General features: G+C 48.9%; 5 protein-coding genes across 5 annotated transcripts; 3 read left to right on the top strand and 2 right to left on the bottom strand.

The window, feature by feature from the left end:
* The first annotated feature begins 26458 nt into the window (after nt 1-26458).
* RHBDF1 (rhomboid 5 homolog 1) lies at nt 26459-69360 on the top strand. Its single transcript, XM_054180737.1, has 18 exons — nt 26459-26869; nt 44518-44659; nt 46795-46925; nt 52444-52657; nt 54804-55010; nt 55846-55968; nt 56114-56274; nt 58435-58686; nt 59223-59334; nt 60178-60252; nt 61018-61179; nt 61272-61372; nt 62094-62157; nt 66056-66150; nt 67041-67116; nt 67531-67631; nt 67856-68009; nt 68775-69360. Exons 1-18 carry the CDS (start codon nt 26529-26531, stop codon nt 69192-69194), a joined length of 2931 nt encoding a protein of 976 aa, XP_054036712.1. The 5' UTR covers nt 26459-26528; the 3' UTR covers nt 69195-69360.
* Nucleotides 69361-69667: 307 nt separating this feature from the next.
* Nucleotides 69668-73221, bottom strand: SNRNP25 (small nuclear ribonucleoprotein U11/U12 subunit 25). Its single transcript, XM_054180735.1, has 6 exons — nt 73065-73221; nt 72880-72970; nt 72670-72775; nt 72528-72602; nt 71345-71407; nt 69668-69843 (listed from the first exon to the last, which is right to left on the bottom strand). Exons 1-5 carry the CDS (start codon nt 73173-73175, stop codon nt 71353-71355), a joined length of 438 nt encoding a protein of 145 aa, XP_054036710.1. The 5' UTR covers nt 73176-73221; the 3' UTR covers nt 69668-69843; nt 71345-71352.
* POLR3K (RNA polymerase III subunit K) lies at nt 73207-73864 on the top strand. The gene is made up of 3 exons (XM_054180736.1): nt 73207-73348; nt 73437-73524; nt 73610-73864. The coding sequence occupies exons 1-3, from the start codon at nt 73238-73240 to the stop codon at nt 73735-73737; spliced, it is 327 nt and encodes a 108-aa protein (XP_054036711.1). The 5' UTR covers nt 73207-73237; the 3' UTR covers nt 73738-73864.
* Nucleotides 73865-74219: 355 nt separating this feature from the next.
* On the bottom strand, nt 74220-141375 carry GTF3C1 (general transcription factor IIIC subunit 1). The gene is made up of 37 exons (XM_054180738.1): nt 141145-141375; nt 140572-140781; nt 140245-140421; nt 139033-139176; nt 137931-138027; nt 137351-137474; nt 129278-129436; nt 128053-128168; nt 115958-116282; nt 113698-113909; nt 112814-112953; nt 111000-111153; nt 109491-109594; nt 109056-109237; nt 108435-108710; nt 106125-106270; nt 105056-105153; nt 102816-102912; nt 101060-101237; nt 98572-98707; nt 97853-97988; nt 95903-95984; nt 95061-95246; nt 92546-92703; nt 92269-92411; nt 91277-91358; nt 89653-89765; nt 88431-88493; nt 87914-88007; nt 86760-86932; nt 85708-85992; nt 84151-84404; nt 81531-81817; nt 80379-81012; nt 78628-78667; nt 76780-76972; nt 74220-74635 (listed from the first exon to the last, which is right to left on the bottom strand). The coding sequence occupies exons 1-37, from the start codon at nt 141363-141365 to the stop codon at nt 74414-74416; spliced, it is 6441 nt and encodes a 2146-aa protein (XP_054036713.1). The 5' UTR covers nt 141366-141375; the 3' UTR covers nt 74220-74413.
* Nucleotides 141376-142349: 974 nt separating this feature from the next.
* KATNIP (katanin interacting protein) lies at nt 142350-229639 on the top strand. Its single transcript, XM_054180739.1, has 25 exons — nt 142350-142421; nt 143841-144010; nt 150412-150476; nt 155199-155333; nt 157232-157496; nt 159765-159914; nt 163467-163630; nt 167061-167173; nt 167623-167737; nt 168720-168926; nt 174842-174982; nt 180305-181199; nt 186890-187621; nt 188194-188414; nt 198078-198141; nt 202387-202564; nt 205019-205184; nt 212373-212530; nt 212835-212899; nt 213405-213515; nt 215707-215846; nt 219164-219265; nt 220502-220662; nt 226768-226856; nt 228199-229639. Exons 1-25 carry the CDS (start codon nt 142360-142362, stop codon nt 228252-228254), a joined length of 4725 nt encoding a protein of 1574 aa, XP_054036714.1. The 5' UTR covers nt 142350-142359; the 3' UTR covers nt 228255-229639.
* Nucleotides 229640-237138: the final 7499 nt, after the last annotated feature.

A 237138-nucleotide genomic window follows, 5' to 3' on the forward strand; every position in this document is an offset into this window, starting at 1 on the left:
CATCAAACTAGCCTTTCAGCAAATGCTGAAAATTAAAGGAGAAGCTAGGCAAGAGTGAGAGATGTGGGAAGGATTTCCTGGGGTCAGCCTAGTTCAGCTCTGCAGCCTTTCTCCTGTGGGAGTCTGTGGCACAGGCACTGTCAGGAATGCTGGCTTCTTTGGCAGCAGAGCTATTTCATGCCCAGAGGAAGTATTTAAAGCTTTTAGCACCTGAGGAATGTGAATTGCTCCAAGCTACAGCATATGCCATGTTCTTCATTTGTCCAGTAACTTCACTGTTATAGAATCAACACCTAAATTAGCCTGCTGTAAAAGCTGATCTGTTTGGGAAGATTAAAGTTTCCCTCCCTACTGGACAAAACCATTTTATGTGTTGGAATGTGAGGAATGATTTGGAATCTTAGAACCTCTGCTTTTCAGGGATGCTGTGGCACAAAGCATGCATACCGAGGGCTGGGCTTCTCTTGGAGCAAAGACTGTTTGCAGAGTGGTTCCCTACAGCTTCCAGAATTTGCAGGCTGCTGACTTGCCACCCTTTTACAGTGAGAGCATGGAAGCAGAATGAGGCAGACAGGACAGATTTTTCAAGGGGTTTTTCAGTGCAAGATACCTGCTGAAAGCCTCCTCTGTCCACTTAGGAAGGGAGATGGAGTTCCTCACCAACAGCCATTGACTGGCCACTTCACATGGCCAGGCTGCTCTTGCCAGCATTTGCAAGGCAGCTGCAATATTTCATGAGCCAACTATTGAAGAATTCCCGTGGATGAAAACACTCCAAACAGCTCAGGGCTTTTATGACATCCACTCCTGGCCTTTCCTGACATCCAGTCTTGGCTGCTGCTTCCTCTTATCCTCAGCTGCCAGCATGTCTTAGTCAGAGCAACTTACAGTCGAAGTCTGCTCGAGGTGCACACAGCCCTCAAATTAGTACCAGAGCTAACTGGCTACCAGAAGGGAGAGGAGCTCACAGCTACTTTTGTATCTCCCACACCCAAGGTGAGCCACAGATAAACGTCTCCTTCACCTCCTTATGTAAGCAGTTGTGTATGCTGCACTCTACATTTGGCGATCCACGGTGGGTACCATTCAGCGCTTTGCACTCAGGGTGCATGGAATCCTAGCAAGTTCCTTGTATATAATGGGAAAGCACAGTAAATGAACAGCCCTCCTGGGAGCTTTGGGACCTGAGAGGGCAGGCAAGTTCTGGGTAGTGACATATTGATGGATGCTGCTGAGCTTTTTGGGGGGGTTGTTTTGTGTGCAAGGCATTTTTGTTCTCTTACAAGAGAGAAACGTTTATTTAAAGGATTTCGCTGTGCAGAGAAACAAAGGAAAAACCACTTGAGCAAGGCAGACTGCTGGGGGTGCTGCTCACTGTGTCTGCAGGACACAGGTTCTGTGGCATCCCCAATGCAACTGGTTTTGGTGGTGCCTGCCGTAAGGGCAGCAGTTGAGCTGATGATGGCAATTTGTTTTTACAGGATTTATTCTGTACTCTTTGTAAATAGAGAAGAGCTGCTGGGAGGGGGATTTCAAAGGTGCTGCTTGTATTGTATGAGTGCACTGGGACAAAGACTGGTTAGCTACTGATTACCCTCATCCTGGGGGTCTCTCCCGGTTGTACAGGACGGGAAAAGTGGGAAGTTGTTGCCAAAGGTTTGGCTGAACTAGGGAGGCTACCCCTAGAAGGATGGAGCCACCCAGGCAGCCAGCCAAGCTTTTTGTAACATGGTACTTTCTTTTTGTTTGCAGGTGTTAAAGGAAGCTTATTCACAATTTCCTAAATTAAGAGGGGTAGTACTGCCAGCATGCCTTATAAATCAATGAAACCAGAAATAGAGTAAACATGACTGAGTGGGGGGATTGTGCATATATGCATGTAAATGTGTGTGCATGTAAGTAAGCGTGCAGCTCCAGAGCCAGAGCACTGCAAGCCTGAGAGTTGTTAGCCACCCTCTGCCCTGCCCCTCTCTGAGTGCTCAGAATGTGCTGGGTGTAGGGAAAAAGCCAGCTGAAAAAATGTCACTGCCCCTTTGCTCCCAACCATTGCCTCTCTCCTTCAGAGCAGTTTCCTCCCCACTGTACCAGTACAATAACTTGCAGAGCTGTGCTCACTGAACTGGTTGAGGTTAACATCTCCTCCATACCCTGCTGCTACCACATCCATACCCTCTGGAAGGAACAACAGATCACCTTTGACACGTACAGCCTAGAGCAGTAAGGGGAGAGACAGGCACAAATGAGGCAAAGCTGAGGGCAGGGTAACACACATTCTTCTGCCTCCTGTGCAATGTCAGTACTTCAGATAAGCTCCACCAGCATCTCATAACAGATGAAAAATGTTCAAATTAGGATGCAGGTGAGCTGCTGATGGTAATTTGTTTTTACAGGATTCATTCTGTACCCTTTGAGAACAGAGAAGAGTTGCTGGGAGGGAGATTTCAAAGGTGCTGCTTGTGTGAGTGTATTGGGATAAAGACTGGTTAACTACTTACTAACTCCCCTGGGAAAACAACAGAGCAGTTTCCAAAGGAAACCAGCTGAGTCCGAGTCTGTCTGTCGTAGAGGCTCATTACAAAACTTGGCATGGAGAGGTTGAGCAAAGACTGGAAAGGAAAGCAAGTGGCCTAGAAAGCAGCAGGATCAAAAAGAAGGAGACAATTCACACACAGACTGAGGAAGTTGTTTCCATAAGACACTGTGAGCATGAAAATGTTGTGAGGGTTCAAGAACCTTTTGAAGAAATACCAGGAAGAAAAGTCTGTCCAGGCTATTAAACACAGACACAGCATCTCCAGCTCAGGAAGTCCCTGAGCCACAAACTGCTGGCTCTGGTGGAGTATTTAGGAGAAATATGGCTGTATGCTTGATCTGTTTTTAGTCTGTCTGTAAGCTTTTGCAACTGGCCACTGTTGGAGGTAGATATCTTCTCGTGGTGGATCTGTTATGTGACTCATCCAGCTCGCAGGAGCCACAATCGCTTTGCTTATCCTGCTTAGCTGATCTCTTCTCAGAAATCTCAGTTTATCCAGGCAATGCTCAGAAGGTGAAAGAAAAGGTTCAAAGAGCAAAAATGCCCCAGATCTGTGGTGAAAGAGGACTGGGCAGGCAGCCCCTGCTGTTTGCTCTCACAGACATCCAGATTTAGGAAGCAAGGGCGTGGGCATATTTAGAGGCCCTGACCACAGGCACGGCATAGCGCCGGTTACTAAAACTGCCCTGATGTCCCCTGCCTTGCAGGATGTGCTAAGGAGGCTTGGATTGAATATCATTGACTAAGGTCACAAGAGTTAAGCTTGAAATAGCAGAACTTGAGAGCATTTGGGCTGTAAACAGGTGACTGGAGGGAGTATGTCACAAGATTTTTGCAAGGGATAATCATTGACCAGGACTGGTGGCGTGTAGGAGCCAGTCTGACAAAGGCTTTGGTGCCTGTGTCACCGATGGCCACAGGAAGCTGGGCTCTGCAGTCACTTCTGTTCCTAGCAATTTGAAACTCCAGCATGCTGGGCCTCACAGATAAGAGGATGATGGTGAATGCTGTGAGAGAGAGGCTCGTGCTGGGGCTGACAAGCCAGAGGAAGAGACAAAGACCTCTTCTTTGGGGCTTAGTCGTTGTAACTGAAATCCCAGCCACATTTCCCTTTTAACCTTCTTCCCCAGGGGAAGCAGTATGTGTGCTCACATTGGCTATAGATCTATCTCCTCCCCTGTAGTATCTGCAGGGTGAGTTCCTGTAGGTTTTATAAATCTCAGTTTCTAGGTAGAGGGGAAAGACCAGGAATCAAGAGGAGCTTAAACTTGAGGGATCTCCAGTTTCTCTCTGAGGTCCCCATTTGGGAAAACAAAACAGGCTTCCTGAACTGGTCTGCCTTCAGACACTCCCTGGGGTTTGATGTGATTATTCGCTGCTGCAGGATTTCCCAGGAAAACACAGGCAGTCTGAGAGCTCAGGGGGGAGAATTCAAGTAACTGGAAAGCAGTGGAGTGCATCCTCTGCATAGCAATTTTTCAGCTGGCATCAGATTTAGCGTTCCAGTTCCAAGAACTGCCACTGAAAACAAACTCCTTCTTTAGAAGAGATGGGAACTCAGATATTCCCAGGGGAAAAAAATAAATGGTCTGGTGGCATAAATACAATATAGGTAAATGTGTGGGGGGGTGAAAAACAAACAAAGAAAGAACCAACCAAAAAACCAAACAGCAAGCAAAAATAGAAAGAAAGGGAAGAAAGGATGAAAGAAAGAGAAAAAAAAAAGAGAAAGAAAGAGAAAAAGAAAGAAAGAGAAAGAGAAAAAGAAAGGAAGAGAGAGAAAGAAAGAAAGAAAAGAAAGAAAGAAAGAAAGAAAAAGAAAGAAAGAAAGAAAGGAAGGAAGGAAAGAAGGAAGGGAGAAAGAAAGATAAAAAGAAAGGAAGGAAGAGAGAAAAAGGAAGGAAGAAAGGAAGGAAGAAAGGAAGAACGAAAGAAAGAACGAAAGAAAGAAAAAGAAAGAAAGAAAGAAAGAAAAGAAAGAAAAATGAAAGAAAGAAAGAAAGAAAGAAAGAAAGAAAGAAAGAAAGAAAGAAAGAAAGAAAAATAGGGAAATGGGTGGTGGAAATCATACCCTGACCAATAAAATTCTCTTGGGAAAATTCCCAGTAGAGATGTAATTAATAATGAAAGATGAGTTCCTCAGCTGAGGGATCTTACTCTGCAGTGGTAATTCCTCCCAGCTATCCAGGAACACGCTGTGTGTAAGCTGCAAGTAATTTTTAACAGGCTTTGAAGGTAACTCAGGTGCTTAAGAAATCATCTCTGCTGAGAGCAGATGGTGACTGGGCTCCAGCTCTTCCACAGCCTCTAAGCCTCTCTGCAACCAACTTTCACATGACCTTGGCTAGGCAGCCAAGGTTAAACCCAAGATACTTCTCAGCTCAGGCAAGGCCCCCTGCAGGGTTTGGGGGTGGTCAGGCTGAGACCGGCCATCCCTAGGCATGGCAGCCCAAAGCCAAGGTCTCGGCTCTCGCAAAGCAGCAGGTTTAACTAATGCTGCTGAACCTGGTCCTGCCCCATCTGCTCCCCCTTGTGCTCTCATGGGTGGCCAAAGAGGAGATGCAGGAGCTGTATTTGTGTTCCCATAGTATAATATATACATTCCCAGAGGGGACTGTAAACTCTGCTCTTTCCTCCTAGGAGCCCTCTTGCCCTTGCTGCCTGTCAGAGGCTTCTTTCACCTTTTAGTCTCGATGCTGGCTGAGGTGCACACCACATCTGCTTGCAGTGATCTGAAACTTCCTTGCCCTTCTCCAGGCAGCTTTGCTGAAGCAGGCTTTGTGTGCACAACATGCACATCGATGTGCTTTAGTTGGAATATGGAACCATTTTGGCCTTATATCAAAATACATCATCCCATGGTGAGAGGCAGAGTTTTGCCTGGAAAGATGGGAGCACAGAGCCAATATAAATAGTCACTGAAGGAAAAAAAAGGAATTACTTTCAAAATAGCTAAGCTCCCAGTTTATTCCTTCCTACTTCCTGAAGAGTTATCACATTTGCTTAGCTCATGGCTTTTTCCTACTTATCTCTGTTTTCTCTCTGCTGATGTTTCTGAAAGCCAGCAGGAGCTGGGTCTTGACACATTTTGTGGGCTGCAGTAGGTCCTTCAATCCAAGCCTGCAACTGTGGCTTAGCTAATTCTGCTCTTAACAATTTTGTAGTGCTGCAGGGTAACCAAAGACACTTTGGAGTAAATCAGAATTCCTGCATTCCTCCTGGTGTAAATAAAGTGACCAGAGTTGGGGTTTGGGGTTTTCTGTTGTGGTCTGAGCTGCCTTAATGCAGCCAATATATCTGTATCAGTTTGCACTTTCCTGGACAGTACACTGACAATAGGAGAGAGACAAGGACAAAATTGGAGTCCAGTGAAGGGCTGCTGCAAGGTCACCCTGGAGGAGGTTATGGTCAGAGAGCAAATCACACCTTGTGCTGCTCATGGGGGTTACAAAGACCTTGTGAGGCCAGGAAGCCACAGGTAGTAACAAGGGAAGCTCTGGTTCCTATGCACTAGGTAGTACCCAGAAAGGTGGTGGGGCCTCCATCCATGGAGGTGTTTCAAAACTCAGCTGTGCAAGGCACTGCTCAACTTGCTCTAGCTTTGCAGACAGCCCTGCTTGGAGCAGGAGGTTGGACTGGAGGTCCTCCAGAGCTTCTGTTCCCCCAAAATCCACCAAATGGTAGGGGTTGGAAGGGACTTTGGAAATCATCTAATCCAATCCCCAAGTTCTTAGTGACCTGAGAATCAAGGATTCTATTGCTGCTGTCAGACACAATCTCCACTTTTACAGACATCTGCAAGCCTTTTGCTGTAAAAATCCCAGAGGTTTCACCCAAAGGATTACTGCAGTGTGTCTCACAAGCCTGATGAGTACAGATTTCCTCAAGGAACTCACAGAAAACTTGCTCTTTATGCTCATGGTGGAGCAGTTGCCTGTTCCCTGAGGGACTACTCTAAGCCTTTCTTTGTGGACCTGTTTCTTAAGGAAGGTCTTCTTACCCTCTTTGTCCTGAGACAGACACTGAGAGACCCACAGATCAATCCTCCATCCAGCATGACCCTCTCTGTAAGCCACTTTGCCTGCAGTCTCATCCTTTGAGGTTGCAAAAACCCCAAAGCAGGAGGTATTTCAGATTAGGCTTGGTAGAAATGATCACAGAGGATGAAAAGATGGGAGAGGAGTGGGGCAGCTTAAGGAGGGTGTGGGAGTGAGGAGCAGACAGTGACACTAGAGAGATGTAGACTAACTGGGGGGAGTCAGATTTCAGAGAGTGTCTTTCTTCAGAAACTCTCTGGCCAGATGTCAAAGCTCTCCTGTGGGGAGCTCTTCAGAAACCCTCTGGCCAGATGCAGGTCTCTCCTGTGGGGAGCCACTCGGGATAACAGCTTCTTTGGGCCTGGTTTTGCACTAGGAAACTACTGACAGGCTCTCTATCACTTATTGATTGCCTGATAGTCCATTGATTTTGTTCTGTCACCACATTTTCATTTCCATAGCACAGCCCATCTTTGGCCTGCTGATGTGCAGCATTTCTGCAACATCACTTTCCCAGATGTCAGCATCAAACTGGAGACTGAAACATCTGGGGAGGAAAAGCCAAGGCAGAGGGGATTGCCAGCTGGGGTGGTGTGTGTGATGACAGGTTTGGAAGGGAAGCACAATAGCTTGGTGACCTGCAGCCAAACAGCCCCAGAGCTGTTTACACACCTCACTACATTCATTACCAGCCAGTTCCTGTTGCAATGGAGTCTAGGGTTTGGGGTTTATTTTGGTTTGTTTTTTTGACTGTGAGGATTAGAAATTAACTGATGATGCACAATCCATTTCTGGAGTCAGTGCTGTCTGTCTGGAGCAATGTCTCTGGATTAGATGAGCCCTCACCAGTGCTTTCCACGAGCATCTGGCTGGCCAGTTTGAAGAACTGCCATACTGTGCTCCCAGGCTGACAGATTAAAGATAAAGAAGCCTTCTGCTCTAATCAAAGATAAACTGAGTGGTCATGAGAAAGGAAATGCTTGTGTTACTAAGTCCTCTGTTCTGCCCCCTGTCTTGCAGCGTGCTGCTTGTCTGCCCTTTCCCAGGAGAAGACCATGCAGGTGGCTGATCCCTCTGCTTTGGGATAATGTACATACCCAGGGTTCAGTGTGATCAGGAAACTGAGCTCCCATGGCAGCATGCTCCCATGCTCTCCTTTGAGAAGAATCATCTCCTGTGGCACAGTGAGGTGCTCCCAGGGTCTAGCATCATCCACTGACTTTGCCACACTGGTCTCTGCTGCCAACAGAAACTGTCCCCATGAGGGATTTTGAGCCTGGCTGGCTTCTAAAAATGGAAAGGAGTTAGGCTATTTTTGAGACTGCTGGGAGGAAAGGCAAAGGATTGTCAGAGCTATGGGAAAAGGGGAGGACACCATCAGAGAGGAGTGTGGGATTGTAACCACAGGCCTGGAATATGGAGATGTTCCACACTGGGAAAGAAATGAGCCACTGGCACAGTGGGCTGCAGTAGCCAGAGCCTTGGGGCAGTAAAGAAACTGCCTGCCCAGCAGCATTTTACCCAGCTGGGGTCTGTGGGACTGCATTTGCCGAAGATCAGGACAGATACCAAAGTGGCACTGCATCTGCAGACCTCAGGAAACTAAACAAAACAAACAACACCCCTCAAAGCTCCACACTTTAACCATCTCTAACCATCCCAGTGCTGTCAAAATTAGTTGCTCTTCGCTGTGCTGTGTGTGGGAAAATCCCTTCTGGCAGAGACCCCTGTGAGCTGTGCACACAGCAGGCCAAGCTGGGGACTTTCCAGGTATGCTCTGGGATTGGAAGAGGAACAAGGTGGAGGGCATCATAAGAGCCTTGGGGGACAGTACACAGAATTTCAATTGAGCAGGAGCTCTACAGCAGTAAAATAAGCTCTAAGCTCTGTGTACATTTTGGAGCTAAGTTTTACTCCAGTCCTTCCAAATGTGTGCTTGTGTAACTGGAGGTCTGCCAGACTAGCTTGCTGTGGAAGACATGGATATTTTGGGAACAAGAAGGGATGTTTTTCCCCAGAGCTTGTGCCAAACCTCAGCTCTGAACATGAGGACATAGCTCAGGCAGCAGGGTCCTAGTACAGGGTCTCACTACATGGCCCAGGAAAAATAAACCTAGATCAAGTCCCCTGCTGTTGGTCGCTCGCAGGCCCACAGCTCTCTGGGCTTGCAGAGGTGCCCAGCATCGTGGCCTGTGGGCCTGTGCTCAGGCAGGGCTGGGTGCTGCTCCTTCCTGGTCCCAGCACGAGTTGTGAGGGAGTTCAGGATTCCCAAGCTGCTCCAGGCACTAAGCCACTGCCTCCTTCCCATTAGCCATAATCACTGGTTTGCTGGGAAATTTATGAGACCTGCTGTAGTGCTGTTCATGAGCATAGAAGCTGTTGGAAATGTGCTTTGTTCCTAGGATTTGACAGCGTTCATCTGAGCAACAAGCAGCCAACCATCATTCACAGCGGCTGTGACACTGCTGCTGCTGACGGCCTGGGGGAGCCATGAGCTTCTGTCAAGGGCTCTCCTGGCGTTCAGCTTGTGCCAAGAAGCATGGCAGCTGGTCCCTCTGCTTTAGCATTATTGCTGGAAAGGTTGTTGTCAGCCATTGAATTTGCTAAGGCTGCTTTCAAGGTTACTGCAGCGTTTACTTGGCTGCTCCAGCCTGCTTGGAAAGTTGTATTCCCAACATATGATATGGAGTAAAAATAGACAGTGTCTAATTAGGGTAATCCCTGGAGAAACTCCCATTGCTCAGCCTCGTGTTGTTCTGCTCACAACATGGCAGGCACCTTGCAGCTCAGTGCCAGTTCCTTCTCCACCAATACGGGTCAACCTAGACCTCCATCAGCTGGGCAGAGGCTGTGATCAGGGAGTCCAGGAGGAAGCTCCTGAGTAAAGCCCTCAGGAGAGCATCTCACCTCGCGGGAGACAGCTGCTTCTCCAGGCTGGACACTTAGGGAGGGTTCAGGTGACCGCCACCAATAGGTTCTGCATTTGTATTTAGCTTTTCCTTTGCTAAGATCCTCTGTGTGTGTGTGTGTGTGTGTGTGTGAAAATCCCCTGCCTCATCCAGGGCTGGAATTCCTGGGAATGGGGCAGACTGTGGCTGCAGGGTTAGGGTTTGGGCTCTAGGCTGGCAGCGGTGCCAGAAATAGCCTTGTGCAAGCCACAGCGCAGCAGTTGGGTGGGCAGTCAGATTCCATGGGGCTATCATTATCCCACGAAACATTCCTGGGGTCTGCAGTGGGGCATGGGGGTTGAGGACCAGCAGTGGCCTTCGGGCTGCCCACCATCCCAGCTCCGTCCCACAGAGGAAGATGAGTCAGGCCCTCAGAGCTGTGGTTCCAGCAGCTGGGGAGCGGTCCAGGCCCTCCCACAGTACCACAGGACAGCTGGGGGCTATGCTCTGGGAAGCTCTGACATGGGTGGGGAAGTCTAAGAGGTCTGGATGGGCTGTTCCACCTGTGGCTCTTGAATTCCTGCTAAACCCCCTGTCCTGAGGGGCTCTGGGAGCATTCTGTTGGAGGAGATGGGAGGCTGGGGAGTGGCTTATCTCTTCCTCTCAAAGCTTGCCAAGCCAAGCTCACCATAGCTTTGCCCAGACACACTCAGCAACCACTCTCCAGGTCTTGATCTTGTTTTAGTATTTGTTCAACTGAAATGAGACTTGGAAACAGAAATAGGAGGTGGGTGCTAGCAGTTCACAGTCTCACAGTATAACTAAAGTTGGAAGAGACCCCAAGGATCATCGAGTCCAACCTGTCTCCGCAGACCTCACGACTAGACCATGGCACCAAGTGCCACGTCCAATATCTCCTCCCTGGCCTTCCAAAGGGCTGTGGGAGGTGTCCTCAGCTGGCCAGGACCCCCTGGCCTTCAGGAGCAACAGTGCTCAGAGCAGGCTGGGGACATTGCTCTAAGCAGGACACTTACGGCCTCCATCCCCCAAATAGATGGAAAGAGTTCTGTTTTCCAATATCAGTTTCCAAATGTGTTGGAATTTCCTTTTAACAGGAGTTCTTGAAAATCTGGTCCTCGTTGTGAAACCTAATGACAACTTCTTCCAAATCCCCTTCTCTGGAATGCCTCACCCAAAGCAGATGGCAGATTTCAGGCAGTTTTGCTCATGAGGCAGCTCTCAGCAGTGCTCTGCTGAGAGCATGAGGCAGGGGCTCGCTGTTTGCTGTGTGGCTGGTTGGATTTTCATCTACCAGTGCTTTAGCTGTTTGGGAGCCTGGCTGTACTGCAGCCCCTGGACACATCCTGGGCTGCATTGAAAGAAGCATGGCTGTCAGAGTGAGAGAGGTGATTCTGCCACTTTGCTCTGGTGAGGCCTCACCTGGAGTACTGCATCCAGGTCTGGAGGCCTCTGTACAGGAAGGACATAGACCTGATGGAGAGGGCCCAGAGGAGGGCCATGAAAATGATCAGGGTGCTGCAGCGTGTGTGCTATGAATACAGGCTGAGGGGGCTGGGGTTGTTCAGCCTTGAGAAGAGAAGGCTCCAGGGACATCTAATGACGACATCCCAGTACCTGAAGGAGGGCTGCAAGAAGGATGGAGAGAGACTGTGCCCAAAGGCCTGCAGTGATAGGATGAGGGGCAATGGCTTGAAGCTAGAGAAGAGCAGATTTAGACTGGATGTTAGGAAGAAGTTCTGCACCATGAGGGTAGTGAAACTCTGGAAGAGGTTGTCCAGGGAGGTAGTTGAGGCCCCATCCCTGGAGATAGAATAGAATATATTAGAGTAGAGTAGAATAGAATAGAATAGAATAGACCAGGTTGGAAGAGACCTTTGAGATCATCAAGTCCAACCTACCATCCAACACCACCTAATCAACTAAACCATGGCACCAAGCACCCCAGCCAGTCTCCTCCTAAACACCTCCAGTGATGATGACTCCACCACCTCCCCAGGCAGCCCATTCCAATGGGCAATCACTCTCTCTATGAAGAATTTCTTCCTAACCTCCAGCCTAAACCTCCCCTGGTGCAGCTTGAGACTGTGTCCTCTTGTTCTGGTGCTGCTTGCCTGGAATATGCAAGGTGAGGCTTGATAGGGCTCTGGGCAACCTGATCTAGTTGAGGATGTCCCTGCTGAGTGCAGAGGGGGTTGGACTGAGCTTTGGAGGTCCCTTCCAAGGAAGACCATTCTGTGATCCCGTGATGCTATGACACAGGCTACCCCGCGCGGGTCCCCCTGCTTGGCACGAGAGCCTCCGCTGGGGAAGGACCGCAGCCCTTTGGGTCACACCCCCAAACTGCACCCACACAATGGGAGCCCTTTGCAGCAAGGCAGAGTGTCAATAATCTCATTTAAGAATGACATAGCTTATTTTCCATGTCTTCTGATACCATCTGGACCTCTGGGGAAATATCTGGAGTGGGCTGGCAAAGCCCCAAAGCACACATCTGAAAAGCCTCCTTCTGAGAAGGGCAGGAAAACAACAGTTGGGGAGGGCTGATTTCACAGGCTGACTTCACTTGGATCAGTGGCTCCTCAGCGCTTTGCTTAGCAGGGTCATGCTTTTTTTCAACATCTATGACAAAACTCGAGCTCTAGACAGAAAACACAACTGCCTTTCAATATGAAGACCCTCAACAACAAGGCAGATAATTTCATTTGGGGCCTTGCTTACAGATACTCTTTGTCTGAAGTTTTCCCAGAGCTGAATTAGCTCATTGCAGCAAGCAACCAGCTTCAGTGGGCACCCAGGAAGCATCTATGCTCAGGACTGTTTTGGGAGTTTGAGCCCCATGGCTCTTTTGCTCAAAAGTAGGTCAGATTTTACTCCTGTTCCAGTGAGAAAATTACAGCAAGCTCCAACCCAAGATTTCCAGGAAGCCAGAAGAAATTTTTGCTTCAATTTCATGGAATCATAGAATCATCTGGGTTGGGAGGGACCTCCAAAGGTCATCAGTCCAAGCCCCTCTGCAGTCAGCAGGGACATCCTCAACTAGATCAGGTTGAGGTAGAGCAGAGCCCTATCAAGCCTCACCTTGAATATCTCCAGGGATGGGGCCTCAACCATCTCCCTGAACAACCTGTTCCAGTGTTCCTCCACCCTTATGGTGCAGAACTTCTTCCTAACATCCAATCTAAATCTGCTCTGCTCTAGTTTGAAGCCATTGCCCCTCATCCTATCACTGCAGGCCTTTGTAAGCAGGCTCCATCCTTCTTGTAGACCCCCTTCAGGTACTGGCAGGCTGTTATTAGGTCTCCCTGGAGCCTCCTCTTCTGCAGGCTGAACACTCCCAGCTCCCTCAGCCTGTCCTGGTAGCAGAGGTGCTCCAATTTCTGGAAAGCCTGCCAGAGACAAGCTCCTTTGTACTCAGGCTCACTCCTCTCCTAACTTCATCATACAATTGATGACTCAGATCATGAAGTTTTGTTTCCTATTGCTACCTGAGATTTCCAGTTTGGGCTCTTCCCAGATGCAGTAAGAAAGGTTCCCACAGAGATATATAACTCCAGCTGCTAAACTGGTAATTGCCCAGGCCTGGGGCTGAACATCCTTGCAGCTGAATCAGTGGTAGGAGAATGCAGCACACACCGTGGAAAACCAACTGCTCACCCACCATGCTGGCACCTCTGGAGTGGTGATGTGCAGCCAGATGATGTTAGACTTTGTGATCACTGGGGCTGAGTCAGCAGCACTACTGGATGCTGCCATCTCCATCTTCCCCGGTCCCCGCTATGCCCAGGCAACCTCCTGTCCTTCAAACACTTCTTGGAGAGATTGAAACATTCAGTTTGGATCCTCCTGGGGGTTGCTGAGAATTTACATTGCCAGAGGCATTTTCTGTGGAAGTGTCCATCTAGAAGCAGCAGCAGCAGTTCCTGTGCACAGCAGTCTGTACGAGCAAGAAGAGCAGTGCACATGAGGCTGGAGGCAAACCTCAGATCATCAGCCAGGCTGAATTGCTGGCTTATACATATACATATACATAGAATAAACCAGGTTGGAAGAGACCTTCAAGATCATCCAACCCATCAACCAATCCAACACCACCCAAACAACTAACCCACGGCACCAAGCACCCCGTCAAGTCTTCTCCTGAAAACCTCCAGTGATGGCGACTCCACCACCTCCCCAGGCAGCCCATTCCAATGTGCAATCACTCTTTCTGTGTAGAACTTTTTTCTAACATCCAGCCTGAACCTCCCCTGGCGCAGCCTGAGACTGTGTCCTCTTGTTCTGGTACTGCTTGCCTGGGAGAAGAGACCAACATCTGTCTGTCTACAACCTCCCTTCAGGTAGTTGTAGAGAGCAATAAGGTCACCCCTGAGTCTCCTCTTCTCCAGGCTAAGCAACCCCAGCTCCCTCAGCCTCTCCTCGTAGGGCTTGTGTTCCAAACCCCTCACCAACTTTGTTGCTCTTCTCTGGACTCGTTCCAGCAAGTCAACCTCCTTCCTAAACTGAGGGGCCCAGAACTGGACACAGTACTCGAGGTGTGGCCTAACCAGTGCAGTGTACAGGGGCAGAATGACCTCCCTGCTCCTGCTGGCCACACTGTTCCTGATGCAGGCCAGGATGCCATTGGCCCTCTTAGCTGCCTGGGCACACTGCAGGCTCATGTTCAGTCTACCGTCGACCAGCACCCCCAGGACGTGGGTGGACGTGGGTGGACGTGCTGGAGGTGTGTCTCTGTCCAAGTGCCCTGGGGTCCCTCCCACATGTCTCAGTCATGCCACTGTTCAGACGGCAGTGGGGCTGCTGCAATGAGCCCGAAGGACGTGTGCAGACCTGGGACTTGGAGCATTACCCTGTGGATCCACCAAGCAAGGTGTTAGATCACCCATCAAGCAAGGTGTTAGGTCACCTTTGCTGAGCAACTGCAGCTGCAACTAGATCCAAACTGCAGCTTGGTAAAGACACCAAAATATTTGTGCTCTCCACAGCAACCACATGGAAAGGCTGAGGATGGGGATAGGCCCATTTCCAGAAAGGAGGGATCCACACTTTGCAGCACAACATGGTGGGGATGGCTCCCCTCTGCCTGGGCAGGAGGCCTGGTGCAGGGCATATGGGCACCAACATGCCCCATCTCCCTGCCTGCCGTGCCTGTGCCCCTCATCTCTGGTGTCTGAGCCATCAAACCCTCCCACATTCCTGCCACCATGGCTGCTGCAGTAAGGCAACATTTGCAGCCCACAGCCAGCCTCAGGTGTGAGCACTGTTGTCCATCTACAAGTAGCCACAGCTGAAAGAGCAAATGCTCCAAGAATAGAAAGGGACCCCTTGCTGCCAGAAAACCACATCTGAGCTCATTTACAGCTGACCTGCCACAAATGATGGTCTGTGCAGTCATCAGGCAGCTGTGGTGGTCAGAACATCAGCCTTGCTGATTGAATGATTCCGTTTGAGGAGAGTGTGAGCCTGCCAGCATGGTGTGTGCAACCATTACAGAGCATGGGCCACTGGAGCAAAATCCTGCTGTCTCCTACTGCCAGCTGGGTGGGAAAGACCACGAGGACCCAGCTTGCTCAGTTACAACGTGTGAGCTGAAATGATGGTGGCACTGTGGGAGAAATATGCCCATATCCATTAACACAGGGGTCCTTCCTTCCCCAGAGGTTGTGGCATGCTCTTGGGAAGGCTCCCTGGTACGAGGCAAGTCATTTTAGTCTGGAGACACCGTGGCTGTGAAGATATTCTGGGTTCCCCCTCAGGAGCTGAGCAGTAAGCGTGACTGCAGGGACTGCAGGGCTTGCAGACACCTCGTGGGCCTTTTCCAGCAAAAGGCCATGGAGGAGGCCAAGAGGAGGAACCATACTGCTGGCAGTCATGCAGAAGCCACAGATGGTGGAGAAACCACATAACCAAAGGCTGGCCTTGAGAAAACATCCTGATCACATCCCTCTGCAACCAGGAGCCACCACTGGCCTGCTCACAGCAGACAATCTTTTCCATGAGCTTTCACAGAGCCAGGGGTTTCTTCTCCTTGGTAAGTCCCCACCAAAGACATCCTGTCACCCCAAACTGCTTCCCAGCTGAAAAGCACCTGGACAGTCCTATGCTCCTGGTCTTTCCTATGCTTCTCCAAAGCATGATGGAGCTGAGAGCATACCAGGAAGGATCTATGGGTGCCAGTATGAAGGTGGTATTGTGTTGAGCAAAGTTTGTCCAATTTGCCTGATTTCTCTGCTGTAAATGAACCTAAGAGCTGAAGGGCAGCTTTGTCTGGGTCGCCCTGTGTCTTCCTGAAGGTTTTTAGACAAGACATCGACTCTCTTGATCTCAGGGAGTATAATCACTTCCATGGCTGTTGGCAAGGGTAGGAGCTGGCTGCCCTCAGTGCTCAGTAGCTTGAGGCTGAGTATTTGCTCCATTGCCTTGGAGAGAGCAGGAATTACTAGGAAAAAGATCCTCATTACTACTGGAAGATGTCCCAGGGACCAGTGACCTCGAGAAAAAGCAAATTTGGTGAAAAACCCAAAAGCAGAGGTGAAAAGGCCAGCCTGGTGACGGGGTCTCTGCCCAGGCTGGTTGGGGTGCTGCCAGGCTGGGGGCACCACAGGAGTGGGGACTCCCCACAGTGGCCTGTGCCCTGTCGGGGCTTGTGCCTGGGCTCCAGCCCTGCCGCTCTGCAAACAGGAAGCTGGCAAGCAGCTGCTGAATAACTCCTTCTGGGGAGTTTGTACCAAACTGGCTTTCAACTCCTGAATGTGTAGGAAGGAAAACGCCATGAATACGTCTTTGTGACCAAGTCTGGCACCAGCCACCCTCTGCAAGAGGGACAAGAATGTGGCCATTTAGAGGGGAGGCAGCTGCCCTTTAAGAAGTGAAATGATCCCTTCCCTTTCCTGCAAGCCTTTATTCAGGGGAGAATAGGAAGGAGACAGTGAACAGCTTCTTTCTCTTGGTGGCACTGAGGGCTGCAATCCAAGGCGTGGATGCTGGAGCGCAGGAGGGACTCCACTCCAAGGAAGATGCACAGCCCAGCCGTGAGCCCTGCTGGCTGCTCCCCCTCCTGCAGCACTGCTCCAGGAGCAGTGAAGCTCCAGATCTGCCCTTTGCCGGATGAGCCTGTGTGCCCTGGGGCTCCAGCAAAACATCTGCCTGTCTCCTCCACAGGGCTTGGAGGGGGCTTGGAAGCAAGCAGTTTGGAAGTGTCTACCCTTTGCTCAGACCATTCCCCACCCAGTTTTGGAGCAGTTTCTGTAGGTTCCATTGAAAAGGCCTCTCTCCAGGCATTGGTGGGGTTTGTCTTGGAAAGGTTTGGCTATTTCGTGTGGACAACACGAGATCCAGGGGCCTTGCAGCGATCTGGAATGAAGGCACACTCTGGTTTAGCAAATCCTTCAGGGGGGTAGCCTTCTGCTTTGTGTCTGGTTGAAGCTTTGCCCACGCCCAGTGGCACCTTTGTCCCATCCAGTACCGGAGGGAGCAGGTCTCGGGGGCAGGCAGCCCAGGCCGGCCCAGGCTGAGAGGACAGCTTGGCCACGCCTGTACCCAAACGTTTTCCAGAGGGTGACTTAGGAGTTTTCTGAACGACTTGCTGTGGGAGCTCACAAATCCTGCAGCAGTAGGGAGCTGCAGATGATTTCAAAATGCTTCACATGCCAGAGAAAAGGCAAGAGAAGCAGGGCCCCTGTTTGTCAGCTGGCTGCTGCGGAGGCCTCCGGCTCCGCTGGGATCGCTTGCTCCAAGTGAGGACTTTTTTTGCAAGAGATGCTTGTAATGAAATGTAATAAATGCAGGGATCTTGGGTGGGAGTCAAGATTAACAGTTGCTTTCTTCTTGGGTTTCATGACTTTCTTGTCTTCCCCTGGCTTGACTTCCTATGATCGGCATAAACAGAATGGTGGTTAAAAACCTTGCTGGCAGCTTCCTCCTGGATTGCATCAGGAGAACTGTGGCCAGCAGGTCAAGAGAGGTGATTCTCCCCCCTCTACACTGCTCTCATGAGACCCCAAGCTGGAGAACTGTTTCCAGTTCTGGATCCCCTATCACAAGAAAGGTCTGGAGGGGCTGGAAGGTGTCCAGAGAAGAGCCATGAGGATGATCAGAGGGGTGGAGCTGCCCTGCTATGAGGACAGAGTGAGAGAGTTGGGGTTGTTCAGTTTGGAGAAGAGAAGGCTCTGAAGAGACCTTCTTGTGGCCCTCAGTATCTGAAGGGGACTACAAGAAAGCTGGGGAGGAAATTTTTAGGGTGTCAGGTAGTGATAGGACTGGGGGGAATGGACCCAAGCTACAGGAGGGTAGATTTAGATTAGATCTTAGGAAGAAGTTCTTCCCCATGAGGGTGGTGAGAGACTGGCACAGGTTGCCCAGGGAGGTGGTGGAAGCCTCATCCTTGGATGTTTTTAAGGTCAGGCTGGATGTGGCTCTGGGCAACCTGATCTAGTGGAAAGTGTCACTGCCCATGGCAGGGGGATTGAAACTGGATGGTCCCTGAGATCCCTTCCAACCCTGACAATTGTGTGATTCTGTGTGATTCTTTCTACCATGTCCTGTGGAAGGTCTGGAAAGATAGAGACAGCTCCAACAGCAGCTCCTTTAGATCCTAAACTGAATTACAGCTTGGTGAGTTTTTAAGGATGTTTGTAGGCTCTGTTGATGTGGTTTAACTAATCCTTCTGTTCCTGTTTGCACAGCACCAGTGTCTCAGTGCACGTGCCCTGAGGCAGCCCAGTTTGGGTCCTCAGCAGAGGGCAGAGGTAGAGAAGCTGGAGAGCCCAGTGAAGGGCCACTGGGATGGCTGGGGCTGGGTAGGAGAGGCTGAGAGAGTTGCATTGCTCACCCTGGAAGACAAGGTAGAGGGGATTGAAACCCACTTTGCATGGCCCATGACAGGGTACAGGGACTCTCTAAGAGCCAGAGGCCATGGAAGTGACAAGGGAAAGTGGCTGCACAGAAAGTTGAGGCTCTTCCCTGTGAGAGCAGTGCAGTCCTGGGACAGGACCCAGCAGGGTGGTAGGACTTCCATCCTCAGAGGTCCTCAAGAGGTCTTCAAAACTCAGTTGCAAGGTCACACTTTAGACATGTCAGTAACAGAGCTCATAAAACCTGTGGAAGATGGTAACCCATTCCTCTCCCCTGGTTGCTTTTTCAACCTGAAAATCAGGAATAACACAGAAGGACCAGAGCAGCAAAGCAGGAAGCAGAGGGAGAAGAGGAACCACCTCTCCAGCCATACCTTTTCCCATTCACTGAGCAGAGCAGCAGGACCAAAAGTTTATATCAGAACCCACGAAACTAAATCTTGGAACAGTTTTGGCATTAAATATGATTGCTCCCTAGCTGTGACCAACGAGGGGTACATTACCCGTTGCAGGAGAGTGGATCTGTGTCACTGAAACAGACAGAGTGGAATTTACTTGGACATTTCAGCCTGTGCTAAAACTGTTCTTAAGGATGGGTTTAAAGATTATCTGGGTTTACACAGAGCTCTGTTATTTAAGCCCAGCAAGTTCTTTGCAATCTTGTTGTCAGTAACTGAATGATTTTTGTGTCTCCTCACTGAGTTTCTGGCACATCTCTGCTCTTTCTTCAAAAATGTGGCTGATTTCTGACAGACCAACCAAAATCCCTCAATGCTTTTATGAACTCCTTCAGTTCAGCTATGAGTAACTGGCCTGGAAATGTGTATTCATGTCTGTATTTATTTATTACATTCAGTTCCCTTTTAGTTAATATAGGAATTTGCAGGTGGTGATCTGCCACTTTACTCTGCTGTGGGAAGACCTCACCTGGAGTACTGCATCCAGGTCTGGAGCCCTCAATGCAGGAAGGACGTGGACCTGATGGAACAGGTCCAGAGGAGGGCCGGGAAAATGCTCAGGGGGTTGGAGCACCTCTGCTACAAGGACATGCTGAGGGAGCTGGGGTGTTCAGCCTGGAGAAGAGGAGGCTCCAGGGAGACCTAATAGAAGCCTTCCAGTACCTGAAGGAGGCCTACAAGAAGGCTGGAGGGAGACTGTTTGCAAAGGTCTGCAGTGACAGGATGAGGGGCAATGGCTTCAAACTAGAGCAGAGCAGATTTAGATTGGATGTTAGGAACAAGTTCTGCACCATGAGGATAGTGGAACACTGGAAAAGGTTGCCCAGGGAGTTAGTTGAGGTCCCATCCATGTAGATATTCAAGGTGAGGCTTGACAGGGCTCTGGACAACCTCATCTAGTTGAGGACTCCCCTGCTGACTGCAGAGGGGGTTGGACTAAACGACCTTTGGAGGTTCTTTCCAACCCCAACCATTCTATGATTCTGTCTTTACTGTGGCTGGTGCTGGGTTTGAGTCCCTTCCCATGGATGCTCTCCTTTCTGAACTGAATATCATTCATTATTGCCAAATTTGAAAGTTCTCCTTCAAGGCTTGTTCCCAGCTGCAGGTGAGAAGCCACCTGGGCTGGCCTAGAGGCATGCACTGAGTGGGTGCAGGCTACCAAACCTGACTTATCCATCTGCTGTTATTTCTTACAGTGCTTTGGGAATGGGCTGCTTTGGCATCTGTCAAGCTGATGTGGTGTGTTCCTACCTCTTTTTCCTCAACATGAGTAATTCTTAGTAGTGGGAACAAGTGTAACACCAGTGGCTGCCCACCAGCCCTGGCAGGAGGCAAGCAAGGACCCCAACCACAGCCACGGCATTTAACTTAGGGCCACAGAGTTCACACTCCATGTGGTTGATCTTTCCCTTCTGGTGTCCATTCTCCCTTAGCAGAAGCTGGACATTTAAATGGAAGTCACAGTTCAAAACTCAGGCACTCAGGACTACAAATCATCTAGTAGGGAGGTAATTTGTTTATGGATGATCTGGATGAGAATATTGAGTCCATCATCAGTAAATTTGCAGACAACATCAAGCTGGGGGCAGGAGTTGATCTGTTAGAGGGTAGGAGAGCTTTGCAGAGAGACCTTGCCAGGCTGGGCAGATGGGCAGAGTACAAGGGCAGGTTCTACACATTGGCCACAACAGCCCCAGGCAGTGCTACAGGCTGGGGACAGAGTGGCTGAGAGCAGCCAGGCAGAGAGCGACCTGGGGGTAGTGGTTGACAGTAGGCTAAACATGAGCCAGCAATGTGCCCAGGGGGCCAAGAAGGCTAAGGGCATCCTGGCCTGCATCAGAAACAGTGTGGCCAGCAGGAGCAGGGTAGTCCTTGTGCCCTGTGCTCAGTGCTGGTTAGGCCACACCTTGAGTCCTGTGTCCAGTTCTGGGCTCCTCAGGTTAGGAAAGAGGTTGATCTGCTGGAAAGTGCCCAGAGAAGGGCAACAAAGCTGGGGAGGGGTCTGGAGCACAGCCCTGTGAGGAGAGGCTGAGGGAGCTGTGGTTGCTGGGGTTGCTTAGCCTGGAGGAGAGGAGGCTCAGGGGAGACCTTCTTGCTGCCTCCAACTCCCTGAAGGGAGGTTGTAGCCAGGTGGGGATTGATCTCTTCTCCCAGGCAAGCAGCACCAGAACAAGAGGACACAGTCTCAAGATGTGCCAGGGGAAGTTCAGGCTGGATGTTAGGAGGAAATTCTTCATAGAAAGAGAGATTGGCCTTTGGGATGTGCTGCCCAGGGAGGTGGTGTAGTCCCCATCCCTGGAGGTGTTTAGGAAGAGACTGGCTGGGGTGCTTGGCGCCATGGTTTAGCTGATTAGATGGTGTTGGGTGATAGGTTGGACTGGATGATCTCAAAGGTCTCTTCCAACCTGGTCTATTCTATTCTATTCTATTCTATTCTATTCTATTCTATTCTATTCTATTCTATTCTATTCTGTTGATCTCTTCTCCCAGGCAGCCAGTACCAGAACAAGAGGACACAGTCTCAGGCTGCGCCAGGGGAGGTTCAGGCTGGATGTTAGGAAAAAGTTCTATACAGAGAGAGTGATTGCACATTGGAATGGGCTGCCTGGGGAGGTGGTGGAGTCGCCATCACTGGAGGTTTTCAGGAGAAGACTTGATGGGGTGCTTGGTGCCATGGGTTAGTTGTTTGGGTGGTGTTGGATTGGTTGATGGGTTGGATGTGATGATCTTGAAGGTCTCTTCCAACCTGGTTTATTCTATGTATTCTATGCACATACCAATTTGACTGCAGCCTTCCCTGTGCCTCTGTTCTGACAGCAAGGGCTGATCAGAGGCTTGGCGACTGCGCGCTGTCTGTGAGCGCTTTGGAGAGTCCTCATGTGCCTCCTGGAAAGAAATCTGCCTAGTTTTGAAATTCTGAAGCAATGTTATTTCATCTCTTGCCAACAGTGGACTGAAAAATGATAAGAGTCTTTCAGGCTACGTTACAGATATTTGGGGAGTTTCAGCTTGCTTCTTCCATGACATTTTTATTGCTTCCATATGAAGAACACATATATGTAGAGAGGTGTGTGCTAAAAGCTCCTTTTTTGTGTCTGTGTGTTGAAATAAACTGGGGGGAAGGAAACTATTTTGCTAAGTGACATTTCCTAAGTATTTTGGAAATAAATAGCCTTCTGTGCACATGCTTTTCTTCCTTTGGAATTTTGTTCAGTTCCCCCAGCTGCCTGATCAGCATGAAAATTGCCATTTTGATCCAAATGGATTTGCTGGGTGAAATGCAGTTGAAAAAATAAATATCTCTGTAAGGGCTGGCCAGAAAAATCCTACTTTTATGTTATTTCCATTTCTCCACCTTCTTCTGGCACTGCAAATGCACACATTCCCTGTGGCTAGAGCTAGGAATGATCAATTGCAGTTAATCTGGGCAGAAAATTAAGGGGTTGGATTTTGATGTGATTTCCTTGTGCTCTGCTGGGCAGCAGCTCTGGTGGCCATAAGCACCGGTGCCCCAAATTCTCAGCATTTTGGCTCCTTTCTTGCTTCATCTCCTGGTTTGGTTCCTCAGCTCCACATGGACTCACTGACCATGCCTATGAAGTGAATTATCCATCCTGGTTTTACAGAATCACAGAATCACTAAGGTTGGAAGAGACCCCAAGGATCACCAAGTCCAACCTGTCCCAACAGACCTCACAACTAGACCATGGCACCAAGTGCCACGTCCAATCCGCTCTTGAACACCTCCAGGGACGGTGACTCCACCACCTCCCTGGGCAGCACATCCCAATGACGAACGACTCGCTCGGTGAAGAACTTTCTCTTCACCTCCAGCCTGAACTTCCCCTGGCACAGCTTGAGGCTGTGTCCTCTTGTTCTGGTGCTGGTTGCTTGAAAGAAGAGACCAACTCCCTCCTGGCTGCAACCACCCTTCAGGTAGTTGTAGACAGCAATAAGGTCTCCCCTGAGCCTTCTCTTCTCCAGGCTAAGCAACCCCAGCTCCCTCAGCCTTTCCTCACAGGGCTGTGCTCAAGGTCTCTCCCCAGCCTCGTTGCCCTTCTCTGGACACCTTCAAGTGTCTCAATGTCCTTCTTAAGCTGAGGGGCCCAGAACTGGACACAGTACTCAAGGTGTGGCCTAACCAGTGCAGAGTCCAGGGGCATAATGACTTCCCTGCTCCTGCTGGCCACACTATTCCTGATCCAGGCCAGGATGCCATTGGCCTTCTTGGCCCCCTGGGCACACTGCTGGCTCACGTTCAGCTGCTGCCAATCAGCACCCCCAGGTCCCTCTCTGTTTGGGAGCTCTCAGCCACTCTGACCCCAGCCTGTAGCTCTGCATGGGATTGTTGTGGCCAAAGTGCAGCACAAAGTGGTTTGGACAGGCTTAGCTGTGGATGAGGAGAGTGGAGCTTGGTTTTATTTTGGGGCTTCAAGCGCTGGTTTAACATGCAGTCCCTGCTCCATGGGCAGCCCTGCAGGCCTGCTGCCAGCTCAGCCTGCAGCACAACCAGCACCCTGCAAGGTGCATGGAGTCACAGGGCTAAATTCAGCTCTGTGTCCCTGCTTGACACTCTGAAATCCTGCATCATAATTTTTGCTGCTGCCTGAGGGCAACAGAGGCTTCTAAAGACTTTCTGCCCAGTGCTGGGATTTTGAACTTCCTGTAAATTGAGTGGGTTATAAGGGACTCAAGTTGCAAGATTGCTGCTTGTTAGCAGAGTCTTATGGGTTGGTTTGGTTTGGGGTTTTTTTGAAGCAAAAGGTGTTTAATTTGTACTCCAGAAAGTGTAAATATTTCCTTTGCAGGTCAGCAGTCACCACTTTGGCAATGATTTGGAGAAGATTGATCTCTACTCCAAACACTTTGTGCCAACATTCTAGATTGAATGGCAGGGGAAAGGGTGCTGCTGGGTGCTCAAAGCAGTCAGTGCTGCTCTTGCTGGTGCGAGGTTGGGGCAGGAAGTGGCAATGCCAGATGAACATGCAGGAGCTGCAGGGCAGCAAGCGGGAAGAGAGGCCCTTTTCTGTGGCAGCTCTAGTGGACAGATCTCACAGTACCCATCCCACTTATGTCCACAGGGATCCTCTCTGCTTACCAGGCTGGGGATGACAAGCTGAGCTACTGGTGGTGGCCAGGAATCAGATTTGTTCCCCACTGAGGGGATGCAGGTGATCTCCAGTCTGGCCTGGAGATGCATTCCCCAAGGGAAATCCCCATCCTCTCACTCCTGGCAGTTCCCCTGGGTCATGGCCAAGCCACTTGCATTTGAAACTCCATGGTGCTTTGCTTGGGCTTCTGCGATATTAATCCACCCCGGAAGAAATCCCAGTCCTTTCTGGACCTCTTCCCTGTTTGCTAGGACAGCTGCCAGAGCTGTGCCACTGCATCGTGTCAGCAGAAGGCGAGGGAAGCTCTGCTCTCCCCCCGAAGGCTGCAGCCTGATGCTCTTCACTGTGCTTGCTGGATGGTGGGATGCTTTCTTGGCCTAAACCCTGAATGAAGCAGGCCAAAATCAAATTGTCTGTCTAGATTACCAGTAATCCAGATAAAAATAGACCTCTGTGCTTGTGGTATGTCTCAGCTGTCCTCACATAACTGTCAGGCAATGCATGCAGGCAGCAGGAAGGTGATGGAAAAGCTGCTGGGAGCACTGCAGAGCGCCCCGGTGCCACGTATCCAGCAGTGGCCACGAGCACATGCCAAGACCAGCCTTTGCCTATGTCTGGATAATCAGTGTACAGTGCAGCCACATTTAGTACTTGATGCCACAGGATCCCTGCTCCAAGAAGCGTGGCTCACCCAGCTTGGAAGGAGCAGCCGAAGCAAGCTGCAGCAGGAAAAGCTCTGCGCTGATGAATATTGATTTCATTGGGTCCTAACCATGGCTTGTGGCAAGATCAGAGTTTCTAACGGCTTTCAAGCAGAGGGAGGAAATTCCAGTTTCCAGCAGAGAAGAATGAAACAAATTTGTGTAATCACATGTTCACAGTGAACATAACAAGCACCAGAAGAGAGCTCTCCTTCAGCTGGTCTTCAGAAGCCAGGTTACAAGCAGAAGTACTCACCGTAAACGTTCACAAACAAGGCTGTTGGGCTGGATGAACTACTGGGTCCTCAGCACCAAACTGCTCCTGTTTACCACCTTGCGCAGGAGAGCAGCAACAGTCAGAAGTGGGCCTTACGTCACCCTGTTCCATGTATTTCAGGCTGGTAGGACTCAGGGCACTGAAAAAGAAACGCTCTGTGTTGACGAGAGTGAGGAAGGAATTTTCTTGTCCAGGAGGGTAAATTTTATCCAACTAAGTGCAGATGCCTGCAGCTGGGTCAAATGAATCCCACCCCACAGTCCCAGAGGGGCTGGGCAGGGCAGCACTGGAGAAGGGAGACCTTGTAGGATGGGTCTAGTAGTGCTGTATGCAAGAGTGTTTGTTACACAGGAGTAAGAAATGATGTTTCGGTGTTTTCAGTGACAGAGCTTTGTTTGCCTTGCAAAACGCACATACTCTTAGCAGGAGGCTAAGAAAGAGCAAGGGTGGGTCGGAGTCACACTCTGGTTCACAGAGTGAGTGCTCCCTCCCGGGAGATGCTGGAGGGCCCCGCGAGTTCATCTCCACTCTGTTACGTTACTGGACACTTCTTTTCCTTGTTTATGTGGTAGAAACATCTGAAAATAATTTGTGCCTCTTAAGCACAAAGTTCAATTTGCAATTTGGTCTCCTCCTCAGCCAGGACTAGCTGAAGCTGCTCTGTGTTTGCTCATTAGCTAACAAGACACAATGTAGTTAGCTGGGCTCTCTCGGGGGGGCTGCCTTCGGAGCGTGGTTCTGTTGCTGTGCGTGGGCGAGCCAGAGGTGGGTGCGGTGCTGATGAGCTCACCCTTCGCAGGGAGCGCCGGCCCCTGCCACAGCAGCTCCTGTGTGGCCCAAGTGCTCTCTCGCACAGGTCAGCAGGACAGCATTGAATATGGACCCCATTCCCCTGTAACTAATACAATAAGCATCTGCAGCTGTGGGCTGGGGACCTGCTGAAGAAGGATGTGCATGGTGCAGGGGCTTGCTGGAGCTCTAGCAAACCTCTACGTGAGCAGTACTCAGCGTGTGAGCAATACATGCTGACCGATGCTCTGGAGAGAGCTGATGGAGAAATCTTCGGCAAGAATCCCAGGACAAAGGCGAGGACGTCTGAGCAATCGAGGTGGGAGGATGCCATCCAGAAGGGGAAAGTGAGCTGGGAGGAAAGAACGAGCTTTGGGAAGGGATGATGCTCTAACCACATGGCCGAAGGAGGAGGTGTGAGGAACTTGATGGGAAACACAGAACTGAGAGCAGGGGGAATGAGGCAAAGAGCAGGTAAAAGGCAGTGAAACGGTCCCGAAAGAATGAGGTACCTGAGAACCACACAGCTAATGACAGCCGAGGGACTCGGCAGTGAGGGCACTCCGAAGCTAGAAAGGGGCCGCGCCTGGCCCAGCTACCGCTGTGCCCCACGCTGAGCCTGCCAGCAGCGCCGGCCCGGGGGCACCGCACACCCGCGGGCACGGCCGCTGCAGGAGCCGGGCGCTCTGGGGCAGCGGAGTTTCCAGCGGCCGCGGCGGCACCCCGCGGGCCCAGGGCTAACGGAACCTGGCGCTAAACAGTCACGGCGGCTGGGCCGTGGTGGGCGCTGCACGCCCGACAGGCGCTGCCCACCTCCGAGGCGGACCCCAGAAGCGCTTCGGGGAGGCGGGGGACTCCGGGATGGGGCTGCGGGGGCCGCGGGCGGGCCGGTGGCTTCCGCCCGGCGCGGCACATTCCTGCACCGTGAGTCAGGGCGGCGGCGCGGCGGGATGCGTCGTCCCGCTGCCCTCGGCTCTGGCAGCTCTCTGGCGGGATTCACGCCGCCGATCCCGGCTCCCTTCCCGTCACCCATTTGCATGCCGCAGCTGTGAATGGCGTGCCCGGCCGGCCGGCCCCTGGCACGGGGGAGGAGTCTCCGCGCCCTACCCGGGCCGAGCTCGGCGGCGCCGGTTCCTTAAACCTCACTGGGGGGTGGCCCGAACCGAGCGGCGCTGCGCCGCTGCGCTTCACCCGCCTTCACGGTGAGTGCGGGGCCCGGCAGTGGTGGTGGGGAACCAGGGAGGAACGGCGGGGGGCTGCCCCGGGGCACGGCGCACACGTGAGTTGCGAGCCCTATCCCGTCCCGTCCCGGGGCCCGGCAGCCTGAGCCGCGGCTCGGCAGCCCCCTGCTGGCGGCCCGGCCGTGAGGGGCAGCCCCTGCCGGCGCCGATCGCGCCGCCTCAGCCGGGCCGGGAGCGGCCCGCGGCGGAGCGCGGGGCAGGGCCGAAGCCCAGAGGTCGGCGGCCCCGACCCTTGACAGCCCTCGGAAGATGGCTCCCCGCCGGGCACCGCCGCCCGCCCCGTGAGGTGAGGAGAGGCGCGGGGCGGCTTTCGCTCGTGTGCCGGTGCCTCAGGTGGGAGCCGGCCCTGTCAGTGACAGGCACAAGTTGGACTTGTGCGGTTTTGCGTCCCCAGGCTCCGGTGGGTCTTTGGAGCTTGGTGAGCCCGGTGCCTTCGGCTCGAGGTGTGTGTGCATGGCTCGTTGCAGCTGGGTCAAGTCCACGCTGGAGCAGAAAGGCCACTCCGCTTCCATCTCCTGCCACGCGTTCCCACTCACCCCTCCCCTGATGCTGGCACCGGTGTTTTGGCAGCCACTTCCCAGCAGATCTGGTGGAAAACATAACACTTTGTGCATGGAGAGGTTGCTTCTCCTCTGCACAGTGTCCCTCAAGTGACTTCTCACTCTGAAGCAGGGGATCAGAGCAGCCCAACATGAGCTCTTGCAGGATTGCACCCTTGGTGCTGAGTCCTCTTGAGCTCCTCGGAGAGCGACCTGACCTCCCCCTACTTGCCCGGCTGTGCCCCTTGCACCCTTTTTGACTTGTACTTTTCTCTCGTGGGTTTTGCCTGGTGCTTGTCCTTGTGCATGCCTTGGTTCCGGCTGCTGATTCTCTTGCAGGTTGGCTTTGCGGTGGGATGCAGAGTGTTGGTCAGGGATGTCTCCAGGCTGGGTCTTGGAGTGAGCAGGAAGTTGTTTCCTTTCTTCCTGTTTTTGTCCCCATGGCTGCAGATTTCCTCTGGGAAGAAAAAGCTGTGCATTCTGCAGTAAAGGAAAAAATAGTCCCACGTAATGGGAAGGGACAGGGCAGCAAAGCTGAAGGTGCTTCTGAATGAAGCATGGGATGAGGAAGGAGCGAGGCTGTTGACTGCAGTAACGCTGCTGCAGCTGCAAAGTTGCTGCCTTTGTGCTGTGACCACAGGGGTGGAAAAGGTCCACGTGGGACAAACTGGGGAGCAGACCTTTGGAAGGAGAATTGGATTCCACTCCTGTGCATGGATGTATATCGCTCTCCAGCTCTTCTCTCTTCGTTGGTCCAGGGCTTGCAAGAGGGGGTGGGATAATATGTGCTAGATCGGTTGGTATAGTTGGAAGAAAGAGGCGAACTTTGAGATGTGTCCTTCCTTCAGGGTTTGGTTGTTGAAAGGCCTTGTGTGCCTGCAAGCTTGTCTGCTTTTTTCCTCCCTCCTTTTTAATCTAAAATCCTTCTCCCCTTCTGCTTCCCTCTTGTGTTCTTAGATCCCTGTGGTCACGCAAGGCAGCCCATGTGTGGGCAGATGAGGACCCCGTGCTGTTCCCGAGCTGGGACCCTGCCGGCCTCCCAGAAGGGGCTGTGGGTTTATAATAGGGGAAGGAGCTCAGTTATGGTCTGTGTGCTCATCAGTGCTGAGCCCACCTGCAAGGCAGGAGCTCTCACATGTGGTCATGTGTCAGTGGTGTGCCTGCTTCTCTGTGTTCCCATGAAAGGAGGTTAATGCTGCACGGTGTAAAAGCAACTCCCACAAACTAGTTTTGCTCTGGGACTTCCCATGACAGGCTCTTTTTTTTTTTTTTTTTTCTTTTCTAAGCAATACACTTGCAAGGGCTCAGCCTACAAACTGGCTTTTCAGGTTCTGGGGAAAACCATGGGCTGGCCCTGGTCTCAGGAATGTCTTGCTCAGTGCTGGGTAGGCTACAGCCAGAGTGATGAACGTTGGATGTGGAGAGCGCTGCTCACGAGAGCAGAGCAGGCTCCTCTTCCCTGGCAAGCTGGTCCTTCCAGTGGCTTGGTGCTGAGAGCACACGGCCCTGATGTGTCACCTCGCTCCAGAGTTAACGTCCTTTGGAGGGGGCCGGCCCCTCCTCACTGGACTTGGCAGATGGCTTTCCTGGCCGGGAGTGCAAGGAGGCTGCAGCTGAGTGAGGTTGCCAGGCAGAAATAGGAATTCCTTTTGGGGTCATCAGTCCTGTTCCTCTGGAATCCAGAACCAGAGAGTAGCCAGCAAGTCCCAGCACGTCCCCTGAGAGAGGCAGGGTCTGCTGAGCCTGGCGTGATAGGACAGTTCATTCTGGGCACAGAGCCTGCGTGCTCAGATAGCATTGCTAAGGGTTTGCTTCCATTCCATGTGTTGGATCTCTCTGTGGTGCAAATACAACCTGGGTAGTGCTGGAGGCCTAGGCTGCAGCATGACCAGGAGTCCCAGGATGTCTTCCTTTTCCATTCAGTGCATCGCGGAGAAAGGTTGGCAGAGCCTGCCTTTCCCCATCCCATGTCCTGCTGGGGATGCTGCCTGTGGAGCAGGACTGACTGAGCTGAAGATCCTGACGTTTCTCTATCTGTGTCTTAGCTTTTATCCAATAGAAGAGTCTTTGATAGAAGTCTCCCCTCCTGGTTGTTGCCATTTTTCCTTAGTTATGTCTGGAGGCTTTGGCATCTTGTGGAGACCATGCACCCTTCTCAGAGGCTCCAGCATTAATTGTGACCCAACATGACACTTCTCTTGATGCTGTTCCTGTAGCCACCTGCCTGCCACCAGCCTGTGACCCATTTCAATAGAAACACTTCAAACTCAAGGAGGGGTTCCTTCCTCAACATTTTCCCTGAGCTCAGATGTGGATTAGTTTCCTTTCTTTTCTGCTGACGAGGTGCTGGGCTCCAAGTCTGACTTGATCATCACCATCTAGTTTGAATGCAGGGGACATGAAACGTGCAGATCTCACACTGTTGTTATGTGCCCTCCCTGCTTCTGGGCATGGACTTGCTTCAGTTTTGAGTAACCCACAGAAGGTCTGTGTTGTGACCTCTCTGTTCAGAGATGCAACCTGAATTTAGTGATGTTTGTGCCTGGGTTGTGGGTAAAATGGCACAGTGCTGCTGGAAAGCAGAGTGAAGATGGTTTCATTCTCCAGAGAAGGGGAAGGCCTGCTGTCCATGCTCATGCAGGTGGCTGTCTCTCCAGGTGGTGGAGTTCTTTATTGCTTTGTGGTTGGCTGTTTTGTTTTGGGGTTTTTGTTATGGTGTTTTTGTTTGTTTGGTTGGTTTTGCCTTGTTGGGAACTAGCAAATGAAGCAATTGAACTGATGGATGTTAGGACCTATTGCTTGTTTCACTGGTGCTCTGTCACTCCTCTCTGAGATCAGCACCCACCATGCAAGTAATAGGAAAATAGTTAGAAGGGACAATCCTACCCTGCAGCTATTATTCGCAGGAGATTAGGGAGGCACCAGGGAAGATGCACCCTTGGAAGGAAATGGACCTCTGAGACAGCATTTCCCATGGTCATGCTGGCAGCTCTGTGTCCTTGAAGAACCTCGAGCAGATTCGGTCTGTGATGTCTGCTCTTGCCTTCCAGGCCTGCTTGCATGGAGCTGTGGAGACCCTCACTCAGTGCAGCAGACCAAGGCTTGCCTGCCAACCTCTCTGTTTTCATAGGCAGGCTCTTCTGTGCCATTGGGAAGGTCTAGGGACAATCCTTGAGCGAGCAAGGGAGCAGCGAAAAATGTCTGTGCTGAGATTGCCGGTTATCCAAGTTAGTTAACTTCAAGGGTTTCTGATTGCTTGCTCTTTTTTGTTTTCTTTCTTCCCCCTGTCCTGCTCATCTAGCTGCTGTCCAGGGCTGCTTGAAGCCCACCTCTCATTACATCTCTCATACCTGTTTCAGGCCATGCTGCTGCAGAACTGAGGAGGTGGGAATTTTTAGTGTGTGTTGGGCTGATGCCACAACAAACAAACTGGTGGCTGAGTTTTTGAGCAAATCATGTCAAGTATGGTCAAATCCTTTAGAGTACCAAACAGAGCTTCTCCTTCATGTTAATCTCAACTGAGACCTAAAGCTGCGGAACGTAAGTTGCATTACTTGTGCACTTTGTATGCTGCAGAGACAGCAAACAGCAGATTGATGTGGTGACATTTCCTTTGGGTGCCCTCTTCAGCTGTGTAGATAAACCATTTATTGAAAATAGAATTAGAACTACCTTTTGCTTACCATAAAACATCCTTAACTATTGCCATGCAGGCCCGAGCAGCAGATTTCTTTCTCAAATGCTGGAGCCTTTAGCGACAGACAGACTTTGCCTCAGTAATCAGAGCATCTCTAGAACACAGTGATTATTAAAGGAAATGTAATTTCTTCTCGGTGAGCTAAGAAGCATCATTGCAAAATACTTCCCTGGCACAGTACAGCCTTCCCAGGGGGAGAAGAGATATGGAGACATGCCCGAGCTTGCCTTTTCTGGAAAGCCTACCTTTGCCTCCTCCTCCCCTTCCTGTTTCCCCTTCGCTGAGAGACAGCCCCAGGCTCGGCTGGTCAGCAGCAGTCCCTGCTTTGAAAGGTTTTTTTTTCCTTAGCAAAGAAACAATCTAGATGAGGTCATCCTGAAGCAGTGCAGGACATTGCTTTTACTACTCTGCAGGTCCAGCACTTAGTTGGCTTTACTCGGTGGGAGTTACAACTGCTTGACTTTTAGTATTTTGAGGGTAGATGAATACAGCTTCTGGATTTCAGGAGCTGCTGCCCTGTAGCAATCAGCACACAGAGGGTACCCTTCTCTGTTGCTGGAATTCAAAGCTCAGTGCTTTAAAGAGAACTGGAGAAGACAGCAGGCTGTGAGTTGTGCTGCCAAAAAGTGGGAGGACAGTGAGAGAGATCACTCATGATTCTCACAGAATTGTCGTGGTTGCAAGGGGACCCAAGGATCATCCAGTTCCAACTCCTTGCCCTGCTCAGAGCCACTTCCAGCCTGGCTTTAAAAACATTCAGGGATGAGGCTTCTACCACCTCCTTGGGCAACCTGTTCCAGTGTCTCCCCACCCCCATGGTGAAGAACTTCTTCCTGACATCTAATCTAAATCTTCCATCCTCTGGCTTGGATCCATTCCCCCCAGTGCTATCACTACCTGACACACTAGAAAGTCCCTCCCCAGCTTTCTTGTAGCCCCCTTCAGATACTGGAAGACCACAAGAAGGTCTCCTGAGAGCCTTCTCCAGATTGAACAACCCCAACTCTCTCAGCCTGTTATCATAGGAGAGCAGTTCCAGCCCTCTGATCTTCCTCATTGCCCTTCTCTGGACACGTTCTCCTAGGAGTGTGGTTCTCCTAGGCTTGTAAAGTTTTCTGCTTGAGCTCCTTTAGAATGGTGGTTATTTGTGTTTGGGTTATAAATAAGGTGGAGCATTGTGCAGGCAGGAGTGTACATGTGTGCACACACTTCCAGAGTGAGACCAGCTCTTCCTGCAACTGCTTCCCAGAGAGAGTAGGGGATGGTGTGTGGCTGGATGCTGAGCACTAGCAGGAACAGAAATCACAGAATCAGAGTGGCAAGCTAGCTCTCCTGCATCCCTCATCCCTGGCTGGATCAGTGAATACTTAGGAAGAGCAGCTCCAGCCAAACCAGTCTCCTCCTCTACTCAGCTCTGGTGAGACCCCACCTGGAGCACTGCCTCCAGTTCTGGAGCCCCTATTGCAAGAGGGATCTGGAGGTGCTGGAAGGTGTCCGGAGCAGGGCCACGAGGAGGAGCAGAGGGCTGGAGCACCTCTCCTATGAGGGCAGGCTGAAGGAGTTGGGGCTGTTCAGTCTGGAGAAGAGAAGGCTCCAAGGTGACCTCATTGTGTCCTTCCAGTATCTGAAGGGGGCTCCAAGAAGGCTGGGGAGGGACTGCTCAGGATCTCAGGGAGTGATAGGACTAGAGGGGATGGAATGAAGCTGGAGGTGGAGAGATTGAGGCTGGAGGTGAGGAGGAAGTTCTTCCCCATGAGAGTGGTGAAGCCCTGGAATGGGTTGTCCAGGGAGGTGGTTGGGGCCCTGCCCCTGGAGGTGTTTGCAGCCAGGCTGGATGAAGCTCTGGCCAGGCTGATCTAGTGTGGGGTGTCCCTGCCCATGGCAGGGGGGTTGGAACTAGATGATCCTTGGGGTCCCTCCCAACCCTGACTGATACTGTGATACTATGCTCTGAGTCCTTAGCTGTTGAGTTGTTCTTTTGAGGCATCTCCACTGGGCCTTGCTGCTGTGGGTGTTATTGGGGGAGGCAGGCTGGTGGGTGCAGGATGCACCTTGCCAGGTAGAGAAGGCAGGTGTGTGACAGTGAGCAAGGCTGCTCTCACTTTGAAAGGAGTGTGCAAGGAAAGCTGGGCCTGAGAGGCTCAGATGCTGCAGCTTCCATCCTTCCTGAATACAAAGTCTGTCTTCTGGTGTGGCTCCAGCAGTTATTGTTATTTCCTCTGGAGATTTTTTGTGTGAAGGTTGCTATTCAGTGTGGGTTTTTATGTAACTTTCCGTAGGAAATGTTGTCATTTGCAGCAGGTTTGATCTCCAGTTCCAGTGAAGTGTTTTTATTTAGCACAACAAACCCTGATTCTTAGCTGCTTTCAGTACCAGGACCTTTGCCATGGAGGTTGGATGGCTTTTGGGCTACCATAATTTTTGGTTTGGGGTGTTGTGATTTTCTTGTTTTGGTTTGAGGGGAGGTTGGTACTTTGGGCAATTCCTTTTCCAGCAGTGTTTTGATGCTGTCTCTTCTAAATGAACAAATTCCCAAGGAGCATTATTTTACCAAGGAAATTGCTCCTGAGCTGGGTGCACTGGCATCAGCTATTCCAAAAGCATCCAGACCAGTGTTTAGTGCTCTCCAGTGCTGCCTTCCCAGCTTACCCTGTGTCCCAAACCCTTATGGTACTTGTGATGAATATGAGAACTGGTAGGGGGGGCTTAAAAGCCCTACAAATGCCCAATTTCACTGAAAGCAAAAAGAACCCAAAGAAAATTGAGTTTGGATTTTGTTGGGTTTGTCTTTTGTTTTCTAATGAGGGGTCATGGCTGCACTTAAAAAGCATTTTTGGGTGGCTGACTGGGACAATGACCGTGTCCGTGGGACGTGTGGATCAGCCAGTGCTTCACAGTGCTTCTATTCTACTAGAAAGGAAAATAAACCCAGAGCTGGGTCTTCTGGAGCCCCATTGAATTGTGGCTGAGAGTTAAATGTGGACTAAAATAGTTTCTGTGGTCACTCTTTCCTGCTTCTTTGTTCATGAGGAGCTGGAGAACGTGCAGACCCAGGCAGAGCACTGAGGCAACTGTGCTCGGAGGCTGCTGGGGACCCCTGAGTGAAGGGCTCTGCCAGCACAGCCCAGCGCTGCCAACCCTACAGGCAGCTGTGCTTACCTTTGGATGGGTGCAAGAACAAGGCTGGTGTAGATGATCCTTCCTCTGGATGCACCTGCAGTGCTGGCAGTCAGTTGTTTCCAGGTGGAGCTGTGAATGTTTGTGTTGGTAATGTCTTCCACTCTGGCTGTGCCGCTGGACCACCAGTAGTATCCTGGCTCCCTGCATGGACATGCTGAGATGCATCAGCAGTCTGGTAGCTGGTCATGGATCCCTAGGTGCAAAGTAGCTCCTTTTGATGATCAGGCAGTGCTGGCTCTCCTGCCTTCCCTAAAGAATGGGAGTGCTGGTCAGTGCTGGCTTCTCACCCAGCTGTGCTTGGCGTACTGCCACTGGAGCTGTTTGCAGGCAGCGCACCAGTTCGTGCCCAGGTGTAACCTAGGAGTGGAGAGCTGTGGTCACAGCTGGTGGCAGTGTGGCTGTTACATGCGGTGGCTGTCAGTGCTCTCCTTGCAGAGCTGCAGGGCGTGCTCATGGGGAAACAGAATGAAAGATGGTAAAGTACTCTAGAAGGTTTTCCACTGCTCCCCCTTTGTTGTTGATTGTGTTCTGTGCTCACTGTTCACATTCCTGGTGTCTAGGTAGGTTGTAGATGACTTGGTATTTGGTTTACTTTAGAAGGTGGAGTTAGATGCTGATCTAGAGAAGGAGAACAAAGCTGATGAAGGGTCTGGAGAACAGGTCTGGTGAGGAGCAGCTGAGGGAACTGGGGTTGTTCAGCCTGGAGAAAAGGAGTCTGAGGGGAGACCTCATTGCTCTCTACAGTTCCCTGAAAGGAGGCTGGAGCCAGGTGTGGGTTGGTCTCTTCTCCTTAGTAACAAATGATGTGACAGGAGGAAATGGTCTCAAATTGCACCAGGTAAGGTTTGGGTTGGGCAAGAAGAAACTTCTTCACTGAAAGGGTTCTCAGAGACTGGAACAGGCTGCCTGGGGAGGTGGTTGAATTCCCATGCTTGGAGGTGTTTCAAAGATGCAGAGATGTGGTGCTGAAGGATGTGGCTTAGCACCAGCCTTGGCAGAGTAAGAGAATGGTTGGACTCAATGGCCTTACAGGGCTTTTGTAGCCCCAATGATTCTGATTGCTCATTGCCTGGCTCCTGCAGGGTTCTGGGCCATGGGCATGCTGGCTGATGCTGCAAAGCTGCTTTTGTCATCTCAGCCACGCTTGCTTAGGAGATGGAAAAGGCCCCTCTGCCCACTTTACTCTGATTGGCTTCCTCCCACCTCCTTGCTTTGTGCATGCTACAGATGAGCAGGAGAAACTCATCCCTTGGGAATGCTTCTATGGGAGCTGCCCTTGTGTGAGGCCTGGCCATGAGCTCTGGAGAAATCTGTGGATGCTTTGGATGTTTTCCCATCTAACAACCCCACCAAAAATTCACTCTGCCTCTGCTGATACAGCAGTATTTTATTCCTGCTGCACTCAACACCTGCACTGAGAGTGCTTCCCAGAAGAGAAGCCTCAGGAGATGCAGAACCCACCACCTCCCTTGTGGTAATCGTCTGCTTCCCACAGTGCTACAAGTGAGTTTTTGGCTGTGTTTTCACAATCGCTTCAAACCCTGCTGCCTGGAGAAGCAGTCCAGTCACCTGGCTCCAGTTGCTCTCTTTGTCCCTGCTTCCTCCCTGTTCTTTCTGCTGGCACAAATTTTTGTGGAACAACCTGGTGACTTGGGTCAGGGAGAGAGCTTGGGCTGGAACAAAGCATTTTCTTTGAGCTAATGTGGGTTGGTTCCCAGTGCGGCTCAGCCAGCAGCTGTGGGGATGCTTATGCCGGCATGAGGAGGAGGTCGACACAGAGGGCTGTGGGCACTGCTGCTGCTTTTGGCTTCCATCTCTTGAGTGGCCAAGGCATTGGCTTCTGTGTTCTTGTTACTGTTCTGCCTCTTCTCTGCTGCTCTGAAAGGATCCCAAAGACCAGAGTCTGTTGCCTGTGTGAGTATTGCAGGTTATCTTTTGACCTGCATTTGGAGAAGTTCAACTACAGATCTGGGGACTAGCAGGAATCAAAAAAGTTTTTTGAGCTCCCTGTTTTTCCTCTCTTCTATATGAAAGCACCAGGCCTGGATGCCCTTCAGGTCCCTTGTGAAGCTGCTTTGAAAGCTTCTGCTGCTGGTGTTCCAGTAAGAGCTCACTGATGCTTCATTTCCATCGTGACTTGCATCGCTTTCTGAAAATCAAGCAAATCAGTTGCTCAAAGGGACATCAGATCTGCTTTCCTGATCATGGGATTGACTTGCATGCATTCAGACTCCATTGGCAGATGTTTCCCTTGCCTGTATTTAAAGCCCTCTGGTATATGGCTGAACTTTCTCCCCGTTCAGTGGATCCCAGTTGAAGCTGTGCCCTGTGTCTGCCTCTTGCATTCTACAGGGCTGTGCATGAAATCCAAACCCTTGGGGTTTTTCTGATGTAGATTCCTATTTCCTGTCTAGGGTCTGCCAGGCTTTTTCCAAGCCAGGAAGTTTCCACTGGTATTTCTCAGCTAGTTAAGCTGGGTGGCTGATGGTGAGGTTCCCTCAGAGCTGCCTCGGTTGCTTGGGTAGCCGCAGAAGTAAGAATCCCTTCCCCAGAGCATGCACCCTGCCCTAGTGGGTTCCTGCTGGCAAGGCTCTGTGGTGGTGCTTGTGTGCTGCTTTCCTACCACCTCCTTGCATGCTGCTTTTATGGCCACCTGCTCAAGCCAGTAGATCTGCTTCTAGCTCTTTCTAGAGCTGTGATTGAAATGAAACCTCTGAGGAGGGAGATTCACCCTTTGGCACTTGCTTTCCACAAGGTGAAGGCCTCTGTTCCAGCAGAGCCCAGGCAAAGGCTTTCACGGCCCCCATCTGTTTCTTTCCATGTTCTACTTTGTGTTAAAGCTTAAAGACAATGTGGGTAGGGACAGGCTTTCTGATGTGCCACACTGGCATGCAGGAAAGCTCTGTCTGTGCATAAGAGGTTGGCTGTTCCCCAGTCCCGAGGAGAGTGCCAGGGGCTCAGCACGCTGCGTGTGTGTTGGTGGGGGCGGTTTCCCCCTGAGCACTGCTGTGCTGGGCTGGGAATGGAGGAGCAGAGTTCCAGGTGGGCAGGGGCCAGAGGCCGGGGCTGTAGTTTGCTGCTTCCGCTAAGCTGCTGTCACGCTGAGCTATCGCTGAACCAGCTGGTCCTACCCTTCCTCTCTCTCAGGTTGCACAGAGCTTATCTGGGGTTGTCTGAGCCTCTTCAGGATGCCAGATCAACAGGAAATGATTTACCAGGGTTAGTTCTGTGCTGGTAAAACACCTTGAAGTGGCTCATTGGAGTAAGGTGAGACTCCTCTTTGAGTGGCAGCTAGGTGCCAGCTTGGTTTGCTTGCAAGCTGAAGGTAGGGCAGAGCAGGCTGTGGGTAGCATGTGGGAATGGCAGTCCTGCCAGCTGCCTGCTGTGCAGGGCTAAAAGGCAGCATGTCTGCCTAGCTGGCTGCCAGGCTTGTGCTCAGCAGTGCCTGAACTGTTCAGGTCCCAGCTCTTGCTTGGCAGCCTGTGGGTCTGCAAAGCTTTGTGGCATCTCCTCGGAGCTTAGCAGGGAGGGCTGGGAAACCAGGGGAGAGGCTGACACAGGGCTGCTGCCAGGGCAGTGCTGGTGGCCTTGTTTCATTTCTGAGGTGGTCTCCTATGGTGGGACATGGTGGGTGATGGCCTCAGCTGGAACCCAGGTGTTGCTGTCTCCCCTGGCTCTCTCTGTGTGGAGAACACACTTTTTGCTGTCTCTCCATAAGGATGCCTGGTGGTGTGCCTCAACCATAATAGCTGTATGGACACAGCCTCTCAGGTGCCCACTCTACAAAACTTGCTGCTGCAATGTGGAGGAGAAGAGCTGGAAGGCAGCCATGGGATGTGGTGGTCAGATTGCAGCAGAATAACCCCAGAGCCTGTTAGCTCTTGGGGGTGTCTAAGAACACTCACACTGTGCTGGGGAGGAGCAGTGTTCTTGGTAGATGATGTGTATTTGTGTGGTAGGCTTGAATTTGAGGGGTTGTTTTTAGTTTTGAATGTGCTGGGGAACCCCTCCCAGCTTTCTTTTCAGTGGGAATGCTGCTGAAATGCAAAGTTGGGAAGAAAAAGCTCAACTGGGGAATAGCTTTGGTTGTCTGAGTGGAAGGGTGCTCTGTCTTTGAAATGACTCTGCAAATCTCTGGATGTGCTTGAGATGCCTGTCAGTTTCAGGAGCATGCTCAGGCTTCTGTAGGAAGCTTTTCCTTCTGTGTTTGGGTCAGTGGATTTCACTAAGCAGCTTTTCTTGATCGTGTGTCAACTTTGGAACTGAATGCTCTCTGCCTCTCTCAGGCTGACCCACAGCAGTGGATTTGCCTTTCCTTCTGCTACTGTGACCTTGCTTTGGCAGGGAGCTTTTGAAGATGACTTTCTGGGAACATCTGCAACCTGCAAGTGTTTTCCTCTGTTTGTTTGTTTGTTTTGATGGAAATGGACTTTATTACTCACTCTTGTGCTGCTAGGAGTGTTGTAGGTGCAGGTGAGCTGCAGACTTGCAAACACCGTGGAGTTTAGCCCATGTGCTGGAGAGGAGTTTTGTGCTGCTGGATTCCTTAGTTTTGTCTTGCTGAGGGAAGAGTTTCTGAGCTGAATGAGCAGTGCAAGTGGTGGCACCAGGACTGGGAATACACCATGCCACCTCTTCTCAAACTCTTCAGACAGCCTCCTTACCCCCATCTCCAGTGGCTCTTACATGGTTTTGGTAATAGTCCCCTCTTGATGTCACTTGTTGGAGTTGCTCTGCTGATGGTTTACAAAAGCTGAGTTTCAAGCCCCAGTGACAGTTCACAAGAGCTTGCAGATTTCCACCTGCCCAGGGTGAAGGTACCTAGCTGATGTCTACATTGATGGAGCATTTTCTGGACTTTAGGAGGTGCTGCAAACCACAGACACAGGGGAGAGCTTTGAAACAGCTCCTGTCCAAGAACTGAGCAGCCAAATGTGGATCCTGCAGTGTTTGTGGGAAGAGAGGATGGTAGGAAGGGCATGGAAGAGATCTGTAGAAGCAGGGATAGCGTGGAGAGAGGATAAGGAAAAGCTGTTCACTCTGGGGCATGGAGTAAGCCCAGGGAATGGCAGCTTTAGAGGCTAACAGCAGAAAGTGGCTTGTCACACAGCTCGTGTCTCAGCTGTGGGGTTGTGTGTCATGTGCCTTTATGAGTGCTAAAGTTTGCTTGGACTGAAAAAAGAGTTAGATACATTCTGGAAGAAAAACCATTGAATGGCAAAGGAGATGGATACAGAACTTGTAAATACAAGGAGATCTCTGGCACAAGCAGCCTGGGAGTTATTCATAGCACAAGCCATGACTGTCCCAGGAGATAAGGCTTTTGAGTGATCCCATGCTCTGTCCCCAGTGCCAGGCAACTTCTGGACAGGAGATACTGGTTTTAGATGGACACTTGGCTTGACCTTGCATGGCTGTGCTCTGTGTATGCCTATTCTGCTGCTCTTTAACATCTTTATTGATGATCTGGACGAGGACATTGAGTCCATCATCAGTAAATTTGCTGACGACACCAAGCCGGGGGCAGGAGTTGATCTGCTGGAGGGTAGAGAGGCTCTGCAGAGGGACCTGGACAGGCTGGGCAGATGGGCAGAGGCCAAGGGCAGGAGATTGAACACATCCAAGTGCCGGGTTCTGCACATTGGCCACAACAACCCCATGCAGAGCTACAGGCTGGGGTCAGAGTGGCTGGAGAGCAGTCAGGCTGAGAGGGACCTGGGGGTGCTGGTTGATGGTAGACTGAACATGAGCCTGCAGTGTGCCCAGGCAGCCAGGAGGGCCAATGGCATCCTGGCCTGCATCAGGGACAGTGTGGCCAGCAGGAGCAGGGAGGTCATTCTGCCCCTGTACACTGCACTGGTTAGGCCGCACCTCGAGTACTGTGTCCAGCTCTGGGCTCCTCAGTTTAGGAAGGAGGTTGACTTGCTGGAACGAGTCCAGAGAAGGGCAACAAAGTTGGTGAGGGGTTTGGAACATAAGCCCTACGAGGAGAGGCTGAGGGAGCTGGGGTTGCTTAGCCTGGAGAAGAGGAGACTGAGGGGTGACCTTATTACTCTCTACAACTACCTGAAGGGAGGTTGTAGACAGACAGATGTTGGTCTCTTCTCCCAGGTGGCCAGTACCAGAACAAGAGGACACAGTCTCAGGCTGCGCCAGGGGAGGTTCAGGCTGGATGTTAGGAAAAAGTTCTATACAGAGAGAGTGATTGCACATTGGGATGGGCTGCCTGGGGAGGTGGTGGAGTCGCCATCACTGGAGGTTTTCAGGAGAAGACTTGCTGGGGTGCTTGGTGCCGTGGGTTAGTTGTTTAGGTGGTGTTGGATTGGTTGATGGGTTGGATGCGGTGATCTTGAAGGTCTCTTCCAACCTGGTTTATTCTATGTATGTATTCTATGTAGTCTATGTATTCTATGCTCTCCTGACCTCTTGGGGGCATTCATTAGGACAGGACTGAGAAATTGGACTTGAGGGCGTGGGACCATTCAGATGAAATGTGTGTCAATAGGTTGGAAGCAAAGCCCATTGGCCCCATCAGATATGTGGCTACTGTGTCCTGAGCCCCTAAAAGCAATCAGGGGGTTAGTGTGCAACTCAGCAGGTGCTTCTAGTGCAGCTGTGAGACAGGAGTGACTGCAGCACTTTGGGGGAGGAGCAGGTGTAATGAGGTCTTGCAAGGACCATTCTCATCCATCCAGCTGTCCCTCTATGTACAGCTGGTTGATAATGTCTCACTATACAGCAGGATTCAGCCTCACCATTCAGCTCCTGGAGTCTTGCCTCTTGTATCCGTGTTCTTGGGTCAGAGGTAGTTGGCTGCCCTGTGCTGTGGCTGTGTCTTCAGAGTGTGCAGAGCATCAGGCCCTGCTAGGGCAGGGGCTGCAAGTTTCCTCTCCTGTGTTTTTGAGGTTTCTCATTGGCCACTCCAGTTGGGAATGCTGAATGGCTCTGCTCTCCCTGCACTCTTCTGGTGGGAAATGAACATCTTAGTAAATAAAGTAAGTCAAACTGGTAGAGGAAATTGCTCCTCAGTTGAACAGTCTGTAGGCAGCCTTGAAACTCATCTGGTTTTAAATCCTGAGTGCACTGCCAGGAGTATTGTACCTGCCTTTGGATGCTTTGCTATTTAAAGGACCCTTAACTGCTGAAGCCAGGAGAAAGCAGTCTGGTGCTCAGTCAGCAATGTGAATTTCATCTTCTGCTTCCTCTTGCATGAAGCACAAAGTTGAGTCAGCTTTGGGGATAATCATAAGGCCACAGGCTTGACCCCAGTAGTGTGGCTGTACTGTCCCCCTCTTGGCACGTGATGTGTGTGCATGCTGCTGGCTCTCCTCCTGCACTGCTCTGCAAGGGTCGCAGTGAGGCTGGGGTGATGGAGACGTGGACATCCCTGTCCGTGGCAATTGAAGAAAGGGAACTAACAATTGATTTGATTGGGAAGGCTTCCATGGAGCACAGAGTTGTCTTGGCAGGTTTTGAGCAATACAGGAATAATTCATCCACTGCCTCCTTCTTTGGCATTGCTGATGAAGCTGCAGATCTTGCATGTCTGTGTGCTTTACACCTGCTCACAAAGGCAGCTCGCTAGGTGGGCTGGAGGGAAGCTGTGATGTCTGCTCGTTGAAGAGATCCTGGAAAAAGAGGAGTTGCCTGTCCAGAGGTTCTGAATGTTCCTTTGAAGGCACAGGAAGGAGACTCTTCAGCTGTGTCATGAGGGGTACGTGTGAAATAGGTTGTGTTTGGTCATGCCAGAGTGGTGGCGCCATCCTTCTTGGTCGGTCTCTGATTAGAGCATCTCAGGAAGACCTGGTGTTCATCATCCTCATGGGTAGATGCTGGAGCTCTTTGCATTGCACCAAGGAAGTCTTCCAGGCTTGAGAAATCTTTCTGACCTCACCATGAAGACACAATGGCCTGTGCTGCATTCAAGCCTGGAAGCTGTCTCGTGGTGGAGTTGCCCTTAGCAAGAGCAGGCAGGAGCTCCCCTCTGCCTCTAGTTGTTCTCATCTTGTAGGAAGTCAGAACAGATGCATTTAGTCAGCCCCGAGGCTAGGGGTGGAGGGAAGGGAGGAATGGTGTCCCTCTAAGGGCTGTGAACACAGGACCATGTGCCTGGATGCAGGGCATGTCTGTGCAGGCTGCATCATGAATTCCCAGACTTTTGGGGGCCTGTGGTATTTGCTGAAACCCAACCTTCATCCACCTACAGCTGAGTCCTCCCTTTCTGTCGTTCCGGCTCAGCTGAGCGCTGCGCTGCTGGCAGCCAGCCCAGCTTGTGTGACTGAGCTGGCAGCTGGTCATCAGCTCCTTTTAGATGAGATTCTCTTCTCCTAACCCAATCCAGATCATCCCCCACTCCCTTTTGTTGACCTATTTCCCCCCTCCCTTCTGTACCTTCTGTGTACACATTCTGTGCACTTTCTGCAGTGGTGAGCTTCACCACAGCTCCCTTCCCTGGGCAGCTGCTGTGGGAACGGGGTGGGAATGCTGGGACAGGCAGTGCATGTTCCAGGGACCCACTGCTTGGTTTGGGTTGGAAGGGACTTACCAGGCTGTCTGGCTCAGCCACTTGGCAAGGCAGGGATCGTTCAGGCTGCTCAGGGCCTCCTTTAGTTGAGTGCCAAATGTCGTATAGGATAGAGGTCCTTCTGCCTCTGGGCCTGCCCTAGGACCGGCCCGCTCTCAGGGAAGCATCCTTGCATAGTGAACTCGTGCATTCAAAACAAATGGACATTTTCACACTGTGAGGACACTGAGTTTTAATCCAAACAGAGCTTTTGTACTTCTGTGTGGCAACCTTGTAGTGTTTGAAGGGAGCTACAAGAGAGCTGGAGAGGGACTTTTGACAAAGGCATGGAGTGACAGGGCGAAGGTGATGGCTTCAAGCTGGGAGAAGCTGGATTTAGATTAGACATTAGGAAGCAATTCTTCCCTCCCCATGAGGGTGGTGAGGTTATGGTGAGGCTCCAAGCCTGGCAGTGTTGAAAGCCAGGTTGGATGAGGCCTTGAGGAGTCTGCTCTAGGTCTCTTTAAGGTCTCTTCCAACCCAAACCATTCTGTTTCTTTCAAACCATGCATGCCTGCTAAATTAACTGGCTGCTTCCTCCATCTGCCCAGGTGGTGGGGGAAGGCAATGCTACTCTTGACTTGAGGGGTTCTTTCCATTGTTTAAATTGTTTTCTGTCCCCTGTGGGATCTGTGGCTCAGGACAATGTAAGGAGGGAACTGGGACGGAATTGGACCTGCTGTTCCCTTCAGCTTCCCACTGCTAGCTTGTGGCTGTATGTGTGCTAGGGGAGGAAGAAATATGGGCTTGTAGAATAATTCAGGTTGGAGGGTGCCTGTGGAGGTCTCCAATGCAGTCTGTTCTATGAGTTGTTTCTCTGAGTGTGCGCAGTGAAATAGGTGTTTGGCCAGCCTGAAGGAGCTGTGTGGTTCCTGCCCCACTGCATGCAGCCTAAACAGGAGGGTGGGCAGGATGAGAGCAAGTCACTCTGGTTCCTTTGGCATGCTGGTTACCCAGTGGGTTTGATTTAAACACTCTATCATTATTATTTATGTCTGAAACCCACTCCTGGGCAGGATTAGTGCCAGCTCTGATGTTCTTGCTGTACTTGCATTGCTCTGTGCACTCTGATGTGTCTCTAGAAGGGGACTGCATTTAAAAGAGATCAGAACAACCAGAAGTGGCCACTTGCCGATTGCTGTGCAGTAAGTAGGAGATTGTGGTGCCTGGCTTTGGGTGGGCAAGGGTGGCAGTGAGTCACAAGCTGTTTTTAGAGGGAGGTCAGTGGCTTTTGATACTGCAGTTACTTAGCTGCTTGGACTGGACCCAGAGCTCATTAAGATTTAATTCATGACTGATTCTTGAGGAACCTGAATCTCACAGTAGTCTCAGCAAAAATCATAATGGGAGGTGACTCTCAAGCTCTCTCATGCTCTCTCTGGCATCTGTGTGGAGGTCCTGCAGGTCTCAGAACCACGCCATGTCCTCAGTGTCTTGTCCTGGCTGAGCAGCACAGACACCGGCTGGGATGCCTGGACCCTCAGGAGGCACTTTGAGAAGCCGTCTGGTGTGGGGCTTGCCTCCCATCAGTTGCAGCCTGGAGGAGAGTGCTCTGCTTGGCCCTGCTGGCATACACTGTGCCAGGGCTGAGCCTGGCTCCCTCCTGACTGCGATTTCTCTCCTGTGCTAGGCCTGAGGACAGACGTGGGACGATGTCGGAGGTGCGACACGACAGCACCAGCAGTTTGCAGCGCAAGAAGCCGCCATGGTTGAAGCTGGACATCCCGGTGCCGGTGCCTGTGCCCGTGCCAGAAGAGCCCCAGTTTGTGCAGGTACGGAGGCTGGGGGTGGGAGGGAGGGTCTGTGGCGTCGTGGGGGCGGGGGGTGGAGCCCCACCGTGCTGAGGCAGTGCCTGTGGTCTCCTGCAGTCCAGGGTGGGAGAAGTGCGGCGTGCGATGGCAGGTCACGAGGCCTCGGCAGAGAATTTCTGATCAGTAATGAACTCCCCCTTGCAAGGGATGTGGGAGGGATGAGGGTGGGTTGCTGATGTGCTCAGATCAGGGAATGTGAGTGTTTGGATCCATGGGGGTTGTGAAAGGTGTCCTGGCTAGGGGGGTATGGGAGTGAGGAATTCAAACTTAAGGGGGCTGGGGGAGCAAAGGGCTTCCAGACAAACATTAGGGGTGGGAAGTGCTGAAATGAGCAGGGAATGAATCTGACTTAGGAACAGCCAAGATAATGCCAGGCTCTCGTCAGTAACAGCAGGGAAAGAACAGTCACTGGCAACACAAAGCTGTTAACAGCATGAGGAGCACAAGAGAATCATGTGGGATGAGGAATAAGTAACACTGAAGAGTGGTGAAGTAGAGATGGAGTGAGTGGTGAATGGGCACTGTGCAATGCAGGAGAGTAAAACATCCCTGCTTGTGCTGGGGCTAGGAAAAGGGACAGGAATTTCTGCTACAAGATCACAGGATGCTAGGGGTTGGAAGGGATCAAGTCCAACCAAAGACTTTCTTGTAGGGGTGAAACCTGGGTGAGATGATTGCTAGTTGCTTCCATGACCTTCCTGAAGAAACAGAGACTACCTGACCCCAGGGCAGAGCCAGAGGCTTCCTGCTGCCCAGGTCCATGGGTGGGCTGCAGTGCCTGGGTTCCCCTGATTAGCTGCCAGAGAAATGGAGCCTTGTGAGGCTTCCCTGCAGGGGAGCTGAGGACAAGCTGGTCTGAAGAGAAGACATGGGCTTCACTTGAGATAGCAAGGCCTGGCCCCTTGGCTATCCCTTGATCTGGAGGCCAAAGTGCACTTCAGTTATGTGACAGCTTCTGGCAGCTAAGTCTTGGTCCTGGGCTTCCCTTGGTAGGAAAGTGATTTGGGTTCAGTCTGCAGGGATTAGAAGTGGAATGGAGGGTTTTAACAGTGCAGGCTGAAGCCTTCCTAATCACTTATTTAAGGTTTTGATGGATGTTCTCTTACCTGAAATGTCTAAGTCTAAGGTCTAACTTCTGGAGAGACCTTGTGTACTTAGGATGGAAGCTGTCAGAGGTGATGTTTTCTGGAGGTCTGGTGTGCACAGCACAGCTGTCGTGATGAGAGTGCACAGTGGGCTCCTTTGGCTTATAACCTGAGTATCTATGCATTGTGTTCACATAAAACATGTCAATTGTGTTAAGATCAGTGGAAATTATCAGCTCTCTGGGCTGAATTAGCAAGTAGCCTTGAGGCAGAGACAATGTCTGAACGGAGGAACAGTCGATCGGAGCTTCACTTGCCAGAGGGACAGTCTGCTCAGCCTGCCCTTTACAAATGGGAGATGTCTCTGCCAAGCTGGTGAAAAATTAATCCAGAGCAGCCCTGGGGAGGCAGTTGTATGAGCTGAGAACAGCCTGGTGAGTTGTTGTATGTGGTAGGTGACACTCGGCCAAGAAATGCCAAGAGCTCTCAGACCTCAGTGTGTCCAGACAGTTAGGTTATGAGCAAAGCCATTGTGGCTTTCTCAGCTTGCTTAGCCTGCACCAGGCCGCAGCTGGAACACAGATCCACCCTCATCTCCTGCAGGCTTTTGCTGCAGATCCAGACTCACTTCTGAAGCAAATCTCGCTGTGCTTCTCTTCACCTTCTACAGTGGTCTAGGAGTACCTGGCCTGGCTTCCTTCTGGCTAGGAAAAAGCCAGCAGTATGTGCTGCAGGAGCTTAGTGATGTAGCTCATCTCTGAACAGCCATCAGTCAAGGGGCCAGGCTAGAGCCAGCCTGGATGGGACCCACCACAGCACGCAGGTGCTGCCTCCTTGGTGCTGACTGTTCTGTTGCAGCCGTTCCTGGCCAGCAGGGCCGCAGGCCCGACTGCATGCACCCAGCTCGTGCTTGGGGTGTTGGGTGGCCATTGACTTGCTGCTGACTGTTTCACAGCCTGACTGGCCTTGTGGAGCATCAGTCTCTGACTCCCCTCCTGCTTTGTGTGGCAGCCCACCCGACGCCAGGCCTTCCTGCGGAGTGTCAGCATGCCGGCCGACAACACCCGCGTGCCCTCCCTGCCCCACGAGGGCAGGAGGCCAGTGCTGCAACGACAGACCTCCATCACCCAGACCATCAAGAGGTGAGACACCGACTTCATGGAGCCTGCTTTGGTGGATTATGCCATCCACTGCCTTCCTTTACTTCTGGGTTTACAGTCCTCTGCATGCCCCTTGGTAGAACGCTGTCACAGCAGGCTTAGATCGTCTCCTTTCTGGTCTGTCGTGAGACTGCAGAAGAGGCTGGGTGCAGATACCGAACAGATAAGCCCAGTGGTGCTGAGTAGCCTCTTTAGTAAGTCCTGGGAGGAAGATTATGATCATCAGGACAACAAATGGTTCTTGACACTTTGTTTCAGACAAATGCTGACTGTCCCCACACTCCAAGGAGCTGACCCCTTCTGAGTAGCAGGATGCCTCAGGCTCTTGATGTTTAGCTGAAGCTGTGTGATGCAGTGCCCTGGGCTTGCTTTAGTCTGGTATCTGAGAGCACAGGATTGCTGGGGGAAGCAGGAGCCCATCCCATTCAGGTCAAGGCTTCCAGCACCTTGGCTCCTAGCACTAGCTCGTTGGCAGGTCTGTGATGGAGAGTGGGGAGAGGCTGCTTGGATCCTCGGCTGCACGAAGGGTTATCGTTTGTCCCCATGACCTGTGGGTCCCTGAGACATGGCCACACAGCTGGGTGCCCCTCCTTTCCTCCCTGTGACAAAGGCCTATCCCAGTTCATCCAAAGGGAGTGGTTCTCCCAGCTGCTCTCCTGAAATGCCTGGCTGTTATCCCTGGCAGCGTGTCAGGCCTGCCTGGATCCCAGGAGCATCCCTGGAGCCCTGCAGGTCAGGGGCACTTCCAATCAGTCAGGCTTCGCCCACTCGGAGGAGCAACTTTCCAGCTATGGGAAAGACTGGCCTCCCACTCACTGTTTGCCTTTGCTTCAGACCTTCCCCAGCTGCCTTGGTGGTGAAGCTCTCCCACAGAAGCTCTCTGTGATCCTGCTTCTTGTGAGGTTGTGAAGGCTGAGCTGTGAAGGCCGAGCCATGAAGCCTGCTCCTTTCAGGGCTGTGGACAGCTTCTGAGGCTGTCACTGCACACCTGGACTGCCTTTTCCCTCACCTTCTTGCCCTGGTCCAGCTCCTTGCCAGGACAATTAGGCAGGAGCATGTCAAAGATGAGGAGATATCCTTGGTGGGGGCTGTGGAGGCCCCAACAAGAAGGATTGTGCAGGAGGGCCAGAGGAACCTTCTGCCTCAAACATGCACTACGTGCAGCTTGTTTATAGGGTGGAGAGGCTGGGGAAGTGCAAACCACTTTGGTGCTGGGGGAACAAATTTGCCCCCAGTGCTGCTGCAAGACTGAGAAGACATATGGAGCTACAGTGGGCAAGGCAGGAGGGCTGGAGAGTGGTGGTGAATCTCTCACACACTGAGGAAGCACTGGGGCTGTGGGCAGGTGTGTGGCTGTTGCACCAACAGACCCTGTGACATCTTGCCTGTCCAGGCTCTGAAGGAATTCTGTGGCTCTGGTTGGTGGCTGCATCCCTGCTTGTGCATAATGGTCTGTGCAGGGCTTTTGTATCCTGAGAGTACGTGTGGCCACACAGGGCGTGGCCCAGAGGTGTGCACATGGGTTTGGAAGTCCTGGGAGTCTCCTGCTCAGTGTGCATGTGTGGGTTCAGTGCTATTTTGGGAGTGCTGAGTGGTGTCATGCAGGCTGTTGTGCAGCACGGGGGCGTGTGGGGGTGTGTCCAGGCCTCTTTCTCCTGGAGGAGGGTGACTTCTGCAGTGCTGTGGGGTGTGGGTACGACAGCATGGAGGAGAGTGACTTCTGCAGAGTGCTGCAGGTGCAGCAGTGGGAAGGTCTTTCCAAGGGGCAGACCTGCAGGAGATGCACATGACATGACACTAGACATAAAAGCATGAAATCAGTGGAACAGAAACAAGGGCAGGGAGCTGGAAAGTACCAAGGAAAGGCCTGAAGACCTGTGCTCCATTTAGCAGAACTGGGATTGCAATGGAGAATTGCAGGCTGTGCATCCCTGAAGGTGTCTTGGGGGATTTATTTTGTGAGTCCAGGGAGGCTGACTGCCAGGATTTCTTCTTAGCATAGCCCCCAGAATGTGAAACTGTTTTGGCAGGAGGATTCCACACTGTCCTGTTCCCTGGGGCTTAGAGGATACAGATCAAGTGTGAGCCTAAGGTCAAGCCTGTGTGGTCCAAAACATGGTGTGGGAGTAATTCATGTGCTTGAGTGTAGGCATTTAACACCACCTCCAGTCTTCCAGAGTGACTGAGCTGGACATGCAAGGCAGCAGATGTCAGACAGACTCATCCGACAGGCAAGATCCTGCCAGGGTCATCCAGAAGGGGCCCAGAGCACTTCCAGTGGCATCAGGCACCTGTATGTCAGCAAGTGGTATCTCAGCCTACTGACACCTCCATACTTTCACACTCCACTGTCCAAAGCCAGCCGGGAGGGGCTGTAGCTGGGCATTTGGGTAGAAGGTAGCTGATCAGAGGTCTTGGGGTTGAAGGGTATTGCAGTATCCCTGATACCTTCAGAAGCAAGGGGAGGCCTGTGTCAGAAGTACAGCTGCAACCAAAGGATTCAGCAGCTGGTGTTGTGTGGCTTGAGTCTGGTCTCTTCTCTTGGGTCATGCTCTCAGCTGGAGGCTGCTGTCGTGTGTGGTGTAGCACAATGGCTGCTGACAGGACTATGGAAGGAGCTGGGGAGGTGCTGGCTGCAGGTGGCTACTCCCCTCCACATCCCTGCAGCCCCTTCCCCTCAGCTCTCTTTTCTTTGCAGCAGACAGGTTCGGTTTCAGAGGAGTCAGACCATGCCCCTGCAGGGGCACCGGGGCAGGAGTCCCCTGAGAAAGCGACAGTCCCTGCCCCGATCCTTCTTCAGGTACTGCTAGCACTGAGTGTGAAACCCACCCCTGCATGTGTGTGCAAGGGCTGTTGTGAGCTGCACAGATTCTGGCTGCTGCTGGCCAGGACCACGGTGCCTTCCCAGGGCTGGCCAGGAGGCCTGCAAGCAGGCAGGAGCGAGACAGTTCCCTGTGCTTCTAACCGAGTCAGTTGTCAGCCCTACTGAACGTGTAGGCAGCTGTCAGCGAGCAGCATGGACTAACAAGCTGTCCACCCGCCAGCCTCACTCCCTCCTGCCTGTCCTAACAAGCTGTCAACCTTCTGGCATCCACCGTGGCTGGAACACCTCCCCAGGGCAGCCACAGCACAGCCTGGCTCTGCTGGCATCACTGCAACACGTGGTGCGTACCTGTGTTGGCCCCAGAGCCTCCTCAGGGCAGAAGGGAAAGAAGAGGAAGCAGAACCAAACAGATGCTGCTTATGTTGGACCAGATGGAGCTCAGGAGCTGGTGACTGGAACAGAGCATCCACTCCTTCCCTGTTGACGTGGTGGCTCTTCCTGATCCAAATGTGACTGCCTTATTTTTGAGGTAGAGGTCTCTGTTTACTTACACCAAGGAGATGAGCTACCCCAGCAGTCCTGGGCACCGTGGTGCACCGAGCACCACCTTGTGACTGGAGCCCAGTGAGCCTTTAAATCACACAGTATGACAGGGACTGCTCTCAGTGCCCAGGAGTCCCTTCCTGCCCTACCTTCTTCACTGCTGCCATTGACCAGGTGCCACCTTGGCACTATATCCACCTCTGGTGACAGCTTGCATTTGGTCTTGAGCTTTTGGTGCTGGTGATGTAAGAGCAGGAGCTGACCTCTGGTTTTGGTTTGTTGCTTGTCACAGTGCTCCAGGGAATCTGTAGGATGTGATGGGGCTCCCCAGCTGGACCGGGGCCTTCAGCATCTTGCCAGGGTGCTCCAGATACTCTGTAGTCAGCTCTCCTGGGCTGTCTTCACAGCTCTTTGCCCCAGCCCTGGACCAGTGCTGGTCTCTGGCAGTTCAGGAGTGGTCCTCTCAGTGCTGTGCTGGTGCTGGTCTTTCCAGGCTAGCAGGAGCATGGTTCCAGGGGGCTCTGAGGTGCTGCTCTTGGTGCAGTGGTCTTGCATGGGCACAAATGACTCTCAGCCCTCTCCCTTAGAGGGGTGGCTTGTCACCCAAGGTCACTTTGGTGTTGAAACCTTGTTTCTGGCAGTGTGTGAGAAGCCCTCTGAGGTGTAAGGCTGTTCTGGGCTGTGTGTTGTGCCTGTGCATCTGCGTGGCCAGAGCATGACCTCTGTGCTGTAGGCATGGTTTGGGTCCGCAGACTCTGATGGGATGTGGGTCTGGGGGAGCAGAGCACTGCTCCAAGACATGCATCTACCCTCATGTCTGAGTTCTGGCTCCTTTTGACTTGCTGGACTGTTTGGAGAGGTCAGGTGAGACCCAGCAGTGGCCTATGTGACTTGATGCCTGCTGAAGGGGCTGCTGTGGATCATGGGGGGAAAGGCTGAGGGCAGTGTGATTGGCATCTGCAGGGTTTAGCTGGAGAGGCTGTGGGTGTCAAACTTGCACCTTTTTCACGTGGTGGCAGGACACCTTCACCTCTTGGTTGATGGCATTTTTGCTGGGAAGGGTGCAAAGCACAGGACTAGTTCCCTGTCCCCAGTGCACCAGCTCAGTTCCCCGGGGTGACCCAGCTGTGGCTTTAACCCAGCCTTCACCCCAGTGTGTGCTTTAATGCTTTGCAGTGAGCTGGGAGCTGTGGCTTCTCAGCAGCTGGAAACCCTGCCCCTGGGCTGGGGGGCTGAGGCCAAGGTTTGGGGTTTGGCTTGGAAGGAACTTTCAGGTTTTGATGCTTGGGCCAGAAAGCTGTAGGCTGACACAGCTTGTCCTCTTCTGAGGAGGGATTCACCATGGTGGGAAGGGCTTAGCAGGCTCCAGTGGGCTCTGTAGGTGGACGGTACCAGCTGTCCTGTGGTATTTGTAGGAGGTTGTTAGTCTGACTTACCCTGATCCTTCTGTGCCTTTCTTGGGATTTTGCTTGTGATCCACTGCTCTTCCATGAAAGCAGCCACCTGGCAGCAAACCTACTTCATGGCTCCCACCTTGTGCTCCTGCTTCTGCCATCAGCAGCTCAAAACTGTGTGTGTCTGCCTCAGCGGGGATCAGGACCGTGGCAAACATTTGCCATCGGTGATACCTTGGAGGTGGACAGAAACCCTGCTGCATGAGAAGAATTTGGGGGTATTGTGGGAGTGTGTGTGGGGGAGTCTGGGAGAGAGCAGTGAGTTCTGGTGGCTCTTGGGAGAAGCCCCAGAGCCATGAAACTGCAGTCCCACACTGGGGCCCTAGAGCTGGCCTGCAGATGGTAAGCGTGCTCCGCGGAGCAAACCCAGCCTTTCACCAGCATCTTCTCTCAGCTTCATTTCTGGTGCTTTCTTTTAGAAGAACTCAGACCAAACTGTCCTTTACACACGAGTGGATCTCTCCTGTCATTTTTCAGACTGCTGGTGAACGTTTCTGGCCAGCATCTGTCAGGTTGCTGAAGCCAGCTGAGGCCAGGCGGCGAGATGTTTGTGGGGAAGAGTTCTGCCTGGCTTTGAACTGGGGTGGGCTGGAAGCGACTGCCAGGGCTTTTGTCTTTTGATGGGCATAGTCCAAACAAGCATAATGTTTCTTTGCACTTGTGTGCTGGCATCTTTCAGAGGCACAGCAGACTGGTTTGGGGTGAGCAAAGACAGCGACGCTACTCAGAAGTGGCAGAGGAAGAGCCTCCGCCACTGCAGCCTGCGCTATGGGAAGCTGAAGCCGCAGGTCATCCGGGAGATGGACTTGCCCAGCCAGGACAACATTTCTCTGACCAGCACAGAGACTCCCCCTCCGCTCTATGTCGGGCCCTGCCAGCTGGGCATGCAAAAGGTGAGTACCCTGGGGCAGAGGCAAGGCTAGGGTGAGTTTCCTGCACAGTGTCTTTGCCACTTTAGCAGCCATGACCTATCTGTGGGCTTGAAGTTCTGCCTGTGTGTGTCTGGGATCTGTGCTCAGACACTTCTCAGGTCTCAGATACAGTTTGGCAGACTCCCTCCTTCAGCAGCCTCTCTGCAGTCTCGTTGGCTGAGATCCCTCAGCTATTTGGGTGATGGGCTCAGAGCTCTGTTTGTCCTGTTGTGACTATGGAACTGATTAGATGTGTGCAGCGGGGCCAGGAGCTCAGGCATTTTGCTGCCATTTTGCAAGGACAGAATTGTGTTGTATGTAGAGTGGCTGGTATCCTGGGCCCAAACATACAGCAACAGGCCTGGTGTCACTCAGGAAGCTGACCTTGGTCCTTGTCCCAAACAGTGTGCTCAGCTCAGAGCTGGTTCTGTTTCAGGGCTTCAAAAAGTGTCTCTCGTGGGTCCTCAGAAATGGTTTTGAGTGCCTCAGAGGTACTTGCTGCCCTCAAGTGTGGCCCCAGTCAAGCACATCCAGCTGGCAGCACTTCAGAGCTGACCCACCATGTCTCAGCTCTTCCCTTTGCTCCCTTTGTGGCTGATTACTGTGCATTACTGCAACTGGGGCAAGCAGTGAAACCAATTCCTTCTGCAGCAGGCTAGCCTGTGACCTAAGACCTGGCTGCAGCACTCAAGGAGTGGAGAACACCATGCATCTTCCATTCGGGTTTCATCTTCTCGTGCCCTTTCCTGCTTTCTTAATAGCTGAGCTGTACTGCAGTTAGTCTTTGGTCACAGAAGACTCAGAAATATTGTTGAGCTCTATGTGGGCTACATGGAATCAGAGCATGGCATCAGGAGGTGTGAGGGCATAAAGCTTCGTGTTGAGTGTACAGCTGTGGATTAAAAATGGCTCATAAAGCATCAGGGTACTGCACAGAAGTCTTAGGGGAGCCACAGCTTTGGCAAGATCTGTAGCTGAAGGCTGATTAGTTTGTTTGGGAGAAGTGAGAGCTTTGGCCTGGAGAGCCCAAAGAAGGGCTTGCAGCTCCCGGAAGCTTGCCTGCTTTTCCCAGCTGTTACAGCTCAGCTAATGGGAGCAGATGTAAATATACAGGGAAGCTTCAACAGGGCACTCTTAAGGTCCTGGCTGGCCAGCACCAGAAAGGAAACTGTCTGGAGACACAGCATGGCTCTTCCCAGGGATTGCTGAAGCTCCTGTGCAAATAGCACATTCTCTGACTGCAGAGCCCTGTGGCACAGGAGATGAATGAGACAGCTTAGGAAGGGCTGAAGGAGATGTGGAGTCTCCTGTGAACATTAAGAACATGATGGGTGAAAATAGTCAATGCAGACAAGAGAAAAAGGGGAAGGGAGAAGAGTAGGAGGAGAGGTTTGAGGACTTGCACTTGAGGCTTACAAAAGGTTATTCTGTATCTCCCCACTGTAGAATTGCTTGTTGGTCCATCCATAGATCCATGGAAAGGTTTGGGTTGGGAGGCACCTTAAAGATACCCAGTTCCAGCTGTGGGCAGGGACACCAGTTTGCTCAAGGCCCCATTCACCCTGGCCTTGAACAGCTCCAGGGAGGGGGTATCCGCATCCTTCCTGGGCAACCTGTTCCAGTCTCTCCCCATCCTCACTGCAAACAATTTCTTCCTCCTCTCTAGTCTCAGTCTGCCTTCTCCCAGCTCAAAGCCATTGTTCCTCATCCTGGCACTCCCAGCCCTTGTCCCAAGTCCCTCCCCAGCTCTCCTGGAGCCCTTCAGGTACTGGAAGGTTGTTCTGAGGTCTCCCTGGAGCCTTCTCTTCTCCAGGCTGAACAGCCCCAGCTCTCCCAGCCTGTCCCCATAGGGGAAGTTTTCCATCCCTCTGATCATCTTCATGGCCTCCTTTGGACAGTCTCCAGCAGTTCCATGTCCTTCTTGTGCTGGGGGCCCCAGAGCTGGACAGATTCCAGGCAGGGTCTCAGCAGAGCAGAGGGACAGAATCCCCTCCCTCATCCTGCTGGTCGTCCAGCCTGGTTCTTGGTCAATGCCAGGAGCCACCTCATGGTCTCCAGCTGGAAGGGGGAGGGCTGGGTGGGGAAGGGTTCTGGGGGCGCTGTACTGACAGGCTGCCTCTCTGGGCAGATCATAGACCCCTTGGCCCGCGGGCGAGCCTTCCGTGTGGCGGATGACAGCGAGGGCTGCAGCGTGCCCCACACGCCCATCACGCCGGGCGCCACCTCGCTCTGCTCCTTCACCAGCTCCCGCTCCGGCTTCAGCCGCCTGCCGCGCCGCCGCAAGCGCGAGTCCGTGGCCAAGATGAGCTTCCGAGCCGCTGCCGCCCTCGTCAAGGTAGGCTGGGTGTCGGAAAGCAGCTCTTCCCACAGAGAGAAACTGCCCCTCGGAACGGGCTGCCCGGGCAGGGGGTGGGGTTGGCGTCCCTGGAGGTGTTGCCTGGATGAGGCACTTAGTGCTGCGGTCGAGTTGATTCGGTAGGGTTGGGTGATCGGTTGGACTTGATGGTCTTGGAGGTCTCTTCCAACCTGGCTGATTCTGTGAGTCTGTGAAGGTACTGCCTGTGGGCACGGCCTGGGAGGAGGGTGAGGGGCAAGCAGCTGCCAAGGGCAGGGCCTCAGTGGAGGGCACAAAACTGAGGCACTTCCTGTCCTGCTTCAGCCCCATGTCTAGGAGGCAGGACTTGCAAGAAGCTAGGCTATGGTACAGGTCTTGCTTGCCCTTTGTTGGCCTGAGGGCTTTGATTCACACAGTCAGCAGCCTCAGAGTGTTCCAGTTCAGCCTGGACCTCTGGCTGGTCAGCAGCCAGGGAAAAGCCTAAGGCCCTTACTAGGCAAGTGTCCATCCTGCCACGTGTCTGCTTTCCTGGACCCAGAGACCTTTTAGCTGTGTCCTGTAGCACCCATCTCTGCCATTTGGTCAGCAGTGCTGCACAACACATGGTAGAGGAGCGTGTTAGAAGCCTCACCTGTGTGGGAGATGGGCGCTGCGGATGCAGACGTGGAGTAACTACCACCTGTGAGTCTCACCAGGAAGGCGTCACAGAGGAGCAGCTCTGCTGTGCTCCACGCTCAAGCATGAACCAGCTGAGCACTGTGGCTCCCTGTGTGCTGGGCAGGTGCCTGGGGCGAGGTTCGTGGCAGTGAGGTGACAGCGGGTTGTGTGGCTGCAGGGGCGCTCTGTGAAGGACAGCACCTTGCGGAGGGCTCAGCGGCGCAGCTTCACCCCCGCCAGCTTCCTGGAGGAGGACACGGTGGATTTCCCAGACGAGCTCGACACGTCCTTCTTCGCTCGGGTGAGGGGCAGCACTCTGGCCTGCTGCTGGCCACAGAGGCCTGGCAGGGCAGCGCGTTGCAGAGGGCAGCGCTGCTTTCTGCCAGGGCTGGTGTCTCGGATGTGAAGCTGGCTTCTTCTGATGGGACTTCTGTTTCTCTGCCCAGGAAGGAGTCCTTCATGAAGAGCTTTCCACGTACCCAGATGAAGTGTTCGAGTCACCGTCAGAAGCTGCAATCAAAGATGCTGAAGTGAAACCTCTGGATCAGACAGATCTCACAGGAGGTGCCTTGGACAAAAATGAGCTTGAAAGAAGCCACTTGCTGCTGTGAGTATCCGGGAGGCTGCCAAAGCCTAGCATGGGGTGACCGACCTGTTCAGAGTGGGGCTTCCCGCACGGAGGAAGCTGGGGGTGCTTGGTGCAGAGCTCAAAGAGCAGTGCAGTGATGGATTTCCTTTAAGCCCTGCTTAAGACCTTCTGCCCTGGCTCCCCAGGCATGTGAAAGGTGACTCTGAGGCCACCTCTGCAATCTCTCCAGCAACTTCCAGCTTCATGTGCTGTGTTTGGGAGACCCTGAGGAAACAAAAGACTCTTTAGACCAGCTGTGAGGATGCTGGAGGCCCAGCCTTTGGCTATGGAGAAGGTAAAGAGGAGGAGGCTGCTGCCGTTGCCACAGTCCCCAGGAACAACAGTTCCAGGAGCAGTGTGAAGCACTGTGGAGTGTCAAGCTGGGCCACATTCCTCACTTAAAATGAGAGAAAGGTGTGGCACTGGTGCCCAGAGCCCTACAAGTCTGTGGGTGGTACTGTGCCCTCTGCCTAGATTTTTTCCACCTGAGTAACTGGTACTGAGTAATTGCTCCGTGTCGTTTCCGAGTCAGCTCCAGCTTAGCTGGCAGCTCACCCCGGCATGGAGCTCTGCTGGGTGTGAACATGGAGCAGACTGGGAGGTCCTTGGTGTAGCTCTGCTGCTCAGGGCCCATCTTGCTCTGTTGGTGCTTTGCCTTCCAGTGTTTCCAAGAACTTGACTCAGCCTTAACAGAAATGGAAGCAGCAAATAGTGGGAGTTTGTTGTCACTCCTCTTAGATGGTCTCAGCCTTCTTGGCTCTGTTTGGCTCTCCTTAAATAGTTTTATTTATTGAGGAAACACATTTCTTCCACACTTCAGAGAGCTGCTATCAGAATCACAGTAGGGTGCCCTTCTAGGTGCCCAGGTATTTATTTTGGCACAGGCTGATAGCCCAGCACCAGAAACACTGGGAAACAGCAGGTCTGTAACACAGAAACCACTTCAGCTCCTGGTGCAAGGGCAGACTGTGGTGGAATCCACACTTTCTGCTAGAGACAAGCTGGAACTTACAGTTTCATAACAATACATCTGCTTGGGGCAGGATTGGCAATAGTTGAACTTCTGTAGCAATGTTTTTGGCCAAAGAGGTTCAGATTCCCCAGATCCTGTTGCTTGTCCATACTTCAGAGCTGCTGTGAGCTCTCAAAGATGCTCTGGTGATCTTTCAGAAAGAAGTTTGTAACCTGGCTTCTCTGAACGCTCCTGGCAACCATTGTCTTGGTGCAGGGGAAGCCAGAGAAGGTAAACTAGGCTGGAGCACATCAGAGGTATGGCTACTACGGTGCTGAGCAACGAGCAAGGGTGAAAGGGTGGTCAGGGTCCGAAGACTGCAGACCTGACCTCCAGATTGCTGTTCAAGAGCAAAGAAATAGAAAACCATCTGGATATGATGGAGGCTTAAGAAGCAGGTCCTTGTCTTCCCCCAGCTGCTACTCAGCCCAGCTGTAGTGGCACAGCCAGAGGGTCTGCTGCTACCAAAGACCAGGGAAGGGCTGCTTCCCATTGCTGTGACATGCAGAAGGAAACTATTCACAGGATTACAGAATGGTGAGGTTTGGAAGGGACCTCTGGAGATTATTCAGTGCAACCCCTCTGCTAAAGCAGGGGCACCCACAGCAGCTTGCCCAGGAGCACAGTGACCATCTGGGGTTGGAAGCTCTCCAGAGAGCTCCACAACCTCTCTGGGCAGCCTGCTCCAGAGCTCAGTCACTCTCACAGCAAAGAATTTTCTCCTCCTCTTCAGACGGAACCCCCTGGGTTCCAGTTTATGCCCATTGCCCCTTGTCCTGTCACTGGGCACCAATGACAAGAGTCTGACCCCACCCTTTTGCACCACAACCCTTATCTCTTGCTAAGCATTGCTCAGATGCCCTCTGGGCTGCTCTTCTCCAGGCTCTCAGCCCCAGGGCTCTCAGCCTTTGCTCCTCACAGAGATGCTCCAGGCCCCTCAGCATCCTCCTAGCCTCTGCTGGACTCTTTTCAGCAGTTCCCTGTCTCTCTTGAACTGGGAAGCCCACAACTGGACCCAGCACACCTCACTGTAGTCTCACTGGGATGAAGTAGAGAGGGAGAAGAACCTCCCTTGACCTGCTGGTGGCGTTCTCCTCGGATCACTGGTGTCCTGCTTTGACTTGCAGGCCGCTGGAGCGCGGCTGGAGGAAGCAGAAGGACGGGGCCCTGGCACAGCCCAAGGTGCGCTTGCGGCAGGAGGTGGTGAGCGTCAGCCCTCAGAAGCGCGGGCAGCGCATCGCCGTGCCCGTCAGGAAGCTCTTTGCCAAGGAGAAGAGGCCCTATGGCCTGGGCATGGTGGGCAAGCTGACAAACAGGACCTACCGCAAGCGCATCGACAGCTACGTCAAGCGGCAGATCGAGGACATGGATGACCACAGGTGAGAGCTGCACTCACAGAGGAGGTCCCAGCCAAAGGAGGGAGGGAGGGAGGGGGAAGGAGTGCTGGTGCCCCTGGGCCACTCGGGGTGGTTGGGTGCAACCTGCTGGATGCAGACCCTCCAGTTCGCATCTCCTGCATCAGGACCACAGCTTGCTTTGGGTGTCTGGACCTCCGCTACCTGGAGGGCCTGCAGATCGCTGCCCCACCACTGCTGTCCTGTGCTGAACACAGGCTCAGATATCCCTGCCACTCAGCATCCCTTCCCCCATCCCCAGCATCCCCTCCCCCCAGCATGCTGGCATCAGGCTTAGCAGTTCTCCTGGTGCCTTCCTGGGAAAGGAGGCCTTGCCCATTGTCACGGGCAGCAAGACCTTAGGTCACTGCCCCCAGTCTTGGGCATCCCTAAGTGATCTGGCTCCTGTACCCCAGGTTCTCCCAAGGCCCCTGGGGAAAACCAGCAGCTTTTCTTCTGTGCCCTGAGATGTGATACTCCTGGATTTCTGCCTCTGATCTTCTCCCCTTCCCTCCCCCCAGGCCTTTCTTCACGTACTGGGTCACCTTTGTGCATTCCCTCATCACCATCCTGGCCGTGTGCATCTACGGCATCGCCCCCGTGGGGTTCTCGCAGCACGAAACGGTGGATTCTGTGAGTGGATCCTCTTGGCTTCCTGCAGCCTGATGGGCTCTGTGCCTTCGGCTGGGCCTCTTTTGTCCTCGGCACATTGGCCACTTGCCTGAGGGCCATTTGGGGGCTGCCTGCAGCATCTCTGAGCCCCCCACTGCCTTCTCTCCCTTCTGCGGCCACATTGCCCTTGACATCAAGGTATATCCAGCACAGACAGTGGGCTCTCTCCAGGCTCTGTGCTGGGAGCCCATCCAAACAACTTGTTCCCCTCCTGCTGGAGACCAGAAGGATGTTCATGGCAGGGAAAGCTTTCAAACCTGAGTTAAGTTTTCACAACAGTTGGAGCACTTTGCTTCTGCCAGGAGCAGGAGTGACTTGTCTGACTTTGAGAGCTGATCTTGAAGCTGTTTGTAGGCTGCCCATGTGATGTTGAAGGTCGCTGGGGTACCTACCTCTACAGCTTTGTCCCTGATCCATGCAGGGCATGCCCTGGGGACCTTCTCACCTCCGTGTCTGACAGCTTGCAGAGCACAGTCACCAGCACCTGGGCCTATGTTGCCAGCAGGTGCTGCTTTATGCTTCTGAGCTGTGCAAAGCTTTTTGCAGGCTCTCCAGCTCCTCCCAGGTCTCCAGGCCCTGGGATTTCTTGAAAGTTGAAGTAAGCCAGTGTGAAATCTGAAGATCCCAGGCTTTGATGGGAGCTTGCCTGTGGTCCTGCAGAAGACCAGTTTGAGAGAAGTGTGTGCCGGCTGTAGGCTGTGGACATGGTGTTCATGCTGGGGGCTGTTTTGCACAGCCCCTGCTGCTTGCCCTGCTGCCCCTGCTGGCAGGAGCTCAGGGGGCCTTTGCTTTCCCTCCTTGCAGGTCTTGCGAAACAGAGGGGTTTATGAGAACGTCAAATATGTTCAGCAGGAGAACTTCTGGATTGGCCCCAGCTCAGTGAGTGTCCTTGCCTGGGACTGCCGGGGCACTGTGCTGCAGGGAACAAAGCCCTCCACTCCTTGGAGCATGATGCTAGCAGCTGCCACTGGGACTTCCTATGGGGTCCTGCCCTCAATGGCAGAATGCAGTGGTGCTCCCAGCCCCTGCTTCCCTGCAGAATGGGCTACCTGGAGGCTGGGTTGGAGCTTGGCACTCCTGCTTTGTGCCCTGTTCCTACAAGGCCAAGAGAACATGGTGGAGTCATATGGTGTGTGATAGAAAAAAGTTCTATACAGAAAGAGTGATTGCACATTGGAATGGGCTGCCTGGGGAGGTGGTGGAGTCGCCATCACTGGAGGTTTTTAGGAGGAGACTTGACGGGGTGCTTGGTGCCATGGGTTAGTTGTTTGGGTGGTGTTGGATTGGTTGATGGGTTGGACACAATGATCTTGAAGGTCTCTTCCAACCTGGTTTATTCTATGTATTCTATAGCTTTCCTGATGCTGTTTCTCCTGGGAAAGGTTGGCATGTTCTGAAGTTTCCTTCCTTGGACACAGTGCTGGCCTTTCTGGGGCCATGGGCAAGGGAATCCCTAAATTTTTATTCCAGGCTTGCCTTTTTCAAAGCAAAATTGGGAGTGTGCCTGACACGTGCTGTGCTGCAGCACGCAGGACTTGGCCCCAGAGTCCTGAGAGGGGTACCCCTTGAGTTCCCTCAGCCTGTTCCTGCCCCAGGCAATCCTCACCTCCCCCTTGGCTGAGCTGATGTTTCCGTCTCTGCCAGGAGGCCCTGATCCACCTAGGGGCCAAGTTCTCTCCGTGCATGAGGCAGGACCAGCAGGTGCACAGCTTCATCAGTGCCAAGAGGGAGAAGGAGAAGCACTCGGCCTGCTGCGTGCGCAACGACAAGTCAGGCTGCGTGCAGACCTCGGAGGAGGAGTGCTCGGTGAGTGTGGTGACCCTGCAGCCTCAGGGCCACTCCTGCTGATGCCTCTCCCGCCCTGGCCTCCGTGCTGACACCTCTCCTCTCTCCTGCAGTCCACGCTGGCTGTGTGGGTGAAATGGCCTCAGCACCCCAGCACCCCAACGCTGGCAGGAAGCAAGAGGCAATTTGGGTCTGTTTGTCATCAGGATCCCAGGTAGGTCCTTGCCAGCCCAGCTGCCATCCTGAGTGGGGCAGGGCTGCTGTGACAGTAAAATCAGAGGCATGGAATCCCAGACTAGCTGAGCACTGGGTGGGACAGCAGCAGCTCTGGAGACCAAGGGACACAGGGTCAGTGCTGTCCCTTCCTGCCCCAATGTCACAAGGGAGGCTGAGGCACAGCACAACCATCTTTCATCTTTCTGCTTACCCCTGTTCTCCACAGCTATTAGCTGCCCACCTGCACAGGGGCCTGTGGTGAGCTGAGGGTGACTTCCTCATCCTTCTCCCCCTCCTCACCTGCTCTCCCAGTCTCCTTTCCTGGGGTGCAGCAGTCAAGTTCCCAGCACACCTCTTTCCCAGAGAGAGCCCTGCCAGCTTCTGGGTGCCCCACATGCCTTTGTCCTCATTACCATGGGCTGGTGTAGAGCTGAGACCAGCTGAATGCCCACCTTTGGTGGTGTGTCCACCTGGAAAGGAGCCAGTGACTTGCTGGGCAGCTGCTTCATGCTGGGGCCCTGCTCTCTGCTCACTGAGGGACTGTGGCTTTCATCTGCACAGCTATGGCTGCTGTTGCCATCACCTAGCCTCTTGCAGAGACAGAGGGGAGCTATGGGACTGCAGCCCGGGGACAGGGACAGTTTGGTGGCCCGGGGGGATCCTGCCTGGTGCTGGGGAAGGCAACTTCTCGGGCTAAACTCTGCTTTGTGTTGCTGCAGGGTGTGTGAGCAGCCAGCCTCGATGGAACCCCACGAGTGGCCAGATGACATCACCAAATGGCCGGTGAGCATGGCAGGGGGGCCGGCAGGGGGCCGGCCATTAGGGTGGCGGCAGGGCGGCACAGGGGGGCGGCAGGGCGGCACAGGGGGCCGGCACAGGGGGCCGGCGGGGCGGCCTAGGGGGCCGGCAGGGCGGCACAGGGGGCCGGCAGGGCGGCATAGGGGGGCGGCAGCGGGGGGCGGCATAGAGGGGCCGGCAGGGCGGCAGCGGGGGGTGGCATAGAGGGGCCGGCAGGGCGGCAGCGGGGGGCGGCATAGAGGGGCCGGCAGGGCGGCAGCGGGGGGCGGCATAGAGGGGCCAGCAGGGCGGCAGCGGGGGGCGGCATAGAGGGGCAGGCAGGGCGGCAGTGGGGGGCGGCATAGAGGGGCAGGCAGGGCGGCAGTGGGGGGCGGCATAGGGGGCCGGCAGGGCGGCAGCGGGGGGCAGCATAGAGGGGCCGGCAGGGCGGCAGCGGGGGGCGGCATAGAGGGGCCGGCAGGGCGGCAGCGGGGGGCGGCATAGAGGGGCAGGCAGGGCGGCAGCAGGGGGGCGGCATAGAGGGGCAGGCAGGGCGGCAGCGGGGGGCGGCATAGAGGGGCCGGCAGGGCGGCAGCGGGGGGCGGCATAGAGGGGCCGGCAGGGCGGCAGCGGGGGGCGGCATAGAGGGGCAGGCAGGGCGGCAGCGGGGGGCGGCATAGAGGGGCAGGCAGGGCGGCAGCGGGGGGCGGCATAGAGGGGCAGGCAGGGCGGCAGCGGGGTCGGCATAGGGGGCCGGCAGGGCGGCATAGGGGGGCGGCAGCGGGGGGCGGCATAGAGGGGCCGGCAGGGCGGCAGCGGGGGGCGGCATAGAGGGGCCGGCAGGGCGGCAGCGGGGGGCGGCATAGAGGGGCCGGCAGGGCGGCAGCGGGGGGCGGCATAGAGGGGCCGGCAGGGCGGCAGCGGGGGGCGGCATAGAGGGGCAGGCAGGGCGGCAGTGGGGGGCGGCATAGAGGGGCAGGCAGGGCGGCAGTGGGGGGCGGCATAGGGGGCCGGCAGGGCGGCAGCGGGGGGCAGCATAGAGGGGCCGGCAGGGCGGCAGCGGGGGGCGGCATAGAGGGGCCGGCAGGGCGGCAGCGGGGGGCGGCATAGAGGGGCAGGCAGGGCGGCAGCAGGGGGGCGGCATAGAGGGGCAGGCAGGGCGGCAGCGGGGGGCGGCATAGAGGGGCCAGCAGGGCGGCAGCGGGGGGCGGCATAGAGGGGCAGGCAGGGCGGCAGCGGGGGGCGGCATAGAGGGGCAGGCAGGGCGGCAGTGGGGGGCGGCATAGGGGGCCGGCAGGGCGGCAGCGGGGGGCAGCATAGAGGGGCCGGAAGGGCGGCAGCGGGGGGCGGCATAGAGGGGCCGGCAGGGCGGCAGCGGGGGGCGGCATAGAGGGGCAGGCAGGGCGGCAGCAGGGGGGCGGCATAGAGGGGCAGGCAGGGCGGCAGCGGGGGGCGGCATAGAGGGGCAGGCAGGGCGGCAGCGGGGGGCGGCATAGAGGGGCAGGCAGGGCGGCAGCGGGGGGCGGCATCGAGGGGCAGGCAGGGCGGCAGCGGGGGGCGGCATAGAGGGGCAGGCAGGGCGGCAGCGGGGTCGGCATAGGGGGTAGGCAGGGCGGCAGCGGGGGGCGGCATAGGGGGCCGGCAGGGCGGCAGCGGGGGGCGGCATAGAGGGGCAGGCAGGGCGGCAGCGGGGGGCGGCATGGAGGGGCAGGCAGGGCGGCAGCGGGGGGCGGCATAGAGGGGCAGGCAGGGCGGCAGCGGGGGGCGGCAAAGGGGTAGGCAGGGCGGCAGCGGGGGGCGGCATAGAGGGGCAGGCAGGGCGGCAGCGGGGGGCGGCATGTAGGGGCAGGCAGGGCGGCAGCGGGGGGCGGCATAGAGGGGCAGGCAGGGCGGCAGCGGGGTCGGCATAGGGGGTAGGCAGGGCGGCAGCGGGGGGCGGCATAGGGGGCCGGCAGGGCGGCAGCGGGGGGCGGCATAGAGGGGCAGGCAGGGCGGCAGCGGGGGGCGGCATAGGGGGCCGGCAGGGCGGCAGCAGGGGGCGGCATAGGGGGCCGGCAGGGCGGCAGCGGGGGGCGGCATAGGGGGCCGGCAGGGCGGCAGCGGGGGGCGGCATAGAGGGGCAGGCAGGGCGGCAGCGGGTGGCGGCATAGAGGGGCCGGCAGGGCGGCAGCGGGGGGCGGCATAGAGGGGCAGGCAGGGCGGCAGCAGGGGGGCGGCATAGAGGGGCAGGCAGGGCGGCAGCGGGGGGCGGCATAGAGGGGCAGGCAGGGCGGCAGCGGGGGGCGGCATAGAGGGGCAGGCAGGGCGGCAGCGGGGGGCGGCATGGAGGGGCAGGCAGGGCGGCAGCGGGGGGCGGCATAGAGGGGCAGGCAGGGCGGCAGCGGGGTCGGCATAGGGGGTAGGCAGGGCGGCAGCGGGGGGCGGCATAGGGGGCCGGCAGGGCGGCAGCGGGGGGCGGCATAGAGGGGCAGGCAGGGCGGCAGCGGGGGGCGGCATAGGGGGCCGGCAGGGCGGCAGCGGGGGGCGGCATAGAGGGGCCGGCAGGGCGGCAGCGGGGGGCGGCATAGAGGGGCAGGCAGGGCGGCAGCAGGGGGGCGGCATAGAGGGGCAGGCAGGGCGGCAGCGGGGGGCGGCATAGAGGGGCAGGCAGGGCGGCAGCGGGGGGCGGCATAGAGGGGCAGGCAGGGCGGCAGCGGGGGGCGGCATGGAGGGGCAGGCAGGGCGGCAGCGGGGGGCGGCATAGAGGGGCAGGCAGGGCGGCAGCGGGGTCGGCATAGGGGGTAGGCAGGGCGGCAGCGGGGGGCGGCATAGGGGGCCGGCAGGGCGGCAGCGGGGGGCGGCATAGAGGGGCAGGCAGGGCGGCAGCGGGGGGCGGCATAGGGGGCCGGCAGGGCGGCAGCAGGGGGCGGCATAGGGGGCCGGCAGGGCGGCAGCGGGGGGCGGCATAGGGGGCCGGCAGGGCGGCAGCGGGGGGCGGCATAGAGGGGCAGGCAGGGCGGCAGCGGGTGGCGGCATAGAGGGGCAGGCAGGGCGGCAGCGGGGGGCGGCATAGAGGGGCAGGCAGGGCGGCAGCGGGGGGCAGCATAGAGGGGCAGGCAGGGCGGCAGCAGGGGGGCGGCATAGAGGGGCAGGCAGGGCGGCAGCGGGGGGCAGCATAGAGGGGCAGGCAGGGCGGCAGCAGGGGGGCGGCATAGAGGGGCAGGCAGGGCGGCAGCGGGGGGCGGCATAGAGGGGCAGGCAGGGCGGCAGCGGGGTCGGCATAGGGGGCCGGCAGGGCGGCAGCGGGGGGTGGCATAGAGGGGCAGGCAGGGCGGCAGCAGGGGGGCGGCATAGAGGGGCAGGCAGGGCGGCAGCGGGGGGCGGCATAGAGGGGCAGGCAGGGCGGCAGCGGGGGGCAGCATAGGGGGCCGGCAGGGCGGCAGCAGGGGGCGGCATAGAGGGGCAGGCAGGGCGGCAGCAGGGGGCGGCATAGGGGCCCGGCAGGGTGGCATAAGGGGGAGGCAAGGGGGCCGGCTTAGGGGGCCGGCATAGGGGGCCAGCCTGGGGGCATGGGCGGCCGGCAGGGCAGCATGGGGCCTGCAGGGCAGCTGGCAGCTGCATGCCACTGTGCAGAGCCACAGCTGTGTTGGTGGATGGGGGTGGTCCTCTGCTTTGCTGTCACAGACACCTGATCAGGGCATCCACAGCCCTGTCCAGCCAAGACTCAAAGCTCTTCCACAACAAAGTTCCCCTGGGCCCACTAAAGCCCTGGGCCCTGCCAAGGGAACAGGGGGATGGGCTCTTCTTATCCCTTGGTGCTGACTGAGGCTCAGGCCTCAGGTGGGGTGTCAGGAACCATCCTGCTGCCAAGAGAGAGGCCCCAAGGGGCTGTGGCTTCTGACTGCAGCCCACTGTTGTGTTCCAGATTTGCACCAAGAACAGTGCTGGCAATTACACCAACCACCTGCACATGGACTGTGTGATCACAGGCCGGCCCTGCTGCATCGGGACCAAAGGAAGGTAAGGAGCTCTTCCTGTGTGGAGAGGAGCTGGCTCTCAGGGTGAGGCACAGGGGGTCCTTCTTGGGTTGCAGACACAGCCATTTGTCCTTTGTCCTTCCCACATGCAGCCCAGAGCCCTGCTGGGGAGTTGGCCAGGGAGCCATGCCAGGTTTCCCAAATGCAGCAGGGCTGTGGGATGAGCAGGAGACAGCAGCCAGCCTGTGCCTTTGGTGCAGCAGGGTAGCTCACCCAACTGCTGCTGCAGTTGGAGGGACCCACATTTTAATGGGAATTGGGAAGGGCCAGCTTGGTCCTGACAGGCTACACTGGCCCCAGTCTGGAGTCCCTGAGCATGCCAGGAGATGTCAGGAAGCAACATGCTCTGGGTTTGACAAAGAACAAGATGCTGTTCTTCCTGATACTGCTTCTCAGCTTGAGTAGTTCCCTGGTGCTTGGGCCTGACTTTCCCAGCTAGGGAGAACAATCAGTGCTGTCCAAGGAACTTCTCTGTTCCTAGAAGCCATGATCAGGATGTTCTTGGCCTCACCCCTCCTTTTCCACTGTCAGCTACAGAGGCCCAAGGACTACAGCCCCAGCTGCCCCAAGCTCTGGTGGCCCTTTCTCAACATTTACAGCTCAGCTTGCACTTGTTCTGGAGGCCCTCTGTGCAGAGCACCAGGCTGTGGAGGGATCTCAGGCCTGTCTGGGGAGAGAAGCAGGAGGGGTGTCTGTAGGGTGGCACTGAGCTCAAGTGGGAGCGTACTGCTGCAGACACTGCAGCACGTCAGGGGCAGCTGAAGGCAGCAGTTCCCCCCAGCAGCCTTGGGGAGTGGCAGTGGGTGGCCTGGGAGGGCACAGGAGGGTCCCATGTGACTTGTTCCTTGTTTTGAGCACTTGTGCCTCCTGCAGGTGTGAGATAACCTCCCGTGAGTATTGTGAGTTCATGCGGGGCTACTTCCATGAGGAGGCAACACTCTGCTCTCAGGTGAGTGCAGCTGGGGGCTGCCCTCCTCCCTCCCTTAGCAGCTTGGTGGTTTGAGGGCTGCTGTGCTGCAGTGTAGGTAGGAGTCTCATGACCTGTCCCACCCTGATCCCAGAGGAAGCTGCTCATCCAGGCTGTAGTGGCAGAGCTTGCATCCATCTGTCTGTCCCTCCTTAGAATTGGGCTGGCAGCTGTGACAGCCCAACACAGGCCCACTGGGGAAGCAGCAGAGAACACAACCCTCCTGCCCCCTTCATGCACGAATGCCTCAGTTGTGTGTGGGGTGCAGAATGAGGGCAGAGAGCTGCCCAGGTGTAGCTTGGTGTTGGGATGTGACACAGAGGAGAACCCCTCTCAGCGTCAGCTCTGGGTACAGGCCATGCTGGCTGGCACACCTCACAGCCCCTTCTGCCCTAGGTGCACTGCATGGATGACGTCTGTGGACTCCTCCCTTTCCTGAACCCAGAAGTCCCTGACCAGTTCTACCGCCTCTGGCTCTCACTTTTCCTGCACGCTGGGTAAGCACAGGGACAAAGCTGCTGCTGTCCTGGGTAGGGAACCCTGAGCCCTGACACTGCTGAGGCTTCTTCTGCCAGCCCCTTCCCTGGGCCCCTGAGCTGTTGTCTCTGCTGGGAGGGATGTTAGAGGTGTGGGCAAGGCCAGACCAGGAGCTCTTAGCAAGGTCCAGCAGAGGGGTGACTGCAGTGGCTGCTGCTTCAGCTCTGTACTCTGAACTTGGCAGGATCCTGCACTGTCTGGTTTCAGTCTGTTTCCAAATGACGATCCTGCGGGACCTAGAGAAGCTGGCAGGATGGCATCGCATCTCTATCATCTACCTGCTCAGTGGCATCACTGGGAACCTTGCCAGTGCAATATTTCTACCCTACAGAGCAGAGGTGGGTCTCCTGCAGACTAGGGTCCTGGGGACTTGCCCTAGATGATCTTTGAGGTCTTTTCCAACCTTATTGATTCTATGATTCAACATGAGCCTTCTCTGCACGTCTGTGCCTCTCTGGCAGAGGCAGACACCAGAGCTGGGCTCCTCTCTGCACCGTGGGCCTTGCACAGAGTTGTAGCACCACAACCATCACCTAGGTGCTGAGCACTAACAAGTCTGCAGAGTACCCTGGGCTTGTCGAGGGTCTGGCCCAGTCTGGCTGCAGCAAGCAAGCTGCTGATGAACTGGGAATTAAGAGATGTAGCTGCTGCCAGGGACCTTCCACATGTGAGTGGCAGGCAGGAGATGGGCAAAGAGCAGAGTTCACTTTCCCCAGACCGTCCAGGCCTGCCCCTGTGTCACAGCTGGAGAAGTCTGATGTGACTGTCCTGCATCACAAGACTGTGACAGGACCTGGAGGATCTTCTAGGTCCCTCAAAAGGAAGAGTGCATGGTGGGTGGGGGGAGCCAGGAGACTGCCTCTGGGGGCTTCTCCCCTCTGGGAACTTACACCAGATGTGTCCTCCTTAAAGTCTGTTCTGGTGATTGTTGGCCTCACAGCTCCATGGGTCCTAAATCAAACCAGGCCCTGTAATGCCTTGACCGCCTCCTAAGGATGAAGCTTCAGAGGAGCTGAATCACCACCGACTGCTGCCTGGAGCTGGCTGCAGGAGCCAGGCAGGGCCAGGAGCCTGATGTTACCTGTGGTGCTCTTCTTCTGCAGGTCGGCCCTGCAGGATCCCAGTTTGGGATTCTGGCCTGTCTCTTTGTGGAGCTGTTCCAGAGCTGGCAAATCCTGGCACGCCCCTGGAGGGCCTTCTTCAAGCTGCTGGCCGTGGTGCTCTTCCTTTTTGCCTTTGGCCTCCTGCCTTGGATCGATAACTTTGCTCACATTTCAGGATTTATCAGCGGCTTCTTCCTCTCCTTTGCCTTCCTGCCCTACATTAGCTTTGGGAAGTTTGATCTGTACAGGAAGCGATGCCAGATCATAGTCTTCCAGCTCATCTTCATCGCCCTCTTCTCAGGACTGGTGATCCTCTTCTACTTCTACCCCATCAAGTGCGAGTGGTGCGAGTTCCTCACCTGCATCCCCTTCACAGACAAGTTCTGCGAGAAGTACGACCTGGACACGCAGCTCCACTGACCGGCGGGGCCCGGCGTCTCCAGCGGGCACTGGAGAGGGCCTGCCTCTGCCTCTGCTGTGCCACCTCCCTGGGGACAAAGCCTCTAACCCCATGACCCTTCTAACCCTGCCCCTGGATAATTTAAACTGCCTCCCCAGCCCTCGGGGTTTGCCTTATCTTAGAGGACTCTGAAGACCCAGCGGTTGTGCCTTGTTCCACGGTATTGAACCTCCTCTGCTGCCATGGTTTTTATTACACTAAGTTTCAATACTACATTTTTAACCAGACTTGTTTACTGCTGCTAAGGTGGTGATTAAAGGTGAGGTAGCGTTTTAGCTACTGTTAATTGTTCTGCATGGTCTGTGGCTGCCTTTGTTACTGTATCTCACCTCTGCTCTTCCACGGCCCAGCAGCCTCCAGCCTTTTCTAGCACCCAAACTGCAGAGTTGCAGCTGGAAGGGCGGGCCTTAAAGGCCTAAAAAGAAAACGGGAAGGTCTCTTTAAATCACTGCAGGGACAGTCCACATGCAGCTCAGAAGGGAACACTGCAAAAACCAGGTGAGAATGTCCAGTCAGCTGCAGTCTGCCGCTCCCCGAAGTGCTACAGCCTCATCCTCCTGGGAAGCACTGAATCCACAGGCTGGCCTTGGGAAGGTTGGAGTCTCTGCTCTGTGAGGAGAAAGAAAACAGCTGGCAGTGACAGCAGCTCCTGGACAGCTGGGGGTGAGGAGACTCAGTGCTGCAGGGGACTGCTGATCACAGGCACACATTTCATCACCCTCGGTGCTGTGCATGCAGCAGAGCTGAAAGAATAAAAGCTATTGTGGCCACAGAGAACACTTTCTACCCTAGCTAGCTGGAGCTGCAAAACAAAAACCCAAGCAGGCAAAGGGCTGCCGCTACCCCTGTCCTTCAGGCACTGTGGTTTTAGCTGTGGAAAGCAGCAGACAGAAATCTGAACAGCTGAGGAGGCTTGGTCACATCTTGTGTTTGTGGGCACAGCTTTCTAAAAGCAGTGCAAGGCCTGAGCTAGGTCTGCCTGGCTCCACAGAGAGGAAGCAGAACAAGGAAAAGGGGGAGAGACTCTTTACAAAGCCATGGAGCAATAGGACGAGGGACAACGGTTTTAAAATACAGAAGGGTAGAGTCAGATTGACTTTAGGAAGAAGCTCTTTACTATGAGGGTGGTGGAGAATGAAACAGGTTGCCCAGAGAGGTGGTGGGGGCCCCATTTCTAGAGACATTCAAGGTAAGGCTTGATGGGGCTCTGAGCAGCCTGCTCTAGATGAGGCTATCCTTGCTTACTGCAGGGGGGTGGACTAAGTGACCCTACAAAGGTTCCCTTCCACCCCAGTGGAGTCGGTGAGTACAGGTGCTGCTGGTGCTGCCTGTGCTCTGCCTCTTCCGAAATGCATCAGCTGCACACAAAGGCCATGCCCAAAGTTGTCTAGTGCTGTGTGCTCTCTGAGAGCAGTGAATTGGTTAAGCTCAAGTTGCTATATAACAGAAAATGGAGAAACTGGGAGTTAAAACCTCCAGGCTCTGTCAACTGCTGTCTCTTACAGCCTGCAGTAACTGAGAGAAATGGCTCAAAGCACAGCCCCAGTGGAACACCAGTGAACACCCTCTGTCTGCAGCCCTGGGACCCCGCTGTCAGCTGCAGGTGCTCTGCACGGCACAGGAGTGCTAGGAGCAGGGGCAGAACAGACACTTGGGTATGAGGCACACACAAGGACCCAAAGGGACCTGGGGATGGCAAGTGCCTGTAGCACAGAGACCTCCATCCTCTGAGGGATGATGAGTCAGCAGCCAGCCCCATTCCTGACAGTCCCTTCCAGACACTCAAGAAGTCTAAAAGCAAGCAAAGTCCTGGAAGCAACCACAGCAGTAAAGGAACACTGCCTTTAGTTGAGGCTCGAGCTGCTGTGAGAGCAGAGCCCACATACCAAGTAGGGCTAGAGACACTGCACTGTGGTAGCTGCAGCAGCTGAACTCCCAGCCCTCAGAGGAGCACAACCAGGACACACCTAGGGCACAGACTCGGCACAGGCACTCAGGAAAGCTCTGCTGCACAGCGGAAAAGCAGCAGCAGGAGCTGCTCTAAGCCTGAACCCCAAGGCCTGAGGAGGGTGATGAGGAATTGGTAGCTCTTAACAGATTCAGGGCTTACCTGGCAGGTTACTTGCGAAGCTTCTTTATGAAGCTGACCTCGTCCCGGTTTCTGATGCCGTACCTGAAGAGAGGGCCAGGCTGTTACATGCACCCAGAAACTGAAATCCCACGGCTGCCCCTTCCCTGGGGGGTCAGAGGGACTCCTATGAGCACAAGCTGTGCTCTGATACTGGACAAGTTCAAATCCTCACTTGTGTAGGCAGCGGAGGCTGCCAGCACTGAAGGAGCTGAGCAGCATCTGCAACACCTCCTTAACCACAGCATCTCTCATCCATGGCCCAGGCCCTCCAGGACAGCTTTAACTGGGGCTGCCTTGCTCAGTGTTCCTGCAGACAAGCTTTTCTGACTGGCCTGCACGCAGCTGGCTTACCCAGCACTGCTGCAAGCAGCTGCTGGAGCACTCACAAGCACCTCCTGCCTCCTTGCCCTGCCAATGGACATGGAAGTGTGGGAATCATTTTCTCAGTGTTGTAACCAGATTGCCTCTGATGGGTGGCTGAGCAGGTCCAGAGCCCAACCCACGTATCCTTCTTTTGCTCTTTACTTGGTATTCTTCCATCCTCCTTCCCACCTCCACAGCTCAGCCCTCTGTGAGGGTGCTGAAGCACTGGAACAGGTGTGCACTCAAAACCCAACTGCACACAACCCTGAGCAACCAGCTCCAGCTGGCCCTGCTTGTGCAGAAGGTCAGATGAGCTCACTTCCAGAGATCCCATCCACTCTGGATCCCTCCCACATCATGGGCTCTGACCACATGCTGAATGCTCTCAGTTTCCCTAAACTAAGGTGCTCCACGTACCTGACACCAGCCCTGCCCTTTTTTGTATCCTACTCCCCTTGCCCTCATACCTTTTGTCACAAACCCTGTCTCTGCAGGATACCTAAGGCAGAAGCTTGGTAAGCACCTGTTCTGCAGGGGTTTGGTATGGACAGCCAAGGGGCAGTAGGTCCAAGTGCCTTGCTGTGATCTGAACTGGCTGAACATGCTCAGCACAGGATGGCTGAGGCCTTCCTGTCATGCAGATGCCACTCAGGACCTGTCCCACTCCCCAGTACAGGGCTGGTGCCATTTCCAGTCAGTTTCAAAGGCAAGACACAAAGGCAGCCCTGCCTGTGAAAATGCTGCGTGGGCTCCAGCGACACCTCTCCAGCGCCTCCCACCCCCGACACCAGTTTCTTACTCTCTCAGCTTCTTCCTGTCATCTGCCAGTTTCTCGCCGGCGAAGGTTAAGTGGTACGTCCTCCAGATGTACTTCCTAGGGAACAAAGAGTCAAGGGGAGGCGGTGCTAAAGGCTGGGGCGAGCAGCCCGGGTCCCGCTCACCAGCTGAGGTGCTGCACGCCGCCCTGCCGTGTCTGCCGCAGCTGGACGTGCCGCCGCAGCGCCTTCTTCAGATCCAGCACCGAGGCGTTCTGCACCACCACCACGGCTGTTGGGTTAGGGGAAAAGCTCCGTCAGCGCCCCGGCCGCCAGCCCGGCTCCTCCCGGCCGGGCTGTCCCCGAGGCACCGCTCCTCCGGGCGGCGGGACTCACGCATGATCTCGCCGTCCGCCTTGCAGACGCGCACGGTCATGGCCTGCCCGTACTCCAGCGCCACCTGCGAGCCGATCTCCTCCGCCGTCACCTGCGGGCGGCAAGGCGGCGGCAGGCGAGGGGTGCAGGCCTGAGCCCCGCCACCAGCCCCGGCCCCGGCCCGGTCCCCGCCGCCCCGGCCTCACCTGCGGCGGGAGGTCGCAGAGCAGCGGGTCCTGCACCAGCCGCGCCAGCGCCTCCTGGAAGAGCTCCAGCACCTCGGCGTGCGCCAGCTCCTCCTCGGCCTCCGCCGCCATCGCCGCTACCGCCGCCGGAAGGGGCGGGACAGGACGGGCGGCGCGGAGCCTGCGATGCGGCGATGCTGCTCTTCTGCCCGGCCTGCGGCAACGTGCTGGTGGCCGAGGAGGGGCCGCGCTGCCACCGCTTCGCCTGCACCACCTGCCCCTACGTGCGCAACGTGACGCGGAAGGTACCGGCAGCGACGGGGGGCGGCGGGGCCGGGGGTGGGGGGCGAGGCGGGGGCGTCCCGGGCCCCGCTGACCGGCGGCGTCCCGCAGGTGACGAGCCGGAAGTACCCGCGGCTGAAGGAGGTGGACGATGTGCTGGGCGGCGCCGCGGCCTGGGAGAACGTGGACTCCACGGCAGGTAGGGCCGGGCCGGGGTGGGCCGGGCCGGGGGGCTCGGGGGTTCGGGCCGGGCCTGGCCTCACAGCGCCTCGCCTCGCCCGCAGAGCCCTGCCCCAAGTGCGAGCACCCCAGAGCCTACTTCATGCAGATCCAGACGCGCTCGGCCGACGAGCCCATGACCACCTTCTACAAGTGCTGCAACGCGCAGTGCGGGCACCGCTGGCGGGACTGAGCGCCTCGGACACCGGCGGCCCCAGCAGCCGCCCGGGGCCTGGCCACTCTCCCTCGGCAAGGCTGAGGGGCAGTGCTCGGCCCTGGCAGCGGGCACGTCTGTCTTCTCCTGTAATAAAGCTGTCCCTGGGTGGAAGTGTGTGTCTGCTGTGGGGGTGTTTTAAAACACAACCTAACACCAGAGAGCCTCTACAAGGGTGGTGCTGTGGCACCGGGGACAGCCCCCACTTCACCCGGCAGAGTGGTTCTGCTAGAAAAATAGGTAATAAACTAATGCCAGTGTGTAAAATACAGACAGACCTTCGGGTAATTGAGCTAAAGGAGCATTATCAAGCCTTAGAACAGAGCCTGCTGCTGTACAACACAACAAAAGCAAAAGCAAAGTGTTAGTGTTAGCCTTAGGGGCAGGAAAAGGAAAAGGAGTTTTTGCTGTGCCCTGTGAAAGCCCATAAGATAAAGCAGAAGCTAGGAACTACCTGCAGTTATTGGTAAAAACTTCAGGTGGGATCAGACATTACCTGTGCCTGAAGGTGAAGCTTTATTCTCAGCATAAATACATTCAGAAGTAAAAAGGATAAATAACTTAGCAAAACCATGATGGAACACAAACATTTGATCTGCCCTCAACACTCACGCTGCAGCCTGAACCCACTGGGTATGGCTCAGCTTTACCTCTTTTACACGGGGATAATCTGCACCCATTTATTCCAGTTCACTTCAGAGGGGAACACTCTTCCCAGCCTGAGAGTGCAGTCGATGGTGGGCTCGTAGTACACGGTTGGGGTTTCACTCAGCTTGGGGTTGCTGAGCTGCTCTTCCAGAGCTGGCTGAGAAAAGAGCAACACCGGGGATGGCTTTGTCATGTAGAACCGTCTGATGCAACCCAGAGTCTCCAGTCCCTGCAGGGAAATTCAGAGTTTAGCTTGGGTGGTTGTGCTGAAGCCCCCCCCACGCTGAACACTGTCCTAGAAACACTGGAGGTGGCTCCACCTCCCCCCCCCCCCCCCCCCCCCCCCCCCCGGCGAGTCCATGGAGCTGGCAAAGATTCCTGCACAATAAAGGTCACACAGCTGGGTAGATGCTCACTTGGCACTTCCAGCACCCAGGCTACCATCTGGCTATTGACACAAGGTGTGCTGAACAGCAGATCTCAACATTCAGGACCAGCTACAAATGATTCAAGGCTGGTGTAGGAGTAAATCCCAGAGCTCTGGGTCAGAAGGGGTCGGCATCTATCACACAGCAACACCCAGCCAGGCACTTTGTGTGCTCTGTATGTGGAAAACATCCGGTGTGCAGTCACTCACAGAGTTACTAATGTTTGGTACAATACACATCTAAGCTCTGCCTGTGGTTTCAAAACCACTTCTTACCACATTTTTTGGTAGGGAATGGAATTTAGAACAGAACAGAATCAAATCAACCAGGTTGGAAGAGACCTTTGAGATCACCAAGTCCAACCTATCATCCAACACCATCTGATCAACTAAACCATGGCACCAGTGATGGTGACTCCACCACCTCCCTGGGCAGCACATTCCAATGGCCAATCTCTTTTTGTGAAGGACTTCTCCCCAACATCCAGCCTAAACCTCCCCTGGCACAGCTTGTGACTGTGTCCTCTTCTTCTGTCACAGATTGCCAGTTCTCCAGACTAAAACTTGCAGGGAACTGCTTGGGTTTGTGTCTTTGCCTACACTCTGTACTGCTGCCCCACGGTGCACAAAGGCAGACTTCAGGGCAGGACTGCACTGTTGCTGCTGTCCTAAAGGTTGTGAGCCCTCACAGGAAAAATAAAGGGGAAATCAAAGTTTCATTTGCAGTGGTGGCAATCAAGCTTCAAGACAGGGGAAAAACCCCAGGAGCTCCTATCTTGTGGCCATGTATTGTTTCAGAGGGCAGGGTGTGTGTCTGTAAGGCAGGCTGGCAGGACAGGAGGTTTCATTGTCTAGCACATATTTCACTCTGTTCTTACATCACAGACTCCACATCTGGAAGGCACATAAGGTTAAAAAAGGTAAGATGAACTCCCTGGTGATTAACACTGCATTGAACAACCCAGCTTAACACTTCACCGTGCCAAGCCAGCCCTCTCCATAACCAAGCAGAGTTCCAGCTGCCTGTACATCCAGTTCAGGAGCCAGCTGACGAGGCTCCCTGCCTCTCTCACTGAGCAGTGACTCGCTCTGGCTCTGGTTAATTTACACTAAAGGCAGAAGGTTGTTTTCCATGCTTCATCCACGGTCCCATTTCCCTGGGGTCTGCAGCAAAGCAGCTGCTGCCTTCCCTTTCTGGGGTCAGAGTGGCTGGAGAGCTGCCAAACGGAGAGGGACCTGGGGGTGCTGATTGACACCCGCCTAAACATGAGCCAGCAGTGTGCCCAGGTGGCCAAGAAGGCCAATGGCATCCTGGCCTGTATTAGGAATAGTGTGGCCAGCAGGAGCAGGGAGGTCATTGTGCCCTGTACTCTGCATTGGTTAGGCCACACCTTGAGTACTGTGTCCAGTTCTGGGCCCCTCAGTTTAGGAAGGACATCGAGACACTTGAACGTGTCCAGAGAAGGGCAACAAGGCTGGTGAGAGGCCTTGAGCACAAGCCCTATGAGGAGAGGCTGAGGGAGCTGGGATTGTTTAGCCTGGAGAAGAGAAGGATCAGAGGCGACCTCATTGCCCTCTACAACTACCTGAAAGGTGGTTGTAGACAGGAGGGGGTTGGTCTCTTCTCCCAGGCAACCAGCACCAGAACAAGGGGACACAGTCTCAAGTTGTGTCAGGGGAGGTTTAGACTCGAGGTGAGGAAAAAGTTCTTCACTGAGCGAGTCATTCGTCATTGGAATGGGCTGCCCAGGGAGGTGGTGGAGTCGCCGTCCCTGGAGGTGTTCAAGGGGAGATTGGACGTGGCGCTTGGTGCTATGATCTAGTTGTGAGGTCTGTTGGAACAGGTTGGACTTGATGATCCTTGGGGTCTCTTCCAACCTTAGTTACTGTGATACTGTGATACTGTGAAGGAGCAAAGCTCACGCAGCTGGCAGTGACTCACGTACCTGCAGGATCTCCAGGACGGCCACAGGCTGCAGCACCCCCAGGTAGTGCTGCAGCAGCAGGTCCTGAGTGAGGCCTGGCTTGGTCATGATGTGGTAGAGCACAGCTTCCATCATGCCCTTGCACACAGGCTTGTTCAGGTTCCCATCCACAATCCGCCACGGCCTCCCGATGAAGCAGACGTTCTCGCAGGCCCTGCAAAGACAGCTGAAGTTCAGCTCTGGCAGGAGTCACTCCTCTAGCTAGGTCTTCCCATCATCATCATCATTTCTGCATAACACCCATCCTTTGCTCATTGCTGGAAGGGACCTTGAAGGGTCATCTGGTCCAACCCCCCTGCAGTCAGCAGGGACAAGAAATGAAGTTATCCAGGAAGTAGCAAATATTACAAGGAATTGAGTTCAGTCTGATGAAGAGAGCAGAGTGTTTGCATAAACCTTCTCCCTTCTAAGAAAACCAGCTGGGAGTTTGGACTAAGACCCCTCAGAACTTAAAGTAAGTAAATTCAACTGGCCCAGGTTGCTCAGAACTTGTGGATTCTCCATCCCTGGAAATATTCAAGGCCAAGTTGGACAGGGCTTGTGAGCAGCCTGGTCTAGTGGGAGGTGTCCCTGCCCATAGCACGGGGGTTGGAACTAGATGATCTTTAGGGTCCCTTCCATCCCAAACCATTCTGTGATTCTGTGACCAGCCAGGGGTCAGTTCTGCAGCTACTCTGAGCAGGACGGTGCCGAACAGTTCCACAGACCTGAGTATTCCACACCAGGTGTTCACCTCTCCAGGAGCACTTACAGCACCCAGCAGTTACCCTGAGTCTTGATGAGCCCGAAGGTTTTTGTAGCATCACAGAATGCCAGGTCGGAAGGGACCCCAAGGATCATCTGGTCCAACCTTTCTAGGTAATAGTCCAGTTGAAATGAGCTGCCCCAGCACCCTGTCAAGCTGAGTCTTTGATCTGTCCAAAGCTCTGATCTCCTCCAAAAGTGGTCCAAGACCTGTTTCCGTCTGCAACATGCAGCAGTAGTGCTCAGACAGGAGAGAAATTGCTCCTTTTTTTAGCATGTTGGAGTCGAAAGGCAGACCCTGCAGGGAAACTCTCATTTCCATCCTGCAGTTTCTCCAAGCCTTTCCTGGGTACCAGTGGAAGCTGAGACTTTCTAGCCCTGGATTTCTTTGTGAAATACACTAAGTTTTGTTGCTCTGATATTTGAAGCTACTTGGCTTTGGGGAGAAAATGTGTACCAAGAGAAATGTTTTCAGCATGCATAGGAGCACAAGCAACATTAACAAGAGAATGGGAGGACAATGTGGGGTGTGTCCATTGTCAGTGCTTGCTGCTCAGCACAGCATGAAAATTTGGGTTCCAAATAATTCCCAATGTTATACAATCCTGGAATTGTTTGGGTTGGAAAAGCCCTCCAAGAGCATCCAGTCCAACCAGCAAGCCAACCCTACCATGGCCACCAAACTATGACCCCAAGCCCTATGGCCACATGGTTCTGGAACACCTCCAGGGATGGGGTCTCCACCACCTCCCTGGGCAGCTTCTTCCAATCTCTGACCACTCTTGAAGCAAAGAAATTTTTCCTCATCTCCAACCTAACCCTCCCCTGCCACAATTTCAGGCCATTGCCTCTCCTTCTATTACCTGATATGAGGGAGAAGAGACCAACCTGCACCTCACTGCAGCCTCCTTTCAGGGAGCTGTAGATAGTAATGAGGTCTCCCCTCAGCCTTCTCTCTCCAGGTGAACCAACCCCAGCTCCCTCAGCTGCTCCCCACCAGCCCTCCAAATGTCTCTTCTGCTGGCAGCAGTGTTCAGTTATTCTGCAGCCATCTCTGTCACTCACCGGTCCCTGTCTGCCTGGGAGACATCTGTCAGAGAACTTCCTGTAAAGAAAAGAACACAGAAGTTCTAATTAATCCAAACTCTTTATCTAGTGGAAGGAAAGTGAAAGGTGGCTGAGGTGTAAAATGCAACAGCTTATGCTAGAAAACAACACAGGCAAACCACACCACAGCTGCAGAGGGAGCTCCGATCCTGCCCTCTTCGCCTGCAAACAGACGCCCTTTCTTCCCACACCTTGCCACCACGTCTGCCTACTCCAGCCACACTTCTTGTGGTTCCATTCCCAAATCACAGCAACAAGCTTTATTCCTAGAAGCCCAAAGAGATGGCTGAGCAGCAGGCAGCTCTCTGGACTGACCGGATCACAGTATCACAGTATCACTAAGGTTGGAAGAGACCTTGAGGATCATCACCACAGACCTCACGACTAGACCATGGCACCAAGTGCCACATCCAATCCCCTCTTGAACACCTCCAGGGACGGTGACTCCACCACCTCCCCAGGCAGCACATCCCAATGACGGATGACTCACTCAGTGAAGAAGTTTCTCCTCACCTTGAGCCTAAACTTCCCCAAGAGCAGAGCCGAGCCTCTCTGGACTGATAGAGCAGAGCCTCACACAGAGCCATGCAGGGCTGCTGCTCTTCAAGCCCTCCCTTAGGTTTCACTTAGTGCTCCTGGTGATCACAGGGCAGCTGAGCAGAAGTCAGAGTAGCTGCAGCCTTCAGGATGGAAACTTAAGCTTTCAGCTGTCTCTGCAGCTTCCCTCATGCATTATGTCATGGGCTTTAAGTACACAATTACTTCATGTGGGTATTTCTACCACACCCAGCTGCCAACAGCTTTGGCTGAGGTCCATGCAACCCCTTCAGCAGCAAGACCAGCAAGAACTCCGCCGGACAACACAACCATTTTTAGCTCCTGTGTTGCAAACATGCAGAGCAAGTCCAATGCACACAGCAGTGGCACGTTCAGAAGTGCTGAGGTCTGTGTTGCTCAGAGCCCTGAGTATTTCCCCCTGAAAAATGCCAGGCTCTGAGGTGCTGGAGGGATCAGGTTGCACTGACACAGGCAGCTGGCATCTCTGACCTCGGGTGAGGGCACCTCTTGGCAAAATCCCCCCCCCAGCAGTTAGCTGGTGATTCAACCTGAAATCAGAGCTGATATAAACAAAACCAAATCCCCAACAACCTACTTAAAGGAAAGCTTGGCAAGAACTACCAGCTATTAAAAGAGAAAACTGGCAGTAAAAAAGAGATGAAAATGAAGGCAAATTGGGTTACAAACGAGGCTATTAATCTCACTGGCATGTGCTGCTTTCTGGGGCACAGCTTAATGACTTCACAGCTTCAGTCATGGGCATTCTAGTGAACTGTACACCAGCAGCACTGGGTTTTCTAGGTTTAGAGCTCTCTAGCCTTTGGACTGCAGCCAGAGATGAGAAACTGCAGAGCCGAGTAGGCTTCTGCAGATGAGTAAGACATGGAGATGAGTTTCTAAGGAAAACACATTGCTGGGCTAGCCATGTACATTCCAGCAGCAGGCACAGGAAGGAATCTTTGCTGTATGTGAAACCTCTAAGGCCTTCCAGACCAGGTAGCATTATGCCACTTGGTCTGTGAGAAATGAGAACCTCTCTCTCTGGTACCGCTTCATGAAGAACCCAATATTTGCTTACGGGATGGAGCTCCCTGTTTGGGATCAGCTGCGGATGAGCCAGCCTCTATTTCTAGGGCAGTGCTTTTACGTACCTTTAGAGACCCCTGGGCTCTCCTGTAAGTAGGAGAGATCATCCTCCTGCTCACTGGCTGATTGCTCATGGCTAGGGATCTGTTTGTTGTGCTCAGTGAGCTCATCACTCTCCACTTCAGGTTCTTTGTCCTCAAAAGCAGCTTTTCCGTGTTCTTTGTAAGCATCCACCTTGGCAGCCTCTGGAGGACACGCTGGCTGTTCCGCTCCATGTCCTGCCTGCCCTGTTTCCTCATCCACAACTGGAGGTTCCTTCACTGTAACTGGATCACTCCCATCTGCATCAAAGTTATTTTCATCTGCACCTTTCAAACTGCTCTGTGAACCCTGGCAGAGCTGATTGCCACCTTGAAGGACCTCGTTTAGAGTCTTGCATCTCTTCCTTGGGGGTTCTTCATCTGTGTCTTTTCCCAGCTGCTCCTCCTCTCCGGAGCATTCCTCTCCTTTCTTTGGTTCTGTTGGCAGGCAATCCTGTTGTACATCTGGGAGAGTGGTGTCTGCATCCTGCTGATCAGAGTCTTCTGCTTTATTCTTCAGACATACTGAATGTAATAGCCATGGCTTGGCAAACACTATGGCAACCAGTCTGACAGCATGGCCTCCTACTTCTAAAGCCTGCTGCATTTCAACAAGGTCCTGCAAAAAAAAACCAAAAGTACAAAAATAAACCCCACAAAAATCATCTCAGGAGCTTTCACTGGGAAATGTCAGTTCAAACAAACAGCAGCAGCAAAGAAAAAGGAAGATGTCAGGAGAACATCAGGTTTTCTCTCCTGCTGCACTGGAGCTGAAAAGATGCTTTACCCCTTAAACTCCTCTGAAATAACATCACAAGTGTTTCTGTTCAGCTTAAAAGAAGTGAAAATGTAACCTGGAAAGAGCATTCTGCTTCAAAGGTGACTGTTGGCACCTCTAGGTCTCTGGAACAGCTCATTCCTAGCTTTGACTAAGTGCTGCTGTTTTTGGCCCTCCTGCCACAGAGATGAGATCACTGTCAGGTATTGGTTTGTGATCTGTTGCATCATCATCATCACCATCATCATAGCTCTGCTCAATTTCTGTTGGCTCCCTACAGCCTACAGGATGGTCCTGTTCAAGAGAAATACCAAGCACGTAAACAGTACTGTAGAGAAAGCAGCTGGCCGCACACCCACCTGAAGGTACTGCTGCAAGCCCCGGGTGCGTTCAGGCTCCACCTCTTCGTAGCTGCAGAAGCGTTTGCTCAGCTCAGCTCTGCAAATCCCAAAGTGGGAGGTGGCCTCTATGGCCTCACGGATCTCCAGCACAGCAGCCACATCCCTGGGGCTGTAGCCATAGCCTTCCCTACACTCCTGAAGAAACCCTTCCATCTTGTAATTTTCTTCTTGGATTTTTATCAGCCTGGTGAAACTGTCAGGGAGGCAGGAGATTCCCACAGCCATGTTATCAAGCAGAGACGCAACTGCAGAGCAAATAAGACCCAAGGGTATAAGCTGTGAAGCAGTTGTTACTGTGTGACAGACTCCAGAAAGAGAACTATTCTGAGACAGATCAGAAGTGTTCTAGACTATTCCAATGACAGAGATCACTTTTCCATGTTTATTGCTGCAGTTTCCTTTCATCCCTGTGCCTTAAAGATTTGTCTCTGAAAAGACCTGCAGAGGAAGAGCTAGGTTTACCCTCCTAGCTCACTGAGGCATTACTGAAAGACAGCACAGACTTAGTGGTATTCTCTCTAACATTGGGCAGGCCAGCTTAGCTCTGAGTTAAAAAGGGAATCCTCTCCTTTTTCCTGGAATTCTTAAGACCAAGTGACCAGGACAAGGAAATGCTATGGAGATCCTACCCATCAAAAACTGTCAAGCAGCTGATCCGTGGCAGAAATTTGTTGACCAAATCTGGTGTCAACTACAAGCTGTCAATGCCTTACTCTAGCAGCAAGAAAGCATCTGTGTTTGAGTCCCTCACTGCACAAACCTGTGCCTCACTGCAGACCACCCAGAAGCTGAAGCAGCCTAACGCCTTCTTCAGGTCTGGGTGAGCAGAGGGCAGCTGTGGCACTGTTCTTACCTGCTCCCTACCTATTTATCTGCAGCTGCCGTTATGTCCTGCCTGCTGGGACACTCCCATGGCTGTCAAACAAGATGCCAAGTCAAAATGAGAACAACTGTAAAGAGCTGTCAGCTCAGCAGACCTGGAAGGTGTTGTGTGGCAGCAGAGATAGGACACTTCACCTCTGCCACAACAGCAGCAGGAGTGGGCATGGACAGCACCAGCTGAACTGCTGAACAGCTAAAGGCCTTCCTAGCTAAGTTGAAACATAAATAGTTTGGGTTGGAAAGGACCTCCAAAGGTCATCTAGTCCAAACCCACTGCAGTCAGCATGGGCATCCTCCACCAGATCAGGTTGCCCAGCGCCCTGACCTTGAGTATTCCAAGAATGGGGCTTCAACTACCTCCCTGACCAACCTCTTCCAGTGTTCCACCACCCTCATGGTAAAGAGCTTCCTCTTAACATCTAACCTGAATCTCCTCTTCTCTCATTTCAAACCACTGCCCTATGACTGCAGGCCTTTGGAAACACTCCCTCTGCAGCCTCCTTGTAGCCCCCTTCAGGTACTGGAAGACTGCTATTAGGTCTCCCTGGAGCCTCCTCTTCTCCAGGCTGAACATCCTCAGCTCCCTCAGCCTGTCCTTGTAGGAGAGGTGCGCCAGCCCCTTGAAAGGAAGATGCTCTTTAAGGGGGAGTGCTGATCAAACACAAATATTCAAGCTGTAATTATTACCAAAATGTTTCAATTAGTCCAGGTAAAGGGCCAGAGACTGGACACCACTCTTTCAGGAACTTGATGATCTTAAAAGATCTTTTCCAACCAAAGCAGTTCTCTGATTCTCAGTCAATGTGAATTCAAGGAGCTCTGTAAGATTTTCTTTTCTCTTTACAGAGGAGAAAGCTTGAGTGTGACATAATACAGTTGAGGAAGTTGCAGGAAGGACTAAAAACCATCCTGGAGAAGATATAAGAGTGCAGAGGCCAGACTTTCTCTTTGGATTTAGTTTCAGAGAGCAAGAAATGCAGGCAGGGAGATGTTACTGACAAGTGCTTCTTTAAGTCAACCACCTGTTTGCTTTCAGTGGGGAGAGGAAAGCTGAACAAGGCCAACTGTGTCCAGTTCTGAGCCCCTCAGTTCAGGAAAGATGTTGAGTTGCTGGAAGGTGTCCAGAGAAGGGCAACAAAGCTGGGGGGGGTGGGTCTGAAGCACAGCCCTGTGAGGAGAGGCTGAGGGAGCTGGGGTTGCTTAGCCTGGAGAACAGGAGGCTCAGAGGAGATCTCATTGCTGTCTACAACTACCTGAAGGGAGGCTGTAGCTAGGTGGGGGTTGGTCTCTTCTCCCAGGCAACCAGCACCAGAACAAGAGGACACAGTCTCAAGCTGTACCAGGGGAGGTTCAGGCTGGATGTTAGGAAGAAGCTCTTCACAGAAAGGGAGATTGGCCATTGGTATGTGCTGCCCAGGGAGGTGGTGGAGTCACCATCACTGGAGGTGTTTAGAAGAGCCTGGATGAGGCACTTGGTGCCATGGTTTAGTTGATCAGATGGTGCTGCGTGATAGGTTGGACTGGATGATCTCAAAGGTCTTTTCCAACCTGGTTAATTTGATTCTAACTGTACCTGCAACAAACAAAGAAGGTTCCCATGCAGAGGCTTTGTCCAGAGCAGCTCCTCAGCTGATGAGCTCTCTGCTTTTCCTGCTGCAACCCACTTCTGAGCAAGTTAGGCCAAAGAGGAACTAACCTGCAGAGCTGAGCCTTCCTGGCAGCGGTGCTGAGCGCAGCTTCACCTTCACCTGGCAGGCGTTGACCACGATGTTGTCGCTGGGGCTGAGGTTCCGCGTGCTGACGATCCCGGGGGCGTAGTAGCCTCTCATCAGCAGGTAGTTGGTGTGAGACGCCTGGCGAGCCTTCACCTCTATCCTCCTTTTGCCTCCAGAGCCATCATCGAGGTCATCATCATCCTCATCCTCATCCTCAAGCCCTTCTTTTCCCAAACTGCAGCAAACACAGGTGTTTGGTTGGTTTGTTAAGCCTTTTTGTTTGCCAAAATAAGAAAGTGACTCATTGCAGCCAGCAGAGCAAGGACAGAAGCTCCTCTGCGTTCTGCTGTTCAGTCAGCAACAGCTGTGGCTGTGTCCATAGCAGTGTGATTTGAAGTGCTGACAGCAAGCAACTACAGGAAAGAATACGCTGAAGGTCCCTGGAAAAGGAAACTCTCTGTGTTGAAATGATCCCCAAATATCTGAGTCTAGAGTGCTGAACCCCTTCAGTTCAGCAGTCTCTTCAGGGAGGTGGTTGAATCCCCACCCCTGGAGATGATTAAAAAGAGACAGAGATGTGGGGCTGAGGGATACCAAGCATCAGCCTTGGTAGAGTTAGAGAATGGTTGGACTCAATGATATTAAAGGTCTTGATTCTGAGGGAACATTTGGCAGAGCACAAAGACTGAGACCAGAAGAGATGCTACAGTATAGGGCAGCCTATTTTTAAGGGAGAAAAGAATTACAGACTCTGCACTGGGGGATTTGGCTGCCCCTTTCTGGGGTGGGAGGGGGGGCTGTCATCAACAGTTACATCACCTCCATAACTTGATGTCATTGGCACAGACCTGTCAGCAACAGCATGGTATTTGGTTTTTGACATCACAGTTGAGTGCAGAGGAAAATGAGAGAGAAAGCTGGGTAACATGAATACCACACCAAAACCACAAGCAAGAGCAGCATATTGTGGGGGGAGGACTGTGATAACAATCTTCAAATAGGTAATAAGCTGCTCCAAAGAGAAAGGGAATGAAAGATTTTCCATGTGTGGAGACAACAGGAAACTACAGCCAGAGCAAACACAGGATAACTGTTAGGATAACTGTTGACAGGATTAGACTGCCTGGGGAGAGAGCTTCAATTTCAGTGCTAGGCAATTACTGGAGGCTTAAAAACAAATCAAAGAGGAGACAATACCCAGTGGCAGCACTGTGGAGACAGGCTTCAGTGCTAAAGCTGAAACCTTGCTGCTAATCCTTCTCAGATTTTGCCTTGGTGAAATGCTCACCTAGCCACACTGCTCCTTTCCCCAGGAGCTCTGATGGCAGAAGAGCCCAGCAATTTAAATGTCACAGACGCAGTCCAGGGCTGTGACAACCTGCACTGAAGTGCCATTAAACCTTCAGAATGCTCCCTCAGAAACTGAACCACATCACAGTAAAACACACCACAATACAGCACTGGAAGTGCCAGTGTCTGCCCAATTTCCTTCAAGTTATCCCCAGACTGTATTTACCAACAGAAATAACAGTGTTTACCTTTTTATGACTTCATTTTCCACCATAGTGCTGTCCACCACCACTATCTGCTCTGGGATCCTCACACTGACAGACACGAGTCCCAGGGAGAAGAGAGAAAGCATCGCTGCACACTGGCCACCAGGTCCATCCATGGGAAATGCAACCATGCCCTCTGATGCCTCGTTCTCTTGATCTTTAAAGGAGAAGCTATCTGGCTGGTCTGATCTTTCAGCATCCTTGAGCTTCTCAAGGAACTGAAAGGACTCTGTACAAACGGTGCTGGGAAACCGCCACGTGAACACTCTGGACAAAAAGACAAATGCAGGGAAGCACAAAAGTTTCTCAGACTGTTCTTTGCTGCAGACAGATTTTAGACCCTTGGTAGCACAGAGCAGGCAAACAGTTGCAAGAGCTGGTGACCCAGTACCTTCTGCACCTGCTTTCCCAGTCCTTTTACTAGCTGCAGAACATTAGGTGCTTATGCACCATGTAAAGGTCAGGTGCTACATGGCAAACACAAAGCAAAGAGCACCGAATGGCATTCAACTCTCCTCCTCCACCTCCAATGCTCTCAGATACACTGCAGCATAAAGTCACTGGAGAGAAGAAGTGAACAAGCAACCACCAGAATGACCTCACTGAGGTAAAAACCCTCTACCTTTCCAGAACCTCTGTAACTTTGGTGCTGCCTCTCCTCCTTTCTGCTTATGTCCTTGTCTAGCAAGCTCAGCCCCATTCCCTAATTGCTGACCACATCAAGGGCTCAAATACTGAGATTTTCTTTCACAGAATCATTGAATGGTCTGGGTTGGAAGGAACCTCCAAAGATCATCCAATCCAACCCCTCTGCACTAAGCAGGGACAGCCTCAACTAGATCAGGTTGCCCAAAGCCCTCTCAAGCCTCAACCACCTCCCTGGGCAACCTGTTCCAGTGTTCCACCACCCTCATGGTAAAGAACCCCTCCTGCCCTGGGGGTAGGTTCTTTGCTCTAGGTACCTCATGTGTTATGTTTTCCTTCACACCTCTTTGATTTGCTCAGACACAGAGAGTGGCCTTCCTGACACCCACCTGTAGTAGCTCTGAGAGAGCTGAAAGGACATGGGCACAAAGGGCAGTGCCCTGCTCTTCTTGGGGCCCAGCATGTGGCTGACGCGCCGGCGGTTGACCAAGCTCCGCTTCTGGCACTCCAGGAAGGCCTTCAGGAGGACATCGTCCTGGTACTCCCGGTACAGACGGAAGGTCTGCAGAAAGGAAGAGGCAGAGTTAGCTCTGGAATCCACTGCCAGACTCAGCAGCTTGAGCTTCACCTTCACTAAGTGAAGCTGGAGCTCCTATCCAGAGTGGAGTTGGTGCACACTGACATTTATTGCACAACACTGCTGGAGTCCTCTCCTGGGCCTGCAGGCTGTCCACACTGAATGCCAATTACATTAACCACACATCAGAGAACACCTGATACTCAAAATGGGGTCAGGCTCCCTTCAGAGAGATACATGGAGAAATGCTCATCTGCAACACATTTTGGTTGATTCTTCCCATCATTTCAGCAGGAACACATTGCTTCTATGAGCCTGGCTTTCTAGGCTCCACTCCGGCCTGCTGGTCAGATAACTTCCCTTTAAACTTATACCCTTATTAAGTGCCTGACTGATAAATGATGATTTTTTGTGGTCCAACACTGAAGGAGAGACTCCCCAGCACCACTGTCAGCTGGGTATTAGGATTGCCGTTATAGTGTCTCCTCCAGAGCATCATTCCGACTGCTCCAGTGGGCATTAAATCATGTCTGACCCAGTGGAAGGGATGTGGAGTCTATTTCACAAGGCTGTTGGGGGTTGCTTCAACCTAACATCTTCCAATCTCATCCTCAGAGAGCAAAAGCAACATGCTGAAAAACTGCCAGGTGATCCTGCTCTGGCAGGGGGTTGGACTAGATGATCTTTCAAGGTCCCTTCCAGCCCCTAACATTCTGTGATTTCCTAGAGGCAGAAGGGAACAATTCCCACAGAAAGGATACAAAGCTAAGTTTCTGGGCATATATCAAGGTAGGAAGGAGAATCTCATTAGGGTTGTGTGACTACATGGAGGCATGGTGTTGAGAGACATGGTTCAGTGGTAGACTTGGCAGTGTTGATGGTTGGACTCAATGATCTTAAAGGTCTCTCCCAACCTGAATGAGTCTGTGATTCTATGATCAATGAAATTTGGTCCAGGTACTGTACCTGAAATGACTGGCAAGATTTCATCTGGTTATCTGAGAGTGCCAACGTGCTCTGAATCAGATTCTGTAGCACTAGGAAATGGATATCATAGACACTGCAAGATTAAAGAAGAAAAGAGTTAATTCACGGAGATTTTTGAGCATGAGGTACACAGCTACTGAGGTAGCACAAAACTCATCCAAACATACATACAATCACACAAACTTAATCACCTGCTTCTGAAATGGAAGCATTAAAGCCAGAGATCACTACAGCTGAGGTTCATTCATGTAAAGGAGCTCATCACATTTTCTCTGACTTCCACCCTGAATTTTTGGATCAGGTCAGATAACCTGACACATAACAAAGCTCTCTGATCACATCTTCTCCTTTTATGACATAACACCCACACAGAAACCACACACTGTTGTCCTTAGGATGAAAACAGCACTGAATTAGAAGACTTTATATAAGACTTTCACATCTGTGAGGGGTGCTGTGGCACTGCAGTGCTAAAAGCAGTGCTACTGCTACTTACCTCTTCAGATTATCCTCCTTTGTGTGCTGATTCCTGTCTTCTCCAATGGCCAGAACTCGAAATCTAGTTAAGGGAAGGGAAAGGGAAAATACTGCAGGCAAAGTGACACTCTGTGATATCAGCCATGAAACCCAGGGGCTGACAAGTGCAGCTGCTAATAAGGCAAGTGTTGAAACGGCACAGGGAACTCTGCTCCATCAGCTCTCAGCACAAGTGTCAAAAATTAAAAGACCTGTTCGGATCAATCTCTTTCACTTCACTGAGGTGTCCACTGACAAGGAGACAGCACAGAGCTGTATGGATTTGCTGTTCTGTTGGGCTCCCAGTCCCCGTAGGCAGCACTTCCACTGTAATGTGCAGCTCTTCCCGAAGTAAGAAACTCTACAAAGGTGCTAAATTTGTCATCATAGAATGGTTTGAGACCTAGGTTTTCACTCTTCTCTCCAAATGTTATTCACCACAAATAAACCCCTGAGGCCCTGGGGCTGGAGAATGCTATACAAAGCTCAGCACAGCTCTTCTGTAGCAACAGCTTTAGCAGCACAAGAGACAATCTAGCTGTGCGAGCAGCTACCAACTGTGATAAAAAATAGGGCCAGTTAAGCTGCAAAGTGGTAAAGGGAAGTCTTCTGTTGCATTAAAATGTTACACCCAAGTACCACCAGCTCTATCAGCAAAGCTTAGGAGCTGATGGTTTATGAGAAGCCAACATAGTGAATTTCTGCTTTGAAAGCCCTTATTTAGCAAGATGGGAATGGTTTAAAATAAGCAAGGTTTGTGTGGATAACTTAAACCCAGTTCTATGTGTTTAGAAAGGATGGATTTGAAAACAACATTGGTGGTTGTGTTTACTGAAATTTCTTTTGATTCTGAGAGTACAAATCACAGAAGGGGTTGGGTTGGAAGGGACCTTCAAGATCACCCAGTTCCAACCCCCTTGCTGTGGACATGGACACCTCCCACTAGCCCAGGTTGCTTAAGGCCTCATCCATCCTGGCCTTGAACACCTCCAGTGAGGGGGCATCCACAACCTTCCTAGGCAACCTGTTACAGTGTCACTCCACCCTCACTGTTAAGCATGTCTTCCTAATCTCCAGTCTTAAATCTGCCCTCTTCCAGCTAAAAGCCATTGCCTCTCAAATCATGCATAGCAGAGCAGAGCTCTGCCCTCCTCTCACTGTCTCAGCCCACGTGCAGAGTCAAAAGCACCAACCATAAATACCTGGCAAAGAGCTCCTGCAACGTATCAGGAATCTCGAGTTTAGGATTCCCAAGGGTTGAACTGAATTTCTCTTTCAGTCTTTCCACAAACTCTTTAAACTCTTTTGCACACACCTTAGGGAAGAAGAGAGAGAAATGTTACCAACCTCAATTTCATGGAGTGGGAAAAGACGCTCTACTTTTAAAGCATTCATGGAAAATTCTGTTAGAAAGAGCTTGGTTTGGATTATCAAGTCAAGAACAGTACAACACAACCCCTCGAGCACAAGCCCTGTGAGGAGAGGCTGAGGGAGCTGGGGTTGCTTAGCCTGGAGAAGGCTCAGGGGAGACCTTATTGCTGTCTACAACTACCTCAAGGGAGGTTGGAGCCAGGTGGGGGTTGGTCTCTTCTCCCAGGCACCCAGCACCAGAACAAGAGGACACAGTCTCAAGCTGTGCCAGGGGAGGTTTAGGCTGGATGTGAGGAGAAAGCTCTTCCCAGAAAGGGTAATTGGCCACTGGAATGTGCTGCCGAGGGAGGTGGTGGAGTCCCCATCCCTGGAGGTGTTCAAAAAGGGATTGGATGTGGCACTTGAAGCCATGGTTTAGTTAGTCATGAGGTGTTGGGTGATAGGTTGGACTGGGTGATCTCTGAGGTCTTTTCCAACCTTATTGATTCTAGGAACACACACAAGAGTGAATCGGAACTGCTCCGTGGTGCTGATTTACTGCACCAATTGCACTGAATTAACAGCATAAGATCTCTTGCTAGAGCTTTGTTTAAGCTTCTGCTAAATACTTGTTTCTCTTCATACCCTTCAGAGGCTTTATCATGTTCTCCATTAAGTCTGTTTGGAGGACACCTGTTACATGAGAAGAACAGGTTTCTCCCTCTAACTCTCTGGAAACAGATTTTTCACTTGCTTCCAAAGGCAGACCTTGGGGATGGGGACACATTTCAGCAATGTCCCACCAGTGAACAACTACTCTGTTTAAAGACAAGCTACCAACAGCACTGGCTGGGGTTTTATCAGTTGTCATCCCTGGATAAAACCCCAGAAAATCTTGCCACGAATGTCCCATTTCTGACAGTTTTGCAATTCCAAATGGCATTGGTTTGCACTGAAAGTGTAAGCAGCTTTTCAAGGTGAAATTGTGGTTGACTTAAGCCATTATAAAGCTGAAAAATAAAGAAATAACATCTTTTGCCTGATCAAATCAAGGCTTCTCTCCCGAAATTTGCTGCCATTTCCACACTCACCAACAGAAACTAAGATGTTATTTCAGCATGGAACAAGAATTAACAATAAAGAACATACAGAGCAAAAACGTTTCCTTGCTCTGATAACAAAGCTGAGGAGATGAAAGAAAAAAATCAGTGCCTGGAGATGCTCAGCCAGGGATGTTTATAAACAAGCATGTTGAAAAAACAACATTGTGGTGGCACAGCAGTGCTGTGCCTTTGGGAAGCTGCCTGTGTCCGCTTTACTCCCAAAGCAGTGATGATGCTGCATTTTAATGCTGATGCTATTTCAAAGGATCCAGAGGAGAGAAGCTGTGAAATCACAATAACCAAAATAGAGCAAGCACTCAGGAATCCAAGAGCAGGAAGCACTCTGTGACCTTTTAGAATGCTTCCCTCTTACCTGGGGATCTTCATAATTGTTTTCTCTATTCATGAAATCTTCTGTGAGGGCTTTATCTTGGTAAACCTCAGCAAGGCAAACTCTACAACAGACACAAGTGAAGGTGCTCAACATAAATGAAGTTTTCCCTCTTCAATACAAGGGGGAAGCACTAGGGTGGAAATAAGTTGGTATTTGTAAGTCACATGAAACAAAACAAAAACACAGAAGGACCACATCCCTTCACTAAACTTCAGGAGAATTTAGCCTATAGTAAAAGAACAACCCCATGGATCAGTATAGGTTGGGGACTGACCTGCTGGAGAGCAGTGAAGGGGAAAAGGACCTGGGGGGCCTAGTGGATGGGAGGTTGACCATGAGCCAGCAATGTGCTCTTGTGGCCAAGAAGGCCAATGGCATCTTGGGGTGGATTAGGAGGGCTGTGGTTAGTAGGTCAAGAGAGGTTCTCCTTTCCCCTCTGCTCTGCCCTGCTGAGGCCTCATCTGGAATACTGTGTCCAGTTCTGCACCACTCAGTTCAAAAAGGGCCTCAGGGAATTGCTTGGGAGAGTGAAGCACAGAGCCGCAAAAATGATTAAGGGAGTGGAACAGCTTCCTTACAAGGAGAGACTGAGGGATTTGAGGGCTCTTTAGCTTGGAGAGGAGGAGACTCAGGGGTTGACCTCATTATTAAAGATGTGAAGAATTGAGTGCCAAGAGGATGGAGCCAGGCTCTGCTGGGTGATGCCCAATGCCAGCACAAGGGGCAATGGGTGGAAGTTGAGGCATAGGAAGTTCCATGGAAACAGGAGGGAACATTTTTTTCCTTGTGAGGGTGACAGAAAATTGCAACAGGCTGCCCAGGGGGGTTGTGGAGTCTCCCTCTCTGGAGATATTCCAAACCCACCTGGATGTATTCCTGCTCTGGCAAGGGGGTTGGACTGGATGATCTTTCGAGGTCCCTTCTAGCCCCTAACATTCTGTGAGGTTCTGTGAACACAGAATCCTTCTTACTTGTAGTTGAGATAGGTCTGTGGGTTCCTGATGATATAGCGCGCTCGTCGGCCGACTGAGTGCGAGGTTTTGTCGAGGGACTCCTCGAAGCTGGCGTGCATGATGTCCCGCACGACCTGCCATGGAACAAAGGGCCCTTTCACCTGTGGGAAGAAGAAACATCCCTGAAGCTTCAGCTTTTACATAGAAAAGCGATGGTCAGAAGCAGGGTGAGTTCCTAGGGGTGCTGAGATGCCTTCAGCTGCTAGGAGCTCTCCGCCAGGGGTCCAGCAGATACCTTTGCGTTGAGGACGTGACTGGCGATGCGGCACAGCATCAGCAGGCTGTCCTCCTGCACCGTCCAGGTGACGCGCAGCCTGGTCATCCTCTGCAGGGCACTCTGGTCAGCTTCATCGTGGTAGCGCAGCCTCTTGCTTTTCTCTACTGAATCCTCTTCTGACAAACCCAGCAACAAAAGGAAACCAAAAAAGACGACACTCAGCACTACTGTAGTGAAGGATGCTTATGGTCAGGATTGTGCCCCAAACATTTCTGGAACATACTCCTCTGAGTGTTAACCCTCCTTTGTTTCCCTCTCCTTTCTGGGGGCAGCAGGGGGGATCCTGGCGCCACTGAGTCCAGGTGAACAGCCTGGGCATAGCATATACTTACACCATATTTGGTAGGTGTCAGTCCATTGGTTAACCTTGCGTTAGCAACAGACTGCTCATTGGGCCAGTATTCACTGGGGCAAATGGTCAATAGGGGTCGTTTGGTAAATGACCCCCCCCACATCGTGTTGGAGCCTGTGAGTGTGTGCGTGCCAGTGCTGCCCTGGTCCACCTTGCCCGAGACTCAAACCAGTGCCCCAGGAGGCCTCACGCTCCTTTGCCACCGTCACCAAGCTGTGTGCGGTGCCGTGGACAGTACCCCATGGGATCGACCACTGCGCGATCCCTTGCTGCAGGAGGAACGCCAGCAGCCCGTGTGAGCCAGCGTCGCTGACCTGCCACAGCCCCCCTCGAGCGGGAGACCTTTGTGTCCTGGGAGGAGCAGCAGCCATGCGGTGCAGCCACGCGGCCGGCGCCACTTCCTGTCTCTGTCTCACGGCACATCCGTGCCACGTTTCTGGACTATAAATATTATTAAGGGGAGACCTCACAAAGTCCTCAGCTTGCAAGCCAAGCCTTTCTTTAGAGAGTTTCCAGTTAGGGTAGCGTTTGGATTGCTGCGGGTGGAGGGTTGCCGGTCACCGACCAACCCCTCCCCCCACCGCTTTCTGAATCCGTTTTGATTCTAAGTTCTGTGAATTGTTTGATTCAATTGCCCATATTTAAACACTCTGTAAAGATAGCTTCACTAACCAGACATTGATACCTGTGAAGGGTGACTGTAAATACCCCCTTACAGAGTTTGTATATATATAAAATAAATTTAACATATATTTTCATTGATATATCTGCCGCTCATTTCTGAGGGCATATTCACAACAACTACCTACCCTGATTAATTCAAACTCCTGTCACAGGCAGTATCAGCACAAGGGGGAGTTTGTAAGCAGGGAAGGAAGCAGCAGTTCAGGAAGTAAAATGTATGAACTCCTCTCCCAAGAATGAGAAAACAAGCACTCTAGTTAGCAAGCTAACTGAGCATGGAGAGTCCCCAAGCCTTTGGTTAGCAATCTGATCATGAAGAATCCCCAAGCCTTTGGTTAGCAATCTGAGCATGGAGAGTCCCCAAGCCTTTGGTTAGCAATCTGATCATGAAGAATCCCCAAGCCTTTGGTTAGCAAGCTAACTGAGCATGAAGAATCCCCAGCCTTTGGTTAGCAAGCTAACTGTGCATGGAGAATCCCCAAGCCTTTGGTTAGCAAGCTAACTGAGCATGGAGAATCCCCAAGCCTTTGGTTAGCAAGCTAACTGAGCATGGAGAATCCCCAAGCCTTTGGTTAGCAAGCTAACTGAGCATGGAGAATCCCCAAGCCTTTGGTTAGCAAGCTAACTGAGCATGGAGAATCCCCAAGCCTTTGGTTAGCAAGCTAACTGAGCATGGAGAATCCCCAAGCCTTTGGCTAGCAAGCTGACTGAGCATGGAGAATTCCCAAGCCTTTGGCTAGCAAGCTGACTGATCATGGAGAATCCCCAAGCCTTTGGCTAGCAAGCTGACTGAGCATGGAGAATCCCCAAGCCTTTGGCTAGCAAGCTGACTGATCATGGAGAATCCTCAAGCCTTTGGCTAGCAAGCTGACTGATCATGGAGAATCCTCAAGCCTTTGGCTAGCAATCTGAGCATGGAGAATCCTCAAGCCTTTGGTTAGCAAGCTAACTGAGCATGGAGAATCCCCAAGCCTTTGGCTAGCAAGCTAACTGAGCATGGAGAATCCCCAAGCCTTTGGCTAGCAAGCTAACTGAACATGAAGAATCTCCAAGCCTTTGGCTAGCAAGCTAACTGAGTATGAAGAATCTCCAAGCCTTTGGCTAGCAAGCTAACTGAGCATAGAGAATCTTTAAACCAGCTATCAGAAGCTGCTGGTGAATTGCACAGAGGTGAGCTGGCACAGACACAATTAGAATTCCTTTGCACAGTACAGTATTGCAATCACAAGTCACACCCTGGGAGCAGCATGCTGTGGTTCTGTGGTTTTCCTCCAGAGCTAGAATACAGCTCCAGGACATAAGAAGCTCTTGACTGAAAGAGGAAATCCAAAGAGATGACCAAGAAGTTTCCATTTCCCACACTGTGACAGTCACGCCAGCTTCCCTAAAGCAGCTTCCAGCAGGCCTGTGCAGGAATGCTGCTCTTCAGGTACTTGCCTTTCTTCTTCTTCTTTGTCTTCTTCCCAGTGTCCTTCTTGAGCCTTTTCCTCTTTTGGCTTTTTCCACCTCTCACTCGTTTGGTTCGATCCTGGGTTGGTTCTTTAGTTATTTCCACACATTCCTCTTTCTGGACAAGTGACTCAGATCCTATCTTTGCTTCTCCCAAAATATTAATTTTGCTACCTAAAATGACAGATATTACAGGAGTGGAGCCTTACAGCAGTTACATTCTCTAAGATTAAGGCATACAGAGCAAATGCCAGAGTTTCAGTCTATTAAAAGACAGGAGCCCTCTCAGTCTTGCCCTTTCTTAGTCCTATCATTTCAGGCCACTTCCTCAGCAGCTCACAAAATAAAATCCCACATAACTAGGGAAGCATCAAGAAATCAGCAAGTCTAGTGCACAGTGCACAAACAAAGGAACTGAACTTTTGTATTCAGCCTGAATTACTTCCTCGTCCTCAGTGCAAGGCTGTGCAGTTGTAACAGTGCTCAGCTGTACACAACATTGGTCCCTGCAGGCCCTCTGCAAACTGCACACCAGAAATTACAAAGGACAGAAATGATCCTTCTATAGGAAACTATTTACATATTTATTTTACTGCCTCAGAAGCATCCTAGATCATTGTAAGGAGACAGGAACAGCCTGGGCCATCAATACTGGATAAATAGTTACTGTTCCATATATCCATAAATAGGGAAGGACATCAGTTATCCATTTTACTGCCCCAGAAGCATCTCAGGTCACTGTAGGAGACAGGAACAACCCACGTCCTCCACACTGGGTTTGATAGAAGACAGTGCCAGCTATAACAGAGTTGCAGACCCCAGCACCTTACCTCCAGTACTGAGTGGCAGCGGGTGTTTGGTTAGGAAGGTTTGGAGTCTCACTGTCAGTCCGTTCTCAGAAACTGTGTTTTCCTAAGACAAGACAGCTTTAAAACTGGTGATATGCAAAAGAAGGGCACAGCTTTTAACATCACTATGCACAATATCCTTTGAGAAGGGTCAGAAATACATTATCAGTGGAATGGAAAACATCCTTGACTACAATTTGTCTTTTTTTCAAAGGCTATTACTACCACGGATTTGAATAGCTCTAGAACTGTTCTTAAATCATATTGCAATCACCACAAGATTAGAAGGTTAAAACTTCTTCTATATTTGAGGAGATTTGCTGAAGTCATCACTGGCAAAGAAATGTTTGATTCTTTCACTGCTACAGAGGCTGAGCAGAATTGCCTGTAGAACAGCCCTTTGCCAAAGCATTTTACACTCCGAAGGAAATTCTTGAAAGCACAAAACCAGAATGCAGACAGAAGCACTCAGTAAATGCCTCCTACATCACATTCTACCCATCTTAAACCTAAGACTAAACTGATTGCAATGTACTTCTGCCATCCTCAGCAAAGCCAGTTTCTCTTGTGTAGAATTAGACAGTGATAGAGGTTGGTCACAGCTGTAGAAAGGAAAGCCAAGACTGAAGAACTGCAGAAGGTCCTGGTCATTCTGAACAACTAGGTGACAGAATCACAAAATGTTAGAGGTTGGAAGGGACCTCAAAAGATCATCCAGTCCAACCCCCATGCCAGAGCAGGATCACTTAGAGTAGATCATACAGGAATGCATCCTGGTAGGTTTTGAGTATCTCCAGAGAGAAAAAGTCCACCATCAGAACATGAGATGAAATTCAGAGTGAAATGATCCTGCCTGAGGTAAAGCCAAGCAACTCTTTTACATGCAAACTGATAAGCTTTAATTTGACCACAACATAGGGCAGGGTAAGAAAAGATATTTCTGTACAGTGCTTGGTCATGGCCAAAAAGCAAAGCAAATGTAAGGAATTCTTAGGAAAGGAGAGCAACACTATGCAGCTATAAAAATCCCTGCCTGGCTGCAGCCTGCATACAATATGTGATTCTATCTTCACCTTAGAAAGGATACAGTGGAACAGGTTAAAAGGAAGGGAACAAGAGGAGGTTCCATGCTAGGCACAGTTAAGCAGTTTAGTAGCTATCATTCTTTAAAAAGAGATGATAATGGGAAACAGAAAGGATAGTGAAGAATAATTTTTACAGCTTCCCTTAGTACTGCAATTATTAGAGAGCTTAAAAACATCAAATAGAGATAGTGACACATGACAGGGCTCTGAAACACATTGCTGTATGAGGTTGTGGATACTGAAGATGTACATGTGTCCGAAAAACCCAATTAGACTAGTAATGCTAGAACCAAAAGCAGCTTTGAAACATCACCCTCAAGTTTAGAATGTCCTTGAGTCAAACTTTCAAACAGCTGGGAGAAGGTTCTGAGGAACTATCACTATACATTCACCTTGCTCTTCCAGCCTTCCCTACAAATCTTCTCTTGGCAAACAGCAGAGACAGGACATTAGCCAGCACTGGCATAGCAATTCTTATTTGCCTTTGGGCTTCCTAGTAATTTATTTTATTTTCTTATTTCCTTGCTCTGGATGTTTCACTTTTCACCTGACAAATTCTCTACTTCAGAAAGGCAGCACTAAGTAGTCTGAGCTGCTCAGTATTTTTGCTTTGGTTGACTGCATTATCAGATTCAATGCAGATAAAATTTACATCCAATTCCTTCGTTCACTCAGCACTGAGATTTGCCACACTTGGCATTAATTTCTTTCCAGTGATGCAAAGCCTTGCTGAGATGCATGACTGAGAGAGCAGGCAAGCAGTACCTCTGTGTTACCAGTATCTCAACCTTAAGAGCATTAAAGTTTGGAGAAGTGCTTACAGTCTGTCCATTCTAAGGAGCCTCACCTTCCTAGTCTTGTTCATGATGTAGCTTGTCCAGATCCAGTTGCGTTTGAGATGCCCATAAAAGCTGGAATCCAGGCCTGCAGCTCCTAACCCATCTCCAGGGATAGTTCCATCATCAACTACCTCTCGGCTGCCTCTAAGAGGAAGAGTAACCAAGTGCACAGTGATGATTTTCCAGGGAGTGCCTTCTGAGCTGCTCTTCAGTGGCATGTGTGCCACGAGCAGAACCCTTCCCTTGCATTCCCAGTATATGCAGGGCTTAGAAGGAAGAAAAGCAGCAGAAGTAGCTCTAGAAGTGGCATGGCAATGCTTTTCCACAAAGTTTTCACCCCTGACATTTAATGCCTGAGCTCCCAGTTTTAGGACCGCATCCAGAGCAACCTCATTATTGTTAACGAAGTTCCAGTGGCCATGTTAAAACTCTGTTCTCAGCACCATTCCTGCCACAGGCTAGGGAAGATACCTGCTCAGAGGAGGAACTGTCTCAGGACAAGTGTGGGAAAAGTCTTCCACTGAATTAAAAGGCAACCAGACTTCTGCATTTGTCACACTGACTGTCACGCACCGATCCCTCCAGTGTCTTAACAAATACACTAATGCTTGTTTAAGTACACAACCAATCTAGAGTCTGAACTGCACCTGCCCTTGAGTAACAGCCTCAGCCCCAGCAAATTCTTTTGGCCCACTCTATTCAGCCCCCAAGGATGAAGATAACCTACGTGGTGTACTCCAGCATCGCACACTTGCGTTCCAGGTTGTGCTTATCCACTGCTGACTCTTGTTCCATTTCCACAGCCAGGGCAGTCTCCTCCCCTTGAAGATTGCTTCTCTTGGAACGAGGACAGCGGACAACTCCTGGGTACAAAAATGGTTTTGACTACCAGGACAAGAAGGATAGGATAGGGTAGGGTAGGGTAGGGTAGGGTAGGGTAGGGTAGGGTAGGGTAGAATTAACCAGTCTGGAAAAGATCTTTGAGATCATCGAGTCCAATCTATCACCCAACACCATCTAATCAACTAAACCCTGGCACCAAATGCCTCATCCAGGCTCTTCCCAAACACCTCCAGGGAGGGGGACTCCACCACCTCCCTGGGCAGCACATCTCAGTGGCCAATCTCTTGTTCTATGAAGAACTTCTTCCTAACATCCAAACTAAACCTCCCCTGGCACAGCTTGAGACTGTGTCCTCTTGTCCTGGTGCTGCTTGCCTGGGAGAAGAGACCAACCCCCACCTGGCTTTAACCTCCCCTCAGGTAGTTGTAGAGAACAATAAGGTCTCCCCTGAGCCTCCTCTTCTCCAGGCTAAGCAATCCCAGCTCCCTCAGCCTCTCCTCATAGGATTTGTGCTCCAAACCCCTCACAAACTTGACATCCACCCATTTTCAATCCACCCTGCTGTGGCAAACTACCACTCCCAAACAGAAGCCCTCATTAAATCCTGCTGCCTTCTCACAGGGGCTAATGTCATGCCAGTTAATTTCCAGTACAAGGCACCAGCTTGGCCAAAATTGTATTCAGGGCAGAAGAAATGGGAGGATGGTACCCACTGTAAGGAAAAAACATCAGCAGCTGACTGATATTCTAGGCATGGATCACAGCTTCTCAGACACCCAAAACCTTAAGAAACCTGGTGACAGGTTGTGACAGCTGAAACACCACGTGAAGGGTTTGCACATCCAACACCTCTATGCTGGAGATCAGAGGGGTCATGAGATGGTTTTAGAGTGACAAAACTCAAAGGCAGGAAGAGAATCCAGTTTCTGGCTTACTGCTACTTTTTGGCTGCCCTTGCTACAAAGACAATAGGGCAGGCCTGGATCTCAGGCAGGCATCTGATCTCCAGGCTCAATATAAATTTAAATCCAGCAGAGAGCAATTTTCCTTTCCAGCTCAACATGGCAAATACTGAACAGGAACACAACAAAGCTTCCAAAAAGATGCAAACTGGTGAGTTGGGAGGCAAAAAGTAAGCAGGGTCTGAGCAGCCTGCACAAGCTGCAATCACAAACACAGCACCATTTGACAGACAGGTAAGGAGCCTTTTCACACAACTGCTTCAACATAAAAGTAAGACAGAATCACAAAAAAGATCCTTTTACCTGGCTGACTGAAGAGTGTTGTTTAGAGTTTCAGAAGGAAGATCTTATTTGCCATTTCTTTCTTTATTCTGTGTTCTTCTAGTTGTATGTATATAGTAAAACATGTCAAGGGCTCAAATACAAAAATAAACTCCAAAAAACCTGGGGGCCATAAACCTCAGCTTCCACTCCTAATCTAACTTGGGCTATCCATTAGAAGGCTTAGCCACATCTTCCTAAAGAAAAGGGATCTCTGCTCAGCCCAGCAGAGAGCTATGGTGACAATGGCCTAGTAACTCTTTTCCAAAAGGCTCTTTTACAACTGGATTAAAATCTAACAGAATCACAGAATTTCAGGGGCTGGAAGGGACCTCCAAAGCTCATCCAGTCCAAGCCCCCTGCAGGATCACCTACACCAGATCACACAGGAACACATCCAGGTGAGTTTTGAGTATCTCCAGAGAGGGAGACTCCACAACTTCCCTGGGCAGCCTGTTCCAGGGCTCTGGCACCCTCACAGTGAAAATTTTTTTCCTCATATTTACATGAAACTTCCTCATATTTACATGCCTCAGCTTCCACCCATTGCCCCTCGTCCTGTCACGGAGAGGAGCCTGGCTCCATCCTCTCAGGACTCACCCTTGACATCTTTATAAACATGAATGAGGTTACCTCTCAGTCTCCTCTTCTCTAAGCTAAAGAGCCCTCAGCTCCCTCAGTCTCTCCTTGTATGGAAGATGTTTCACACCCTTCATCATCTTCATGGCTCTGTGCTGGACCGTCTCAAGCAGCTCACTGTCTGTCTTGAACAAAGAGGCCCAGACCTGGACACAATATTCCAGCTGTGGCCTCACCAGTGCGGAGTAGAGGGGGAGGAGAACCTCTATTAGCAAACCTCCCACTTCTGACAGGACACCTGCTCTTTTCCCTTAGCACTGCTCTGAAAAAGTTGAAAACTACCACAAGGGCACAATTCTGTTTCTCGGATCTCAGCTGCACGGAATTCATATGGACAGAACATTGAAAGTGACAAAACAGAGCCTGCCTCAAGTTTGAGGGGAGGAGGAGGAACTGTGGTGTGAGGAGAATAAAGAGTAAAGGTGCTAAGAGAGTTGAGTGATGCCATACCCAGTGGTGTATTGAGGCAGACATACTGCAGGTCAAACCAGAAGTTCTCCACGTCCTGCATGGTGCTCAGGATGTATGAGCGCCTCTCAAAGGGGCGGCTGCTGTGGGCCAGGTTGTAGTGAGGGTCACAGATGGTGGTGTCAACAATCACAGCATTTCTCTTCATGTACACAAAGACCTGTCAAACACACCACGTCAGGCTGCAAACAGTTGAAACTGCAGGACACAGCTTCATGGAGGTTAGGCCTCTTTAGCTTTTTCTCAGTCTTTGCTATTTCAAGGCAGTGCTCTGACAAAGGACACACCCAGCCCCACCCTATTGCATTGTAATCCCAAACTTCCTTTGCCAGCCACCCAGACATCTCATTTCTAGATTTAGAACAGTCTGTTTACCCCTTGTACACAGGATATTCCAAGTTTCCACAGGGAGTGACTATTTCCTACAAGCTCTTACTCAGGATTTGAACAGATGTGTTTGGGGCCTAATTATCTTTCCTCTCACAAACTCCAAGTTGGGACTGCCTTCTCCCAGGCATCTGCCTCCTATGTATAACAAGATGCAGATCAACGTCATTATGCTACCCTGATCAGTGAGTTTGTTCTGTCAGATACCCAGTGCCTAACACCCTGATGGAACAGAATGTGGTATGCTTGCTTTTCATAGCCTCGAACCTCCCAGACCATTATTGTGTGCAATGTTCAGCATGACCCATTTCATAGAATCACAGAATGGCTTTGGTTGGAAGGGACCTCAGAGATCCTCTAATCCAACCTCCCCACCATGGGCAGGGATACCTCTTCACTAGACTCAGCTGCTCAAGCCCACACTCAGCCTGGCCTTGAACACCCTCAGGGAGGAGGCATCCACAACCTCCTTGGGCAGCCTGTTCCAGAGTCTCACCACCCTCACACTGAAGAACTTCTTCCTAAGGTCCACTCTAACCCTGCTCTGCCTCAGCTTCAAACCATTCCCCCTTCTCCTGTCTCTTGACACCCTCAGGAAAAATCCCTCTGCAGCCTTCCTGCAGGATCCCTTCAGGTACTGGCAGGCAGCTCTAAGGTCCTACCAGAGTTTTCTCTTCCTCAGGCTGAACACCCCCAGCTCCCTCAGCCTGTGCTCACAGCAGAGCTGCTCCAGCCCTTGGACCACCTCTGTGGTTCCTCTGGACTCATTCCACCAGCTCTGTGTCCTTCTTATGCTGGGGACATCAGAACTGGACAGGGTACTGGAGGTGGGGTCTCAGCAGAGCAAAGGGTCAGAATCCCCTTTCTTGCCTGGCTGCCCACACTCCTCTGGCTGCAGCCCAGCACACAGCTGCCTGCTGGGCTGCATGAAGGCACTGCTGGCACATGGTGAGCTTCTCACCAATAAACACCTCCAAGTCTTTTCCTTCAGAGCTACTTTCAACCCACTCTGCTCCCAGCCTGGATTTGTGCCTGAGGTTGGCCCAACCCAGCTGCAGGACCTTGCACTTCTGACTTGTTGAAGCTCGTGCAGTTGGCACCGGCCCACTTTTCAAGCCTGTCAAGATCCTTCCTCGGGGTCTTTCCAGATGAGGAGGCAACAGTTACCTGCACAACTTTCAGTGCCACTTGGAGCTGGAGGTTTGCATGGAGATCTGAAACATCAGTATTTCACTGATACAAAAGTACCTTTACTTAAGGTAACCACAACCCCTAAATTTTGCATTTGCTTCACTGGACAAATACCATGAAGAATAATGGCTAAACTGAAAAGATATGTATTAAAAATTACCTGGTCTTTGTCTTGAAACTTCTCTGTTGGGCCAAACTGTATCAGTCCCATATAACATAGCCTTTGAAGGTTTTCTACCACTGAGAAGATGTACCTCCTGCAGCCACATCAGGAATAGTACAGTTAGAACTGATGATAACGGGAACAGTGACAGCAGAAAACATGCCCTGTCCATGCAGCAACCTGGAGCTTCAGGAAACCTTAATTTTTGCAGCACTGGGGTTTAAAAGTTCTGAAGTGGTATTTTGTTTGAACTGTCAGCCTACAGGAAATATACAATTAGCCCAAGGCTCCAGATTCCCTTTTCTCAAATCATAAACAGTATCTTAGCCAAAAACTGACTGAAATTTTGTTAGTGAAGGAAAAAGATTGCCCAGAAATATCAAAATGAATCAGACAAGGCACCAGGAGCACTTCTGTGTTATGAAGAGAAGACCTGAGTACCATAACAGGCTGCTAAGTGCTCAGTAAGGCTGATAAGCCTTTGCATATGCACATGTAAAGAACTGGGCAAGGATTCTGACAGTGAAGGTTGTGTGGCATTCCTGCTCCAAGAAACTGTTTTCAGTCATAGCTTTGGCAGAGCAAAAAGCACAACGTTTCCCATGCTGTGCATCTCCTTGGATAGCAACCCTCTGGGAGTTTCTGGAAGCTTTTGCAAGATCCAGTCTCAGTTTGTCAAAAATTCAGCTTTGCCCAATTTAACTTGCTAAGATCTTGTGCAGTTAACAGGGAATTGTCTTTTGGCAGGAGTTTTCCCCAGGGCTCAGAGAGATTGTTCAAGAAGCCTAGAAAGCACTGAAGTACATTTGGTTGAGTTAGAAGCCATGGGGGGCACAGAGATCACTTGGTTCCAGGTCACACTGTTTCACAGAAACCTGTCAGATGGAGACAGCAAATGTCTGACATCACTATAAATCCAGCTCCCTTGTTGAGGGGAGACCTTCTTGTTCTCTACAACTACCTGAAGGGAGGTTGTAGCCAGGTGGGGGTTGGTCTCTTCTCCCAGGCAAGCAGCACCAGGACAAGAGGACACAGTCTCAAGCTGCACCAGGGGAGTTTTAGGCTGGATGTGAGGAAGAAATGCTTCATAGAAAGAGTGATTGCCCATTGGAATGTGCTGCCCAGGGAGGTGGTGGAGTCACCATCACTGGAGGTGTTTAGGAGGAGACTTGATAGGGTGCTTGGTGCCATGGTTTAGTTGATTAGATGGTGTTGGATGATAGGTCGGAGGTGATGATCTTGAATGTCTCTTCCAACCTGGTCTGGTCTGGTCTATTCTATTCTATTTAAGATTTCACAAGTAAAGGGTAAGGAATTGCAAAGTTGTGCTGGCCACAAGTTCTGCTAGCTGATACTGTCCAGCACTGCTCACCACTGACAGGCTGCAGGTTTGCAAATAGACTCATAGAATGGTCTGAGTTGGAAGAAGGGATCTCCCAAAGGTCATCCAGCCCAACACCATCTGCAGTAAGCAGGGACATCCTCAACTGGATTTGGTTGCCCACAGCCCTGTCTAGCCTCACCTTGAATATCTCCAGGGATGAGGCCTCAACCACCACCCGTTGCAGTGTTCCACTACCCTCATGGTAAAGAGCTTGTTCCTAACCTCCAGATAGATACTGGATAAGCCTCCAACCACATCATTCCCTTAGCAATGGCTTCCCGGGGAAACCAACACGCTGCTGTGGAGTCCACACATTCTGTGGTGGGTTGAAATCACTTTCTTTTAATGGTGCTTTCCTCTCCTATCATCAGTCCAAACTCAGTTTTTAAATCTCCTAGATGAGGAATGGCAAACAATGGCAGCCATGCCAATGGGAGCACGAGTGGCGATCGCATGGAACTGTGAGGTGTGAGAGGCAGGAACTGTGAAGTGTGGCATCTTCTGAAAGATTTATGAAGGACAGCAACATTTAAACTCTACTAAATTCTGAATTTAGAAGCAGTCAGGAGTGTGTTTTATACAGAAGCAACATCCTGCTGATGACTTATGAAGGACAGAAGCTCCCAGTTTTCAAAGACTGCCTGACAGCATACATGAATATTGTTTATTAGATTGTTTATTAGATTCTTATTACCTTCTATTTGGGAGAGAAAAATACAATTTGGCAAGCTCTGCCTGGCAGACTGATGATCCTTGTTTTAAGGCACAACATCCTCTTTGACACAAACAGGAAATAACAGGAACCCACTGCTGTTTCCTCCCTAGAGCCATTTACTTTGACTCATCTCCTTACCTTTTGTAGAGAAGCTGCTGCCGAACTGACCTTGGAAGGAATCTGATCAGAGTGTGCTTTTTGAGGGGATCAGTTAAAAAATCTTCCAGCCCCTCCACCTAGAATGATTAGAGAAGTTAAGCCAAATGTGAAATAGAATTACTTTCAAGTTAATCAAAGCCCAGTGTGAAATAGAATTACTTTCAAGTTAATCAAAATGTGAAATACAACTACCGCCTTTCAAGTATCAAAGCTTTGCTGCCAGAAGTGTCAACTGAAATATCTTCTAAGCTTTAACATAACTCCTGTTAATCAATGAGGCAGAGGAGGCTGGGAGATTAAAAAAGCTCTTTGCAAAACAGGCATTTGCAGTATTACAGGGCTAGACAGTTGTTTTCACTGTGGCTGTAGAAGTAACTATCGCTTCAGCAGAAGAAACTATCAGGAACTGAAGTGTTTATCTCCAATGTCTAGTTTGGGTCAAACAGACCAAGAGGATATTTGTTACTGCTTATAGGTACAGTTGCCATTAGCAGACAGAATCACAGAATGTTAGGAGTTGGAAGGGATCTCCAGAGATCATTAAGTCCAACGCTGCTGCCACAGCAGGATCACCCAGGGCAGTTCATACAGGAAGAAGTCCAGGCAGGTTTTGTTTTGGAAGTCTCCAGAGAAGAAGACTCCAAAACCTCTCTGGGCAGCCTGCTCCAGGGCTCCAGCACCACCACACCAAAGAAGTTTCTCTTTAAGTTGAGATGGAACCTCCTGGGTTCCAGCTTGTACCCATTGTTCCTTGTCCTTATCACTGAGCACCACCAGAAAGAGCCTGGAACCCTCATCCTGACACCCACCCCTCAGATAAGACATTGATAAGGTCTCCTCTTCTCAAGATTAAACAGCCACAGGGCTATCAGCCCTTCTTCCCAGGAGAGATGTTTAAGTCTCCCAGTCATCCTCATAGCCTCCAGCAAGTCCACGTCTCTCTTGAACTGGAGAGCCCAAAACTGGACACAGTATTCCAAGTGTGGTCTCAGCAGGGCAGAGTAGAGACCTTAAAGTAAACCAACCTAACTCAAAAGAAGCATTGTACCTTGTAGCTGACTTGCACTATCTGAACAAAGATGGAGAGAGGCAAGCAGAGAAGAATGTCACTAACAAGAGCCCATCCAAATCCAAACTCTCTGTGCACAGGCAGAGGAGGGACGTAGCGTGTCCAGGACACATCATCCACGTACACTAGGAACAAGAATCACAGAATCACAGAATTGTCAGGATTGGAAGGGACCTCAAGGCTCAGCCAGTTCCAACCCCTCTGCCATGGCCAGGGACACCTCACACTGCAGCAGGTTGCTCACAGCCACATCCAGCTGGGCCTTCAAAACCTCCAGGGGTGAGGCTTCCACCACCTAGGTGGGCAACCTGTGCCAGTCCCTCATGGGCAACAACTTCTTCCTCACATCCAATCTGAATCTCCCCACTTCTAGTTTTGCTCCATCCCCCCCAGTCCTATCACTCCCTGACATCCTAAAAAGTCCCTCCCCAGCTTTCTTGGAGCCCCCTGCAGGTCCTGGAAGGCCACAATAAGGTCTCCTTAGAGCCTTCTCTTCTCCAAACTGCACAACCCCAACTCCCTCAGTCTGTCCTCACAGCAGAGCAGCTCCAGCCCTCTGCTCCTCCTCGTGGCTCTTCTCTGGACACCTTCCAGCACCTCCAGATCCTTCCTGGCACAGAGGCTCCAGAACTGCACACAGAGCTCCAGGTGTGGTCTCAGCAGAGTGGAGCAGAGGGGCAGAATCCCCTCCCTGGCCCTGCTGGCCACACTTCTCTTGCTGCAGCCCAGGCTCTGCTTGGCTCTCTGGGCTGCAAGTGCTCCCTGCTGAGCTTCTCCTCCCCCAGCACCCCCAGGTCCTTTTCTTCAGGGCTGCTCTGAAGCCAGTCCCTGCCCAGCCTCTATCAGTGCCTGGGATTGCCCTGACTCAGATGCAGGACCTTGCACTTGGTCTTGTTGAACCTCATGAGGTTGGCTTGGGCCCAGCTCTGCAGCCTGCCCAGGTCCCTCTGGATGGATACCTTCCCTCCAGCGTGAGATCCAGGCGGGACAAACATCATGCTTACAGCAATGGCTTCACTGGGAGTGTGCAAGCAGAACACATTTGGCAGTTCCTAGGCTGGAAATCTGTACATCTAAAATGACCTGAAAATGATCTAAGCCATTGATTTTCAATCTTTTCTGAAGTGGACCACTACAGGGTTTTTTCAGTGTTGATGAGGACTCTGGAAAAGCAAAGCACATTCAGCCTACTGTGTCTGCTCTTTTTCCTTAGCTTGCACAGACATTTCAGAGGATGCCTGACAGCAACCAATGTAATGAATTTTCCATGTTCTGAAGTATGATTATTGCACTTGCACTACCCTCCTAAGGCTGCATTTTTCACTTAGATCATCCCTTCCAAGACTTAACTATCCTTACAGCATTCTACACAAAAATAAAAACATTCTGGATACCCAACCCAAGGATTTATCTTTCTATACCAAATAGCATGGGCAACAGTTTATCAACTCCCTCTAATGTCCTATTTACTTTGTAAGACATGCATTTTGCTCCCCCTTACAAGTTCTTTTTGGCAAAGAAATAGAAGTAGCAACATTTCTAAGTTAGTTTCAGCCATGCTGCTGTAACTAGGGCTTCTGTGGATCCCTGTACCTACTGAAATGAAATCTAAAGCATCGCTGCAAATTTACCTGAGGTTAACACAGAACGGTTTGGGTTGCAAGGGACCTTAAAGATCATCTAGTTATAATCTCCCTGCCATAGGCAGGGATACCTCTTCCTAAATCATCTTGCTCAAGGCCCCATCCAGCCTGGCTTTGAATATTCCCAGGTTTAGAGCCTCCACAAGTTCTCTGGCCAACCTGTTCCAGGGCTTCACCACCCTCAGAGGGAAAAATTTCCTCCTAATGTCTCATCTCAATCCAGCTTCTCCCAGCTTGAAGCCATTACCCCTCATCCTTGTCTCTCCATGCCTTTGTCAAAAGTCCCTCTCCAGCTCTCCTGTAGCCCCCTTCAGATACTGGAAGGTTGCTCTAAGGTCTCTTCACAGTCTTGTCCTCTTCAGGATGAACGACCCCAACTCAGAATTCAAATCCTGCTCACTGAACTAGGAGCAAACTTCCCAGCTTTTTACTCTTCCACTCTACTTCACTCTCCAGAACAATGTCCCTGCACAAGATCCCTTTCAACTGGAGCCCAGGCCATTAATAATAGCTGTGTGTTTATTTCAAACATTAGTGTTCCTACCATCAGGTGTTTTCATGGAAATCTTACTGTCAATCACTCATGGCAGCACTACATTGAACCATGGCCAAGCCTGTAGCAAAGTCAGGATGTGCCATCTCTTACCTGTTTGATTAGACAGCTCTACTTCAGTCTCCTGGGCAGAGGTTTCAGGATTCACCTCAGCTGTCACAATTTCTAAGGTCCCATCTGGTTGTGCTTCAATTACAGTTGCATTTGCATCCAGCCCTTGCTTGCTGCCTTTTTTCTCACCATCACCACCTCCTTTTTGCTGTGTTTCATTTAAAGGGTGCCCATAAATTAAGTACCAGAGGAACATGTGGACCATTCTTAAACGGGGCATTTTGGGAAGGAAGCCAAGGGAACGCCCAAGTCCTGGAACTGTGAGGGAAGATGAAGTTACCATGCAGAAATAAAGAGAGGATTAGAACAGGAGAAGTAGCTGCCTCTGCAGAGATGGGCAGTTGAAAGTCAATGCCTGTTACAAATATTAAGCTACAAATAATAAAGCAGTAGTGAATGCAAGTACTCCAGCTTGCAAAGAGTAAGAAATGAGCAGCAAAGAAACCCCTGGACAGTGAGATTGCTTGAATCTAAACCCCATTTTTCTTCTATAAAGGAAGAAAAAAACCCACCCCAACTGTATCTTAGGAAAGCCCAATAGCTGAGAGGGACTGTTTGTACATACAGCCAAAGCAGGATTCCATTAAAACCAGTTAGCTGTACCTGTAACTGGGTGATAGTTTTTCAGCTGGCCGATGCCCATTTTCTCATCACTTTTCCCTGCACGACCATTATCAGCTCTACAGGAGCCTGCTTGTGCTTCTCCTGAAGCAGGGGCTGCCTCTTGCCCCCCGTTTTCTTCCTCAGCATGGTCTTGGGATGTTGGTGTCTGGGGAACTTTAATCCTGTATTAAAACCACACAGCATTTGGTAAAAAAAGTTCAGCAGACTTCAATGCCTTTGCCTGACTTCAGGAGATGTGCAGCATCCTGCTCCAGCTCTATGCTTCCATTTCTCCGTGGCTAAAGAGGAGAATTTGCTTTTCTTTTGCTTACTTTTTTTTTTTCACTTTCCCCCCCGCCTTCCCTCTGCCTCTGTTTGCACACAGTAGGAAAGCCCAGGTCCCCACGAGCCACCCAGACCATCCCTGCCACTTGCCTGTTGGTGCTGCTTGAATTGGAGATCCGGAAGCGCACCTGCTCGATGGCACTTTTGACGAGGGGATCGCTAGGGCTCACTGAAGGATGCACAACAAACTCCACCTGTTCAGAGCAGCACAACCCAAAAGCTGTTTATGGGGAGAGTGGCTCTTAAGCAGCTGCATAAACAGTCAGAGATTAACAGACTGTCAGCTAACTGTAGCCAGAACGGGTGGATCCCATGAGGGTTTAAGAATTCACAGAGTAGGAACACTTTTGGGTGACAACTGAGCAAACTGATCTAGTGGAGGATGTCCTTGCTCACTGCACAGGGGTTGGACTCGATGACCTTTGGAGCTCTCTTCCAACCCAAACCATTCTATGGTTCTACGAAAACTGCCGTTGCCAGTTTGCATTAAGCAAGAGCCCAGACCCTATGGTCTCTGTATCAACAGTTAACATTTTTCCTACAAACCTCAGGTATTTTGATTTTTAACATCTGCAATATTTGGGGAACAGACACTTTAACTTGTAAATATTAGGCTGAAAGGGACAACTGAAAAGCCCAGCCTCATAAGGCCAAACTAGCATGTGCTGTTGCTGACAGCACTGGCAAGATCCCACAGATGCTCTACAGGAATTGTGCAGGGGGAGATTTCATAGTTTGGGTTGGAAGAGACCTCAGAGATCTACTCCAACCCCCTTGCCATGGGCAGGGACAAATTTCACTAGCCCAGGTTGCTCAAGGCCCTACCCAACCTGGCCTTGAACACCCTCAGGGAGAAGGCTTCCTGGGCAGCCTGTTCCAGAGTCTCACCATCCTTGTACTCCTTGTACTGAAGAGCTTCTTCCTACGCTCCAGGCTAACCCTGCTCTCCCTCAGCTTAAAACCATTCCCCCTTGTCCTGTTGCTAGACACCCTTATGAAAAGTCCCACTTCAGCCTTCCTCTAGGCTCCCTTTAGGTATTGGGAGGCAGCTCTAAGGTCCCCCCAGAGTCTTCTCTTCTCTAGGTGGAACAACCCCAGCTCCCTCAGCCTCTCCTCATAGCAGTTACAAAGCCCCAGCTTTACAACTACAGGTATTTGACTTCCATAAACCTTAATTTTTGTTTTAAAACAGATAGATCATGTTCTCTTCAGTTTCAGCTCAGAAGCTAACTCATGATGTCTCATATACTCCTGACTTTCAGAAGGGGATTAACCAGAATTGTATTGCAGCCTGACAGTGCAGGGAGACAACCATGAATTGCATAACTGATAAGCAGCAGAACCTCTCAGAAGGGAGATTCAGAGACTTTGATCTCTGGACTATTCCTTGGTCTCACAATTATCTGCAGCACAATAATTGAAAGCACTAATCTATTTTTCACAGTAGCTTAGTTTGGGACATGTAGCTTCTGGGCAGCTCAGCTGTGGGTTCTGCTACAGAGAGTGAAATCATCCCCATGATTTCCAGCCCAAAATATGTCAATAAATCAGAAGGTTGTGAGAGAAGCTGCTTCTGCTGCCAGGGCTCTGTGCAGTCACCTTCTTACTAATGCCATCCTGAATGACTGTGGTGTGGTAGAGTCTGAGGAGTCCTTCTTGCGCAAGCCTCCGCACCAGGCGGACGATGGACTTCTTGCAGCATTTAGTGGAGACACCTTCTTGCTTCTCTTGATCCATCACCATCTTCTGAAGCCTAAAGGATGCAAAACCACCTTGAATTTTAGGCAGTCTGCATCATTGCTGGGCTTAAGCTGTTTGTTAGAGGATGTGGGGAGCCCTGTGTATATTGGCATGCCAGGACCTTATGTGCTGACAGAAGATGGATGGAGCAACTCTATTTGTGACAACTGGGAAGCTGAGACTCCAGGAGAGCACCAGAACTGCAGCATCTCTTTGGAGGTGAATCTTAGAATGCTGAAACATGTTACAACATTCAGGGCAGTATTTTCAGTCCAGACAAGGCAAGTTAAGAGAGGACATATAACCATACCACACAAAACTGCAAAGAAAAGCAAACTTACAGGACCTTGCTAGACTCCTGGTGCCCACTGATGGCTGCCATGAGAACAGGAGTCTCCACAGTCCATGACAGAGTAAAACATGGACAAGTTTTGAAACTGTGAGGAAATAAAACATAAGCAGCAGGAAAGTGCTGCATCCTACTAAGGGGCCCCAAGCCCTGGCATACTGTGAGCAGAGAAGAAAGTTCTCTGATCTCAATTTATGGGACATAAAAGGAGGCCACCAGCATCCTGGCCAGTCTCAGGATCACAGGATGTTAAGGGTTGGAAGGGACCTCTAAAGATCATCGAGTTGAGCCCCAGAGCAGCACCATAGAATCTAGTGCAGGTTGCACAGGAATGCATCCAGATGGGTCTTGAAAATCCCCAAAGGAGACTCCACAATCTCTCTAGGGAACTTGTTCCAGTGCTCTGTGACCCTCACAGTGGAGAAGTTCCTCTTCATGTTGAGGCGGAACCTCCTGTGCTGAAGTTTATATCCATTACTGCTTGTCAGCAATAGTGCGGTCAGCAGGATAAGGGCAGAGATTTGGCCCCTGGTTCAGGGCAGTGGTTAGACTGCACCTCAAATCCTGGGTTCAGTTTTGGGCCTCTCACTGCAAGAAGGACATTGTGGGGCTGGAGCAGGTCCAGAGAAGGGCAATGAAGCTGGGGAGGGCTCTGGAAAACAGGGCTGGGGAGGAGCAGCTGAGGGAGCTGGGGTTGTTCAGTCTGGAGAAGAGGAGGCTGAGGAGGCTTTCTACTTTCCAGAGAGGAGGCTGGAGCCAGGTGTGGGCTGGTCTCTTTTCCCAGGAGACAAGCAAGAGCACAAGAGGAAATGGCCTGAAATTGTGCCATGGGAGGTTTAGGTTGGACGTTAGAAAAATTTCTTCACTGAAAGGGTTGTCAAGCCCTGGAACAGGCTGCCCACAGCAGCGGTGGAATCAGTTGCTGGAAGTGTTCAAAACCATGTAGATGCTGAGGGATGTGGTTTTGTGGTGGACTTGGCAGTGCTGGTTTGTGGTTGGACTCAATGACCTTGGAAGTCTTTTCTAACATTAGTGATTCTATAATTCTATGTAGCCTACTAAAATCCAATAAACAAATCACTCTGTGCTATGATCTGCAGAGAGCTGTTCCTGCTTCCAAAGGGCTGACTGCTTTGGAGGATTCAGTGTAACTGCAACCCCTCCCCACCTTCCGTGTGCCCTCCTCTCTAACTCTAGAGCACGGGGTGCCACCAGGGCCATGAAAAGCCAAGGATGGAATAAGGCCATGGTCTGCTTGCTGAAATAGAGCTTCTAGCAGCACAGTGCAGCAGGCCCCCAGCAGCCTGCTCTCAGAGTGACTCACGTGAACAAGCTTTCGATCAGCCGGAGGTTTCGAACAGCTTCCACAATCAGATTCCTGCGCTTCAGCAGCCTGTAGGTTTCATGAGATCTCTCCACCGCTGCAGCTTTGGAACGCTTCTCCTTCTTTTGGCCACATGTCTTCTAGTGCACAGGATGGACAGAAGAACAATTTTACATCAACTGTTGAATGTCTCTGGCCCAACGCTGGCTCCTCACACAGCAGTGTCTGAGGAGTTCAGAGTTTTGATGGTTTCATTTGTAACAGACTAGTCGGATGGGGATGATCTTTCCTCTCCCCTTCACAGGCAGAGAATCAAGGCAGAAATTTAGATTTTCATGCTGTTAGATATAGAGGTTTATGCACTTTCCCTGCCAATCCCACACTCTAAGCCATTTGGACCCGAGCGTTTTGGCCTAGACAGCTGGTAGCTGCCTTAAGATTGTGCTGAGTCCAAGCCAACATATCCTGTCTCTCAGAAAGGCTTCCTGTTGCAGGCTCAGTCCTGCAGCAGGGAAACTACACAACTCAGATGTCAAAATCAAGGTATTTCTTTTTTTGTTGTTGTTGTTCCTCCTACTTCAGAGCAGACAGAGGAGATGCTATGAAGCACTTGTGTGCTCCCACTGAGGTTAAGTGCTGACGTGCATTATGCCAATACAGGGAACCTGGAGAGCACTAACCCACAACTGTATTTTGGACATCTACCCTCCTGGAATAATTTTCACCTCTAGACAATGCAGCTAGAAGACTTGGAAATCAAATTAAAAACCCCAAACATTCTCACAAATGATTAAATCCCCTATAGCTTGCAGCCTTGCTGTGAGAGCACAGAACTTAGCTCAGACAATAAAAACAATAAGGAATATGAAGAAATGTGACCTTACCTTAAGGTCTTCAAGTTTGACCTCCTCCACCACAGCCACATCTCCATCCTCATCAGCAGAAGGAGCATACATGGAAAGAGTGGACTCCTGCTTTAGAGTTTCCAAAGTAGAATTCTCTCCTGAAAGGTTTTCTGGGAGTTCATTGGGCTCTTCAACAGCTTGAAGGGAAGACAGCTTCTTCCCCTGAGACTTCACAGGCACTGGCTTTGAGCCTGGTTTGAGAGCAAACAGCCTTGCAATTATTCTGCTTTCACAGCTTCCTGTAACTGTTCATCTTTCTCCCTATACAAAGCACTCCCCCAGCCACCCAGGCACCGCTACACTGTTCACACTCTTCTACCCTGCTGGAAGCAGAGGTTTGATCACGAATGACTGCCTCCAGCCTCCAAAAGTAAAGTGAGCTCCCTGTCATCAGATAAAACTCTAAGGGCAGAAGCCCCTTCACAGGCAGACTTAGAAGCCCATGAAAGGCCAGATTAGCTTATCCAGAAACCGCTGTCCGGAGAGAGATTCTGTCACAGAGATTCTCAGGATCTGCCAGAAACCTGACTTCTCTGGCTCAAAGCAGAATGAGAATGAGGCTTTGGTATCACTGCAAAGATAATCTCCCTTCTCTTGGTGTTTATCAAGGAAGGTGTAAGAACATTCAAGTAGTTAAACAAAATAAACAACTAAACCACCACATCCCCTTTCAAATATGTCCCCAAAAGGCTGGGAGCTTTCACATTAAGACATTCCAAATAACTGGAAAAAAATAAAGCAGTTAGCTCCAGGAGAGAAGACCATCTTGTTACAATATGCTGTGGGTGAAGTCAATCCCAAACCTACCGCTGTGTGATAGCAATTAGTTAATGGCTAACCTGCTCTCAGACAAGGAGTCAGCATTACTCTGTGTATGCTCATCCCACTCGAAGGTCTGCAACAGTGGACCATGGAATCCTAAAATGACTTACGTTGGAAGGGACCTCAGAGATCATCTACTCCAACCCCCTCTGCCAAAGGCTGCTCAAAGCCTCATCCAGCCTAGCCTTGAACACCCTCAGGTAGGGGGCATCCACAAGCTCCCTGGACAACCTATTCCAGTGTCTCACCACCCTCACACTGAAGAACTTCTTCCTCAGCTCCAGTCTAACCGTGCTCTGCCTCAGCTTCAAACCATTCCCCCTTGTCCTGTCTCTAGACACCTTCAGGAGGTCCCTCTGCAGCTTTCCTATAGGCTCCCTTCAGGTATTGGGAGGTAGCCCTAAGGTTCCTCTGGAGTCTTGTCTTCTTTTCTCTTAAGGCTGGACAAACTCAGCTCCCTTAGCCTATCCTCATAGCAGAGGTGCTCCAATACATGAACAAATACATTTTGCACAGACTCTTAAGGCTCAGTAGGAGAAATTTCCAACTGAAAAAACCACACAGCTAAAAGGGGAAGAATTTTTGTATGCTATAATTGAAACGGTGAAGTAGCTGGGCTGTCAGCTGCTGTGCTATCTCCCACACCTAGGATGCCATTTACACATCCACTGGAATGAATGGATGTGCTTCAGTGAGAGGCACAGCCCACCCTTTTCCTTAGGGAGGAAGGAATTAGGTATTTCAAGAAATACAAAGCACTTTCAAATCTCTTCTGATGCCTTCAAGGACTTAAGCTCCACCCAGATACTGCTCTCTGATGGGAACAGCCTGAGCTGTAAGGTATTTTGAAAACGAGAGTCCATGACAGATTCTTTGTCAGTTCACCAGGGAACATCCAAGGCACACAAAAAATTTACCCATGGATGCTCTTTCTGTCAGCAGCTTAAGCCAGTCTGACTGCTAGCTACCATGGTCTCCCCACTCTGCCCAGTTTTAGCCACACAGTCCTGCCTCCTTCCTTGCCACAGATTTGGCATTTGTCTGACCCTCTGCAGAACCATTTCAGCCTTTCAAGTCACCAGAAAAGTAACTCAATATCCAAGGGGCATGCACAGTGTGTGAGCCCCTTTCATGTGCGTGGGTTGAAATGACACAGGGAGAAGCTGATATTCCCAGTGACTGCTGACAGTCAAACATCAGAGAAACTAAGAAACTCCACACCTACAGTATTCCAAAACATAACTCTTCTGGGGAAAAGAACATCAAAAAAAAGCATAGAAATAATCAAGTGTAAAAATAAATGTGTCAAAAACTTTATTGGAAGCTAACAGCAGATCAGTTGGTTTTTTTTTTCTTTAAAGGAAGGATCTGTAAGAAAACGGCAAGGTTCTTCCCAAATGTCAAAGCCATCACCTACCTTTAGCTGGTGTTGACTGTTGGGTGGTGTCTTGGAAACTTGATTTCAACAGAGAACCAGAGTTGGCCTTCTGACTTTTTTGTCTCTTCCTGCCATCTTTCCCTTCTTCTTCATTGTCAGACTCTGAGACTAAAGCATCATCCTCCCTAGGTGTGACTTCTTCCACAGGGAGGGAATCTTCTGGCACCAGAGCCAAGGTAACTGTGGCTAACTGCTCGCTTCTTGCCTTTTCTCTCTCAAACTGACGGTTCAGGTCGCTCTCCTCTGCAAAAATGTAGGAGACGTACTTTGTTGTCCTCTGCCGTCCTTCATCCTCCATAAAGCCCTAAGGAAACAGTTGGAAGGTTATTTTACCACCTCACTTATCCATTCCTGCAGTCTGTTTTCCAGCAGCAAGTGGGAAAAGTCTCTAACTGTTCTCCCATTACATCTAAAGATATCATGTTATTCTCTTCACTAAGTAGCAAAAATGTTGACTAACCTTAAACAGAATTCCAAAGAAATACCATGCTTGCGGAAAAAAACCCTAAATCTGCATTACCTGCATACTGGAATGAAACACCTACACTATGTGGGATGGAGAGAAGTCTAAGGAAGAGCAGCCTCTGTCTATTCAGACTGGAAACTTTCACTGAAAAAATATTCTGTGAAGTAACTGCAGTGCAGAAGTTACCAGAGTGAATCAGACTTCGGTGGAACTCCTGCTGCTGCTGCTTACTATAGCAGATGCCTTCAAGTAGCTAGAAACTTGATTTCATCTTCACATCTGACTTAGGAACAAGCACAGTTTGGTTTTGTTATACAGAGTTTTTCCCTAATGACAAGATCTTCCATAAAAGGCTTTCTGCTGGGGGGAAGATGGCCTTTGTGAAAATGGGCAGGCTGAGGGAGGGCAGAGTTAGACTGGAGCTTAGGAAGAAGTTTTTCAGTATGAGGGTGGTGAGACTCTGGAATAGACTGCCCAGGGAGGTAGTGGATGCCTCCTCCTAGAGGCTCTTCAAGGCCAGGCTGGATGAGACCTTGAGCAGCTCAGTCTAGTTGAGAGGCTTTCCTGCCCATGGCAGGGAGGCTGGAGTAGATGATCTCTGAGGTCCTTTCCAACCAAAGCTATTCTTTGTGAGAAATGACAGCTGAATTCGTCGTGTTGAAATGAAGAAAACACTGAAATATCCAGAAATAAGGGTTTTAATCACCAGATCATCCACAGAAGGTACTGAAGGTTGCCAGAACTGACTGGTATTTTCAAAAAGCAGGTGAATGATTTTCAATATCCAGAGGGTCTCTGGCAAGATCCTACACTACAGGATCTTGCAAAACAGCTGTCTTACAGGCACAGATGAAGCAAAGAGGCTGCTTTGAATCGAGAGACATTAGTGTTCATCTCCATAAAGAAGCAGCCCCCAGGTCACTTGGATCTTTACTGCTGACAGAGGATGACTTAGTGTGGTAGGTTGAGAGAGGGCTTAGCTCTCTCTCCTCCACAGAGTAAGAAACCACAGCTAAACCCAGTCGGAGGAGCAAAGCTATGTATTTACAAGCATATATGGAAAGCAGGTTATATATAACACAATATATACAGGTATTTACAATATATACACAGAAATATACAGCAAAGAGAAATAACACAACAAAAATCCCTCCCCCAGGAGGGATCCCCTCCCTGTAACCCCCTCTCTCCCCCTCACCTCTCTTTTTTTCCCAAAAAGGGGTTAGAGAGAAAGAAAGGCAAGTTATTAAGGGAAAGAGTTGTTAGTAAGCTTCAAAAGCCCATGCAGGATTAGTTTTTGCTTATCTGAAGGCCAACTCCAGCAGTTTGCAGAGAAGCAGGCAGGGAGAACAGGCTGAAACCCACACTCCCCCAACTCCCAAACCAAACTGAACTGAGAGAAAAAAATTCCAACTGCTTTACAGTTTAAAATTGCATTTTATCTATTCACCAATGAAATGCATTTAGAATATCAGAATGTTTTTGTTCTAGTACCAAAAACATTCAGCCAGAGTGTCCCAGCACTGTTTGTCTTAAAGGCACAGCCTCAAATGATCACAGTCCACCCCTTTCTAAACAATTTCATTGGCTGTTCGTACTGTCCATCCAATCCAGAACAATATTTACAGTTTGTAAGTAAAGTTCATAGTCCGTTCTGGCTATACTCAGATGTAGATGATTCAGAAGTCCAAGAAAATAAAACATCAAGAAAATGGAAACCAGCTTGTCTCTCCGCAGATGAAGCGGAGAAAAGGGAAACAGGAACACAGGGACTCTCAGTTGACTCAGGGCTCTCAGGGTTCGTGCAGCGTAGATTCCTCAGGGATTCTTCCCTTGGACGTGATGTAGCTGTACAACAGTCTGAAATTAAACTCTTTCAGCTAAAGTGAAATCTCTTTGTGGAATACACTGAATTTCACCATTCTCTTGCATTACCCAATAAGTGTGACCCGGACCTTCTGCTGAAACCACCCCTCGGACAGGTTTAGCCTCTCCTGATGGCGAAAATACCCAAACAGTTTTACCTAACAGATTCTTTTCCCTAACAACAGGAACTCTATCACCTTCTACTTTCTGTAGCAGATCTGAATGTGCTGGTCCAGCTCGGTTCACTGAACCTCTACTATTCACCAGCCAGGTTGCTTGTGCTAAATGCTTTTCCCAGTTTTTCAAAGCTCCACCTCCCATGACTTTGAGAGTGGTCTTCAACAAACCGTTGTAGCGTTCAATCTTCCCTGCAGCTGGTGCATAGTAAGGAATATGGAAAATCCACTCAATGCCGTGCTCTTTTGCCCAGCTCTTTACAAGGTTGTTCTTGAAATGAGTTCGGTTGTCTGACTCAATCCTCTCTGGAGTTCCATGTCTCCACAGGATCTGTCTCTCCAGACCCAGAATGGTGTTGCGTGCAGTTGCATGTGGAACTGCATAAGTTTCCAGCCATCCAGTGTTCGCCTCTACCATAGTAAGCACGTACTGCTTACCAGAACGAGAACATGGTAGAGTGATGTAGTCGATCTGCCAAGCTTCACCATATCTGTACTTGGACCATCTGTCACCATACCACAAGGGCTTAATTCGCTTTGCCTGCTTAATAGCAGCACAAATGTCACAGTCATGGATGACTTGTGTGATAGCATCCATGGAAATGTCTATGGATCTGTCACGAGCCCATTGGTATGTTGCATCTCTGCCTTGATGTCCTGATGAATCGTGAGCCCACCGAGCTAAGAATATCTCACCTCGGTGTTTCCAGTCAAGATCAAGTTCAGAGTCCTTGTCTACTTGAGAAACTCTTGCAGCTAGATCTGCCTGATGGTTGTGCTGCTGTTCCTCAGTAGCTTTGCTCTTAGGAATGTGAGCATCAATGTGTCTCACTTTCACTGGAATTCTCTCAACTCCATCAGCAATGTCTTGCCACAGTTCAGCTGCCCAGATGGGTTTTCCTTTCCTCTGTCAGCCATTCTTCTTCCAGTTCTTTAGCCAACCCCATAGAGCATTGGCTACCATCCATGAGTCGGTGTAGAGATAAAGCTTTGGCCATCTCTCACGTTCAGCTACGTCGAGAGGTAGCTGCACAGCTTTTACCTCTGCAAACTGACTGGACTCTCCTTCTCCATCCTTCGCCTCTGCAACTCGGCTTATCGGACTCCACACGGCAGACTTCCACCTTCGCTTGTTCCCGACGAGACGACAGGAACCGTCTGTGAACAAAGCATATTTCTTTTCATCATCAGAAAGGTCATTGTAAGGAGAAGCTTCCTCAGCACGAGTTACTCTCTCCTCTGGAGGTTTAGTACAGTTGGCATCTTCAGGCCAGCTTGAGATCACCTCCACCAGACCAGGTCTTTCAAGATTTCCCATTCGAGCTCTCTGTGTAATCAGAGCCATCCACTTAGACCAGGTGGAATCTGCGGCATGATGTGGTGTGGAACCTTTGCCTTTGAACATCCAATTCAAAACGGGTAATCTGGGAGCTAAGAGAAGTTGTGATTCAGTTCCAGTTACTTCAGAAGCTGCTTTCACTCCTTCATAGGCAGCTAGAATCTCTTTCTCTGTTGGAGTGTAATTTGCCTCTGAACCTCTGTAACCTCGACTCCAGAAACCAAGAGGTCGTCCACGTGTCTCACCTGGAGCTTTTTGCCACAAGCACCGGGTTGGACCATTGTCACCTGCAGCCGTGTACAAAATGTTCTTAATGTCTGGACCATCTCGGACAGGTCCCAGACCCACTGCTTGAACTACTTCTTGCTTTACCTGGTCAAAGGCTGCTTGTTGTTCAGGTCCCCAGTGGAAACTGTTCCTCTTTCGAGTCACATCATACAGAGGTTTCACAATCTGACTGTATCCAGGAATGTGCAGTCTCCAAAATCCCACTATCCCCAAGAAACGTAGAGTTTCTTGCTTGTTGGTGGGATTTGCCATGGTAGAGACTCTATTTACCACATCCACTGGAATGTGTCGGCGTCCATCCTGCCACTGCACTCCCAGAAACTGGATCTCTGTGGTAGGACCTTTCACTTTGTCTCTCTTGATGGCAAAACCAGCATTCAGAAGAATGTCCATGATTTTGTTGCCTTTCTCGAAGACTTCCTCAGCAGTTTTACCCCAGACGATGATATCATCGATGAACTGGATGTGTTCTGGAGCACCACCTTCCTCCAGAGCATCATGGATCACTGCATGACAGATGCTGGAGCTGTGGATCCAGCCCATTGGCAGTCTGTTGAAAATGTACTGGATTCCTCTCCAGGTGAAAGGAAACTGAGGCCTGCATTCCTCTGCTATGGGAATAGAGAAGAATGCATTAGCAATGTCTATGGTAGCATACCATTTGGCCTCTTTGGATTCCAGCTCATACTGGAGTTCCATCATGTCTGGTACTGCTGCACTCATAGGCGGAGTTACTTCATTCAGGGCTCGGTAGTCCACTGTCAGACGCCAGTCTCCGTTCGGCTTTCGCACAGGCCACACTGGACTGTTGAAAGGTGAATGAGTTTTGCTGATGACTTTCTGACTCTCCAACTGACGAATCAGATTCTGAATGGGCAACAAAGAGTCACGGTTGGTTCTGTATTGTCTGTGATGCACAGTCCGAGAAGCAACCGGCAACTTAATGTCCTGAATCTTGTGTTGTCCCACAACTGCAGATTCATCAGAAAGCTCGGGTCTAGCAGACAGCTTCAGTTTTTGTCCATCAATTTCTACAGAAGCTACTCCGAAAGCCCATTTGTAACCTTTAGGGTCCTTGAAACGCCCTTCTCTCAGAAAATCAATTCCCAAAATGCAAGGTGCATCAGGTCCGGTCACAACTGTATGCTTCTTCCACTGTTTACCAGTTAAGCTTATATTAACCTCTACCTTACTTAACTCTTGAGATCCACCAGTGACTCCCAGAATCGTTATGGACTCTGATCCCTGATAATTTGATGGCAATATGGTGCACTGAGCTCCTGTGTCAACCAAGGCCCTGTACTTCCGAAAGTGTGAAGTGCCAGGCCACTGGATGTACACATCCCAATAGATTCTGTTATCTCTATTACCCCTCTCCTCCCCCTGGCGGGAGGCAGGGCACCCCTAATTATGGGGAACATGTCCACAGGTGCAACGAGCACACTGTGCAGTGTTAGAACTGGAGACACTGTTGGAGCTACTAGAGTTGTCCTGGGGAACTGTGGAAGTAACAGCTACCCTTCTGGTATTGCTACCCCGGGTTTTGCCACTTTGCAGTTGCCTCAGTCTCCTGAAAAGATTAGAAGTTGGTTGGCCATCCCATCACACACCATCTGGGGTTCTCCCTGAGGCTAAAGAGCCTAAGGGTAAACAACCTAAGGTTAAACGGCCTAAGGCAAAACAGCCTAAGGTTAAACAACCCTCCCCTGGCATCAGGACCTGCTCCCTCAAAAAAAAGAGGAGGGTAATTGTTATTGGCGATTCACTTCTGAGGGGAATGGAGGGCCCCATTTGTCGGCCAGACCCATCTCATAGGGAACTCTGTTGTCTCCCTGGAGCCCAAATTAATGATGTTAATTAATGATGTTACCAGAAGGCTACCCAGGCTGGTACAGCCTTCTGACTATTATCCTTTGCTGCTTATGCAGATAGGGAATGATGATGTTGTAGTCAGAACTCCCAGGGCTACCAAAAATGATTTCAGGGCCCTGGGAGATCTGGTTGAGGGGACAGGTGCTCAAATAATTTTTTCCTCAATACCCTTAGTTGCAGGAGGGAATACCACAAGGAACAGGACAGCAGCCATAATCAACAAGTGGCTTAGAGGCTGGTGCAGACAAAAGAATTTTGGGTTTTTTGATCTTGGTAAAATTTCTACTGCACCAGGCCACCTGGCAACAGATGGAGTACATCTGTCCCAAAGAAGGGGAAAGGTCACAGTATATGAGAATGGCCTGTCCCCCAAAGGTAAAAAGATTCTGGGGAGGGAACTGGCAGCTCTCATCGACAGGGCTTTAAACTAGTTTCGAAGGGGGAAGGGGCTGAAACTAGTCCCCTCAGGCAAGAGTCTGGGGGCAGTAAGCTAGGGTCAGAGGCCAAACCAGCAGCCCAGCTGAGGTGCATGTACACTAATGCACGAAGCATGGGAAACAAACAAGAGGAGCTGGAAGCCTTGCTGCAGCAGGAAAGTTATGACGTAGTTGCCATCACGGAGACGTGGTGGGATAGCTCACATGACTGGAGTGCTGCAATTGATGGCTACAGGCTTTTCAGGAGAGATAGACAAGGAAGAAGGGGTGGAGGGGTGGCCATGTACATCAGGGAGGCACTAGATGCCATTGAGCTAGAGATTAGGGACAATCAGGTTGAATGCTTGTGGGCAAGAATTAGAGGGAAGACCGGTAGGGCAGACATCCTGGTTGGAGTCTGTTATAGACCACCCAACCAGGAGGATGATGTCGACGAAGCATTCTATAGACAGCTTAAGGCTGTCTCAAGATCTCCTGACCTTGTCCTTATGGGCGACTTCAACCTGCCTGACATCTGCTGGGATCTCAACACAGCAGAGAGGAGGCAGTCTAGGAGGTTCTTAGACTGCATGGAGGACAGCTTCTTATCCCAGGTGCTGCGTGAGCCTACCAGGGGCAAGGCTTTGCTTGACCTCCTCTTCACCAACAGGGAAGGGCTGGTGGGTGATGTGGTGGTCGGAGGCTGTTTAGGGGCCAGTGACCATGAAATAATTGAATTTTCGGTATTTGGTCAAACTAAGAGGGGCAGCAAGAAGACCTCCACTCTGGACTTCCGGAGGGCGGACTTCAGGTTGCTCAAGGAAATAATTCAGAGGGTTCCTTGGGAGAAAGCCCTTAAAAATAAAGGGGTCCAGGAGGGCTGGACCTGCTTCAAGAAAGAGCTGATGAAGGCTCAGGAGCAGGCTGTGCCAGTGTGCCGGAAGAGGAGCCGCCGGGGCAGACGGCCAGCCTGGCTGTGTAATGAACTTTTAATAGAACTAAGGGAAAAAAAGAGGGTGTATCATCTTTGGAAGAAAGGTGAGGCAACCCATGGAATGTTTAAAGTTGTTGCTAGGGCATGTAGGAGGAAAATTAGGGAGGCAAAAGCACATTTGGAACTTAAACTGGCCTCTGATGTGAAGGACAACAAAAAGTCCTTCTATAAATATATTAATAGCAAGAGGAAGGGCAGGGACAACCTCCACTCCTTGGTTGACATGGAAGGAAATGTTGTAACACAGGATGAGGAAAAGGCAGAGGTACTTAACACCTTCTTTACCTCAGTTTTTACTAGCTGGAAAGAACGTCTACCAGACAGCTGGCCTGCAGAGCTGGCAGAGGGAGCCAGGGAGCTGCATGGTTTCCCTGTGTTCCATGAGCAAGTGATAGGAGCTCTCCTCAGCAGCTTAGACCCCCACAAGTCCATGGGACCAGATGGGATCCATCCTAGGGTGCTGAGAGAGCTGGCAGATGAGCTGGCCAAGCCACTCTCCATTATTTTTCATCAGTCCTGGCTCACTGGAGAGATCCCAGATGACTGGAAGCTGGCCAACGTGGTACCCATCCACAAGAAGGGCTGGTTGGATGAGCCAGGGAATTATAGACCTGTCAGCCTGACCTCAGTGCCAGGAAAGATTATGGAGCAGGTCATCCTGAGTGCAATCACACAACACTTAGAGGATGGCCAAGGGATCAGGCCCAGCCAGCATGGGTTTAGGAAGGGCAGGTCCTGCCTGACCAACCTGATCTCCTTCTATGATCAGGTGACCCGCCTGGTGGATGTGGGGAGGCTGTGGATGTTGTCTACCTGGACCTCAGCAAGGCCTTTGACACTGTTCCCCATAGCAAACTCCTGGCCAAGCTGTCAGCCCATGGCTTGGATGGGAGCACACTGCGATGGGTTAGGAACTGGCTGGAGGGCCGAGCCCAGAGAGTGGTGGTGAATGGTGCCACATCCAGCTGGCAGCCAGTCACCAGTGGTGTGCCCCAGGGATCAGTACTGGGCCCCATGCTCTTTAACATCTTTATTGATGATCTGGACGAGGGCATTGAGTCCATCATCAGTAAATTTGCTGACGACACCAAGCTGGGGGCAGGAGTTGTTCTGCTGGAGGGTAGAGAGGCTCTGCAGAGGGACCTGGACAGGCTGGGCAGATGGGCAGAGTCCAACGGCATGAGATTTAACACATCCAAGTGCCGGGTTCTGCACATTGGCCACAGCAACCCCATGCAGAGCTACAGGCTGGGGTCAGAGTGGCTGGAGAGCAGTCAGGCTGAGAGGGACCTGGGGGTGCTGGTCGATGGTAGACTGAACATGAGCCTGCAGTGTGCCCAGGCAGCTAAGAGGGCCAATGGCATCCTGGCCTGCATCAGGAACAGTGTGGCCAGCAGGAGCAGGGAGGTCATTCTGCCCCTGTACACTGCACTGGTTAGGCCGCACCTCGAGTACTGTGTCCAGTTCTGGGCCCCTCAGTTTAGGAAGGAGGTTGACTTGCTGGAACAAGTCCAGAGGAGAGCAACAAAGTTGGTGAGGGGTTTGGAACATAAGCCCTACAAGGAGAGGCTGAGGGAGCTGGGGTTGCTTAGCCTGGAGAAGAGGAGACTCAGGGGTGACCTTATTACTCTCTACAACTACCTGAAGGGAGGTTGTAGACAGACGGATGTTGGTCTCTTCTCCTAGGCAAGCAGTACCAGAACAAGAGGACACAGTCTCAGGCTGTGCCAGGGGAGGTTCAGGCTGGATGTTAGAAAAAAGTTCTATACAGAAAGAGTGATTGCCCACTGGAATGGGCTGCCTGGGGAGGTGGTGGAGTCGCCATCACTGGAGGTTTTTAGGAGAAGACTTGACGGGGTGCTTGGTGCCGTGGGTTAGTTGTTTGGGCGGTGTTGGATTGGTTGATGGGTTGGACGCGATGATCTTGAAGGTCTCTTCCAACCTGGTTTATTCTATGTATTCTATGTATCTGTTCATGTGCTCACCAAACTGATCACGCAGGGTAATCCAAATAGTCCTACGTGATTGCCTTGGTGGTCTGTTTTGGTTTGATCTGTTTTGGAATGACCTCCTTGGAGGATGTCTGTTCCTCACAGATGAAACCTGTATCCGCCTGGAGGAAGAATTGGAATTATCTCTTTGTGCCAGTTGGGATATGGTGTTTTTAAATTCATCCTTCAGCTCTTTCATGCAATTCTCCAGCTTTCCAGACAGAGTTTCAATGGCTGAAACCAAAGAAACACGTGTCATGCTATCATCCAATTGTCTCAGCTTATCAGTGAAGTGGCCAACTATAGGAGGAGCTCCAGCATAATTTCTTGCTACAATTCTGCTTGCCAGAATGTTTGCATAATTAGAAGGAGCAAGCTTGATGAGCTTTTTAGCAAGACCATTTCCTACAGGAACATCATCAGGATTCAGAGATTCATGTTCACCATAGAGTATCTCTCTAACAGCAAATTCTCTCAGACGCTTAATTCCCTCATCTATGGTAGTCCAGGGCTTAGGATTCCAGGGAAGATCATCTCGGGAAGGGTATCTCATGAGAACCGCCATTAGAAGGCGTATCCACAGATAAACCTTACCGAGAGCCTTGCCTAGATGTTTATCTATTCCATTATCCTTTGAGAGGGTTCCTAGCTGAGCTGCTGACTTGTCTCCAACCATTAGAGCTGGAGCACCTGTATCATAGCATCTACCAAGCCAAGCGAGAACTGGCTCCTTATCTGCTCTGAGGTAATCTTTGGGCACATTTCTCAATTCCTCACATGGTGAAGAACAGTCAGATATATCATCTTGTTCTTCTTCCTTTGCCTCCTCTTCCTCAACTTATTGTCCAAACATCCTTTCTGTCACTCTCTCAAGGATCCCCTTAAGCTGAGAAGCACCACCACTAGCTGCTGTCCTACCAGAGATGCATCTCGATCCTCTGATGATCTCAATAACTCAGCTATATTTTTAAGACAAATTTTCTCTTCCTCCCCAGCAGAAGAACCTTGCTGTGTAACCCCCATCAGCTCCTGAATCAGCTTTAGGCTTACCACTCCTTGTTGTTAAAACTGCTACTTGCTTGACTGGAGCTGTGTTTGGGTTTCCAGCTGCCTTATCAGAAGCTGATAGGCTTTGAGACAGATTAGCTGCTTTGGAGGACGCTTCCGCTCCTGCCATGGAAGGAGGAGGAAATGACTTTGCCTCGTTAATGGCGGCAGTTGGTGACGTGGGAGCAGACATGTTTGGAGCTGCTGCAGCCCCTGGCTGGTTGCCAGAATCATCAACACTGCCATTCAGAGCTGCCTTCCCGATAGACTTTTTAGCTTTATCTTTAACTGACACAGATTCCCCATTATCATCATCACTGGATGTTCCTGAAACAGAGCCAGGGTGGTGTTTTCTTTTCTTTGCCCTCCATTTTATAACAAAACATGCCTTAGAAACTTCTTTCTCCCGGTACAGTGCTACCAACAAATACACATTAGTTATCACCAGCAGCAGGACTACACACATCAAGAAAATCAGCTTTGGATCCCAGCCATCACTCAAAATTACCCTTTCACCGACTGGAATCTTAAACTCCTTTATCTCAATAGGGAGCGTGCTAGATGTAACATTCTTGTATCTCCTAACCCAAAAGAATTCCAGGCACCGATCATATAGGAGCTGAATCTTGTACTTAAACCACAAATACAATTTTTGCATTATATATTTACCTATCTGATGGATAATCATACCCAGGCAATAGTTGTAGATCAATACACTGAAGATTGAGAAGAGCAATTGCTTAAAAATCCAAAACACCTTCATGTTTGTTTCTCTGACTCAGGAAAGCAATCAATCTAATTTATTACCAAGCCCCGAGTTGGGCGGCCAATAATGTGGTAGGTTGAGAGAGGGCTTAGCTCTCTCTCCTCCACAGAGTAAGAAACCACAGCTAAACCCAGTCAGAGGAGCAAAGCTATGTATTTACAAGCATATATGGAAAGCAGGTTATATATAACACAATATATACAGGTATTTACAATATATACACAGAAATATACAGCAAAGAGAAATAACACAACAAAAATCCCTCCCCCAGGAGGGATCCCCTCCCTGTAACCCCCGCTCCCCCCTCACCTCCCTTTTTTTCCCAAAAAGGGGTTAGAGAGAAAGAAAGGCAAGTTATTAAGGGAAAGAGTTGTTAGTAAGCTTCAAAAGCCCATGCAGGATTAGTTTTTGCTTATCTGAAGGCCAACTCCAGCAGTTTGCAGAGAAGCAGGCAGGGAGAACAGGCTGAAACCCACACTCCCCCAACTCCCAAACCAAACTGAACTGAGAGAAAAAAATTCCAACTGCTTTACAGTTTAAAGTTGCATTTTATCTATTCACCAATGAAATGCATTTAGAATATCAGAATGTTTTTGTTCTAGTACCAAAAACATTCAGCCAGAGTGTCCCAGCACTGTTTGTCTTAAAGGCACAGCCTCAAACAATCACACTTAGGAAGTGGTTAAGAGCAGACACAGCAGAGCTGAGGGCAGTTTCTCTGCCCTGACTCTTTTTGGAGGGCACACCTGTGTGTGCCACAGCGCTGGGAACTTTCTTTGCAATGCTATGAAGCAGCATCCAGCAGAATCCCACCAGGTGGTTTCAGTAGGTATCTAAATTATTTCACTCTTACCTTGACAACTTTGTACCTCTCCAGAAGACGACAGAGCATCCTTGCTTCTAGCTTCCCCACATTCATAGCCAAGCGGATTTCTGCCTGAGATATACCTTTGGTTCCCCTGCTCTCAACTGTTTCAGAAAGGAAAACCAGAATACAGCTCAGGGAAATGTGACCAAATTCTAGGCTCATCTATTTGTAGGCATATTCATATTTGCTTTGAATAACTGTATATATCAGAAGAGAAAATTTCACCTTCCCCATTAACAGCTAAGGATATTTTCACAGACATATACAATAGACAGCCAAACACAGCCATAAAACACAACTGCACATGAAGCAGTGGCACAGCAGGATGAGGTTTGTAGACAATAGCTTCACAAAACCACCACAACCCAGGTGGCCAAGAAGGCCAACAGCATCCTGGTCAGCCTCAGAAATAGTGTGGCCAGCAGGACCAGGGCAGGGATTGTTCCCCTGCAGTCTGCGCTGGTGAGGCCACATGCTGAGTGATGGGTTCAGTTCACTCCAAGAAGGACACTGAGGGGCTGGAGCAGGTCCAGAAAAGGGCAATGAAGCTGGGGAAGGGCCTGGAGAACAGGGCTGGGGAGGAGCAGCTGAGAAAACTGGGGTTGTTCAGCCTGAAGAAGAGGAGGCTCAGGGGAGACCTTCTGGCTCTCTACAATTCCCTGAAAGCAGGCTGGAAGTGAAGTAGGGGTTGGTCTCTTCCCCTATCAAGTGATAGGACTTGAGAAAATGGCTTCAGGTTGCACCAGGGCAGGTTTAGCTTGGACATTTTTAAGCACCAGGCTTGGTAGTGCCAGACAATGGTTGGACTTGATCTTGAAAGACCTTTTCCAACCAAACCAGTTCTGTGCTTTTATAACAAAGCCCAAGGGTATTTTTCCCCTCAGGCTAATTTCTCCATTAAGGTAGGAAAAGAGAGAGAAAAAGGAACAACACTGTTTTATTCATCATCATTCCTCATCCCACCACAACATCCTGCTTCTACCACGCTGGTTTATTTTGGTGCTATTGAATTGTTGATAAGCTTCCAGGGAGGGCTAACAGGTGGCAGTGCCGAGAGCTCCAGTCTAACCTGGAGAGAATTTTCAAGGAGAAGCTGAGCTTGAAAGCAACCAGAACTTAACCCCCACCCAAATATACCTTTCTTTTATACATACAAGGAGTAAGAAGGCAGTGAGAAACATCTTTTAGCATGTCTGACTACACCACCTACTTAGCTCAAAGGCCTGGGTGAGCATGTCCCTTTCACAAATGATATCCACAGGCTGAACAGCTTTTGTGATGATCTCCTCTTCATCATCATCATGATAATCTTCTATTTTCTTCCGAAATTCCTTTAGTGACTTCAGGCAGCGGACCATGACATCAGTGCCTGTGGACAGGAGTGTCAGTAACATCTCTTACCAAAATGCAGAGTGGGTTGCACACCTTAAACCAGTGTGGCACTTTTAGGCTGATTCCTAGGAAATTTTCCACAGATCTTGAGTAGAAAGTGATAGAATGTAAATAAATTACCATTGGATGTAAAAGGGAAATAATGCTAAGGGACCTGGGGGTACTGGCTGATAGTAGGCTGACCATGAACCAGCAGTGTGGTGGCCACAAAGGCCAAGGGCATCCTGGCCTGCATCAGGAACAGTGTGGCCAGCAGGAGCAGGGAAGTCATTGTACCCTGTACTCAGCACTGGTTAGGCCACACCTTGAATCCTGTGTCCAGCTCTGGGCTCCTCAGGTTAGGAAAGATGTTGAGATGCTGGAAGGTATCTAGAGAAGGGCAACAAAGCTGGGGAGGGGTCTGGAGCACAGCCCTGGGAGGAGAGGCTGAGGCAGCTGGGGTTGCTTAGCCTGCAGAAGAGGAGGCTCAGGGCAGACCTTATTGCTGTCTACAACTACTTGAAGGGAGGCTGTAGCCAGGTGGGGGTTGGGCTCTTCTCCCAGGCAAGCAGCACCAGAACAAGAGGACGCAGTCTCAAGCTGCACCAGAGGAGGTTTAGGCTGGATGTGAGGAAGAAGTGCTTCACAGAAAGATAGATTGGCCATTGGAATGTGCTGCCCAGGGAGGTGGTGGAGTCACCATCACTGGAGGTGGAAGAGACTGGCTGGGGTGCTTGGTGCCATGGTTTAGTTGATCAGATGGTGTTGGGTGATAGGTTGGACTTGATGATCTCAAAGGTCTCTTCCAACTTGGTTAATTCTATTCTATTCTAATTCTAAATAATTGTCGGGAAGAGAAGTCCATCGGCGAGGGGGGTGAGGGAAAGACTCGCAGCAATCAATATGATTGATAAGCAAGCTTCAACTTTATTGTTCAAAAGCACGGCTTATAAAGCATCTCAGCTAAATATGCACAAATGTCATTATTCTATTGGCTATTAGTCCAGGGTTACATTATAATGTTCAACCTCCTTGCGGTTAGGCCTACGTGCAACTTCACAAGTTCTTTCTCAGTAGTCCTTTGTCTAACATATACTTTGTTTCACATACTGTTATCTTGCAAGCAGCTGCAAGCACAGCCACAAGGCTATGGTGGCATTGCTGCATCAGCACACTAGCTTACTGTGAGCAGTAAACAACAAGATGGAGTCCGGCCTACACTTTTTGTTCAAGCAGCTGTTCCATAGAACCATGTCCCTGCAGTTCAAGCCATTCCTCAACAAATAATCCCTTGGGTCTGATAACTAACAAAGTTAGTTGTATAAACTATTTTGTTCTCTTTTTCTTGGCTCTTTGCTCTAGCTGATACTAGCTGGTGGCTTTTGCTTGGCTGACCTTGGCTGCATTTTCAAAGAATTAGAGAAGTGTTACAGTTAGAAGGGACCTCAAGGCTCATCCAATTCCAACCCCCTGACCATGGCCAGGGACACCTCACACTAGATCAGGTTGCTCAGAGCCACATCCAGCCTAGCCTTAAAAACCTCCAGGGATGAGGCTTCTACCACCTCCCTATGGCTAAGTAACTAACAAGCTACTCTCCTCTTTTTTCCCTTGTACAGAGGGAAAGGAGGTAAGTTGCTGGTAACCCCCTGGTTTTGCCCAGGGGGGTCCTTGTCTTGTTCATAAATTGTGTGTAAATATTGTGTATTCTGCACGTATTCATTGCATTTCATGTTTCTAGATCTCAGTTTGCTTGTAAACACAGCTTCATTTGCTTCCATCCCAAAGTGAACTGCTCTGGCAATTTTATTTTGGGAGTTAGTTCTCCAAATGAGCTGGGGGGTAATTTTAACCCTATCCCAACCAGCAGCACAAAAGAGTGGCAGTGTAATGGGCAACAAATGACTAGAGACAACTGTTTACATCAAGGAAAGCTTTGCCACAGCTCTGCCCCATATAGCAATCTGTCAAAATACTGACTAGCTGAATTTTTGAGGTGCTCCAAAGCTTCATGGCAGCATTAAGGAGTGTCCAATACAGTGCTTTGTGAGGGGAAGGGAAAATGCTGCAATTACAGGAGAAATTTCAACAGCAGAAATAAATCAGTGGAAAGATTAAGTGCTGGTCCACAGTGTTGGATCTTCAGCACACACATCTGACAGACACCACTCACAGGGCATACAACCACTCCTTTCCTTTATACAGACACAAAGCATTTCTAGCTTTCCACAAATGCAGGTCACAGAGTGACAGAAAACCAGACATCTGAGGTTACAGAACTTGAACAATAAGCCACCTGGTTGCAGAAACGTTCCTTGACACAGGATTGCCTTTCCTCTGCAAGTCATCAAAGTGGCCACCTCTTGGTGGGCCCTTTCAAGTGCTGCTCAAACTCCCAATATTTAACAATCCCAGAGCCTACAAGAGCTGTCAGTTTATAGCACCTGCTTCCATATTTGCAAGCATGCATGTTGGAGGAAGCATACACCAAGCCAGTAGCATCCTGAGGAAGAGGATCAAATAGAAGAGTGCAGCCCCATCCAGTAAGCCCTGCTAGCTTTAAGTGTCACCTAGCTCCTGATGAACATCTGAGGAGACCATCAGTAAACCAGGTTACTCTGCACTGCCAGCTTACCAAGGGGCAGTGATTCAGCAGCTGCTGCAGAAGTAGCCAGTTCAGCCTGCAGTAGTGGGTGGCAACATCTACAGCCACCTCCAACCTGCTGCTACAGCCCTGCTGTGAAAAAAAGCCAGGTGAAAGCTTTAGTTGAAGACATTAAGGTTTAGGCTGGTGAATTCTCTCCTATGTATATATATGATCAGGGACTGAAGCCCAGCTGACAGGAAGTCAATGTGCTGTAACTTAACCCTGTGACTGAGCTCTAGACCACGGGACTCAGTCTGAATCCTTTCTCTGCCAGTATCTTTAGATAGTGCTTAGGACAGCCATTAAGTGCTGACATTTTGGCAGGTCTGCAGGCACTTATCACATCCTCTCCATTTCTACAGCCCATTAATTTTCACATCAAGCAGTATTTCAATAGAGCACACACACAAAATAAAGGAAGAAAAAGCAACCCCAAAAACCTAATAAATAAACCAATTCCTTTTACTTCAGCTCTTGCTGCCCAATAATGTGCTTCCCACAGCAGATGCTCTGGCTTCATCCTCAGCATGTCCCACATAATTCTATCTGCTTTCCTATATAACTCCAGAGATTAAACTATCTTGATCTCTGAAGAAAACCAGCTATTATTAATTCATCCTGCTTTAATACCTAGAGATTTTTAAGGCATTTTTGTGGATTTTCAGCTTTTACTCCTCTAAGATGGAATTAGCAGCCAAGTGAAACATTCATTAGGTGGCATTTTTCATGAGAAACTTAAGAGTAGCAAATGCAGCTGCCATTGGCCAGCAGGAGCAGGGAAGTCATTGTACCCTGTACTCAGCACTGGTTAGGCCACACCTTGAGTCCTGTGTCCAGTTCTGGGACCCTCAGTTTAGGAAAGATGTTGAGATGCTGGAAGGTGTCCAGAAAAGGGCAACAAAGCTGGGGAGGGGTCTGGAGCACAGCCTTGTGAAGAGAGGCTGAGGGACCTGGGGTTGCTTAGCCTGGAAAAGAGGAGGCTCAGGGCAGACCTTATTGCTCTCTCCAACTCCCTGCAGGGAGGCTGTAGCCAGGTGGGGGTTGGTCTCTTCTCCCAGGCAAGCAGCACCAGAACAAGAGGACACAGTCTCAAGCTGCACCAGAGGAGGTTTAGGCTGGATGTGAGGAAGAAGTTGTTCACAGAAAGAGAGATTGGCCATTGGAATGTGCTGCCCAGGGAGGTGGTGGAGTCACCATCATTGGAGGTGTTTAGAAAGAGACTTGATGGGGTGCTTGGTGCCATGGTTTAGTTGATCAGATGGTGTTGGGTGATAGGTCTCTTCCAACCTGGTCTATTCTATTCTATTCTGCCAATCTCTGATAAAACATGAACCATCTACTGCCTTGAAGATTACCATTAAGTTAGATAGAATAGGATAGAATAGACCAGGTTGGAAGAGACCTTTGAGATCAAGTCCAACCTATCACCCAACACCAGTTTATAAATGGATTTGTATTTTGGTGTCTTCTAAGTGAGTACTTTAATTGGACATTAGATGGTTTTACTACTGATTATAAAATTTAAGTATTAGGAATACTATCTAGGCTTGATTTCCAAGTGTCTTCAGCTCCTTAGAACACCCTTGAAACTCAAGTCAATGTGAGGAGGCATAAACAATTGTAACCTGGAGAATAAATCTTATGAAGAGTAACTGAAGGAGTTTAGTTTGAAAGAGAGGAGGCTGCAGGAGAAGCCTCATCGCTGTCTACAACTACCTGAAAGGAGATTGTGGAGAGGCTGCTGCTGGTCTCTTCTCACAGGCAATTAGGGATAGAACAAGGGGAAATGGCCTCAAGCTGCACCTGGGTAGGTTTAGACTGGACATTAGGAAAAAATTTTCGCTGAAAGAGTGGTCAGGCCTTGGAATGTGCTGCCCAAAGAGATGGTTGAGTCACCAACCCTGGATGTGCTTAAAGGTGGTTTGGATGTGGTGCTTGGGGATATGGTTTAGGGGTGAACCTTGTAGAGAAAGGTTAATGGTTGGACTGGTGATCCTGAGGGTCTTTTCCAACCTGAATGTTTCTGTGATTCTGTGAATTCTACTGAAAGATAGAGGAAGAGAGAATCCAGGGCTTTATTGCTGCCAGAGCTCAATGGTGTGACCAAAGGGATGCCAGCCATACAAGCCACTCTCTGCTGAAACCCTTGCTCAAACCAGAAATACATTAAATATGTACAAGACAAATTTTGTAGAACTTAAGATGGTCATTTGCCCCATAAAATTTATTGCCTACTGAACTATCTAGAACTGCTGCCCAGGGGGGTTGTGGAGTCTCCTACTCTGGAGATATTCAAAACCCACCTGGATGTGTTCCTGTGTGATCTGCTCTAAGTGACCTTGCTCTGGCAGAGGGGTTGGACTGGATGATCTTTTGAGGTCCCTTCCAGCCCCAAACATTCTGTGACTCTGTGATCTTTTTAGGATCTTCACATCTTTCTGGAACTGTGAACTTGAATGAATCCTCCTGTGTAAAACTCCCCCTGAGACTCTTACAGCAAAAAGGTGGACCTGGGGATTTTAGGACAAACATACTCTTTCAATCACTCCCATAGTTATTCCACACAATCTGGGAGATTTACCTCTGCACAATGCTGTACCTGCTTGTGGCTGCTGCTTCTCCTTGTTCACAATACTATTTCCCTACTTCTTTCCCCTAGATTTAAAAGATTGGAAGGAATTTATTGTCTTAGCAAGAGCCTTAATCCAACTCCATGTGACTGGCATTCACTTCATCTTCTCACAGTTCTGGTTTTTACTGGCTCTTTCACTTCATCCTTCATGATCACTCTTATCATCAAGGACTCTGTAATTTGCAATGTTTGGCTCAGATTTATTTTTTCTCAATAAAGAGTTCACTACATCTCTCTGTAAAAACACTGCTCATTTCCTAGTACTCTTCCCTTTTCAACCCCTGCAAATCTGCCTCTTAGGATTTCCTGTGATTAAAGCTTTGGTTTAGAGTTCCTTAAGCAGCAGCCTTAATTCCACTGGTGACACTACCCTTCCTCACACCCTCGCTTGGTTTTGTAGTTTTATCTGCACCCTTTTGCTCAGAGCAGTTGCTTCCTTTTGTTCCCTATCTTCGTGTGGGTCTGCCCTCTCCGGTCTTTTCACTACATGTTGGGAAGTTACCAGCAGTTCTAGCAAACCTGTTAAACTGAAAGCTGGTTATGCACTGGACTGTCAGTGGACTGGGGCTTTGCTGAAGAACAGCTGGTGGCTGCCTTGCCTACTTCAAGAATTCCAAGGCAGTGTTGTAGGAACTTACTTCCATTGTTCGATATCATAGAATCAATCAGGTTGGAAAAGACCTCAGAGATCACCAGGTCCAACCTGCCACCCAACACCTCCTGACAACTAAACCATGGCTCCAAGTGCCACATCCAATCCCTTTTTGAACACCTCCAGGGATGGTGACTCCACCACCTCCCTGGGCAGCACATTCCAGTCGCCAATTCCTCTTTCTGGGAAGAACTTTCTCCTCATCTCCAGCCTAAATTTCCCCTGGCACAGCTTGAGACTGTGTCCTCTTGTTCTGGTGCTGCTTGCCTGGGAGAAGAGACCAACCTCCACCTGGCTACAACCTCCCTTCAGGGAGTTGCAGAGAGCAAGAAGGTCTCCCCTGAGCCTCCTCTTCTGCAGGCTAAGCAACCCCAGCTCCCTCAGCCTCTCCTCCCAGGGCTGTGCTCCAGATCCTTCCCTAGCCTTTGTTGCCCTTCTCTGGACACTTTCAAGTCTCTCAATGTCCTTCTTGAATTGAGAGGCCCAAAACTGGACACAGAACTCAAGGTGTGGCCTAAACAGTGCTGAGTACAAGGCAGAATGACCTCCCTGCTTGTTGTAGTTTGAGTTGGGTGCCCCCCTGGTGCATTCACTTCCTGTGTCCAGAAGTCCAGCCCAGAGGGATGGACACAGGAAATTGTGTATTTCCTACCATAATTCTTTGCACCACTATAAGATCCAGTGCGGGGTCTGGCACTTCCTCTTTCCTTCCCTCTCCGAGACTTGGTAACTGGGGGAGAGATCTCCCGGCCATGGGCCTGATTAGGCCCAAGGCCACAGGGGGATGGGCAGTCTCAGGCCTGGCCAGCTGAGACTAGCCCAGCAGAGGGAGGAGGATGAAGGAGCCCTGGGGGTTTTGCATGCACCCTCAGGTGGGGATGGGATCTTTCTTTGTCACTGCGCTTTGGGTTTTCTGTAACATTCACTGCTTTCTATTTAAACTTTCATCACTTTTGCAATCCGTTTGTCTGAGTCGTTATTTCTGCCCGTGGTGGGGAGGGGATCTGCCCCAACCCATTACACTGCTCCTGCTGGCCACACTATTTCTTGGTCCTTCTTGGCCACCTGGACACACTGCTGGCTCATGTTCAGCTTCTGTCAACCACTACCCCCAGCTCCCTTTCTGCCTGGCTGCTCTCAGCCACTCTGACCCCGGCCTGTAGCACTGTATGGGGTTGTTGTGGTCGAAGTGCAGCACCTAGCACTTGGACAGAGTCCAACAGGCATTTAACAAGTCCATCTGTCCAGCCTGGCAAGGTCCCTCTGGGGAGCTCTCCTACCCTCTAACAGATCAACATCTGCTCCCAACTTGGTGTCATCTGAAAACCTACTAATGGTGGACTCAATGCCCTCATCCAGATCATCAATGAAGATATTAAACAGGATGGGGCCCAGCACTGATCCCTGGGGCACACCACTGGTGCCTGTCTGCCAGCTGGCTGTGGCACCATTCACCACCACTCTCTGGGTTGCAGATAAATTTTGCATTCTCCTGACTTTCAGCAGAAGTCCTGATTTCAGCAAAAGCTCTGACTAAGACAGTCTGTTTCTTTAGCTTATTTCCTAAGAGTCCTTTTTGCTTGAAATAACTGTGGTGAATTTTACTGGCTTGCTGTTCAACTTCAGCCTGAAAGGGCAGCAGACTGCTCTTTGGCCCTAGTCTCTCTATTGGCTTGATCAGTCTGTTAGGAGTCACAGCCAACTTACGTGGTTGTACACAGTGGTCATGGCAGTTTGGTTACAGTTGGACTCCATGATCTTAAAGATCTGATACAGAACAAAACTGCCTACATTCACTTCTTCACCTGGAACAAATGCCCCATTCAATGGGCTGCAGTGCTCCAGCTTCAATAACACATTTCTCCATCTAACTGCATAAACAGATTTTCACTTAGGTGTCTTTTGAGAGTTGGAGCTTACAGGTAAGAATGGCACCAATGTAGTTACACAAAAAAGCAAGCAAGGAGATGGTTGTAGTTACCTTTCTTTGTCTTGTAGGGTCCTCCACCAGGGTGAATATCTTGTAAAGGGACAGACACTACCTTGGCTAGGCCAGCATTCATCATGTACTGATAGAGGCGTTTGAAAGTCCTCTCACAAAGACCCTAATGCAAAGAGAAATGCTGAATGTCACTGCAGGCCAAAAGTCTCACCTGTAGCTGACTAGCATCAAAGACACTTACACCACTGCCTGCTCTTAAAACACAAGTCTGGAGTAGGATATCAAAGAAAGATCTTAAAATCCTTCTAGTGCAGAGCACAGGAGAGCATAAGATGCTTCTGGAATGTGTTCTGTCTCTCCAACTCTACCATCCAAAGAAGCAGCAGCAGCCAGCAGCAGCATTGGGCAAAAACTGCATGAGGACATTCACTGACAAAACCTCTCTGAAGCTGGATCAGACAGAACTCCTTCCTTCTCACAAACAGCAACTTCATCTAACTGGGTTTTTAAGATCCCTCTTTTGATACCCTACCCCAAGTTTATGTGCAACTTTAAAACACAAGCAGTATGAGTCTTTGATACTAATTATCCAGATTAACTGCAGAGGAATGAACCTCACCAATTCTTCCCTCAAGTGGCTTAATGTTTCCATCTGGTTTGAACGAGCAGTGAGCATACTTGAGACCTTCTCCATCAAGATATCATACTTGCTTCTCCTAGCCAAGAAAAGAAAATGATTTTGCAGGTAAGTATGCAAATAACTTTATAAACACAAGTTGTACCTTTACAGACTGCCAGTCACTTGAGAAAGTTTGCTGGAGTGTTCTCAGGTTGGTTTAGGAATTAACAGTTTTCTTTTCTTTCTGTGAATAGCACATAAGGGAATGTGTCACTAAGAGGAGACCCCAACTGAGGGATCTAAGGCCAGGCTGCTACTTCACTGACAATCCACAGAAGCACAAGTTCTAATCATAAACAAGAAGGGAAAATCAAAACATCCATAAGAAATGTGTTTGAAGTGAGAACTACCTCAAGAAAAGATAGGCTACTGTAAGCAGGTGACAGGCACTAGAGCACCCCATTGTTTACAGCTCCAAGACTGTGTCCAGAGAAAGGCAACAAAGCTAGGGAGGGGTCTGGAGCACAAGCTCTATGAGGAGAGGCTGAGGCAGCTGGGGTTGCTTAGCCTGGAGAAGAGAAGGCTCAGGGCAGACCTTCTTGCTCTCTCCAACTACCTGAAGGGAGGTTGTAGCCAGGTGGGGGTTGGTCTCTTCTCCCAGGCAAGCAGCACTAGAACAAGAGGACACAGTCTCAAGCTGCACCAGAGGAGGTTTAGGCTGGATGCTAGGAAGAAGTTCTTCACAGAAAGAGAGATTGGGCATTGGGAAGTGCTGCCCAGGGAGGTGGTGGAGTCCCCATCACTGGAGGTGTTTAGAAAGAGACTTGATGGGGTGCTTGGTGCCATGGTGTAGTTGATTAGATGGTGTTGGATGATAAGTTGGACTCAATGATCTCAAAGGTCTCTTCCAACCTGGTCTGGTCTATTCTATTCTATTCTATGACAGTAAGTTTTCAACTGTCCAGAATTTGGAGGAGGATTTAAAGAAATTGAGAAGAGTCAATACCAGGAATATTTGATGGTTCTGTGAAAACAAAACTTCATCAGAGTAAAAGGTCACAGTTTACCCAAGAGATCATTAAAAGATCTGAGTGGCACTCACCTATCAACATGAAAGCGAGTCAGAAGCAGAAGAATTGAGTGTTGCTGTGCTCCGCTTGGTAGTTTTATGACGTGGGACTGCATTGTTATGAGACCATTTCTGTCCAGTACTCTTCGGTGATAATGCATTTTCCCAGCATCCACCCTAAATAAAAGATGGCAAAATATCTATAGGCATAGGGACTGCTGCAAAGAAGTCTGCATTAGCCAGCACCCTAAAATACTTTACCTAAATTACGTTCATTTGCAAAGTGATCATCTCAAAATTAGGATGTGTTAAGATTAAGACAGCCCCTAAAATTTGTTCTCCTAGTTAATTCAACTCAACAGATTCCTCTGATTTTATTTAACCTGCACACTCACAGTGTCAGACATGGTTTGATGAGACAGATGATCAATATTTTGCATCTCCAGGAGCTCCTTCCCCAATTTCTCTTTACAACTCCTGACTTACACCACAATCACTGCCCTCCTTATAACAGCTCTGGCATTCACCTCACCCCTTGGTGAGGCTACTGAACTGACAGAAAAGCATCCACAAAGGATTTCCCCTCCACCCTCACCATCTCAGATACCTAAAAGAGCTTCCTAAGTGGCAAAAAACCAAAGTCACTGTGGTTGGCAAGCTACACATGCTTCGTCTCCTAAAAGCAGTGAATCCTTAACAGCAATGCTGATATTCTCCAGTACTGCAACACAAACCCAGACATTCTTAAAAGGTTGTGTAATGTTTTCCATCTACAAAACACATGAATTAGTTTGGGAGCTAGTAACTCAAGCTCCCATCCAGGTCATAGAGAGGAGGATGTCATGTGGGGCAAATGCTAGAGGCAAAAGGTGGGCATCCAAGTACTTCTGCAGAACTTGGGCAGGATGAGATGCTTACTCTGCAGTTAAGAAAATGAAATGGCTATCATCATTCTATCCCAGATCTGAAGAAAAAGTGGTTTAGAGAAAGCAAAAGCTTCCAGAGATTAGAAACTTGTGTATTGACCCAACAGACAATCTCTGCTTCCATGAGAAAATGTCAGGAAGTATAATGAGCTCAAGGAAGAGACCAGCATACTTCTGTGCTCCTGGTAAGGGGGTTGAGATACTACCAACACAGATCACAGTTTAAATCACCACACAGGAATTCTCCAGTGGACAGATCTTTGAAAATAACCAGCAGGAACTTATTAACTTTGCTTTAATTCATAGAGCATAAACTTACTTGAAAGCCCCACTGTGAAGATCCCTCTGAAGCTCTCCTTGCCACCTAGCACGACCTAAACGCTCCAGTATACAGTAGGAGAAGTCAGGGAGTTTTAAGTCGGGGTCCCCCTCCCAGCTTATTAAAGCTCGGTAACGCAGCTCCTGGGAAGCAACTATGACCAGTTTCTCTCCCCATCTAAGAAAGAGAAGGGAAAGAGATAAGTTATTATTAGCTCCATAGAAAAGAAGAAGAGGTCAATCACTTCCCCTGCACAAATTGAGTGAGGAGTAAATTTTAAAACTTCAGGTATAAAATAGTTCTGACAAACATAAGGATTTCACTCACTTTTCAACAGCCTCTACGTAAGTATAACAAGGCTGCAAGTCCTTCCTCCTTATCTGATCAGTTATATCTACTCTCTCTTTAAAATACTGGCAGGAACCCTGTATGCCATCTTTATTATCCAGAATCATGTGGACAGGATAAATATCTTCTGCAGTAACAGGATCCCTTTTGGTTTCCACTACTCCTGTTTCAAGGTCTATTTCTTCGTATCTGAAACAAAAGCAGAGAGCCAACATTTAACTACACAAAAGAAATTCTGGAACAGATATATAAGAATCAGAAACAATGCTGACACCTCGGTGAAAAAGCTTGGGAAAATGCACCCTCAAAATTGGTAAAATACGAAGACTCCAGTACAGGTCTCCTAAATATCAAGCTTCAAGCCGACACTCTGGGTTGCCGCCAGCGTTCTCCCAGCAAAGCCCGAGTGGCTCGAGAAGAAGCCGAGGCGGCGGGGGCAGCCGGAGAGCCAGGCCCGATTTGCCCCCGGCAGAGAAGCCAGCCTTCCCGGATCGCCCTGCGCCCACCCGACCCGGCGGTGAGGGAAGCTCGTCCCGCCGGGACTGCCCTCACCGGTCGTGCAGGTGGAGCGGCGGGCGCGCCCGCGGCAGCAGGTAGAAGCGGACATCGGGCTGCGCGCTGAGTGCGGCCCAGAGCAGCTGCTGCGTGGCGGGCTCCAGCGGCAGCGGAAAGGGTGGCGAGCGAGCGGCCAGGCGCTGCCACAGCGCGCCCGGCGTGATGCCGTCCAGCCCCTCCAGGGCCACCTCGTCCAGCAGCAGCCACAGAGCCTCCATCCCCGCCACCTGCCACCGCTTCCGGGCGGCGCGCCGGAAGTGACGTCACGGCAACGCCCGTAGCCAAGGGAACGCTCAAACAGGGCAGCGCCGCTGCGGCCTGCTCCGACCCAGCTTTTCTCGGGGTGTTGCGGAGGTTCTGCCCCCGCTTGTCTCCTCAGCCTGGTTCTTGCAGGGGTAAAGCATCAGGGAGGTTGGGTCCGAACCTGAGCCCGAGGCACCACTCTGCCGTTCGGGACAGCTGTTAGCTCGATCCTAACGCCGCGTTACCTCAGCGGGGGCGTGGGACGGGGCAGTGTTTTAGCAGAGATATTCTGCAGTCGGTAAGACATCAAATACGGGGTTATTTTTTTCTTCATTTTTCGTTGGTTTTGTGTGATTTTTTTTTTGTGCAGAGCGAAACTATGCATTTGGAAGGCAAGTTTAAAGTTCTGAGTGTGTAAGAGGCCACCCTACTCCAACTTGCCAGCAGCAGCTCAGAGGTACTTGGTGGGACTTGTTGGAAAAGTTCTTATTTCTTGAAAGGCAAATAAGGTAAAACTTGTAACTAAACACTTTAAAGGCATAAAGTCTCTGTAATGTATGTGACCTAGAGTTAACTGACTTCATGAACAGTAGCAATTGAGGAAAACTCTTGTAACAGTTAAGCTTTGGCTGTGGCCCCTGCAGCTTCTGCCCCCAAATTGATTTGCTTGTCAGTGTTTAGATTATAAATTCATTATAGCATATGCCTTTCTATTTTAGTGGTTTTAGGCTCTTCTGTACATTGTGAAAGGTCCTGAAAAAAAAGAAGTAAACCAAGTAACATTTCCTCTGTTCCTCAGAAACTTTTATTTACTACAGTAAGAGTTTTATGCTTTGTTGGAAGTGGAATGTTTTTCAGTTCATAGCATTCTCATCTACTGAGGGTGCAAACCCAGTAGCACTCTATAATAAATAATTTCTATGCTCCAATGTGGCAATTATATTCTCATTTCAGCTTTATATTAAGGACATGGTGACTGACTTTGATGAAATACATGATGAATACTTAATATCCCTTCAGCAGAGAAACCGGTGAGATACAGAATGGTTACTGCCATTGAGTATGTAGTAGCTGTTGCTTACTATCTAATATAGTCTCTAACATCAGCACTTGTGAATATTAGTTCAAAACATGATGCAAAGTCTAACTTGCTTAGCTTAAAGCATTCAGGTGTTTCTCCTCTTTTCCTCCGTTATCCAAGTGTGTCAAAGCTCTTATTTCCAGTGGAGATCACACTATTGCTTCAGAATACTTTCTTAATAAATGTATCTACATTTTAACAGAGTTTCCATGGCTTACAGGGAAGATATATGTTTATAGAGCAAGAGGTTCTAGATACAAAAGTGACTGGCAGCTCAAACTGCGTGAGGATGTTATGAGGCAAGGTTTTTATGTTGCCTGAACTACAGAAAAGGGCATAACAAAGCTGCTAAAGCTGAATGAGCAAAGATAGTTTTTGCTAAGGTGGCAGCTAAGGACATCTAGGTTGTTCTTGCAAAGGTCAGTATCTTTCAGACAAGTTTCAAACATTTTTTTTCACCCTAGTTCATGTGAACCTTCTTGTCATTGTACCCTAGACAGATGAATTTCTTAGATTCACTTAGAAGAGTCTACAGAACTTCCTTTCTGGATTCACTCTACCACAAACCCTTGTACTTCTGCAATTCACCTGTTAGAGCAGGCTGGGATAGATTCAAGAGAGTGATAGCTGCAGGTGTGGGGTGCTCCTACAGAGGCATGCTGCCTACAGAGACACACCCTTGGAGGAAACTGACTTCTGTCATAACAGACACAGCCTTGGGGGATTCTGGCCTGTGACTGACCCACCCTGGAGTTAGAGGGAAACCATGAAGTGGTGTGTGGGGGCAGGTGCAGATGGCCACCCATGTGACCACAACCTGTTTACATTGCACCTCACCAAAGGAGTTGGGGTGTACTGAGTATAACCCAGGCTGGAAGGTGGGAAGATTAGCCTTGGAAGAGGGAGGGGTAGGTGTTTCACTTTAATTGAGCCCAGGGAGGAGCTTTTATTAATATTTTAATCAAGCTTTAATGTTCTGGTATCTCTAAAGGCACTACTGACTCCTCAAGTTTCAAAAACACAAATAATTTTTGACCAGAGCTTAGCCATTTTTAAGCTTTTTGAAATTCTAAGTAAAACTGTTAAAAAGGAGAAAGGCTAAATATGCTAAATACCAAATGAAAAAACCTGTGAAATGAGAAACAGCATGGGGGGGAAAAGGTCTCAAAAGGGGAAGACTTGATTAAACTTCACAGGTCACAGTGCGTCGTAGAACAGGAACAGATCCTGGAAGCTGTATTCTGAAATAGTTATTTGAATAATGAATATGTTTTCCAGCTTTGTGGTGTTCTGTGGTTTTGTCTTTATTGCTGACTTGACCATCTGTGTATGTGCTCTGTAGGATGAATTATTTTCCTTTCTGCTTCAGGCTACTGGAACGTTTAAGAAGAAAAGATCCTGTGCAAGCCAGACTGGAGCAGTTAGAACAAGGCTTTTCTCTGTATCTGAATGGAGCTAATTCAGAGCTGAGAAATCACCACAGAAAAATCAGCTCTCATGGCTATCCTAAAAAAGAGATAAAGCCCAGCAGGACAAATGGTGAGTTACAGCAGAGTCTGCCTACATTTAGCACATACCTGGGGCTAAACTCCAGCAGATGTCCTCCCACCAGCAGAGGAAGGGGATAAGGAAAAGGAGGAGACCCACAGGTTGAAATGAAAAGGGGTTTAAAGCCAAACTAATACCTATGCCAGTATAAAGCATACAGAGTTATATTTAGCCCAGCACAGGTACAGCAGTCACAGTAATTGGGAAGGTAGTGTTTGGGAGCAGAATGATAAGTAAGCCCCTCCAAGGATAATGATGATGAGAAAGAGCAGCAGGAGTCCCTATCCCCTGTAAACTTGCACCTTTTTACTGAGTGTGGTGTTTATGATACGGGATACACCTGTAGCCCTCTTGGAGCAGCTGCCTGCCTAATTTCAAACTGCTAATGGCCTGCAGCCCATGGCTAGCCTAGGGTTCTCTCCCAGTCAAACCCAGAGTTTTATAGAGATTGCGATTTGGAACTGTTTTAAACATTTCCTCATCAAAGCTGTAACTCAGTCAGTGAGGTTATTGATCAGGCCATCATAAAGCATCAAGAACAGTGTGGCCAGCAGGTGCAGGGAGGTCATTCTGCCCCTGTACGCTGCACTGATTAGGCCACACCTTGAGTCCTGTGTCCAGTTCTGGGGCCCTCAGTTTAGGAAGGATGTTGACTTGCTGGAACGAGTCCAGAGAAGGGCAACAAAGTTGGTGACGGGTTTGGAACACAGCCCTATGAGGAGAGGTTGAGGGAGGGGTGGGGTTGCTTAGCCTGGAGAAGAGGAGACTCAGGGGTGATCTTATTGCTCTCTACAACTACCTGAAGGGAGGTTGTAGCCAGGTAGATGTTGGTCTCTTCTCCCAGGCAGCCAGTACTAGAACAAGAGGACACAGTCTCAGGCTGCACCAGGGGAGGTTTAGGCTGGATGTCAGGAAGAAGTTCTATACAGAGAGAGTGATTGCCCATTGGAATGGGCTGCCCGGAGAGGTGGTGGAGTCACCATCCCTGGAGGTGTTCAGGAGGAGACTTGATGGGGTGCTTGGTGCCGTGGGTTAGTTGTTTAGGTGGGTTGGATTGGTTGATGGGTTGGACACTATGATCTTGAAGGTCTCTTCCAACCTGATCTATTCTATTCTATTGGGACAGCAGCATTTGGCTTCCTGGAATAAAGTTCCTTGGGACTATTTAATCAATGTGCTTAGGCTGGTTGTATGCAATCCCCACCCTTGCACGTGTTTAAGAGAGGCAGAGATGTCTGGTACTAAACCATGGCCCTCTGCACCACTTGTCAGAGTTGGATAATGGATGGACTCCATTATATTAGGAGGCTTTTTTTCCTAACCAAAATGATTCTGCCTTGCCCTATCAATTTGTCAGTTGATCCCTAGCTAATTCCAAAGTTTAACTTCCTCACTTCTCCATTTGTTAAACTCTTATAACACCAAAGAGCAGATTAGATAGAAATGGATCTAAATTTTGAGTGTAGGATAATGGCATACTTTTGTCTGATACCTAACACCACTAATAGGCTTTAAAATCTGGTGGACTTCAACAGTACCTAAGCATGGTGCCCTGACAGTTAAGGACAGGCTGAGAAAGTTGGGACTGTTCAGTTTGGAGAAGAGAAGGTTCCCAGGGGACCTTATTGTGGCCTTCCAATATGTGAACAGAGCCTACAAGAAAGCTGATGACGGACTTTTCAGGGTATCAGGTAGTGATAGGACTGGGGGGAATGGATCCAAGCTAGAGGAGAGTAGATTTAGATGGGACATTAGGAAGAGGTTCTTCACCATGAGGCTGGTGAGACACTGGAACAGGTTGACAAGGCGGGGTGTGGAAGCCTCATCCCTGGATGTTTTTAAGGCCAGGCTGGATGTGGCTCTGGGCAACCTGATGTAATGGAAAATGTTGCTGCTCGTGGTAGGGGGGTTGGAACTAGATGATCCTTGGGGTCCCTTTCAACCCTGACAATTCTGTGATCCTGTGACATAGACTATAATCAAATTATATCCAGTAATAGCTGCATTAAGCTCATAAATTGTGCTTAAACTGTAACAGTTGTCTTTAAAAGACAGCTAATCTTCATTTAAATATTTGAAATAAAGAAAACCTACCACATTCTGCCAGTGATTATCTGGCTTTATTTAAAAAATGTGTATTTTGTTTCTAATTTAAGTCTGTCTGTCAAAGAAAGCAGTGTAGTGACAGGAATAATTTTGCATGTCTGAGTGTGTCAAGTGTGAGCTGAGTGGCCTTGTAATTAATCTCTTTAGGAGGACGAAAATAAAGTTGATTTCACTAAATCCCTGCGCAAAGCAGTTCACCAATCTTAGTCTGTCACACTGGGATGACACACCTTTGGGTAGCTAAAGAGGATGTAAAACAATGTCTTGGGCTTTTTGGTCCAAAGTGGATGCAGGGATATTGTGGCAGCAGCTGTAACAGAGCTGTGTTGAGAGAATTTTCCCCTTGAAGTTCTGCTCTCAGCTGCTGTCTCTAAGCTCAACCGAAGTTGTTTATTTTTGTGGTTGCTCAGTGCCATTTGATTCAGTTAAGGTAGAATGCTTCGGCTCTTCTTTGGGACCTTTGAAGATTTTAGTGGCGGCCTCTGTTCCTTTCCTCAACTCCATCACCTTGGGGGCAGAGGCATTATTTCTGCAGAAGAGAGCTTGGCATTGTGCCATTTCTTAGCTACCCAGGGTGGCTGTTTCAAATGCGTAGCTGCATTGGAAGAGATCAGCTGAATCATCATCTGTCATTTCTCTTCTTCCAGCTGATTTTGCCACTAGAGTCCAGAGTGGGCGCCATTGGTGGTCTGTATCAGCTTCTTGCCTGGGGGTAGCTGCTTAGCTGTTTTGTGGTTTGTCTCATGAATGATTATGATTTTACTTACACAAATGATTTCTAGCTGAGGTACAGCACTGAATTTTCTTCCCTATCCATCTCCTGTGAGAATTATTGCATTATTACTTCTAAAGCATCCATCTATAGGATTAGTCTTCACTGCAAAATTAGGAATGTGTGGTACTTAATAATATAGAACAGGCACAAATCCCCTTTGTGGTTCGTGAAGATGTCATCATAAATCTACTTGTCTGGACTGTTTTCTTTGTCTGTGTTCCCTAGGAGTAATTAATGATACTAGTGATTAATAAACTTTTTACTCTTAGGCTTGGAAACTGAAGTAAAATAAATGATGGGCTTAGAAGGCAGTGAGGTACACTGACATTTCTCTGGGTGTATCACCCAGCCACAGCTCCACAACCTTGGATGTGCTTCCAGTCAATGTCAATGTGTGTGGCTTAAGGGCAGCATGGGGCCTCCTTTGATTATGAATAATATTTGATGAGGTACTACTCAATTCTGAGCTACTAGAATAGACACTGTCAGCTCAAGTCTTCAAGGGAGTGACACCAGTGGACCTACTTTGGGTGCTGAAACATGCAGTGCATCCCAGCAATTGCTTGAGAAAGATGTTTTCGTTCTTGTGGTGGTTTGAAAGGAAAGGCTCTGCTTTTCCTCCCCCATTGAGAAAGAGACCACGGCTAAACCCAGTCGGAGAAATGAGAGTATATTTTACAAGGAAACAGATTCTATGTAACACAACAAACACAGGTATTTTACAATATATACAGGAATATACAGCAAATGAACTCAACCAGAAACCAGACCCCCCACAGAGGGGGCTTCCCCCTGTGCCCCCCTTTACCCCCTACCTCCCTTCTCCCCCAAAGAGGTAGAAGAAGAGACGAGGATGGTTAGCAGGACAGGGGAAGAAGCGGACAGGCCTGTTACAGGGAGGGAGTTAGTTCTTATCTCTTGGCAAGAAGCCCAGAAGCAGATCCAGCCGAGAGGGACAGTGAAGGAAGGAAGACTGAGAGAAAGTTCCCAGCTCCCCCGGGTCCAATCTGACCTCCCACAATCCTACCAATGAAATTCGTTTAAAATACCAAAATATTTTACAAACATTTAGCCAGTGTGCCCCTTCCTTAAAGGCACAGCGTCAAACGGCCACAGTTTTAAAGTCATGTTTGTAGGCACAGACAGCTAGCTCAGCTGCACCAGCCTGGGAGTTGAACTACTGTTGCTTTTTTTCTGATTTGGAGAGACCTGGTTGCATGAATCCATCCCAAAACACTAAATTCTCAGAACCAAATGCATCTCAGCAGTGGCAGCGTGAGTCCTACCCTGTTCTCTTTTCCTGCTTACATTTGTAGCAACACAGTGGATTTCTGGGTGATTGCTTGGGAAGTGAAAGAAGCTTCCAGCTCTGCCCCAAAGCAGGGACTGAATCAGACCATGCTTGCAGTGCTGCAGCCTCAGGACAGGTCACCCTCAGTGCCTGAAGAGCCTCATAGCAAAGAGCACAAATGCTAAGAATTGCAAAGTAATTAAGAAGTTACTTAGGGGTAGCAGTTGCTCTAGTTGGAAGGTCTCTTATTTTTCCTTGATAGAATCCACTCCTTTTCCCCTCTGGTCTTAGTCCTATTTCAGGCCTAAGACACAGATACTTTATATTGAAGCAGTAGAACAGCATCTTTTTCTTCTTGCTTTGTAATTTTTTGATCACTTTAAATTGATATAAATGTGCACTGTTCCCCCCAGGAATGGTCTTACCCTCTCTCCTCTCTCTTTCTACCAGCATTTGTGCAATCTCATGGTGAGCCACACTGCACAAGTGACTACAACTAAAAAGAATCTGTCTTTTCTGTTTTTCCTTAGTTAAAATTTGTCCACAGCAATTCTCTGAACAGTTCTCTACACAGGTGTGGTAGGGTTGTCCAACCCAAAAAAGAAAAGGTGATTTATTATTTTTTTTAATTAATTTTTTTGACAGCTGTAATGAGCAACTTTAATTTTGAAGTAAGCCCTGCTTGGAATGGGAAGCTGGAGTAGGTGACTTCCAGAGGTCCCTTCCAAACTAAATCCTTCTGTGATGCTAGACCTTTGTAGAACCACTTCTTCTTTTATGGGTAGTGCCATCTTCTGCCTGTTTAGAGTGACAATTAAATTATGGTTAGAGAAAGAAGGTTTTGCATCATCTGTTTTTCTCTACTGAGAAGAAATGGAAGCTGTAAATCTGTCTTGGACATAGGAAATGAGATGCCTTTATTTAGGATGCTATTGAGAGTGTTGGTCATGTCCTTGCTCCACAGAGAATGCTGATGTGACCTGCAAGATCTTTGTCTCAGTCAAAGCATGTTCTCCAAAGTCTCTTGTTCTGCAGTAAGGTGGGACCATTTCCAGCACAGGAACCCTGCCTTTTCCTTGAATGGACACAATACTTGCAGAAATTCTGGAACCTGCTCTTCCTTCCCTTAGAAATGAAGGGAAATTGTTGTTTGTGCTTCAGTTGTGACTTGTGCATGAAGAATCCTTCCCTACACAGTGTGCTAAACACATTGTTTAATCTGCTAGTGTCTTATGTTTCCTTAGTTGGAGAGCAAGTGCACACAATTCCTTTGTAAAGGCAGCATAACACCTGTTGTTCAGCAGTTCAGTGCTGTGGGTTCTAGGCTCCGCTGACTTCCTAGGACAGCTCACTGTTTGGCCAACTAGAAATTACAATCATGTGCACCCCTATTCTGGAACATGGTTCTCTACTTTCACGCCAATGAATGTGGGGCTTCCCTTGCTGTTGAACTAATGTGTCTTTAGACACTTTATTCTCTTGAATACACATGGAGTTGAGTGCCCCAAAGGCTTCCAGGCTCCTGCAAATAATATACAGCTAGCCAGTATCTGAGGTGGGATACCTTTTTAGTTGGTGATACCATTCATGTGTCAAAAAGTTACTCACCTGTTCCCATCTGGGATGAGAACTCATCTGGAGTACTGTGTCCAGTTCTGGAGCGCTCAATATAGGAAGGATGAGAACCTGATGGAGCAGGTCCGGAGGAGGGCCACAAAGATTATCAGGGGGTTGGAGCAGCTCTGCTACAAGGGCAGGCTGAGGGAGCTGGGGTTGTTCATCCTGGAAAAGAGAAAGCTCTGGGAAGACCTTACAGCAGCCTTCCAGTACTTGAAGGGGCCTACAAGAAGGATGGAGAGAGACTATTTAAAAAGGCCTGTAGGAATAGCATGAGAGGAGATGGCTTCAAACTAGAGCAGAGCAGATTAAGCTTGGATGTTAGGAATAGGTCTGTTACCATGAGGGTGGTGAACACTGAAGCAGGTTGCCTGGGGAAGTGGTTGGGGCCCCATCCCTGGAGATAGTCAAAGGGTCTGTGGGCAACCTGATCTAGTTGAGGATGTCCCTGCTGACTGCAGAGGGGGTTGGGCTGGAAGGTCTTTGTAGGTCTCTTCCAACCCAAACCATTCTGTGAAAGAAAGAACGCAAACTAAGTTGTATGTTGTCAAATCCTGCATTTCTATTTTCTGCCTTCTAATCCTTGTCTCTGTTCTGGAGCAGCAGCCCAGCTAGATGACAGCACACAGACTGCACCAGACAAAATGCAGCGCAGGGGTTGGCTGCAGGTAAGAAACAGTTTGAAGGAATACAGCTTCAAACTAAGACTGTAAATAATTTTAGGGGAAATTGGTTGTAACTAGTAGCTAGAGGGCAGTTGGGATTCAGGTAGAATCTGGGTCTTGGTTTGGTCTGGATTCTGAGTGACAACAGGCAATGATACCCTGACCAGTTTTCTGTCTTATTTTGAAGCCTAAAGAGGCAAATCAGTGCCATCCATCACAGAAACTTTTGTAGCCTTGACATGATTGGTTCAATCTGTCCTCCAGCAGAACTGCTGTTGTTTGACACCTCTAAGGGCAAGCCTAGAGAGCTTATCAAGTGCAAAGGATGGAGAATCTCATTTTGGCGATACATCCCTGCCTGTCGCTGCTGTTCTCCACCCTGCAACAGTATTAAGTGACACAGAGGTGTAATTTGCATAGCTTGAGATGTAATTTTTGACAGCTGCTGGTAGATCAGAAGAGAAGAAAATACATAGAGATGATAAAAATACCTCCTTGTAAGAAGTTTTGAGCCACTGGCTACAGAGTTGCTGGTTCACTGGAGAAACCACAATGGTTATATTGTTTGGGTTTTGTTTTCTTCTTTTGGCCTAAAGAAGGATCCTGTCCTTGACCTGTCAAGGAGTATGATTTCATTAACAGAACAAATGTGAACTCTCAACAACTGAGGCCTGGCTTGAGTGCTGCTTGAGTGACTGGGGAACAGAGATCTGTGTCACTGCAGACCAGGCATTCACATCAGGCAGTTTTTCTTTCAGCCAAGACTGCACATTCAAGTTCTAAGGCTGCATTACTTTATTTATCAGATTTACTTAGTTGATTTAATTTTGTCAGCTGCTCTTTGTCTCAGTAGATCACTGCTTACATGCAGGCCTGTCAGAACTTGTTTGCTAAACCTGCTAAACTTGCCAGTCGTAACCTACATCATTGTGTGGTGGTGAGAGAAAGTTCTCCCCCACACACAAAGAAACCACAGCTAACTCGGTCGGAGAAGCAGAAATGAGATAAGAGCTATATTGACCAGCAGGATGAAATGCAGATGGGTATATACACAATAGACAGTATTTACAATATATACAGAAATATACAGCAAAGAACTTAATACAGAACAAAACTCCGTCCTCCAGTCAGGAGGGTTCCCCCCACCATGCCCCCTCTCTCCCCCTACCTCCCTTTTTTCCCAAAAAGGGTTAGAGAGAGCGAAAAGGGAATTACTAAGGAGGAAATTCTGTTAGCTCAAAGCCTATGCAAGAATTACTTTTCTTATCTGTTAGTTCAAGGTTAACTCCATCCAGCAGCTGTTGCTCAGAGAGAGACTGAAACAGGCTGGAAAATAGACAGAACAGACTGAGATTCAAACTGAACTAAAACTTAAAGTTGCATTCTACCAATGAAATTCCTTTAGAATATCTTGTTTTCAAAACATTCAGCCAGAGTGTTCCAGCAACTGTCCCTTTCTTATAGGCACAGCCTAAAACGGTCACACATTGTCATCACAAGAGCCACATGAGTAAGGAGGCTCTCCTCTGGATGGATTGTAAAGTTAGTTTGATATAGATAAGCGAACTGAAAACTAGCTACTGCTTCAGACTAACGTAGAATGGTACCTGAAATCTTTTATCCAATTGGATGGGGAGGATGGAGAAGGATGGAGAGAGGCTGTTTACAGAGGCCTGTAGTGATGGCATGAGGGGCAATGGCTTCAAACTACAGAAGAACAGATTTCGGTTGGATGTTAGGAACAAGTTCTTTACCATGAGGGTAGTGGAACACTGGAACAGGTTGCTCAGGGAGGTAATTGAGGCCCCATCCCTGGAGATATTCAAGGTGAGGGTTGACAAGGCTCTGGGCAACCTGATCTAGGGACATCTCTAGTGGAAGATGTCCCTGCTTAGTGCAGAGGAGGTTGGGCTAGATGACCTTTGGAGATCCCTTCCAACCCAAACCAGTCTGTGATAGCAGAATGAACAAGTGGAATTACTTGACTAAGGAAATATGTAACCACTGAGTAAAATGCAGGTGGGCCAGGCATCCATTGTCCCTGGGGGTTTGTAGGATAGCTAGAGGACCTAGCAATCCATGCTTAAACTACCAAACACAGGCTGTGCTAAGGTATGCTGTGAGATGGAAAGATAGACTTATTGAAAGAGCACGTTCTGTCAAAGCCAGTTTGCCTTGGGATGTTGTCTCTGGGACACCTCTGCTCCTCACAGCCTGGTGAAGAGAACTAAGCTAGAGGAGGGCAGATTTAGTCTGGATCTTAGGAAGAAATTCTTTGCAGTGAGGGTCATGAGGCACTGAAACAGGTAGCCCTGTGGATTCCCCCTCCCTGGAGATGTTCGAGTTCAGGCTGGATGAGGCCTTGAGCAACCTGGGCTAGTGAAAGGTGTCCCTGCCCCTGGCAGGGGGTGGGAAATGAATGGTCTTTAAGGTCCCTTCCAAGCCAAACCATTCTATGAATGTATAAGAACCAGATTTAGAATAGAATTAACCAGGTTGGAAAACATCTTTGAGATCATCCAGTCCAACCTATCACCCAACACCATCTAATCAACTAACCCATGGCACCAAGTGTCCCATCCAGTCTCTTCCTAAACACCTCCAGTGGTGATGACTCAACCACCTCCCTGGGCAGCACATTCCAGTGGCCAATCTCTCTTTCTATGAAGAACTTCTTCCTAACATCCAGCCTAAACCTCCCCTGGTGCAACTTGAGATTGTGTCCTCTTGTTCTGGTGCTGGTTGCCTGGGAGAAGAGACCAACCCCCATAATATCATTGCACAGACTTCTGGATCCCATCATTGCCTTTAATGAAACAGGGTTCTCATTGTTCATTTATAAGACTTCCCCCTATGCAATATGTCTGCACCAGAGTTCAAAAGTGTGTGGGAGGAAGTTACTTCCAGATAATTTCATTCTTTGAGAGGAGTATTTACACTTCCTGCTTTCTCTTTTGTCATCTTGTGGAGTGCTGAGATGATGTGGTATGGAAATATGAGTTTCTCAGATCTTCTACCCCTCTTCAGCCCTGCTTAAATAACTGACAGTATGCATACTTCAATTGCATCCTAATTATGAAGTAAACCAAATTAATTAGAACCACTTTCACAGCCATGTCTGACATTTACTAAGGCAAAGAAATCTTTGTGCTTGAATGCTTATGGCATAACTTCCCCTTCATTATATTATACACAAGAGTAATACATCTTCCAAAAACCTGCAATTACTTCAAGTAGTCATTTTCATACATAGACATTAGAGAATTGCAGAATTACTGCTCAAAAGGGACCTCTTGAGACACTCAAACAGGGTCAACTAGAGCATGTTCTTTAGGACTCTGTCCAGTCAGGTTTTGAATACTCTACAGATAGAGACTCCACAACCATTCCAATTCCTGTTCCAATGTTTGATGATTCTCACAGGAAATTCTTTGGTGCAGGTGGAATGTCATGGTTCTGTTTAGTCTGTGTCACTGAGCAGATACTTACCAGGTATTTGTATGCATTGATGAGATCCCCCAGGACCTTCTCTTCCCCAGGCTGAAGAGTTCCAGCTCCCAGCATCTCCAGCAGAGCACCTTTACTTGTTGGTTCCTCAATCCTGTGTGCACGCTAGAAATCACTTGGGTTGTTTGAACCCTGCTGTGTTGTCTTTCCAGCACATACCGGGTTTGTTAATGTACTCCATGAGGACAAGGATCTTTGAACTTGCAGGTTCTTCTGCTTTTTTTCTGAGGAAGGCCTCATCTACTTCTCCCTGATCAGGAGGTCCATAGCAGATACCTGCTATAACAGCACCCATGCTGGTCTGCCTGCTAGTCTTGACTGGCTCCTGACTTGTTCCTTGCGGAAATCTGTATATGCCAGCTCTCTCTCATGTGAAGGATGACAATTCCTTCTCACCACCTCAGCCTGTCTTTTAAGAATCTCTGTCTCTGTCCATCCATCGCCGCAGTCCAGCCTTGGGAGCTATCCCACTGTATTTATAAGGAGCAGCTAAGGAAACTGGGGTTGTTCAGTCTGGAGAAGAGGAAGCTGAAGGGGGAGACCTTATCTCTGACAAGAAACTCCCTAAGTGGAGGTTGTAGTGAGATGGAGGTTGGACTCTTCTCCCAGGTAACAAGCAACAGGATTAGAGGAAAGGGCTTCAAGTTTTGCCAGGGAAAGTTTAGTTTGGTTATCAGGAAAAAATGTCTTCACTGAAAGAATGCTTTAGCATTGAACAGAATGCCCAGGGAAGTGATGTCCCTGGAAATGTTCCAAAACCATGCAGATGTTGCACTTAGAACTGTCAGTATTGGGTTAACAGATGGACTTGATAACCTTGGACATCTTTTCCAACCTTAATGATTTTATGAATCCATGAATCTCTATGAATCCAATGAGGTCATAACCCTGTAACTACATGCAAGCTTTTAACTCCTCCTCCTCCTTGTTGTTCCCCATGGGATTGTTTTGCATTACAGGTAAGATTTCAGAGAGGCACCCAAGCATGCTGATTCCCTAGAAGAGGCTGGGGAGCTTTCACCATAAGGTTGTTCTGCCAGCAGATGGGGAGTTTCCCTAGGGCAGTTAAACCATAGTGCAGGGGCCCAAAGGTGGGCTCAGAGAGTGGGAAAAACATTCCTTGCTGTAGATGGTTTTATGTAAAATGTGCTGATTATTCTCTTTGTGTTGCTGATAGCACAAAAGATGTCTCCTTTCTCTGAACGCTGCTTTTAACAGAAAGCTGTGAAGATCAAAACACAAAGAGGGGCTAAACTCTGCCTTAGACCTCCCGTTGAATACTCTGAGGATTTTGAACCTTATGAAAGCCTGAGCCTGGAGACAGATGGGGATGATCCTCTCCATGACTCCCAGGTACAATCAGCAGTTGCCTTCTGTTGTTCATGGCAGTGTCAGTGGAGATGTGAACGGGCCCAGGTATGGGCCAGAGTACAAACCCACTATGCAGTGTTTCTTTCACTAGCTGGTTTTGCACTGATGGGATATGGCAGAAGGAAGGAATAAATAAAAAGTAAAATCTAATTTGAGCCAACAAAGCTCTGACGTGTTAAAGAGGTAAAATACTGTCTCTGTTGGGTAGAACCAAAAGCATTGCATGCAAGGAGACTCCTTCAGTTCACTTCATTCTAGTCCACATGAGCATCACTCTTGGCTGTCAGATTAGAGAAAGCTTAAAGGACAACTTTTTCTGGAGTTAGTTTAGTTTATAAAGAACTGTGCTGAAATTGTTGCATATCACCTAGGAGAAGTCAGAGCACATTCTGATCAATGCAGCTGCTTTCCGTCAAGAGTTGTTGGCTGTTGTTGGACAATGCAGCCTCCCATTTGGGCACTGATTGCAGCTTATTCTAGCACACTTGACAAATGCCCTGTCCCTCAAAGTGAAGACATGAACACAAATTTAGCACTCTTTCTGCACGGGCAATGGCATGATAGAGCTTTTCTGGGTTAGTGGAGTAGCACCTACAGGTGAAACTCTCTATGGATCTTAGCACTGATATCAGACAAACCTTCCAAGCAGATTTGCCAAGCTTGGATCTTCTGCCTTTCTTGCATAGCTTTTAAGCTTCTGATTTATTGTGTTCTCCAAACCAGTAAGTTGTCTGCAGTGATGGATATTTGTAATCATTTATTTCTCCGGATTAAGTGAATAACTTGAAACCAAAAGCTCGCTTTTCTTTGTATCCCAGATGGAAATACATTTGGTTTTCCTGAAGCTGCAATGAGTTTCCTTGAATCTCTTGTTACAATGCAGATGTCGTGAGGGTTTCTAAGCCCATACAATTCCCTGGCAAATCACTAGGAATATTAGTCTTGACCCCAAGCCTCAGGTTGCTTGTAGACCCTCATTTGAACCCAAGTTCGCCTACTCTTTGTAATATGTTCATGTCAACGTGGATTTCTTAGCAAGTGTAGTCTGTAGAGTAGAGCAGCTTGAAGCTTTCATTGCAAACTGAACACACACTGTCACAGTTCATTTGTCCCTAAGATAGCCTCAGGTTTTCATTTCACTCATGCAATTTGTTTACCTATACTTATCTCCAAGCTCTATACCAACAAAATAGGAAAATAATAAAGCATTTAAGATATGTAATACCTTTTCCTTTTGTATTCATACAATCATAAGGCTCTCCAGCATCATCTCTGCTGTTTGTGGCTTGTGCTGAGAGGGGCAGGGCAGTTTTTTCAACAGTAGATTTCAAAAGAGCTTCATTTTTGCATTAACTCCTGTTGTAGATCTGTTCAAGCTTAGTTCATTAGAGCACAACTCTTTTCTGCAGTTTGTTGAAGTTTAGGTGTGTACAAGACAGTATCATCCATCCATTTGCTTATCAAGAAATTGTGATTATGCTGGCTCTGTAGTCTTGTGAAGGTGTTTGGAAAATCAGGATTGTAGATAGGAAGCCAAAAGATAGGGCAATTAACTGGGTGAGACTGCATGTCCTTGCCCTCTCCATGGTTTTAACTTATTCAGAACAATTGGTTTTGCACATAAAAATTCCTTCACTTACAGAACTTTCCTTGCAAGGATTCTGATGAGAAGGAACAAAGGAGTTGGAGGATAATTTTTCCTTGCAATCCTCTCGTCAGAGGGTTCCTCGACATGGGAATGTGAATATTTTTAGCTGCATCATGGATTTGAGTTCAAGAGAAGGTATTTCTTTTTCCTAGAGGAGGAAGAGGCAGCCACATTGGTTTACTTCAAAACAGATGTTTGTGCTTTTCTGACAAATGTGTTTGAATTGTACCAGAAATTGAGAAGAAGCTTGCAGCTCAGTGTAGAAGAGAAAAAGATGGAGCGAGACGCTTTTAGTGATGATGATGACGACTCTGTTGAAGAGGATGTGTCTTCGGAATCATCTTCTGCTGAGGAAACAATTCCAAGCTTTGAAGACCTTCAGCTGCATAGCAATAGGTTCTTGCAGAAAGAAGCTTCTGAACACCAGGATGCTGAGAGCTGCTCTGGCCTTGATTCTGGTGCCCACAGTGTGCTGGAGTTCAGGCAGGATCAAAGCAGTAAGTCTCTGTTACACATTGCAGCAGTGCTACACAAATACTCATCCTTAGAGAGCATTAAGATTGATCGTTCCTGGTTACTCCATACTGTCATGAATATTCATGCTCTTAGCAAACCTGTTGTTTTAATCTCTTGATTTGGGAGACTTGTTTCTTCTTACTGCTCCATGAAGAAGTTATTGTACAAAGAAAAAGATCTAGCCCTGGTTAACAAACTTGCATCACCAGGCCTAGGCACTTGAACTAAGATTGTTGCAGACTGAGATCTCTCAAGAGGTTATTTTTGTAACTATTTTTTAATTGGTTTTACAGGAACCCAGGCAGCCAAATCTTTCCAATATCAGCTTGCTCCTTTTTACATCCTGGGTGCTGGATACTTGTTGTCTTCACATGTGCTATTGAGCCGTAATGAAAGATGTGTTCATTCAAGAACACAAATCTTTCTGGCTATGAGCCACTTCCTTTTGTCAAGTCTTCTCCTTTGGAGACCTGAATGTCCAAGCTCTAAGCCAGTCACTAGTTCTCAAAGCTGTTTATTTAGCTTGGTACAGGTAGAGAGTTCAGGCAGAAATCAGAGACCATGACCTACCTTCAGAATGTCTCTAAAATTCCATCTCTGCTTATTTCAGGAGCATTCATTGGTTTGGTTTTTGGTTTAATTACTATTTATTTTTTCTCTGTATCCATGGCCATTTGCTTAACTGAAGAGGAACAATCTTTGAGCAATCTGAGTAAAAAAGTGTTCCTCTCATTAGCATAAAGGTGTGGGGAGTGTGAGTGGGGACAGAAGGAAGCAGCAAAATTTTTGGGAGAGTGCAGAATTCTTTTTCCAGAGAGAAGTTTGGAGGCTGTGATGCAAACAATGGAGGCATTAATAATTCTCAAACAAACAAACCAAAACATGAAGCACTGTTCTGGGCTACACCAGACAACCACCTTCTCATTTGAAAAAAGGCAAGATTTTGGGCTGGTTTTCACAAATTTATTTTGGCTTAACTATGTTAATAATTGACTCAGGGCTTCTGTTTTTTCTTTTTACTTTTCTTGGCAGTAATGCAGGTAAATACCTGGTCCGGATGAAATCTGTTGGTACCTTCATAATGATGGATTTGATTTTGTTTCACTCAGTGCAAGTCATGCATATGTACTTCTACCTCAATAGAGCAGAATCAGTGTAAGAGAGGGAGGATGGAGGCTATCACTTTTAACTATGCCAGCATAATTGAAGTGTTAAAATTTTAGCTGTTAAGATCCAGGATGTCTTCTCTGTCTGGCAGCTCCTCAATGCTGTTTAATATCTTTGTTGATGATCTGGATGAGGGGATTGAGTCCATCAGTAAGTTTGCAGATGAAACCAAGCTGGGGACAGGAGTTGATCTGTTAGAGGGTAGGAGAGCTCTGCAGAGAGACCTTGCCAGGCTGGACAGATGGGCAGAATCCAAGGGCATGAGATTTAACACATCTAAGTTCCAGGTTCTACACCTTGGCCACAACAACCCCAGGCAGTGCTACAGGCTAGGGTCAGAGTGGCTGAGAGCAGCCAGGCAGAGAGGGACCTGGGGGGACTGGTTGACAGCAGCTGAACAGGAGCCAGCAGTGTGCCCAGGTGGCCACAAAGGCCAATGACATCCTGACCTGGATCAGGAAGAGTATGGGCAGCAGGAGCAGGGAAGTCATTCTGCCCTGTGCTTAGCACTGGTTAGACCATACCTCGAGTCCTGTGTCCAGCTCTGGGCTCCTCAGTTTAGGAAGGATGTTGAGTTGCTGGAACATGTCCAGAAAAGGGCAACAAAGCTGGGGAGGGGTCTGGAGCACAGCCCTGTGAGGAGAGGCTGAGGGAGCTGGGGTTGCTTAGCCTGGAGAAGAGGAGGCTCAGGGGAGACCTTACTGCTGTCTTCAACTACCTGAAGGGAGGTTGTAGCCAGGTGGGGGTTGTTTTTTTTTTCCTGGGTGGCCAGCACCAGAACAAGAGGACACAGTCTCAAGCTGCACCGCAGAGGTTTAGCCTGGATATTAGGAAGAAGTGCTTCACAGAAAGAGAGATTGGCCATTGGAATGTGCTGCCCAGGGAGGTGGTGGAGTCCCCATCCCTGGAGGTGTTTAGGAAGAGCCTGGATGAGGCACTTGGTGCCATGGTTTAGTTCATCAGATGGTGTTGGGTGATAGGTTGGACTCAATGATCTCAGAGGTCTTTTCCAACCTGGTTTGTGCTGTGCTATTCTGTTCATCTCTGATGTTGATTATTTCTGCTCCCTTATTACCTTGCAGAGGTGAAGTCACTGCGAGTCCTCTCTGCAAAAAGAAAAGATAATGCTGAGATGTACGTTCCTGTCAGCCCAGTGGAGGGGAGAAACACAATCACTCGGCCACTCTCTGCTGAGTTCTTGCACCAGGAAAGATATGAAAGAATTTGTTCCAGTAAGAAACAAGAATATCTCATGTCAACAAGGAGAGTTTGCATGCTTTTCCCCCCTCTGGCTCTGTTGTAATTACAGCACACATCTGTCATTATGAGATTTTTCTTAGCTGTTGGTTTGGGCTTTTTTCCATTTCTTTTTGTCAGGTTTTCTTGTTGGTGTTTTTACCACCTGGAGTATTTTGACTTTAAGTAAAATTGTCAGAAAGTCCAGAGCCTGTATACTTTAAGTCTTCCCCTACTTCTTTAATACCTTCTTTCTCTTTTTTACTTCCACAGCATAACCTTTTTTTCCTCTCCCTTTCGGTTCTGTGCTTGCCCTGTTTCCTATTGCCCTCAGGGAGATCTGCTTCCTGTGGTAATAACAAATATGTCTTCTCAAAATCAGCAACTGACACTTGGAGGATTTTAACACAATGCATTTATAGCACTAAAGACACAGCCTTCCACATCGCAGCCAAATTATCTCTGTTGCTGTGTGAAACATGAATTATACCTTGAACACTGCAGATGACTCTCCAGTGCTGGGTAGATGTGCCAGCATCTAGTACCACACTGGAATGTTTTTCCTGGATTGGAGGACATCATTTTGAAGGCACTGCTGCTTATTTTAGAAATCTGCTGCTAAGGTGTGGGCTTTACCTGTGTTACAAACCAAAAAAAAATCAACCCCCAAAACAAACAAAAATGAAAAGCCAAAAGCAACACAACCCTGATCCCCAAATTTAGAGGCTGAAATCGTGGCTGTATTTGTTATTTCAGCACAGACCTTAACTGAACAACAACCCCATGCAACCTTCCAGGTTTGGGGAAGTGTGGCTGCGAAGTTGTCTGGCAGAAAGGGACCTAGGGGTTCTGAATATGAGCAGCTGAATATGAGCCAGCAGTGCCCAGGTGACAAACAAAGCCACTGGCATGCTGTCTTGGATGAACAATTATGTGACCAGCAGTCAGATGAAAAGGGAAGTGATCCTCCCACTGTACTGGGCACTGGTGAGGCTGCACTTCACAGAATCACCCAGGTTGGGAGACACCTCAAAGATCATCAAGTCCAACCTGTCACCACAGACCTCATGACTAGACCATGGCAGCAAGTGCCACATCCAATCCCCTCATGAACACCTCCAGGGACGGTGACTCCACCACCTCCCTGGGCAGCACGTTCCAATGGCAAACGTTCGCCTCCCCTCCAGCCTAAACTTCCCCTGGTGCAGCTTGAGACTGTGTCCTCTTGTTCTGGTGCTGCTTGCCTGGGAGAAGAGACCAACCCCCACCTGGCTACCACCTCCCTTCAGGGAGTTGTAGACAGCAATAAGCTCTCCATTTCGAGTGCTGTGTTCAGTTTTGGGCACCTCATTACAAGAAGGACGTTGAGGGGCTGGAGCAGGTGCATAGAAGGGCAACTAAACTGGTAAAAGGGCTAGAGAATAAGGCTGATAAAAGAGCAACTGCAGGAGCTAGGACACTTTAGTATGAGGAAGAGGAGGCTGAGGGGAGACCTCATTGCCCTCTACATCTACCTGAAAGGGCAATATAAAGAGGTAGGTGCTGGTTTCATCTCACAGGTAATTAGTTGCAGAAAAGAGGGCATGGCCTTAAACTGCACCAGGGGAAGTTTAGGATAGAGAGCAGGAGACAGTTTCCACTGAAAAAGTAGTCAGGCATTGGGAAAGGCTGCCCTGAGAGGTGGTGGAGTCATCATCCCTGTATGGTGTTTAAAGGTCATTCAGATGTGGTGCTTAGCGATACAGTTTAATGGTGAACTTGGCGGAGCAGGGTTAATGGTTGGACCTGATGGTCTCAAGGGTCTTTCCCAACCTCAATGATTCTGTGGTTCTAGGTCTGATGAACTTGAGTTTTGAAAGATCTGAATTAAAGCTTTTAGATTTGCCATACTCTGATGGAGAAGATTCTTTTTCAACAAAGCAAGATCCAGATGCATCCCAGGAAAGCAGTAATGAGAACAGTTTGGAAAAGTCAAAGTATGGGTTTCTTAATTGGCAGAAAACCAAACTGAGGAAAAGAAGCTGTTTCTTTTTGGCTTCAGAATAACTCCTCTGTAGCTTCTGAGACCCTCACCCACCATCTGTCTGAGCAGATGCTTGCTTTGACCACTTTCCAAAGATGTGTGTAGCATTTTCTAGGGTTACAACAGTGCTCTTTCAAACTCTAACTATCACTTTAATCCTTAAATTAATTTCATTTGAGCAGGATGGTATAGAACAGAGTAATAAAACAGCCATTATTCTCTCCCTGTGTTTGCAGTGATGACCAATGCTGGCTCAAAGGATTTTGAGTATAGATCATAGAATCAATAAGGTTGGAAAAGACCTCAGAGATCAAGTCCAACCTGTCACCCAAGACCTCATGACTAACTAAACCATGGCTCCAAGTGCCACATCCAGTCCCCTCTTGAGCTCCTCCAAGGACGGTGACTCCACCACCTCCCAGGGCAGCAGATTCCAGTGGCCAATTACTCTTTCTGTGAAGAACTTTCTCCTCACCTCCAGCCTAAACTTCCCATGGTGCATCTTGAGACTGTGTCCTCTTGTTCTGGTGCTGGGTGCCTGGGAGAAGAGACCAACCCCCTCCTGGCTACAACCTCCCTTGAGGTAGTTGTAGACAGCAAGAAGGTCTCCCCTGAGCCTCCTCTTCTCCAGGCTAAGCAACCCCAGCTCCCTTAACCTCTCCTCATAGGGCTTGTAACTTAAGGCTTAAGGAGTGTGATTGCACACAAATCTCAGCTCAGTTTCACCTCTCTTTCCAAGGCAGACTTTGCAGCCCCTGCCATTTTGCCCTCCTGCTTAGCAAATCTCACTGCAGCACTGTGAGCACGCCTTTCACGTCAGCCCTGTTCTTCAGTGTCTTAATTGAAATGTCTGTGCAACTTTGGTCTCTCTTTTCTTCCTTTGACTTTGGAAGTCCTTGACTATGTAATCACTCTGCTTCTCTTTCAGTCCAATCTCAGCTCCTCTGTTGTTAAATTTTATTCCTTTTCTTTTAAACCTCTTTATGGGCTGTGACGTTTCTGTTGCTTCATGATGTTTGGGAAGATTGGGAGATGTGTGGCCATGTTGATGACTACTTAAGTGAAAAGGTCATTTGTTTTGCCTTGCAAATAGCAATTCCTGACTCCCCTTGTTTTGCTAGGAGGCTCTGGGGATTCCTCCAAAATAGCTAAACAGTTACACTGAAAAATTCTGGTGTGCTGTAATGTCTATATCTTTTTCAATGAGCTGTTATAAGGCTTTTCTATTAAATAGCAGAAAAAAGCAAGTACAAAAAGAAAATCTTAAAGAATAAAAATCATATTTCTCATTTGTCACTTTCCTTCCTCTTATGATACTGTTTTTGCTCTTGTTGAAGGAAGATGTGACCTGGAATCTCAATGTGAAAACAAATTGGAGCCATTCAGCCTTGCTTGGGATGGTTGCAGGCCTGCTGGCCAAGCCCTGTGCCAGTAACTGAAATGAGTGTTTCAGATGTATGTTGTTGTGATGTTCCGTACTTGTATGTCCAGACAAACAAATATTCCTTCCTTCTTTTGGTGGCAGGACCCCTAAGTCAGCCAGGAAGATTGCTTTCAGCAACAAGAAAGAACATGTGTGAGAGGGATCCTGACCTCTCTGTTTCAGATGTGGTTAAAGCAATGCAAATGGAAAATCAAGGCTTGCAGAGAGAGCTGCAAAAGCAGACGGTTTCCACAAGCCTCCAAAAGGTATGGCAAAATGAAGAGAGAGGTCTTGGATCAGGTAGCAAAACCCCTATGGATGACAATCTCTTAACACATATGAATTGTGTGTGAGTGAATGGTGGTGCCTCTGAAGTGTAACTGAATTTGTACTATTCTTCCATAGGGTGATTTTCTTTAGTCTGCTTCCTCAGGATAGCATCCACAGCTCTCTCTTGATTTCAGGGATGGCTGAGCCACTGATAGAGCAGCCACATGATATGTCTATGCAGTCAAATGCACAGCTGCAGGCCCAGTTGGGCCATTTCCATTCTGGAAGCTTCTTAAAGAAAATAATGTGTGATTTTCATGCCAATAAATCCTGCCTCCCTACTGGACTCATTAATATGGGCACTGTTCCCTGTTTTTGGAGCAGAGCTGTCATCTGCTCTGCTGGCTCTTGGTGAGGAGGAGCTCGTAAGGGTTTGCCGCACCGATGTGTGTACATCTCTTATCTCCAACAACCACGTTCAAAACAGTTAAAAACTCATAAACTAGGAAATCAACAACAATTCCTTCCCTTCTGATTCAGGGCAGACCTTTGTTCCTCATGAAGTTAAAGAATAAGGGGATTTATGTTGACAAGTGTTACTGAACTTTGAGCATGAGGTGGAATTCAGTGCTGACAGAAACTGCCTGGGGACGACTCTAGGGGGACCTTAGAGCTGCCTTTCAATACCTGAATGGATCCTACAGGAAGGCTGCAGAGGGACTTTCCATAAGGGTGCCTACAGGCAGGACAAGTGGGAGTGGTTTGAAGCTGGAGGAGAGGAGATTTAGACTGGATCTCAGAGGTTTTTCAGTATGAGAGTGGTGGGACTCTGGAATAGGCTGCCTGGGAGGTTGTGGATGCCTCCTTCCTGGGGGTGTTCAAGGCCAGGCTGGATGAGGCTTTGAAATCTAGTTGAGAGGCATCCCTGCCCGTGCCAGGGTTTTTGAGTAGATGATTTCTGGGGTCCCTTACAACCTAAGCTGTCCTGGGAAAGCTGAAGAAATTTGAGCACAAAGTGAAATTGACAAAACTGTCTCTTACTGCCATCAAACAGTGTCCATCAACAGTGGTCAGGGAGTCAAAATCTGCTTCCAGTCTGGGGTTTAGGAGACTCATTTTTATGGCAAGGAAAAGAGAGATGCCTCCACATTCTTAGAGTTACTCATTTGAATTCAAAGAGTTTCCAAGACAACTGACTACTTCAGCCTCAGCTGATGCTCCCTCTTGTGAGTTGGTGCTTTGATGAATGTATCCCTTGTCTTCACTGAGTCAGCATTAGGTTTGTGGGGAGTTTTGGTTAGGAGTAAAGGTGAACATGTTGCTGTACTATAGGTAAGTACTTCACATACGATTGCACCATCTAGGTCAGGTTCTCAATCTTACTCCTCTTGGATTTGAGATATTTATAGCTTTGTGACTGAGAGCATGAGTGCCATTGAATATTCTCAGATAATGGATCTGCCTGCTAACAGTAGGACTAATTTTAATATTATTGTGCTCAAATGAAAAATAATGAAATACCTAAAATAGACATCATTTTCCTCTGACACAGGGGAGGGAATTTCAGCAGCTCACTGTGAATTCTCAGTCTTGCAGCTGACCTAAGTGGTCTCCCAGAAATAATTTAATTTTGCTTACACAATTAGGGGATTGTGGATCTTGGCCTTTGCATTGTTGAGCATTCAAATACCAGAGGTTTTGGTACTAAAAAAGTAATTAACTTCTAAGCACTTTAAAATTCTCTTACTCTTGAAAAATTATAGAAATGGAAGTGACCTAAGACTGCCACTGCTCACCTGACACTGAGTGTTCTGTCTCTGACAGAAGCTAACACCAAATTTTTAGGAGCAGGATACATAGAATCATAGAATCAGTCAGGGTTGGAAGGGACCCCAAGGATCATCTAGTTCCAACCCCCCTGCCATGGGCAGGGACACCCCACACTAGATCAGCCTGGCCAGAGCCTCATCCAGCCTGGGCTTAAACACCTCCAGGGGCAGGGCCTCAACTACCTCCCTGGACAACCCATTCCAGGGCTTCACCACTCTCATGGGGAAGAACTTCCTCTTCACCTCCAGCCTCAATCTCTCCACCTCCAGCTTCAGTCCATTCCTCCTAGTCCTATCACTACCTGAGATCCTGAGCAGTCCCTCCCCAGCCTTCTTGTAGGCCCCCTTCAGATCCTGGAAGGCCACAATGAGGTCTCCTGGGAGCCTTCTCTTCTCCAGACTGAACAGCCCCAACTCCTTCAGTCTGTCCTCACAGCAGAGCAGCTCCAGCCCTCTGCTCATCCTCCTGGCCCTGCTCTGGACACCTTCCAGCACCTCCAGATCCCTCCAGAACTGGAGGCAGTGCTCCAGGTGGGGTCTCAGCAGAGCTGAGCAGAGGGGCAGAATCCCCTCCCTTGCCCTGCTGGCCACACTTCTCTTGCTGCAGCCCAGGCTCTGCTTGGCTTTCTGGGCTGCAAGTGCATATATGTATGAAATGGGATTCAGGCAAAGAAAGATCCTAAAGCATTGCAAGAACTGCAAGACTTGTAGAATTGTTTCAGCTGGGGGAGAAATTTAAGATCATCAAGTCCAACCTGAGACCTCTCTTTTCTCTTACATAGTCACTGCTAATAATTCTACCATTAAATGAATTAGCCTGGAGAGGAGGAGACTCAGGGGTGACCTTATTGCTCTCTACAACTACCTGAAGGGGGATTGTAGTGAGGCAGAGGTTGGTCTCTTCTCCCAGGCAACCAGTACCAGAACAAGAGGACACAGTCTCAGGCTGCGTCAGGGGAAGTTTAGGCTGGAGGTTAGGAGGAAGTTTTACACAGAGAGAGTGATTGCCCATTGGGATGGGCTGCCAGAGGAGGTGGTGGGGTCGCCGTCGCTGGGGGTGTTCAGGGTGAGGCTTGACAGGATGCTTGGTTGCATGGTTTAGTTGATTAGGTGGTGTTGGATGATAGGTTGGACACGATGATCTTGAAGGTCTCTTCCAACCTGGTTTGTTCTATTCTATTCTAATCAAGATTTTATTGTAACTGAGCTTGTTTGGATTTAACAGTCCTTATCGTCCTATTTTTGGAGAAGGAGAAAGTCTAGGCAAAGTTGTGCCAAAGTTTAGGCCATCTCCATGCCCTATGAAATATATCAATGGGGTTTCAGATCTGTTTATATATGTATTTAATACTCATCACAGAATGCTTTCATGCTACATTTCTTCCACACAGAAGATCAAACTCTAAGATTAGCTCTTCCACTGCAAATCAAGAGCAATTCTGTTAGATTTACTTCAGCTCAGTGTAGAGTCACAGATTAGTTAAAGTGAACTGAAACCAGAGCTGGGCCCTAACTCTTATTCCAGAGCTGCAAACTGATACTCATTGGCATGTGGAGAACAACGTGAATGAAACATGTTCGTCTTTTTCTTACTTAGAAACTATTTTCTCTGTCCTCTGTTGCTTCTGCAATGACTAAACCTCCAGAACACAGCCAGACAAGGACTGCAGTCACCAAAGCTGCTGAGGGGATGTGTCCTTTTGGAAGCAGGTATCTGTATTTCCTTTGGGGCTAGCCTCCTCGCTTGAGATGCTTTGCAATATACCACCAGATGTAGTGGAGTACCACTAGACCGATAATCTTTACATGCCTGAGACATCAGGCAAGTAGTAGCAAATCAGGGAGAGGGTTCCAGCCTTGGGCCAGTCTCTGTGGATCAGGGAACTGCCAACATCTCCCTCTGTCTTTATATTACCTCTGTATTACTTTCTCCAGCTTCCTCAGAGCCAGCTGAGAACTGAAGCCTGGGCTATTAACCAAACTCTGTGCATCTAAGGTGGGATGCTGCAACACTTCTTCAGTGTGGGGGTGTGTGGATTCATCCTGTCATCTCTTCACCTTTGCACCAACTAAACCATTGTTTAAAAATACAAGAATTGTGAGGAAGTAGCAGATAAAAGAATCTGTGTCTTGCAGATAACAGAATCTGTATGTTTCAGACAACAGAAGAAACTTCTGAAAAGCCTTCTGGAGCCTCAGAGCCATTCTGCCTGTGATAATGACACATTTCTCTTTGATGATCAATCTGAAGCAGGTTCCATGCTGAGAGAGAAGGTTTGTGTATATGTTCACCACAACTGATGATTCCCAGCATTACTGGAATAAAAGTGGATTGAATGATCTCTACTCCACTGATTCTGCCCCACATTCACTCCTAGGGTGAGAGAAGAGAATTTGTCACTGTTTGTCCTTCAGAATGACAAATCAGACAAAGAACAGAGACCTGTCTTCTCCTTAGGCTTTCTGAGAGGGTGATAAGTTCTCTTCTCCTACCCTGCCACAGACTTACTAGTTGATGTGAGGCAGAATTGGTGAAAGCCAGGATGATTAAATGCCATCCAGATAGCCTTGAGTTTGCCAGTGTCTTGGTTTGAGGCCAGGCAGATCCTCTCTTGCCTTTGAGAGGGGCAAAAGAATGACACTCACACAAATAGACTGCAGAAGTGGTGGAAAGTTTAAGTGGAAAAGCAGTAAGTGTTTTACAGAAGCTGCAAGCACAGTGACAAAAGAATGCCAAAGCATACAGAGTCCCTTCCAACACACCCAGAGGTCCCCAACAATTCCCATCTCCCCTCCTGAAGGTATGCCCAAAACCCCCAGGGCTCTTTCTTCCCTTCCCCCCTGCCAACTGCTAGGCTGGTCTCAGGCTGGCCAGGTCTGAGACTGCCCCTACCCCCTTCTCCTCCTGGCATTAGGCCTAGCCAGGCCCAAGAGGCCTTGAGACACTGCTCCACCATTACCCAATAGGGAGCGTCTCCCACAGGAGCAGAGAGGAAAGAAAAGAGGAAGAGAATGACTGCTGATGGATTTACAGGGTGCAGGATATTATGGGTATGAAATACACAGCTTCCTGTGTCCGCAGGCTGGACACTTGGGACACTGGAGGTGTATGTGGCAGGAGCAGGAGGCACCCAGCCTAAACTGCTACAGCCAACTTTTTGTTTCTGGCTTGTCAGTGTGGTAGTCTTGAACAGCCCTTGTTTTGCTCTGCATTGTTCTGTCACTTCTGCTCATACCATGTTTTGTTTTGATCCAGATGACAAGCAGGATGGAAGTATCTGATGCCATTTATGTGACTGTGGAACTTCTCTCTAACTGGGGAAATCCAGAGAATGTAGGCCTGAGCCAGCTGGAGTTCTTTGATTTGTACAACAGGAAGATATTTGTGTCCCCTCATGACGTGGATATTCGGAACGCTGACAACCGAGGGGATTTGTGCTGCTTGGTCAATAAGAGCTTAAATGTAAGATACCTTAATGATGGATGTGAACTGTTAATGTTGTCATATTTGGGGGGGAAGGAGGGTTATACTTGCTGGAACATATCCAGAGAAGGGCAACAAAGCTGGGGAGGGGTCTGGAGCACAGCCCTGGGAGGAGAGGCTGAGGGAGCTGGGGTTGCTTAGCCTGGAGAACAGGACGCTCAGAGGAGACCTTCTTGCTCTCTACAACTCCCTGGAGGGAGGTTGTAGCCAGGTGGGGGTTGGTCTCTTCTCCCAGGCAAGCAGCACCAGAACAAGAGGACAGTCTCAAGCTGCACCAGAGGAGGTTTAGGCTGGATGTGAGGAAGAAGTTCTTCACAGCAAGAGAGATTGTCCATTGGAATGTGCTGCCCAGGGCGGTGGTGGAGTCCCCATCCCTGGAGGTGTTTAGGAAGAGACTGGCTGGGGTGCTCGGTGCCATGGTTTAGTTGATCAGATGGTGTTGGGTGATAGGTTGGACTGGATGATCTCAAAGGTCTCTTCCAACCCGTTCTGTTCTGTTCTATTCTATTCTCACTAGTTTTGTTTGGTTTTGTTGTTGTTTAGAAACATCATTTAATTTTGAAACTCTTCCCCTTTACTCTGCTCTTGTGAGACCCCACCTTGAGCACTGCGTCCGGCTCTGGTGTCCCCATTGTAAGAAAGACACAGAGCTGTTGGTGTGAGTCCAGAGGAGGGCCTCAAAGATGATCCAAGGGCTGAAGCAGCTCTACTGTGAAGACAGGCTGAGAGAGTTGGGGGTGTTCAGCCTGGAGAAAACTCTGGAGGGGCCTTAGAGCTGCCTTCCAATACCTAAAGAGATCCTACAGGAAGGTTGCAGAGTGACTTTTACTAAGGGTGTCTAGAGACAGGACAAGGGGGAATGGTTTGAAGCTGAGGGAGAGGAGGGTTAGAGTGGAGCTTAGGAAGAAGCTCTTCTGTGTGAGGGAGGTGAGACTCTGGAATAGGCTGCCCAGTGAGGTTGTGGATGCCTCTTCCCTGGGGGTGTTCAAGGCCAGGATGCCTTGGGCAGCCAAGTCTGATTGAGAAGTGTCTCTGTCCATGGCAGAGAGGTTGGAGTAGATGATCTCTGAGGTCCCTTCCAACCTGAGCCATTCTATGATTGCTTATTATTAAGAAATCCAGGGCTCTGCAGAGGGACCTTGACCGACTGGACAGATGGGCAGAGTCCAATGGGATGGCATTTAATAAGTCTAAGTGCCGGGTGCTGCACTTTGGCCACGGCAACCCCATGCAGAGCTACAGGCTGGGGTCAGAGTGGCTGGAGAGCTGCCAAACGGAGAGGGACCTGGGGGTGCTGATTGACACCCGCCTAAACATGAGCCAGCAGTGTGCCCAGGTGGCCAAGAAGGCCAATGGCATCCTGGCCTGTATTAGGAATAGTGTGGCCAGCAGGAGCAGGGAGGTCATTGTGCCCCTGTACTCTGCATTGGTTAGGCCACACCTTGAGTACTGTGTCCAGTTCTGGGCCCCTCAGTTTAGGAAGGACATCGAGACACTTGAACGTGTCCAGAGAAGGGCAACAAGGCTGGTGAGAGGCCTTGAGCACAAGCCCTATGAGGAGAGGCTGAGGGAGCTGGGATTGTTTAGCCTGGAGAAGAGAAGGATCAGAGGCGACCTCATTGCCCTCTACAACTACCTTAAGGGTGGTTGTAGCCAGGTGGGGGTTGGTCTCTTCTCCCAGGTAACCAGCACCAGAACAAGGGGACACAGTCTCAAGTTGTGTCAGGGGAGGTTTAGACTCGAGGTGAGGAAAAAGTTCTTCACTGAGCGAGTCATTCGTCATTGGAATGGGCTGCCCAGGGAGGTGGTGGAGTCGCCGTCCCTGGAGGTGTTCAAGGGGAGATTGGACGTGGCGCTTGGTGCTATGATCTAGTTGTGAGGTCTGTTGGAACAGGTTGGACTTGATGATCCTTGGGGTCTCTTCCAACCTTAGTTACTGTGATACTGTGATACTGTGAAGATGTTGGTATTCAGTTGTAATTTTGTTGAAGAGCACCATTTGATCAATTCTCCTGACTTACTTAATTGAGCAGTGGAAGGAGGCAGCTTCAACTCTGCCTCCTTATATATTAACTGTGTGCTAATGTCTTGGATGAAAGAACACACTCGGTTTTTCAAGTACTGTAATATAATCATAGTGTCTGTAGAACAAGATCACAAAACTTTCAGGACTGCTTGAGAGGATGCAGAAAAGGGCTACCAAGATGTTTAGAGGACTAGAACATCTCTTTTTATCATGAAAGACTGAGGGACCTGGGGCTTTTTAGCCTGCAGAAGAGCAAACAGAGGGGAGATCTCATCAATGCTTATAAATGCTTAAAGGATGAGTGTCAGGAGGATGGGGCCAGGCTTCTTTCAGTGGTGCCCAGTGACAGGACAAGAGGTAATGGGCACAAGCTTGGACATAGAAAGTTCTGTCTAAACATGAGGAGGAACTTCTTTGAGAGTGATGGAGCAGTGGAGCAGGCTGCCTGCCCAGAGAGGTGGTATAGTCTCCATTTCTGGAATCATTCAAAACCAACCTGGACTCATTCATGCTAGTGCTGCTTTCCTGCTTGCAGGGAGAATGAGAACAGAAAGAGGGCAGGTGTGCAGTATTTGGAAATGTAGTTGAAAGTCAGTATGGAAATTTTTTTTTCCAGGCAAATATTTTTACTTGAAACATCTTTCTTACTGTGTCCTGAAAACTGTAATTTGGGTGTCATAATTACCCATTCTCCTTTCCAGGCCATGCTCTCTGGCAGATGACACTCAGTAGTAGTAGCAGCAACGACACTCAGCTTTTCTAGATCATTATAAATCATGTAGTAATATATTCATTAAGCCATTATGAACTTCTTGGCATTGCTCATACAGTTAGCTATCCTATTATCCTTAAGTAATGAGATTTTATATTTCATTAATTGATATATTCCTTTGATTTGTGACACCATAATCTCCTCTCAAAGAGAATCAGAGTATCAGAGAAGATGCAGTCTGGAGGGGGAATATGGTCTTAGAACGTGGATGCGTGGTAACTGATCTCCCTTAGAGGTTAAAGCAGAGTTTCCAGGTGTGTGTACATTTCAGGTCACACAGGAAAGCTTTTGGGTGCATTAGAGAAAAAAAAAACAAAGCCAACAAATGCATCTCCAAACAACTCAGATTTTCAACAGAATGAAAGTTTAACATCAAAACTGACTTCGTGGAAAACTTACTTCCCCATGGTTAAAAACACCTGCATCTAGGATCCTTTCGGTGTCACAGTATCACAGTATCACAGTATCACCAAGGTTGGAAGAGACCCCAAGGATCATCAAGTCCAACCTGTCTAGACAGACCTCACGACTAGACCATGGCACCAAGTGCCACGTGCAATCTCCCCCTCCATTTGGCTTTGAGAGATTTCCTGTTGGAGGTCAGGGATTCTACTTATTGATTAGTTTATTTGCTACCCTTGCAGACTTCTAAGAACATTTAAATTGTCTCCTCCCTTTTGCTTTGTGATTTGCTGTAAACCAAAAAACAGTGCCTGGCAGAACATCAGGTGCTGTCAACTCCAGAATAGTGCCTGATGAGATTTCATGCTTAATGAGACAGATTTGGCATTCCATTTAAATTGTTTTTTATAAACATTTAGATTCTTGTATGTGTACAGAGGTCTCTTAAACCTCAGAATAAGAAGGACAGGTGACTGAAATTCTGGAACTACCTAACTGAAGTACTTCTTTACAGTGGTGGATCCTCAGACCCACAGCATTCATCTTCACAGTGCTTGAGCCTTCCTTTACTCTTCCTCGGGTACTCCTTCAGTGCCCACACAAAGCAGTCTCAAGCCACTCTTCCACAAATTCTAAGGCCCAAGGTTCCCACTCTGATTTTAGTGTTGTTTTTTCTCCCCCTTGATCCAGTTCAAATGTAATTCCTACTTCTGACATACCAGATTCACCCTGATGGTTCAAAGAACTTTGGGGCTAGGTATTCAGTAGTAAGTGCAAGAACAGGACTTCCAGACTCCAGCACATCATGTGAAGGCAAAGACATCACCATCACTCTTTGCTGCATGAGAGAGCTCCACAGTCTTATGAGTTTTGCCATGGAATCATCAAGTTGCCTTCAGTTTTTGGTGTCAGATCTTCAACATGCTGATGGAGACACTTCTGAGTCTGTGTAGCCTCAGTCTTAAGCAGTGACTTGCTCCAATCTCTGCTGCCTGTTGTTGGGAAATGATTTTTCAGTTGTTCATATTCATAGTATGGCTATCAACATGACCTAGCTTTGCAGCTGATACTGAAATTGGGGTCACACTGGTTTAAGGGTTGTCCTTCATTTCTTTGATGTTAAGAGGATTCTTTCTGTTTTGCTGTAGAAAAAAATTATACCTGCCTGGCACTCTTATGGTTACTTATGCCCAAATCTGATACTCAAGCATCAACAGTCTCCCAAAGTTTTTTGAGAGACCTCTGGAGCAGAGGAATCATAGAATTAATAAGGTTGGAAGAGACCTCAAAGATCAAGTCCAACCTGTCACCCAAGACCTCATGACTACTGGACCATGACACCAAGTGCCACATCCAATCCCCTCTTGAACACCTCCAGGAATGGTGACTCCACCACCTCTCTGGGCAGCACATTCCAAGGCTAACAACTTTCTCTGTGAAGAACTTTCTCCTCACCTTGAGCCTAAACTTCCCCTGGTGCAGCTTGAGACTGTGTCTTCTTGTTCTGGTTGCCTTGGAAAGAGACCAACCCCCTCCTGGCTACAACCTCCCTTCAGGTAGCTGTAGACAGCAATAAGGTCTCCCCTGAGCTCCTCTTCTCCAGGCATGAACCATCAGAGATTGGAACATGAAGATGCCCACTCTGGGAAGTGTATCTGTTTATGATGTTGTTGAACAGGCTGGCAGAGCTCTCTCTCTCTACCATCAGGCACACATCTGAAGTACACAGTAGGAAAGTTTTGTCCTTACTGTCTTTTGGAAAAACTGAGAGGCTGACTTCAGAGTGAAAGGATATGGAGAAATAGTGGCTTTGTGTCCCCTCTGTGTGACTGCATGTACTGGGCATCCTGGAAAGTAAAGGGAGCTGATTTGTCTGCTCATCTCAGATCACTGAAGTGTTGTCTGCATGTATATTTGTGTCCTAGTTCATCTCTGGTTTGGGGTTGCATTCAATATCAACTATATCAATATTCAACATTTTGATTCTGAAGCTCTTTAGTCCTTGCTTCTTTCTGAGCTAACACACAGCCTTTTCCTCCATCCCTAAAGAGCTAGAGTAGCAGATCTGAAGCATGTCCAGAATTAGGCATCCTTTGGTAGTGTAAAATGTATTGATTGTCAATTGTCTGTAAAAATCACATTGGGAGTTTCTGGAATATCTTTTAAATAATCTGAAGTATGGAGTCCTATATATAGCTCTGAGGACTAGATCTGGAATTGAACTGAATTGTCTGCAAAGCCTGATTAAGAGACAGAGAAATACAATTCCAAGGTCAACCCACAAGTGTAAACACTTGAAGAAAGAAAATGATTCTAGATTGTCCATTGTGCTCGGTGATCTCCTCCATGCCTGCAAAGCTGATTAATGTGATTAAAATAAACTGGGCTTGCTCTGAGCCTGCAAATGCAAAGCATGGCAGACTGCCTGTCACCCATGAGCGTGCAGATGTCTTCCTGGGACAGCAAGCAGCTGACCTTTATCTAATTGTCAGGTTGTTGTGAGCTGTCTTACAGGCAGGAGGGGCAGATTTACTGGTTGGAAATGAGGTTAAGGGCTTGCTCTCACCCTAGTGGATGTAGAAAATGATTACTTTTCTGATCACTGTCTGGTTTCCTGGGGGGTGGGGAGTTAATGACAATCTCCTGCTTTCTGAGAAAGAGTATTAGTGACAGTCTGCTGGTCTGTGTTTTTAGATCACAGAGGAAAGCTCCCCTTGGATGTGCCCTTTCTATCCACCCCTCCAACTTTACTTTGTTATCCGCAATCCCACCCGGTCACGTGACTTTGGTATATCCAAGATCAAGATTTGGAATTACAACACAACAACTCCCAGTGTAAGTAGACTTTTCTCAACTCCTCTCTCTCTGTGCTCTGCCTTCCCTTGGGGAAACTTGCTGTGATCTACTTTCCAAAGGAGGAAATAAAAGGGGATACTGTTTAACACCATGGGGAGCTGGGAGGGCTCCCTGGCTGCAGGGAAAATTGCTGTTGTCTTAATTGTGAGGGGTAGCAGTGGTAATGTGTTCAGAGGCACAGTGAGCATCTTCTTTCAAAGATGTCTATAGACCTAATAAAAGCCTGGCATATTCTGTCCCTCAACCCTTTACTGTGGTGAGAAATAGAGATACAAAGGTAAGTACGTCTTCAGAGTCAAGATTTGAAGCTGTTTTATCACAGGAGAAACAAATGTGTGTTTAAATCTGTGTTTTCTGGTGTAAATAAGTATAAATAGGCTGACTGCTACTTGACTTTGCTTTTGTCACCTAATTAAAAGTGTACTAACTGTGTTCATAATAAAACAAGTAATCTGGTGTTACAAGAGAGACATCTCATGGCAGATGGTCTCTTGTTTGTGTGTTTGAATGTCACCATGGAAATTATTCTTGTTTGTACACTGCAGTGCTAGGGAAAAAAAAAATACAAAAATCCCAGGTACTGAATCAAAGAGGATTTTCAGTTCTGGATTATAAATAAGAGGCTTTCTCTCTCTGGTTTTGCTCTCATCCATGTTCTTATATAAGCACATATGGTAATTTATGCATATGGAAATGGCTGTGGAAGGGACAGCTTAAACAAATTTCTTAGAACATGATTTATATTTATTTCCTGGAATTTTAATAGCTTTTTATTCCTCCCCCACCCCCCCTGTTGAAAAGTGAGCTACAGAATGTTCCATCATCATTGAGAGATGGTTGGGTTTGGAGGTAACAGTATGATTTGTTACCAAACCTATTGAATATAATGCAAGAGATGCACATAAATGTATTCCAAGGTACTGTTTTTAATAAACCCTTATGAGGCAAGCTGTGAAATCCATTAGGAGTTTAATCCCATGGATTTGGTGGCAGTGCAGCAGTCTACACCAGCTCAAGGAAAGTCTCCTTGTTCTGAAGATGAAAGAATAGTACAAAGAAGTTCTGCCTAATTCTGTAGTCTGTTATGAACAAGTTTTGCTGAGAAGTGCATCCTCCTGATGTAAATCCAGAGCTGGATTTCTGTGTGGTGTTTTGGTAGTCATTCTAACCTCCTCCTTTCCCTCACATAATTGAGAGGTGCCAGAGTACTTCTTCAAAAACAGGCAAAAAGTTAATTCAGACCACAGCTTCTGTATGTTTGGGTGCTTGAACTTGAGTCTGGAAGTAGAAAAAAATATGTCTGAAGGAAGCTGTAAAAGTCAGATGAGATCATTGTCATAGATTCCTTGATTCCTTGAGGAAGGTCTCAGAGAAATCTTCCTCTTTATTCATTTCAGATGAGGTCTGCAAAAAAAAAGGAGGTCATTTTCAGTCTGCAGGAATAGATCAGGTGTCAGCAGGGGCAGCCAGTTCTTTCCCAGTTTGTCTGAAATACCCAGGGAGTTTGCAAACACTTGATGCAAACTGCCTTGATGTTGCAGCCTGACTGGATGCTATTAAAACTTTTCATGAGCTCCAATATAATGTCTGTTGAGTATCTTCACAAATCCATGAATGGAATTAACACTTAAATGCATTAAGATCTTTGTTGTTCTCTAATTGGATCATTTTCTTCTTCAAGAAGTTGCTTGTATCCATGATCCTCCTGGCTGTGTGCTCATGTCCATGCTCTTGGCTTGGAGATTTTTTGCAGTGCTGGGCTGCATTGTCTGTAAGGATCCAGCAGCTTTATTCCACAAGAGTTGGGTTTATAGAAGAACTTGTTTTTCCTAGTTCTTGACTTTTCTTTTGCTCCTTTCTCTCACATCTGTGAGCAGCCAGGCAGAGGCAACTTAAGTCCTCTGTCCAGGTGTAATTGGCAGAAAAGTGCCTCTGTTTTTATTGTGCCCTTTGTGCACAATACCACTGAAGTGGCCAGAAATGCCACCCCTCTTGCTTCAGTGGAAAGTGCTGTCCCAGCAGGCACTCTGGGAGGGCTGAAAATGCAAACTGGGAGGGAACATCAAAAGAAACTGTAGAATTATTCTCACAAATCTTTCCTTTTTTCCTCTCTGGCTCTGATCATACATGCCTGCTTTTTCTGAGGCATTGTGCCATTCTGCTGACTCTTCCTGGAGGAGAAAAACCTGCTGTGGATGAAGGATTGAGGGCTTGTTGATAGGGTGGCTTTGTGATGGAATTTCTCTTGAGGAAGGGATTTCTTCAGCCTCCTCATGTGCAGAGTTAAGCAGTGGCACAAGGGAAGCTAGCCACCCTGTCAGTCTTTCCCACCACATCTGATCACTAAGCAACTGGAAGCTCAGAAGAAGGGTGGGAGGGAAAGGAAAAGAGCAATTCCTAGTCTTGCGTCTGCATATGTTTGCTCCTGGAGTCCCCAAACTCTGTTCATATTTTCTCTCCCTGAGCCTCAATCTGCTTAGGATGTTGGTGTAAGAGAATTTAATGAGCTCTCGCTGGTTCTTCAGGAACAGGTGGGTTTTCTGAGCTATCAGCCTGGTTGTTAATGCCTGCTCCAGTTCAGGCTGTCTTTGTTTACCTGGAAATGTTTTAGCTTTGCCTCATTCATTTTGCTACAGTCCCAACAACTCTCTTGTTTCCTGTGATAATGTTGCAGACTTTCCAAAACATCAGAGAGGGGAATGTAATTTCCCACTGACTGGAGTAGTGACTGGCCCTTTTCTCTGCTTGAGTGATGCCCCTTTTAGAAAGAATAAGCTCCACTAGCTCATTTTGTAAGGTTTTCTCTGTCTACCTGTCCTCCTCCAGTACTAGTGGGTGGACTGGAATTCAAAACATGTTGCTTTTAAGAGGTGGCTGATTTTGATTTTAAAAGATTCAGTTGACAAATAGTCCTCAAAATATCCAAGTGTGTATTTCTGTGGCTCTGTGCAGTATCTGGAAACAGATACAGAGCTAAGGTTTGAATATTGCTACAGGCAGTAGGATATTATGTAGAAATGTTGCAGTTATCTGGTATCTTTAGCATTTAAGGAGGCCATTAACAGTCCAGACACACAGAGATACAAAAAATAGCATTCCTGGGGCATCCTGATGGACTTTCTCTCCCCTGTCCAAGCAGAGCAAGGTAGTTAGTTTTTAATCCATACGTTTATTAAAGTGTTGTGATCTCCAGTTAGATTAATCTGGCAGTGTCCTTGGTCAAGGGGAAAGTAGACCATGTTTGCTGGCCAACTGCAGATATGCAGCCCTTTGTGATGCTCTGGAGGGAACCCAGGCAGCCATGACATAATGGCCAATTCAAAGGGGTTTACAGCTGTTGGCTGAGAGGTTACTGAAGGGGATCTTCTGTCAAGGATGCATCTTGCATGCCTACATCTACTCCCCTCTCTCAGCTTTCTTGTTACACCTGCATCTTCTGGCCTTCCCCCTGTGTAGTTCCATGTTACATATTTCACCTCACACATGTTTTTGGAAGGCAGTAGGATGGGAGCTGTAAAGCCTTGGAGGCTGTAAAGAGTGCATGCAGGAGTGAAGAGCTGGAGACACTTGTACTTGAAAATGAAGGAGTAACTGGTTTAGGCTGGGAACAGAGGAAAATTTGAATCAGTATTCAGGGAGAACTGACATCCAGGAGATGAGCAAGAGCATGAAACTGAAACTTCTTACTTTCAAGAACAGCTTCTCAGTTTCTATGAGAATAAGGAAAGAACAGAGAATCTTTCAAACCTCTACGTGATGGACACATTACTGGAAGTTAGAGGACAGAAAGGAGATGGATTTTGTCTCATCTCTTTTCTTTGAAGATGCCAGTATTTTTGTCAAGACGGAGGAAAGGTTAGGTGGAGGAGAAGGTAGAGAATAGAAAGAGCATTAATTTCAATGGAATGAAAATAATCAAGTTTTAGTGGGTGCCACTGAAAAGGAGACCATAGAGATGAAGTTGTGAAGGGCAGTGTTGTCTGAGATACAGGCCAGTTAAGTGTTGGAACAGCCTGGCAAGACAGATGATTGGAAAGCTGTTAAACCCAGCTTTCTTCACAATGATATAGTGGAAGGAGATGGATTGGATTCTTTTCTTTTTTTAAAAAACATCTTTTCCAGGCTTATAGTTCTGTAACTCCAGTGGCTGTGATCCAGGTGGGCAGCTGTGCGGGAACATGTCAGGAAAGTGGTGAATCTTAAAGACGTTGAAGCAAAATGTGCTTCTGGAATGTCTATCCTGATCAAATACAATTCTTCTTAATCTGGGCTGCTTTGCTCAAGCTTTTCTAAATATTGAAGTCTTGTCAGCCAAAAATGGTTCATGGCAGTGTCTATCATGGTTTTTAGAATAGAATAGAATTAACCAGGTTGGAAAAGACCTTTGAGATCATCAAGTCCAACCTATCACCCAACACCATCTAATCAACTAAACCATGGCACCAAGTACCCCATCAAGTCTTTTTTTTAAACACCTCCAGTGATGGTGACTCCACCACCTCCCTGGGCAGCACATCCCTATGGCCAATCTCTCTTTCTGTGAAGCACTTCTTCCTCAGATCCAGCCTAAACCTCCTCTGGTGCAGCTTGAGACTGTGTCCTTTTGTTCTGGTGCTACTTGCCTGGGAGAAGAGACCAGCCCACTCCTGGCTACAACTTCCCTTCAGGGAGTTGGAGAGAGCAAGAAGGTCTCCCCTGAGCCTCCTGTTCTCCAGGCTAAGCAACCCCAGCTCCCTCAGCCTCTCCTCCCAGAGCTGTGCTCCAGACCCCTCCCCAGCTTTGTTGCCCTTCTCTGGACATGTTCCAGCAACTCAACCTCCTTCCTAAACTGAGGAGTCCAGAACTGGACACAGGACTTGAGGTGTGGCCTAACCAGTGCAGTGTACAGGGGCAGAATGACCTCCCTGCTCCTGCTGGCCACACTGTTCGTGATGCAGGCCAGGATGCCATTGGCCTTTGTGGCCACCTGGGCACACTGCTTGCTCATATTCAGCTGCTGTCAACCAGTCCCCCAGGTCCCTTTCTGCCTGGCTGCTCTCAGCCACTCTGACCCCAGCCTGTAGCACTGCCTGGGGTTATTGTGGCCAATGTGTAGTTCTTTTCTATAAAATCTTAAATGTTCCCCAATGTTTTCCAGTTGTTGGAGCTTTTGATTAGGAAGTAGTCAAAAGCAGTCAAAACCCTGGCACAGGGTTTTAATCATTTTAATCTGCTAAGTGGTGAAATGCCAGAGTTCCAGAGCAGTGCTATGTGTAATGCTGGAACAGCCTAATTGAAATTTTCATCCTTGTCTTTTTGCAGGACCTTGATGTTGGAGTAAAGAAGGCAAAGTTGTATGTTGACAAGAACCTTGTGTTTGATGGTGAATTAGAGAGAGCCTCCGGAGACCTCCTCACTGACCACAGCACTACAATTGACCTTAGGGATCACAAGCAAGATACCTGTACATGTTCTTCAAATGAAAGGAAAGAAGTAAATACTCCTGCAGTCACAGAGAAGAAAACAGAGCCACATGTTAAATACTTGCACTCAAACAGTGCTTCACTCAGTGGGAAATCTCTACCAGGAGAAAATCCTGAGCACCAGATGAGCTCAAACAGCTCTACAAAGAAAAGATTGGCTGAGTTAGAGGATGATCTGAAAGTGTTCCCATCTCAGGTTTGTAGAAAAGATGCCAAAGAGGACACAACAGTACAGGCAGTTGCAGAGTGTGTTCAACCTGATGAGGAACTTTCTTTGAGTAAGCAAATGGAGAAGCTAACAGGAAGGAAATTGTCTGATTCTGCAGGTGCAGTTCCTTCTTGGTTACAGTCTTCTTCCCAGGTGTCACAGAGTAATCAAGTTACTTCCAGCAAGCAGAAGCCTCCCTGGCTTGCCACAGAACCTTGTGCAGGCTTCAGATTTCAAACACAGTCAGATGGGAGCACCAAAACCTCTAAAGATCTGACTAATGAAGATGTCAAACTGCCGAGAGATGAACTGAGCAGATCTGGTAGCAGAATTGCAAATGGAGATGAGAAATCACAGATGCTCACCAGAAAGGATGCTGATGTGAGCTTGGACATTTCAGAGCAACTTTCTAACAAAAGCTGCTGCAGCTCACAGTACCCTACCAGTGGAAGAAGATGTGCCAGGGGTATGAAAAGGGCAGGATTAAACACCATGAATCTGGGAGAAGATGATTCTGCTCTCAAAGGTAAGAGCTCATGCTGGCAAACGTGGTGCAAGTGCTGCCATGTTCTCCAGTTTGCAGAAGCAGAGAATCATTTAGGTGGGAAGGATCCTCTTGAGGTTCTGGGAGGGACAGACAGAGGGATTTTAGTTTTGCTATTTGCAGTATTGAGTTTTTCTCATTCACACTGTGAAGATGCTCCGAGTCTCCTGGTCCTACCCCTGATGTGAAATGCTCTCCTACTGAGAAATTTTACATCTCCTGTTTAGTGCTTTGGAATATATTTGGAGAAGATTGGAGACTGAATTTCAGTAAATTATGTTCTAAAACCTGACAGTCCTGCAGACAGCAAGTATTTGCTAATATCAATGAAAATCTACAAGAAGAGTGTGACTTCCATGTAGGGAGGGAATTGACAGAGTTCCTTTTGCAGTGGGTTTGTGCCTTTCTCTGTGGGAATATAGGCTGTGAATAGATTTACTTGGAGCGAATGGAAACCTGCCCTCATTTTCCCTTCTCCACTAATGAAGTTACATTCCTCTTTCAAACCTTTCCCTTACATATCTCTGCTTATTATGGAGAGGTTTTTTTACTAAATTTAGCTGTTACCTGCTCCCTGTGTTTGATTATCTTTGTCACCCTGCTCCAAGCTTTTCTTAGTTAACCTGGGATTCTGTTGGAGGTGGAGGATCCAGATTGGTATAGCTGTGTGCTGTCTCTGGCAGTGACCAATGGTGTATCCCCAGAGAAGAGTATGGGCAAGCAGTAAATAACTTGTCTTGAGTGAAGAGAGTCTGGCAGAGCATGGACGGCAAGACTGAGAGAATTGCAAGAAGAGGTTACAAAAACAAAACCTGAAATGTTGGGAGTAATTTAGCATCCATGAATTTCCATGAATCCCAGGATGCTGGAAAGGGTGGAAGGGACCCTAGACATCATCTACTCCAACCTCCCCACCATGGGCAGGGACACCTTTCAATTGGATTCAGCTGCTCAAGACCTCATCCAGCCTGGCCTTGAACACCCCCAGGGAGGAGGCATCCACAACCTCCTTGGGCAGCCTACTTCAGGGTCTCACCACTCTCATACTGAAGAACTTCTTTCTGAGATCCAGTCTAAATCTCTTTTCCCTCATCTCCAAACCATTCCCTCTTGTCCGGTCTCTGGACACCCTCATGAAAAGTTCCTCTCCAGTCTTCCTGTAGGATCCCTTCTGGTATTGGAAGGCAGCTCTAAGGTCCTCTCAGAGTCATCTTTACTCTAGGCTGAACAACCCCATGGCCCTCAGCCCATCCTCACAGCAGAGGTGCTCCAGCCTGTGAATCATCTTTGTGGCCTTCCTCTGGACTTCCTCCAAGAGTTCTGTGTCCTCCTTGTGATGGGGCCACCATATCTGGATGTAGTATTCAAGGTGGGGTCTTACAAGAGCAGAGTAAAGGGGCAGAATCACCTCTCTTGATCTTGCATTCTGTATATTGTATTTGAATGTTTGCCTTAAAGTTCTGGCCATAAGGGGCAGGAAATATGCTTGAGTGTAGGAGTGCCAGCTCCAATGAGCAGGGACAGCATGAATTTTTCAGACCAAGGTGAGGAAAATGGTTCTTTCTAAATTTAGAATGTCTGGATTTTTCCTTCTCTGTCTCTCTTTGGAGGAACCAGCAATTTTGTAAGTGTGTCTGAAAATTACACCTTTGAGAAGAAAAAAGTCTGGAAGTAGTTGGAATTGTTGCCATCTTCCCTTTAGCCACCCACTCACCACAACCCCTTTGCTGTTTCACACATTTTGCAGCATCTCTGTTTGATTAAAAACTGGTCAACATTATGGAAGCTGTAAATAGATCCCACCTTAGTCATTTCTGCTCAGTTGTAAAAGCAGGAGCAATGTAGAAGTTTTAATGTAAACTATAAGATGAGGGTTGTCGGCATTCTAATTATCATGTCCTCTAATTTTGCTCAGAGCATATTTTGTCATCTGGTGGTTAAAACCCCCCAGTGTGTGTTTGTCCCTGGGAAAACTGCATGCCAGCCAGCAGCTTTTGTTCTCTCTGCACTGCACTGTGCAGGGCAAAGCCATCTTCAAAGTGGAGCTGAGTGAGCATTAACCACAGGGAAACGGTTTTAAGCGCTTCCCCAAGAGTGCATTTTAATTGGTGCAGGGCACAGGGAACTGCAGTTTCCTAGAGCAGGATGTGAGAGAGGGGAGCCTGCAGGAGCTGCCATGCAATGTCCCAGCATACCTTTGATCACTATGAAAGAGAACCAGAGCAAGGGAAATCAGAAATAGCACCTGCAGCTGTGCTTAGACCAGGTGGGCACCGCTGCAAAAGCTTACCAGCTTGCTTTGATAACTGCTTGAATGTGCAAAGGAAATGGGGGGAGCACGGCGATAAATCATAGAATCGTAACATTGTTTGGGTTGGAAAAACACTTCAAGAACATCCAGTCCAACCATCAGCCCAACACCACCATGGCCATTCAACCACATCCTCCAGTGCCATGGCACCTCCAGGGATGGGGACTCCACCGCCTCCCTGGACAGCCTGTTCTAATCCCTGACCACTCTTACAGCAAAGACATTTTTCCTAATACTGCCTAAACCTCCCCTGGTGCAGCTTGAGGCCATTTCCTCTATCACCTGATGCTAGGGAGAAGAGACCAACTCCTGTCTGTATTAGGAATAGTGTGGCCAGCAGGAGCAGGGAGGTCATTGTGCCCCTGTACTCTGCATTGGTTAGGCCACACCTTGAGTCCTATGTCCAGTTCTGGGCCCCTCAGTTTAAGAAGGACATTGAAACACTTGAACGTGTCCAGAGAAGGGCAACAAGGCTGGGGAGAGGCCTTGAGCACAGCCCTATGAGGAGAGGCTGAGGGAGCTGGGGTTGTTTAGCCTGGAGAGGAGAAGGATCATGGGTGACCTCATTGCCCTCTACAACTACCTGAAAGGTGGTTGTAGACAGGAAGGGGTTGGTCTCTTCTCCTAGGCACCCAGCACCAGAACAAGGGGACACAGGCTCAAGCTGTGCCAGGGGAGGTTTAGACTCGAGGTGAGGAAAAAGTTCTTCACTGAGCGAGTCGTTCGTCATTGGGATGTGCTGCCCAGGGAGGTGGTGGAGTCACCGTCCCTGGAGGTGTTCAAGGGGAGATTGGATGTGGCACTTGGTGCCATGGTCTAGTTGTGAGGTCTGTTGGGACAGGTTGGACTTGATGATCCTTGGGGTCTCTTCCAACCTTAGTTATACTGTGATACTGTGTCTCGCTCCCACCTCTTTTCAAGTACCTGTAGAGATCAAGGTCTCCCCTCAGCCTCCTCTTCTGCAGACTAACCAATCTCCTGTTATTGGAAAATAACACATCATTTTGGGGGGGAATTATAAATTAGGAAGATTGAGAAAGATGAACTCGAGGGCTGGACTGATAGCAGTGGAATGCAGTTAATTAGTACTGCTCACAGGGTCATGTGGGGACTGAAACCAAACAACTAAGTTGCAAGCTGAGTAATCATCAATCGCAGCTGACCGAGGCAAAGAAGGATGATGGCTGAGTAGTTGCTAACAGATTGACTATGAGATGGCAGCGTGAGGCAGGCATGACTCTAGCAGAGCACTCCCAGGATGTATCAGCAGAGGCATTGCTGGTAGTTAGGGAAATGTTAGTCTCTGAGCACAGGCACTTGTGAGATGTCAGTTGGAAAAGTGCAGTTGTGCTCATCCATTTGCAGGAAAGCTGATTACAAAGTGGAACAAGATAGAGCAGAGAGCTTGCAGAATGATTGGGGAAATGAAGCATGTGATTGCAGCATGTTGAAATACGATTGCTGTTTAGAGCTGCAGGGAGTAAAAATCAGGTTAAAACAACAGAGGGAGAAGAAAGGTGTTTGTGTCAAGCTGGTGTTGCCCCCAAATGTAGTTGACTGAAATTTGGAGAGGAATTGTTTGCTGGGCGTTGCCATCAGAAGCAGGACAAGAGACTTGGTGACGGAAGCCCCGCTGGGGGCACGTTGGAGGTGTCATTATTTCAGTACTCTGGGACAGCATCCCTCAGGCATGCAGGAGGTTGGGAATACACTCATAACATCTGCAGCTGGAATACTCTCTACAAGCAGAGTTTATTGCTCACATGGCTCCAGTAAAAAATGATCAGTTTTAGAGTCTAAAAGAAATGGCAAAGCCTGCAAGCCTTCAGCCACTGACCTCTGCTTTGGGGCTATTTGCTGCTTTCCTTTCAGAGCTGCACTTCTCTTGTTGCCACTAAGTGTAGCTAACAAACCTCTTAACCTCCCTTTGAAAGTCACTGCTCTTGAACTGCTCTAGAAGTGCTTCAGAGCTGTAATTTCTGCACTGCTTGAAGTCCTGAACAGAAAAAAAGAAATAATTAAATTGGAAAGAAAAAGAAAAACTTCTCCAAATCAAGGGGAGTTAATGTGTCAAATACTTTTCTGTCCCTGCTTGTCCTGAAATTTTCAAGTGGTGAATTTTCATTTTCAGGGGGTCAGTATATAAACACTATCACCTTTGGGTAAATTGTGAGGCTCTGGGAAATACTCTTTGGGATCACCCACCCGGTGTGGAGGTCCATGGACAATGGTTTGACCGAGCAAGTGACTTCTAACTGAACTGATGTGCAACAGATGTGCTCTGAAATACCTCCCCTTGCTTTCTACCTGTATTTCCTTTTTGGGGTAAGGAGGAATGGTCAGGTTAGTCTCCAGCCTTTTATTCTGGAAGACAACCCTCTTTCAGGTAGTTTCCCATCTGCTTTAAAATTCTTATTTGTAGCTCCCTTGTCCCCAGTGCAAATGATTATTTGCCATAGACAGATAAGGAACATTGCTTCTTTCCTAGTATTTCCAAAAGCAAAGTGAAAAGGTAGTCCTGAGCAGCCTTCTGAGAAAGGTTCTTTTGCATTTTATGGCAATTGCTCTTTATTCTTCCTAACCATTTGTTTTAGTAGCCACACAAGAACATCGTGCAGAAGTTGAATCTAGCTCACGGGCCTGCAGTTGTTTAGTACTCCACTTACTTTTCTTCATTTACTGGAAGGGAATGCATAAGTGACAGCTTTATTGAAAATCTTTGTTATTATCTGCTCTTAATTGTTTTGTGATGGAAATTAGGCAGCTCCCTGGTGCAGTCACAGAGAGAGAAGGCTTTGCTCCCACCATGCTTCTCTAATTTCTGTCCCCACTCCATTCCTGTTAGATATTTTGTCATTATTCCCCTTCTACATTTCACACTTGCTGAAAAATGAGAGAGATATTTGCACATTGACTGCACAGAATGCAGTGCTCAGCTCACCCTCCTCCTCCTCCTCCTCCTCCTCCTCCTGAGCCTGCTGCTTCTCTCACCACTTCCCTTTGGAAAGATGCAGCTGATTTTCATTGGAGGCTTTAGAAATGGAACCAGTTTGGCCATTTCCTGCTCTATGAAAGAGCTGCAGAAATGCAGGCAGATGATTTAAATCATTGTGACAGCCACACAGCCAGTATCTGTGTCTTCAGTAGTTAAAAGTGATTGGGTTTTGTTGTGCCTAAATGGGGAAGGGAAATTGGGACATGCAGTCTCCCTAAGAGGGAGGCAATATAAAAGTGCTGCTGTAACAGAATTTCATGATAAGGGAACACGAATATGACCAGCACCATTCTGGAGAGTCTGTGTGGTGGTGGTTTGCTGCCACTCCTGTTTATACTCTAAATGCCTTTGTAATATTGTTTGCAGATGAAGACTTGGCTGTCAAGGACATGGCAGCCTCTAGAGCAAAGTGGCACAGCGAACAAGAACACACCCTGCAGGAGTCCTGGAACTCCTTGGTGAAGTTCAATTATTCCCATCGCGGACGAATCTCTAACATGGATTTTCAAGGGGATATCTTTGATGAGTTTCTCCATCAGCAGAAAATCAACAGGCCTGGAAACTGTCAGCAAATAAAAAAAGAGGGACTACAAACACTACCAAAAAGGCAAGGAGACAATTCTTTGGAGGTGCAGGACGGAAATGACTTCAGAATTCCTGTGTTACCCTACGGACAGCGCTTGGTGATAGACATTCGAACGACGTGGGGAGACAGGCACTACGTGGGTCTGAATGGGATTGAAGTTTTCAGTTCTAAAGGAGAACCTGTTCAGATTTCCAAAATAGCAGCTGAACCACCCGATATAAATATTTTACCAGCTTATGGCAACGATCCCAGAGTAATAACCAACCTCATTGATGGGGTACATCGGACTCAGGATGATATGCATCTCTGGCTAGCACCATTTACTCCTGGAAAACCTCACTTCATCTTTATTGACTTTGTGAATTCCTGTCAAGTAGCTATGATTAGGATTTGGAATTACAATAAATCTCGCATCCACTCTTTCAGAGGGGTGAAAGACATGATCATGCTGCTGGATGAGCAATGCATCTTTAAAGGAGAAATTGCAAAAGCTTCGGGAACCTTGTCTGGAGGTATGGTGCCATCGCTTCCTTCCTTTGTGCAAACAGTGTAACGCACACCCATGCACTCAGTTTCCTTCTTATCACTTTGCACTGCAAAGCAAGCTGGCACTTTGTGCAGGATTTAGTCCTTTGAATTTCCAAACATAATGCAAACCTCACTAATGCACTTCTTCAGCAGTGCTGGGAATTTCAGCAGCATATAGAGCCACTCTATTTTAACAATGCCTTGGCAACAAAGCCATGTTTCAGTAACACCGGACAGTCAATGGATATTTAAAAGTTGCAGATTTTTACTTATTTTCATTGATTTGGTCTTTTGGAAAGGGTGATGGAGTTTTTTTCCCCATTTTTCCCCCCTCTGTATTGGAAATTTGTCTGAATTCTCTAGGGTTTTCTGCTGTGTAGTTTAAAGTTTGAGGAGGAACAGGCTAATTCTGTCAGCAGTCAGTAACAATTTACCATACATTAAACACTACTGAAACTGAAGTGTAAAGAAGGAGCAGAAATGTGGGTGGTTTTTTTTATCACTCTCTCTGTTCCTTTGTATGGTTTCTCCATCTGATTTTGTCTGTTGCCTGCAGCTCCAGAGCACTTGGGGGATACTATATTGTTCACAACTGATGATGACATTCTGGAAGCTATCTATTGCTATGATCAGACATGTGATGGAGAAATGGAAAATGCCAGCTTCTTGAGATACGAGGAAGAGCTGAAGAGGCCAACAACTGCTGACAGGGAAGGAGATGAAAGACCTTTTACACAAGCAGGGTTAAGAACGGAGAATCGACAGGTAGGGGCCTCTGTGTTCAGAACTCTCTATAAATGTCTTTCTGAGCCATGACATAGGAGTAGGAGACAGATTTCCATGATGGAGTAAAGGTCTGCAGCAGCCAGTTTTTCTGTATTGAAGATATATTTTCCCCACCAGCTCAGTAATTTATGTGTTTGTGTTTTAAGCCCCAAAGGTCCTCCAAATTTTGGTTTCCCTGATTAATTAGTAAGACTACAAGGAAGACTATTCTGGATCATGTGGCTGATGTTGCAATGGACCTTAGAGTTCATCTGCTCCAAACTCCCTGTGATGGACAGGTTGAGGGATGCCTCTCAACTGGACTTGGTTGCTCAAGGCCTCCTCATTCAACCTGGCCTTGAACACCCCCAGGGAGGAGCCATCCACAGCCTCCTGGGTCAACCTATTCCAGAGTCTCACCACCCTCATCCTGGCAAACATCTTCATAAGATCCAGTCTAATCCTTCTCTCCCTCTGCTTCAAAACATTCCCTCTTGTCCTGTCTCTAGACATCCTCATGAAAAGTCCCTCTGCAGCCTTCCTGTAGAATCCCTTCAGGTACTGGAAGGCAGCTCTTAAGGTCCCCTCAAAGCTGAGTCTTCTTCAGACTAAACAGCTCCAGCTCCCTCAGCCTGTTTGTGTAGCAGAGGTGACCCAGCACTTGGATCATCTTTGTGGCCTCCTCTGGACTCACTCCAACAGCTCTGTGTCCTCCTTGTGCTGTGGACACCAGAACTGGAGGCAGGTGGGTGTGGTGAAGAGGTTATTAAAGTTATGAATATGAAATATGAATTATGAAAATATTATTTTAATTAATTATCAAACTATTAATAACTGATGAATCACCAACTTGCATACATGTTCTAGTGCACGTTCATGAAATACATTCCACAAGTGGCTTAGTGTTGTGATTAGAACTTAATTGAACTATCTATAGACCATTTCTGTATTTATATAATGAAGGGTGCAGTTCTGGTGCTTGGCCACTAGATGGCGACTCGGCGGGCCGTGGGTGGCTCCTGGCTATACACAGCAATGTTATAATCTTTCTATGCGTCAGCAATTGCTCTGCTAGCCACGGATACTTTGAACTGAGTGCTAGTGGATGGAAAGCACGTGGAAGGTACTCTGTAGCTGTTGTTTGTAGCAAGGTGGGGGTCCGGCAGACTACTGTTGCTGGACTGGTTCCTAGTCGAGTTGGACGGCGTTGGGTTACTGTCTCCTCTCTCCGCAGCAGTGGAGAGGGAATGATGGAACCTGGGCTTAGCGCAGAAGCAGGTTCCCTTCAGGACTCGGTCGATTCCCTCCAGACAACAGGGATCGGTCCTGGTCGGGGTCAGCCCGTGGGGTCGGCCCTCGGGAGTCGGCTCGCATGGCAGGGTGGGACGACAGTTGCCGGTAGGTGGGCTCAGAGGACACGGCAGCAGGCAAAGGCTACGGGGTCAGCCGGCTACAGCGATTCTCGGGGCTGATGTAAACGGCCTCAGGGAGAGAATGCAGCTGCGTTAGGCGGCAGCTTATCGTTTACTGCGCTTAAAGGAACAGCGGGACGCTCGGAGTGGTCCCGGGTTCGGTGCAGTATAGGCACGAACAGTGCTTTAGTCTTCCCTGAGGTTCACAGGGCTCAGAGTGGCACACGTGGCGGCTCCTCTCCCGCTACGGTGGGGCTAGGCATGTGTGGACTCGGTCTTGATCTAGTCCTTTCTCCCCGGCAACTGGGCAGACCTTACCCTCGGGGGTTGGTCCAGTCCTCCGGTGGCACAGTGGGCTCTCCTGGTCGGCACAACTGGCTGTGGTGATGCTGGGCTTCTTGGGCTCAGCGAAGGTCCTCTCTCTGTGGAGATGGTCCTCACAATTGCTTCTCACGATGCAGAGGCTTTCAGTACATGTGCAGGTATGGCAGAAGCTAACAACAATCAGATCAATGGCAGAGGCTATGGCTCGAGAGTTGTTCTCTCGAGCAAGCACAGAGACAAAGTGAAAGAGGGGACAACTTGTTTGCCAACTGGGGTGATACTTATAGATTCCTCGAGGCTGGGTTTGACCAATGGGCACTCTCATAACAACTGGCTCCAGCCTATAGAAAGCGTGAAGCTAGAATTATGCCATACTTGGTGTTTGCACGAGCACCGCATGCGCTGGGTGCGTGCTGGCCTGGCTAATGCCTTGGCTTTTGTCTTCCTCCTGAAGGAGGGGAACTTGTCCACATGCTGGGACAAGATTCAGTATCTGGGCATAATGTGCCTTCACCACAGTGGGGTCAAGGGACAGAATTGCCTCTCTTGCTGCTGACCATGCTCCTCTTGCTGCAGCCCAGGACACTGCTGCCTTCTGGGCTGCATGAGGACAGAATACAATAGAATAGAATTAACCAGGTTGGAAAAGACCTTTGAGATCATCCATTCCAACCTCTCACCCAGCACCATCTGATCAACTAAACCATGGCACCAAGGGCCTCATCTAGGCTCTTCTTAAACACCACCAGCAATGGGGACTCCACCACCTCCCTGGGCAGCACATTCCAATGGCCAATCTCTCTTTGTGGGAAGAACTTCCTCACCTCCAGCCTGAACTTCCCCTGGCACAGCTTGAAACTGTGTCCTCTTGTTCTGGTGCTGCTTGCCTGGGAGAAGAGACCAACCCCCACCTGGCTACAACCTCCCTTCAGGTAGTTGTAGACAGCAATGAGATCTCCTCTGAGCGTCCTGTTCTCCAGGCTAAGCAACCCCAGCTCCCTCAGCCTCTCCTCCCAGAGCTGTGCTCCAGACCCCTCCCCAGCTTTGTTGCCCTTTTCTGGACACCTTCCAGCAACTCAACATCTTTCCTGGATTGGACTTTTTTCCCCCTTCACTTACTTGGATAGAGATGAGAGTGAGTTCTGTGAACACAAACTGAATTTCTTCTTGATCATGTGTTGTTTGCTGTGGGCATTCAGCAGAATGCCCATTCCACTGCATCAGGCTAGACCTGAACTGTCTGGCATTTCCTCAGAGGCCCTACCTTTTGTTTTGCTATTCATCTCTGCTGCTCTTCCTACTCCTTGTCTAACTCTATCAGCAATGGCATGACAAAAACTCTTATGACTGAGCCATTGGTCTCCCTGTCGTTCTGTAATTGCTGGTACTCAGGCTTTGTAGATGAATGCTTATGACATTAGAATGACACAGATCTGCTAGATGTTTTGTCCTCCCCAGCCTGATGTTGTCCTTCAGACCAGTACTGGGGTTGAACAGCCTCTACCTGTTGGTCCTTCCCCCTTTTCTCCTGCAGCAGGATCAGTGGATGAAGCGGTGTGGACTGCACTGACTCCAGAACTTTTCAAAAGCTCTTATGGCAATGTCTTTCTTGTCAGTGTAGTCCATGCTGATATCTTTCCCAGGAATTTAATAATCCTTACCATGCCAACTTTCATAGCAGGTCAGACCTACCACTGGTGCTGTTTCTCTGAAACACTTATCCAGCCCTTTGAAATTTATCACATGAGGACTTTTTGAGTGACCTTTGTGTTTAGTATCTTGCCATGGATCTTTGTGCTGTTTAACCTGCCTTAGGTGACCCTGCTTTGGCAGGGCACTTGGACTCTAGAAGTCCCTTCCAACCCCATTTTGTGATCTTGTGTTTCCTTCACTAGTTTTTTGAACCCCTTTGCACTTCTACAACTTAGAGTGCTCTGTGCTAAGTTTCCCAGCTTGAATCACATAGCACCAAGATCCTCTTTCTATTTGCCTCTGAGCTCATTTATTGTCCCCTAGTTTCAGTGCTGGAAGAAGTGAAACAATTTGGGCAGTGACTGGCTGGAAAGCAGCCCTGAGGAGAGAGACTTGGGGGTGCTGGTGGAGAAGCTCAGCAGGAGCTCTCAGTGTGCACTTGCAGCCCAGAGAGCCAAGCAGATCCTGGGCTGCAGCAAGAGAAGTGTGGCCAGCAGGGCCAGGGAGGGGATTCTGCCCCTCTGCTCAGCTCTGCTGAGACCCCACCTGGAGTACTGCCTCCAGTTCTGGAGCCCTTATTACAAGAGGGATCTGGAGGTGCTGGAAGGTGTCCAGCCACGAGGATGAGCAGAGGGCTGGAGCTGCTCTGCTGTGAGGACAGACTGAAGGAGTTGGGGCTGTTCAGTGTGGAGAAGAGAAGGCTCCCAGGTGACCTCATAGTCACTAGTGGTGTGCCCCAGGGATCAGTACTGGGCCCCATGCTCTTTAACGTCTTTATTGATGATCTGGATGAGGACATTGAGTCCATCATCAGTAAATTTGCTGACGACACCAAGTGGGGGCAGGAGTTGATCTGCTGGAGGGTAGAGAGGCTCTGCAGAGGGACCTGGACAGGCTGGGCAGATGGGCAGAGGCCAAGGGCAGGAGATTGAACACATCCAAGTGCCGGGTTCTGCACATTGGCCACAGCAACCCCATGCAGAGCTACAGGCTGGGGTCAGAGTGGCTGGAGAGCAGTCAGGCTGAGAGGGACCTGGGGGTGCTGGTCGATGGTAGACTGAACATGAGCCAGCAGTGTGCCCAGGCAGCTAACAGGGCCAATGGCATCCTGGCCTGCATCAGGGACAGTGTGGCCAGCAGGAGCAGGGAGGTCATTCTGCCCCTGTACACTGCACTGGTTAGGCCACACCTTGAGTCCTGTGTCCAGTTTTGGGCCCCTCAGTTTAGGAAGGAGGTTGAGCTGCTGGAACGAGTCCAGAGAAGGGCAACAAAGTTGGTGAGGGGTTTGGAACATAAGCCCTACGAGGAGAGGCTGAGGGAGCTGGGGTTGCTTAGCCTGGAGAAGAGGAGACTCAGGGGTGACCTTATTACTCTCTACAACTACCTGAAGGGAGGTTGTAGACAGACGGATGTTGGTCTCTTCTCCCAGGCAAGCAGTACCAGAACAAGAGGACACAGTCTCAGGCTGCGCCAGGGGAGATTCAGGCTGGATGTTAGAAAAAAGTTCTATACAGAAAGAGTGATTGCACATTGGAATGGGCTGCCTGGGGAGGTGGTGGAGTCGCCATCACTGGAGGTTTTTAGGAGAAGACTTGATGGGGTGCTTGGTGCCGTGGGTTAGTTGTTTGGGTGGTGTTGGATTGGTTGATGGGTTGGACGTGGTGATCTTGAAGGTCTCTTCCAACCTGGTTTATTCTATGTATTCTATGTATTCATTGTGGCCTTCCAGTATCTGAAGAGGGCTCCAAGAAGGCTGGGGAAGGACTTCTCAGGATCTCAGGTAGTGATAGGACTAGGGGGGATGGACTGAAGCTGGAGTTGGAGAGATTGAGGCTGGAGGTGAGGAGGAAGTTCTTCCCCATGAGAGTGGTGAAGCCCTGGAATGAGTTGTCCAGGGAGGTCGTTGGGGCCCCATCCCTGGAGATGTTTAAGCCCAGGCTGGATGAGGCTCTGGCCAGGCTGATCTAGTGTGAGGTGTCCCTGCCCATGGCAGGGGGGTTGGAACTAGATGATCCTTGGGGTCCCTTCCAACCCTGACTGATACTGTGATACAATTATTCCCCATTCCCTTCTTCAGGCCACTTGAGATTTATGCCCCTGTTACAATCTCTTCTATATGTCTTCTCCCAAATGGTTGGTCCTGCTCCCATGGAAGGTGCAGGGTAGTCAGGTGTAGGAGCATGGGAATACTTCTACTGCTTTTCCACTAAGTCCTGAACTATGGTAGTGTTTTGTTTTAACTGTATGTATCTCGGAACACAGGCAGGACAAGGCTCAAAAGCAGAAGTATTTGAAATAGGAGAGAATTAGACCATGTCTGAAAGAAAAGATAGTGCAATGGAGGGATCTGAGCAGCCAAGAAAGTAGGAAGAGAAGAGGTGATGAGGTGTTTGGCACAGATGTTTTACAGCCTGCGAAGGGGAACGTTGCTCTGCATTCTGTAATGCCAGCAGCTTTGTTGCATCCATGGGGTTTGATATTCAGTAGGGTTACACATTTTGATTCCCAGGCTGGTCTTCTAAAGTTGTTCTGAAGGAATGGCATCAGACATCAAAGAGACAGTCAGTGTTTTGTAATAAAGGTACCCCCAACAGGAGGGGGCTGATGGAGGGGGAGGGTGTCCCACCTGCTGTAGGTAATCTGTGTGCCTTTGTTTCAGTACCTAGTTCCTGTGCATTTTCACCTATTTAATTCTCACAAGGAACATTTCCTGAAGTATATTGCACTCTAGAAGCTCCAAGATGTCAGTGGTTAAGCTGCAGAGATCTAATATAAGAGGAGGAGAAAACTGTTGACAAGGCTTTTATTTTGGGTTTTGGCACAGTGTAGGTCTGCTGGATGTGTTTTGGATGATAGGTGTCTACTTCTAATGATAAATGAAACTATACAGAAGGAGCCTAGACTTGTAATTTACTATTTGGCTTTTTGACTGCTGGTGTTTTTGTAGACTTGCTCATATAATGCCAAAACTTCATTCTAGTCTGCTCTTATGTTGTTTGGAACCCAGTTCTGTAGAGGTATCTATGAAGTTAAGGTGGTTTTCCTCACATGTAGCAGCATTAAATTTACCTGCAGTGAACAGAATCACAGAATCACCAAGGCTGGAAGAGACCTCAAAGATCATCGAGTCCAACCTGTCACCACAGACCTCATGACCAAACCATGGCACCAAGTGCCACATCCAATCCGCTCTTGAACGCCTCCAGGGATGGTGACTCTACCACCTCCCTGGGCAGCACATCCCAATGGCCAACAACTCAGTGAAGAACTTTCTCCTCACCTCCAGCCTAAACTTCCCCTGGCACAGCTTGAGACTGTGTCCTCTTGTTCTGGTGCTGCTTGCCTGGGAGAAGAGACCAACTCCCTCCTGGCCACAACCACCTTTCAGGGAGTTGTAGACAGCAAGATCTCCCCTGAGCCTCCTCTTCTCCAGGCTAGACAGCCCCAGCTCCCTCAGCCATCTGATCCTGCTCATTCAGTCAAGAAATAGCTGCAACCCGTTGCAGCTGTCCTTTGTCTTTACTACCCTGATTGCCCCAGTATGATCAGCAAATTTTGTCAGCTGGTCATTCAGGTTCTGGTTTACTCTGCTCACTAGCAGAGGCTGTTATTAATTACTCTTGTCCAAGAACAAATGCAAGCTTTTGAACAAGCTTCATTCTTTGTTCTGCCCCTTGATTCTTGAGAGGAAATTGTGGTATACTTTCTGAGGTCTTCCCTTCCTTCCAGACTTTTTGTTCTGACTTTCCATGTGACCTCTTACTTTTGGGGGGGGATGTTTTCCATTATTTTCAGGACAGTCTGGTTGGTGAGACAGGGAGGGAGATTACAGTATCACAGTATAACTAAGGTTGGAAGAGACCCTAAGGGTCATCGAGTCCAATCTGTCCCTCACAACTAGACCATGGCACCAAGTGCCACGTCCAATCTCCCCTTGAACACCTCCAGGGACGGTGACTCCACCACCTCCCTGGGCAGCACATCCCAATGACGAATGACTCGCTCAGTGAAGAACTTTCTCCTCATCTCGAGTCTAAACCTCCCCTGGCACAGCTTGAGCCTGTGTCCCCTTGTTCTGGTGCTGGTTGCCTGGGAGAAGAGACCAACCCCTTCCTGGCTACAACCACCTTTCAGGTAGTTGTAGAGGGCAATGAGGTCACCTCTGATCCTTCTCTTCTCCAGGCTAAGCAACCCCAGCTCCCTCAGCCTCTCCTCATAGGGCTGTGCTCAAGGCCTCTCCCCAGCCTTTTCGCCCTTCTCTGGACACATTCAGTTGTCTCAATGTCCTTCTTAAACTGAGGGGCCCAGAACTGGACACAGGACTCAAGGTGTGGCCTAACCAATGCAGAGTACAGGGCACAATGACCTCCCTGCTCCTGCTGGCCACACTATTCCTAATACAGGCCAGGATGCCATTGGCCCTCTTAGCTGCCTGGGCACACTGCTGGCTCATGTTTAGGTGGCTGTCAATCAGCACCCCCAGGTCCCTCTCTGTTTGGCAGCTCTCAGCCACTCTGACCCCAGCCTGTAGCTCTGCATGGGGTTGCCGTGGCCAAAGTGCAGCACCTGGCACTTGAACTTGTTGAATGCCATCCTGTTGGCCTCTGCCCAGCTGTCCAGTCGGTCGAGGTCCCTCTGCAGAGCCCTTCTGCCCTCTAACTGACCAACATCTGCTCCTAACTTAGTATCATCTGCAAATTTGCTGATGACTGATTCAATCCCCTCATCCATATCATCAATGAAGATATTAAAGAGGATGGGGCCCAGCACTGCTCCCTGGGGCACACCACTGGTGCCTGGCCACCAGCTGGCTGTGGCACCATTCATCACCACTCTCTGGGCTCAGCCTCCAGTCAGTTCCTAACCCAGCACAGAGAGCTGCTGTCCCAGCCAGGGGCTGACAGCTTAGACAGCAGTTTGCTGTGGGGGCGGTGTCAAAGGCCTTGCTGAAGTCCAGGCAGACCACATCCACAGCTTCCCCACATCCACCAGGCAGTCACCTGATCATAGAAGGAGATCAGGTTGGAGAGGCAGGATCTGCCCTTCCTAACTCCATGCTGGCTGGACCTGAGCCCTTGGCCATCCATCAGGTGCAGTTATTGCCCCCAGGATAATCTGTTCCATCACTTTCCCTGGCACTGAGGTCAGGCTGCCAGGCCTGGAGTTTCCAGGTTCCTCCATCTGACCCTTCTTGTGGATGGGGACCACCTTGGCCAGTTTCAGTCACCTGGGACCTCTCCAGTGAGCCAGAATTGGAGGAAAATGATGGAGAGCGGCTTGGCAGCTCATCTGCCAGCTCTCTCAGCACCCTGGGATGGATCCCATCCGGTCCCATGGACTTGTGGGTGTCCAAGTGGCTCAGCAGGTCCTGAACTAATTCCTCATGGATTTCTGGGGCATCACACTGCTCCCCGACCCTATTACCCAGCTCAGGAGGCCACTGGTGCTGAACTCCTGCCCTGCTGTTAAACACTGAGGCAAAGAAGGTGTTCAGGACCTCAGCCTTTGCCTTGTCTTCAGTCACCGTGTTCCCCTGCAGGTCCAGTAAGGAGTGGAGGTTCTTCTTGCCCTTCTTTTTAGTGTTGATATATTTGTAACAATGCTTTTTGTTGTCTCTCACAGAGGTGTTCAGCTTCAGTTCCAGCTGGGCCTTTGCCTCTCTAATTTTATTCCTACATAATCTAACCACTTCCTTGGACATACCTGGAGAAGCCTTCCCCTCCTTCCAAAGGTGACACAGCCTCTTTTTTCCCTTCAATCCTCCAGGAGCTGCTTGCTCATCCAGGCCCAGAGCCTTCCCCTGGGCTCATCTTTCGGCACATGGGAACTGCCAGTTCCTGTGCCTTCAAGAGCTCCTGTTTGAAGCAGCTCCAACCCTCCTGGGCCCCTCGGTTCATGAGGGTTGGTACCCAGGGAACTTTATGAATAAGTTTCTTAAAGAGGCTGAAGTTTGCCCTCCTGCAGTCCAAGGTGAAGGTTCTGTTGGTGCTCCTCCCTATCTCCCTGCATATTGAAAACTTCACCATCTCGTGGTCACTGCACCCTGGGCAGCCTCCCACGGTCACCTCTCCCACCAGCCCTTCCCTATTGGAGAGCAGCAGGTCAAGCAGAGCCTGTCCCCTGGTAGGCTCAATAAACAGCTGCGTCAGGAAGCAGTAGTGTCTATGGTGTTCCTTGCATCAGTAAGCAGTATGGTTGTAGTTTCTATGGTGTATTTGTTCATTGCACCTCTTGGGTTGTGTTTCAGGTTCAAGAGCCAGAGCCTTTCTCTGACTGCATACCCAAGGAATCAGGAATATTCACTGGAAAATGTAAGTTCTCACATTTCCTTCTAGCTCAACCATCCTTCTCCCTAACATGTTATCAAGGAGGGTCTGATCTGTCAGAGCTGTGCAGAACTTTGTGACAGACATTAGCTCTAGAATAAAGAAGAGTAATTGAATTTTTAAGACTGAGGCTTTGTTTGCTATGGTATTAAAACCATGATATCCTAACAGTTGGCTTTTAATCTCAGAAAACTAACACTAGCCATTTGCCTAGTCACTGAATGAGACTTGAAAGAGCTGTGTCACTCACCCAGGAATTCTCTCCCAGTCCTATGTATTCTTGTAGAGATATTTTTGTAGAGAGAGTCCAATGCAGGGCTACAAGGATGATGAAGGCACTGGAGCACTGCCTGATGAGGAAAGGCTGAAAGCTGGGGCTGGTTAGTCTGGAGAGGAGAAGACTGAGAGGGGATTCAATAAATATCTATAAATATCTGAGAGCTGGGTGTCAGGAAGGAAGGGACAGGGATAGGGACAGTCTCTGCTCAGTTGTACCCTGTGATAAGACAAGGGGCAATTGATGTAAACTACAGCACAGGAAGTTCCACCTCTACATGAGGAAGAACTTCTTTACTGTAAGAGTCACAGAACACTGGAACAGGCTGCCCAGAGAGATTGTGGAGTCTCCTTCTCTGGCAACTTTCAAGCCCTGTCTGGATGTGTTCCTGTGTGACCTGTGCTGGATTCTGTGGTCCTGCTCTGTCAGGGGGGTTGGACTGGAAGATCTCCAGAGGTCCCCTCCAACCTCTGACATCCTGGGATCCTGTGTGTAATTGCTCAGCTGGGAGTGACAACAGACACCTTACAATAAAGCTAGAGCAGAATGTTCTATCCTTACCTAATTATCTTGTACCAAACCTGCTCTCTGCAGGCCTTGAAACTATTGTCCAGAGTTCTTCTGGATGACCCACAAGTTTCAGTATCGCTGCCTACCTGGTCCTTTGACCAGCACATGGGAAATAGGGTTATTTGGCCTGGTAGGAAGTCTTTAGCAAGCTGGAACATGCTGTCTGAAAACACAGCCAGTGCTGTGGCTTAGCCAGACACCTGTCTGAGAGCCATGCCTGTGATCTAGGAACTGTATCTAGAGCTGTGATCTATGAACATGTCTATGATTAATTCATATCTCTGAACTTCCTTTCCCTCCTCCCATTTCTCAAAGTGGGTGAAAAAGATGGTGAGGGTGTGACTGAGAGCTCAGCAGATGCAGTCTCTCACACTACCAAGATACTGTTAATCAGCTGCTTGGACTGACTTGTCTCTACCAGACAAAGCTGTCCTGATTTCCATGACTTCTTGCCAGGAAAGAGCTGGAGAAGGGTGATTGTATTGAAGGGAGGCTTTGCATGTCCTATAAAACACACAGGAAACTCCAGTTTAGTCTTTCACACAGGAAAATATTGCCACGAGTTGCTCCAAGGGACTTTGTAAATGGACTGCTGCAAAAGCCAAAAACCAACTAGAAGCTGCAACCTCAGTTTTGCCTATTTTGCATACCTTGTGCTGCCCCTGCATATTATTCCTCATTCTCCTTACTCTGTGGGGTCCTCTGGCTTCTTCTTTTGGGAAATTCTTGGGACTTGTGCAAAATTTAGGACCTGTTCTGCCTTTTTCACCTGGAACTCCTGGTAACAAACAGGATGTGGAATCACTGGGGATTTGTATCCTTAACCTGTTGTAGGCACTTTTCGTCTCTTGCAACCTGCTACCAGTTAGGATGTCAAGGAGAAATAGTGCCTCAGGTATGATGATCACTGCTACAAAGTCCAGCTAGTGGCTAGTGTCCTTCAGGGATCAGTGCTACTAGTGTACATTGATTAATGTCTTTAAAGATCTTGGATGATGGGATAAAGTACAGTCTCACCAAGACTGGGTACCAAAGGGAGGGGAATGATTGATATGCTGAAGGGCAAGGCTGTTAATCAGAGGGACCTCAACAGAAGAAATGGTGACCTCATCATGTTACCCAATAGAACTTCATGAAGTTCAGGGCAAATGCAAAGACCTGTATGTGGCATGTAATAGCCCAAGCTACAGAACAGGCTGGAGTCAGCTAGCTGGGAAAGCAGCTTTGCATTGAAGGTCCTGAAGTCCTTGTAACATCACAAGGTGGGCACTGAAGGGCTTGAAGGCCTTGTAGCATCACAAGGTGGGCAAGAGTTAGCAGTGCAGCTTTGCAGTGAAGGTGGCCACCTGCCTCCTGGCCTGTGAAATAAGAATGCAGCCAGCAGGGCAAGGAAAGGGTTTCTTTCCCTGAGTTTGATGCTTCTCAGACTGCACTTGGAGTACTGTGTGAACTATGGAGCTCTCTCGGACAACCAGAACATTGACATATGGTGCAAGTCCAGTGGAGTAGGGTGACCAAGATGGTCAGGCAAGTGGAGTACCTGATGTGTGAGAAAAGTGAGAGAGCTGGTTGGGTTTGTTCATTCTGGAGGAAAGAAGGTGAAGAGGAGATCCTCTTGCTGCCTATATCTCTTGGGAGGACACAGAAAGAATGGGTCCAGGCTGTTTGCAGGCAACCTTGCCTTGGTGTCAAGAGGCAGCAGAAACAGCAAGAATTTCCAACTGGGAATCTGAATAAGGGTGAAAAAACCTTGAGAGCAAGCAAACAATGGAACAGGTTGACAGAGTTTTGAAATCTGAAAGTCTTGGAGACGTTGAAACTTCCACTCAGATTCCTGAGACCTGATCTAATGACGTGGTGGGAGCCTGGAGTCAGACTAGAGACTTCCAGAGGTCTCTTCCACCATGTCATTGGGAGATTCTGAAGGCACTGGCTTGGTGATGTGAACTCTAAATCTTGTGGGTTTCACTGCCTTTTCTTTCCCCTGGGTTTGCCTGGGCCCTCTCCTTGTATGGTGGTGCACTAAGCAAGTTTAGTCCCAGCAGTGGCCTTGGGAACTGCATCAAGTATCAATGTAGCCGTAGCTCCAAACTTGTCAACCACTAGGACTCTTAATTTCTTAGTGCCCTTGCAAATGCTAATGAAATCTTGCACTCAAGTGAATTTATGTGTACATCAAGACTTAGTCTGGTGTAAATTGCTGTGGCTGTTCAGAGGTAATTGGGCTGGAAGGCTTAATAGGTTTAATGCTTGTTTGTTTTACAGCATGTCGTGACTGCTGGTGCTTCTTTAGACATTATCCAGCCTGGGTGTTTCTGGGCTGCTCTAATGTGTAAAAAGAAAGATGTTTTTAATTTACAGTGATGGATTTTTATGGAACCTGATCAGATTGGATCATTACTTGCTATATCTGTCCATGCTATTTATATTTTTCCAATAAGGCATGAAACAGGTGGATCTGAAGATCTTTTGTCTGGCCAGTTTTTCTTTCCTATTTATTATCTGGAGGTGCAGGCTAATCAGCACTGCTGCTCTCCCATTAGAATCCTTCCATGTGTCCAGTGCTGATGTGAAGATAATAAACACATTAATAAACCAAATCTGGGGGTTGATTTAACAGTGAGCTGGTGTTCTTGAACAATTTATGGGCTTCTGAGAAACTGGATTTTTATTAATCTATACAGTCATTTAGCTGGCAAAAGATGATAGGCTGCAGACTAATAGGTCTGCTGTTGATATGAGATGTTGGTAGCCCCCCCAGGTAGTCTATCAGAGATTTACAGGATAAATAATTCTAGGAGCACCTCTCCTATGAAGACAGAGAGAGTTGGGGTGGTTCAGCCTGGGGAAGAAAAAGCTCCAAGGACACCTTAGAGCAGCCTTCCAATACCTGAAGAGGGCTACAAGAAAGCTGGGGAGGGACTGTTTACAAAGGCCTGCAGCACCAGGACAAAGGCAATGGTTCTGAAGTAGAGGAGGGTGGATCGAGACTGGACATGAGGAAAAAGCTCTTTACTATGACGATGGTGAAACACTGGAAGGTTATAGAGGGAGGTGTTGGAGGCCCCATCCCTGGAGACGTTCAAGGTTGGGCTCACTGGGACTCTGAGCAGGCTGATCTGTTTGGTATAATCCTGCTTACCGCAGCAGGGTTGGACAAGATGCCTTTTCAAGTGCCCTTCTGACTCAGTGCATTCTGTGATTCCATGATTCTGTTGCCTGGAAGTAGGCAAGCAGGAAGTACCCAACTGCAGCGTAAGTTATTTACTCTAACCAAAATGCTCATACTGATGATCCTTGGGGCTTGCATGCATGCTCCCATTGGCTGCTTCCTTCCCATCAGTATGGACATGGATGTTTTGTATCTCTATTCTTTCGTGTAGGTCTGCAACTGAATTTTACCACGACCTGGGGAGACTCTCATTACCTTGGCCTGACAGGACTTGAAGTGATAGGAAAGAATGGTCAGACACTAAAAATAACTACAGAACAGATTTGTGCTTCACCCCAGGACTTAAATGATCTTCCAGAGTACACAGGAGATTCCAGAACACTGGCCAAGTAAGTAGCAGAAGAACTGGAATGCCCAAGCCTTCTCTGCAGGGCTCTTTTTGATGTTTTTACTTTGTGCCTGTTGTTTCCACCAACAGTTTTGGAGTTTATCAGGTTTAGATGCCTCTTCCATCAAACTGTAGAAAAGTGGCAGAATGCTGGAAGCCTGGATTATGCTAACACATGTTAACATGCACATGGTTTTCATCCCATCACTGCTCATTCTTGGATTTCACAAGCTACCCAGGAACAGCTTGTTGGAGAAACATGAATGAGATGTTTCCAAAAGCTGGGGTTTTGAGCTAGGAGATGGCAACATGCCTGGTTGGTATCTCTGCTAAAGACTTTCCACACAGAAGTGTGGGTGTTGTGTAGCATCTGTCCATGCATATGCAAGGATATTTATGCAGGATTTCTGGATAAGTGTGAGAATGCATTAGGGAATGGCACAAATAGATGCCATTCCTTTGGCAGCCTTTTTCCCCCCCTTAATAAGTCCAGGAAAATTTCATTCATGGACAAGCTGAATTCCTCAGATGAACTTGTACTTGTAGCAGTATAGAAATCATAGGCTACAGGTCTGGAGAGGAATTGGCAGTTGGTTGTTAATGAAGCTACAGGCTGTTGTTTCTAAGTCATATCTCCATTTTAAAGGGTGTTTTCAGTTGTGACCTTGTCCTCTGGCATGTTCATGGCTTGGGAATATTTTTAGAAGTTAGGACTTCTCTTTGCAGTCTTTGCTGAGCCTTCCTTAGAATGTCATCTCTGTGCACACTAACTCTGCTCCTGGTAACTCCTCTCATCTGACTAATACAAATGTTAAGCCTGCTTGTATAGAACTCCATGGTGGTTCTACTTTTTTTGTATGAGAAGCTCTTCTGTAGGAATCAAGATCTAAGAAATCTTCCCATGAGAGCCCCTGTGATAAAGAGATTCTGGCAGTGGAGCCTCTCCATGCTCTACCATGATGGACCCAGATGTGAAGAATCCATTTAGCTTTCTCTTGGTGTCTCATCTCTGAATACTTCTGGTCATCTGTTCATCCTACAGAATTTCTGGCAGGCTTTCTGCTTCTGATGGAGTTGAGGAGTTTTATTCATGGTACCTTTTGCTTACTAGCCCTCACACTCTTTCTTTTTTTTGGCCTGTGCATACGCATTTAGCCTTCCAGACTTTATGATCCTATCAGTTTAGGAGGGTTTGCTCATGTATTTTGTTGAGAGGTGGCTTGTAATAACTTTCTCCATTCTGTTTCTCAGCCAGGCTGCCTTTGATTTTTCAAGTCCACTCTCTTTCTAATGTCTTTCTTAGTCAGTGAGGTGCATTTGTTCTGTGCTTCCACGATAACAGCTCCTGATAGTCTCTCTGCCGTGCATAAGGATTTTATTTTGTTGCTCCTTCTGGTTTTGGTTTGGGTTTTGGATGTGGAATTTTTTTATATATATTTATAGTTTTTGTTTAAAAACTCTTTCAGGCACAAGAAAAAGGGCTTTTATGGCTTTTGGTATTTCTGTAAGTATATTGAATTTGAGTACACTATTGTGGCATTTGGAATAGGTCCTGTGTACCGTTCAGGATGAAGTCAAGGATTATAGCTACTCTCACGGGCTCCCTTATCAGTTCCTCTGTGAAAGAGTCATTACTGAAATCTTTTTCTTTAAGGATCTGCCAAGCCTGGCCCTCAATCTTCCATTAAACTTTTAAATAAATAGTAAGTACACAGGGCAGTGTACCAAAGTCATTACAGTGGACAATTAGTTCATATTCTCCTTCACTCCGTCTTTGTATGCTGCAGTTTGTGGCAGAAGAATATTGTCAGGATTCCAAAATGAGGAAATAATGGAATTAACTTTATCTAGCCAGCCTGAAGTCTGTGCTCTTGTGAGGAGGCACCATCCTGCTGGTAGGAAGCTTTATAAAAACTGGGGCTGTTTCTGACTGTGTGGATGAAGAAGGATGGGAACAAACTCTGCCTATTCTCTGGGTCTCTCCAGCTGCCGCCCAGCTCGCTGTAGGATTCAGAGGAGTTGCGTTGGCATAGTAACACAGTGCAGAGTGCCAGATAGCCTGGGTTAGCCATGGCACTCTATTAATAACTTAGATTGTGTCTGGGACTTCGAGTTTTGCCTTTGGCCATCTCGGTACAGAGGTAGCTGAGCTTTGCTTTGCCTGCCACTGTCCACACAGGGGAAGAACTAAGGATTTTTCTGATTTTCCTCAAACAGACTCAATTAAAGGACATCCTGATTTTTCTCTCCTCACTGTCTCTAATTCAACCATTGAAGATTATTTCTGATGCTTGCTGTGCTTTTTTAAGTGCATCCACATTGGGTACAATGAGCCCTGGAAGCTTGGAAGTGCCATCTAGAAAAAAAACCCTAACACCTTTAATGCCTGCTTTTCAGGAGAAAAGTAAGCTTTTTCTTTTCTTTCTTTGCACTTAATGGATTTTTCTCTTTGTAGGTTAATAGATGGGACTAATATCACGGTGGAGGATGACCATATGTGGCTCATTCCCTTCTCTTTTGGAGAAGATCATCTGCTCACCATCCATTTTGATAAAATTGAAAGCGTTGCAGGGCTTCGCTTTTGGAACTATAATAAATCTCCTGAGGATACCTATAGAGGGGTAAGTAAAAGAAAAGGAGCACTGCCAGCAAAATATACAGCAGTGCATTGGAAAATTGGTACTGTGATGAATGAATATAGCTGCCTTAATGGAACACCATAAATCTTTCTGGATTGTCTGAGGCTGAATTTCGTGGCGGGTGTAATGCATTTCTGTCTCTACAAACAGCAAATAGTGAAAAAAAGCCAGAGATAGTTTAAAGAAATCTTCACAGCTGATTTTTCCAAGAGACACCTACCATAGCACATATAATTTTCAAGATCTATGGTGGTGAAGTGGTATCCTCTCCTTATCTGCTGTTTAGGGCTACCCTATGATTATTTCCTGGGAATGATAGAATGGGGATGTTTACCCAACTGAAATTGTGTTTAGTTAAGTTCCAGAAGGTCAGTCAATCAGTACTTCTTTTTCCAAGAATCACAGAACCCTAGAATGGCTCAGGTTGGAAGGGACCTCAGAGATCATCTACTCCAACCCCCTGCCACGGTCAGGGACACCTCTCAACTAGACTTGGCTGCTTAAGGCCTCATCCAGCCTGGTCTTGAATGTCCCCAGGGAGGAGGCTTCCACAACTTCCCTGGGCAGCCTATTCCATGGTCCCATCACCTTCATACTGAAGAACCTCCTAAGATCCAGTCTAACCCTGCTCTTCCTCAACTTCAAACCATTCCCTCTTGTTCTATTGCTAGACACCCTCATGAAAAGTCCCTCTCCAGCCTTCCTGTATTCAGGTATTGGAAGGCAGGTCTAAGGTCCCTTCAGAATCAAGTCTTCTCCAGACTGAACAACCCAAGCTCATTCAGCCTGTCCTCATAGCAGAGGTGCTCCAGCCCTTGGATTGTCTTTGTGGCCCTTCTCTGGACTCATTCCACCAGCTGTATGCCCTTATGCTGGGACCACCAGAACTGGAGGCAGTATTGGAGGTGGGGGTCTCAGCAGAGCAGAGTCAAGGGGCAGAATCCCCTCTCTTGCCCTGCTGGCCACACACCTCTTGATGCAGGAACATTAGAATGGAGATGCTTACCCAGCTGAAATTCTGGTTAGGTAAGTTCCAGAAGGCCAACTAATGAGCACTCTTTTTCCCCAAGCAACAAGCAGAGTCTCTAAAACCGAAATGGGGTTTAGGTGAAGTTGACTTCTTCACACAGATCAGTTAAAAAATTCCATAACATAGCTCCTCTCTTCCTTTTCCAAATTGCATGTTTTATATTTTATATCTTTTTCAATATTAAAGTCTCAGACTGGACTGGCATTTGAGACCTGTTGGAGATGATGTTGTGTCATGCTGGCACTCTGAGTCTGGCTGTGCTTCATGTCCCTGGTTTTTTTCAGAGCAAGACATTCAACTTGTACTGATAATGAAGACATAGTTGCTGTTCACTGCACAGAAAGTTTATTAATCCATTTGTTTCCAGATTTTCCCCTTCACATATCACTGCTGCATTCTTGATGTCCAAACTCAGTCACTAGATAAGGAAATTGCTGGCATGCTTTAAGCCAGAGAGAGCCAGAGCAAAGAGGATCATCAGAGTTCTGGTCAAGAATTCTGCCAGGGAGTCTAGCATTGGAGTTAGAAGCATGGATCCTTCTTAGGATCGGGCAAGATAGGGGCAAAAGTTGTGCAACTGCTTCTTTGTGTAAATTTACCTTCCAGGAATTGCTTTAATAAATGTGTGAGGAGGAGTTCCCTCTTTGAACATCAGCATGGGGAGTTGTTGAGTGCCAAAGACTCCCCCAGGGCTGGAGCAGTAGATCTTCCGTTACAACTCATTAGAGACTCTAAAATACAACTCCTGATCTTGTCATATATTGCATTAACCTGACATGTTTGATCCATGAGAGGATTGAGGAGCACGTTGAGCTCACCATCTGAACATCTACCCTGGGGCAGACCTAGGGATTTTAGTGAGATCTGTTACTTAGTTGATATGATTCAGCGTGAGAGGAAGAATTCTTCCCTGTAAGGGTGGTGCAGCTGTGGGACACTCTGCACTGGTAGGAGATTTGTAAAACTACATTGGACAAAGTCCAGAGCACCTTCATTTAGCTTTGCAGCCTTTTCTGCTCTGAGCAGGATTTGTGGCTGCAGACATGCTGGAATCCCTTCCAACCTTAATCTCTACGATTCAGTGGACAAAATACAACATGATGAGCAGGAGCTGTGAATGGAGGCATGCAGGAATCCCTTCCAACCTAAATCTCTCTGGTTCAGTGGACAAAATACAACATGAGGAACTCTTGAAGTGCAGCTGTGCAACACTTTCCTCTGCAATTGTAACCCGAAGCTTCTCCAAGGCAGAGCAAGGGGAAAAAGATGGAACACAAATCTTAATACCAAATGAATTCCTTGTATGTGTGTCTCAGTGTAGTGGTTTGGGAGACCAATTCTCCCACCGCAGGCAAAAGAAAGACTCAGACAAACGGATTGCAAAAAAAAAAAAGGGGGAAAGTTTAAATGGAAAAAAAACCCAAAGAGAATTTTACAGCAAACCACAGGCACCGTGACAAGGAGAGAGATCCCAACACGTACCCGAGAACGTCCCGTCCCCACCCGGGGGTACACCCAAACCGCCCCCCCCCGGGCTCTTCCTTCCCCTCAACCCAGCCTTTGGCATGGGCAGGCCCGAGGCAGGCGGCTCAGCCGTGGTACCTGGGCAGCGGCGAGGGACGAAAGAGGAAGTAAGGACCCCGCACGGATGTTTTATAGAGGAGCAGGGAATTATGGGTGAAATACCTGGTTTGCTGTGACCACCCAGTGGGCTGGCCCTCCTTTTGGGACCTCCCGGGTATGGTCTGTGCAGTGGCATCTGGGCCAGCACCCAGCCTAAACCACCACACTTAGTTAAGGGAGGGAAAGAACTAGTCAAATCCCTATAAGCTAACATGGAATTTGGTCTTTGAAAGCAAAACCAAAAAAAAAAAAAAGAAAGAAAAGTTTGTTTTCACTGTGGGCAGGTACAAAAAAGAGAGGGCTTTGATCCAGTATGCATGCAGGTGGCTCACCTGTAAGTGCCATAGCAGTTAGTGGGTACAGTTTAAATGACCTGCAGTCCTGCAAAATGATAAATTATTTGGAAACCTGAAGATAGAAGGGATCTGCAGGGCCCCAGTGAAGAGGCTTCAGACTGTAAACCTCGGGGATTGTGACATCTGTCTCCTGCAGTATTTCTGTGCCTTTGCAGAAGCAGTCCCCAGGTATGAGATCTAATGATTTGTTAGGCAGCTGTGGACTGGTGGATTCTATTTCCAGCTTCAGTATGAGAGGGGAATGGCAGTGAACTGTCAAAATGAAGCCTTGTGTGCTATTTCCAGCCTGATGAAAAATCACCTCCTGAAAGCTTTGTTATGCCATTTGTAAAATGCTCAGTGTGATGGCTGAGTGCCTTCTCAGGTGATGAACATTACTTAGAAATGAAGGCCGGAAAGGGCACATAAATGTAGGGAGCTGTGGTATAATAGGTAAGATTTAATCTCCATGTCTCTGGACTTCCCATTCAATACGTTTCCTAAACTGAAGTGTACCTCAGTGGATTTTTTTACTTCCTCTCCTCAGCATGGCAGACTGATTCAGCTGGAAAGTAACATGCAGGAGAGTCTCTGATCTGAAAAAGGACATATCCTTTCTTTCCAAGAGTGCTGAAGATGAAACCAGAAAAAGCTATTTCTCCATGCTTGGTACTCATACAAACATTCCCCTCTAGTTAATCTGAGCACATCCTCTAGTCTAGCACAAAACCTGAGGTTTTCAGATCAAGAAATGTCTGTGTAATAAAACCCCAGGTCCTTTGCCTTTGGGATATTGCCTATATAATTTTGTGAAATTGTAATTGAATGCAAAAATCACTTAGAGATGGAAAAAGTATGAAAACTGGGATGAATTTCAGGTCACCAATGATACCCAGGCTTTGCATAGTGCTCTGAATGCTTCAAAATTCATCCCAGCTAGACACCTGAAGTGAGAATTTGAACTCTGGATACTGCTTATATATTTTTAATGGAAATCCTGATAATGAAAACTCAATATTTGCATAAGTTAACCTCAAACTGTACAGCAGGCAGGGTAAAAACTGAAGAGCAGAAAACCGACTCACATTCCCTTCAGACTAAATTAAGTCATGTATTAACTAGCTGTTTTGGTCCAGTTCATTAGTCACCAAGCTTTAACCATAGTGCCAGGTATGAGGCCACCTTGTCATCTTATACAGGATCATTCCTTCCTTAACCAGTAGTTAGTGAAAGAGTGCAATAAATGCTACTTGTGGTTAACATGAAGTTATACTTATTACATTTCGGGGCTAGATGTAGTGGTAATTGTTGCTGCATGATTGAATTATTGTGTTTGGGATCATTTACACAACCCCAGATGGTGCTCATGGGGGAGAGTGAGGAGGCTCCTGCATCACCTGAATACTTATGACTGAATGATTTAGTTTAATCTTCAGAGATTGCATAAGATGTGCCTGCATCTGTGATGTGGAAAAAGCTGAGTTCTGCCTGGTATGGGTCCCTCTTCTTTATTCATATGCCTTGGGGTTACATACAGCACTGCTTGGTAGATGAATTTGCACGGTCCTGGAAAAGTCCAAGTGGCAGCTGCCACAATGACAAATGGGGAAGTGCAGGCTCTCTGTAAATGTAGCCCACAAGAGAGTCTGCTTGAGGGAGAGCAGCAGCTTATGTGGTTCCTTACAGGCTGGCTTCAGGCCTGATCTAGCAGTGGGTTTGGGTGCATGATGGCTCTGCCTCCTCAGATCACCTTTATCACGGTATCTCAGTATAACTAAGGTTGGAAGAGACCTCGAGGTCACCAACCTGTCACCACAGACCTCATGACTAACCCATGGCACCAAGTGCCACATCCAATCCCCTCTTGAACACCTCCAGGGACGGTGACTCCACCACCTCCCTGGGCAGCACATCCCAATGACGAACGACTCGCTTGGTGAAGAACTTTCTCCTCACCTCAAGTATAAAACTCCCCTGGCACAGCTTGAGACTGTGTCCTCTTGTTCTGGTGCTGGGTGCCTGAGAGAAGAGACCAACCCGTTCCTGGTTACAGCCACCTTTCAGGTAGTTGTAGAGGCAATGAGGTCACCCCTGAGCCTCCTCTTCTCCAGGCTAAGCAACCCCAGCTCCCTCAGCCTCTCCTCACAGAGCTGTGCTCAAGGCCTCTCCCCAGCCTTGTTGCCCTTCTCTGGACTCATTCAGTTGTCTCAATGTCCTTCTTAAACTGAGGGGCCCAGAACTGGACACAGGACTCAAGGTGTGGCCTAACCAATGCAGAGTACAGGGCACAATGACCTCCCTGCTCCTGCTGGCCACACTATTCTTAATGCAGGCCAGGATGCCATTGGCCTTCTTGGCCACCTGGGCACACTGCTGGCTCATGTTTAGGTGGCTGTCAACCATCACCCCCAGGTCCCTCTCTGCCTGGCTGCTCTCAGCCACTCTGACCCCAGCCTGTAGCTCTGCATGGGGTTGCCGTGGCCAAAGTGCAGCACTTGGACTTGTTGAATGCCATCCTGTTGGCCTCTGCCCAGCTGTCCAGTCGGTCGAGGTCCCTCTGCAGAGCCCTTCTGCCCTCTAACTGACCAACATCTGCTCCTAACTTAGTATCATCTGCAAATTTGCTGATGACTGATTCAATCCCCTCATCCATATCATCAATGAAGATATTAAAGAGGATGGGGCCCAGCACTGCTCCCTGGGGCACACCACTGGTGCCTGGCCACCAGCTGGCTGTGGCACCATTCACCACCACTCTCTGGGCTCAGCCTCCAGTCAGTTCCTAACCCAGCACAGAGTGCTGCTGTCCAAACCACGAGCTGACAGTTTAGACAACACTTTGCTGTGGGGAACGGTGTCAAAGGCCTTGCTGCAGTCCAGGCAGACCACATCTACAGCCTACCCCACATCCACCAGGCAGTCACCTGATCATAGAAGATCAGGTTGGAGAGGCAGGACCTGCCCTTCCTAACTCCATGCTGGCTGGGCCTGAGCCCTTGGCCGTCTTCCAGGTGTGCATATGATATAGACTGACTTGAAAGCCCAGCCTCTCCAGTCTGTTGATGAGTGTCTGCAGTGTATCAGGAACAGTGTGGCCAACAGGAGCAGGGAGGTCATTCTGCCCCTGTACACTGCACTGGTTAGGCCACACCTCAAGTCCTGTGACCAGTTCTGGGCCCCTCAGTTCAGGAAGGAGGTTGACTTGCTGGAAGGTGTCCAGAGAGGGGCAACAAAGCTGGGGAGGGGTCTGGAGCACAGCCCTGTGAGGAGAGGCTGAGGGAGCTGGGGTCGCTTAGCCTGGAGAACAGGAGGCTCAGGGTAGACCTTACTGCTGTCTACAACTACCTGAAGGGAAGTTGTAGATAGGCAGGGGCTGGTCTTTTCTCCCAGGCAGCCAGCATCAGAACAAGAAGACACAGTCTTAAGCTGTGCCAGGGGAGGTTCAGACTGGTTATTAGGAGGAAATTCTACACAGAGAGAGTGATTGCCTGTTGGAATGGGCTGCCTGGGGAGGTGGTGGAGTCCCCATCCCTGGAGGTGTTCAGGAGGAGACTTGATAGGGTGCTTGGTGCCATGGTTTAGTTGATTAGGTGGTGTTGGATGATAGCTTGGACGCAGTGATCTTGAAGGTCTCTTCCAACCTCGTTTATTCTATTCTATTCTCCTGAAGGCTCAGGAATCATGCAACTGTCGAATTCTTTAGGTTGAAAAAGGCCTTTGACATCGAGTCCACCATTAAACCACATCCCTCAGCACCACATCTTCCTGCCTCTTCAGTCCTTCCATGGATGGTGACTCCACCACTTCCCAGGGCCACCTGTTTGAGGGTTTGGTAACCCATCTGGGGAAGAAGGGAAGCTTCAGTTTGACAAAATCTAGTGAGAGGCAATAATTGCAGTGCCTCTGCCATACTTTTTTTTTTTGGTTACCTCTTTTCCCCAAATTCTCTCCTCTCCCATCTTCATCAGTGTTGGCTATGGTGCCCTGAATTGTACACTATGGGTGGCAACTGGTGTCTGCTGGTTTAGGCTTCCTCTTGTTGAAGGCTGCCATTTCACAGAGGAATGCAGTAAATGTAATAAAATTGACTTTATTTCAGAATCTGGAATGGTTTTAGTTGTTTTGGATCTGGTATATTTTATGTCATGTCTTGTAATCTCACCTCATGTTATTTTACACAAGGCTAAGGTAGTCCATGTGTTGCTGGATGGTCACAGCATCTCCCCACCAGAAGGCTTTCTTATCCGCAAGGGACCAGGCAACTGCCACTTTGACTTTGCCCAAGAAATTATCTTCCTTGACTACCTGCAGCCCCAGCTGATTAATAAAGTACAAAGGAGGTAAAGTAGGCTGGTTTTACTCTCTACACCTCCCAATTTCGCTTTAATGTTCAGTGTTCTTTCATATTCTCTCCTGAAGCAATTGTATGAGGCACCTGGATGAAAATAAGCACTGAGAGCAAAATGTTTCATTCAGTTGCAACTGTAGACTGTTAAGCAGAGATCAGAGGACAATCTAGTCCAGAAATGCAAGCACCAGCGTGTGGAGGCTTAGTTCTGTGGGTTTGTTCTCTTGATTTGTGAATGAGCCAAAGGTACATAAAGAAACTAGTGAAGGTATTTTGTCTTGGTTTTTTTTTGGCAGACCTGGGGCAAAGAGAATGGAGCAAGCCAGTATGGACTATGAAGCACCCTTAATGCCATGTGGCTGTATCCTTGTCTGTAATTTTCTTACTTGGCATACAGAATATTGTAGAGTTATAAACTGCGGTTCTGAGTCCTGAGATTTTTGATTCCAGCTATTTCTGGGACATTAACAAGATACCAAGAATATGAGAAAGGCTTCTGTTAAATATGAATAAATGGAGCTATAAATTCGGTAGGTCTTCATCCAATGGGATAAACACGTACATGTGAACATCTACACATGTAAGCATACACAGCCTTTTGCTTAGTTGTACTACCTGCTCATTTGTGGGTATTATCAGTGGACTCCTTGCCTTGAAAGGAAATTGTTTCTTCAGAGAGATTTAAGATATAGTGAAGTCAGAAGTGAAAACCAGATGGTTGTTTTTTTTTTTTTCCCCCCTCTTCTGAACTGCAAATGAGAGTGTCTGACACTGAGATGTGGGCTGCTGTGAAGCTGCAAATGAAGTAATCTGTTAGGATTAAGTATCAGTATCAACATTTTCCTTAACAGCTTTTTATTTTTCAGTTGTTTTCCAGTTTCAGCTTTTGACAAGTTGGGGTGATCCATACTACATTGGTTTGAATGGACTTGAGTTGTTCAATGAACATGGAGACCAAATCCTGCTCACTGAAAGCAGTATCCTTCCACAGAGAAAGCACCTTTGTCCTTTTTGGATACACAGTTTGCTCCCTGGCAAATGATCATATGGTATCACTTGCTGCTTCTTCCAAATTGCCAGTTGATCCTGTGTCATTCCTCTGTATATCTCTATGTTATGATACTTGTTTACTGTCTTCTATGTACTTGCAGAGCATTTCTTCTCTGAATGGGGTGCACCGACAAAGCAGGACAAGGTTACAGAAGGGAAAGCTTAGGCAGGAAGATATGGTATTTTTTTTCTACTAAAGTTTACTTCTTCTGTGATGTGGAAGGAGCAGGGTATTTGAGCTGTAAATTCTTTTAAAAGGGTTGAGTTCAGTTCCTCTTTCATTGTGCAACAAGAAACACAGTTTTCAGAACTCTTGGCCTGGAGCTTTGGGCTATTCTAGGCTTCCGGTTGAGTCACGAAGGTAAAGGCTGAGACTTTGATTCAGCATTCCCTGGGTAACCAACAGAGGGAATAAAGGACATGTTTGAAAGATTCATAGTCATCAAGGTTACACTTGGGTGCTCTGTATCAGCTGAAGTCTCTTAGGAGCTGAAAGCTTCACACCCCAACATATAATTCATGTAGTTCAGTCACTTGCAAGAAATGTTTCTTAGCCAAGTAGAAAAGATGAAAAGCATGGATGCTGGTGAATTGTGGGTCTCTGAGGATCCCTCTTGCCTAATAAATAGAGGCTACAAAGAAAAAGGTAGTGAAGGCTTTTTCTTGAGTGCTGTTTTTATTTGTATCTTGTATGATACATGATGAACCTGAAACATCTGTAAGGGAGAAGCAGCATTTTGAAATTGAAAAGTGGTAACAAATTGTTTCTAAGAGCAAGGGATTTGAACTTCACTTTCAGAGAGCGTGTCTCTACCTGGCAGTGTATTGTACTAGAAGGACACCTCAGCTGCTTTTGAATGATGGCGTGTTTCTGCCCTGCAGTGGAGCTGCTTGGATGTATTAGGATCCCCAAAAGAGGATATTTGTCTTAGTGCAGTACTAAATGTGGTAATTTAGTGCTGAGTCTGGAGCAGGCCTTTCTTAAACAGCTGAGGCATTGCTATGTTATTCCTTAAATTCTTTCTAAGTACTTACAGACTCAGGCCTTCTAGAAGGCAAGACAAGGGGAAATTACTAGGGATTTGTAATTCTGAAGACAGTGCCATCTATCCTAGTTCCTTTGCATATCTTTAATGCAGGTTTGTTTCTAACATAAATGTTCTCTTATGGAGGAAATGTGATTACCTAGAAAGCTTGTTCAATAGAAGGTTTAATCTTTCCCTTTCAAAGAACTGAAAGAAGGCTTTTATAGAATCAGAGAACAGTTTAGGTGGGAAAAGACCTCTAAGATCATTGAGTCCAACCATTGTCTAACTGTACCAAGTCTGGTGCTAAACCATGGCCCTCAGCACCACATCTCTGCCTCTTTTAAACACCCCCAGGGAATTTAACGATCTCCCTGGGGAGCCTGTTCCAGTGTTTGAGACCCCTTTCAGTGAATAAGTTCTTCCAATTTACAACCTTAACCTCCCCTGCTGCAACCTGAGGCTGTTTCCTCTTGTCCTGTATCACTTGTCATAAAGGAAGGAGACTGACCTCCCCACCGCACTCCAGTCTCCTTTCATGGAGTTGTAGAGAGCCCGAAGGTCTACCCTCAGCCTTCTCTTCTTCAGACTAACCAATCCCAGTTCTTTATTAGACAGTTACAAATTTGTATCCCTAACAAAACTTAATCTAATGGATGACTACCTCTTGCAAGGATACTTCCCTTGAGATAAGTTTTGTATGAGAAGTTTTCACAAGTTCATGCTAAAAATGTGGCACTTGGTCACACACACACAAAAAAAAGCTGGCAAATGCCTATTCTTCCTGAGGGAAACCTATTGATTTAGTCATAAATACATATTTGACAATAAATTAGATGCAACTAATTAATTAATTTTGGTTAAAATAATTAGTTTGAATGCCAGGATCTGTAAGGGTTACTCTCCTCCTAAAAATGAGCCCAAATTTCCTGAGCTACCTGGGGGAAGTACTTGGAGTGTTTTTAAGTTTGACTGCTGTGGTGGCTAATACTTGCTCATGGAATCTGGAAGACCAAACATGAACTTTTAAATTTGGTGTTTCTGAAATACCCTCTTTCTGGTTATTTACCCTTAAAGTTGTTTTTGTTTTCAGATATTGCTGCTTTTCCAGATAGTGTCAACAGTTTAGAAGATGTATCTGGAGATGTCCGCACCCCAGACAAACTAATTGACAGAGTGAATGACACAATTGATGGCAGACATATGTGGCTTGCACCAATTCTTCCTGGTTTGGTACAGTTCCCTTTTTTATTCCATTTTAGTGGTGTGTGTAGATGTATCATAGAATCCTAGAATGACTCAGGTTGGAACCTCCCTGCCATGGGCAGGGACACCTCTCAACTGACTCAGCTGCTCAAGGCCTCATCCAGCCTGGCCTTGGACCACCCCTAAGGAGCAGGCATTCACAGAGGCTCACCACCCTCATACTGCAGAACTTCTTTCTAAGATGCAGTTTAACCATACTCTCCCTCAGCCTCAAACCATTTCCCCTTGTCCTGTTGCTAGACACCCTTTTGGAAGGTCCCTCTGCAGCCTTCCTGGAGGATCCCTTCAAGTATGAGAAGGCAGCTCTAAGGTCCCCCTGGAATCTTCTCCAGGGTGAACACCCCCAGCAGCCTCAGCCTGTCCTCATAGCAGAGGTGCTTCAGCCCTTGGATCATCTTTGTGGCCCTTCTCTGGACTCACTCCACCAACTCTATGTCCTCCTTATTCTGGGGACACCAGAACAGAGGCAGGATTAGAGGTGAGGCCTCAGCAGAGCAGAGTACTGGAGCAGAATCCTCTCTTGCCCTGCTGCCACAGTCCTCTTGCTGCAGCCCAGCACACAGCTGCCTTATGAGCTGCCTTATGGGCTGCCTGAGGGCACTGCTGGCTCATGGTGAGCTTCTCATCGATCAACACCCCCAAGCGTCTTCAGGGTTACTCTCAACCCACCCTGCACCCAGCCTGGCTTTGTGCCTGGGGTCCGCCCCACCCAGCTGCATGTAGCTAGAAGCATAAAGGGAAGAGGAAGCACATAGAATTTGAAGATACATTTTAACATTAGTAGCTGATGTGAAATTGCTGCCTTTTAGTAGTTCTTTTCATTCCAGTTTTTCTTCACTGCACGAATAACAGCAGCAGAGATTTCCCAGGTTTTTCATCTCCTCCTGTCTCCATGGTGCAACAACAGAGGAGTTTCCAAGGCTAGCATAGATGTGTTTTCAGTTACGATGATAAAGATACTGACCAAGGGGTTTAATATGCGTGTTTCGAGCAGCAAGCACCTTGCAAACGGCCCCTGACTGGCATCTGGAATTTGGTTTTCTTTGCAGAAAGCAGTGGATGCTGCTCCAGCAGTGAGAATTAATCTCATTATCTGTGTGAATTAAAATTCATAAATTAGAGATGACAGACTCAGTATTTTGTATCCTAAGGCCCTGAGTGATTCAGCCCTCTTAGAAGCTCCATGTTTAAAATATGGGGTATCAAATATCGACACAGGAAAAGCAGCTAAACTTTGATCCGAGTTCTGACTTTGCTTTGGAGAAGGACAGCTTTTAGAGTCTGTTATGGACATCATTAAGGTGTGTGTATTTCTTAGGAGAGCATGGATTTCAAAACTAACAAAATGTACACCTGATGTGTGGCATGATGTAGCTTCTGGATTGGAATAATCTTTACTTGTAGAATCCTAGAATGGTTTAGATTGGAAGGGACCTCAAAGATCATTTACTCCAACTTCCCTGCCATGGGCAGGGATGCCTCTCAGTTAAACTTGGCTGCTCAAGGCCTCATCCAACCTGGCCTTGAATACCCCTAGGGATGAGACATCCACAACCTCCCTGAGCTGCCTGTTCCATTGTCTCACCACCCTTGTACTGAAGGACTTCTTCCTAAGATCTGGTCTCTCATCTTCAAGCTATTCCTCATTGTCTTCTTGTTGGACACCATCATGGAAAGTCTCTCTCCAGCCTTCCTGTAGGATCCTTTCAGGTACTGGAAGGCAGCTCTAAGGTCCCCTCGGTCCCCCAGGCTGTACAGCTCCCTCAGCCTACCCTCATAGCTGAGGTGTGTGTTGCAATTGTTCATTGGAATATCAAAAGCAGAGAATTAAGTCAATTTGGAAAATGCTTTGTGTATCATTATAAGTTACAATGCAGAGAGTATAGTCAAGATGAAGCTTTTAAGTATCCTTTGGAATGCTGAGCACTTGTATTTCTTAGGAAAAAGGGAGGTCTGTGTAATGCATGAAGTTCCTGGTGTGTAGATCCCACATCCTGAATCCTGGTCATTACTTGCTGAGATGCCCAGATAACCATCTCATGTTCTAACAGACATACTTGCAGAGGCTGTTTCCTTTTGGCAAAGAGGAAAATAACTGTACCTGGAGTCCTAGCCCAGATGCAGTGCTGCTCTGTGGTGTTACTTCTGACACCAAAGTACAGCAGCAGAACATAAGATAGCCATTTTTCAAGGGTAAATTGCTGAAGTGTGTTACACAGGAGGGAAGAGTAACCAATTTAACAGCACTTTCTGTCCTTAAACTGTAGCAAATCCTATCTTTTCAAGATTCACATGGTACTTTTCTCTCTTGCATCGTCCATGGTACAGTTATACAGCCAGGAGGTGCAAATGGATTAAAAAATCAACTTATGCATCATCATCCTCTGCAGCTGGGAGGCTGAACCAAAGCTTGTGTGTACTTAGTTCCTCATTGCTAGGCTGCTTTCAGACATGCTGCTTGCCTGGAAAGCTGAATTAACTCTTTGGTGTATTAGAATGTTTGAAAGCTTGAAGGAAATGTTGTATATATAACCTTTCTTTTCCTTTCTAAATATCTTTTCCTTCCTGATTCTAAAAGTGGTTTTGTCTTTGGCAGATGTATCACTGCTGTAAGTACAAGGTCAATTCTTTGTTCCCTTCTTCCTGATTGTCATTGCTGTTTACCATTTGCTGGGAGACTACCAGTTGCTATTGGAGGCTATGCTCTAATTGTGCCTTGGGAAACCACTGATAGAAACATTTCTATTGATCACATCTAACCTTTCTTTAGTCAGTTAAAAAAATGCAGAATGATTTAGTGCAACTAACAATATCTGCTGCAGCACATCAAAGGATTAAAACTTCAAAGGATACTGGAGATGAAGTTTAAGATATGTTGGCCTGTGGTTGGTCTGGTAGCTCATACAAGGAATGGCATAGAATTAACTGTAACAGGCAAGATTGGTTTCTACAGCCTAATCTTTGGTTTGAACACCTTGACATTAATGTCACTGAAAGGAGAATGAGCAATACCTCCAGTGCTAGCAGTTCAGCAGGCAGCTGGAGAATTGTCAGGTGTAGCTGTCAGCTTCTGATGAGTTACACCTCTATTGAAGAGGGCAGCTCTGGGGCAGGGAAAACAGCTGTGAATTATCAACAGAGATGATAGCTGAACTTAAATCCTTTGCATCAGTTTTCTGTCCTCTAGTTAGATCTCTTTAAATATGGACCTCATTTGCTCCAACATGCATGAGAATTTAATTTCTTTGGGGGATTTGTGCTGTTAAATTAATTCTCTTTTACAGGTGAACAGGGTTTATGTCATTTTTGATGTACCTACCACTGTGTCAATGATCAAGCTGTGGAATTATGCCAAAACACCTCAGAGAGGTGTGAAAGAGTTCGGTGTAAGTAATGTTTGCATGCATGTTGTACGTTCCTCCAAGCCAGCCTGCTTGATTTGTGCACTTATTGTCACAGCTTACTGAAGTGTGAGGCCATCTTATCTCCAAGGATGGGGTTCATCTTGTTTAACTCTGCGTTTAGGATTAAAATGACTCTTCTGTGCCAGTTGTCTGCCTTCCCTTTCTTATCCAGGCAAAGAACAGTTCCTCTGATTTCTCTCTTATATATGTGATTATGCTTTCTTGTTTCCACTGACTGTAGAGCAGCTCTGGAAGACTGTTTTAAACTAGAAACCCAAGTTTGAGACAGCTGAAGTGAAATTCATCAATTCCTAGATTTAAGAGTGACTCACTCCAGTTAATAGAATGGCAATTATGAAACATGAAATACATTTTTAATTACCTGCCTGAAAGCTGCATTTGCAAACATCAGTGAGAAGACAGAAACTTGTGAAAAGCAATGAAATGTCAAAACTCAGCAGCAAATAGAGAGAAATGGAAGTTATAAGGACAAAAGCTAAACTGAGGAGCAGGCTTGTGAAACAAATAGGGGCAAAATGATTTCCAGTGAATTCACAGAATTACAGAATGTTAGGGATTGGAAGGGGCCTTGAAAGCTCATCCAGTCCAACCCCCTGCCAGAGCAAGAGCACCTAGAGCAGATCACACAGGAACACAGCCAGGTGGGTTTGGAATATCTGCAGAGGGAGACTCCACAATGCCCCTGGGCAGCCTGTTCCAGTGTTCTGTCACCCTTACAGTGTTCCTGTTTCCATGGAACTTCCTATGCCTCAGCTTCCACCCACTGCCCCGTGTGCTTTCATTGGGCATCACCCAGCAGAGCCTGGCTCCATCCTCTTGGCATTCACCCTGCACATCTTTATAAACATGAATGAGGTCAACCCTTAGTCGTCTCCTCTCCAAGCTAAAGAGCCCCAGCTCCCTCAGTTTCTCCTCGTAAGGAAGATGTTCCACTCCCTTAATCATTTTTGTGGCTCTGCACTGGACTCTCTCAAGCAGTTCCCTGAGGCTCTTCTTGAACTGAGGAGCCCAGAACTGGGCACAATATTCCAGATGTGGCCTCACCAGGGGGAGGAGAACCTCTCTCAACCTATTAACCACAGCCCTTCTAATCCACCCCAGAATGGCATTGGCCTTCTTGGCCACAAGAGCACATTGAATTAATGTAAACCAGTGCCTGACTTCTAAATGTTTTGTTTGTGCCTTGAATACCTTCAGCTTCTGGTGGACGACTTGCTTGTCTACAACGGGATTCTGGATATGGTGAGCCACGTCGTGTCAGGCATCCTACCAACCTGCGACCCAGTGGTCCCCTATCACACCATTCTCTTTACAGATGATGAGAAGATCTGCCATCAGGAGAAGAGAACTGTTATTAGGTAGGTGAGGGGATGTTCATTGGAAAAACAGAACCCTGTTTTCAAAAGATGTTTTGATGTGCCCGGTGTCAGCAGGATGTATACTGCTGTAGAAAATTCCCATCCAAAGCATACTCAGCCTCCCTTCATGAGAAGTAACCTATAGCTTTTTAGATACTCAGACCAAATTACCAGCTGTATTAGTAAGCATGTTTTAGCACTTCTTAGGATTCCTGATTCATGTTTACATCTGTTTTCATGGAAACCTGTAGTAATAAACACAAAAGAAGTTAGACTTCCTGAGAGAAGAGTTAATAAATCCCAATGATACTACTCTGGGTGGGGGAGGAGAAATTAATGAAAAAGAACCAAACATCAAAAGTAAAGAAAAGAATGTCTGATTTGGCAGAGATTCCTAATGAAGGAACCAGAATTCTGCTTGTCTTGGTTTTAAGGAGTGAGACAGAATCTTATTTTATGCTCCTGCCCAGGAGTGAAATAAAATGCTCACACAAGATTGGAGAGGAATACAGAATGGTATTCAAAAATATATAGAGAATACAGAATAAATCAATCCAGAATTCAGAATATATAAATCCATGCTACATACCAAGAAAACTCTTCCTCCCCATCCATGCCTTAATACCCAGGCCTTAGGTGTTCTTTTCTCCCCACCATGCCTTACTTCATTAGGCCCAAACAGGCTAAAAACTGTATAGGAAAAACTTACCCAGGCTGCTCAAGGCCACAGAGAGACCCAAAATTCTCCCCCATTCCTAATAAGAACTCATGCCTTCCCAGGAGGAGAAAGAAGGATCACAGGATGTTAAGGGTTGGAAGGGACCTCTGGAGATCTTCTAGTCCAACCCCACTGCCAGAGCAGGAGCATAGAATCCAGCACAGGTCACACAGGAACACATCCAGATGGGTCTTGGAAGTCCCCAGAGAAGGAGACTCCACAACATCTCTGGGGAGCCTGTTCCAGTACTCTGTGACCCTCACAGTGAAGAAGTTCCTCCTCATGTTGAGGTAGAACCTCTTGTGCTGTAGTCTGTATCCATTGCCCCTTGTCCTATCACAGGATGCAGCTGAGCAAAGCCTGTCCCCTCCCTCTTGACCTCCAGCCCTCAGGTATTTATAGACATTTATCAAATCCCCTCTCAGTCTTCTCCTCTCCAGACTAACCAGCTCCATGTCTCAGCCTCTCCCTGTAGGGCAGTGCTCCAGTCCCTTTATCATCCTTGTAGTCCTCTGTTGGACTCTCTCCAGCAGACCCCTGTCCCTCTTGAACTGGGGAGCCCAGAACTGGGTGCAATATTCCAGGTGAGGTCTCACCAGGGCACAGTAGAGGGAGAGGAGAACCTCCCTCGATCTGCTGGCCACACTCTTCTGGATTCACCCCAGGATCCCACTCTTGGCCACAAGCGCAAAAGGGAGAAAAGATTAAAAAGCTGGCGGTACAGCCTGCTTATAAAGAGATTGCATAATTATGGGATAAAGTAAACAATTTACACTGTCTCATCCATCCCTGGATCCTGGGGGTCTTCCTGTGATTCTTAAAGGCATCCAGCCTCAAACCATAACACTACTATTTTGTGAACTTCCTGAAATAATCCATTTCTGAAATGAGAAATGAATTGCACTCAGAGGAATGCCACTTTGAAACCACCAAGTTGTCAGTCTTCACAGAAAAGAGGATGAAAAGCAGTTCGAAATGTCGTCATGTTTAGAACGCCAGCAGTGACAGGGGCTAAAAACCCAGCCCCTAACAAGGAAAATAAAGACTGAAAGAATGATTTCTTTTAAATGAGATGGAGAAGTTGAAAAATGAAAAGCTTCTGGAAATAAACACTCCCTTCTGCATTGCACAGCTAGCAAACAGAATGTCTTGCACACACAAAAAGGTGACAGTTTTCTGTTGAGAAATGGGACATTCAGAAGACTATTCAAATATTTAGGAATAAATGGAAGGAATTTAAGCTGTCCTGCTGAAGAGCAGCAGCTCACATTTGCCTATGGAGTTTATTGTCTTCTCTTTCTCTCTAAAATATTGCTGTTGGCCACTGGTGCTGGCAGGTGTTGGAATAAGCTGGTGGTGTTTGGCTGTATTGCATTAGACTTGTGTCAGATGTTTTTGTACAAGTGGCTGCGGTGTTGTGGTCAGATTTGGAGGTACACAATTTTTCAAGGGAGAAAGTTTCATTTCAGTAAATGTCCTGAGGAAATATGAGTTTTGAGATGTTTTTCAGTGAAATATAGAATGGAGGTTGAGAAATGACCCTTTCAGAGAATCACAGAATGAATGGCTGAGGTTGGAAGGGACTTGAGAGATCATCTACGCCAACCTCCCTGCTGTGGACAGGGTCACCTCTCCACTAGACTCAGCTGCCTAAGGCCTCATCCAATCTGGCCTTGAACATTCCCAGGGAGGAGGCATCCACAATTTCCCTGGGCAGCCTGTACCAGAGTCTCACCATCCTCATACTGAAGAACTTCTTTCTAAGATCCAGTCTGAACCTCTCCTCCCTCAGCTTGAAACCATTCTCCCTTGTCCTGTCTCTAGACACCCTCATGAAAAGTCCCTCTGTAGCCTTTCTTTAGGATCCCTTCAGGTATTGGAAGACAGCTCTAAGGTCACCCCAGAGTTTTAGCTTCTCCAGGCTTAACACCCCCAGCTCCTTCAGCCTGTGCTCACAGCAGAACGGCTCCAGCCCTTGGATCATCTTTGTGGCCTTCTCTGGCCTCTCTCCAACAGCTCTGTGTCCTCCTTCTGCTGGGGACAGCAGAACTGGAGGCAGGATTGGAGGCTCACCAGTGAGGTCCCACATGATTGAAACTGGCCAATGTGATCCCCATCCACAGGAAGGGTTGGATGGAGGAACCTGGAAACTCCAGGCCTGGCAGCCTGACCTCAGTGCCAGGGAAAATGATGGAGCAGATTATCCTGGCGGCAATCACTGCGCAGCTGAAGGATGGCCAAGGGCTCAGGTCCAGCCAGCATGGAGTTAGGAAGGGCAGGTCCTGCCTGACCAACCTGATCTCCTTCTATGATCAGGTGACTGCCTGGTGGATGTGGGGCAGGCTGTGGATGTGGTCTGCCTGGACTTCAACAAGGCCTTTGACACCGTCCCCCACAGCAAGCGCCTGGCCAAGCTGTCAGCCCCTGGCTTGGCCAGCAGCTCTCTGTGCTGGGTTAGGAACTGGCTGGAGGCTGAGCCCAGAGAGTGGTGGTGAATGGTGCCACAGCCAGCTGGGGGCCAGGCACCAGTGGTGTGCCCCAGGGATCAGTACTGGGCCCCATCCTCTTTAATATCTTCATTGATGATCTGGATGAGGGAATTGAGTCAGTCATCAGCAAGTTTGCAGATGATACTAAGTTAGGAGCAGATGTTGGTCAGTTAGAGGGCAGAAGGGCTCTGCAGAGGGACCTCGACCGACTGGACAGATGGGCAGAGGCCAACAGGATGGCATTCAACAAGTCCAAGTGCCAGGTGCTGCACTTTGGCCACAGCAACCCCAGGCAGAGCTACAGGCTGGGGTCAGAGTGGCTGAGAGCAGCCAGGCAGAGAGGGACCTGGGGGTGCTGGTTGACAGCCACCTAAACATGAGCCAGCAGTGTGCCCAGGTGGCCAAGAAGGCCAATGGCATCCTGGCCTGCATTAAGAATAGTGTGGCCAGCAGGAGCAGGGAGGTCATTGTGCCCTGTACTCTGCATTGGTTAGGCCACACCTTGAGTCCTGTGTCCAGTTCTGGGCCCCTCAGTTTAAGAAGGACATTGAGACAACTGAATGAGTCCAGAGAAGGGCAACAAGGCTGGGGAGAGGCCTTGAGCACAGCTCTGTGAGGAGAGGCTGAGGGAGCTGGGGTTGCTTAGCCTGGAGAAGAGGAGGCTCAGAGGTGACCTCATTGCCCTCTACAACTACCTGAAAGGTGGTTGTAGCCAGGAAGGGGTTGGTCTCTTCTCCCAGGCAACCAGCACCAGAACAAGGGGACACAGTCTCAAGCTGTGCCAGGGGAGGTTTATACTCGAGATGAGGAGAAAGTTCTTCACCGAGCAAGTCGTTCGTCATTGGGATGTGCTGCCCAGGGAGGTGGTGGAGTCACCATCCCTGGAGATGTTCAAGGGGAGATTGGATGTGGCACTTGGTGCCATGGGTGAGTCATGAGGTGTTGGGTGACAGGTTGGACTCGATGATCTTTGAGGTCTCTTCCAACCTTGGTGATTCTGTGAGGCCTCAGCAGAGCAGAGGCAAGGGGCAGAATCCCCTCTCTTGCTCTGCTGTATCTTTCTGTGGGTAAAGTTAGAGTAGCAGAAGTTGTAACTGTGGCTGTATTTCCAAGACAAATGTGCTTTGATTTAGTTTTAAGAAGGGCACACTTTGGGAGGCCATACACACACCGTTTTCCACTCAAGAACATGCTGAATCTTTTCTAGACTCATGTGCAGGAGCTTTCATGGTCTTTCTTCTTGTCTTATTTCACAATCTTTTCCATTTTTTCACCTAGTAGCCTACTGAAATCTAGGGTGCTTCAGCACTAGAAGACAAAGCCCTTGCTACTTGCTACATAGTATCTCTCCATTGAAAAAAGGTTCCTAAGCTTACATCTATTATTAGTTCTGATTTTGGCCTATTGCTTTTCGTGTGTCACTGCTTGATATTTTTGTGGACCTTGAACTTGAGCCTGGTATTATCAGCAAGAGCATAAGTTATGATTTATCTCAGTATTGGTTCCCCTGAGAGTTTGAGAGCTTGTTCTCCAGAAATAGAAGCAGGTATTGTGCAGGATTTGGAGAGGAAAGAAAAAAACCCCAAACTTCTTTTTCCTTTCTTTTTTCCCCTTCCTTTTTTCCCCAAAGGCTTGGATGTTTTCTTTTGGTCTGTGTGACAAGGAGATGTTTTTAGCCATGTTTTCTTTTAACTTTCCACCCCCACCCCCCTTTCCCTTAATTTGTTTAATTTAGAATCATAGAATTGTCAGGGTTGGAAGGGACCTCAGGGACCATCCAGTTCCAACCCCACTGCTGTGGCCAGGGACACCTCACACTGTAGCAGGATGCTCAGAGCCACATCCAGTCTGGCCTTAAAAATCTCCAGGGAAGAGGCTTCTACCACCTCCCTGGGCAACCTGTGCCAGACTCTCATCACCCTCATGGGGAAGAACTTCTTCCTGATATCCAATCTGAATCTACCCACTTCTAGTTTTGCTCCATCCCCCCCATCCTGACACCCTCCCCTGACACCCTCCAAAGTCCCTCCTCAGCTTTCTTGTAGCCCCCTTCAGGTACTGGGAGGCCACAATTAGGTCTCCTGGGAGTCTTCTCCTCTCCAGACTGAACAGCCCCAACTCTCTGTCTGTCCTCATAGCAGAGCAGCTCCAGCCCTCTAATCATCCTTGTGGCCCTGCTCTGGACACACTCCAGCACCTCCACATCCTCCCTGTACTAGGGGCTTCAGAACTGGATGCAGTACTCCAGGTGGGGTCTCGTCAGAGTGGAGTAGAGAGGGAGAATCACCTCCCTTAACCTGCTGGCTATGCTTCTGTTGATGCAGCCCAGGATGTGATTTGCTTTCTGGGCTGCATTGCTGGCTCATTGCTGGCTCCTGTTGAGCTTCTCCACCAGCACCCCCAAGTCCTTTTCTTCAGGGCTGCTCTCAAGCCAGTCCCTACTTTTGAAGTTACTCCTTTTTCTCCCCCAAAAGAAACTGTTCAAATTTTGCAGCTGCCTGCAAGCAAAGCTTGTCACAGTAAATGAAGGTATAGTTCATCAAGTTTTCAAACCTGTGTTAAGTTCTGTAGAGGGATTTTTTCTGACCTCTTTGTGCAGCTCTCATTTAAAAATCTCACTTTGGCTAATGTGGTTCAAGCTGCGTAGGCAGGAAGGAAAATTGTAGAGTGACTATGATATTTATATTTGTATGTGTGCCTGAATGAATGCAGCTAATTAAAGCTGGCAAGAAGTCCTTCAGGTGGATGCAAACAGAATGCTTTTCCTTTCTTGTTAGTGTGGGGTGCTGTGGCTGTGCTTCCCAGGGCTTTGTTTAGCCTCCTAACCTTTTCCATGGCTCTTGCAACTTATCACAAGGTTGATTGTTTTGGCTATTGTACTGCTTTTAATCTTTTCAGCAATCATGTGGGAGATCAGGATGTACGAATGATGAATGAAAATGAGATTGTCACCAACAGCAAAAAGAAGCAGGTTATGGCTGATCCAGGTTGGTTCTGTCTTCTATGTTGTCCTGCTCACTTTCCACAGGTACATGGATAATGAGCATTGCTTTAGGCCTAAGCTGGTAAAAATGGGGAGATTTGCTCCTCTTTTGTATATTTTGCTCTGCCTTTTCTACCATAGGAAGGCCAACCAGGAATCTCATACTCTGATGGTGTGCATCTAAATCTGGATGTAGATGATATAAATCAAAGGCATATAACTATAGCTTACACCAACACATATACAGAAGTCCTGAGGAAAGAAACTGAATCTAAACTAAAAACTGATGTTAATTCTGCTGGTTCTTAGATAGCTTTTGGAATGAAAGGCTCATTGCATCCCCACTGGCCTTCGAAGCAGCTTTAGAGATGATGTGCCTGTGTCTCAGAATAAGCTGCATGTTTCACCTCAAGCAAATACAAAATCACAATAGCAGGGGGAAAACCATGTTGGCTTTATTCCTCCCACTGTCTTTCTGGTTGGTCTTTTCTCTTACAAGGGGATAATTAAAAAGACAACCTCTTTTTTTTTTTTCCCCAAGGAGAAAAAGTAGATTGTATTTATAGTCTGAAGAGTCCCAGTCATTCATTGTAAATTACTCTGAATAGCTCCCTAAATACATTACAAATTCTCAGCCAAGCTGATACAGTCATGATTGGTTTTCTCTCCTGTGCATGACACTTTCTCCAATTAGTTCTTCCAGAAAGTGTTATAGAAATTATTTGATGGCTTTTAATAACAGTTCTGGAGGAGAAGGATTTGAAGTGCCACTGCCTGTGCAAATACAGCTTCAGAGTTAGTAGGATATTAGCTCTGACTGGGCCACAAGTGTTTGGAACATCTCCGTGCCTGTTATAATGACATCCCAGGTTCCAGTGCAGACATGCACCATGCCTGGTACAGAACAACCTGCATTGCCATGACCATCTCTTGTCCAAGCAGTAAGGGCTCTGAAGCCAGCAGTTGAGGGTTGCCTATTGCCATCTGCCCCCTTGTCTCCTCTTTAGCCCTTGCTAGTATCAGCCACAGTGGTTGATAACACAGATTTATAGAATGATTGGGGTTGGAGCAGACCTCAGGGGGTCCCTTCCTGAGGGAGAGTCAAACCCCCTACTGAGAACTGTGTCAGCATTGCGTGCAGACCACGCTCCACAGGAAAGTGATCCCATGGGACTGAAAGAGTCATCAGTGCTCATGTGCAGTGCAAGAAATCTTCCTGATAAGAGCAGCTTTGCTTTTATTCTGGAATGGAAAGATAAATGGCTATATTTCTTCCTCATTTTAGTGTGTGGCTTCACTGTTCCTCCAGGTTCAGTGTTAAAACAGCACTTTCTTTTCTTTTACAGCTTTACGTCCAAAAACCTGCATATCTGAAAAAGGGCTGCAGAGGAGGAAGAGATAACAAGGGTCTGTGGCTGGAAAGTCCTGAATGCATCCAGCCCTAATTAACTGCAGTCTACATCTTCAAGATATTCATTATCCAAACAGAAGATTTTCCATGTCTTCTGCTGCTGAACCAGCTCCTGTCTTAAGAGAGAAAGGCTTATTTGCTACAGTAATGCAGTTTAAAGCACACATTGAGTTAAATTGGTTTTTCTTATTTGTTATTATCTGTCTGATTTCACCCCTCCTTAACTGGAAATCCAGGGAAGAGGGAGCCTGAAGGATTGAGTGAGAACTGTGTTGCTAACTGACAGCTGTTCCTGCCAGGCACCAAGAACTCAGGTGAAGGAAGGTTAGGACAAGAGATTTTTCAGAGTATTCCTCAAGCTTTCATTTCAAACCCCAATCTGGGTGATCACAAAGCTCCTCAGCAGAAGCAAGGGTCTGCTTGCTTTGTGATACCTGGAAATAGTTCTTTGGGAAATGCACTTAGAGGAAATGTTCTTTACTTCTGCATGTTTTGATGCTGCGGCTCTCTCAGGGGCTGCCACTGTTCCTGGTACTTGGAGAGATTCCCCTGGGTGTGCAGAAGTGTGATAAATGATTTGAGGACATCAGGAAGTGGGTTTATCAAGGTTTAATCAGTAGGTTTCAGCTGTCATTTCTTCATCTTCTGCAGTGCAATAATTATTTCTTTCATCATTTCACTACCATGAAAAAAGCAAAGTAGGGTTTTGCCTGAAGTGCCCTTGCCAGATGCTCTACACGTTCTTCAGGGTCCTCCTGCTACAGAGCAATGCTTTTCTTCCCCCTCCTGTTTTGCCTGAATTCGGTTATATGAACAAGGAGGCCATACCTCTGTGCTGCACCAACCAGGTCTGCTGCCAGCAGCAGATCATCACTTCTGGGAAATGCTAAATGCATCTTAACTAGTAGAAAGTAAGGAGTGCACTACATTTTTAAAGACAAAATACACTGTGTCTGTAGCTGTTGAAACAGAAACTCTAACCAAATAGTTCTGCTGCAGGATTTGTAGCTATGCAAATGTGCTTTTCACTCCAAATCTGTCATTTGTGACAACCTCTTCATAGGAGATTCTTCTTTTCTTACATAGAACTGGACACTCTGAAATCACTTTATGCTTTTAGACTGTGCATTACTGCAGCTCCTGGTATAGGATCACTGTGCTGCTTCCCTTTCTGCACAAAGTCAGGAGGGCAAAATCTTTTATATTTGCCTATCAAAACCATCCTTCTTAACTGGTGTTGGCTAAGCTGATAAGAGACACACACTAGCAATACATTACCCACATTTCTGTGTTGTTGAAGCAACAAAATGCATTTTGTACTAAATACAAACCACTTCTGAATGTACAGCAGTGTGTGAGTGCATTCTGCTTTGTTTAAAGGCTCGTCCCAAGCTGCACTGACAGTTGGGGGTGTTTTGACCGCTCTTGTTTTCAGGGCCCTGTCTCCCCTCCTTCATTTACCAGTCTTTGTCAACCAAGGTAAGCTCCTCCTTTTTTTATCCTGCTTTCCTCTGGGGCCTCAGGGCTGTCATTTGGCAGAGGAGAGGCTATAGGAAGGCTTTCAAGGCTGAGGCACAATCACAGGTTTGTCATGTAGCTGCTCCCTGGATGAGGTGAGGCCTGTCGCATTGTTTGTTCTTCTGAGAAAATTTCATTGAATGTGAAGAGAAATTAAATTCATTGTGCTTCCTGGCAGAGAATAGCATCCTTATTGATCAGAGGAGGTATGAGGGGGAGAGGACTTTCTGTGCTCATCTGTCTTCCCTGTGTCTGGAACATCTCGAGTCCTGTGTGATGGACTAATGATTTTTCAACCCTAATCCTTTGTGATGTAACTCCAGGTTTTAGAAGTGATTGCAAAACACTTGATTGAGTTCAGATGGGGCACAGTTCCCTCTATCGTCTGTTCCTCCTCCACTAAGTCTTCCTCACTGTCCAGTTGGTAACTGCAGCTGGTTTTCACACCTTTTGCCTCTGGAAATCTGTGTCCAGCACAGCTGGTGTGGCAGAGAAGGTAATACCTTGGACCTTCTCCCAGCAGCTCCTCTACCCATTCAAGAGATTCTTCATAGCTACCGCACTGGAAAGAGCAAGAAGGTGTTAATTTGTTAGGAATGTTTTGAAGTGATGGATCACCCTCCCTTTGGTATCTCTGCCTGAAGGCAGGGCTTGCCAGCCTGCTGTCTGCTCTGGGATGACACACACCACCAGGGCAAGGCCTAATCAAGGCCTTGATTCTTCTCAGCTCCATATAGAAAGGAGCCTAATGTTTAAAAAATACTTCATTAATCTCTGACAGTGTTTGCCCTGCTAATTGGAGCTGAGCTGTAATGACCCTTTGTCTAACCAAAGATAATTAAGTGTCCTTGTCAGCCCTACACACTCAAACATAGATACTTGACTCATTTCCACAGTGAATCAAGGGGGGAAAAAAGACACAAAACAACAACAAAAAGAGTTTATTCCATTTCTCACCTCTCTCTTTTTTTTAAACTAAGTAGTGACAAGTACATTCCTGTCAGAGCAGCATTTACAGGGGGCAGAAGAGGCAGGGTAAACATGAAATCAAGAAAATCCCCATGGAGCACTTCAGTCAATGCCAGGCACAGTCTGAGCAGCAGGAATTCAGCAGGAATGTGGCAGCAGCATCGATCCACATTGTCAAAAGCATGACGAAGGAAAAGGAAGGATTAATGTCAATTCTCCCTTAAAGCCTTTGATATAAGTTATTCAACTTTGCCCAGTTCCAGCTTCTGGGCCACTGAGCAGCCTTCATGTCAGGGTTGCTCACCTTCACCCAAAGTGACTTGCTTTAAAGGGGTTGGATTGTGATAACAGAAATGAGTTTGGTCATCCCACAATGCCACTGAGAAGGGCAGAAGATAAAGAAATAATCTGTGAGGAAATACATGTCATGCTGACTGCTTTTTGATCTTTAAAGAGAGATTTTTATCAGTCTTCACAGTGTAATCTGAAAACCAAGCTGCCTGGGAAGGTCTGCAACTGCTGTTATCCACTTCTGCCTGCTGTGGCAGAATCCAGTGGAATTCACACAGAAGGGAGAAGCCCCTGGCTGTGGACAAGGGAGCAAGCAGTAGTGCAGGGAGTGTAAAAGGCAGCATAAAAGACCTTAAAACCTGTGTATTGCTGAGTCAGGAGATGTCCTTATATTGGAGGATGAACCCATAAGAGCTACATGAGGAGCTGTGTTTGGCAGCTAGTCTGTGCCCTTCTTGTGGCTTAGGCTGGACCTGGATGACAAACTGCATTACAGCATCCTGCTCAGATGATCCTGTTTTTCCTAAGATTTCCTTCTCTCGCTGGTTTGTTGTCACATTCCTGCTGTGCTGGTCATTCCCCATAGTGGTGATGTTCAGTCCTGTCACTTTGAGGATGAATGCCAGAAGAGCAACATCTGCAAGAGCCTGGCAGTGCCAGTGGGTGACTGGGTGTTGTGAAACTGGAGAGAGACCTTGTATGCCAGGTAACATACTGCAGTGACCAGGGAGAGGACTGTCTGCCAGTGACATGAAGATGAGAGCAATGGGTAAGGGAGGTTGAATGCAGTCTTTAAACCCTCTTGTTACCAGGAAAAGCTCCCTTCTCAGCCTAGGTTAGGTAAGAGCAGAAGTGCCTTATTGACATCTGCATTTGGGCTCCTGCAGGGCTTGAAGTCTGCTCTCCCTTTGCTTCAATCAGTGCCTTTTAGTCTGTAAGATAGAAGCATTTCCCATTTCCTCCTATGTGCTTCAGCAATCTTGATTCATAGATTCATAGAGTACCAGGTTGGAAGGGAAGGGTCATCTAGCCCAATCTTTCAGGGTAAGAATATAGTTGAAATGAGATGGCCCAGCAATGCCGGATGTGCCTCTGGACTGGCCTGTGGAATGTAGTGAGTGATTAGAGCTCAAACCAGCACAGGTGTGAGCACCTTGGGACGGCCTCCATGCTCTGGAGCTGTTGATCCAGGAGGCTGAGCTCCAACAAGAGCTTTTCTTCTGGTAAGAGTCACTGAGTAGCCAAATCTCTTCCAATAGTTCAAAGTGTGAATTCCAGGACACACTGCCTGGTTATGGCTTCACCAGTACCATAGGTATTGTACCGGTGCACACCAAAGCATTTACTGCACATTTCTCTGTCCCCTTTTAGTTTTCATTATGGCTATCTTTTAGCTGCATCATTATGCTTAGGTCCTTTTGTCTTCCAAAAGAGAGCCATTGTTCCTTGCCTTGCAGAGGTGACCAACCTGTTCTGCTCTTCAGACCTATGTGCTCATAGGTGTGCCGTGAGTTTCATTTCATCTGGATTCCCATATATAGGCTGCTTGCTGTCTGTGAGCCTTATGACCACAGCACAGTGGCTCCTGGTGCCTGGGACCCTCATTTCTCAGGGTGCTGGAGCTTCATTACTGTCCACTCTGAAGCTCTGCAGAGGTGAAGGTTTGCTTTGGAGATGAGCACTGCTGTGTCTCCTCTGAAGAGCAGAGAGGATTATAACTCCCAAGAGCCACTTTCTTTGGACTGTCATTAGAGATTCACAGGTTGCACTGTGTTGGAAGAGACCCTCAAAGGTAATTTTGTCCAACTCCCCCTGCAGTGAGTAGGGACACCCCCAACCAGATCAGGCTGCCCAGGGCCACATCAAGTCTCATCTTGAATGTCTCCAGCGATGGGGCTTCTTTACAAAGAGTCAGTAATGGGTACAAGTTCCTACTGGGGAGACTCAGACTGGATGCCAGAAAACATTTTTTCACCATTTGATCTATTAAACACTGGAATAAACTCCCAAGAGAGGTGGTGGATCCCCCTGCATTAGGCAGTTTGAAGGTGCAGCTTGACAGGGTTCTGGGCTATGTCATTGAAACTATATTCTTACCTTGAAAGGTTGGACTGGATGACCTTTGAGGTCCCTTCCAACATGGTGTTCTATGAATCTATGGTGGGAGAATGTTGAGGGGACAGGCACTTCTCAGTTACACCCTGTGATAGAACAAGGGTACTGGATATAAACTACAGCACAGGAGGTTCCACTTCAATGTGAGGAGGAACTTCTTCACTGTGAGGGTCCCAGAGCACTGGAACAGGCTCCTCAGAGATGTTGTGGAGTCTCCTTCCCTGGAGACTTTCAAGACCTATCTGGATGTGTTCCTGTGCAACCTGTGCTGGATTCTGTGGTCCTGCTCTGGCAGGGGGGTTGGATGATCTTCAGAGGTCCCTTCCAACCCCTAACATCCTGTGAACGTTTGCTTCTATTTGAGTGCTGAGGTCCTGGTATTCCAAGCACCAGGAGGGGGTTCCTGGCTCAGTGGCCTCTTTGCCCATTCCTGTGACAATTGGCTTGTTTGCTGAGAAATTACTTACAGCCCATCTGAGACACAAACATCCCTTTATCACGCAGCGTGCATCACCCTAATGGAATTCTGTCAGTTGAGGATAAAATATGGACTAAGAAAGCAATTAAAGAGTGAATCTCCAAGCTGCAGGAAGAGCTGAGGATGGGGACAGAGTGCCCAGCTGGAGTAATTTCCTGTCTACTGACCTCTAAATCTTACCGGGAAGAGATCAGTTTTCCACCCTTGTCTAATAGCACCAGCTCCAGCCACCCTGGCTCAGAACCCTGTGAAGTGCTGCAGTGTTGAGATCTAGGAAACATTTGCAATTTGTGACTTCTTTCTTAATGACCTAGAAATTACTGGAAATGGAGAGAAGAGGGCTACAGGCCTTCTGTCTGATGGCTTTCTGTTGTTCCCTTTCTTAGCTCCTGGGTGACAGAGAGTGTTGATCATTCAGTGATCAGCAGGGTGGGGGTTTCCCAGCATGGCCTATTGCTTCCAACTCTGCATGATCCTTCAGCCATAGCTCACCCCTTTGCCTCCAATGAAGAGAGGAAAGCCATCACCTCGTGCTCTGCTAGCAGCCTTCCCCAGGTATGCTCTTTATTTCTGGAAGGTCCCAATTATCCAGTGAGACCACAGTGAAATCCTGCCTTTAGCTTTTGACTCACTCAAGATCTCTACGGTGTGACTAAAATCAGCTTGACTCAGCATGTGTCTGTGCTCTGGATGACCAAAAATATCATCATGCAGAGTTCCCAAGGGCACGGTGTGATAGCCCATAATGACTCTATTGTCTCAAACAAGGTGTGACTATACCTGGTATGACAGGCGGTTGGGTGGTTGGTTTCAGGTTGCTACCTGAAAGTCTTCTGACCCCGGAGGAGGTAGGGGGCAGGTGCAGTGCTGAAGAGAAATGTTAGATCTGGACACTCCATCTCAGAGCTATTGCAAAGGCCAGAAGGGACCTGGTACTCGGCTGCTTCCTTCTGAGAGAGTGAGCCCAGCTGAGCACTAATGGACTGAACTGGTGTCCAGGCTGCACGCTACCCTGTACAGCTGGGGCTGGAGCAAATGCGGGGTGAAGGCTCAGCTGGAGAGCGTAGCAAGCATGAGGGGAGGGGAATACAGAAGAAGCTGTTGGTGGCTGTGAGGGCTTTTCAGGGAAGTGACTCTTCACCCAAGGAGAGCACTGTGCTTGGGTGAAGAGATGGTTCCCGTGGTAAGGATAATGAACTGGGAACAGCTGAGCCCTTTCATCTTTCTCAGAAAGATTTCTCTCCTGCCTAATGGCAGCATAAGGTGGCTGCCAGGATAATGTTTCTGTCTGTAACATGCTGGGGGAAGAACTTTCATCTTGAGTGAGGGAGAGCTTTCATCTTTCATCAAAAAGGGCGAGGGCTGAGGCAGCAGCAGCGGTGCAGCAGTTTTGCTGGGCGCAGTGGGGGGGTTGGAAGGAAAATGAGTCAGCCCAGACAGCGCCGGCTGCCAGCTCTGCTCGCTTACCGGTGTGGCTTAGCAAGTGTAAAACATTCATGGTGCTGTTCATGCCTCTCTGCTCCCATTCATCACAGATTGTCCTGGCTGCATTCTGCAATTGCACACCTTGGCCGTTTTTTTACCTTTCCAAAGTCAGAGCAGGTTACACAGGGCTCCATCCAGTTTGGCCTGGAAAACCTCTAGGGATGGAGACTGTGCAACCTCTCTGGCCAATCTCCTTTTAATACTTGAATGTCCTAATAGGGAAGAAGTTTTCCCTTTGACACAATAATCTGTGCTTTCCCTTACTGATTAAAGGCCTAGATCTGCATGGATAAGACTTCTGGCATCGCAGAAAGGGTCATCTCTGCTGTCGTCATCTAGCTGTATAATGCTAAATTGACTCTCCCAACTAGAAGTTCAGATTTCCAGATTAGCAGGTCTTATGATCTGCCTCTCTCCTGGTCTGCTGGAGGCACAGCTAAAAATAGAGGAAGCAGCAAAGCTACCTGAAATGGTGTAAACCCAAAGAGTGACCTACAATGAATGTTGGTTCTGTGTCCAAACTGTGTGGTTTGCTGTACACTGGAAATAGTTTGTCAAGTCAGGATTGGTTGTGGAACAGATGAATCAATGTAATGTTTCTGTTACCACCAGGAGCTCTGTCTGTGGCCATAATTCATGGGGAAAGACGCAGGGTGATATTAAGGCTCCTCATTATGGTTAATACTGTCAGAGAAATGAACTAGCTGCTATTATTCGTCTCTCTGGGATGGTAACATAGCTGAATATTAACACAAACCAGAGAGCTGGTTTGTGTTAACTCAATGACCCAGCAAGACATTGCCATGGATTTTAATCTTTCTCTTTGGGCTATTGAGAAAAATCTCCTCTTCACAATAAATCTGCAAGAAGCCAAGAGCTGCATTTCTTAGTACAGTACTTGGGTAGATCAATGCAAGTTTTGTCCTTGCATGTTGTGTCTGATGACCTTTACGATCCCCCCACTGTCACTCTTTGGCCTGGGAGAGTAGCACTGAAGCCCCAGGGAGATCTAGACCTTGGTTTTCTGCTTGTGATATGAGACTAAAGGTCAGGGGACACCTTGTTTGTCTGTAAGAGTCCAAGAAGAGGACAGTGCCATAGGGAAGGGCTCCAGCTCACAGTGTGGAAGTACTCACCTATAAAATCATATGGATGTGAGAAATGGAGAAGGGTCTCCAGAGGCAGTTTCACCTTGGGAAACAAGTTTGTAGGTTTAATATGAAAATTACTGAGAGCAGGTTGGAGTGGAGTGTGCAAGAGGGGCTGAGTGTGTCAGTGTAGAGAGAACACATGATGAGGAGCAGGCATTCGTGTGGGAAGAAGGCAGAAGGGATTCATGACAATTAATGGTTCCACCCAAACTCTTGTGGCTCATTTCAGTACAGATGATGCTGATGCTTAATAGAAAGATATTGACAGCTGCCTAACACTGGTCATGAACCAGAAAGGCTGGTGGACTTGTGCTGCAGAAAGCATTCATAGAATCATAGAATGGTCTGGGTTGGAAAGGACCTTTGAAGGCCATCCAGTCCAAGCCCCTCTGTAGTCAGCAGGGACATCCTCAACCAGATCAGGTTGCCCAGAGCCCTGTCAAACCTCACCTTGAATATCTTCAGGGATAGGGCCACAACCACCTCCCTGGCCACCCTGTTCCAGTGTTCCACCACCCTCATGGTGCAGAACTTGTTTCTAACATCCAATCTAAATCTGCTCTGCTCTACCTTGAAACCATTGCCCCTCATCCTGTCCCTGCAGGCCTTTGTGAAGAGTCTCTTTCCATCCTTCTTGCAGGCCCCTTTCAGGTACAGAAAGGCTGCTGTTAGGTCTCTCTGGAGCCTTCTCTTCTCCAGGCTGAAAACCCCCAGCTCCCTTTGCCTGTCCTTGTGTTCCAGGCCACTGATCATTTTCATGGCCCTCCTCTGGACCTGCTCCATCAGGTCCACGTCCTTCCTATATTGGAGGCTCCAGACCTGGGTGCAGTACTTGGGATTAGCTCTCACCAGAGCAAAGTGGCAGAAT

Source organism: Dryobates pubescens, chromosome 4 (genome assembly GCF_014839835.1).
Source record: "Dryobates pubescens isolate bDryPub1 chromosome 4, bDryPub1.pri, whole genome shotgun sequence".
Taxonomy (NCBI): domain Eukaryota; kingdom Metazoa; phylum Chordata; class Aves; order Piciformes; family Picidae; genus Dryobates; species Dryobates pubescens.

Bases quoted from the DNA above. Each gene is read 5' to 3' on its own strand.
- GTF3C1 (XM_054180738.1), bottom strand. From the start codon at position 141,365: ATGGAGGCTCTGTGGCTGCTGCTGGACGAGGTGGCCCTGGAGGGGCTG. The intron at 140,422-140,571 runs GTGAGTGAAATC...TCTCTTTCTTAG, and splicing joins TACGTAGAGGCTGTTGAAAA to ATGGGGAGAGAAACTGGTCA. The intron at 111,154-112,813 runs GTGAGTCACTCT...TGCATCCTTTAG, and splicing joins CTGATCGAAAGCTTGTTCAC to GCTTCAGAAGATGGTGATGG.
- KATNIP (XM_054180739.1), top strand. From the start codon at position 142,360: ATGGTGACTGACTTTGATGAAATACATGATGAATACTTAATATCCCTT. The intron at 163,631-167,060 runs GTATGGCAAAAT...TTTCTTACTTAG, and splicing joins TTTCCACAAGCCTCCAAAAG to AAACTATTTTCTCTGTCCTC. The intron at 167,738-168,719 runs GTTTGTGTATAT...GTTTTGATCCAG, and splicing joins GTTCCATGCTGAGAGAGAAG to ATGACAAGCAGGATGGAAGT.
- SNRNP25 (XM_054180735.1), bottom strand. From the start codon at position 73,175: ATGGCGGCGGAGGCCGAGGAGGAGCTGGCGCACGCCGAGGTGCTGGAG. The intron at 72,971-73,064 runs GTGAGGCCGGGG...TGCCGCCCGCAG, and splicing joins TCTGCGACCTCCCGCCGCAG to GTGACGGCGGAGGAGATCGG. The intron at 72,776-72,879 runs GTGAGTCCCGCC...CTAACCCAACAG, and splicing joins GGCGGACGGCGAGATCATGC to CCGTGGTGGTGGTGCAGAAC.
- RHBDF1 (XM_054180737.1), top strand. From the start codon at position 26,529: ATGGGGCTGCGGGGGCCGCGGGCGGGCCGGTGGCTTCCGCCCGGCGCG. The intron at 55,969-56,113 runs GTGAGGGGCAGC...TTCTCTGCCCAG, and splicing joins ACACGTCCTTCTTCGCTCGG to GAAGGAGTCCTTCATGAAGA. The intron at 61,373-62,093 runs GTAGGTCCTTGC...GTGTTGCTGCAG, and splicing joins GTTTGTCATCAGGATCCCAG to GGTGTGTGAGCAGCCAGCCT.
- POLR3K (XM_054180736.1), top strand. From the start codon at position 73,238: ATGCTGCTCTTCTGCCCGGCCTGCGGCAACGTGCTGGTGGCCGAGGAG. The intron at 73,349-73,436 runs GTACCGGCAGCG...GGCGTCCCGCAG, and splicing joins TGCGCAACGTGACGCGGAAG to GTGACGAGCCGGAAGTACCC. The intron at 73,525-73,609 runs GTAGGGCCGGGC...CCTCGCCCGCAG, and splicing joins GAACGTGGACTCCACGGCAG to AGCCCTGCCCCAAGTGCGAG.